The sequence below is a fragment of the Ochotona curzoniae genome, unplaced genomic scaffold (assembly GCF_017591425.1).
Source record: "Ochotona curzoniae isolate NIBS_2020 unplaced genomic scaffold, NIBS_Ocur_1.0 scaffold_3835, whole genome shotgun sequence".
In the NCBI taxonomy this organism is placed as follows: domain Eukaryota; kingdom Metazoa; phylum Chordata; class Mammalia; order Lagomorpha; family Ochotonidae; genus Ochotona; species Ochotona curzoniae.
Window position 1 is genome coordinate 26,276,723 of NW_024467114.1, and position 288,358 is coordinate 26,565,080.

Below are 288,358 nucleotides of genomic sequence, written 5' to 3' on the forward strand. Positions count from 1 at the left end.
TGTGATGTGATCTTTGTGTTTAGGAAAAGAACCTTCATTGATCAGAATCGAACTACTTGCACACTTTATGGCCAATCCCTGAAGAATGGGAAAACTACTATGACTAATTTAGACTGATTTGGGCTCATTCCTTGTTGTTGGTGTAGAGGACGACTTTTGCTGAAATCATAGGATCTCTGAGAACAAGCTGAATGTAAGTTGGAGCTTCGTTAGCAGGGAAAAAGAGAAACAGCTGTTGTCTAAATGAAGCATTGTGTTGGACTCATATGCTAATGGATCAGAAAGTGGATGCTCATCCAGATTAGGGGTGGAAGAACTCCTGGGAATGTAGCATAAGATCCAAAGATCTGGACCCGGCGTGGTAGCCCAGTGGCTAGAGTCCTCGCCTTGCATGCACTGGGATCTCATAAGAGTGCCGGTTCTTTTCCCAGTGGCCCTGCTTCCCATTCAGCTCTCTGCTTGTGGCCTGGGAAAGCGGTGAGGACAGCCCAAGGCCTTGGGACCCTGCACCCACTTGGGAGACCTAGAAGAGGCTCCTGGCTTTGGATTGACTCTGTTCCTGTCATTATGACCACTTGGGGTGTGGACCAGCAGACAGAGTATCTTCTCTGTCACTGCTGCTCTGGATCTCTGATTTTCCAGTAACAATAAATAATTCCTAAAAAAAAAAAAAAATGCAAGACCCTTGCCATGTTAAACTAGAAGGGTGTCTATGCTAATTCTGCATTCTAGTGCCACTGCAGTCTTTTGTGTGTTTTTTTTCTTTTCGCTGTAAACTAAAGATAATGGATCCTGTAGTTAGTACACACTCCGTTGCTTTGCATGGTCTCCCATCCATGCTCTTCTTTTCTCACAGCTTTCAGAGCCTTATAAGAATCTATGGGAAACACTAGCTAACATCCACTGGGTTCTGGGATGCTATCTGTCTCATCCTTATAGTTGTGAAGCTGGAAGTTTGATCTTCCTGGCCTGTTGCCACATCACTCAGAAACTGTAGATTGCTCCAGATTCCCTGGTTAGGAGCTACCAGACCACCATTTCATTTTTCTGTTTGCAATCAGCTCAGTTTCAGCATCCCTGTCTGTTTTATGGAGTGTTCTGGAAAAGGCTGTTGCATATTATAGATGCACCAACCAGAGGTATAGAGCTGGTAAGTGGCCAGGCCGGGTCCTAACTTGAGTCTGAAGAAATGGGGTTAGCTGTTCATGCCTCCAGATGTAAAAGGAAAATGGGGGTGGAGAGGGCTGATCTCCATAACCAGGACCGGATGTGAATCGTCACAGTAGCCTGTGCAGCAGACGGCGTCTTACAGTTCGAGTGTAATGCTAACAGGAGAGTTTTCCTGTTCTGAGGAACGCTGTGGGACAGCTGTCTATGGCGTAATCAGCTTCTTGTGGCTTCCTCCAACAAAAACCACGTTAGCTTTCAGAGAAATGTTGATGATGTTGGGAGGGGGCGGGTTTTCATTTCCCTAGCATGGCCTTTTCTAGGGTCTTGGGGCTCACTTGACCAGCACCTTTATAGAGAAAAAGACCTGGGAGGGAATTTCACATACTTCTTTCTAGGTGGTATAAAATAAAGCATTACATATTTGTACTTTTTTTTTTGTCCTCATTTTGTTTCTTGGATATTTTTGTTGAAGCTGAAAAGCTTTTTCTAAGCAGTAAGTGACCTTGACAAAAACTGGCTTTGGTTTGCAGGTGTTTTAAAATTATAGCGGTCAGATGGACACACCTGATTAATATTTTTTTCACACCCAATTCCCTGCTGTTTATTTTAACTTGCAAAACGTGCTTGCATTAGTGTGTGCTGACTCTAACTGCCAGTGGAGCGTTATGTAGTAATTTTTTTATGGCAGCCTTCTTACAAAAGCAATTCACGGTATAGTTTGAGCCAAGTTAGTGCACTGAAAACTAAAAGGACTGTTGTTTATTCAAAATTGGACTGGAGGAAGACTCCAGCGCAGTGCCCTCCAGTGCCAAGCAACGAGCCAATATAAACATTCTGTCATCATTATGTACAAACACCTTTTAATGAGTGCTCCGATGGAAAACTGCATAGGGAAGATAGGAGAGCGCCTTTTTCCTGATATTTATATTTTTCACATAATCTGAAAGCATGTGAAACTTTGTTAGCTCAAATATAGTTTTGTGTTTGCTTGCTTATTGACTTGGTAATGAAGGAATAACCTCTTTTTTGGAATTATTTCTATGCTTTTGATCTTTTGTTGGAATAGTTCTTATTCCATCATGTTCAAGTACGGTAGAATTTCTTTTTAATGAGGAAGTGTGATGGATAGTGAGGGATAAGATTTAGCCATGTTATCATAGGATATGTGTTTGCTCCTTCTGTGCAATCTCAAAAGTAGGCTCTTGCTCTTAGCTGGATTTTCCTTATAGAGGAAATACATTTGAATTTACCGCTTATATTTAAAGAACTTTTGTTCATATGCAAAGCTCAGCTCATCCTGCAGAATGAAAGCTTCCATTTAGCATGCTTATGCATCCAAGTATGCAAAGACTGGTACAGTAGTCAACATAACAAACAATTAATGCTTTTTCAAAGGGTTACCCATTTTGCCAAGGGTTTGAACTGGCCCAGACAAGCTCCACTAGCTGTGAATTATCTTTGTGATGATTACAGAAACATGTAATTATGCATAATAAGCCTTAATTTAAGGTGCTTTGTCCTCCTAATGTTCTCTAATGTAGTAAGGCAACCTGCAGCGTAACTAACATTATCAGAAAGGTATTTATATTAGGCAACTAACGAAGAGTGGCAACATACACATTCTTTCACAGAAACCTAGCCGCTCCAACAGTAAACTCAGCTCATGTTTAAGCAGTCACTTTTGACTGTGGCTGGTGGTGCAGCTGTTTGCTTCTGTTTCCAGAAGCTTCAGATGATCTTTGGTATAAGAACAGGAGTCCACTACACTGGCAACATGTAAAGCTATAACTATAGTTCCTTGATAATGTGCCTGGGACTACAGAGGAAGGTGACCCAAGTACCTGGGCCCTTGGTGTCCGTGTGGGAGCTCTGGGTGAAGTTCCATGACCCAACCCTGTCCATTGTGGCCATTTGAGACTGAACCAGTGGATGGAAGCTCGCCCTCTGTAACTCTACCTTTCAAATAAGTAAAGCAATATATCTTAAAAAAAAAATCCATAGTAAGTTGAAACTTCTACATCCTGTGAAAGTGTTCTAAAATTGGATTGCAATGATGATGGCTATACAACTCTATTTCATTATGTGCAGGGGGAGTATTGAAATCACCCAGTTAAAAAAAAAAAAAAGGAATTGAAAGCAACAAGTATGAGAACTCTTTCAGTACTATGAGACATGTTCTGGGCCCATATTTGCGTCTCCATGTCCAACAGTTTCTTTGCGGGAATATGAATAAGAAAAAGAGTGTGTTTCTCTCAAACACATACAAAGATATTGCTATTGATTGCCCTTATCTAGTTAAGCTCTATTCATATCTGCTCTAAGATTTTAAGAAATATGTATTTGTTTGAGAGACAATTACGGAGAAGGAAGGGAGCTGGGTCTTGAGTGGAGCATCCAGGACTCCATCTGGGATATGGGTGTCGCAGGTGGCATTGCTCTGCCACAATCCCAGCCCCAGGAACTTCTTAAACAAAAAATAATGCTCTGAGTTGGGAATATTACCACATGCCTAATGCCATAAAAAGAACAAGATGTGTGGAGGTATAGCCTTGCTCTCCTCTAGAAGCGATTTGTTCTGTTTTCTTCAATGAACCCTGCCGGGTCCGCACTGTCCTACTCCACTGGTTTCATGCTCTCCATTTCTCATGGTCTCTCTCTCCCTTCAGGCAAATTTACCCCCAGATGCTCAAGCTGCTGAATACTGCTAGCTGTCTTCTGTTACCTTGTCCTCTGCAGGAGGGCTGTTCTCCCCACAGCAAAATTGAAGACGTCCATTTTCTGAGAGTTGAGTAGGAAGTTTGATGTGATGTGCAGTTTTCAGATCTCTTTCTGGCTTTGATCCTTGCCATGATAACATTTTTTGAGCTTGTATGACAAATTAATCCTCAAAGCACCTGTGGGAAGTAGTTATAATTGCTATTCCCAATTAGTCCTGTGGAAATGGAGATCTAGGTGGATCGTATCACTTTTCTAAAGCTATATACACTAAGAAGTAGTTTTAAATACAAACTCAAAAGTTTGATACAAAGCCCATGCGCTAAAATACCACCCTGTGCTGCCTTTGCAGTAATAGTATTTATGGAGTCTTGCCATGAGCTGGCCTTGTACTAAGTGGTTTAATAAAGTGCTTCATCAATGTATTAATTTATTTTATAACTGTGTATATTTGAAAGAGTGCCAGAGAGAGAGAGAAAGGGAGACAGAGGCAAAAAAAAAAAAAAAAAGAGGGAGAGAAAGACAAAGTGGGAAAAGTGAAAAAAGGGACATGGGGGAGTAAAAAAGAGAGATCAACCTTCCATCGACTGGTTCATTCCCCATAAGGTCCTGGCATCATAAGGGTGGCTTGACTCATTGTGCTACCTCTGTAGCCCCCAATTTTCTTCTTCGTTGAAGTGGTCCTGGAATATTAACATCAGTATTTATGGTCAGTTTTATTTGCTGTGAAATGAGGCAATGAGAGCAGTAATCATGTGTTTCCTTAATCACATATCTGTATCCTCATGCCTGGTTGTGATCTAATAGCTCACATTTTACTCCTCAAACAGAAAATGAGTGCTCTGAGAACTGGTTGCATTCATCCATATATTCTCAGCACAAAGTGGGGCATCTGGCACTTAATAGTTATTTAATATTTGTGGAATGAATGAATCCATGCTTCATTAATATAACTGAAGATAGTTTACATGATAGGGCCATGTAAACTTTATATATGATTAATAGTAATCACCAGAGCCTGTGGAGCAGGTTAAGCCTCTGCTTATGATGCTGGGATTCCATATCAGAGTGCTGGCTCGAGTTTTGACTGCTCCACTTCTGATTCAGCTTCCTGCTATTGTGCCTGGGAAAGCAGTGCAGGGTGACCCAAGCATCCTGGAACCCTGTTACCCTTCTGGGAGATCTGGCTCTTGTTGCCTAGCCTAGACGAGGCCTTTGTGGCCATTTGGGGAGTGATCTAGCAGATGGATTTCTCTGTTGCTCTGCCTCCCAATAAACAAACAACCAAAATATATATATTTAAAAAATCACCACATTGACTACTAAAAAGTTAAGATGTCCTTTTCCTGGGTGACATGGTCATTTTTATGGTGGCCTCTCTTTGTTCTTTAGAATTCATTTATTAATTGATTTATTTGAAGACAGAGATACTGGAAGAGACAGCAAGAAAGATAAAGAGATTTCCCAACTGCTGGTTCACTCCCCAAGCGGTTGCACAGCAGCAGGGCTGGGCTGGACTGGGCTCAGTTGAAACCTGAAGCCTGGAACTATTCATGTTTGCAACGTGGATGTCCAGGACCCAAGCAGTTGAATTATTGTCTGCTTCTTTCCCAGGAAGGGAGCAGGATTGGAGTACTCCCATGGGAATCCAGCATTTCTGGCAGAAATTTAAGCTGCTACACCGTGCCGGCCCTGCAGGGGTCTGGAGACTCACTCTCCTTGCCTGCAAGGATGTTTCCCAGGGCAGAGAAAACGTCTGTCCCTTTAAATAGATCTGCACTCTATTTAAAGGCATAGCTAATCTAATTTTAAAAAATATGAAACTCTGCAGTTGTAAATGCCAGGAATGTTTGGTCTTTATCTACAGAATAAGCATGATGAATAAAACGCAAATGTGTCTGTGGAGGGCTGGAAGGGCCTCAGACGACAGGCCAGTGGATCGGAGCAAAGTGTTGTTAATGGTTCCCCCGGATACTTTTCAGAGGAGTGCAGAAGATCAATAGCCCTTCAGAACATTAATCCTGCTTGTGAGTGTGGGCGTCCTGGATTTTACTTCTTTAACACTGATGCAATTAGTTGTATTCTTGAGAATCTAAAAGAGAATCCCATCATCTCACAGGACAGCAGCCCTTGCGGCCGCAGCTTCATCTGTTCATTGTTTCTTCCCATGAAGTAGTTGATAGATTCTTATAAATATTCTGATGACAGCTTGTCCAGTTTTAGACCTTCACCTTTAGCCATTGGAGAAAGAAAAGAAAAATTCAACAACTCTTCCTGCATCAAAATAATGCACGTGAGTCTCCTTTTAATGAAAAGCTCAGAGCGCAGTGCCACCCAGTCAGTCACAGGCATTCAATAAAAACTTTTTGAATTAATGGATGAAAATCTAAATTTGTAAAATCGATCAATAAAGATGTGATCGTTTATAGCTCCATGAGATATATTTGCTTGTTTGCTTTAGAATGCTGACTTTAAATATGGACCTTTTACAATAATATCAGGGTATGGGAAGGGGGGGATTTTTCTTCTGAAGTTACTTAGTCCTTTTCCCCGACTACAGGGTCAGACCCAGCACCTCAGCAGCTTATCACCTCACATGTCACGTGTTTAACATCAGAGAAGGCTTCTAGTTCGTGCATTTTCATAAATACCAATGTCAAAATTTTTTTTTTTAAAAAAAGAAAAGGCCTGCTGGACCACCCTGATTTATAGATTTAAAATGCGCTGTAATGTATTATGACCTAGCATACGTAGCCTTCCCCGCAACATCTGTGTCCTGATTTGTAGTCTAATAAACCTTCCCGCTGCAGATGGCATGTGCATAGTAGTTGTGAGGTGTAATACATCAACACAGCGTTTCTAAACACAGAGCAATAATGTATTCAATTAAGGGAGGAAATAAAACATCGGGCTGTTTCTTATAATAAATCTTTTACTAAGCTTCCCACATCACATGTTTGCGGAGGAAATAATACATGCCATTCAGACTAAGGGTTATTGCAGACTGCTGAGGGAAACATGAAATTCTGGAGGTTTCAGCAGTCCTGTGAAACTTGGAAACATGGAAAGTGTACAAATTAGAAAAGGATGTAATATGTGACTAATGACACCTCTTGGGATACCGTTGGAACCTGTATTTACTGCTCTGATCACTAGATTCATTTAAGCTGCAGGAGTTGAAAAGCAATACCTAGTAAGTGAAAAGCACCTCTGAGTTCATTAGATGTGGTTGTAATTTAAGCTCTAAAGGGCTTTTTTCCTTGCTGTCATTCTTCATCTTTCTAGAAATGTGGTGCTTGAGCTCCTAATAAAAGTGGTCCACATCATGCCCGTATAATCTGCAGTTCCTGGAAAGCACATTTACACCTCCACATCTGTAGTTAAAGCTGGGGCTGAGCAGCAACTTAATTCACCCCAGATGTCACCCAAAAGAAAGTTCTAGAGAAAGGCTGCCATTCTTAGAATTTTTCTGGCCATTGTTTACATACTTGGCAATGGTGTGAATATTCACCCCCAAAGTCTCCAAGCCCATATGTTGTCGAATTGCTTCATATATTACATCAAGTGTGGATTAACTAAATTTGATAGGGTCAATCTCCTATCACACTTGCCCTTCTGTGGAGGGAAATAATGGCTTTAAGTGACATTATTTTGATAGATGATATTAGGTCTTTCTGTGTTAAACATCTTTATATTTTTAATATTGATATGATATAATATCATTCTATATTACCTTGAAAAGACCTTATATAACAATTTCTTCTATTTTTAAAAAATGGTTTAAGGTTTGTTTTATTTGAAAGGTAGAGTTAATAAAGAGAGGGGAAAGAGAGAGAGAGATCTTCCATCTGCTGGTTCACTCTCCAAATGTTTGCAATGGTCAGGGCTGTGCCAGACAGAAGCTGTAAGCCAGGAGCTTCTGTAGGGGCTCCTGTCCAGGTGCAGGGAGTCCAAGCACTGGACTGTCCTCTGTGGTTTTCCTGGATGTGTTAGCAGGGGGCTGGATCAGAAGCGGACAGCCGGATCTCCAACTGGTATGCATATGGGATGCCATATTACAGGTGATGGCAGTTTTATTGACTATGCTACAAAATCTCTTTTTTTTTAAACATTGGTCTCCAGGGTTTCAGTGGATCAGCATAATCCAACAGTTGATTTCTAGGTAACAGTACTTGTAAGCTGCAAGGGCACTCTTGCTTCCTTCTTTAGACTTGGGCTTCCTTCACCAGTTCTGTTCTTCAATGGAGCATGTTGTGTGGAATCCTGTTTTTGTCCCCAGCTGATATGCTTCTGGGAAGGATTTTCAGCATAAGTAAAGACCAACATGTAAACCCGAGGATTCTCTGTAGGGTTTAGAAATCAAGTAGGGCAAGATTTTGGTCCTACTGCTCTCTGTAGTTCCTAGTTGATACATGAACTCATGAACCTTGGTGCCTTGCGTTGAGTTACCTCTTTGGCATGGGAAGCCTGCTAGGTACCTGGGTTAGTGAGTCTGTACACTATCTCAGGATGCATTGGTGGCCTTGGAGCTTCTTGGTTGTAGTTCTGGAAAGGCCTCTGTAGGCATATTGTGACTTGTGATTTCTCACGTTTTTTTCTAGAGAGAAAAAATTTGCTGCTATGGCAGATCAGATCTAGGAGTCATACTCACTAGGTTCAGTTGTTGTAACTACTCATAAAAATTACTTTAATACATACATCAAAAGATGTATTAAGGGCCCAATGTGGTGGCCTAGTGGTGAAAGTTCTTGCCTTGCATGCACCAGGATCCCATATGGGCAACAGTTCATATCCCGGATACTCTTCTTCCCACACAAGTCCCTACTTGTGGCCTGGGAAAGTAATAGAGGATGGCCCAAAGCTTTGGGACCTGCGTGGGGGACTGGGAAGAGGCCCCTGGTTCCTGGCTTCAGATCAGCTCAGTTCCAGTCATTATGGCTACTTGGGGGGTGAACCAGTGGATGGAAGATCTTTCTATCTCTCCTTCTCTCTGTAAATCTGCCTTTCTAATAAAAATAAATAAATATTAAAAGAATGATTTCTTGTTGGATATTGAAAATTAATCAGAGCTCTAACTACCTAACAACTGGAATTTAAAATATAGCCTTTAAACATGATATATTTAACCTTCTTTAGCACTGAGTCTTAAACAATTCTTTGAGTTCTTACTACTGGCTTATCTTACAAAGATTAGAGCTAGATTTTATGCTTAGAACTTTGATTCTGCTTTCCTGACGTGTGTTTCTTCCTTTGCCCTCTGGTGCTGCGTGGATTGTGGTGATGCAAATGTTTAGGTTATATGAGTGTGTTCACTTGCATTTTCCTGGGGGAAAGAACCCAGAGTTGCCATCGGATTCTTAAAAGGATGAAAACTTCCAGAAAAAGTTAAGGACTACAGTGTTATGTAGTGTTTCATAATCTAATCTCATTTTTAACCATTCTCTTTGTTAAAAAAAATTATGTTTGGATTATAAATTTGATTTCTTTTATTGTAAGGCAAAGGGGAAGCAGAAAGATAAAGGAAAGTAAACTTCTGTAAATATAAATACAATGGCACACTTTGTAGTCACCTGAGTACAAAACAGGCTATTCAATCTATTTGTGGGCATGATTTAGAGGTTCCCCCCCAGAAGTAATTCACAAAAGAGAGGACCGTAGGTGATCTCCATCTGTGGGGACATGTAATCTTATTTTTTTTTCTTCTTCATTTTTCTGCTATCTTAAGAAAAATCAAACTGTCTAGACAGGTCTGTCTTGAGAGCCTCCTGGGTGAAAGGTCCCCTAAATACTACAGAGAGATAATACTTGGGAAATTCCTTCATCATGTGACATTGCCGTGTGTATTGACCCAGGTACCGTAGCATTCCACTGTGCTGTGCATATTAATGTGGGATTTTAAAGGCAACCCCACAGGACCTTCCTGCTAATTTGGAAACTAGATAAGTCCAATAAAGTGAAAACTTGTTCCGAGAAAAGCCTAGATGAGAAAGGATCTCAGGGGACCAAGCAGTGGCACCAGACCATTGGAGGCACAGATAGATTTCCCTCTAGAACAAAGTATCTTCCATTTTGATATTTTCCAAAATAATTTTTTATGAACATATTGTGAATTACACAAGACACCATCTCTGCTGCTTTGGGAACAAAAAGACAGAGCTGACAGATGTAGTTATTTTCCAGAAACAGCCATGTGAATTTATAAATATTTTACAAGTGCAGCTTTCAGAAGAGTGACTTTTACTGCCGTATTAATTCAACTTGCAAATTTACAGCCTGGGCATTTGTGGGTTATGAATGTCCAGTTTTCGAGGCTAGTGCCAAGAACATGGTTTATGTTTTGAAATCCTTTCTTTCTCTGATCGTAGACTTCTTGGCTGTTAAGATCTGCATTATAATTCAGCCTCACATGAGTGCAAGCCTGCACCATCCATCAGTTCCCTCTCCCAATGGCTAGACTCATAAATATACTCATTACAACATATTCCGTGTGACAGAATGACACACAAAGCATAAAAATATCTCTAGAAAATGGAGAATTAGTAGGATAAAAGCAATAGCAGTATGATTCCATGCCTCTGGCCAGACTCCCAATATGTGACCTAAAATTATAATTATGTAGCAAAATAGAAAGACAACTGAAAAAAATGTATTTTGGGAAACAATATTTTAAAGTATATTAGATCAGTTGCTTAGGAGTGTTGTCATGTGCATTGAAGGCTGCATGACTGGAAAGACTTTAGTTACTCATCTTTCAGCAAAGAGGTCACGGAGAAAAAAATACCACTATAACTCTTGCACATTGCTAAGTTGCTTTTCTCACCAATCGTGTGCAGGGTAGTCTTTCTAGAATTTCCCTACTTTGGGAGAGGGACAGATTTCTCTGAGTTTGGGCAAACAAAGCCTTGGACAAAATCTTTGTTAAGATTTATTTATTCATTTATTTATTGATTATGTTTATTTGGAAGAGCTGGAAAGAGAGAGAGAAAGAGAGAGACTGGTAGGGAGAGACCTTTCACCCATTGGTTCACTGCTGAAATGACTGCGCCAGCTGTGGCTGGGCCAGGCTGGAGATGGCAGCTGAATATCTGACCTGCATCTCTCATGTGGGTGGCGGGGACTTAAGCCTTGGAGACATCACTTGTACTTCCCAGGGTGTGCACGAACAGAAAGCTGGGATCGGAATGGAACCCGTGTTCTCCATTATAGGATGAGAGTGTCAAAAAGCAGCAGCTTAGTGTACACCAGGATGCCACCTCCTTGGCTGCAATCTGTTTCAATTGATTTTATTTTTATTGGAAAGTTAGCTATACAGAGAGGAAGAGAAACAGAGAGAAAGATCTTCTGTCTGTTGATTCATTCCCCAGGCAGCAGCAACGGCCAGAGCTGAGCTGATCCCGAGCCAGGAGCCAGGAACCTCCTCCAGGTCACCCACATTGGTGCAGGGACCCAAGATTTTGGACTGTCCTTGACTGCTTTCCCAGGCCACAAATAGAAAGCTGGGGGGGGAAGCAGGGTCACCAGGATTAGAACTGGTGCCCATATGGGATCCTGGTGCGTTCAAGGAGAGGATGTTAGCCACTAGGCTATTGCGCCAGGCCCCTTGGCTGCAGTTTTAAAGTGGCTATGCTTGATTCCATATCGCAGAGTTCTTCTGTTTCAAAACTGAGGCAGAATTGTTGGCTGCTAAAGTCACCTCCTGGTGCCCAACCCAGTACCTGTGTGGTCATGAACATATCACTTCACTTCTCCGATTTTTACTTCCTCTTCTGTAACATGTTCAAGTTGTACTCTAAGATCACCAGATCCTTCCTTCTGTGATGTTTCCTGATACGGGCGTGGCGACCGATGCAGGGACTAACAGCATGTTATACTTTGCAATACTATTTTTTGTTTATCATTTGCATGCTTATTTTTCATTCCCTAAATGAACTAATTCATTCACTCTGATGTCCGCCAGTTCTTTTTATGTATTATGATTGTGAAAATATATCTCAAAAATTTCATAAGAGAAGTCTGTTTTGGGGGCAGGTATTTGGCGCAGCACTCAAGCTGTTGGTTGAGACACCTACCTGCACTGTATATCAGAATGTAGGGGTTGAAGTTTCGCCTCTTCTGCCAGCTTCTTGCTAACACACAACCTATGGACAGCGGTTTTTTTTTTTTAAGAATTTGTTAATTTTTATTGGCAAGTCAGATATACAGGGAGAGAAGGAGATAGAGAGAGAAAAATCTTCCATCTACTGGTTCACTTCCCAAGTGGCTGCAATGGTTGGATCTCAGCCGATCCAAAGCTAGGAGCCAGGAGTTTCTTCTGGGTCTCCCATGCAGGAGACCCAGGGTCCCAAGGCTTTGGGCTGTCCTTGACTGCTCTCCCAGGCCACAAGCAGGGAGCTTGGTGGGAAGTCAAGCAACTGGGACATGAACCAGTGCCCATACAGGATCTCAGCACGTTCAAGGCGAGGACTTTAGTCACTAGGCTATTGCGCTGGGCCCTGGGCAGCAGGTGTAAGTGACTGGGTCACACATGGCGTATCTGAATTGAGTTCAGCTTAGCTCAAACCTTGGCTCTTGTGGACATTTGGGGGCGTCAGTTTATATATAGGAGCACTCTTATCTCTGTATCTCAGTGAAAAAAAAAAGCCACAAAAAACCAAAAAGAGTATTTTGTTGTAAAAAAAAAAATGAAACCCAGGCATATTTTTTTTTTGAAGTGCATTTTGTGGACCTTTTGAGGACCACTCCTGTGAATGAATTTCAAAATACTTTGTACCCAAACAAATTTAATTCCATTTTCCATAAGTGTGGTAAAGTATCCTTATCTAGATCCATAGAAGAGCTCACTGGGTGTCTAACCTTAAATCATACTGAGTCTTGTGTTCTTACAGAAAGTTTGTGATTAGACAATGAATTACCAACGCTAAACAAATAAATCCTGTTTATTCCAAGGCTTAATCCTTCTGAGGCTCCCAACCTGATTGATCATGCAGCAGGCAGCAAACCACCCCTTACTTGTTGACCTTACACACTTCAATGAGATAGGGTAGACCGGGAGAAAAATGACACACAAGCCTAAATACCATGTGCTAATTATATTTGAGAATACTTTGTTAATGGTTTTAAAGACAACCTTAGCCCCAAGAATAAGATTCTGTCAAGAACAAATCCTTTTTCTTTCATTTGTTTGCAACCCAAGGGATAGAAGTAGTCAAATGCTTCTCATGGCTACCCGGGAAAATGTGAGCTTTGAAACGGATTGGATCAATTTCCTTTATCTTATTATCGTAAGCCACAGCCATTTAAAAAGACCCAAGCAGAATAGTAACCGTGTACAATCTAGACAGTCTCATTTACTCACATCCTTTATTTGTTTTTCTTTCTTCCTTTTCCCTTTATTTCTATCCTGAAATTTCCTTTCCATTCTCCTGTGAAGGCAGAAATTGAAAAGGGAAATAATTAGGTGTTCATATCTTTCTAACACAGCCACATGTTCACATGATAAATGGAACATTACCATGCAAAACTGCTAAAATGACATCCTTATTGCCGACTCAATTTACTTAATTTTTGTGTCTTCCAACAATTAAGACAAGGGTTACTCTTTCTGCAAAATGAATGATGGCTGTAAATTCAGAATAATAGTAATAATAAAAGCACAAGGAATGTAGTTTTTCATCCAAAGTATGACCAACCTGTGGCATTGATTGCCCTAGGAAATCATAGATTTGGTCAATGGTTGACTTAGGAAAGCTAGATAATTTCAAGACCTATGTGTCTCGTGGCTGATGCTGTCATTACAAGTCTGCAGAGAAATGTAACAATTTTTTGTTTCCGGTAATGAGCTGATCATCCGAGGAACTTCGAAGACAGTTTCTTATTGTGACATCCTGAACAAGTGGTTGGATTCACCTGGAGGTTTTACTTCTTTATGAAAATACTCAGTTTTTGTGACTATGAGCCCGCATTGAGGCTACACTGTCTTTTGCTTTTGGGGCGTTGAAAACCACAGCTAACAGAGGACAGAGAACAAGGGAGTTAAGGAATGTTGATTTATTTCAGCAAATATTTCTTGAGGGCCCACCATGAGTTCTTCATTGCTCTGAGTGCTTGAGATGCAACAAGGAGCAAAGCAGAGCAAAGCCCCCACCCCCACCCCCACCCACCACGCATTCAGGGACTTACTGGGTCTTGCATTGGAGCATTGGCTCCAAGTCCACTCTCCTGAGATGTGGTGGTATCTCACCAGTCCAGATGTGGATGAGGCTCCTTGCAGCTTCTTGCAGCTCCCCTGGAAGCATCTCCCGGACCACCTGTGTGAGAGAATGAGACAGGGGATGGGTAACTGCAGCATGCATTCCGGCACCAAGAGACAAAGGAGACACATGGCTGCACGTGGTCCCCGAGCCTGCCCAACCTCTGCTTGTAGCTGTTCCTGGGTTTCCTCTTGGTTAGGGCCCAGTCCTTGGTCCAGTAACCTGTTGTTCTGTGAGGATTTTCTCTGAGGAAGACAGTTCTTCCCTCCACCTTTTGAAGTACTCTTTCTTTACTGCTGCTGGATGTAGCAAACTGGACACCCAGGAAGATCTTTTCCTTTTGTGCTCTATTTTAGTCAAAATAGGCATGGATTTTATACCAAAATTCTTTTTAAAAATTTGTGGGCTTTTCTTCAAACGAATTTGGGCCTACTTCATACCCTAAAGGCCACATCACTACCTCTTTTTGACAACAGCCACTTTTACCTTTAAGACTATATACTAGGTTGTGATACAACATCCTTGATATTCCGGGCACCACCTTTCGGTGTTAAATTGTTTAGCAAATGGCCTGGAAGACAGAAGTACAAAGTTTTGTTTTCCCAGCTATCAAATCCTGGATCTATTAGATTGCTTATTGTTTTTGACAGGATAACTGTTTAGTGCTCCTTTTTCACTCATTTCTCCTCTTTGTTTTAAGTTTATGCAGTTAAATGCAAAAACTAGGCGTGTGCGTTCAGCCTTGCAGTTAAGGGGTCTGCGTCCCACGTGAGAATACCTGATTTGGTTCCCAGCTTGAATGCTGGTGTAGAGCCTCTTACACGGGCAGCCTCTGGGAGGCAGTGGGGGTTTTAGATAGTCGCTTGGGGGACCTTGACTGCATGCTTGGTTGCTGGCTGGTCCTGACCCAGACCTAGCTGTGGTGGGTATTTGTGGAATGAAAGTGGGAATGCTCTCCTCCTCTTTCTTATTCTTTTTTTTTTTTTTGTCCTGCTACATCTCAAATAAGCAAAAGCTTTTAAATAGGACTAGATAATTCCATGAGTTTATTAGATACATTTTATATCTTCCAAATTACCATAGTCAATAGGTTGCTATCATTTCACTACTACATAATACACATTGTCATTTTTGTTTCAGAGTGCTAAGGCAGTACCTTCACCAATTTTCTGGTTTGCACTAATAGTTTATTCAGCATTTTATCAATATTGGCAATAATGTTCCTGCCATGTGTGTAGTTTCTGTCCATCCTCTTATCCCAAAGTCAATGGCATATATGTTAGGCTATTGTTTTTCAACTCTGTGTGTTGACTCGGTGCTTTCTTTTTTCCTCATCAAAACCAGCTCAAGTGGCGCCAGATTTTCTCAGGTGGCTCCCCATGAATCTGGTGGAGTGATTACCAAGTGTCTGCCGTCATTGGGATGCTGGTCCAAGTTTATCCACACAGCACAAAACTACACGGCGGCGGGGGCAGAGGAGCGGATGTGCTGGAAGTTGTGGAGCACTTTTGATATGACATCAGTCCTTTTCTTTGCATTTGAATTTCTCTCATCTTTATTCTAGACCTGAGGGGAACTGGTTTTTGTTGGAGGCTTAATTGATCGCCTCACCAGCTACTGGCTTCCAACCAATCTACCTGATTAGGATATGGCTGGTGACACTGTGCGTTTGGCTTACTAGTTGTTTGGAGCTCCACAGAACTGTTTGAGCCTTCTTAGTAAGTTTAACTTGCCTCAGTTTTAATTTATGAATCATACTGGAAAACACTCAGTTCTTAGTCCTCACTGTTTAATATCTAATTCAAGTGAAAATGTCAGACTTTGAGGTGCACGGTTTACCACAGTTGAGCTTTTCTACCCCTGACTTTACTTTTAGGGAACTAACAGTTTCAATTATGAATTTGTCTAAAGAGTTGAACACTGCAATGGTTGCTCACTTGTAGTTTTTGGGGGTGGGGACAATATTCTATTTCTTGTGCACTGCTTGCAGAGGAGGAGGAAGTTCGAAAGAGGTCAGTTTTGGGAGTGGGAAGTGGAATTATGTTTGGAGCAAAGCATCTCTTTAATGCCTCTGCATTCTTAAATCCATCAGAAGAGTCATTTACTTCTCTCATAAATCTGTAATGATGGCTCAGTTGCACATAATGGCCTGTAATTTCCTTTGGTCAGCGTAGAGAAAAATGACAGAAGGAAACAAGTGTATGAACCCAGTAATGTCCACCCAATATTTCTTAATAGCCCCTGAGACGGCAAACAGAAATGATCTTGCTTGCTGAAAACTGTAGCAATATTTGAGAGGATGAGTTGCTAGTCCTAAGTAGAACACAAATAATGAGCTGATATTTTTCTGCCCTGTGTAGCCTACACGTGAGTCCTGAATTCCTACAACCTGAGAGCCTTCTTCATTAAAGTGGATACACAATCCTGGGGCTCAGTCAGTGCCTGCTTCCTACTTTAATCACATAAAAATGTATTAACATGTTTATAAACTGAAATCTTAAGCCAACATTTTATTTCTCAAACTTCTATCTTATCATTTCCAGATAATTTTTCTATTCTCCCTTCCTGAGGAATTTGCATTAAAATAAACTTATTTAAAAGTGTCTGTTTTAAACCTAGATGAATCTTTATGTCCATATTATTAAGAATAGTTTGTAAAAAAAAAAAGGGGGGGCGGAATCATCAACTACTTGAAGGAATTATTTTGCAAAGTGGTTATTGGGGGCTGAGATATAATAAACACAGTATAATGTGAAGGGTAAATGTTTACTCATTTTCCATGAGCAGTTTATAACCAGTAAGAGGTGTTTTGACTTCATATCAGATACATCAATACAGCTTCATGACTTGAATGCCTGATGCCTTTGGCTTGGCATATTTAAATTGCCTTCCAATTGATCTTTCTTCCTTTATTCTCTCACCACCATCAAATAATTTTGTGCGTTTCAACAATAATTTTTCCTAGAGTTGTCATCCCCTAATTTCAAAAACTAGCCATTTCTTTCTTGTCCACAGGATCAGGTTCACCTTCTTTATTTGATATTCAAGGCTTTCTTCTAGCACATTACTCTATTTTTGTTTTACCTTAATATACTCTAACACACTCCAGAATATCTAGTTTTGTCCAGAGCTGACTGGTATATGTTTATGAAAGGTGTTATGCACTTAACAGGAAAATGTTTTTTTATTTTAAGTTGGGAGAAGCATCAAAGTTTTGAAGGTCAAAGAATTCTGTATTATTTTTATCTAAAAGACCTAATACTTTTTCAGGACTTCCCGGTAATTTGAATCCAATATATTTATTGAAATTAGGAGTTCTTTATGTGCCAGAAATTTTGCACATAACAATATTTTGTGACTCTCAAAAGAATATTGTTGGGTATTACCACAAGCTGGTTTTCAGACAAGGAAGTTGAGTCCAGATAAAGTGAGGGAAAAAAAAATGGGCCGAAAGCTTCATGATAGGTCAGAGTGGGACTGAAATTTGACTAACATTTTCCTGAGCCCACAGTTTGTGTTCTTTCTCCTTTACCACAACTTTAGAATAAACCCGTCACAGAGATGTTTTGGCTCATCCAAGAACTTTCTGTAGTTCTCTAGCTGATCTCTGCCCCAGCTGTGCTGCACGCTGAGCTGTTGTCTCTCATGGGATCAGAACTGCATGCTGCCTGATGGTCGGCAGGTGTTTTCTTTTGGACACTGAGTTTCATCTGGTTATTTAAAGCACAGCAGTGATGATGAAAGTTAAGTGATACTGGATATCATTCATATTACAAGGTTGAAGTTCATAGTCTTCAAATAATGTAGTGGTATTGCCAATGGTGCTGAAAGCAGGAATGAACAATACACCGAATCTTCGAAAGACTTTTCCTGGTGTTATGGTTTAGTTAAGGATTTCTGAGAAACTTTGAGATTCTCTTGTGTGATCTGTCTATAAGAACAATTGAAATCGCCCCTGAAGACTGTAATGCATTACAAAGGCATCTTCTTGCTACTTCCTAAAGGTCATCTGTTTTAGGATAATGATTTTGTGATGAACTTTACAAAAAAAAAATACAGAATGAATGATGTAAAAATGTTGAACATAATAAGAAACATTTAGGCACATGGCAAATGCCAACAGCTGCAGCTGGGCCAGGCTATGGCCAGGAGCTAGAACCCTATCCATGTTTTCCACATGGCTGTCAGGGATGCAAAACCTTGAGCCGCCATCTGCTGCTTTCCTAGGTGTCTTAGCACAAAGATGTGGAGAATCTGGGAACAACTGGCTGTCTGATGTTGAATATGGCTGTCCAAGTGGCAGCTAAATCCTTGGTGTCACAGTACCTGCCCAGGAACCCAAATTTGAGAGGGTGTGAATCATTTATAATGACAGTAAATGTCCCTCTGTCTTTTACTCCAGGAGACAATATCTCTACCACCCAGGGCTGAACGCCAACTTGCCCTTGCTCCAGAGCCGGATGTGACCTGCATGTCTCGTGACTGTTTGCTACACATGTGTCCTTGAAAAGATAGCTTGGGACAAAGACTGTCACTGTTTCCGCTGACAAGATAAGCAGGAAACTGAGATATCTGTGGGTAATTATCTCCTACCACCCCATTTCTGAGCTTCCTGAAGAATCTCAAGGCATTGAGTAGAAAGTGATGAGCAGTTATGTTCTGAGATTTGAGGAATCCTGCTGCTGAGATTAACCACATAGCTTGATTAATTTTGCTTCTTTGTTAAGCTGTAGGTATATAAATAAGCCCCTCAGGAAATTGCAAATAGTGCTGGAATTCATTTAATTTTATTCCCCTATGCTTTAATACATGGGGGCTGGGTAAGTATGGGAGAATATTTCTCAGATTAAATTTAGATGTCACCATGAAGGTTTGTTCTGTCAGTAATCACCCAGACTTCAGTTTTTCTCTTTATTAAATGCTAAAACATAGAGAAAAGCCATAAGGATTCTAAGAGAAACTTCTTGTCAAAATAAAAGCTTAAGGCCCAGTGCAGTAGCATAGCAGTTAAAGTCCTTGCTTTGCTTGCACTGGGATCCCACATGTGCGCTAGTTCGTATTCTGGCTGCTCCACTTCCCAACCAGCTCCTTGCTTGTGACCTGGGAAAGCAGTTGAGGAAGGCCTGAAGCCTTGGGACCCTGCACCTGCATGGGAGACCTGGAAGGAGTTCCTGGATCCTGGCTTCTGCTCAGTTCAGCTCTGGCCATTTTGGCTGCTTGGGGAGTGAGCCAGCAGAGGGAAGATCTTCCTCTCTATATCTGCTTCTCTCTGTAAATCTGCCTTTCTGATAAAAATAAATAAATATTTTTAAAAAGATTTTTTTAAATTTCTTGGGCCAATACTGGCTACATGGTTATGTTAGGTAGACTATTAATTACACTTGGCTGCTGTACAGTTTTGTTTGGGACTCTGTGTCTATGTAGCAAGTCATTCCTCCAGCGCACTAAACGCAGTCATCTTATCTGAGTCTCTTAGCCTAATGCACCTTCACTGAGTGCCTAATTCAGTATCCAGAAGTACTTTTGACTTGTTGGAGGAATGCTGCATTGTTTATTAAACACTTGGAGCCCGTGGGAGATAGAAAAGGCCATTGCCTCCTTATCGCCCCTGCTTCTGTAAGCCTGGAGAATTTAAATTACAAGCCTCTTGGGTAAAGATGATGCCCAATTCAACATTCTGAATTGCACCGAGCAATTGTTATTGCCCAATAAATATTATGGCACTAATGCAGGGATGGCTAGGGTGCTTTCAGCTTAGATAAAACTGTCACCAGTTGTGTAGAAGCAAGCTCAAACTGCTGTTGTGAGTCTCCCCTGCTGCACTTGTTTGCCTGCTCCCCATGTGGCACTGGCACGGCTTGTCTCTCAGTGCAGTGCGGCTAGCGTGTCACAGCACTCTGGGAGAACTACCAATTCTGCAGGGATTGTATGCAGTCTTTGTAATCCAATACAATGAGCTGGGGAGGTAGATGATGAGGATGGAATCAGTGTATGCAAACGCTGGTAGAGTTGTTCAATCTTCGCATACTCTCTGCTGCTTCCTAAGGAATCCGAGCAGTTACTAGGCATGAAACATGGCACTAGGCACTGTGGGGGTACAGAGTTACAAAGCTGCACCTACATCTCAAAGAGTTTCCAGGGGTGAGCACTGGGTGCCATGGGATACCCACATCCTGTTTTGGAATGCGTGGGCGCATGTCCGTGCTCCACTCTGCATTCCAGCTTCCTGCTAATAAGTAACAAGTGATGGCTCAAGTATTACTGAATAGTCATTTAATACCAGGTTCAGTTAAAAGTCAGCACATTGAATTTAAAATAAGATATTCCTTTTGGGTGGTTATACCTCTGCTATTACAGATTCATCCTGGGGTGTATTTCTGAATATAGTGGGTGTTGTGTATGTCTCAGACTAGAAGCACGGGAGATAACAGTTTACCTTATGCTCTCTCTCTCTGTTTTTACAATTCATTATTATGTCTCTGGTCAGTATGATTTTTGTTAGCACTACCAGTTATAATCTTGAACTCCTGAAGTTATTGAAAGATGAGTGGCCAGGAGTTTCAACAAAGCGTTTAATGAAGATGAAGGAGAAGTGGTCGTTGTTTCCTCAGTAGCTTACAAGGCATCTAACCCCCAGCACACACACACACACACACACACACACACACACACACACACACACAATTTCCAGGGTCAATGACAAAACAGCAGATAATTGACAAGTATTTTTCATCATGGTATTCCTCTGTTATACTCAAAATTGGAGTTCCTGCAGGGCTGGTCTTCCTGTGTGCCAGGCGTGGTGCTTGGACAGGAGGAGCGTGTGCCAACTTCTTGCACTTTCCTCTTTCCCTGGCATAGTAGTGAACTGCCTCAGACCATGCTCAAGATCACAGGCAGAATAAGAAGATGGTAATGGAAGTTTGAACGTTGTGGGCTGTGATATAAAACAGGAATAAAGTGTAATCTTATTGAATTCACCACCGTGTTAGAACTTGTAAAACAGCTGAACCCAAATGCTCACCAATGTTGGTTAAAATAATGTGTGCATTATCAAAAGGATTGAAGGAAATTTTGAGAAAAGGAGGAAAAATTACCTATAATATTACACTGCTAAAATAGTAACATTGCATATTATTATTTTAAATTTATTTATACATTTAAAAGGCAGAGGGACAGAGCGAGGACAGAGATGGGCAAATGGATGGGGATCTTTTATTTTCTGCTTCTCTTCCCAAATGCCCACCACAGTCAGGGCTGGATTAAGCCAAAACCAGAGGTGCTAGAACCCAGTCTGGGTCTCCCACATGGGTGGCAGGGAACCAAGTACTTAACCTATCACTGCTGTTTTCCACGAGTATATTAGCAGGAAGATGGAATCAAAAGTGGAACCAGTACTCAAACCCAGGCATTTTAATGTGGGATGCAGGAGCTTGAAGCATTTGTACCAAATACCTATGCATACATTATCTTCTGAGCCTCATATATATATACAATACTTTTACATGGTTCTGATGAGTTTATGAATCATTTGAACATAATCATGCATGACCTTATACATTTAACCTTATAAGATATATATTCTTATATGTTTTAATGTAGTTATTATGGTTATTTTTAGCAGTTTCATATCATTATAATGCGGTCCTGTACTGTTTTACAAATCCATCGAGAGGTATAGTCTTAAAAGTTACACATGTAAGCAATGATAAATCTGATTGGCTCTACGAGTGCTTCTTAAATGCTTTAGCCTAAAAAATGAACTTGGTAGGAGATGCCTGCAAAACATACTACATGGTACTGTTATTGCTTGGATTAAGGTTGGATTCTACTGGCCATCTTTGGTGATAACAAAGTCAAGACCAAGATCTGGTTTGGAACGGCAGCCACAGCAGGTTGGAGGACAGTGATGTGAACAGCCTGTGCTGAGTTGTTGTCAGTCACTGCTGATGGGCTGCTGGTATGAACTTGTGCCTACTCTTTAGATGTTCCGGCTCAGGTGTTAGCCCTTACCTTTCACCATGTCTCCTCTCCCCTTTCTCTGATTGTTTTCCTCTTCGACATTTGCTGTTTCCTCTTTCGTTGCCTAAGGGTCATTTTTGAACTTGCTTAGTGTACTGGTTGTCTTAAAAGGGCGAGATCACTCCAAGGGCTGAGGTCCGTATAACAACTTTTACATTGCTCGTTTAGTGTTGTTGCAGCTAAAACTTTAATGTAGCAATGAGTGGAGAAGGCAGATTTTCTTCTTTCTGGTCTATTCTCAAGAGTGGAACTTGATTAATTTGGGTGTGCGCCTGCTTCAGCATGTATTGCAGGGACAGGCATTTGACACACGCATTGAAATGCTGCTCGGGCTGCCCAGGTCCCATACTACAGTTCCTGGACTGATTGCTGGCTGCTCTGCTTCTGGTCTGGCTTCCTGCTGATGCGTGCTTTGGGAGGCAACAGCTCATGGCCCAGGTACTTGGGTCCCTGTTGTCCATGTGGCCTAGCCGTGGCTGGTACAAACATTAAGGGAGTGAACCTGTGGACCAAAGATCTCTGATGGTGTCTCTGCCTTTTGGATAAAATGAAAAAGTATGTTATAGATCTTAAGTATTTTATTAAAGTGATACTTTATTATAAAACATGCAGATATGATATCATTACATTTCTAAAGAGCAGAAAGTGTATTTCAGGGTGTAAAGGGATATTTCTTCCTCTAACCCGCATTTACACGATCCCCTAATCCCTGCTAACCAAATTAACACTTATTTATAATAATATATTTTCAACAGATAAAATTTAATAAGTGACAGTAGTTTATGGTAATGTTGCAGTTGTTATTAAATTTAAGGACATATTCAGAACTCAGATCTTGGACTCATTTTTACTTTGAAAATTGATGGGAAGAACACCATAGGGAAATTGCATGTAGTTTGTGCTGCTAACAACAGAACCAGAGGAAAAGAGCCAAAAGATCAGAATATAGTTTGAAAATGTGTCAGATTTCAAAGTCTGGGTTTTCACAGCTGTGCAGCATTTAAATTCCACTGTCTGTGTTGCCGAGACAAGAACATTGTGGCTGGATACTCTAAAAAAAATGTCACATTTCAGGTTTGTACTGTGTCATTTCTGAAGTCTGATATCAACAGATAAGATCTAAAACCATTTATTTCAAGAGCCCGGCAGACTTATGGTACAATGCAGTCATGTTTTCGGCTGAAACAGAAACCTCAACATGAAGTGGCTCGAGTGATAAGGCAATGTCTCGATCATCTAATCTCATGGAATTAGACAAACTTCTGGATCAATTGATTTAGCAGTTTTTTAACCAAGGACCCAAGTTTCTTCGTTTTTGGTTCACTAGTTTCAATGATGCCTACTTCTCTTCAGCTTAATTTATCTCACGTTTGTAGATTTCTGGTTGGAATTAGGATTGCTCGCTTTCCAAAGATGGAGTGATGTGGAGTTGGGAAAGACCATCAGGGAATGCTCAACATCAGGGAATGCTGGGGAACTAGTCTTCTGTTCAGACACAGGGGTGATCTGCCAGGGGGATCTGCCAGGGGTAATCTGCCAGGGGTAATCTGCCAGGGGTGATCTGCCAGGGGTGATCTGCCAGGGGTGTGCTTTACAATGAACATGTAGCGATCCATGGGAGCCGGTGCTTTATTAAAACACTGAAGTATATCTTGTTCAAGGTCAGTATCTCTTAAATGAAGCTGCACATTGGATCGACTGAGGAGATGAAAGCGAAAATGCTGATGTTCACATCCAGGGTTTGCAGATGCTGACTTATTTGGTTGGGTATCAACATTTTAGCAATGCTCCCCAGGAAAAGCCACTGCTCCAGTGCAGGCATCCCACGTGGGTGTTGGCTCCTGTCTTGGCTGTTGCACTTTCTATCCAGCTGCCTGCTAACAGCCCTGAAAGGCAGTGGAACATGGCCCAAGTGTTGGGGCCCTGCCATCCACATAGGAGACTCGAATGAGGTTCCTGGCTCCCGGCTTCCACCTGGCCCAGTGCTGGCTATTGGGACCATCTGGGAAGTGAACCAGCTGATGGAAGAGCTCTCTGTCTTTCCCTCTCTTTCTGTGTAACTCCAAGCTTTCAAATGAATAAATACATTAGAGGGGGGAAAAGAAACAAACCCTAAGCAACAACAACAAATACCCCAAAGCTTGCCAGAGGAGTCTGATGAGCAGCAGGCACTGATAGTCATCCTCGTAGAACGACAGCAGTTCAGTACTGTTAGGAAAAGCACAGAGAGGTCAAACCTTGGGTTAGCTTTTATTTTAATTCCTAATGAAATGCTATTGTCAGATGATTGTTTATGAAGCTGATTGGTTATGAAATACCTAAGTCGATGTAAAGCTAAAAAGGAGTCAGTTATTCTAGTGAAAAGGGAGCTTGATCAGAAACAGAGGAGCTGGGACTTGAACCGGCATACTTATGGGATACTGATATCTCAGGCAGTGGCTTAACTCATTGTACTCCAACACTGGTCTCTCCCAGCAGCGTCTTAACCGACATATTAAATGCTATCATCCCTGTGCTCAAAACTTTCAGATTCGTCAGCCTGGCCTTCTAATAGCTCTGTAGCTCCATCCAAATTTACTTTTTTGTCTTTCATCACATTTCACTCCTTCATCCATTTTATGCTTTTGTCATATTGAATTGACTGCTCTACCACCCATACATTCTACCTATTTACCCATTAGCTTCCTGCTTAAAATGACCTTCTTTTGTGAAATATATTCTGATTGTTTCACTGAAAGAAATCATTTCTTTCTCAAAGCTCGCTGGGTTTCTCCTGCGGTATGTCTTGTTCTTTGCAATGCAGGGATGTGTACATGACATGGCTCATAGCCTGACATCTTTGAATCCGTCTGTATGTTTACATTTGTTGAATGATTGAATGAATAAGCTTTTCAACTACTGTCATTTCTTTATGAACTTGAGATTGGCTCTTCATGTTTCTATGGTTCCTGAGCAATTGGAAAATGTTGCTAAGAAGGATTGGTGATGGAAATATGTCAAGTCTCACCTGGCAGCTTGACGATATTTGCTATTATTTAGCCAGTTGCTACTTTTGTGTGGCACACATACAAACTTCAATTACAAGCCCATGACTACCATCTCATCTTCATCTTTCAGATGAGTAAAAGGCACTCACTCAGACGGGTAAATAACTTGTCCAAGTACCTTCATAAATTGACAGGTTCGAGATTACAGATCTGCACTACAGCACCACGTTAAAACTGCAAGTCAACATGGAGGCTGCATATCGGGTTTCTCTATTTTTTCCAGCTCACCCACACAAGGTCATGTTCCCATCTGCTCATTCACACCTTAACTTATTCTGAGCAAGGCCCATGTCGCATCCAAATGCACGAGGGGAAGGCAAATCTGTGTAAGATATCTTGAATCTGACACAATCCAAGCCTGTAAAACTTATTAGGATTTAATAATGGGGATTGAGTGTCACAGTGAGAGAACACAAAGCTCTGAGTGAAGGACACAGTTTTATGTAGTAACTAAAACTGGAGTGAAGGCCTAACCTCTATAGTTAGCCTCTTTTTTTGCCTTTTACGTATTCACAGGACATAGAGGTTGTACCTCCGTGACCTCAACTTTCAGTTTCAAAGGGAAATTTTCAGACTATTGTCTGGAGATTCTCCAAATGACCAAACTTGTTTTTAGCTTGCAGAGACATTTACCTAATGTTTTCACTTTCATCCATTGACAACCTTGCAGAAAACAATGAACATCAGCCGAGTACATACAATTCTGGTCCTGTCCGGTAGGGTTAGACCTAGAAAATTAAATGTAATGGGAATTTGACAACCTGCTTCTGTAGCTGTGACTACAACAGGGTTATTATTTAGTTCAACAGAGAAAAGAGCATCCATTTTTCTTACTCAAAGATGTCTGTGAGCTGTAAATCCCTGCCCTAAGTCAGTCATGGAAAGGCCAAGTGTGAACATGAGAGCTAATAGCAGCAGGGAATGAACCACTCTTAAAACATTTAAGTAAGAACCGTGGGCAAGATCTGGCATCCTAAGGGACATTAGGAGAGGTGGCTCTGGTCATCAGACTTTGATGGCAGAGCAGAACTGTAACTTTAGTCCCCATATAAGGTTCATGTAGTTTCCGAATACTCCATGGGGTGACTGTCAGAGATGAGGTCGGGCCTTTGCCTGCTGGAGTCAGAACTCTCTACACCAGAGGTGCTTTTTTTTTTTGTCTCTCAAGTAATAATGCAGAAGCAGACACAATGGCTGCCCAGGTGCCACAGAGCATTTTGTGATGAGATGTGAAACTAAAGATAAAGCATTTCTCAGAATCTCTAAAGTGCAGGGATTGCATTGTTTCCAGTGTGCTATGCCTTTAGTGGTGGATTCTTGTTTAGTCTCTAAACTATCAGCTAATGAACCCCAGTTTACTGATAAACCTCCCCCTAAAGGATGCCAAATAAATCATAGATGTGATTTTTACTGTATATCAGAGAGCAAGTTAGTTGGCCAGGATAGCGGCTAATATGTGATGCTCACAGTTCTTCAATATTCAACCTCTCCTATTAGTTTTTTGTAGGCTTTAATTTTTATCTTTGTTTTCTATTCACTTCAAAGGTGGGGTGATGAGAGAGAGAGAGAGATCTTCCCCCTTTACTGGCTCACTCTCTAAATGCTTGCCATAGCCAGGGCTGAGCTAAGCTAAAGTCAAGATCCAAGAGCTGGGGTTGGGTCCCCTGTGGGTGGTGGGGGCTCCAGTACACCAGCCATCATCTGCCTCCAGGGCATGGGTCAGCAAGCAGGAAGCTGGATCAAAGCGAAGACATTCAGCTATGGGATGTGGGAGTCCCAAGTGGTGACTCGACTTGCTGTGCTGTAACACCCACTCCTTTAATTTTTTTAAAACTAATTAGGCTGAATGCTCACCTCAGTAGCAAATGTGCTAAAAATTGCAACTGATTAGCATGAAAGTGTAGGTGAGTGGCTAGGCTATGTTACCATGAGGCAGGAAGTTCAATTTCCAACACATTATTAGGTTATTGTTGAGCACCTTAAACAACTTTTTATTATTTTTTGGTGTTTATAAAATTGAGAAGTTAATATCTTGAGCTCATAGTTAGGCTATGAAAGTAAATTCTATTAATAGCTAATAAATGCAAGTTATTTATTACATTTGTTAGTAACTATCTTTAAGAACACTGGATTGAAAATTAGTATAAACATTTTAGAAGGTATTTTTGGAACTATCTAGTAGAATTTTGAGTAATAACAATATTGATGAAAGGGAAAGTACTTTCACTTTTTACATTGAGGATTTTTGTTTTTGCATGAGAATGTATTATGTTAGCATTCAGTAATTTAAATATATATATATATATATATTTGAAACACACACACACACACACACACACGGGGTTAGGAGGTGCTTCTGTTGGCTGGTCACTATCCAAATGCCTGCGACTGCTAGGGCTTTGCTGGGCTAACTTCAGGAGTCTGGGACTCAGTGCAGGTCTCTCCTGTGGGTCTTGAGTCATCCCCTGCTGCCTTCCGGGTGCTCAACAGTGGGAAACTGGCATTTGAAGCAGACCTAGTACTCAAGCCTAGGCACTTTGATACTGGATACAGTCCCCCAAGTGGCATGTTAACTGCTGTGCCAACTGCCTTCCCCCATTTAGCATTTCAAATTAATGAAAGAAACTGCACATTCTAACAAGAGGATGGCTCTAAGGAGAAGTAAGTCATTAGTATTTGTATTCCCCTAAACAGCTAGAGACTTATCGCTTACACAGTTGAGGGTTAGTTTTTTTATTTGTTTGTTTTTACCTTAGAGGGTAAGCTATTAATGACTTAGGGTGCCATGGGAACACTTTTTTTTTCTCTCTTTTTCTTTATTTTTGACAATCTTTACATGGTTAATTAGGGCACAAAGTTTCAAGGGCTACAAGACAGTGGGTAAGACTATTATTTCCACATTCTTTTTTTCTGTATCTGGTGTAAATGGGGAGATAAAGGGAGAAACCCCACCCAGCCTCCCACCCATCCCAGGTCCCTGATGTGGGGCATGCTCTGAGGGTCTTGCTCAAGTGGTTTTGATAGTTCAACATTTCTGAATTGCTGCCCATCTTGCCACTTCAAGAACGATGAAGTTGCTGCAGAATCCACTGATTGACATAGTCCACCTTAGAGTCTCCGTTTGCCCAAATTTTTACTGCCAACATATGGCTGGGGTAGTTGATTGATTAATTCTGTCCTCTGTTGTGGTACCAGGTATCCTCTGCAGGTTCCAACAGACTGCCATATCCTCCCTGTGCACCCGATTGTGCTGTCCACTGCTCTTTCTGAGCCTCTGAGGAGGCTTGGTCTGGCATTTGCACTCCATGGCAGACCATGGAACCTGCACTTGTCTTCATGGTTGGGGTTCTGAGTCCAGTAGTTCGATTGGGGAGATCCCCAAAGAAACTTTGAGGTGATCCCAGACCTGATTCTTTTACTTGCAAGTACAGGGCTCGGCACAGTCCATCGCCCATGGGAACACTTTCAAGAAGGACAAGAACATTCTGTGGTCTGGGTACAGGACATAATAGCTCAAATAAAAAGTACTTTTGGCCAGCTTAGAGCATTCTCAAAAAAATTCTTGAAAGGCTGTCTTTCCAGTTCAGATTTATTCATCAAGGTGCACAGTAGATTGCTAATGCTAGGAGAGAAACAAGAACTGAATCAGAACAAAGGCTACTTCCACATCTTCATTAAAATGAGCAGAGACCTTCCGGAAGCTTCTGCTATTATGGGGGGTGTGGAAAATGTTAACGACAGATGCCAGAAGGAAAGCAACCTAAGGAGGATCTGGTCTGAGAAATACGGCGGTAGTAAAATGTTTTAAGTCTGCTTCAGTTTCGATCTTTGAAAATCCTTCACGCTGATTCTGCTTCCCCTGTGTGTTCACTGAAGATCTGAGCCAGCCTGCATTAGAGGGTACTAGTTTAATTTTCATATGAGAACTTTATAGCTTTTCTCTATTTTAAAGTAAAAGGTTTTTTTTTAAAATACAAAAACCAAAACCCTCCAGTTATTTCACACAATAAATTCAAATGCAAAGAGATTTTTAAAAAATGTGAATTTGGGGTTGGCATGATGACTTAAAGGCTAACATACTCACGTCCCAGGTGCCAGGATCCTATATGGGTACCAGTTTATGTTTCGGCTGCTCCATTTCCCATCCAGCTGCCTGCTTGTGGCCTGGGAAAGCAGTCAAGGATGGCCCAAAGCCTTGGGATCCTGCATCTGTGTGGGAGACTTAGAGTAAACTCCTGGCTTCTGGCTTCAGATCAGTTTAGCTCCCATTTGCTCAGCAGATGGAAGACAGTTAAATTTAGACTCCCTTGATAATCCAGTCGATTATATGATGCTCTGCTTTCAGGTGAGTGCACACTTGGGCCTTCTAGGATAGTGCAGTAACAATGACAGAGTTCAAGATGTTCTACCCCCGAAAGTGCACTTAGGAGACGGACAGCAGCAAGAAAGTCTCTCTTGTGTTTCTCCTCTTAAGCAAGCTGTAAAGGAATTCTCTGATCTTCCTCATAAAGGTATTCCCTCTCTTGGAAGAAAGAGACAGTGACAAAAATTCCAGAGAATCGGAACAAGTAAGTTTTGCTATGCCTCCCTAATTCATAATTGGGTCATATCTTCAGTCCTCCAGTCACATTTCTGTACAATTATCCATCAAAGCACACAGCTTTCCTTCTTTCTTACTCTGTTCATTTCTGAAGGCTTCTGTGTAATGTTACACTGCTATTAAATAGCTGTGTGCTTTTCTCTTGTTAATGTGTCTTTTGATGTAGGTTTCTCAGCACTGAAGTTTGAATGGGTGAGGAAGAGTTTTTTCTCTGGCACCATTACTATTTGGTCTTTTAAAATGTTATAATTCTGTTTTTGAGCTTGTAGTAAAGGGTAGAAAAATTGATACAAATTAATTTTTGTATCATCCGAATCTTGAAACAAGTTGCTACTCCTCCTAGCTCAGAAAATGCTGCAGTCTGTGAAGTATGTTTCCATGAGACTGGATGAAGAAACAAAGGAATAGACTTTGTAACACATAAAAACACTTGGCCAGCAGAGGAGAGTTCAAGTGTTCTAGCATGTGGCAAACAGAGGCAAAGCAAGTGCTGAATGTTTTCTTTCACACCAAGTAGGAATTCATAGTTTAATGCTGGCATTGGCTGTGTTTATGATCTGGTGTTACTTGGTGAGAAGAAACATGCTCCAACATCTGTGGCAGGCTGCTAGTCATTCCCTAATATCCTCTTCTGGAATGTTTAACCCCCATTACATATTACCCTGACCCCTTTGAGTTGGTGTTACCATCAACCTGCTTGTGCCCAAGAAGGTGTGAGTGGGATGTCTTGGGACTCTTTGCGAGCCCTACCTCCAGAGAAGACCCAATGCACACCCCCATGCTTGGAATTCCTCCAGCTTCCCGGTGTGACGCGGCCGCTGCTGTTCCTACTGGATCAGGAAGTGAAAAGACCACAGCGGAAGGAACCAGAGAGACAGCCAGGGTGTCTGTCCACAGAGCAGCACACTAACCTGGGACTGCCTATTTGGGAGTTTAAAATGAAAAAAGAAACATTCACCGTGCGTAAACCACTGCGCTTGGGCTTTCTGTCTCCCACAGTCACAGCTAATTCCAATGAAAACAATCGCTTTAAGGACTGTGACTTGAAAATCTATTAAGAGCACACAACCTGTTTCTCTTGTGTGTGGACAACATAAACAACAAACTAAGCATAGGTAACAGAGTGGAAAATGTTTTCCATAATGCAGTTAAAATCCAAAGTGATGCCTGAGTCCTTATCCTGATGTTCCTACAGTGTTTACCACTCTGTAATGAAGTAAGATAAATATGCCATGTTATATGCAAATTAGCCTTCATTCATTCCGAAGGATGTGTGCACAGTCATGCCAGGTGATGTCCTAACAATGTATCTACCTTCATACAAATAGAAAAACACTCCCGTCTCAGGATGGATGCTACCTGCACTGCCAAACCAGCAGCTTGTGAGTCTTAGCTGCCCCACTTCCAATCCAGCTCCCAGCTAGTGTTCCTGGGGAAGCAGTGGAAGATGGCGCACGTCCTTGGGCTCCTGCACTTGCATGAGGCACCTGATGAAACTGGCTTCAGCCTGACCGAGTCCCATCCATTGGAGCCATTTGAGGAGTGACCCATGGATGGAAGACTCTCTCTCTCTGTAACTCTATCTTTCCAAATGTAAGATAAGTTTTTTTTTTTAAATACTCCATTCTAGATTTCTTGAATCAACTTAATCAAGCATTGGCCAAGAGCTAATTTGAAGAAAGGTGTTCTGCTGCTTGACTGAACTTTTTTTAAATGAATGAATGAATAAATAAATAAATATATGTATGTATTTTACTTGAAAGGTAGAATCATGGAGATAAAGGGAGAGAGGTATACAGAAACAGAGAGATAGAAGGAGAGAGAGAGGAAGCAAGAGAGAGAGAGAGCTTCTACTCACTGCACAAATGGGCACAACAACCAGGGACAGCAAGGCAAAGCCCATAGCTTCTTCTTGGTCTCCTACTATGGAATGTAGGAGCAACCTGCTTACCAATTACATGTTTTAAAATATTTCTTTATTTGAAATGCAAAGTTATAGGGAGAGATGAAGAAACAGAAAATTTCCATCTGTTGGTTCACTGCCCAGATGACCGCAATGGCCAAGGCTGGACCAAGCTGAAGCCAGCAGGCAGGAACTTATTCTATGCCTTCCATGTGGGTACAGGGACCCAAGCACTTGGGGCCATGTTTCCCAAGCATATAAGTAGGAGATGGGTTGAAAGTATCCCAGCTGGGATTTGAACCGACATTCATGGGATGCCAGCACTGCAAGTGGCAGCTTAACTCACTGCCCCAAATTATGCCTCTCCTCACCCCACAGACGATTTCTTTGTTCTTAGCATAGTTCATTGTGCCTCCAAAATACCCAATTTAATATTTTTCTAAGTAAAAAGAATTATTGTGTACATTCATGTACCACCCAGAAAGAGATTTTCATCTCCTAGTCTTATAAGTATAATTTTAATTGAGTATTCCACTGGATAAAGTGAAGTTATTCCTCATAGATTTTATTGAAATAACTTTTGTTTACATGAGGAGTTAACCAACATTTTCTATTCTGAAAATTTGTATTTAGTTACTCGCATGGAACCCATTGCTGTAAAAGTTAATGATACCATTTTAATAAAACATGAGTAAAAATTTGTAAAGAAACAATAAATGCTTCATATTTATTACACATTTTGTTATTATGTACACCAGAATAAAAAACAACTGAATAAGTTTAGCCTATATGAAAAAGATATTAAAGCAATTAGGAAAGAAAAGATGCTCTTCTGCTTCGAGCTAAACAAAAAGTATATTAGAGTAGCAGACTTTGATTTGCATGTCTTAATTGTAAGAATGGCTGTTTCATCTGAATTTTAGGCTAGCTTTCTGATTTGTTAAATAAAGGTATCACATAAGGCAGAAAATTCCTCAAACATCAGCCAACGTGGTATTGAAGAATTCCAGTTGGTAAGGTTCTTTAGATGAACATTCACGGACAGCATAGCAGTAAAGGATGGTTCTGAATCTAGCAGAAGTAACAGAGGTCCCTGGGACTAACCCACATTCATTTTCACTCTTAAATGGTATTTTTTTCATAGACAACAAAGCGACTTCATTGAAAGATTTTGGTTATTAAAAAAACTCATTATACTTCTTCACCCCCCCCCCCTTTTAGTAACAGCTCAATGATGCAGTAGAGTTCTAAGATTTTCTTCTTTGGCTATCTTATCTCCCATTTATGGTTATCATACTGCTAGGGAACAATTATGCATCATGCACCCAACAATTATTTAACAACAACCATTGGCCAGGTTTCTTCTACAAAGTTGGAAGAAACCTGGCCATTCTCTTCCATTCGTATGGAACTCACAGACATTGCTAAAGAAGTAAACCAAGGATGTAGGAGACATGATTTGAGTCATTTGTGGTAGAGATAGATGCTAAAGATTTGATTAACCTGATACATCCTGGTCGATCTATGCTGATGTCCCTTTAATTAACTCAGGTTTGGGTGACTGTGGTTGAGCTTGTGAGTGTGACTGGCATCACAGTGGGTCACATGCTGCTGGAGGTGCCTGTGTCCCATAGCAGGGTGCCTGGGTCCCAGTTTGGGCTCCCCTCTCTGTTCCAGGTTTCTGCTTAAGTACACCCTGGGAGGCAGCAGATGATGGCATAAGTTCCTGGGTCCCCGACCTTCATATGAGAGACCAGATGGAGTTCCTGGCTCCTGGCTTCGTCTGGCCCAAGCCTGACTAGTGTAGGTATTTGAAGAGTGAATCAGCAAATGAGAGATCTCTGTCTCTTTCTGCCTTTCAAATGTATGAAAATAGGTACATGTATTTTTATTTAAAGAAAATGTTTGAGTGACTTTAAAAATATTTTAGTCTTGCCATATTGATATATGTGCTAACTAGTTCTTTGTTTCGGTACGAGCATGACAGTGTAGGTTATCACAGATATGTAAGGTGTTTTTCTATATAGAAAATCATGGGCAGAAGTATTTTCCTCAGGCGAATTTCAGTGTGGTCATTGAGCATTCTCTGTTTTTGGAAAAACAACAACAATAAATGTTTCCCTGAAAATGTTCCACACCTCCGAGAGTTATTTTTTCCCAGTAGGTACAATAATCATATTTTATTTGAAAATATAAAGTCAAGTAAAATATGTGTAATTTGAGCATGTTGTAGGAAGTCCATTTTTGTGCTCCAATAGGCGAAGTTCATGTTTCTGGATTAGAAATCAGTATATTTGATAGCATTGCATAAAATATGAGAATTTTTTTGCCTTTTGAAAAAATTAAGATAACAGATTTTTAAAAAGTAAACCAAAGTGCCCATAGAAATGTAAAACAATATAGCCAGAGAACAGTCGGGATTGTCCTTTTTTGGGTTTCTATGTGGCTCCTTGGGGAGTCATCATATTGAAAGCAGTAATATGATTTTAGGGGTGAAGAACTGAAACAAGGAGTTAGGCTCCCAGTACACAGCAGTGTTCCTACAGCACTGTGATTAATGATGTCATTCTTGGTGTCCTTCATCGCCTTATAGACACGTCTGTGGCATCCCCCAGATTATGAGGGCTGGATAGATGTCAACAGTACTGAATTTCTTTGATGACTAAAATTCAGTCTCTAAAGCTACATTGAAGTAGTGCCTGGGGAACAAAAAGAAGACTTGAAATCCAGATTACTTAAGTAAAAGTGTCTTCAAATTATGCTGCTGGGGATGAGGGTAAAAAATTGTGTTAGAATATGAAATAGAGTTGAACATGATTTGATGGATGAGATAAAGAAAAAAGTCTAAAAATTAAGTGGCGAAGAAAAGGAAGGAATGGGAGAATTTCTTTGCATAGTAATAAACAATGTATACTCTTGGCAAATAAATAAGGCATCCCTTAAAGTCATAAAAATACACTTTGTTTTTCTGTTTACCTAGTAGTGGGAGACCATAGAAAAATGGGAGAATTTGGCCAAGCCTTTTATCTTTTACTTATTTTTACTCTTATTGGTCTTAGAGTAGTCATTTGTAAAACACGACTGTTTAATATTGACAACTTTGAAAGTCACTGAAAAAAATTAAATGGCAGTTTAATGTTAACAGCTGCTTATAGTTCTCAAATCCATCAAAGCCCTTCATGAATATATTAAGCACAAAGCCACGGAATTACTGTTGCTGAAGACAGCTTGGTATTTTCAAATTGCCTGGTGAGAATAGATGCCTTACAATAACAAAGAGGGGTCTCGTCACAATTTGCTGTTTTTGTCTTTATACACAGAAAAAGCCCAGATATGTTTTTAATCATTTAATGTTCTAGAACCTCTGGTATCCTAATTATAACAGGTTCTGTGGAAGTGTATTAAAAATCATGCATTTCACCTGAAGTCCTGTTTTAAATAACTACAGTAACAAGGCGAAAACACAATTCCTGTAATAGGAATCATTCACGTTGGCTGGACAAGGATTGAGAAAATTCAGGGATTATTGAGCCAACAGTTTATATTGATTCAAAGCTCAAATGTGAGTTCTCCAATATTTAAGTAATAAGGTAACTATGTACTGTAGACTCATTCTTCTAGAAGACTATCTTCACTAAATGCTAGTTAAGACTTTGTGAGGCTCAGCATAATCCAAAAGACACTGGGCATGCTGACTGTAACATGCATGAGCACCTCGCTTGCTTGACATGGCAAGTCCTGCAGCCATTCTTGGGGAGACCCTGTGCTCTGCCTCCCCTTGGGCTATTCTAGGTACCCAAGCATTGCTACAAGAGTCTGTCATTAAACGCTGTAATGCGCTTCATTCCAAGTCTCAGAAGATGTGATTTCGCAAAACATAGGTGCAAAGCAAGACAGCCACATAGCCATTCTCCTGATTCTGGAATTGGCAGATTTTGGGGGTTGGAGGAGTATAGATCAAGGTCATGCCTGGGAATGGGGTACACTGGGAGAGGTTCAAATTATTGCATTAGCCTTTCATTTTACCTATTTAGTAAGCTCCAAGATAACTTGTTGCAAAGCAAGAATAAAATGAAATCTTCAAGGTGATTCACTTGAGTCTCTGAAATAGAAAGCAGAGATTTGAATGAAGGGCATGAGAGAACCAAAAATTATTTTTCAGATTTCATTCCTTCTATGGCTGCAAAGGCTGGGGCTAGGCTAGTCTAAAGCCAGAAGTCAGGAGCCAGGAACTTCTAAGTCTCTCATGTAGGTAGGTCCAGGGACTCAAGCACTTGGACCATCTTCTACTTCTTTCCCAGGCATATTACCAAGGAGCTGAATTGGAAGTGGAGCAGTTGGGAGTCCAACAGTGTCCACGTGTGATCCGTGGCATTATAGGCAAAACCTTGACCCACTATGCTACAGCACCAGCCCCAAGTTCTTGGCTTTTTGTGCACCTGCTCACAGTTCATAGTAACCTCTCTATTCCACAGAGACGGAATAAAATGGATCACATAGAGAAGAGGAAGTCTACATTAAATTCCAGATAGTAATAAAGAAAAATGTTTTTTTGGACAGGTTTCTAGTGAATATGCATCTTGGGGACTAAGGGTAATTCGTAAGAGAAAGCAAGCCAGGGATTTGAGGTCATTTCATTTCCACAGCTCCAAGTTGGGTGTGATATCATCCTATAAACCAGGACAATCACGATCCGGCTGAGCCAAAGTCCAGGAGAGCTAAGTGTAAGCAAGATGTATATGTTTCTTTTCAAAAAAGTAGGCAAGGTAAGGACTTGATCTCTGAATCCAGGTAGAAGAAACTCAGGTTACTGGAGCCTCAGCTATAAGATCAAAGCTGCATCCACAAGAGAGCTGACTTTATAATGGTGGGGTCCTTGAACATTGAATTTGGAGCAAGAAAACTTAAAGGGTGTTGACACCTGGGTGAGGGACCAACCCTCTAGACATTCTCTCACCACCTTCTAGAACACCGCAGACATACAACTCATTCTGTTAACGTCTCCAGTCCAGTTCATATTAAATTGCTTATCCTCACATTAAGATAACTGAGAGGTGGCAGCCTTTTGGTGCTGTGTTCAATTTACTCCTTGCAACACCTAGACCCTCTGTAGGAAGCTTGTTAAGTTCCTGACTATGCTGTGCCCACCTGGATTCCTGTCAATGCATTCCTGGGAGCAGTAGTGATGGCTCAAATGCTTGTACACCTGTTCGATGGGGAAACCCATCTGAAACGCCTGGCTCTTATCTTCAGCCTGGCCCCAGCCCTAGCTGTTGTGGGCATTCGGGAATTCCATGAGTTGGTGGATTATTTCTCTCTGTTTCTCTGCTTTACAAAGAAAAAATAAAAGATTGAGTAGGGCAGGAAAGCGCCAGAGTCTGTTTGAGTGTAAACAGAAGAGCCAGAGAGCAAAATAGAATGGGTTTTCTAATCCTAGTACTTAATTATAGTAATAAGATTAGTTAATAGTTATGATTTAAAATCTACTCAAACATCTTGGCTCTGGGTGGATTTCTGTCACACATCTTAAGGAAAAATTATTTCATACAAAATCCAATAAGCATAGTAATTTTGTCCTTGTTGCAGACCACACAATGGTAAACTTGCAGCACTGGCACTAGAAGAGTCATAGGTAAGAGTTTAGAAATAAATGAAAAGTATTTCAAAGATCTCTTCTTAAAAAAAAAAAGATTTATTTTTATTGCAAAGGCAGGTATACAGAGAGGAAGAGAGACAAAGAGGAAGATTCATCTGTTGATTTATTTCCCAATGGCTGCACTGGCTGATCCGAAGCCAGGAGCCAGGAGCCAGGAGCCAGGAGCCAGGAGCTTCTTCCAGGTCTCTCACGTGGGTGCAGGGTCCCTAGGCTTTGGGCCATCCTCAACTGCTTTCCCAGGCCACAACCAGGGAGCTGGATGAAGCAGGGCTGCTGGGATCCCTGCACATGCAAGGTGGGAACTTTAGTTACTAGGCTACCATGCCAGGCCCTCGAAGGGCTCTTAAAAAGGCCCTTATCAGACGACTTGAAGGACAACAGACTAAAGCAATACTAAGAGGGGCAAGCATTTGGCCAAGTAGCTCCAATACCCTTATCCCATGCTGTGTTGCCTGGGTCCCCGTTCTGGTTTTGACTCGTGCTTCCTGTTAACAGATATTGGGATTGCAGATGCTGGCTGAGTGATGGAGTCCCTGCCACCCACCTGGGACGTACATCTGGATTGAGTTCTTGACTCCCAGGGTCATTCTGACGGAGACCCATGTTAGTCGTCGTGGCATCTGGGCAGTGAGTCAGTATATGGGCACTTTCTCTGTTTCTGCTTACCTTTAAAAAAAAAAAAAAAGCTGAAACTGCAAAATAAATGCAGTTACAATTGCTTCTTATTTCACCTATTATTTACTTTTTATGGTACAAAACTTTATTGGTTACTCTAGCTCTAGCATCACTTGCTCTGGGGGAAACCAGTGATGTTGAGGACATTCTCATGGTGTGATGGGAAGATCGAGCTTTCCCTAACAGCCGAAGAGGAGTGGAGAACTCCACGTCTTCTAGGTGAACGATCTTCAAAACTGACCCTCCACCTGTGACTGGAGCCATCCTGTGGCCTGCAGCCTCATGAGAGATGAGGCAGAATGATTTGGCTAAGATGTTCATGCATTTCTTGCCATTAGAAACTGGGGGGATACTGCATTTGAAAGCTGCTATATTTTGTTATGCAGCAATAGATAACTAATATAATACCTCAGGAGAAATATTGTTTTTTCTCCACATGCCTCAGAAAAACCAAACAAAAATGAAGGCAAGAGAAGATTGAGTGTGTTTTGGCTCACTGTCTGCCCTCTTCAGCGATCATCTAGGTCCCTTTAAACCTAAGCCTGTGGGCCAATACTTACTCAGCACTCCTCAACTAATCCTGAAGGACATGAAGAAGGGGGTTAGCTTCAGTTACAGGGATATTTTGCATTTTCTCTGAACTAGAAAGTCTACTTTTGAGAGGACAAATTCTCAGAGTGCAGCCTCCATTTTTAAAGAATGGGAGGAAGGCCACTACTTCTTTCAAGTTGAAATTTAAAGTTCCGTCTATTATCATTTCTTGCCTAATATGAATAGCTTAAAGAATGTCAAATGTGATTTAATTTCCTTCTTAGTTGTTGTTATGGAAATAAGAGAAATAAGAATATATTTCTTTTAGTCTTTCTTTATTCCTCTCATGATCAGTTCTAGGAACTTTAACTGTAAACAGTAAAAATGATAGAGTATACAAAGCTTTACCCAAGTGAATCCATCACGGACCTGTGTCCGAGAATGGTTTTCTAAATGGGGGAAATGTGTTTCATATAAAAGTCCATTTTCTCTTATTGCTTTTTTTTTTAAAAATTTCAGACTAATAGATCCTATATGTTTTAAAGCAATCTTAATAGTTTCCTGTGTCTCACTAACAAGAATGACTTGTCCTGATGAGCAGAATAGACATTGTCCATTTGAGCCTCTCCAGAAAGCTCTCTGTTTGATATGAATAAATCATCTCAATTCCTTTGTGGAATGAGTGGCGTATAAATAAATGAATGAGACACAAGAATTTTACTTAAAAAAAAAAAAGATGGTCAGTTTTGTCAGAGACAAAAAGGATTGGGACATTTGGAGGCCTGGTTTAATGAAAAATGCGACAAGACTAAAAATTATGTGAGGTAACTACAAAAGGAGAAAGAATGCTCACTCTTATAAAATATCCAAGGGACAGTTTCTTCTTTAGATAGGAGGATAATTCTGTAGTGTAAGAGTAGTTGGTGTTAGTTTGTTTGAAGTTGGAAGTCCTATTTTAGAAAATGACTCTATCAAAAAATTCTAATTCTTAGCACACTTTCTATCATTCATCACACTTCTGAATCTGGGTAAGAATTTCAGGTTCTAGTTTGGGAATAGGTGTGTTTGGGTGTGTTTGGGTGTGTTTTTGTTATTGTTTCTCGTGTCTTACTTCAATCACACAGCCTGTCTTTTTTGCAATATGTGGATTTTGAAACGTGTTGTTTCTTTAGCAATTAGTGTTTCATGCTCTTTTTTAAAGATTTATTTATTTTTCTTGAAAAGGCAGATTTACAGAAAGATCTTCCATCTGATAATTAATTCTCTATGTGGCCCCAGTGGCCAGAGCTGAGCCGATCCGAAGGCAGGAGCTTCTTCAGAGTCTTCCACATGGGTGCAGGGTTCCAAAGCTTTGGCCATCCTCTGCTGTTTTCTTAGGCCCTAAACAGAAAGTTGGATGGGAAGTGGAGCAGTCGGGAAATGACCCAGCACCCATATGGTATCCTGGCACTTTCAAGGAGTGTATTAGCCATTCGAGCCATCGTGCTGGGCCTTCATGCTATTTAAGAGAATTAGACAAATATGTTACACTGCATTCAATCTTTGACTAGTTTTTAGTTTTTTCACGAGTTATTAACAAGGCCATCATTCTACATTAGATTTAGAATTCCAACTGGATATGAAAGATGAGTTATGGCTAATTTTGTGCCCTTTAGGATGTAGGAAGTAGTGAAATGTTTCTCCAGATAAAATCGCAGAGTCCTGCATCCACACGTGGGGGCTGTCTACCATGCCAGTTCTCAAGCCCCACACTCAAAAAAGACTGAATCAAAACCTGTAGAGTTGAGATGGGAGAATCTACAATGTGATACAGTCTCTCTGTGGTTCTAATGCAAATTCAAGTTTAAGTCTAGGGACCAGCCATGCATTTGGGAAGGAGCTGCCATCTCTTCCAAGGGAATTAAGTAAAGGCTTTAAAGAGAGGAACCAACACTTTTGTGTGGCTTTGCTGTGCCCTATCATGCAGAGACAGATGGTCATGGGGCGGGGGGCATCCTGGGGGAGGCTCTGCCTGAGCTTGATTTTAGACAGAGTACTACCACAATGGTTACTCATGGAACACTTTGCCCAGGCAGTTCCTGTCCAGCGATAGCATCTGTTTCTATTCTGTATTCTTGAGAGGCTTCAATGTTCTGATGTATTCATTTTTCTTGATGACAGGCAGGGTTACACACTAACTAGGGTTTTAGTGATGTTAACTGTGAAGGGGCAGCCGAGACCTGTCATGTTTGGAGGTTAGAGAAAACCCCTAAGAACATTTAGGGATAAGATAGCACTGATTACATGATTTTATTATACTTACCATCACAGTGATTTTTGATGCTTGCAGCTAAACACTGTATCTACGGTTACTTAACTCCGTCTTCTCCCTCCCCCCGCTCCCACAGAATAGTGGCTAGAATAACTCATCTTTTCGGAGTGGGAGAAAACCAGTCACTCCAAGAATAGGAATTTTGTAGAAAAGTAACGTAAGAGCCAATCAGAATGCTTTCCGGGGTAGCCCCAGACTGGCGGCTCATGGACGACTGGCGGAAGATGGGACTCCGTTACCTTCATGCAGTAGGACAAAGGAGGGCTTGATTGTTTAGAGCGGTTGGAAATTCCTTCCGTGTTACCAGGAAACGTGTTAAGCCTCCGCGTGGCTGGCCATGAGCAGAAGACCCCTTAACCGGAAAATTCACAGGCCACTGAGATACATTCTTTTCTGGAATCCTAGAGAAATGCTAGTGCCAGAATCCAAAATGGTGACAAGGCGCTTCAGACTACGCATCAGGTGACGCAGCCCTAGCCCGCCCCCTTCCCACCATTCGCTCCTCCTCCCGCTTTCCTACGCAACCGTGGGCGTGGCCTGCCCCAAGGGCTCTTTCTCTGCCGGCCTGGAACTCCCGCGGGTGCACATGCGCAGTTGGATGGCCCAGGCCCGGCGCGCCTCCTTCCCCCTCCGCCCATCGCCCCGCCCCGGCCTTCCGGGCGGGGCCGAGCCGGGCGTCCAGCTGCGGCCGGCTGGAGGTTCAGGGACTTCCTTGTCGCGAGCCCAGGCCTGGCGGGGTCCGGACTCGGAACTCCGCCGTCCTGCCCGGGACTGCTTGCCCGAGTGTAGGTCGCAGCCGTCAGTCAGGTTCAGAGCACAGGTCCTCTCCCCGCATGCCCGGCGCTCGCTGACATGCCCAACCCCAGCAGCGCCTCCTCTCCCTACTCCCTCCCTGAGGAGATTAGGAACCTGTTGGCAGGTAACGCTCGGGCAGGGGGCGGGCTCGCTGCCGGGGCGGGGGCGAGGGACGGCGAGCCGGCGGGGACAGAAGCGTTCGCCCTCCTCGCCCTCCTCGCCCTCCTCGCCCTCCTCGCCCTCCTCGCCCTCCTCGCCCTCCTCGCCCTCCTCGCCCTCCTCCCGGGGTCCCGGAGTGCGGCCGGCGGGGGCGGGACAGGGGGCGTGGGTGCCAGGGAAGGGAGGGAGCGTGGAGCCCGAGGGCTTGATCTGCGACGTTATTGAGATGAGGACAGGTGTGTGTGTGTGTGTGTGTGTGTGTGTGTGTGTGAGAGCCAGTGTGAGAGAAAGAGAAGATGAAAGTTCCCTAATGCCTGCGTGAGCCTCAGGGATTCTCTGGGCGAGCGGAGGGGGTGTACGGGCAAGCAAGATGTTAGAGCCACAAGTGTTGGGATGAAGGGGTGGAAACCAATACTTTTCTTGGACACTGAGTCTCCTCTTGCCACTGGATACTTTGAAAGTGGGCCTGGCTCTCAAATGGCCACTTGGCTTCAGCCCCAGTGACACATTTAAGCGAAGTAGGAAGGATGTGTTAAAAGTCTCTGCTTCCTGTGTCGCGTGATGAAAGTACCTCAACTTTGCACCCTCATCTTCCCCTTTTCAACTTTACAAGACCATTTACAGGAACCTACTCTGGGAGTTCAATGTGGTTCCTCAGTGTCATGAGTTCGTAAAAATCCTGGATGTGGAGGTGCTTTTTCTGGAAGGGCCGATGGTGTGTTTCTGCACATGGGCGGAAAGGGACGCTTTGAGTGCAGAATACATCTCGCCTACCCTGATGCTGTGCGGTTCTTGACATCTTTGTGTCGTATATGGCAGATATTCTGGAAAGTAACTTGATTGCTTTTGTTTTAATTGCCTCTAAAATACTTCTCTTTCAGTATTGATAATTCGGAAAAGAATTCCTCTGAAATGCTTGTGTTACCAGTTACTTGTTTTCACTCTAAGAATCCCAGTATCATCTGAAACATAACGTTGGAGGTAGTTAAGTGCTGTAGTAGTGTGTGATCGAAGCTAACAGGCTGCTGGAGTGTTTTGGGTGTTAACCTCATAAATAGATTAAAACATTTAAGTGTGTGAGTGCAGACGTGTGATGGTATGAACAGGATGCGAGGGTGAGACCTCAGTGGTGGAGCTGACCCCAGGGAACGCTTGTCATTAGTGGGCACCCCTGACGGACAGACTGGCAAGGCCATAAGGGCTGGCTTAAGGCTGCGTGTACTCCATCTTGAGAAGCTCCCACTGCTAATTTTGTTTGTACTGCAGTTAACAGTTTTGATGCCACAACTCTGAAATTGATTCTTTAGGATATTATTTTAATAACCAATCTAAAGAAATGCTTATCATTGTCCTAAAAATAAATAGCACCATTTTCAGGATATTCTGGGTGTGTGATGTTGCATTTAAGGAACAATAATGCAAGTTCTGATTGCATGCTTTTAATGCCTCACAGCCTCCACGGCAGACATGCTTAGTTCACATCCATAGCTAACCATTCCCAGCTAGTGTGTACATGTGGTGCGTGCTGTGGGCTCTTTTTTCCTCAGTCCCCACAGATCACAGGTGCTTCATGTGGCCGCAAGTGTGTAATTAAGAAATTCTGAATTACACATTTAAATGATCTGCCAGGACTTACTTTCTGTAAATATCTGTCATCTTGCTTTAGTCAGATTATATGTTACCATAATGTCTGATTAGCTGTTTGAAATATATGTTATTGACATTTTCATTATTTCATAGTGATTAAAAAATTACATAATAAAATTCAGAAAGTCTTAGAATCAAATATTAAACCATTCATACATTGGGGCTCATAAATTTGAGTTATACTTAATACTCAAAGTTATACTTAATTTTCAAGAAGTATGATTTAAGTTGGGGATCATATGTACATTTGAAGAAATTAAACATTAGCCAGAGTTTTTCAAGTTTTTGAAATCTATTCAAGGAGAAGTGCGAACATTTTATGTTTGACGGTAATTCGATTTTTTTGAGGTAGAGAAGGTTTTAAGGATAGATGCTCTTAATAGTTACTTCACATATTTTATCCAAAAACCATGTTGGGATCCTGCATGATTTGCATGATTCAATTGTATTGGGTAATCCAAAATTATGGAGTGAGTTAGGGATGTAGCTGGCCTGCTTAGGACTTTGAAGCCAAGAAGGAAATAATGCTAGTGGTGATTGTAGTTCACCACTACGTTAGAGTGCCTGGTTCTGCGTTAGAATTCCAAGGTAAAAACGAGGAAGGAAAACGTGAAGGAGTTTAAAATCCTTTGCTTTGAAGAAAAAGGAATCCAATATTCAGAGAGAACATTGCCGTTCGTGTTACTGTACCTTTTACCCGGCTCATCACTTGTGGCGCAGTGTCCTGTGTGGTGTGGAAGTTGGACTTTTCCACCGTGAGACAGGAGCAAGTGCCCCAAACCAGCCTGATGGTTTTTCTTTCTCTTGCTGATTGTGGCAGTTTCAGGTTAATGTTTCAGTATTTGCCCCTCCGGTTCCTTCTCCTTTAAAAAGCTGTTTATGAAAATGCAGAAAATGCAGTAGCTCCTCTTTGAACTGCTGGCTCTGTAGTTTGCAGTATTTTCTATAGCGTCAGTATGTTAAATCTTAAGGGCTTATACTTGTAGTCAAAAGTAAAAAAAAAAGTTACTCTTTTGGTTTCATCAAAAAAGGTTACAGCAAATTTTAAATGCCATATACATTACAGGCAACACTTGATTTTTGTTGTTGTTGCTATTGTTTTCTTTCAAATGGTGGGAGAAGAAGTTTCACCTGAACAATGTAATTCAAAAGATACCCCCAAATCCTATCCATCTAGTCCACCCTCCCATTCATATTTTGTCTAAGACTCTCTTGGAGAATAAGTGAGAGGAATTAGAATTACTTGCTTCCCTATGTTTAATTACCTTTTACTAGCTTTTTAACAGTTTGCAATCAAATATTCTGTTTCATTCTCATTTTCACTTAGCACAACAAATTTGAAAGCTGCAAGATGTTCTTGTCTTTGTTATTATTATTAAATTAGAAAATGAAACCAATATTGAAAGAAGATTTTGTTAAGATTCTCAGTACCCTAAAAAATCACAACAGAACCCAGCCAACAAATGGTTAACAAAGTAGTTATCTGGTTACACAGAGTGACCCTGAGATTTGGCTTGTGTGGCAGTCTTGATTAGAAATATTGTGTTTTCTCCTTTTGGGCATTTCCACTTTTTTTTTTTAACCTTTGTATGTTATAATTGATGATCCCTCTAGGGCACTAGGTAAAGAAGACAGTTCAGTTGAAAGAGGGGCCACTTTTTTTTTTTTGATGCTGAATATAGTATGGTTTGATTTCTACCTTTGCACAGTTCCATTTACAAGTTGGTCCACATTTTGGTTTTAGAGAATTATTAATGGTGCCATAGCTTCCTCCTGGGGCATCGCTGAGTATGTAAAGGGAAGAGTGCCACCTACTGAGTCACAAATAGTCCTCTGGTTCTTCCAGCACCTAGATTTTTTTTTTGTACAGATCAGGAACAAGCCTACCTCCTTTTGGCAGTGACAACTAATGAGCATAAAGTTGATAGAAGAACAGTTTCAAAGTGAAGCCAGTCTATGCTGCCGCTAAGATTTTCACTTTTAGAAGTGGAAATAAATATCTGTGAATCAAGGAAGTAGGAATTTATAGGTTTTTTTTTTGTATGAGTCCTATAATATAGATGAATTAAAGATTTTGTGTCAGGAAAATTATTTGCCTATTTATTTTATACACACAGTGTACTTTTGCTTAGGATGAGCTCTTTTGGATTTCATTGGAAGCATTTTCATCTCAGGTTACTAAGCTAGGCACTTGACACTCTGCATGATTTGTAAAGGTACTCAATCATATTAATCATTTGCTTTAAAAAAAAAGAGTCTATATTAACAAATGAGGAGTCTAGGAAAAATTTCCAAATAAATGTATCTTTATTGTTATCAGCATTAGAGTATGACTGGAAACAAAGTGGAAACAACATAGCAGGAAAAGCCTCTGGTGATTTGAAACACAGTTCAGTTGCCTCTCATAAATTTAAGATTAAGTGTCATACATGGGTGATAAAAATGGCATAAGCTAGGTTTTATATACTCATTATTCACTTAGTTTGTCTTTTTCAATTAAAGCCAAGTCTATCTTTTTCATTCCATTGAGTTTACATTTCTTTTTCAATCACATTCTGAACATATTACAATAGATGCTGCCGAACATTGAATATAGTGTAAATCTCAGACTAAAGTATTATTCACTGTGGCTTCTTTTAAAATGCATGGTAAAAAGATTCTGATGATTGTAAAATGCTATTTATCAAGAGTCATATTTTAGAGGTTGAAAGATGTTCAGCCTTATCTTTCAACAGCCCAGTGTTCTATTCAGATAAATCACTTAGTCTCTAAAGGCAATTTTGAAAATTTTGTAAGATGGTGGAAGAACTAGGTAGGTTTGACCCCTTGTGAGAGCTCCCATGCTTGTACATGCCTTCCTCCCACCAAGTTTGAAAAGTCTACACTTAAAGTAGAACTTATGAAAGAGCTAGGTAATCAAAGGAAAAATCAACAGTCAATCAATAGCTTTTCAGTTAGCCATCTTCCATTTTTGGACATTTGGTTCCACTGATGTGTATGTGCCCAGTTTCATTTTTATGTTTTCAATAGTAGCTTTTTGGTCAGACCATTCCCCCATGAGAGAAGAAAAGTGCATCTTTTTATGTGACTTTGGCTTAAAGTCTAGGCTGGGATTCTTATTGCATTAAGTTTGGTATCAGCACATTCCAGTGAGTTCAAAGTGTAATCTGACCCAGTTCATATGTATTAAGATACAGAATTAAGTAGTAAGCCCATTTGGGATCTTGTGTGGTTGGTGTTACACTTTATGGATCTGAGCAAATGGTAGTGGAATCAGTCCAATTCCTGTGTCCTCCCCTGTGTAATTCAGGCCAGAAGCGCTCTCTCTCTCTCTCTCTCTCTCTCTCTCTCTTTCTGTATGTGTGTGTGTGCGTGCTGGGAGATACGCAGGAAGATGGTGGCTGTTACTAACTTGTTGCTAACCTCCAGCCTGAAGTACTATAGGTATTCCAGGATGTTAGGGAGAATGTCAAGCCCCAGTGATGTGTGTCAAGAAGCCAACAGTTATTTTGTCTTTCGAAATTTAAACATTGTTCTGACTTTGTGTGGTTACATCTTTTCAGGATGTGATCTGTATAGAGGTTGGTGGAAAGCAAGTAGCCGGTGTGTGTTGGGTACGGCCTGTCCCAACCACTTGAGCCTCTAGCTGAACACAGGGGTGTGACTCTGGCTTTCTGTGTACACCTCAATTCCATCCAAGGGGAAAACTGGAGTACCACTCAGTGACTTAGGGTGTTAAATGTTTGCGCCTCAGGGGTCTGCATGATGAATAAGAGGTTTGTAACTTAAAGGGCCTAAGGATTGCTGACCCAGAACATGTCATCTTTACATTGTTGCTTTCAGAACTTCATAATGATCTAAGGAGCCTCTGTAAATCCGCTAATTTCCATGGTCTTCTCTCCCACGTCCTTACAACCAGGCTGGGAGATAAGGCTTATTCTGGACAGTGTTAAGGTGTAAGAAAAGCAAAAATCATCAGCACGTTTGTTTTTGCTGGGTGGACTTTTTGTTTTTCCCTGTAATAACTTGGGGGGTTAGAGGGTGATGGATATAGGGAGGCATTCTGGGATGAAAGGTGGCAATAGACCTGTAGGATGAAGGGCTGGATGGCTTGGAGACAGGGATGTGTGTGGGGGAGTTCTGTCTGTTGCATGGAGAGCACCCCTTTTCCTGCCGCTTCCCGGCTAGGTCCCCCCACGCTTCTCTCCTCTCTGAGGGGCACGCGGGAGCGAGCGGGACCCGCTCCGTCAGGGAAGAGGGATTGTAACTCACCAGGCCAAAGGCGAAGGAGGCAGGCTGACCTTTCCTTGTAATCAAATTACGGCGTTTCCCCGAATTACAGGCAGTCGGGAGTCAGTGAGATCTACATATTAACCGAGGGACACGACCCCGAAGGGAAGATAGAAGAGGTCTCCCGCGCTTGCTGGCTTACCGTTTGCTGGGCTATTTGGAGCACAATACAAAGCTTCAAATCTCCTTCCACCCAGCCAGAGGAGCGCTTGATTCGCCCAAGACTTTTATTGCCCGTTTTTGAAATATTACCCTGGCTCTTAGCTACAATGCTGCAGATCCCACCCCGTTTGTTTGACAGGACGAGGCCCCAAGCTTCTCTCCTGGCTCACCGCTGAGCGCTCAGGAACCCTGGGGTTTTTACCCCTCCAGTTTTTCTCCCAGGCGGAGCTGAGCATCCCTGGGTACAGCCGGGATGACTGCTTTTAGGCGCTCGCTCTGCCTCTGCGCAGGCAAGGACCCCAGACTGCTGCTTTGCCTTCCGGAGGCTCCTGCGCCTGCCAGAGGCTGGTGCCGTGCCTTTGGAAAAGAAACGGGCTCAAGGCAGAGTCTGAGAAACAAGTGAGTTTCAAAAGCCTAAACGTGAATACAGATGGTTGCAGGAACCGCTCACCCAATTGGAAGTTCCCAACTTGGTAAAAACACGAGACAAAGCAAAGCCCAGCAAAGCAAAACCCACCTACTGTCCTGTCTCCTTGAGACAGTTACCAAGAAGCCGGGTCCTTGAGATTCTTTTAGCTGTCTTAAACTCTCTTCTAAAAAAAGCTTGGGGGTAAAACTACTCCGAAAGTACAGCTCTGTTTCCTTACCTTACCAACCCTGAACTCCGACTCAGCGATGAGAGCATCGCTGCTTGCTCCAGCCCCGCACTTTGCATGAACGTTCTACTCCAGTACAGTGGCATGGATTGGCATTTTAGAAACAGTTTGGGGAAGCCGGAGTACACCTGTGCAGAGCATTGCAAGCTTTTTGGTTTTGTTTTGTTTCCTGAGTTTTTCTAGAATTGATAGGACCTTTAAAAAAATAACTCGTGGGCTGTAATTCATCCTGCTATTTATTGGTTTCCGGAGATAGAAAATAAAACCCATTTGGTTAAACTCGGATTTGTGTCTTGAAAATTAAAATAGGCAATTAAATACTCCAGGAGGAGAGAATTAAAGGCGAACGTTGAGATCAAATGGCAGGGAGGCGCCCATTTGCTGGTCCATGCGCCACAAGCGCAGGGTTCCTGGGGAAGAAAGCAGGCAGCAGGCGCCAGGGTGCTCCTCCTCCCGCCTTCCTCTTCCTCCGAGGAGCCCGAGGAGCCCGCTCCTAGTCTCAGGGAAGCCACAGGGCCTCCTCATTTCAGCCAGTGCCTTCATGTCCAAGGATCACTTGCTCCCCTAGACGGCAAATGTACGGGGTTGAGATGGGCACCCTGCTTCGCCTCGTTCTTCCGCACCCACTGAGGAACGCTGGATGGTGGATTAGGTCCCCTGTTCTGCTCTTCAGAAAGAAGAGCGACTTAAGGAAAGAAGCTCCCTGACATAGGGTCTTCATTTCGTTGTGATACTTTTAACACTTGGTTCTGAATAAATCTCAAACCAGAAACTCTTAGAAAAATTGTAACCAAATTAAATTTTGATTCTTTTACTTGTTGTGTTGCCTTGGTGAGAAATTACCTTTACATATATGTATTGTGGATTAGCAGCTTGCCTCATTGGGTCGAAATGCTTTTGTAATGAACACTTTATAAATAGAGCCCAAACATTCTATCCCATTTTCTAGGTTTCAAATAATTAATCGTCAGTACAGTTGAGAGGTCATTCTACTACTTGTTTGTAATATTATGTGTTCTTGCCGTCTTTGAATCAGTGAGAATCAGGAGCTAAGTAGTTAAACAAAAAGAAAGTGAAACACACATACATTTCTTCACTGAGATGTGGATGGCCATAGCCATGCCTGTTTGAGCATGTCTTAAAGGTATCCCCTGTAGTGGGTATTTCAGAAGGAGCTTTGAAATTTTGAAAATAAAGTGAATTTAAGTTGCACAGCATTTTATGATCTGTAAGAATGCAGTTGTTATAAAGATTAAATCCAGCAAGGATTTGCTGGGATTTTATTCAAGAGAAAACCAGACATTGAGCACTTTAGAAATTTGCTAACCTTTTTTAGAAGTGAGACTTGGAGAAATGCTATAAAGAGATGATTGAAATCTTATTTCTTGTGTTTTATGGTTTTAAACAGTGGGGGAATCCGTTTTTCTAAAAGAACATATCAGGTGGTGACCCCAACAAAGGAAGCAGGCTCAGGCATAGCTGGTTGGTTATCAGTTTTGCTTAAGGGTGCCCAGATGGTAGGGATGGTTGGTGAGGAGGAGGGTTTGATTTGGGAATGTTGGTTCGAAAGAAAAGGAGTTGTATTTTCCTTTAAAGCATTAGCCATTATGCATACCTGAAAATGGATTACTCTGGAAAAACAGACCTTGCTAGGAACATTAGCTTATATTGATATAATATTGTGAATGACTTGTTCACGCAGGAACTTAACAAAACACTACAAAATGATAGCAATACATGCGTTAAAGCATGGTGCTTGCTTTTGTATGAGAATTTATTTTATGGGGGCAGCTGAGTTTATTAAAACTTGTGTGCTTCTTCCTAGTTTAATGATGCCAACATCCAAATAGCATTTGCTGTGCTAAGCATAAGTAGAGCATACAAATTTTATTAGCTAACTGGTGAATAGATTTGTCCAACTTAGTATTTGAAGCACACTTCAACTGTTATGCTTTGGATTGATAAATAACTATAACAGATCGTGCAGATATTAACACTTATGTGTAGAAACAATCATTGTCCTATTTGTCTTCACAAAAAATGGTTCTTTCCTATAATTTGTATTCTGTTTCTTATATTTCATGGTTTAGATGTTGAAACATTTGTAGCAGACACTCTGAAAGGGGAGAATTTATCCAGGAAAGCGAAGGAAAAGAGAGACTCCCTTATTAAGAAGATAAAAGATGTAAAGTCTACGTAAGTCACTTGCCTTTTATCACTAACTTCTTTCTTAGAAATAACTTTGTAATTAACATTTCAACAAGGAATTGGTTATCATGAAGTTACAATTTAATGTTCTAAGTTAATTGGTATTTATTTTTAAATGTCAGCTTTTAAATATTTTTAAAGGACAAAAGTATATTTTTATTACAATAGATTTTAAATGCAGACATCCTTTTTATAATATCCTTTTCTGTGAAAGTTATTAATTATATATTTTTCCTAAGCATTCTGGCAATATCCTGCTGTTTATTTTGGTATGTGAGAGATGTATTTGGTTTAAACGATAAGGCAGACATAGATTGGGGATTTTAAAATAAATATAGAAAAGACCAAGACATTGATCAAGAGAATTCTGTTAATTATTAAAACTTTAAATGAATAAATACAATTCATGTTGTAATTATTAAACATATTATATAGATCCCCATTTGATTACTCTCTACAATTAGTTTTATTATAAATTGCCAAGTCTTTTGGAATTGTCGTTTTAAGACAGGGAGTGGTTTTTGCCCTCAGTGTCTGTTTATAATTTAGGTTAGGTCTGCATTGGGTTTTTCAAACTCATTTTAAAATATAATATTTCTGATTTTGCAGCTATCTTCAGGAGTCTCAGGACAAAGGTAAGTTTTCAAGTTTGCTTTAAGTTTTGTTTTTCACCCCCTTGGTGAGATTTTCAGTAGCATAATCTAACATATCCTGAAATTTGATAGTTGGAATCAAGCCTTAAATTTCTGTGTTAGTTAGATCTTCAAGATGAGAGTGCTAGCTCCCCCTGCTGAGAGAAGAATTAAAAGGCATAGGCAGACTCACCCTGCAAAGCCTTGAGTCAGAGGCTTAGTTAACATTCTGGGGTGGGATGTTTCCAGGAAGATGCTATGACAGAAATGTGTTGGGTAAGGTACACATACCTGCAGTTACGTCTGGTAGAATCCTCCGAAGCAGAGGTGAGAGGTCAGCTGGGACCCTACAGAGATGAGGGTCTGTGCCTAGGTGCTCACAGGTGAAGTTTTGACAGATGTTTTAAAAACAGGATGAACGTTTGCTTGAGAACATGAGAAAAATCTTTTCCAAACGGTACTTTCAAGTTTTCTTGCGGTTCTTTTGATTTGAATGACATATGTGCTATAGACATGGTTCCATGTTTTGGAAGTATGTGAGGCTGCTAGTAACCTGATCACCTCGCTCAGAGCTGAGAGATGGCTGCTTGGCATGCTGGACACCAGAGCGGCAGGGCGTAGGGAGCCTGCTGCTTCTTGCCTGCAGTTCTGGAGGGAGGCTGGCTACAGCCGTTATCTCCATGACACTGAATCACGGGTCACGACTTACAGCTTATGGAGACTGGGAGAGGGGTCACAGCTTGAAGTCAGCTGACTGTGGGTTTGGGGAACAGTCTGGCTCCTTCTGAGTAGCTCATACTTGTGCTGGTTGTGAATGAGAGGGTAACGACAGTGTCGGAAAACCAAGTACTTAGGCGGACAAGCCTAAAATCAGTTCAAAGGAAGTCACGGTTTCTTTTCACATTCCATCATTGAGATCACTGTGATTGAAAGAGAATGTTATTCCACTTAAGATTTTTAAACTATCAAATCAAGAGCAGAGCAGAGCAGGACGCTTCTCCCAGTGCAGCCTGAATTACGGGTGTAATCATGTCATGTTCTGCTTAGTGGAATTATAGAAATTAACTCGTCCTTGTGTGTTTTAATTATGATAACTTTTGTATAACATAGTATTTAAGGAATAATATAAGAGATTAGATTCTGTCTCTCTTCTGAAAAGAAGTTTTTGTTCCAGTGATTATTTATGGAACTGTCATTGTGGCTTAATTATTTGCACATTAAAAATATTTCTAACACTGAAAAAGCATGATAATATGAAGTCATTGCATGATTGCACTTGGTTGGTAATAGCGTAGACATTCCCCTTGGTATTTGGTTTTAGCACTTGTTCAGGTGTGTGGATATTAAAATGACATTACTGAGATTCATTCTTTGTCTCCAAAGAGAATGAAGGTTTATATAGTGTTTGGTAGAAAATAAAAAATGATCTTTGAGTAAGAGTTCAAATAACGTTGAATTCAGAGATTTTCCATAATCATTTTCCTCCAAATAAGTCATTTGTAGTTCAGCGCTGCTGGATTGAGTTAGCTAATCACCAAGAGTGCAGGCTCAAAAGTTAGTTAGCCTGTAAATAAATGAGACGTGTACCTTGGAGAAATATGAGAAGCTTTGTAATTCTATGCCAAGCTTTGTTGTAAGAGCTCTTCTGTCTGTGCTTGTTGGGAATAGAAAGGAGGGCAGACGTATTTGTTGCAAAGCAAATGTTCAAGATACACCTCTTAAAAATAGGAATTTATTAGCATTTCTACATTGAATACACTAATTCTCTTTTGGTAGTGCTGCCCCAACCACTTGTAACTTCACTCCAGGAGTTTGGATGGTTTTCCTTCAAAGGGATATGGGCAGAATTCCCTTTTCCTATCTCCCTGCTTCCATCTGGCTCTCTTTCTTTCTTTTGCTCTCATGAATATGGGGTACAGATGAAGTGAAAAGAAGCTGTTTTCTTCCTGCTTGCCTATACCCCTATTTATTATACAAATTCTCATTTTAAAAATAACAGTTAAGTACCATTTTAATATCATTGGTGTGAGAAAAAAAGGATCAAGTGGAGAGAAATACAGCAAGTTGACTCAGATTTGTCATTTCTCACAAGTCAGTTGCTAATTTCTCTAATGTACACAGTTGTCTAGCATCCTTTCCTCCTCCTTTCTCGTCTCCTCTCTTTCACATTATAGATACTCACCCATCCTGAGATTTAACAATGCAGCATTTCCAGTTGGAAGTCGAAGTCCTAATGATCAGTTTAGGATCATTATCCGCTGAATGTCTATATTTCTTAATTTTTATATATAAGCAAGATTCCAATCTAATTAACAAGAACACTTCTCGCTTGGTCCACCTGCCATCTTGCCTGTTTTATCTAAGTGTGGCTTCTTGTATCCTTCAGGGTTGTACGAGCCAGAGGAACGATCTAAAGCTAATTAGAGTGTAGCCCAGTGCTAGAACGGGTCCTGCTGAATGTGACCGCAGGCACTGGAACTGTATTCTCTGATTACTGGAGACTTGTTCCTGCCCCTTTACAAGGCCTTAAGTCCCTTAAGACTGACTGAAAACACTTCTTATGCCATGAGAATGCATCAGTATTAAACACTGCTATTAACTGATTATTAGCTAGTATTTTTACCATAAAGTACATGTACATAACAATTTAACTGATATACTGTATGTAGTCCTATCTTGGGCTTATGTTAGCCTCATTTTACTGCAGTCATGGTTTAAGTGTAAGTGGTTTATTTATTGACTGAATGATTGAAAGAGGTAGTAAGGAAATACTGGGGTTTGACATACACCAGGTGTACAGCCGATAGTCTGTGAATACATATTCTGAGTTTCAGTTTCATTTGTCAGGAGGATTTAAGTTAATCTTGCTTCATAATGAATTTTTAAATAATTTTTTTTGGGAATTACCAGTTACTGTAAGAAGGGTCTGCAAAGCGATATGACAAATAGTTCAAGAGAATATCTTTCAAACTTGTAAGATATTAATTTCTACCATTTAAAAAATATAAATATTTTGCTTTAGATGCTATATCTATATAACTCATTTTCTACTTTAAAATCCTTTAGTTGCAGAAAATTTTAGTGAGTTTTTTAAAAAGATTGATTAATTTTTTTGAAAGTCAGAATACAGAGAGAGAGAGAGAGAGAGAGAGAGAGAGAGAGAGAGAGATTTTCCATCCACTGCTTCATTTTCCATTTTCCAAATGGCCTCAGTGGCTGAGGTAGGCCTGTCTGAAGCTGGGAGACAGGAGCTTTTGTTTTTCCACAAGGTGCAAGGATCCAAGGCCTTGGCCCATCCTCCACTGCTCTCCTAGGCTGTCAGCAGGAGCTGGATCAAAAGGGAAGTAGCTGGAACTAGAACTGGTGCCCCTCGTGGGATGCTGATGCTGCCCATGGAGGATTAGCTTACCTCACCAGCACATTGGCCAATATTTAGTGGATTTTGCTCCTAACTCTCCATTGATACTACTAAATATACATCTATTTACTTGGAAAATGACTTCCTCCCATCTTCTCATTGGTAAGTTTATTATGAGAGCAGTTGCTACTTTTTGGTTGGTTGGTTTGAATCAGCAGGATAGGTAATTAAGAAGGGATCCAGTATGGTATATATTATAGTTTCTCCTAAAGGCATCGCAAAGAATACCAAAGAATTCCCAAATTTGGTTGATGTTTAATGTCCCTTCCTTTATTGCTCCCAACAAGACACGTACACATTTTCCTTGGAACGCTAGCTCCACGGTGGAATCTGAGGGAGTAAGTTGCAACTTTTTCCTCTTAACACTCCCCTCAACTACTGGCTTTGCACACACTCGGCAAGCATGTTTGAGATCCCTGGAGATGGTGAGCATTGTCTTCCGGGAGCAGTGCGTGGGCCGCTCTAGCCTCCTTTCCCAGCTCTGCCTCACTTCGGTGCAAGAAATGTCTTTGTGGTCGTTCTGCCATCAGTTAGTCTTCCTGTTTTTGAAACATTTGGAGGAGAATCCTGTTTGTGGTGCCTTGGATTCTTCACAATCTGAAGAATTAAACTTCCCTTAAGAAATGACAAGTTCAATGCTTCATTCTGCATTTGTAGCTGTGTATTATTACTTCTGAAATTAGTCTGGACGTGTAAACTGAATAGTGAGTTAGAAACAAGTGTGTCTCAGTTGAATAAATTTCTCCCACCTGATTTATCTTTCATGATGTGTAAGATGGACCAGTTATCCAAATGGTAGACATAACATTTAGTTCCACATGTAACTGGCTGTGTTCAAGATGGGCCTGGAGTTGACGGAGCAAGCAGCAGTCAATCACCTTAACTGGTTGTGGTGATCAGGACTGCTCAGTTGCTCCTGGACCCTATCTCCAGGCATTTCAGCAAAGGCTAATTAATGATGAGTTCCATAAAAGGAAAGGATGGCTTGCAGTTACTTGAACCCAATATTATAACCTTACAAATAGTTCCAGAAAAACACGCTGCTGAGGTCCACTCATGTCTTGATTTTATTGTGATATTTAAGTTGCCACTGAACCCAGAGGAAGGAAGCCTTGGATCATTGTCTTTTACACCGTTAACTTTGTATCATTAATTAAACTTCTGAAAGTTGCAGGATAAATCAAATGCATTTCTAGGGAAACAAGAAGCCGTATTAACGAGCAACAACCCCGTAATTATCCTTGTGAGTACATAACAGGGACACATTCATGTCTTCTCTTTGTGCAATAACTTTTACAAAGAAGTATTTTTAAACTGATCATTAATTTTATGACCACAGAAATGAGATGCAAAATTTATGCTGTTGTCATTGGCACAGGCTCAAGGCACTTGCTGACATTATGTGTGATTGTAATAGAACGGCTGCCAACTAATGATTCTGAAGACATTTCATTTGAGCATGCTTTTCTCTTAGATGTCTGATTAGTCTGTAATGCTTTCAATTATGTCTGTAAATTGTATTGGATACATTTACCTGACACCCATTGTTGATTTGGAGTTCAGTTTTCTATTACATAAACACAAGTTGAACATTTGCCTTTTAATTTATACAAGTCTTTGCAGGTAGAACTGCAAATACTCAGTCCCTGGGGAAGAAAAAAAAAAGCTTTGCACTACTCAACAGCGACCCCTGTGTTCGGTTGAAGTTCCTTCTGAGCAGCTTGTAAAAACCAAATTAGGGAGGGGAAGTGGGGGTGCCCTCACTGAATAGCAGGATGAAGTAGACCATGCTGAAAGACAGTGAGACCTTTCCACTGGCTGCAGTTAGAGGGGCCTATCTGCCCAGGTACCACGTGCTCTTTACTTCTGACTTCTCTCAAAGCATGCTTGGAGGCGGTGGGTGGTGGTGGGGTCTGTGGGGAGTAGCAATCCTAGATACATACACACATTGTACCAACTTTTAAAAACAACACTTGCAGTTAGCAACATTTCTTAGCATGGTTAAGTTGAAGACAATTTCACTATAATAATATATAACCCAAAAATATTTTTTACAGATTTATTCAACATGCTAATAACCATTTTATGTAGCATATTTTAAACTCTGATTAAATATTATTGAGTTTAAAGCTTTCATAGCAAACTTTCTTGCTATGTAATATACTAACATGTATTCTGTTGGTATGGGCATCTGTGGGCATGTGTGTATATGCTAATATATACTTCCAGAAAATGTATAATAGAAATTATCAAATGATAACAAATCACTTCTGATTTTCAAAATATTTACGCTTAATTTTTTCTTAATTTTTTCTTAATTATATTTCCATATAGTTTTAGATAGATTTAACCTTGTCTATCCAAATTGTTTCCAAATCGTTTTATTATTCCGTTAGTTTTACTGTTGTTTATAGTCAAAATAATAAAATAAACTGTGTTAGGTTCTGGGAATTTGAAGTATTCTCATACTTTTTTCCATAGCAAGATTGCTTTATTAGTATGTGATATGAAATGCCTCAGAAATTTCACTCCATAGAAATTCTTACTTCATTGAGAATATTAGAACATCCTATGAACTAAGAGTAACAGAGAATTTTTTGATCTCTACTATGTAATCTACGAACTGCTGTAATGTCTTCACAATATTTTTACTGGTATTTGTGGGGTTCCTTCTTTTATCACAAATCAGTGCATGCTTTTTTTTCTAAGAGCATTGTAAGGGATCACTGGATGTTCTAAGGAGTATTTTGGGCATATGGGCATATAGTCTAGAGGTTAAAATGCCCATGGTCCCGTATTGAAGTACCTGGATTCAGTCCCTGGCTTCAGCTACTACTGCTAGCTTCCCAGCTGTGCCAGTCCTGTTAGGCAGCAGGTCATGGATGGAGTATCCGGATGCCGCCACCCATGTGGGGGACCTATGTTGAGTTCTCAGCTCCCAGCCTTGGCCATGTGATCGTGTGGACATTGGCGAAGTGAACTGGCAGAAGAGAGCTCTCTGTCTCTTTTTCTTGCCCAGGTCTCTTTTCCTCTCACAAATAATACTTTGGACATCTCTAAAGAAGGACAAATTAAGATCTGGAGAAGGTGTCGTGTCTGTATGTGTTCCTTGGAATTTAAAGTGCGAATTTCAGTGTTATCTCTGTTCTGATTGTGTTACTATGAGATGTCCTCATTTTTTGTTGGAATAAGGTGACAGCAGCTCATGAAATGGCAAAATTTAAAGTAGCAGAAATGAGAACTTTTAAAATTATTTTAATAGTATTGCATTAAAAGAGACTATCTCCTGTATTAAAATATGGTGAAATGTAAGATGACACCCACCAGGAGGGTGTTAGAAGGTGTCTTTTTGGAGAACCTAGAAACTTTAACTTGGATTTGCCAAGAACTGTGTCCAAAAGTAATGTGATGCACTTTCTGAGGTGGGAATTTTTGCCACATGTTTTGGTTAACTCTTGAGGTGTCTGCTTTTCTCTTGAATTGTCAGCAATTTGATACTTTATATGGTATGAAACATGCATTTTTTTTGGTGTATTTAATCTGGGTAATAACAGATTGTACTTGTGTGCAACAGGCTAACAAGAAATGTGATTCAATGGGTTTTTAAATATATAATTTGTAATGAAAAATCACATATTCATAGAGGAGGAGAGACAGAGAGGAAGATCCTCTCCCCATGTGGCCGCAGTAGCTGGAGCTGTGCCGATCCGAAGCCAGGAGCCGGTGGTAGCCTCCTCCAGGTCTCCCACGCAGGTGCAGGATACCAAGTCCTTGGGTCATCCTCAACTGCTTTCCCAGGTCACAAACAGGGAGCTGGTTGGGAAGTGGGGCTGTTGGGATTAGAACTGGCACCCATATGGGATCCCAGTGCCTTCAAGGTGAGGAGTTTTTGTTTTGTTTTGTTTTGTTTTTTTTTAAAGATTTACTTTTTATTGTTTTAAAAGGCAAAGTTACAGATAGGAGGGAGAGGAAAGAGAGAGAATTAATCTCTCTGCTGGTTCATGCTCCAAATGGCCTCAATGGTTGTGGTTGGGCCGGGCCGAAGCCGAGAGTTTCTTTTTGGTGTCATGTGGATGCAGGTGCCCTGACCACTTGGACCATCTTTCACTGCTTACCCAGGTACCTTAGCAGGGAGCTGTACTGGGAGTGGAGTAGTCCCTCAGTGGTTTCTCAAAAAGTTGTTGGGGCAGGTGTTTGCTGAGTTGAAACACCTCTGTCCCATGTTGAAGTCTCTAGGTGTGAGCCCTGGCTCTGGCCCGTGCCTCTAGCTTCTTGCTAAAGCAAATTCTGAGAGGCAGCAGTGCTAACTCAAACAGTTGGGTCACTGCCACCTGTGCGGGTTAGCGAGTTCCTGGATTTGGTCTTTGCTCGGCTCCAACCCTTGTGGTCATTTAAGGGAGAGAACCAAAAGATGGGAGCTCTTTCCTCTTTTTGTCTCTCAAATAAGTATGTTTAGTTATTTATCTGAATATATGGAAAAAACCCCCAAACCGTAAGATGTTGTAGTGGGGAATGAAATGACCTAAAATAAGCCAATGAAAATAGGCCATCAAACCAACCAAGCCTTTTTAAATCAAGTAGGAGACTGGCCAGAAAGTAGTGCTTGGTGTGTAAATCACCTGGCTTGAATTTAAAAGGATCATAAGGAATTTTGAGTTTTTCTGCACAGAGGATTCCTGTAAAAAAAAATGCAACAATTTTAGATCTATTCTGATGTAATCCTGTGATTTTTAAAAAATGATAGTTTTTAATCAATGAAATATTCATATGATTTCAGTTTCTCATCAGTTTTCAAATTATTAAAAAAATGAAATTATTTGAATCATTTTCTGTTGTACTTTCCACTTTATTACTAGAGCATTAATAAATATTTTAATTTTTATTTTGTGTTTTTTCCTTTAGAGACGCACACAGTTTTAGACTGTTTCTGCTTTCTGAACTCTTCCTTAGGGACCACCGTAAATCTGAGACTGCCTTCTTTTGTGTTGTAGTTGTATTCTGACCCTCAAAAACCGTATTCCATGAGAGTGAATATAAGCTGAGATGGGACCTGCTTTTGCCTAGTTTGAAAGGTTGTCATTTTTCCCCCCCATGGCTGTGATTCAGTTTGCAAGTTACCTTTCTGACAAAGTAATTATGTTCTTAGGAATGAAAGGTTTCTGTGATTCTTCTACAGGTGATGCGGAAGACGGGGATGAATACGACGACCCGTTCACTGGGCCTCTGGACACCGTGTCCTTAGCCTCGGAGCGATGCGATAAGGATGACGAAGGCCCCTCCGATGGTAGGTGACATTTCCCCTGGGCCGCGATCCCTGATCCTCACACTCGGTGGTCTTTATCTGGGAGTGGGTCACTGCACGGCTTGGGAGAGCCCACCTTTCCTGGCCCTGGCTGAAGAGCAGAAGAGCTCTCTCTAGTGGTTCCAGCGAGGCTTTCCTAAGTATGTAGTTGCTTCTTTAGTAATTCTTGACTAGAATTTTTAGGAGAAGACTTGTCTCATTCTTTGAATAGTATTAGTGACAGTTTGTTGGTTAATTTAATATGATCAGATTCTTGCTTAATTTTATTGTGCATCTTAATGGGCTTGCTGTATTATTTATCTTATAAATAATGAAAAAGGGTTTTGATCTATTTTTTTTCCTGAAAACTTCCTAGAAAATGAGTTCATAAAATATTAAATTAATTATTGCCACATTGCCTTTTCACATTGAGACAGGATTTTATCAAACGCTTCTTTTGATACACATTTTCATTTTTCTGATTGTCACTTAAAGATGCCCTGCACTATGCAGTGGGATTATTGTGTTTTGTATTAATTAGCGGCAAAAGTTGATTGGTTGTCTCTTAGTAATTTCTAGAGACTATTGAGCGTTGTCGAAGTTGTGAAACTTATTTTTAGCCACGCATGTACTTTCTCTGTCATAGCCGGTTGAATACAGCTGTATTGCAGAAATGTTACAAGGGTGACACATAGTTATAAATTAAGAATGTATGTCAATAAATTAGCCATGCATATTAATTTGTGGCACTGAAAGTTTCGCATAGACACAGAAGTGAGTAATGCCTTCTGCCACGACACGATGATCAAACTGTGCAGTTCCATCTCTAAATACAATTGCTGAATGAAAATATGCTTCCTGCAACAGAGCACTCCACATTTTATGTTATCCAGATTATTCCCCTTGGAAACATAAATTGCTTTTATGAGGTATAAAATTATGTCTATTGCAGAACAGGGATAAGTCAAGTACATGCATAAGTGATAAACATTCTAACCACTGATTCAGAACAAAACAATCCCTTTTTCTACATCTAAAACTTTGTACAATGTGTAGTAATAATAATCATATCCATTTTATGTTAAGTTTTACACCTTGGCAAATATTTAATTTCTGTTTTTAAAGGACGGCTCTTCTTTTCTCTTCCATTCCCTTTCTGTCTTTTAAAGAGGTGCACGTTTCTTCTCCCTCACACCTTTTATCCAAAACCGGAGCATCATCCCATCTAACCTCATCTTGAAAAGCATTTTTATTAGAAAAGGTTTCACAATTAATGAAATAGTATTTTCAGGCAAAACAAAGACTTATTATTTAAGTTTTACTATTTTTCAAATACGTCATGATTTTGCTTCTCTGTAGAAGGTTGGTGAGATGTGAATGAATGTGTGTGTGTATACTCGTATGCAGAGAGAATATTTATACTCCACAGAATATAAGCACACACACAGTATATACTCAGAGAATGTATATATATTCATACACAGAAACTGGGTGTTTCTCTAAGTAGCAAGTGTTTTTATGCTCAGGGTAGCATTATGTACATTCTTTAAGAAACTCTACCCTTAGAAATAATTCTCTATTTAATTATCTAGAGGGGCGCGAAGCCCTCTAGTAATTTGTGAGAAAACATGACTTGCTGTTAATCATGCATTGATATGATTATTGTGCTTTCTTTGTTCAGAGTAAATGGTTTATCAACCATTTTCATCACCAGAATTTAGGATATACAATGATATTATAAAAAAGGTTTGTTATTGAAAGATTACTTTATCATGATTTGAGTATTAAATAACATGTATAACATCAATTTTTGATTGAAAACCAATCAAACTGTTAGTATTTAAGAAAATTTTAGGTTATTCATTTTTGATATATAGATCACATTATTTTGTTAGTTTTACATGTTCTGTTAAGAATATTATAAATCGATCTGTAAACTTTCACCTGAACTTTTAATTTCTGTAATACCTATCAAGTCATCACATCCATAACTTAAAATTTGTGTGTGTTTTCTTCTTGGCTGGATAAGTTTTTCCTTTAATATGTGACCTCAGACTAATGATGTGCTAATTATAAAAAGAATAAAGCATTTAACAGTAAGCATAACCAACTTAATACAGTCACCAAAAGCATTTTTATTAAATCAGATTGTTGTTTTGTCTTTTTGACTTTTACCTTATGGTAGGTACTAACAAAGTATCTGAACTTTGATGGATTATAAATTCTAAACATGGTATGTATTTTTCATAATGCTAATGTAATTTTCTAGGTATTGAAAAGGTCAAACTTGCACATCTCTGTGTGCATTCTAAGTCTGTCTTTCCCTTCAATATTTCTTATTCTCCATTCCCTGGTTCAAAAGTTCACCCAGTTCCCAAATGGCCACCTAATTTTCCAGTTATTCCCTCAAGCCATATGTGTTTTGGTTTCTTTATGGTTTATTAGGTACTGTAGGAAAGTAGCATAAGTTATATCTTCTAATGAAATTCAAGCACACTTCAGTGAGGCTTCCACTTGATTGCTGGTAGCAATTAAATCACAGCCAAGGAGAATAATGCATGCTCTCACAAGGCCCAGACACCCTATAGACGTCGGATGGGGAGCAAAACAGAAAACAAGGTCTCCAAGCCTCTGCCAGACACGCTGCTTCCAGCCTGCCCTGTTGTTGTTGTTGGCCAACTGCCTGACTGATAGCAAAATCATAACTAGCTGTATGCTAACAGGCAGAGTTCACGCGTAGGTTATTGTGAGCTGATAAAGGGGTGGATGGAGTTTTGATTTTCGCATTGGACCTTGGTCCACCAGATTAATGGAATTTCAATGAGAGACTCGAGTAGCCACAGCTTTGTCAGAGAAACAGATGGAGATTCTATAGTCGTGTCTACTCATTAATATTAGTTGCCTGAAAGGTGTGCTGTTTCTCGATACAAAAGAGTTGATATAATTGATTTTTGAGTGGTACATTGAAAAAAAAATGTGCTTTATTGATGGTTAGAATTGTAACAGAAATGGTAACAGTTTTTTTTTCTATGCCTTGTAGCATAAAACTGTCAGATTTTATAATTTTTTTCCTCTTTTTTTTTGGGAAACGCTTACTTTAAAAAAATTTTTTTTGAGGAACAATTTATTTTAAGACCAATAGCGAAAAGGAAAATAAAACTGACCTGCTAAATGATCTCTCAGGAAACTGAGTAGGAGTTTGGATTTTATGTATAAGTGATTGCCTGACTGTTGTGCTGTTTTCATTCTGATGTAGCAATATTTAGAAGAGAGCATATGTGTTAGAAGCTTCCCTTATTAGCTTTACGCTTTATTTTTTGTTCAGAAAATATAAAAACAAATCATGGTGGTTCTGAACTATTGTAGATCATTGCTAGAAGCTCAGTGCTATCATGTAGCTGGGTATATTGGGATGTTAATATGAATGGTTCGTGTCAGTAATCAGATACAATTAAAGACAGCGAGAGTTAAAACCATAATCAGGAATCTGTTATTGTACACATGTTGAAACATTTGATCACTAAGGGAGTAGATGTAGGACAGGCTTTCTATGCCATAGAATGACCTGGGTTTCCATTTTTCTATTCGGAACTAGTTTTTCATTCATTTTCATTGTTTGTGAAAGAAGACTTCTAACCATATAGCGTTGGGAGCAGTCCCTGAGGTGAAGCGAAAGGTTTAGTGAGCGAGAAGACATATATTGGCTCTGCCGTCGATGATAGGTCGAAGGGTCCCAGTGGACATTTGTCACAAATCTGATTCAGTCCTAGACCATAATCGCTTTGCGGATAAAAATCTGCAACCTCTGGGGTGGGAAGGTAGGAAGACTAAAATGAAGAAGATATAAAATAGCAGTTTGTCATCCTGGTATCTGCCTAACAAAAGTATTTCCAGTCAGCACAGGTGCTGAAAACTGTGGTCATTGTCAAGGATATCAGGATTTTGTAAAAAAGTATTGTTGAGAGTGGAACTATTCTGTAAAGCCTGGGAATTAAGAAAAAAGGCTGAACTATGATAATCAATGTATAACATTAGATAATGTTGTTTTATCATTTTTGGTATGCCTTTTTTTTTTTAAAGAAAATCCAATGTATTATGATTTGGCTTATACAATATGTAAATCACTTATCCCAAAAGATTGCTTAGAAAAGGGTCATGTCTAACATGCCTGTAAATGAGCGCTCACCGTGCATCTAAAGGAGACTTAGATATGAATCCATGTGCATGCACACACATACACTTAATGTGCCAAACTTTGAGGATTTGGGGGGGGGCAAAAAACAGGTATAGCACTGATCATTTCTTGTAAAAGCCGAGGGATAGCAGTGCTGAAAATTAGACAGAGGCAGATGTTGTGATGCAGAGAGTTAAAGCTGTTGCTAGGGAAGCTTGCACCCAAGATTGGCAGGCCAGGTTGGAGTCCCAGCTGCCCAGGACATCTGGGAGGCAGTGACCCAGGTACTTGGGTTCTTGCCACCCACAGAGTTCCTGCTTCCTGGCTTCAGCCTGCCCTGCATGACTCTTTCAGGCTTTGCAGGAGTGAACCAGTCTTTCCATGCTGACACCGTGTTCTGATTTTTCGAAAAAATTAGTAAATAAGTAAGTAAATAAAAATTTTTTCCATAAGTGGACTTTTTAGAGTATTTTTCTATGATTTCGTTGCAGGTTTTGGCACTTAAATTATATTTTTGTATTCTAAGAATTTAGATTCATTTGTAGCTTGTACATATTTTGTGTGTATACCACATATTATTATAATATTTGTTTTAAAATTTTTTGGATTACTTCAGTATACCAAATTACCAGCTTCTTTATGTTTTAGTAGTGTAAGAACAATGCCATTATGTATTTAGCACAATTTCAGGTAATTTGGTAGAAGGAGGGGATTGTAGTTTAAGAAAGTTATAAGAAGTAGAAAATGTTTTTCTCTTGTTTTCTTTCCTCTCTTTTTTGTTTTAGAAGATGTTTTTAATACTCATGAAACGTTTTGTGTGAATGGTGATATAAAATACACATGTGAAACTTTTTTGGATGCAAACTGATAATAAGAAAAATACACAGGTTGAGGATCATCTTCTGAGGAGTTTTTGCTTTTGGTTGGAAAACTGTATCAGAATAAAATAGCAGGCAAAACAGAGCAGAACAAAGCAGGCTAAATAAGAGCAATTATAGAGGTAAGAAAAACCAAAATTATGAAAAACAGTACATCTTTAATCCAGTAAACCAGCATTTGTTTTTATAGTACACAAATAGGGATGCAAGATTTCTTGATAGGGCAATAGAAGATCCAAAGATGAATCAGAAAAATTCCTTTTCCCAGGAAACATGTAATTAAGGTGAAAAGAAAAGATAATCACCTACAATAAGGTAATTAGCAATTTAAGTTAGGTAAGGAAAATTCCAGAAGTAAGAAATGCTGTGTTTTGCAGTGTCTCATTGATTTGGTCTATACCCAGGCAAATAATTGGTTTCATTGATTTTACTCCCTGATTTGTTGACTCAATCAGTTATATGGTCTATCCCTATGTGAAATAAACCAAGGCATAATATTTGTAACTAAATATTAAGAGATGGTAGGGTAAGTTTTTGAGGGAGAGGCTGTTATTTGAGTTTTGAGTGGGTTGAAGTTTACTAGGGAGTGTGGGAAAGGATGCTGAGGTGAACCGTGAGAGAGGAAGCCCAGAGGCCATATTTTTCACATTCATTGATGATCGTATTGTTGCCAAGAAAACAATCCTTTCTGCATTTTGAGATTCTGGTTTGTGCAGCAAAGGGTTTGGAACAAGTATGTGCTTAGAAAATTCCCTGAGCACTAAATGCTTGTGCATGTATTTCAGAATTAAACATCCAGGTGGCAATGGGATGAGTTTCCTGAAGAAGATAGGTTGTTTCGGCAGTAGCCAGTGTGAAGGGAGCAGCGGTGGGGGTCTTGGAGATGGTGTACAGTGTCTGATGGGAACTGAACGTCAAGCTATGCTCAAGAGTTTACTTTAGATTTGGTGGCCATGAGGAGCTCTCTGAAGTAATACACGGATGTGATGTTTACAAATATGATGCCTGTTGTCCTGGCACACCATGTAGGTTGAACTAAGGCAAAGAGACCATCTAGAGGAGGCAGCAAGCTAAATGCTCTGCTGTATTATTTGTTTGCTGCCTTGACAGCATAACTGAAGTCAATACTATTTGATCATTGAGAAAACTTAGGAAAAGAGAGGTTGTATGAGATGCAGTCACACAGCTAGTAAGTGGCAGAACTGAAATTGGAATTCATGGCCCTTTGATTCTGCAGATAATGCCCCGCTCACAAAATCATAACTTTTGTCCCTTTTCCTAACTGATACTGCTGCTTTGCTTCAGGAAGTGTTGATGAGAGCCTAGGCTAGCACAGTGAGTTTTGCCTGGGATGGTGGTGGATTTTCTAGCCCCTTGTTCCTCCAGATGTGACCAGCAAGCCAACAGCATCAGGATCACGGAGGAGCTTGTTAGAAAAGCTAAGTTTCTGAGCTTGTCCAGAATCTGAACTAGCATTGTAACAGAACCCCAAGAAAGCAACAAAGTCGGTGGGAATGTGGCTCCACTTGCACTCAACTCTGCTTGGTGTCTTCTGCTGGGTCTTCATCATTCCAGTCTTTGCTACTTTTGTTTGCAAAGATTACTCAACTTAAAAAAAAAAAAGATTTATTTATTTGAAAGGTAGGGCGATAAAAATGGAGAGGAAGAGAGAGAAAGAGTGAGGAAAGAGGAAAGATTTTTCTCTCATCTGCTGGTTCATTCCCAAAATAGCTGCAACACCCAGGGCTGGGCCAGGCTGAGGCCGGGAGCTGGGAACTCGCTCTGAATCTCCCATGTGGATGGCAAGGGCTCAGGTACTTGGGACGTCCTCTGTTGCTTTCCCAGATACATTAGCAGGAAGCTGGATTGGAAGTGGAGCAGTCAGGAGTAGAACTGGCTCTCAAATATGGATGTCAGTTTCACAAGTGCAGCTTAAGTAGTCCCTACTCAGATTTTTTACTCAGTGATGCTTTCTTTTCTTTATCTCTTTCTAGTTTAATTTAAAACATTTTAAAAATTAGTTTTTACTGTTTAACTCTGCTTCTTAAATAAAAAGAAAATCTGAAAAACTTTGGATGACTAGGAAAATTGAACATTGGGAGGTAAATAAGTTTGAGGAAAGATAAAAATGCTGAAATTACAGTGGGTTATTTCTTGTTTTTGATTTCCATGAATGCTGCTTGAACATTTATGTATGCATTTGTGTGTGTGTGTGTGAACATACTCATTTGTTTTCAGGTCTCTATACCCAGGAGTACAATTTTTGGACCATATGATATACACAGGTTTAACTTCTTGGGGAATTTCCAAGCATTTTCCTGATGAGAACTTCATCTTATGTTTCCATTAGCTCTGTATGAGGGTTTGACTTCTCCATACCTTCAACACTTGTTATTATCTGTTCTTATTTCAGTGGTCCTAGTAAATGTAAGGCGGGACTTGAATATGGTTTTGATTTACGTTTCTCTAACATCTGATGATGTTGATTATCTTTTTATGTGTTTATTGATCATCTTTGTAGAATGTTTACTGAGATCTTCCCCAATGTGGGTATTTGGCCCTGGGGTTCAGATGCCCCTGGGAAGCCTGCTTCCCTTCTAAAGCCTCTGGGTTTGAGTCACCACTCTGCTTCCAGTCTAGATTCCTGTTGCGGCACATTGTGCGGGGGCAGCAAGTCATGGCTCAGATACTGCTACCCATGTGGGAGACCCAGAATGAGTTCTGGATTCCTGGCTTTGGCCTGGCTCGGTTCAGATCGTTTCAGACATTTGGGGAGCAAACTAGTTAATGGAAGGTCTTTCTTTGTCTCTGCTATTGAAATAAATGTAAAGAATCTTAAAAAGCAAACAAGCAAAGATGAGATGCTGCTTGTGGTACCTGCATCCCATATGGAAGTGTCTGGATTAGTCTCACCTCTGCTCCCAGTTCTAACCTTCCTGTTTATGCACATACTGAGAGGCACCAAGTGATGGGTCCAGTATTTAGGTGTCTACCATTCATGTGGTCCCAGCTGTTGCAGATATTTAGGGAATTGACCAGCAAATGCCTGCAACAACTTGAGTGTGCCAGGCCAAAGCCAGAGTCCCCTTAATCTGGGTTTTCCACTTGGTGGCAGGGGGCCAACTATTTGAGCTGTAGCTTTCATGATGCACCTTAGTAGGAAGCTGGAAATGGACTTGGAGCTAGTACTTGAACCAAGCACTTTGAAACAAGATGCAGGCATCTCAAAGCAGCATCTTAACCACTGTGCTAAATGCTTGTCCCGTAAGTGTTTTTAACTCTAGACTAAGTGATTTTCTAAAAAAAAAAAAAAAAAAGATTTATTTATTGTACGTCAAATCCAGAATTAGAGTGAGGGAGGGAAGGAGGTGGTGGGAAAGAGAGAGAGAGAAATCTTCCATCTGCATGTTCATTTCCCAATTGACCATAACAGCAAGAGTTTGGTTAGTCTGAAGCCAGGAGCCCAAAGGTTTCTCTAGGTCTTCCACATGGGTGTCCTGACCCAAAGCCTTGGGGCCATCTTCTACTGCTTTCCCAGACCATAAGGAAAGAGCTAGAGCTTGATCAGACATGGTGCAACCGGGACGTGAACCAGCACTTGTGTGGGATGCAAACGCTGCTGGTAGAGGATTAGCCGGACACACTATTGCATAAAGACATCCAGAAAACCTCCTTACCTTTAGTACTATCTCTGAGTTTTTTTTTTTTTTTTAAATTTTGGACATGTTCATCACTTTGTTTAATGCTAAAAGAGGTTAATAAACATAATATTTACTATAAAAATACTAATAAATCTTACCATGGGGAAAAGATATATACATATATTTCAGACATTGAATAGGACTTGTTTGGTATTGATATCCTGGGATCTATACGCTGGAATATATGTGTGCTATAAACCTTTAACATGCTTACAATAGGATTTCTTTCTGAAAAGAAAAAAAAATTTTTAGGAGACAAAGAATTAATTTTTAAAATAGGTAGTAAGAAAGGGTAATGATGTACATTTAAGGTGGAATGCTAGACGGAATAAAAGTTTCATTCAACAGATTTTACTATTAGTTATGTTAGGCCATGGGGAATGAAATGATTGATATGTTGTTGCCTTTTTAAGGACCCTATAAATTAGTAGAGGAAAGAGGGATGCAAATAGTAACTGTAATTTAAGGCAGATGGGTATCATCAGCACTACAAAAAAGCAGAAGGAGAAAGAAGCTAATTGTGATTGGAATGCAGATAGCCTTGACATTGGGGCCTGCATTTGAGTCAGATCTGGCAGAATAAAAGGCTTCAACGTATTGCACATAGAGGTAACTGCATTTCAGATTTGTGAAACCATATGGTAAAGGGGTGTGTCAGTCAGGGCTTTTCTAACAAACTGGACAGAAAAATAAACCCAGATCAAACTGGTTTAAGCAGAACGTAGAAAGAAGATCTTATTGACTTGCCTGTGGGAGGAGGCAGCTGTCATCTTACTTTGTGTCCCTTGGATGTAGGTAGGTAGTTCGGCTGCATAGAGTAGCCTCACTCCCATTTTGATTTCCTCTGTGTAACTTCCTGCAAAAGAAGCTATAACTATGAAATTGCTGGGACAGAGATGACCAGCCAGCAGAGCATCTAAGATATTTTCCATCAGCTTAGAAACCACCTAGAAAGAGGGATCTCTCTGCAGTTGTCATAGGAGTCCTAGGCTTGGGTCATGCACTTATTCTAGATGAGTCACTATGACGTGTGTGTGTCCTGAATTGAACCACTAAGAGTGGGGAGAGAGGAGCAGGTGTTGTGGCACTGTGGGGTAAGCTACCACCTGCATTCCATTTCTGAAGGTATGGGATGCAGCCTGCATTCCCTTCCCATCCAGCTTCCTGTTAATTCAAACTCTGGGAGGCAGTAGGTGATGTCCCCGGTATCTGAGTCCATGCCATTCACATGGAAGATGGGGTGGAGTTCCGAATCCTGGTTTCAGCCAGGCCCAGTCCATTTCTTGCAGGCATTTGGGAGAGTGAACTAGAGGATGAAAGGGATCTGTCTCTCTGTCTCTTTGACTTTCAAAAATATTAATACATAGGAAAAGCATGTCCCATTGTGTTAAATAAAAATAGAAAGAGAAGGGTGTTGGTATCTTTACCTGAGCCACATGGAGACTGGGGGAATGTGCCATCCTGCAAAGGAAAACTGAGGTGGTCTAAAACAAAGAAGAAGCAATTGAGAGCAAAAGCAAATGCCCACTACAAGGCAGGCTATGTGAAATTCTCGCTAAGTTTAGATGGTAAAGAATCTGGTGTAGAGAGAAATAGAAAGCGTGGTTGTGGTAGTCAGAAGCCTTTCAAGTTCTTTAGAGGAAAATCCTGTCATTACAACAATAGGCTGCAATTGTTATTTAGCCTCCTAAATTTTGAACCTCAATATAGAGAGAAGACATAAAGGCAAAACAAACACACTCACTCCAGAAAGAAAGAGGCCTAGCACGGTAGCCTCATGGCTGGGGTCCTCACCTTGCATGTGCCGGGATCCCATGTGAGTGCTGGCTTGTGTTCCAGTCACCCCACTTCCCATTTGTCTTCCTGCTTGTGACCTGGGAAAGCAGTAAAGGACAACCCAAAGTCTTGGGACACTGCACTCTGGCTCCTGGCTTCGGATTAGCTTAGTTCCGGCTGTTGTGGTCACTTGGGGAGTGAACCAGCGGACGGAAGATCTTACTCTCTGTCTCCTTCTCTCTGTAAATCTGCCTTTTCAATAAAAATAAATAAATCGTTAAAAAAATGTTGTTAAGGCTAACTGTAGACTGGATAATTTATCATTATGTTATTGATTTACTCATTTGAAATCTTCAAAACTTTGCTAAATGCTAGTTTTTCAATTAGTGAGATTTTTAAAAAAAATTTTAAACTGATTTACCATTTAGTTATTTAATCCTTTCTTTTAAAAAAGTATTTATTTATTTGAAAGGCAGAGTAACAACCAGGGCTTGGCCAGGCCGAAGTTGGGAGCCAGGAATTCCATCTTGGCTTCCCAAGTGGAACTCGGGCACTTGAGTAGCTGGGCCATCATCCCTTGCCTTCCAGGCACATTAGTGGGAAACTGGGTTGGAGGAATTGGAGGCCGGACTAGATCCCAGGTGCTCCAGGCATCCCTTAAATGATACAGTTGTCCTTTGGGGGCAGGTAGCTTGACTATGTGCCACATTGCCAGCCCCTCTTCTTTACTCTCTGGCATTGTTTGGATAGAAAGAACTAAATAGATGAACCAAGGTGGTTTTATGTTTCACTTAAAAAATTATTTATTTGAGGGAGAGAGAGCAAGAGAACACACTCTTCCATATGCTGCCTCCCTCCCCACTGTCTTCAAGTGCTGGAGCAGGCTGAGACTGAAAATGGGAGCTGCAAGGTTGGTGCAGGTCTCTGAGGCTGGTGGTTAGCACCTGATTGCCTGAGCCATCACCACTGCCTCCTGGAGTCTGCATTAGTGAAGAGGAGGTGACAGGAGCAGGTGTCAGCTCAAGCTGGGGCACTTTGAAATGGAATGAAGGAGTCCTAACAGCAGGGAAATCTGGGAAATATTTTCTGGCTCTGCATGTTACCACTTTTGGACAAAAGAGCTGAAAGTAGGGTTGAGACTATCTTAGGAGCATAAGGAGTTTGCCAAGGACGTGTGCCTGCACAGACAACCAACACATTTGCACGTTAGTGGACCAGGCCAGATTCTGTTTCCCAATGCAGAGACATCTGGGTAGCTGAGGATCAATAGTTATACCTTTGCTTGTGGTGACCAACAAATATGATAACGGGTTAGATTATTGCCATAAAAGTAAACAGTAAAGTTTGGGTTTGGCCAAGAAATCAAGTATCAAATTAGTATTGTTAATTATAAATGTTGATTTAACAGTTTAATCAACCAAAGATAAGGAATTACAAAGAATGAGTCAAAGGATGAAACATAGCTTGTTGTGGGAGGAGGGCTGGAAGCGGAGAATAAAGACCAGGCACACGGCTCTGAGAAGGACCTGACTGAGGCTTGTTGGTAAGTGTGGTGGGTTAGGCCAGAGGGGAGTGAGCAGCTGAACGGGTTGTGAAGAACCAGTCAGTGCTGGACAGCGTATCTTGGGTGAATCCTGATGCTCAGCTGCTCTGCTCCAGGAAGTGAATATGGGAAAGTGGATAAGATCAAATCTGTTGTCCCTGAAGGCACTTTGAGAATGTTAGTCAAAACTATGAGAGGGAGTCTGAGATACGGAATAGAGATATGGAGAAGCACGGCTTTGTTTGCCCAAACATGTTGAATGTCGTGAGAAAAAGAAGACTTGCCAGAGATTGCAGAAGGAGATAGGGGATTGGGAATACAAGTGTCTAGCTCAGCTTTCCTCACAGGTAATCCAGCAGAGTTAGTGCTTTTGTTTCTAAATATTTGATTAAAATTTATAAACATTTAGAAGCCACAATTGCTCCTTAGTATAATTATATAATCATGGGATACATCAGATTTTGAAAGTTTCCTTTGGCATTCAGCTGAGTGCTAGTACAGTTTTAGGCTTTTCCTTTATTCTGTTTTTATTATTTAATTATTTTCTTCTTTATAATTCAGGTATCACATATGTTGCTATGTTTTGTCTTGGCATTTTAAGCAATAGCAAATGATACCCAAAGAAGATTAGATACACTTATAGATCTGTGTATTAAATTCCCAAGGGCTTTGAAGATGAAAACTTTGTTTTTTTATCATTTCAAGGATAAATTGTATTGTTGTAGTTAAGAACACAGATTGTTGTGTCACACATACCAGATTTAGGGCTGGGATATTACCATAACCTTGGAAAATCCATTTTCTCTTTTCATTTAAATCAAGATTTAGTTGAAAGGCAGAGTTACAGAGAAAGAGACAAAGTGATCTTCCATTTGCTGATTGACTGCTTAAATGGTTGCTGTGGCCAGAGATGGGCTGGTTCGAGGCTGGGAGCCAGAGCTTCTTCTGGATCTCCCACAAGGATTCAAGGGCCCAAGGACTTGGGCTATGTTCCACTGCTTTTAAGCAGTTAGCAGGGAGCTGGGTTGGAAGTTGAGCAGCTGGGACACAAGCTAGCACTTGTATGGAATGCTATGCCATAGCATTGCCCCCTGCCCATTTTTTTTTTAAGGATTTATTTATTTATTTGAAAGAGAGAGGGAGAGAAAGATGAAGGGATCTTTTATTTGCTAGTTCGCTCCCTAAATGGCCGCAACAGTGGGGGCTGGAACAGGAGCCAGCAGCTTCATCCAGGTTTCCTACAGAGGTAGTCAAGGCCCAGGTACTTGCGTCATCCTTCCCTGCTTTCCAGCACATTAGCAGGGGTTGGGTTGGAAGTAGAGCAGCTAGGTCCTAAAACCAGTCCCCATACGCAACTGATGTTGCACGTGGCCGCTTTACTCGCTGTGCCTCAGTGTTGATTCCTAAACGTCAGTTTCTTAATTTATAAAAATATAAATAATTACAGTGTCACATAAGATAGTAGAAAGAATAAGTACTTGATACTCAGGACATGTCCATAGTTAACTCCTGTCTATGATGATGTCACAGAAAGACCAAGAGATCAGATGTTTAACCTAATTGCAATATGTATTTTCTCTGGAATATTTTTTAAAAGATTTATTTATTTTTATTGGAAAGGCAAATTTATGGAGAGACAGAAATGTCTTCCCTCCACTGGTTCACTCCCCAAATGACCACAAGGGCCAGAGCTGAGTCCATCTGAAGGCAGGACCTTATTCCAGGTCACCCACATGGTGCAGGGTGCTTGCAAGGTAAGATTTAGCCATTGAGCCATCGTGTTGGGCACTTAAAATAAATTTAGTTTTGAGGTACTAAGCTCTGTATAGTTTTTTCATACTCTGCTTTACTACTCATTAAACATAATAGTGTTTGCTATCATGGACTGTTATCTCTTACAATGATTTTACATCTTGCACTCTTTGTTCTGGTTTAAATCTAAAATGTATTCTGGTGTATTCTGATGAACCTTTATAGATGTAGAAAACTACGAACCTGGGTAGATGCAGGCAGTTCTGTGAACCAGATGTATTTCCTCTCAAACCGCAAAAACACATTGTGCATCATTTAGCCCACAAATGGGAAAGTTGAATAGCTGCTTATCCCACAATTAATGGTGACAGAATAATGTCTAAAAACTTAAAATGCTGATGTCCATTTTAAAATCTGTGTTTCAAACCAACTATTTGGAGTTTACATAATTTGTGTTAGAAACATGTTGGGTAAGGTGTAATTTGTAAAGCATATCCTCTCAGATAAATTTTTCTGACATTGGGGCTATCAGCACCGAGAACAGTGATTCATTGTAGTGTATGGAGCAACTCATGTTCCTGAGTCATCCTGTATCCTTCTGTAACATGCTAGAAAATGTACTAGAAGGATTTCACTGGGTGTTGATCTAGTTAGTGTGTATTTGTGCTTGGACCAAAGCATTCCTAGAAGTCTTATAAAGCTTTTATACTTAAAAACGAAGTACTCAATATATATACACATATATCCCTCTGGGATCCTGGTTCATGCAAGGTGAAGACCCTAGCCACCAGGCCACCACTCTGGTCTCCAGCTCCACTTTTGATCCAGCTTCCTGGTAATGCACACTCTAGCAAGCTCAAGTACTTGGATTCCTGCCATCCACATGGGAGACTTGGATTGGATTCTGAGCTCCTGGCTTTCTCCTGGTCCAGTCCCAGATATGGTAGCCTTTTGGGGAGCAGAGCAACAGATGAAAGATCTTTTTCTGTCTCTGCCTTTCAAATAAAGTGTGTGTATGTGTGTGTAAAGGTGAGTGTATGTATCCTGTTTAGGAGTATCTGAGTTCAGTTCACGTTCCTGGCTCCAGACCACAGCTTGCTAATGCTGACCCTGAGGTGCTCAAGTAGTTGGGTCTCTGCCATGCACTTGGGGGACTGGATTGAGGCCTGGCTCCTAGTTTCACCCCTTCTCCCTATCTTTTATGGGCATTTGGGGAATGAATCAATGTATGGGAGCTCTCTATCTCTCTCTCTTCCTCTCAAGTAAATAAATAGAATTTCCTGTCTTTAGTATATTAATATTCTTAACCTAACATCCAACACACTGGAGTAATACAAAACAGCTGTGTATATTTGTAAGCAATGAGAGATGGAGTGAAGGTGGTAATGAAAGAAACAGAGATTTCCCCCCATATAAGCTTTGCCAGGAGCTGCTGGGTGCATGGCCATCTTATGTTTCAAAAGTATGACAGAAGCAGATATTAAATTTCTCATAATTGCATAAATTAACAGAGGATGTTATCTTTTCTTTACCAGGCGATTTGGCTCTGAACATGTCTTTAGATGTTGCTGTTTCTTTAGCATTTTCGGATGGCACAAAATGAGAAATGCCTTTTGTGAACAAAAGAAATTTTTTTATAGAACATGCGAGTCAGTTATTTCGTTATTATGCTATCATAAGCAACCATTATCTATCCATAAATCTCCTTTTGGAAAATATGCAGAACTTTAACAAATACTACCACTGAATGCAGAAAAAATAGAAAAAGATAGCTCCCCCATTCCCTGCAATAACAGAGCTGTACCAGAATGCTTTAGTATGTATCGCATGTGATTCTTATGCAATTGAAAGGATCATTGTACTTTGCTAGGGCCTATGGTGAATAACAGAATAGATTCTGCTTTTTGCAGCATACAATTTTTTATTACTCCCAACTAATGTTGGGACTACTTAAAAGCTGAGAAATTCGCTCGTATGGTATCTAGAATCTGTTACTGGGGCATCGTAGGAAGGATGGAGTGAGTTGGTGATAATTGGTTTATCCCCATCACGCTGAACCCCCCACTCTTCTTCCACTTTGTCCTCCCTTGGGCAATAATCACAGGGTCGAGCTGCCAATCTGTAGACTTAATTTTTTCCAGCAGTACCATCTGGCTGCTTGGCACCAGAAGTTATATTGGTTCTTTGTGGCTGCTGCTGAATTTTGTCATATTGTTAGACAGCTGATGGGATTTTTTGGCTATTAGAACCTAATTTTTTAAAACTGATTATTGATTTTTATTTAGATAATCTTCTTTTGCCTTTTCTGAAAGCAGGGCAGGATTTTATTGGGAAAAGAATGGCATGCACCAAACAAATGTTGTGCCCCAACCTTGTGATTCTCTTTCTGTTTTGTATTCTGTCTCGATCTTTGGGAGCTCTCACTTTCAAGAGAGATGAATTTAAAGTTGATTGTGGAGATTGTGTTTCATTGTAAACCTGTAGATCTATTTTTGATATTTTTGAATGTATATTGAAAATCCTGTTAGGACTGTCATCACTTCCAAAGTCCCTGTTGGTGACACAGATAACCTTCACACATCTGGCAGTACAAAGGTACTTAACAAGTTTATGGAAAAAAGGAATTAAAAATATTCAGTTAACTTTGGCACAGAAGTTTAAATGCATGCATTTTTTTATTATTTTTTTTTTTTTTTTTTAAGATTTATTTTTATTATTTTTTATTGGAAAGGCGGATGTACAGAGAGGAGAGGCAGAGAGGAAGATCTTCCGTCCGATGATTCACTCCCCAAGTGAGCGCAACGGATCGATACTATGCCGATCTGAAGCCAGGAGCCTCTTCCGGGTCTCCCACGCGGGTGCAGGTTCCCAAAGCTTTGGGCCGTCCTCGACTGCTTTCCCAGGCCACAGGCAGGGAGCTGGAAGGGAAGCGGGGCTGCCGGGATTAGAACCGGCGCCCATATGGGATCCCGGGCGTGCAAGGCGAGGACCTTTAACCACTTGCGCCACCGCGCCGGGCCCAAAATGCATGCATTTTTCATACTATGCAGTTTCTATAAACTTTTTGAAGGTCCTTTCTATTGTATCCCCTTTAGTAAAAATGATCATTTATGTTTTGTGTTTTATTTTGTAGATGATGTAGGTGATTTTACTGTCGTGTCTTGTAGCATCCATAAAGCAGTGTAGAAGAATTAATTGTGAAAAGTATATTAGGTTTCATAATTAGAGAGACTCATATAAACACACGTCTACACATTCAAGCAGTTTTAAAGTGTTACTATGCATTTTTAAAGAGGGCAAAAAATGTACAACCCATTTGTTCTAAAATAAAGATCGTAACCAAAAGCAATTTTTTAATTTCTTAAAAATCAATGTGCTAAACATTTTGACAAATGTTTACTTAACCATATTGGATTGCATTTATTTTTAATGTGACAAGCTAGTCTTATCTTTTAGAAAGTTTTTGTAAGTGTTTATTTATATGAAGGTATATGTCCTGAGTTAAAATTTTTCAGTGAGATGCCATGAAAAATCAATGCTATTTGGGAATAATGGCAGGACGTGTTTGAAATATTTACTTTGAATCGGACTTGTGGCTGGTGAAAGGTTGAAGTTTTTTTAGCAGTGGTTCAGCAGGAATTCTTTTAATTCTATTATATTTAAAGCCAGCTGACTACCCACTAGACTTTGCAGCACACTTTCAGAATGTTAGATTAAATATGCAACTAAATTGCTGTGATTTTGTTGTGATATGTAAAATCCAGTTGCTTACAATTTTTTTTTTTTGGCTTAGGGTGTAAAAAGAAAAGGCTCTGTAAATGTCACTGTGTAAGAAGGGCTAAATCAGATGTCAGTGAGATGATTCATGTGCTAACTGGAATAGTTAACATGCATTGTATTCTACTGTCTAGCAGGAGGAGGTGGGCTCCAGAAAAATGAATTCTTCACTAAATAATTTACAACAATTATATCAAATTTTAATAACTTGAGCTAAGAAGGCATGCATATGATTCATGTTCTCACAATCACCTACATTAGAGATTAATTGTGCTTTCTTAAACAAAAATGCACTCTTATAAATGTTTTTAATTGGTAAATCATGATTAGTTTTATATTTATAGAGTAGCATCGTTTGATCAGTCTTTAGCCATAACTTAATGTGAAGCTAAAATATCACAGCTAATCTATTGCCTCAAATGCCAGCTCATTAGAATTTACCCCAATATAAAAAAAAATGCCCCGGATTGTTTGTTGGCTTTATCTTAACTCAAATATGTAAAGGGGACAGTAGGGCATTTTTCTTTGGAATCACAGAGAGTTCAGTGACCTTTCTGTGGCAAATTATGTAGAAAGAAAATATTTATATTCATTTAAAATAACCTCCGTGAAGAAATAGTCTCATTACCCTGTTTGATCAATTTCTTGTAGCCTGAGCTGTAGCATGCTGCTATTGCCATTGGTTGATGGAGTACACTGAGTAGTGGCTAATGGTGATGGTGCTCATCAGGCAGGGTTCAGCCAGCGGTCAGCAACAAATAATTCAAGACTGTTTCTAAGTTTGTGGCTGGTGGAATTTGCTTCTTGCCCCAAGCCAGCGGCATTGCTGAGCTGGGCTATTTGATTAGAAGAGAGGCATATTTGCTTCTTAGCAACTGCACATTTGCACAACCCCTAGTCCTCTACTGCCTCCAAAGGTTTTCCTTTTGTGATGGTAGAATAATACTTTATTGTTGATTGACGGACAAAAGAGGGTCTAATACGAGGCAGGCTCATTTTTTGTTGTTGTCAGCTTAAAAAAAAATTTCAGCTGTACAGACACTGTAGTCTGAGAGGACGACTTACCAAATGTAGGTATAGTATAAATAGACTTTGAAACCCCAATGTATTAGAATTTTCATATGCATATTAGCAAGGCAGTTTGCACAGCATGAATATAATTGTACACGGTTAATTTTTTGCCTAGGAAGTTCAGTAATAGAGAATAAATTCTGACTGTAGTGTATGTGCATATATCGATGCGTCTCCCAAACTAGGGTTAATGTTAGAGAAAATTTAGAGAAAATTTAACTAATATTGTCAGAGGAAAAATTGATGTTGGAGAGCTTCTATTATAGTTTTTCACATTAAGAGCCATTATTTATGTAAGATGAGAAGTTGAATTCTGAACCTACAATGTTCGGGTGGGATAGGGATGAATTTGTAGAAAGAAATATGTGTCTTCAATGGAAGACAGTGATGTTTGTAACCACACAGTTAAGAAACAAGTGAGAAAACAAATTTGGGAGGGACTGTTGGAGTTTTATGATCCTGGGAAACCAGGACTGGAAAATAAGTTTTTTTTTTAAGCGTTGCTTTGTGATTTTTTTTTTTCACTCAGATTGTATGGTTAGAATTTGAATCTGAAGAATTTAAAAAATCTAGTGTAAAAAATATGGCCATAGATGTTAATTTTAGTTTTCCATTTTTTAAGTAGTTGATTGTTACGAAAACCACAAAAGCCTATCTACCATACATACCTTAGAGGAATAATGGAGCAACTATTTTGATAGGTATAATTTAAATTCATTCTTTTCTGTAAGTTGTTGTCATAACTCATAGCAAGATTAAATTGCACAAGAAAAATACAAGATTAAGTTTTAATATTGTGCTTTATTCCAGTGTGAGGGATTTTTTCCCCTATTTTTTCTCTCAAGATTTGTGACAGACATGAGAGTTTCCACAATTTAAGCTACACAGCAAGAAAATGCATTGGTATGAATTTCCCTCAAATCTTGAAGTGTGTTTTGGGACTTAGGGAAAGTTAAAGCAAGTGCAGACATTAGCATAGACATAAAGCATATATAGGCAAATGCCCTCATTTCCCAATAAAAGGACCATAGGGCATGTCAGTGTGCATAATGTGACCCTTGCTGTATTTACTTACTAATAAATAACCTCTTTAGTGGCAACCCGGAACCTAAAGAAAGGAAAAGGAGTGAATTTGAGTGATTTGATATTGCAGGACCGTAATATGCCCCCTCGTGTCAAGCAGCTGTCTTCTTGCAGCGGCTGTTCACATCCTTGATGAGCTAGAAACAAGCTGCGGTTCTGGGAGGAACTGGAAAATACTTTTAAGGATGGTTTTAAATTGTTTAAAAATTAGCATGCCTCCAGATAATTTGCCAAACTTAGGATGTGTGTTTGATACGACATAAATTAGGATTATAACTTTTGCTAACATTTTATGTATAAGGTAAGTTATGGGAGTTTGATGTAATAAGGATCTATTCTTCAGAATTACTCCACTGTCTTGCAAATAGTTGCCAAATGACACTGTAAACTCCTAATCTACTACATAAAAATTACTTACTTTTCCTGTCATTAGGTGGCATTCGTGATTAAGTGTCCTTTTTTCCTCTCCAGATAGCTTAGCAGTTTCTTAGTCTGGTTGTATAATAAAAGCGGTTGCACTGGTGAGCCCTGCTAACATCCCTCACTCGCAGGTGGGAGGATCTCTTTTATTATTACAACTTGTTGACCATTTTGTTTTCAGAAGTGCTGGAGTCTTTCCCTTGGACTCCTTTTGTAAACATAAGAAATACAAAGTGATGAAAGTGATGTCCCTTTGGATGTAAGTTTTTACATAAAGGTTCCTTTAATTAGAGGAAAAAGAGGAACAGACAGAAACAGAAATTTCTGATGCTTTCCTTCTAGGTAAGGGGAACATAGGAAAAAGGAAGGAGTCAGGTGATGGGGTGTAGGGTGGGATTTTGTTATCTTTTCACCAGAAATTTCAGTGCTCAGATGGCTACCTTAGGCCTTTCAGATAAATTCATAACAGAATAGGTTTCACGATATTCATAGTGAATAATTGATTTATTATTGAAGAACCATGGCCCAGGGAGGGGAGGCGGTTTGCCCAAAGCCACACACTGGCTAAATTCTAATAGTAGACTTGAGGTAGAAATTCAGGTTTATTTTTTCCCTCTAAAATCTGTGTGTGATCTTTCTCCTGTAGAATGATAATGACTGTCCTGTAGGCTGTGGAATACTTAGGAATATGTACTTTGGATGCTAACCAACAGGGGAAGAACTCTGATACTAGTTTTGTGACCTAGACAGCCTACTTAGCTTTTTATTTATTTATATAATTATTTTATGATACAGTTCCACAGGCACTGGGATTTCCCTTTCTCCCTCCCCAAATCGCCACTCTACCACATATTTCCCCTATATCATTACAATAGTATAGTCCTTCATAAAGTCATAAGCCCGTCATTCTGCTATTTAAATGTATCTTGATATTGTTGGTATGGACAATGGCAGAGAATCCAGCCTCTTATTTTCAAGATATGTTTAACAGCTTCATTGGGAGTACAGCTTTGATCTGGAAATAGAGACGCATACTGCATTGTATCTTCACATCTGTATGTGGTAGCCTCTATTACACAGTTACTATACATCCCCTTCAGTGGAAAGCCATAAAGCAAAAATCAATGAAAATTAAAGAAATTCAAATTGGAACTGAGGAATTAAAATTATCCTTGTTTGCAGATGACATGATTCTCTATATAGGAGAACCAAAAGATCCAATCAGGAGACTATTGTAACTCATAAGAGAATTTGGCAGGGTAGCAGGATACAAAATTCATGAACATAAATCGATAATACTAGTATATACAAACAACTCTATGGAGAGAATAATTGTAAGTACAGGCCCCTTTAAAATAGTGGAGAAGAATCTCAGATTCATTAGAACTAATCTAACCAGAGATGTGGAAGATCTATGTAATGAAAATTTTGAAACATTAAAAAATAGAGGGTCTTGATGCAGTAGCCTAGTGGCTAAAGTCCTCGCCTTGCATGTGTGGGATTCCATGTGGGTACCAGTTCTAATCCTAGTGTCCCTCCCCCTATCCAGCTCCCTGCCTGTGGCCTGAGAAAGCAGTAGAGGGTGGTCCAAAGCATTGGGACCATGCACCCACGTGGGAGACCCAGAAGAAGCACCTGGCTCCTGGCTTTAGATTGGCTTAGCTCCGGCTGTTGCAGCCACTTGAAGAGTGAAGCAGTAGACAGAAAGTCTTCCTCTCTGTCTCTTCTCCTCTATGTATATCTAACTTTCCAATAAGAATAAATAAATCTTAAAAAAAAAGAAATAGAAGAAGACTTTCAAAGATGGAGAAATTTACCGTATTTCTGGATCAGCAGGATTAATATCATCAAAATGTTCATATTACCAAAAGTAATATATGGATTCAATGTGCTCCCTATCAAAATCCCAACATCATAATCTTCTCAGAAATAGAAAAGAATCCACATCTGGAAACACAAGAGACCACGAATAGCCCAAGTTATCCTGAAGAATAAAAATCAAGCTGGAGGAATCACAGTTTCAGACCCCAGGACATACTACAGGGTAGTATTCATCAAAACAGTCTGGTACTGGTACAGAAACCGGGATCAATGAAACAGGATAGAAACCTGAGAAGGGAGCCCACACACATACAGCCAATTCATCTTCAACAAGAGAACTGGAAATAATCTGGGGGAAAAACCTGGGCTCTTCAACAGATACTGTTGGGACAATTGGAAAGCAGTCAGCAGAGGTAGGAAGCAAGACCCCCACCTGTCACCTTATGCAAAAATCAGCTCTAAATGGATCAGGGACCTAAATCTGCACCCAAACTGCTTAGCTTCTTTTTAATTTTTAAATTAATTTTTAAAAATTGATAAATGACATTGTATGAATCTGATTTTTAAAAAATGTATTTATTTTTTACTGTAAAGGTAGATTTACAGAGAGGAGAGGTAGAGAGGAAGATCTCCCATCCACTGGTTCATTCTCCAAGTGGCCACAACAGCCAGAGCTGAGCTGGCCAGGAGCCGGGAGCTTCTCCTGGGTCTCCCATGTGGGTGCAGGTCCCAAGGCTTTGGACCATCCTTTACTGCTTTCTCAGGCCACAAGTAGGGAGCTGGATGGAAAGTGTAGCAGCTCGGACATGAATTGGCACACATGTGGGATCCTGGAGCATGCAAGGCAATGGTTTAGCCACTAGACCCCTTTCTTTTGACTTTTTAACATTTTATGTAGAAATAAGATCATACAGATATTTGTGTGCCTTATTTATTTCACTGAACAGTGTTTCCTTTAGCATGTTGTTACACATTCAAGATTTTCCTATTTCTGAAACTGGACAGTGTTTCATTTTGTATAGATGCTGTGTTTTCTTCATCAAACCATCCATTTAGACAAGTGGATATTGAGATCATATTGTGAACTGCATTTATTGCAGGGCACGTGGGAGAACATACTTTCACAGCCTTTTGAGATGTGTGCAGGTGTGGGGTTGCTAGGTCATACAGTCAATCTGTTTTTAATTTTTTCAGGAACCACCATACTGTTTTCATTGCTGGCTTTCTTAATTTATGCTCCCATGGACAGTAGGCAGGAGTTCGCTTTTGTCTACATCCAGCACTTGTTGTCTTTCATATTTTTGATAATAGTCGTACTATGAATTGTAATGTCAGATCTCGTTGTGATTTTAATGTTTGCGTTTTCTGATGACCAGCAAGATGGAACATTTGTCATGTACTTGTTGGGCGTTTTGTTTTCAGAAGAAGTAACTTATTAGGTCCTTGACCCAGTTTTCCACTAGGTTATTTGTTTTTTTTTAATATTTAATAGTTTAGATTCCTTATCTATTTCTATACTAACTTTATGAGATATATGGTTTGCAAACATATTCTTCCATCCTGAAGTTGTTTCTTCACTTGCTTCATTGTTTTCTTTGCTGTGCCAAAGTTTTTAGATTTTATGTAACCCATTTGATTCTTTTTTGTTTTTGTTACCTGTTCTTTTAAAGTCATAACCAAAAAGTTTTTGCCCAAACCAATGTCATGAAGCTTCCCTTGTATGTTTCTCCTGATAGTTTCGCAGTTGCAGGAATTGTGCTTAAGTCTTTAATGCGTTTTGAGTTGATATTTGTATGTGATGTTCACTCACTTGAATACTCAGTTTACCCGACATTATTTACTGAAGAGGTTGTCCTTTCCTCACGGGGTGCTCCAGGTGCCTCTGTCCAAAATCACCTTGCTTAAATGCTTGGATTTCTTTTTGGACTCTATTCTGTCCTATTTGTTTGAGTGCTGCCTGTTTTTTGATGATAGTACCATGAGATTTTAGTTACTTTCGCTGTAAAGTGGATTTTCAAATCAGGTATTATGATTCTTCTGTATATTTATCTTTTGCATAGTGTTTCTTTGGCTATTCACGGTCTTTTGTGCTTCCATATGAATTTTAAGTTTTTTTTTCTATTTCCATGAAAATGTCATTGGCATTTCAACAGGGATTGCACTGAATCTGTTGATATCTTTGGGTAGCGTGGACGTTTCCATAATGCTAATTCTTCCAGTCTATGAGCACAAGGTATCTTTGCATCGACCATGTCTTCTTGAGTTTCTTTAATGATTGTTTTTAATTTGTTTGTTTGAGAGGCAGAGAGTGTGTGTATGTATATGTGTTGCCATCTACTGATTTGCTCCCTAAATGCTTGCCATGACTGGGTCTGGACCAGGTCAAAGCTTGGAGCCTGTAACTCTCCTGGAGCAGCAGGAACCTGATTGTTGGAGCCACCACCTCTGTCTCCATTGTCTGCAGTAGCAGGAATCTGGAGTCATGAGCCAGAGCTGGAAATGGAACTCTGACCCTCTGGGGTAGAATATGGATGTTAACCACACTCTTCTGAATGTTTTATAATTTCTAATATACAGACTCTTTACTTCTGTAGTTAAACTTTTTGGACTTATTGCAAAAGGGCTTGATTTTGTTTTGTTTTTAATTTCTTTTTTAGGTAGTTTGTTGTAAACATTTAAAGGACTTCCGGGATTTTTATATGTTAAATTTGTGTCCTGCAACCTCACCGAATTTGTTAGTCTAATAGTTTTTTCATGCAGTGTGTAGGTCTTTCTGTATGTGAGATCCTGTTGCATGGGAAGAAAGGCAGTGTAACTTCTGCCTTTCCCATTTGGATGTGTTACTGCTCCGGGTAGGATTTGCAGTACCATGTTGAGTAGAAATGCTGGCGTGGGTGTCCTTGCCTTATTCTTGATCTTAGAGAACCTTTCAACTTTTGGCTGGAGTGTGTTAGCTACGGGCTTGTCATTTATGGTCTTCATGGCGTTGTGGTACATTCCTTCTGTACCTAATTGTTGAACTGCTTGGCTTCTTTAAAATTTATTTCCTCATTAGATTAACGTTAAGAATAACAATATCTACCACATGGGCTGTTTAGTGTCCAAATGAGATAATCTATGCAAATTTTCTTGGTGAATCTGGAAATACTTTAAGTAAGGGATTATTGTTTTTCCTAATTTAATATGTGGTAAATCTGTGGTCCAAATGATTTGAAGAAATTGGATTCATGTTTCTTAATTTCTAACCAAGAGAATTATTTTTTTTTCTGAAGTTCATGAGGTGTTTCAGGTGAGCACTTAAGGCAGAACAATTGGGAACGTCTCAAGGTTGTGTGTCTAATTAGTGACATCACCACCTCTACTAAGCAGCTGCTGATTATTGGACATGAATGTATCATAAAGTCAAACAAAAATGATGCGGGACCTGTGCTTCCTGAAGTGATCCTTTTAGGTATGAGAACATATTAGTTAACAGAGATGTTAGTAAAATCAAGTTAATTATGAAGGTAAGAACTCCTAATTGTTATAATTCTTAAAGAAAGGAAGTAGTAATAACCTATAGAATGGGCTATCTGAACACTGGTAGTATATGATTTTGAGTAAGAGAATCTTAATTTTTTCTTATGGAAAATTGCCTAGTACAATTTTGTTTAGATTAATATTGAAGTCAGTTTGTCATTCAGGAGAACAAAATGCCTAAGGAATAGGTGGTAACAACTTAATGTAGCACAGTACAGTGGAAGAAACTGATCAGTATCAAATGTAGCAAAAGGAGTAAAGCCATATGCACTTGACTGTGACTTGGTTTATTTTTCACAAGTTATGTTTTAATTTTTCCCTCAAAAGTTTGTAAGTGGACTCATGAGGTTTAGAGACCTATACAATGGTACCACCTTATCACATTATATTTTTATAAGGATGTTTTTTGTTACGTCAGAAACTTTTTTCTGATCTCTAACAAATTTTAAGCTATCTGTATAAAATTTGAATAGGTACGAGTTTATAGCTAATTGGCATTTTAATAAAAGTAGAGTGTTAAACAATTGATGTATAGTTTTTGTAATAGACGTATAGTATAATTTTTTAAAAAAAGAAGTGCATTTGTTTGGAAGTAAGAGTCACAAAAAGATGGGGAGGGAAGAGGGAGAGGGAGAGAGAGAGACAGACTGAGAGACTGATTCTGAAATCCTCCAACTGCTGGCTCACTCCCCAAATGGACAACACAGCCAGGGCTGAGCCAGCCAAAGCCAGGAGCCAAGAGCTTCATTTGGATCTCCCATGTGGGTGGCAGGGGTTTGAACTCCTGGGTCATCTTCTGTTGCTTTTTCTAGGTCATTAGCAAGGAGCTGGATTAGATGTGGAGCAGCCCAGACTTGAACCGTCACACACATGGGATGCTGGTGCCACAGGTGGTGGCTTTAACAAAAATTGGGAATAAGTAAATAGAAATATAAGAAAACCCTGAGTATGCATTTTCAGGAAAATGCTCCCCAAATAGATTGGGACATTAATAAGAATTATTGGTTATCTTGTGAGGGAAATATGAAGTAGGATTGTGCTCATATATGAGCATTATGGGCCTGGCATGGTAGCCTAGTGGCTAAAGTCCTCACTGTGCATACACCGGGATCCCACATGGGTGCCAGTTCGTGTCCCAGCTGCTCCAATTCTCATCCAGCTCCCTGCCTGTGGCCTGGGGAAGCAGTCAAGGATGGCGCAAACCTTAGGCCCTGCATCAGTGTGGGAGACTGCTGATATTTTGTTATTTTTCATACAGTACTGAGAGTCATACCTTGTCAGCTAATGTTGATTAAAGTAAATTAATCATTTCTAAAGTTGTCAAAATGAAGTACTTATTAAGTCAGAAGAAAAATTCAGAAACATGAATTTATTCATCTTTTGATCTAAGATAGTTACAGTATGTAACAAGTGGAGAATTTGTTCTCATTAAGAAGCTTAGAACTTTCTCATGGAAAAAAGTGATACTACTTAATAGTAGTATATTTATCAAAGGGAGTAAATTATTTATGGGGAAAGACTAACATCTGAATCTGTCACATTCTTTTTTCTTGATTGTATATAATTACTGAAGTGTGTCTATTGTGAGTGATAAGGAACTTGGCCTGAGTTTCAAAGATGGAGGAATTTGTTGTATAAACCGAAGCAAATACTGTGTAGTGAGAGTAATATTGAATTTCCGTGGCTCTTATCTGTGGGACCATTAGGATTTTTTGTTTATATAGTAAAATCTGTTTAATTGTTACACATTATGTACTTAGGATCAATGTCATTTGATCTGCTTCTTTATCTACTCTTCTCTACCTCTAGAATTAATGAGATAAAATATTATAGATAAAATATATTACCTTTGTAATTTCTGTAAATGGAAGTTCAAATTTTACCAACACTCCATGTTAAAAAAAATTATAAAAAGGTGAGTTATCTCCACTGCATTCCAGCCGTCCCGGCCAAAATGAAAGATCAACGTTAAGATTGAGCTTCTGTTGAGAGTGACCAGTAGGTTGATTGGAGAACCAGATGCTGTTAGGGAATTTCTTCTTGGCTTTTAATTTGTTGTGACCATTTTCAAATAGAAAGATTGCATTAAGCAGTTTCTGCTAACGCGTCGAATCCTTCCTAGGTTCCTGCACTGATCTCTTACCCCGGTTTTGGGGTTTTTTTGGCTCCAATTTCCTAGGATGGGCCCATTTCCCTACAGCCCTGATCATGTGATTGCTTTTTAAGCCTGGGTCTTGCTTCTTTAAAAAGATGGTCAATCTTACCAAGTATAAAAGTTTGCTTATTTAAGTGGCTGTGCATTTCATCTGCTTTAAAAAGTTGAGTTCTCTACATTTTCCCCTGGATTTGTGAGAATCATCAACTGTGAAACTTCAGAGTGGTCTCAGAGATTATGTTATGGGTGAGGAAGCTGGAATACTGATGGTGTTTAGTGACTTGCCCAAGGCCACGGAGCCTGGGTATGGCAGAAATGATTCTGTAAGTTAAATTATATGCCTTTTATTTTGAGTAAGATATAATGTCTTTTGCCCTCTGATATACCTTTCATAGCATGTCACAGTTACTATTTATACTATTTAATGAGAAATAATCTAAAACTTCAATTCATAAAAAGGAAACTTTTCTTAGAGGACTTGATGGGTTTAATTTACGGTCTGATGTAGACATTGCCCGTCACTCTCCCTCACTCTGATAGCAGAGTGGCTCCTCTCAACTGAATAGTAACCCATACACATTTTTGTCTAAGGCCAGTCTGTTTATGATTTCCAGTTTAGGATTCCAGGCCACAGGTTAAGAGCCCTTTGGAGAATTCCTGAAACTTTTTCTCATCTTAGAGAATGAACAGCTTGGTTTCTAGACAACCTAGTTTAGTTAAGGCAAGTTGGCAGTTGTGTTTTTGCCTGTTTCACATGCAGAAGTTTTAAAGTCAGGTGAAAGTAAGCCTGCCAGACCCAGGAAGGGTTATCCCAGAAACAGCAGGTGGCTGAAGAAGTTCAGGATTCAGAAATGTGTCTTTGATTTCTAGCAGGCTCTGTTACTGTTGAATGGAGCAGCCCAATTGCAATTAGGAAGGAATTGGTTTCTTGGAAGGGAAAATTATGGGGCAGACTTCCTAAGAGCTTTATTACATCCTTTCCACAAAATTATTTCTGCAATGTATTGATTAATATATAACTTGAAGAATTTTGACTTTATGTAGGTATTTCACTACTGTAATTTTGAAATATGGGAAATCCTTGCAAACATCCCTAGATTGCCTTCTGTCTGTCTGCCTGGTAAAAGATCCTTTTAGTTAAATGGACCATCCTCCTTAAATGATGTCATTAGCTCAGATTGAAAAGACATTGCCTGCAGGGAAATCATTTAATTGAACCAAAGTGCCTTATTTCTGTAGATCTTGGAGCAGCTCACTCACTTTTACCATCAGATTAGATAATTTATATCAGATAACTTTTTCAAATGTACCAGTGATAAAATGCTAAGAAAAGTAATCTCTCTTTTAAGATATTTTGGTGTCTCATGATTTTCCATTTATATCAGTATTAGAATTGAGAATGTATGATGAAGTCTTATTTTTAAGATAAAAATGTTTTTTTAGTTCATTAGACTAAATGAATGCATTTGGTTTATATAGGTCAGTGACTCCAAAATACATTTTTGTTGCTTGCTTTCTTTACTCTTGGACTCTTTTGTCACTACCTTTTTTGTTTGCTTGTTTTTAAGTCAGAGTTATTGAGGTATAATTTAGATAGAGTAAAATCCACACTTGAAGCACATGGTTGGGTGAGTGATACAGCTGGGTAACCACTGCCCCAACTGTGATAAGATACAAAACATTCGTGCCACCCCAAAAAGTTTCTGTGTGTTCCTTTGTGGTTAGCCTCTTTCCGTTCCTGTGGGGCTCCTGAAGTCACTGATCTCACCTCTGTTGATATAGATTTCTCTTTTCCAGGAACCATGTGAAAGGGATTCAGTGTGTAGCCAGGGCTTCTTGAGCTTAGCATAACCTTTTATAATATAGCAAAGTTGTTACATAGCTCTATAGCATATTCTTTTTTATTGTTGAGTAGTATTCCATTGTACAGCTATACCACAACTTTGTTTTCCCATTCACTAATGATGGATATTTTTGAAAATTAATGTGAATAAAATTACTATAAATGTTTTGTGGACATGTCTTTTTGAGGGCTTATCTATTCATTTATCTTAGGAGTAGATTTCTGGACTGTGCTATGTAACTATTTTATGAGAAACTTCTAAACTAATTTTCCCAAGTGACTATCGCTTTTCTTTTTTTTTTTTTAAGATTTATTTCATTTTTATTGGAAATCAGATATACAAAGAGGAAGAGAGACAAAAAAAATGTCTTCTGTCCACTGATTCACTCTCCAAGTGGCTGCAATGGCCAGAGCTGAACTGGTCCAAAACCAGGAGCCTGGAATTTCTTCAAGGACTCCCAAGTGGGCCCAAGGCTTTGGGCCATCCTCAACTGGGAAGCTAAGGGGATGCCCTAGCTGGGTTGTGATTCCCACTGGTGAGTGTGAGGGCCGAATGTAGGCTGTGGTCTGGTCTGGACATGATTAGCAGTGTTTCTCAGCATGGATGTGGACTGTGTCTGAGATGGGCCAGACTGGGCTAGACTCCAGCAGCCACTGGTGCTTATGGGAACCAGGGTGGGTGTAGGATGGGCTAGGCTAGGTCTCTGCCCCTGTGGAGCTACTCATGAGCTGTGCCTGGGTGTGAACCAGGCTTAGCTGGGCTGTAGTACCCAAGAAGAACCAGAATGGGTGAGGGCTGATCAGGAAAGGCCACTGTTCCTGCTAGGACAGGAGGTGTACTAAGTAGGGCTGACCCATGGATCTGCCAGTGTGTGCGAGGTCTGGCATTGGGAGAGGTCCTCATGGAGGAGCAAGGGGAACTCCCCTGTTGGGACATAGTCCCTGCAGGTGAGCTCAAGAGCCAAGACAGGAAGCACCCCAAACCAGGCCAGGATACAGTATCCACTGGGATACATTTGGTGCAGGTCTAGAGCAGGCCAGGCTGGGCCAGTTCATATCACTCACTGGCAAATCCAAGAACCAGAATGGAGTGTGGATCAGGCTGAGTCAGGCCGCAATACCAGCCAGTCCACATGAGGGCCAGGATTGGGGGCTGGCAGTGCTGGGCTAGGTGGTAGCCCTTACCAGCATGAGCTGGAATTGAGGGTGGGCCAGGCCAGGCCAAGCTTCAGCACCTACTGGAAATTGCCAAGATGAGGCGAGCCACGTCAGACTGGGCCACAGGGCCCAACAAGCACACGTGAGACCCGTTGGGTGGGGAGTGGTGGCGAACCCGGTAGAGGGGCTGTGGGGTGTGAGTGTGAAAGCTGGGGTTGGGGGCAGACCAAGCCAGGCAGAGCTACAATATCTGGTGGCCTACACGTGAGCTAGATCGGGGGAAAGCCAGGCTGGGCTGACTGTACGTGCATAAGCCAGAGTGGGTGTGGGTTGGTTGGGCTTAGCTGCAGCATCAGCTGGCTGATGCTGTCACGGGAAGCAAATTCTGTCAGGCTAAACAGCAGAACCACCTAGAGAGTGCAAGATCTGGGAGTGGAAGTGGGCCCATTAGGGAAACAGTGGGCACCTGCCTTTGGGTTGCTACTCCTTCTGGTGGCATGTGAGAACCAGGATGAGGGACAGGCGTGGTCAGAGAGTGGCACCCACTGGCACCCGTGTGGACTGGATATTGGGGCTGGTTGGGATGAACTGGGCTTCAATGCCCATTGACATGTATGAGAACTGAATGGGATGTGGGACAGACTGGATGAGTTTATTATACATACTGGCAAGAATGTGAATCAGGGTAAGGGAGTGGGCTTTCTAGGGGTTATCGCGGGTTGCTCTGACTAGGCTGCAGCTCCCAGTGGTTTGTGTGAGGGCCGAATGTGTGGTGGGCAGGATCTGGCTGGACTCCAACACTCATTGGTTTGCGTAGAAGACAGGGCTGGAGAAAGAACTGACCCAGCAATTTCAGTTACCATTGTGTGCGTAGGGTGATTTGGGTGACGGGCTGTACTGGACCCTGTATTGGCAAACACCCACACAAGAATCAGGTCTGTGATCACCTCAGGTACAGTTTCTTTGGTGATCCCCCACCCCCAAGTGAATCGCTGAACTCAGAATTCCAGCCATGGAGAGACTTGTAGGTTCCATAGTCTGACCATGTATCAGAGCTGGACCTCTTCAGTGTCTCAGATGGAGGGAGCAGTGGGCAGCATATCCAGATGCACATGGAGGATATGGCAGTACATTGGGGCCTGCGGAGGACACCTGGTACCAGAATAGAGGACAGAGGACATAACAAATTTATCAATTACCCCAGCCGATCATCGGCTGTGAAAATCTGGGCAAACGGAGACTCTAAGGTGGACTATGTCAGCAAGTGGATTCTGGAAAGATTTCTTCATGCTTGGACTGGTGAGATTGAGAGTAATTCAGAACTGATGAACTATCAAAACCACTTGAACAGGACCCTTGGAGTGAGCCCCCACATGGTTGGGAGGCTGGGTGTGGCTTCTCCCCTTATCTCTTCCTTTCCCCCAGATACAGGAAGGAAAAAAAAAAGAATCTGAAAATAATGATCTCACCCACTTTCCTCTAGCCTTTGACCCTTTGCACCCTCATCAACTATGTAAAAATCATCAAAAATTAAAATAAAACCAATTATTATGATGTAAAAAGCCCTACTTATAGGTGATTTCTACATTAAGCTTGGATTGGCAGTTTTGAAAGGGAGAAAATTATTTTACACAAAAATAAGAGGTTTCTGTACAATCTTGAATGCATTTAAAAATTTACACATTCTTGAATATTAGTTTCCAAAGCAGGTAGGTATTAACTATGTTTTAATAAAGTAACCAGTGTATCAGTGTCCCTGTTAAGGTTGAAAGTAGTACCAAGAAGAATGGCATATCAATAATACTGTGATTGAATATTAACTGGTGAAATCTTTTCTGAGTGTTCCTTCTGGTGTTTGCTCTTAAGAATGATACCTTATAGCTTTCTAGGTCATCTTGTTTCATGGCTCACATTGTAAAATTCTCATGTAAGATGCCTGATACTTCACCTTGTTAAATTTAGATGATTTCATGTTACATAGTCACTCTGTCATTAGTTTGGTGTGAACCTCACCAAAATTAGTTGCAAAAACATCCAATTTTCTCCTAGTCTCTAGTTCACTGCTAGGTCAGCAAACTTGCATGGAGAAGGAATGAAAGGGCAGGCTGGTCTGAAACAGGTAATAGGCAGCATTTTGTTTCCAGGTGAGAGGGTTCCTTGCTTACAGACCTAAGTAATTAGGGGCGTAAGAATCCTCCGATAATTCAGCCAATAAAGGTGTTTAATGATAGAATGAACAGTTAGAGGTGATGATTAATTAGCCTGGGCACTTTGGGCTGGGCAGTGCATGCAGTAGTACACACTGGCCATCAGCTGGTAGGCATGCAGTCTTGTAAAGGGCTTTCTGCTCTGACACTGGTCATATATCATTGCAGCTGTGCCCTTTGATTACTGGGAGGGCTTGCAGAGTGATTAATAGCCAGGATCAATGTTTCTGCCCAGCACATGACATTTGGTCACAGAGCAACCATATACTTATTCCCCTTTGGCACAACGCTTAGGAGGAATGAAGGATGGGACCTGCCAATTTATAGCTGAGGAGCTTCCAGTTTATAAAATGAGTCAACTTTGACTGTACAAAATTATTCCCCATTGAAATAATTAGTGCAGCATTAAATACAATTAGAACTAAAACTACGGGAGCATGCTTGCTGAATTCAAGCCAGTTGACAGATGGTTAAGGCCCGATATTTGGCTTCCTATGATGACCAAAAGTTATTATTTTGCTGAGAAAAAGAAAAAGCCTCCCAGTGAACAGTGGCTACTTTTTAAAAAATTAGATAATATAATCCAAAATATTCATTTGATATATACACAGACATGTTAGAATAGTCAGTGTGACAGCTCTGTCAATGGCTGTAACAAACAATGGCTGTCTCAAGGTGAATGATGCCCATTATTAATACAGTGTGCATCCACATCAAACATAGTGTGTATTTAAAGCAAACTGGTTACACGAGGGCCACTTCAATATGATGCAGTTTTACTTAATGATATATTAGGCTTCAACTCACATTAGGGGCATCTAAAAACCCTGTTAGTATAAAAGGTTTGTGGATACCAGATAGTATTAACGTAACCACATCGTAATTATGTTTAACTTTTTTTAATCTAAAGATTTTCATCCTGAAATCTTTAGAAATGTAAATTAAACTTTCTTTGGTAGTTATGTCAGCATATATTGCTATGAAAGTAAAGCAAAATTTTTTTGCACAGGGGCCATGCTAGTCTTCTCTGTATTGTTCCAATTTTAGTACATATGCTGCTGAAGTGAGCATGAAAGACAAACTTTTCCAAGTTTTCAAATCAAAGTTTCATAGATTAGAATGTGTAACATTGTATGTGGTAACAGATGAAAATACATACATTGTGGTCTTTGATTTTGACAATAACATTGAACTCTAAATGGCCTGTGTTGTATTTGAAATGCTGACTGGTGCTGTAGTATTGAAGTTCACGGAATGGTTTAGTGTTTCTACAAGTTCTTGTTGTGCTTCTTGGTGCTGAGTCATTCTACATTCTATTCCTAATTACCCCAAAGGGGCTAGGTAGCAAGCATTGTCAAGATCAGTTTATAGCCTCACTTTGTAGTTCCAGAGTTATTTTCGTGTGTGTGTGTGTGTGTGTGTGTGTGTGTGTGCGTGCTGTTAAGCCTACACTTTGAGAATTTGGGAGAAACTAGAAGAAATGTATGTGAATAGATCAGTTTCCTAGCATACTAATTTAAAGGTCGAATTGTATGCTTAACTTGTGTTTATAAAACAGTTCATCTCCTTATCTAATTTTTCTTCTAAGGCATCAAAAAGGGATTGAAGATTAATATTTTGTTTGGTATTTATGTGCCTCTTTATTTGCAGGGCCAGTTTCTACTCTGGCAGTTTTGGGGTAGTCACTCAATGTATTCACAGGTTTATATGTCTTAATTTGTAATGTAAGATGTGTTAGGGTCTGGCGTGATAGTGTAGTGGTTAAAGTCCTCACCTTGCATGCTCCAGGATCCCATGTGAGTGCCTGTTCTAATCCCGGCAGCTCTGCTTCCCGTCCAGCTCCCTGCTTGTGGCCTGGAAAAGCAGTTGAGGAAGGCCCAAAGCCTTGGGACCCTGCACCCGCGTGGGAGACCTGGAAGAAGTTCTGGGCTCCTGGCTTTGGATCAGTGCAGCTCCAGCCATTGCGGTCACTTGGGAAGTGAATCATCGGATGGAAGATCTTCCTCTCTGTCTTTCCTCCTCTCAGTATATCTGCCTTTCCAATAAAAATAAATTAATCTTTTTTAAAAAGGATATGTTAATTATGACCTGAATTTATGCACTAGCTTTTATTCTGAAGAAAACTAAGTGCTTTCCAGTGTTTCCTATAACACATAGTTGTTGTTTTTTTTCTTAACCACTGAAGAAGATGGAGTGATAGAAAGATTCTTTGCTTATTCCAGATCAGTTTCTTTTTTGTTACCAGGGAATAAGGTGATTCTATTCTTATCTATCCCCACTCTTTTTTTTTTTTTTTTTTTTTTAGCTTTCCTCTATTGACCAATAGCATTTATTTTCAAGGTGAGGGGAGGTTTGAAAATGAAATGGTTAGGTCATTTGTGGTTGTGAATGAGAGGGAAGTGCTGCGATCAGATGGAGGCCTTTGGCTTCATTCTTGGGCTCTAATGTGAAGTAGCAGGGCACTGAGTACCTGGAAACTGAAAATGAGCTTAATTGATTACTTCAGCTTTTTGAATTCTTACTTTTACTCCATTTCCTGTCCCATGTGGATACCTAATAAGTGTTCAAATGATTGAAATTAATTAGTTATAGGGAAGAGAGAAATGAAGTATTGAGTTAATTACATATTAGATAATTGCTCTCTGAAGAATGATCTGCAGAAGCAGAGAGGTTTCCTTAACCCTAAAAAAAAAAAAAAAAGGCCAGCACAACTGCATCTGTGGAATAAAATCAGCCACCCATGCTCAAAGAAGCAAGCTGTAGAAGTGTCACTACATGGAAGTATGTTTAAACACGTTCTGAAATCACCTGCATGCTAAGAGCCTGCGATCCTGTGCAGCTAGGGTGTTCATTACTGTAATTTTGTGTAACATTTCTCTGGGGCTGGCATGGTGTTGTAGTGCACAATCCTCCGCCTGTTGCACTAATATCCTGTAGCAGTGCTGGTTTGTGTCCTGGCATCTCTGCTTCTGATCCAGTTCCCTGCTTATGACTTGGAAAAGCAGTGGAGGATGGCCCAAGTCTTTGGGCCCCTGCACCCACGTGGGAAACCTGGAGAAGTTCCTGGCTTCCAGCTTCAGACCAGCTCAGCTGTGGCTGTAGCAGCCATGTGGGGAGAGAAGCAGTAGATGAAAGACCTCTCCTCTCTCTATCTGTATTTTTTTCAAGCAAAATAAATAAATCTTTTTAAAAAATACTTTTCTCCTTTATATCTGCATTTTTTGAAGATGCCAGCCTTGGTCCATCTTGGGATTCTTGCATTGCTTAGTAACTGTGCGTGTAATGCTTGTCCCCTATGCCTCTCCCCTCCCCCTCCCTCCAGCTGCTCATTCTTATTCCTTAAGTCAGCTTATTGATGACATTGTCAGAGCTGTCTTTCTAGAACGTCCGTTCTAAAGTAGCCATCCAGCCTCTGTTCCCATCCTCTGCTCCACTAGCCTGTTTCACATTCTTATTTGAAGTTATTTTCATTTTTTTTTCTGTTCAGTAAGGATAATATCTATGAGGCTAGAGACATTGCTTGTCTTACTTAACCCTAGATCCTCAGCTCTGTGATGCTGGGACTTTAAGAAATTTTGGTTGAATGAATTAATTCAACTTTTAAAACGTTATTATTGGCATTTTATTTATTTATCTTTGGTATTTTTATTGTTATTGTTGTCCATGATATGGTTTAGTAGTATATAGGGATTTCCCCCCTCAACTTGCCTTCCTCTCTCCCCATTCTCTGTCCCCCTCACTTCCAGTTCAAATTTGTACAAGTTTTTCATTTATTTTTAAAATTTTTATTAGTTTTAAAGATTTATTTATTCTGTTGAAAAATCAGATATACAGAGAGAAAGAGAGATAGAGAGGAAGATCTTTATCCGATGATTCACTCCCCAAGTGACTGCAGCAGCCGGAGCTGAGCATATCTGAAGCCAGGAGCAAGGAGCTTCTTCTGAATCTCCCATGTGGGTACACGGTCCCAAGGCTTTGGGCCATCCTCCTCTGCTTTCCCAGGCCACAAGCAGGGAGCTGGAAGGGAAGCAGAGCCTGCCAGGATTAGAACAGGTGCCCACATGTGATTCAGGCGTGTGCAAGGTGAGGACTTTAGCCACTAGCCTACTGTACCAGGCTCTCATTTATTTTTTAAAATACTTATTTATTTACTGTAAAGGCAGAGTATGAGCTGTGGGGGAGGGGAGATATTAAGCAGGGAAGAGAGAAAGAGAGAGAGATTACTTCTATCTGCTGATGTGCATCTCCAGTGGCCACGGTGGCCTGGAGTAGTCTAGCCCAAGAAGAACTCTATGCTGGTTTCCCACGTGGGTGGCAAAGGCACATGTATCTGGGCTATTTGGGGCTGTCTCCCAGGGACTATGCCAGGTTCCTGGGTTGGAACTGAAGCACTGGGATTTGAACCAATGCTCTGATGCAGGATATCGGCATCGCAGGAAACGGCTCAGCATGCCGTGCCACCGCGCTTTTGCTAGTGCTTGTAAGAGTTTAACCAATGCAGTTGATCTAAATTCAAATGGAAACGATTTCATTCTGTTCTTAGTGATGACTTTGGTATTTTGAATCCCTGTATTGTAAGTGTACAAGAAAGTGATCCAATCTTAAAATAAAAATTAATATTTTTAACAGTAGAGTTCAGATGTGTTTTCTATGATTTATTCTTATTTTCTGATCAATCCAATGGTTCTTGCCCATTGTTTAAGCACGTGTCACTTCCCTCTCCACAAGCCCTTGTTGTTTTAAAATCAGGTTCCAGTTTCTTAGCTAGGCTGACAGGCAATCTTGGCAAAATCCTGCTGTATCATCTCATATCAGGCTTCCTTCCCTCACTGGCTTCCAGTCACACTGGCCTTGTTTAAGTTCTTGAACAAAGCAAACTCCTTTGCACTTCTGTGTGTGCTATTCTTGTGACAGAAACACAAGGCTGCCCTGGCGGGTGCTTGTTTCCGTTGTTTAGGTCTCCGCCTCCATCTCCAGCCTGCATGCCAGAGGCCTCCCTGCGCTTCCTGTCTAAAATGCCCCTCCCTCCTTCTCCCTCCATCGCTCCCAGCCCTGTGTGTGTCTGTGCTCGCACTTCTCACAATGTGGAGCGTCTGTGTTTCCTGCTTGTGTTTCTGTCTACCTTCCCCTCTTAGAGAAGGGGCCATGAATCTAGCGCTGGGTTCATCTCGTACCACATCTTCAGTAAATGACTGCAAACCGGATGAATGAATGAAGGAAGGAGCTCTTTATTAGTTGTTCATTTATTTCCATTTTATTTGAAAGGCTGAGTAACAGAGACAGAGAGAGGTCTTCCATCATTTGGTACACTCTGCAGTTGCCCGCAGCAGCTAGGATTGGACTAAGCTGAAGCCAGAAGTCTGGAACTCCCTTCTGCTTTCTGTATGACGGGCTGAGGCTCAGGTACTTGAGCCATCAACTGTTGTCTTCCAGGGTGCACATCAGCAGAAAGCTGGAAAGGAAGTGATGTAGCCCAGACATGAACTAGACACTTCCAGTGTGATGTGTGCATCCCAAGTGGATTTGCTTTCAATGTTCCTATGTAGTCTGAGACCTTGTCACAAAGCAATATTATAGCTGCTATGTGCATTAAAGATCTCTCAGATTCCTTTTCTGCTACTAATTCTATGCCAATTTGATTTTTTTGAGCTCAAATAGATTTATTTTTTTCTTTTTTCTTTTTATTAATTACATTGCATTATGTGACACAGTTTTATAGGTACTGGGATTACCCCCACCCATCCCCAAACCTCCCCCCATGGTGGATTCCTCCACCTTGTTATGCCAATTTGATTTTATAAAATACTGCATTGATAGAGCTCCGACAGCAGTTGCAGACTGCCTACTGAATCAAATCCAAATTCCTTTGCTTGTTTTTTAAGGCTGTCCCAACCATGATGTTTTTCACATAACTCTTTGTTTTTATTAGGCTGACATCTCACACACCATCAACATTAGTTCTTAATGCTTGTTATCTTCCAACACTCACGAGGGGAACCCAGCAGCCTGCTCCAATAAATGCAGCCCCTCATTCCTTGAATTCCCATGGCAGCTTTTGTTTGACCTAGCTGTAGAGCCTAGATTCTGATCATGTGCTGGAATGGATTCCTCAGTATAAGGCTGTGAGTGTGTGTAATGAAATTGAAAATCCATTGTGAGAGATTTGTCTCAGAATCCCATTGAAAGCTAATCCTAATTTAGGCAGGTATGTTTTATATGATAATGTGGGTAGAGGTACTTTGTCATTTACTGTCAATTTTGGGAAAAGATTAGGGTGTATGCCATTTGTGTCTTAAATTTTTTAAAAAATATTTTTATTAGTTTAAAAGGCAAAATAACTGAGAGAGAGAAAGAGAAACAGACAGCTGTCTACCAGTTCACTTCCCAAAAGGCTACAACAGCCAGGCCTGGATCAGGACAAAGCCAGGAGCTGGGAATCTGTCGTGGAGACAACCTGGGTCTACACTCATCAGCAGGGAGCACCTGGAATCAGAAAAGCACTGACAGCACTCCAGTGTAGGTGCTCCAGTGTGGCATGAGGGTGTTAACGCATGACACTTCTAATCACTGTATACTCAGCTCCCATCCCTCCAGACAAGACTTCATGTTAAATGAGCAAAATAGTTGTTCCTTACTTAAATACAGAATGCTTATGAACATTTGACATTTTTTTCTTCTGAATAGTAAATCAATGAAGTGATTTCAACTCTTGATATTTTGAAAGTTCCAGTTACCATTTTGGTTCTCCTAAGGAGCTCTTTAGAGTCTTCATTTGGAGACCTGTCACTGGTTTGTGAACATTAAGGAATGGTGAGGATGCAGATGTGCCAGAGGTGAGAGTAGATGGAGAAGCAGGCAAGGGATAAATTGTTGGGATCTTGCATGCCATGAGAAGTAGGGCTTTACCACATAGATAACAGGGAGCTGTTGTTGGATCTTAATGCAGAAATGACAGGTCATATTTGTGTCTAAGTAACAACATCCTGGCAGAAGTTTAGAGAATAGCATGAAAAGACCAGAATTAGGGGTAGACTGTTGTGATGATCCAACAGAAATGAGAGATGATAAGAACTTGAGCCATAGTAATAGAGCCTCAGAAGGAGCCTAAGAAGGGGCTAAACTCAGGTAATGTTTCTGAGATAGTTGATGGGACTGAGTGATTGATTAGGTGTGGAAGGTGACAGAAGAGAAGTTGGGATGTGTCTGAACTCTAGAGATGACTGAAATAGAGGTGGTACCACTCCTAGAGAAAGGGATTATGGGAAACAAAGGAGATAGTTGGAATTATTAGGTCAACCTCAGTGACAAGAAAGAGTATGGAGGGAGAGGGTAGTAAGTTGATTGATTTTCAAGTACAGTAAATTTGGTAGGTAAGACAGTCATTTTTAATACAAGTTTTGAGTCGAAGAGGAAGATTTTGGTCTGATGTGTTCAGCACAGAAGGAGGCAGTGGAAGTTATAGATGTCAGTGAAATTAATATTGATAAGAAATTAAGAATTATAGAAATGAAACCACTGAAATTGGAATCCTGGGCAAGCATAAGAATGGAGGACTGGTCTGAGGAGGAAGAGCATTTTCATCCCATGTGGCAAAGTGCTTTGTAGACAGCAGGCTGGGTCAGCTAGGACCTCCGAGAACTTGTCTAATGAAGTAGCATAAAGGGGGAGGGGCGGTTGAACAAGCTGTCTGATATCAATGGACCTGGCATTATCATAATGTAGTATTTATCATTAGTGTTAAAGTTTATGGATTAAGTATTCTGGGCACTGTGAACAGCTGACATGTAGGATAAGGTGGCATTATATATCTGCCACCAGTTAAAGTTAAACACTCTCAGCATACTGGGCCCCTACAGCACAGTGGGTTGAGTTCCACTTGGCATGCCCTCTGGGAGATTGTTTGGAGGTTTGCCAAGTGCTGTGTGAAGTGCTTCATACAGAAAATTCAGTGGACTTGAGTTTTCCTGATATTGACCTAGTACTCATTAATGTACACGGAGAGTTTTGTTTTCTTCTGACGGCAGGATTTGCTTTCATGGCGCATGATGTTTATCATAATTTAATATAAAAAGTAAAGCTAATCTTTTGGTGTAAAGGATGATCCCTGTAATATAGATCTGTGTTTAATAACCTTATTCATTTCACATGACTTTACTGAATAATTGTGTTCCAGACAACAAGAATAGGAGCATGAATAAAATTCAAGCAGTCCTTCTCTCAAGTAGCTTTTGACTATTCCTGCAGATTGGCATGCCCACCTGCTCTCAGAATGTTCTCTTGGTGGTCCTTTGGGGTCAAATTTTAGCATGGTTAACATAAAAGCACCTCAGCTTATATTTTGATCATTTAAATTATTTTCTATTAAATATCGATTCAAAAGCATATTCAGCTTAATATTTTTAGAATCAGCTAAAACTGTGGTGCTTTTACCAGGTTTGTACATTTATGGATAAATAATTTTTAAGTCCTTATATTATGGATGATGAAGTTAATATCAAATGAAAAAAAGGAGAAGACTCTTTAAATATTCCATTTTGGAAAACTCCGTGTCTTCTCTCTCCTCATTACACACAGGCATGCATATTGCTCTGCATTCTATACATAATGTTCCTATGCCCAGCTGATTCCAGTCTAGATTCTGAACCTATCCATTTGTGTTGTAAGTTCTCTGAAACTTTGTGAATATCAGCTATTTTACCTGCTTATCTGTAGGTGTATAATAGGTATGCTTTACTCTTGGATTCTGCTTGTTATCTCATTCCCTTTAACACTTTGTGGCTAACTTTGGACAGGAGTTCTGATTTGGTTTCTTTGGCAAGTCTGGGAGAGCTTTAGAAACTAGTCTCTCTACCTAGAGTGTGCCTGCTACCTTTTGGCTTATGGTTTTGAGTCCCAGACTGGTTTTATTGCCAATACCCACACTTGCCTGTACCCATGGGTCAGCTGTCATACTATAACACATTGTAGTACTTATGGAAGTACTAGTTTGTTTTGGTTGGATGAAATTTACACCATATAATATAAATAGTGGAATGAGAGGTCTGCTGTGTTATGAATCATAATCAGATAAGTTATGATTTTTATTTCCTTTGAAGTTTTAAGTAAGGTTTCCCTAAACAGTTCTTAGGGTTGATTCAGTTTCAGAGACAACCTCACTAAGTGTGTATAAAACATAAGATTTTTTAAATCTTTGCATAAATCAATATATTAATTTTATTAGAGTGTAAACTACTTATCTGGAGAGAAGCTTACAAATTATCTAGTTAATATTAGTGCAGACACCACATACACATATTGTAATAGTTGTGTTTGCAGAGTCTACTAGGGCAATTCTGCAATTGCCAAATTGTTGTCTTTTGTGGCTTCCAACTTTCTCACTTAAAGTAAGCGTCTTCATGTATTCAATGATTTAAAACCCCTGTGCTTTTATTATGATAGAAATAATTCAAGCAAGAATCAGTGAATTCTACATCTGTGAATGCTAAGACTTTTGGGTGAAAGTTTGAGTGTGAACAGTATTAACATCATCTGAGAGTATCTCTTCATAAGACGCATATTATCTGTAAAGTGAAAATAATAATGTGACAGAGAAGAACTGTGGCAGGTGGCACCTTGCGTAGATAGTAAAAAGGAACATTATTGGTATTGGGACATTTGGCATCATGTGCCTCCTGGTAGGGTGCCTTGGGTCGTGATCATGGGATAAATTTCAGGGAAAATATTTTGTGTTTTTGGGATTGCTTAGAATAAAAATTTCAGACTTTCTATCTTCTGCAAATTTCACAGTGCTACTAAATCACTGCCAATGTGACTGTTTCTTTTTCTGAGCTTTTCTTGTGTGGAAAATCTTGATAACTGTGATTTTGGAAATGTGACAGACACAAGAAATTTGTCTTGATACTTCAATAAGCAAGTCTATTGAAATAGAAGAACCTTTATAGAAACCTGGGTTTGGGAATTTAGAGGGTTTTTTTTTTCCCCACAGTATTTAAACTTCATCTGACCAATGACACACAATGCTTCCTCCTCATTTTATTCTAAAGAAGAAACTAATGCCTCACTAGCAAGGAGTTAAGTTTAAAAAGTTTTGTTAATGAGGCTGGTGTTACATGTTGGAGCATCTGGGCTGCTACTTTACTCTCTGACTTACACCTCTAACAAAGGTAAATTGGGCTCCATGTTAATGATTTTGCTTAGGTGGATGTCCAAATAAAAGAGTATGGAAAGTCTTTGAAAGAAGTTGTACATTACTTTCCTTTGGAACATTCAGTTACAATCACCTTAAAAACTTATTGTTTTTTTCTAACTGTACCTACAAATACAAGTTTAAACAACAGTAGCTTCTGTAGGATATACTGGGCAACACTGCATGTTATATGTTATATGTATGTTATATACATCTACACACATTTACATGTGTGTATGTAGAAGAGAATATTAATCATATAGCTAGATTAATAATCATATGTCCTAAGGGATTTTTGTGAGGAAATTCAAAGAGAACTGAAAGGGTGCCTAAAAGATTTTGTTATGAGTACATAGTTTGTGTAATAAATACCTTTTAAAATGTTCTGCATAAATTGAACTTTGTAACATCCTAACTTAGATGTACTGGGGTTATATCAATAATTCAAGTTAGTATGAGATTGCATTGGTGATTGTGGTCTCTAAGTGATTTTTATGGTTGAAAAGAATTTTAAAGTATATTTTTCTGAACTGCTGGCTAACTTCTTTACTTGCCTAATGTTATCTGTGTTTTTGACGTAGACAGATCACTAATGATATTACGAGTATTGCTTTTTTTTTAATTTACTCTATGTATCAGCTTCCTGGAAGACTAATTAAAGCCAGCTGTCTTGTAAAATTTGGTGATGTAATTATTTTTGTGGCAAACTCAACTGACTAACAAATTATTTTGCTTAATAGCTGAAAGAGCTATTAGATTTTAAGATTGCATTTGTAAAATATGCAACATGCCATATAGGACATTGCCATTGTAAATTTTCAAATGCTTGTTATCTTTTTAAACTTATTATCATTTATCTTAAAACATGTGAATTTATTATTGACAAAGTTGAAAATGATTATATTTCTAAGTTGCAGTGTTGCTTTTAGTTTTGTGATGACTGAATGTTATATTAAATTATAATTTGATATAGAATAGGCTATATTGCTGTAACTATTGTATTAGAAAATAAATCAGAACTGCTTTACTCTGGGGCTGTTGTTCTCTCTCTAGTTAACTTTCTTTCTTCGAGGTCAGTTACTTCTTCCTGGCTCTACTTCTGTCCAATCAATTCCTTAATTACTGTAGGATGTCTTTGACCTTCACTACCTCTTCCCCGAGACCCAGCAAGATCACAGTCACCTTCTCGACTCCACAGCCAGTGAACATTGTCTAAAAAGTGAAAGCTAACCCTCTTGATTCAGGTCTCATGTAAGATACTGGACGCTTCTGTCCTCTTAGACTGTCCTGTTCTCATTCTTGCATCCTGTTCCTTCTTAGCCTTGCTGTGACTGTGGACTCCCTCATTCTCTTGGTAGGAAGGAAAAAACATGGCTTGGGACAGGCATTTGGTACAGTGGTTAAGGTGCATCTTTGTATGCCTACATACCCATTCAGAGGGCCTGGGTCCAAGGCTCAGCTCTACTTCCCGTCTGTCCTGCAAGTGCGCACTCCAGGAGGCGGCAGGTGATGGCTGCAGTGTTTGAGTTCCTGCTCTCCAGGTGGGAGTCCTGGTTGGAGCTCCTGGCTGCTGCCCAGTGTCAGCTCTTGCAGGCATTTGGAGAGTGAACTGGTGGATGGAAGGTCTCTCTGTGTGTCTGTGTCTGTCTATTCCTCTGCCTTTCAGATAAATACAAATACTTGAAAAGAAAAATGTAAGACTTACTATTTTGGTTGATATTCTATCTAAATTAGACACGGCTAACCAGAAATTATATCTAGAAAGGAGTTGTTTATGTTGCCTTTTTAAAAATTAATTTTGCTCAATATCTTGGGGGTTAGGAGATGATTTTTCTCTGTAGGCCTATTATTTACTCTTTATTTGACATGAATTTGCATTTTATTTTCCCTGAAGTAGTCTCGCTAAGGATGCATGGAATATTTGAATCGAAATAACTCTGTTAGGGAAATTTATGTTGGGTCTTTAAGTAAAATTTAATACACACATGCAGGTATTCCTAAAGAAAGATTTGTCATATCATCTAATTGTTAAGGCTGAGTACACTGTTATCTTGCAACTGTGTAATACCTATTTTCATGGGCACAGAGCACTTTATAATGTTTCAGTTACTTTTCAGTATGTCTTTTAACATTCACAGCTCTCTTCTAAGCATTAAAATGATTTTTTTTAAGCATTTCCTTTAAGTGTAGAGCTTGGCAGCAGCTGAGATCAACATTTTTACTTGACCCCTAAGATTCCTTCAAATTGTTCTCTACCCGTAAACTTTTTTTTTTTTAATATGGCTAGCAGAATTCTGTTTACCTCTGATTGAGAAATGAGCACCAATGTATGTTGTATGAATCAGCATTTTCAAATAGTTTGGAAGACTTGTTCTAACCAAAAACTGGGATCTATTTCCTGAGGAGAGTGAGCTCAATACATCAGGTGGTTGGGGTTGGGAAAGGATAGCGGTGAGCCTATTTGTAAACTGTGGGTTTCTGAATGTTTATTTTAAGCTTCCTTGTGAAAAGGCCAGTATTTGTAGAGCTTATTCTGGCGGCAATATCCTGTGTCAATTGTCAGGTCATGTTTAGCATGTGCAGATGCGTTAATCAGCCGTCACTAACACCGTAAGAGACTGGGATAAAGAAAGGCTCAGGCAGATGAGAAGGGATTAACCATGTGCATTGAGCAGACTCTTCAATCACTGGCCCACTGATTTTACAAAGGATTAGCTCCTGCTTTTACAAATATTGATTACTGATTTGCTCCTCAGGATGGAGATGACATAACTTGTGTGGGTGCTGTGTAGTGTGCTATGTGAAGTGTACATCATTCATATTAATGGATTTGTCATAGGCATTATAGAAGCTGACAGATTTATTACAGCAGCAGTTGCTAGAACTGTTATGGTTAAGGTTGTGTCAGCATATCTATTAAAACTTCAGGGTTTTGGAAGTTTATAGTGCAGCCATAAAATTCATTTCCCGAGTGGAATCTGGAATACCAGTTATAGCCTGGCACAGTTATTTTTATGTATATTTTTGCATCAGTTTGAAGGCATTTAAGTTGTAATAGAGCAGAAACATATTGCCATGTTATTTTTGTGATACAGTTTGAGTAGTTGTTGTCTGAAATGCTTTGGACTGGGAGTGATGGAAGTGTCAGATGTTTTTGGAATATTTACATGTGTAGTGAGATTGTGGATAGGACTCCAGTATAGACATGAAATTCCTTTAGGCTTCATATACAGCTTATACAAGTAGCCTGAAAGTGATTTTATATAATTTTTTCAGTGATCCTGTGTTTTGGATGCAATTCCTTACATGAGGCCAAGCGTGCAGTTTTTCACCATGCAGTCACATTGGTGCTTGAAAGTTGGGTTTTGGAACGTTTCAACTTTTGGATTTTTGGATTGGGGATGCTGAAACCTTATCAAGTTTATAACTTCTTTCTGAAAAAAATTAATTTGTGAAAAATACTTATTCTGTAACTAGTAAAACGTTTAGTTCACGTATATTTTTAAAAATCCACAAATATTTTTCTCCTATCAGGATCATAAAGAAAGGGCTATATTTCTATAAGCAGGTACCGATATTTAGAAAATGTAAGACTATCTGGGTAATGTAAAAATTTCTCTTTGGGGTTGGCATTGCAATATAAAGGGTTAAACTACTGCTCCTACACCAGCAACTTTAGTGGGTTGTGGATCAAGTCCATGCTGTTATAACTGGGAAAGCAGTGGAAAATGACAAGGACTTAGGCCTCAGCCACCCTTAGAGGAGACTGGAAAGAAGTTCCAGGTTCCTTGCTTTGACCTGCTGCTTTCTCAGGTACATTAGTAGGGAGCTGGATTGGCAGTGGAGCAGCTGGGGCTAGAACCGGTGTCCATATGGGATGTTGGCACTGTGCAGGTAGTGGCTTTACTTACTACGCCACAGTGCCAGCCCGGGTTTTCACTTTTTAATAACATAATTTTATTTAATCTAAATTACTTGAAAACTTGATTTTTTTTTTGTTTTCATTTAAAAACTTTGTTATGTAATACTTCAAATGTCCTTCTCCCCTGAATAAAAACCCCACTCCCTACAGGAAAGAACTGCTAACAGTTCTGAGTATATCCTTGCAGACTTTTGTTTTTACTTTTATCAGTGTACATGTGCTGGAAAAAATACAGAATCAAACATTTGTAGGTTAGGAAACGGCAAATGACTCTATGTGTGTCTTCTGCTGGTGTTTTTCACCCAAACCTCATAAGCATACTTCTATGATAATGCCTGGCTTACAGCCTTATTTAAACATAGAACTATAGTATTACTTGAAATGGTTTTGGTCCAGGCATGATGACTCAGTGATAAAATCCTTACCTTGCATCTGCTGGGATCCCATATGGGTGCCAGTTCGTGTCCCAGCCACTCCATTTCCCATCCAGTTCCCTGCTTGTGGCCTGGGGAAGAGGACAGCCTTGGGCCTTGGGACCCTGTACCAGTGTGGGAGACCCGGATAAGGTTACTGGCTCCTGGCTCCTGGCTTTGGGATCTGCTCAGTTCCAGCTGTGGCGGCTACTTATGGAGTAAAGCAGCAGACTGAAGATCTTTCTGTAAATCTGCTTTTCCAGTAAAAACCAATAAGTATTTAAAAAAATGAAATGGTCTTGTAATGTCCCTCATTCTGGGCATTTTCCATTTTCTGCTTTTGCCGTAGTGTTAGACCTACGCTGCTATGCAGCTCTGCTCTGATTGGAGGGATGGCTCCTAGGAGCTGCACGGGTGGAGAGTTGTCCAGCTCTCATGCACACAGTTCTAGGAAGCCACACCCTCCTAGGCGGTACATAGAAATGCCTTCCTTCCTCTCCCACTCCTGGATGTTACCAGTCTTTCTCAGTGTTATCACTCTTGCAAGTCAAAAAATATGGTTTTAGTTTAAAACTATGTATTAAAACTGTTTTAAAACCATGTTTAAAACTAGTGTGTTTTCTTTATTCATTAGTAAAGTTTGTTTATTCACTTAGTAAAATGTAATTAACTCTTACTGTGGCCCATGCACAGGTCTGGTAGTGGGACCCAGCAGTGGGTAAGTTGGTTATGACCCCTGAACTCTTGTAACTCACCTTTTAATGAAGCAGGGACAGCAGGGGAAAGAGAAGAAGCTTTTGGACTTTTGTGGGAATTTCTTGGTTCATATTCTTTACCTGCTTTTCTGCGAGTCCTTTATATATGATAACACCCATGCAGATATCTTCTCCCATAAACACTAATTGGAAGAGTCATCATTTGACGAGTTAATTACTGTGCTAGATCTTACCCTTGTATAGAACTGTAATATCATACCTGGTTTCTTTGATTGGCAAGAGATAATTGGGCCAAGTATTAAATTTGCATAATTCATCATCCTCTAAGGAATTTATGAGTTATTCCTTTTTTCTAACTTGATGTATATTAGAACTGTGAGTCTTACATGAAACTTGCCCAAATGAAGGAGCCTTAACTGAATAAATCAATTTAATTAATAACTGCTATTATCTTAATATTAGGGAGATAAAGCATTGCATATGTAAATTTTGTTTTTCAGTGAGAATACGCATCACATCTTAATCAGACATGATGATTACAGTTGAATTCTTAGGAAAACATATAGTGGGGTATCTTATAAGGTTTTACTATATGGATTAGTTTGGAATTGACTTGTGTTGCATCATTTATATGGAATTTGAGTTAGATGAATATATATATGTATATATATATATACGTATATAAGATTTATTTTTATTGGAAAGGCGGATATACAGAGAAGATCTTCCGTCCAATGATTCACTCCCTAGGTGACCGCAACGGCCGATGCTATGCCGGTCCGAAGCCAGGATCCAGGAACTTGTTCCGGTTATCCCACATGGGTGCAGGGTCTAAGGCTTTGGGCTGTCCTCCACTGCTTTCCCAGGCCACAAGCAGGGAGGTGGATGGAAAGTGGAGCTGCCGGGATTAGAACCGGCACCCATATGGGATCTCGGTGGGTTCAAGGCAAGGACTTTAGCCGCTAGGCCATGCCGCCGGGCCCTGGTCACTACATTTTTAACCTGAGTAACAAATCATCGTGTCTGACTTGTGTAAGGTACTCAAATTTAAATGTTTAATGAAGGAACAAATGTATGCATACTGGTTGGTTAATACAGAAGCTGTTTATTGTGATGATGCTTCTGTCTTGAGGCTACTGGGAAATATGTATGAAATTTTTTATAGTTATCTTAAGGGGTTGGACATTTTCTCATTCTCTGTAACATATTTTTCTAATAATTTGTTTATGGGAAGTAGCCGTATGCTTTAAATTTTTGCAGGATAGGCTTGTCCTGGCGTCGAGTTAGAGCACGGTAGGTCAGTGGTGATTTGGTTTTGTATTAAGGTGTCCTTAACCTAGGCGAATGTTACTGCAAAGCTATTAAACTTTATAAATTTATGTGTTTATAAAATAAACTTTACCAATTTATTTTTTTATGAGTATGACTGCTTGTTAAAGGATACGGCTCTTGATTTAAGTAGTAAAAGATCCATGTTCATTTTTTTATGGAGGACATTGTTTCAGCTTGGGATTTGATATTTACTCAAAGTTTGAACAAGTCAAACAGTATTTTGCAAAAATTATTTGAAAAATGTGCAGGATTTTTTTTTTCTGCAACTATTCTATGTTCCTATCATTGAGTTTGGCAAAGCAAGCAGGCAGCTGGGTACTGAGCTGTCTGGTGTTGTACTCTGTAGTGTAACTTGCTTCAGCTTTAGGTTGTTGACCTTTCGTCAGTGATATCTTCCCAAGCAGTGCTATGAAATCATGTGTTATGTGCTGCGTACCTGCCTCATCTGTGATGTGCACATACACACGGATCTCTCCTATTTGCTTTTAATGTGCTTCACTGGGCGTAAGGCAAGAAACAGAAACGTCCCCACAGCATGGACGATGCCGTAATTCTGTGTTACTCTCTTCTAGATGATTCAGGTGTGATAGTGTGTCACTCATGGCTCAAAATATTTTATACACAGGATGGGACAAATAAATGAATTTAAGGAATATTTTAAGTTATAAAATAGTATTTATTTTATCTGAAATAATTTTGAAGTATTTGTAGTTTGCAATATATAGCATAAACCAAAAAACAGGCAAAAAAATAAATAAAAAATTTCTTAAAGCCTATGTGAAAAAAAAAGCACAGTTGCCTAGAAAGCAACAAAAGAATTTAATCTTAATAATTTTTCTTTGTTATTTGTATGTAATTTGCTGGAACAAACTGCATAGAAATCATGTCTCCTATCCTTTCCATAAGTATAAATATTTATTTCCGTTAGTAATTTGTACCATGTCTTTGTGTATACGATTTTAAGTCAAAATGGAAGTCTCCTTAAGAAAACATTCTATGGAAACAAAATTGACTTAAAATCTTACAAAAGAAAAACAGTCTGCAATTTTCAATGCATGACATTTTAAAATGTCATGCATTTAATGTCATTTGACTGTTTAGAAATTAATTTTAGATGCTAGTGATTGCTTCAGTGCCATAGAGCAGTAATTCAATGATATTGTCTTGCGTAGTTCCCATGGCTGGTGTTCACTTTTTCATCAGAAAACAATAGCATTTCAGAAAATGGGTTTTCTAGGTAGACAGACTTGGGATTCTGGCTCTGTTCATTGTATATGACCTTGATTTCCCATTGGCAACATAGAGATAATAAAATTTACCTCTTGGGGTTGTATGTAAATGAAGTGAGATGAAGGCTATTTCATACTTAATTCCTGGAAAAGGCTCAATAAATGTTGGCTGTTGCAGTTATTGCTTCATTAAGCCATGCTAATATTTGTAATCATTCCATTGATAATGCTTTTTAAAAACATGCTTATAGCTTGTAGGGTGGAGATAAGGGAAAGGTTGTATTTGTTGTCGACATAGGATGTGTGAAGAAGAAAGAGGTCGAACAAATTACTATTATTTAAAATTTGTTGATCAATGGACCTTTTTTTTTTTAAAAAATGCCTTTAGTAATTTTTGATAAAGTTGAATTTATTCTCCTAATTGCCTACTTTAGGGATTAGTCAGTAAAGAGCAGGGCCAACGTATGTATAGCAGGTTAAACTTCCACCTGCTAGCATCCCATACAGGTTAGCTGCTCCACTGTACATCTAGCTCCCTGCTAATGCACTTGGGGAAGCAGCAGAGGATGGCTCAAGTACTGGAGCTCCTGCCACTTAATCATGATGATGCTCCTGACTCCTGGCGCAAGCCTTGCTCATTTCTGGCTATTGTGGCCATTTGGGAAGTGAACCAGTGTAACTCTACCTTTCAAATAAAGTAAATAAACATATTTTAAAAGCATTGCAACACAAAACAGCTGAAGAATTCTAAATTTGGAAAAGGAATTACAGTTAAAAAAAGAATGCAGTAGTGAATACAAGGGAACCTCAAAAAATTAATGGGGAAATGAAATTAAAAGGTAAGATTATTTTGGTGCAACTTATTTGGAAATCCATTCATAATTTTTCACAATGCACATATTCAACTGTTTGAGGACCCCTGGTATAACAATTTAAATTTTTGGTACTAAAATGAATTTATCATTTAATTCAATTTTTCCATGAACTTTTTGAAGTAACCACTGGGCCACACACCTCACCTGCCTCTTTGTTTTCCACTTTGGGAGAAACACATACTTACTCTCTGCTTGTTTCTTGCTTTATAAAAGTGAAGATACATGACAGACTCCTTCTTAGAGCAGATGACTAAGATATGAGAGTGCTTGAAAAAGCTTGTGGAATAATGGCATCAGCTGATCATGGGGATCTTACACAGACTTTGTGAAACCCTTCTGCATAGGCAGATACAAAGTAGCTGAGGAGTTACTAAGATGTAGAGGATGAAATCTGACTTCAGTTCATTCCATGAGATGTGTCAAGATCTATCACTGCAAGGCAGCATTTACAAAATTAAAAAAGAGAGGGGGGAGTATCCTGTTTATAAATAAATGAAATGGTAGTCTTGTCTGCAAAGTGAAATTTATCACATTGAACTTATTTTTAAATGATTGATTTGGTATATTGATATGCTATCATTCCTGGGAATAACTGAGAGAGTCTTACAGGTTTTTCCACAAATGAAGGAAAGTCTTAGATAGAAACCGCACTTTAACATTCTAGAACGAGCAGCTTTAATGTGGTTATAAATGTGACACCTGACATTCTGTCAAGAAACCAAAGAGCCAGAAACCATTTTTGTAAAAGATTTATTTTTTGAGAGGAAACATTTTCTGCTAAGGGCTATGTGGGTATTTATAATGTCATTCACAGGCCATGCAAAATGATCACCTAAAAAATTTGCCTGCTACAGATTTAATGAATTTTGAGTTCTGCCTACAGTTGTCTTGACAGAGCCAGACCACATATAAGGCCCGTAAGCCGGACATTCCCAACTCTGTTCTAAAGTAAAAGAAGCAGTTGTAAAGTGAGTGGAGAAGGAAAATGGATTCTATGGGATGATGTAATTTATTCATACTTTTGGCTTGTGACTTTTTGAGTACTAGCTTGGTGAATATTACTGAACATAATTGATTTCTGGTTTTTTTTCAATTATTATGGAGTCTTGGTTGTCATTTGAATTGTATATATTTTGGTAGATGAAAATTAGTAGCAGTTAAAAATAAATAAATGTATGATATAAAATTGATAGGAAATAGCAAAAACTACACGTAAAGGAAGCTTTATTTAATGTTGTACAAATGCATTCTGTAAACAGTTTTTTCATTTAACATCATTGAGAGCAGAGCTCATTTTGGACTTTGGCCATTTGCTAAAGTGCATGAAAAGTATAAGCATGGATTTCATGAAGTCCTAGAGTCTAGAAAGCCTTAGAGATCTTCTAATTTAACTTTTCATGTTTAATTATGGAAACTTAAGTTCTAGAGAGGGCAAATGACCTATATAAGATGACAAGTTGCCATAGTTGGGATTTCCTTATAGGTTCTTTAACCATCTATATGAATGTAAAGCTAAGCTCCTGAGTATTTGCAGTACCACCGAACAATTTTATTTAGTATGTATATCCAAGTGAGATTTTTAAAAAATATATATTTATTTATTTTTGTTAGAAAGTCAGATATAGAGAGAGGAGGAGAGACAGAGAGGAAAATCTTCTGTCCACTGATTGACTCCCCAAGTGGCTACAATGGTTGGAGCTGCTCCAGTCTGAAGCCAGGAACCTGGAGCTTCTTCCTGGTCTCCCACGTGGGTGCAGTGTTCCAAGGCTTTGGGCCATCCTTGGCTGCTTTCCCAGGGAGGGAGCTGGATGGGAAGTGAGGCCACTGGGATTAGAACTGGCACACATATGAGATACTGGCACATTCAAGGTGAGGACTTTAACTACTAGGCCACTGCATCGGGTCCCCAAGTGAGTTTTACATTTCTCTCCCTTGTTGCATAGGCTTTTAACCTTGATTTGTTTTTGTTTGTTTGCTTTGCAGGTATGCTAGTGAATTATTACACTTAAAACTTTTTAGAGTAGTAAAAAAAAGTCTCAGCAAACCTACAGCTGTGTGTGCTGTTACCTTTAGGAAGCAAGGAAAATGCATCTAAATGTATGCCTTCGCGTGTAAAGTATAATTAAACTGCACTTTAATGGGATAGATTCTGAGTCAGTAATAGCCCTGGGAATTGAGGCCCATTTATATCCTCTCTGCTAAAGCTAAATAGCCAGTATACCCTCCCACCAAAGATGTCAGCAAGACGTTGGCCATCATCTGCAAGGACAGTTGGAAGCCAAACAGAAAATAGTTTTTTAACCTCTGTACAAAGTTATAATTTATTGGAATTATAATAGCATTGAGAAATAGTACCTCAAAATGTACTTCAATTCTGATTACCACTGGAGGAAAATTAAACGATAAAATAGGTAGATGGGAGGGGAAGGATTTGCTAGTTGAAATTAGATAGCACTCTGCTGATTCACCCCACCAAGTGCCCACAGTAACCAGGGCTGGGTGAGACTGACACCAGGAGCTCAAAGCTCCATCCAGGTATCCCCACGTCCCTGGTTGAGCTGCAGTGTTTATGACCCTCTCATAATTGGTCACTGATACGTGGCTTGGAGGCATTTGATGAAATCAAAGTGGTTTGCAGTCACTTATTTGATAGTTTCTTCTTCCTGGGATTCCTAGAAAAATCTTCAAGACAAGTTGTCTGTAGAAGAAATAAATTAACTCATGTGTCTGATGTTTGCGGAGTCTATGGGACCAGCTGCAATCCTCTCTCAGTTGAGTGAGTTAGTGTTATTAAAAGTGGAGCAAAGAAACTTTAAACTAAAGGAAGGAGCCTCGGCCTGGTTGTCAAAGGCACAGTGTGGTGGTCAGTTTCAACTATAGTTGCGCATTTATGTTGTCCTCCAGTCATTTGAAATAGTGATTATAGTTATACATGACATATAGTAATTAATAAAAGCCAACATTTACTGACTACTTACTGTAGGCTACAGGATTGAGTTGCAATGTAAAACTTAGTTTTAGTACCCAGGCTGTGAATTTGAGAGTGAAACAGAGCTAAGGAAGTGTAGGATTTTGTTGTGTCATTTCTTGCAATAAGATGAAGGAGTTGGGACTTAAGGCCAATGTTTGGGAGCCCTTCATTGTTGCCTGCCAGATAGCTTTACTTGGCATTAATTTCCTGTTTTTTTCATGGGTCATTAAATGTGCATCTGTATAAGCTTAATTCTTTGGGCCACTCTAAATTCTCCTAAAGATAGCATAGTATTGATCATTATACCATAATGACATCTGAATAATGTGAGAAATAATAATATTTTTAAAATATCTTTATTTTTTAATTGTTAATAACATTGTATTATGTGATACAGTTTTATAGGTGCTTGGATTTTCCCCGCTCCTCCCACAACCCTCCCCCCATGGTGCATAACCACAGTTCAAGTTCAGTTGAGATTCCTTCATTGCAAGCACATACCCAGCATTAAGTCCAGCATCTTATTGTCCTGATAACTTTAATGGCTTCTTGGGGAGGCCTTCCCTGGTCTGAAGGCAAAGCTAACAGAGTAAAATCCCGGTCAGTTAAAAGCCCCAACAAAACATCAGCAACAGTATATAGTGTTATGGAATTGATTGACATAGTATTGAATAAACAATATGTTAAAAATAATGCAAGTTCAATTTTTCGAAACACATGTATTGAGACAGTATCAATGACAGGATAAAAAAAATACAGGTTAAATTAAGGCAAACATGTGGTATCTAACCTTTTGGGATTCGCTCATTTCCCTTGGCATTATAACTTCTTGTGTGTTATAACCGACTTTCAAAAATATTAAATGTTTGTAAGCATGTGCTGCAGTACAGATCAAATGGTGCTTCCAAGGCTTAAAAATCCCTTTGGAGAAAGGGATTATCATTAATGTACTTCTTGTTGTTTGAACAAAATTCATATTGTTCTATTTTTGTGTGGATCAAATTTACTCCAAATAAAAGACACATGGATAAATTCATTGACCAGTTATTCAAATATTTATACTGGTTTTTCCTATAATTTTATATGCATTTCAAAACATTACTCTATTTTGATATTAAGACCCTAAAATAATCTTAATTTGTTTTACTGATACCATTTCCTGCTTACCAAATGAAATCTATCCACCAGAAAACTGAAATTAGTGCTTTAATTATAAGTGTTATTTCTTAAGGAAAAATATCTGTGACTCTATTTAACTACAGTTATGTGACCCTTGTAATAGTTCAAAAAGAAAATAAGACAGCTGGTAATATTTTATGATGAATGTGCATATCATAACCTTATTTTTTTCAAACGCATATTTTCTATCATAAGTTGTATTAAAATTATTTTCATTTTATTTGTTCTATAGACATTTTCAGTAGGTTGCTTTCACTGCTAGAATTTTAGTAAAGTGCTGAGGATAACTTGTATTTATAACCAAGTTTTTAAAAATATTGAAGACTTGTAAAATTTGTACATAACTTGATATTCATAATCATGAATGTATAAATTCTGATTGACTTACTTTTAGCTTATCTTTTCTATAAAGATCGCGTATGTGTTTATGATAGTTCTATCAGATTATATCTCATTTTACACTCCTAAATTTTCTAGAAAAAAGGGAATATACTTGCTTAGTTGAGCAAGTCGTATTTCTCTATGAATAGAGCCGGGGAGAAGGTATTAGCTGTGGATTTAGGGAAAACAAATTTATCATTTGATTTGGGGGATACAGTTATGCCTTGCTTGGTAGGCTTGCAGATGATGCAGGCTGGAATCAGTATGCATTGAAATCCTTGAGAATCTAATAGAAACCTACAATTTTGATTTAAAAATCCTGGCCTCTCTTTCAGGGATCTCTCGCAGTTCTTTACTGGTTCCCAAGTACCTTCCTTGTAGACTGTAGTCAGAGAAGTATTACTGTGTCTTGACAGCGTTGTACATGAAGATACGGGAGCAGGGAGCTCTCTTTCCCCTGAGCTGTGCAGGAAGGGAGAGGGATTTGTGGAACGGATCTGAAACCAGACTTGTAGAGTTGGGTTTGAGCAATTTTGGTGATTATAAGAATGGTGAGTCTAATGAGATTTGGAACTTGGTTTTTCTAAAATGGATGACCCATCGTTCTGTTCTTCCCCACTTCCCACAGGAAATCAGTTTCCCCCGATTGCAGCGCAGGATCTGCCCTTTGTCATGAAGGCAGGCTACCTTGAGAAGCGCAGAAAAGGTAAGACTTTAATGAAAATTCTACCAGGTTTCTTCTCCCACATTTGCCGTATGCATGAGGAGCTAGTGTTCTGTTTAGGTAACTGATGAGTCCTAAGACTGGCAGAAAACCTAGATGATCTTATCCAAACCACAAACTGACACTGTCAGCTTTTCAAGGATTTTGGTGTCAACACTACAGGGGAGGTTTTAGTTGTCAACCTCAGTTATTTGCACAGCATGCAGAGCAGTTTGCTGTGTCATGCAGGAAAGCCGCTGGCCAGGTTTGTATTCCTAACGATAGAATTTCTCTGTCTGAACCCACCCTGCCCAGCACTGGGCTTGTTGCACCTGTCCTGGCTTATGCTGTGGCTGCTACAGTTCAGCTGCAGCCTGGCACCTGTGTGCTGTTGCCTATGACTCATCTCAGTGTTGTCACACTGGCCCTGATAACTGGGAGCTGACCCTGCGGTCCGGCTCTTACAACAGCGATCTTTAGTGAAGACAAAGTATGGAGGCAGATGTACGATGCTGCTGCCAGACAGCAGGGAGCCGCTTCTTTCCTTCTACTTATTCTTGGGTTTGTCCCTTTAGGCTCTTCTGTTTATGTCCCATGTTATTAGTTTTCTTAGCCAGGCTGTGCAGCTCAGAGATGACAGAAAGGTTCTCAGTCAGGCCCATCCCTTCCCTTTTGTATCAGGTGAGAAAGCAAGGCTCAGGGGGACCAGTTGTCTCGAGACCATGCACTCAGAGTTTCCCTGGACTGTTGATCAGGAAGGAAAGTTTGCTAGCCATGCCTGTGATCCCTTAAATATTGCCATATATTGCCATACCCTCTCCCACTCCCCCTGCCCCACCTCTGCTTCCCATTGTTCCTTCTACCTTTGTTGGGTTTGTTGTCGTGATGTTTGGTCTTGCCTGTTGGAATAGAAGATGTTATAGAATGCTGGGGCCAGAAGGAACCTCAGAAATCATATTAATTGACTTCTCCATTGCCAATAAGGAAATGGCCTAAGTCTGTGCATCCTGTTTTCCCCCTCCCCTTTACTACAGATCACAGCTTTCTGGGATTTGAATGGCAGAAGCGGTGGTGTGCCCTCAACAGGACGGTCTTCTATTATTACGGAAGTGATAAAGGTACTGCTGACGTTCGGATGCATCGACTTCCCGCTGTATCGGGTCGCCTCCCCTTCCCGACTTGGGCACAAGTAGAGAAAGAACAACTGAGGACTGTGGCAGTTACAGTCTGAGACTGATTGGTTATTCATTTCAGTATCTGACAAGTGCTTCAAACTCCAGAATACCTTAAAAGCATAATTTTGTTTTTTTGGATTAGGAGAGCTAAAAAAATAGAAGAATTTAATATGACTGACCTTTGATCTTAGGAAATATTTATCCCCTAGGCTACAGTTGTAAAAATTCTGGAAAAGGAAAGACCATAAGGTCCTGAGAGTTTTGAGAGCAGAAAAAAAGCACATTTTGAAAGAAGAATTTGGATTCAGATCTTAGCTTTCCATATAGAAAGACCAGAATAGGGAACTCTTCATGGCTGTGATCCGTTATGCTTTTCATTTCTGCCTTAGTTTAGGCATCAATGAAAACTAATGTCCTTGTGTGCCCCATTCCTTGTTCTAAAGAGCAGGTGCCAGCTGTGAGTCATAGATCAGCAAGATTGCTAAAGACAGGGAATGTTTATATTTTACTGCAAGGCCAGTTCAGTACATTCTAGTTAGAAGTTTTTGGATATTAATTAGATACTCATCCTGCCCTTGCTTGATAAGAATTTGTGTGCTAACATTCTTCATAATTCTTATTTTAATGGCTTTGTCATCAATTTAGTCCCTCATTGAAAGTGAGCATTCTCAGGTTCCCTTTTCGTGTGGATAGTTGAAAGGAAGTCTGGCTTCCATCTCTTTCAGACCCTCTCTTTCTGTTGCCGCAAGTCCTCCTGTTTCCAGTGAGTTAGGGTCTGTGGTCATTGGTGTTTCTTTCTTCTTTTTGCTGCTTCCTTGGGAATTTCCAACTTAATTTCTCTCCTTTAAGATATTCTAGGGAAAAAAAAAAGATCTTTGGGCAGCTTCTAATTGCTTCTTTGTTGTGATTCTGATTTCCTTCCTTTGTATCTTTTCTTTCCAGGAAAAACAATCTGTCAAATGCAATATTTATTTTTCTTTTGTAAGATCAGCTAGTTGATCTGTACAGCCTCATTGTGCAAGCCATTTACCTAAACTTTAGAAAGAACTATTTAGATATATGAGAACTGTAATCCGCCAAGAGAGTAGGATTTAGATAAATGGATTATAGACATGCAGGAGGAGTTGATACCACTTACGAGGTTAAACTGTACTTTGTTATCGTTTGACAGGCAGTGTTCATGTTTTCTACCTTACCATGTGTGCCCAAAAACATACTGACCTATCAAGATAGTAATGGCTTAGAGAGAGTAGCTCTGTCCTCTAGGGTAAATCATGCACTTACCTTTGTGCCCATAAATACTGCCTGTATTTATTATTCATAGCCATTGGGGGCCCTTAAGTAACAAATATCTACAGAGCATAGTTTATCTCTGTGTGAAAGCACATCCATCCTTTCATGTCCTTCCTTTTCCTGTGATTGTCACGAGTCTCATTTATCAATTTTCTTAGGCTGTAGGTGTTTAGATTTCCATCAAGGCATCCATTCATTTACTCATTAATTCATTTTTTCAATTCAATAAATATTTATTGGCCAGTTGGTAGGCAATGGGCACTAGGGATACAAAGACTCTTTGAAGTGCTCACAACTTTTGTGATATGGACATCAGTGAGAGAAGGTTGTTTTGAGGTTGAAAGTGGGGACTCGACAGGTAAAGTCATCATTGCAGTTGAATGTGGTAAGTAATTTAGATGAAAATGTGTTTGGGTCACAAGAGAGGAAGGGCTGATGCCTAGGTGAAATCAGGAAGACTTCCTGGTGGATGAATATTATGTTTTGAATATACTCATAGATGTTGCTTCACAGCACATGGATTGGAACTTAACCACAAGCTGGGGCTATTGGAAGCTGGCTGGGCCGTGTGGGCTTTGCTTTCAAGAACAAACTCAGTTGCTTTACAAAAACAGTTCACATGATCTCTGAGCCCTTTCCATTGCCCTTCGGTGGACACAGGAACTAAAGCACTGTTTTTCAGCGTAAAGTAGCTCTGAGCAGATGCTGCCCTGCTGTCATCTTGTTCTGGGGCTTGGTAGCCTCCGCAGCCACCCATTTCGCAGGTATTATTGCAGCATGGGAGAGCTACACAGTGAAATGCAAGGAGGGGATTCCTGGCAGAGTGATAGCAAAGCCTCTGTTGCCTTGTCTGAGGCCCTGGGAGGGAGTAGACCTGGAGTCAGGCTGGAGCAAGGTGTAGGTTGGAAGAGGTGCCCCTCAGGCTGATGAGAGTAAGGACTTGGCTAGGGTTGTTTTTTGATATGACCGTGAAGTAGAGTACTATGTGACCAAATGGGGCTTTGAGGAAGACACTGTAATAGCATTGTCCAGGATGGATGGATCAACAGCAGACACTGAGTGAGTCTTAGGAGAGGTTCACACAGGGCTATTGGAAGGCAATGCAAGGATCCCGCGGCTCCAAAGCCCAATGTGACACATTACTCAGAGGTTGTTCTGAACCCCTCCGCGAGGCCTGTGACTGACAGGCTGCTTAGAAACCTGTTGCACACCCATGCTTTGATTTGGGTTTCTGCCTTTCCTCTTCTGTCTGCCGTTTGTAGGATCTCGCATCAACACTATCACTGAGACTTCTCTCTTTCCGCTTCGAGTGGAGCAAGTGTTAGTAGTTCCTACTACTCACCTCTTTCTCTGCCCTTTCCTCCCAAACCCCATTAAAGAATAGCCCAGCACCGGTGGCAGTTATAAGTAGCCTTGGTCCTACCAAGTCATTCTAAATGCATATCAAAGTTATTTATCACATCATGTGGTTATAATTTCTTCCCTGTAATGTCTTTTAAATATATGATAAAAGTCAGTAGAAAATTTTGGCTTAATACAGATAATTTAATATAATAAAAGTTTCAGGACTCAGCAGGGAAATAACATTTTTCATTGAAATTGACCTCCCTTTTCTCTTAAACTTCCACCACAAGTCAGCATTGATAGGAAAAAAGAGAGAAAAGCTGTTCAGTTTGAAATTTTTTGTGTGAAATGTATATTGATGTCAAAAAAGCATCATGGTTCTTTTTCATGTTTTTTGTTAGAGTGACAGGGTGTATGTATATAATTAGAAGACCTATTGTATTGTAGTAGCAAAACAACCACACAAATGTATCTCTTTTTCTCCCTATTCATTTGATAGAGGAGATGTCCTGGGACAGGGTATCAGCATTTTATAACTAATCATGATGTTATGTATGGACTGTGTAAATTATTTCTGACATTTGAAATTTCTATATTGTGTTTTGTTTCCATCTGCTGTATAAAGAAGAATAGTATTTTTGCTTGTAAGAAGTAGGAATCAAGCCTGGTGTGGTAGCCTAGTGGCTAAAGTCCTCACCTTGCGCATACCAGGATCGCATGTGTGTGCCAGTTCTAATCCTGCCAGGTTCTGCTTCCCATCCAGCTCCCTGCTTGTGGCCTGGGAAAACAGTCAAGGACGGCCCAAAGCCTTGGGACCCTGCACCTCTGTGGGAGACCGGGGAGAGGCTGCGGGCTCCTGGCTTTGGTTCGGCACAGCTCTAGCCGTTGCAGCTGCTTGGGGAGTGAATCAGTCTATGAAATTTCCTCTCTGTATGTGTGACTTCCCAATAAAAATAAAATAAATCTTAAAAAAAAGTAGGAATTTACTTTTGAAAGGGGATTTATTTTATTTATTTGAAAGGCAGAGTTTGGAAAGAGGAGAGATGTTTCATCTGCTCATCCATTCCTTAAATGTCAGTAATGACCAGAGCCACGCCAGGTCAAAGCAGGAGGCAAGAGCTTCTTTCGAGTCTCCCATGTGGGCAGCAGGATTCAAGCACTTGGGCTATCTTTTGTTGCTTCCTTAGGCAGACTAACTAGGAGCCGGATTGGAAGTGAAACAGCAGGACTTGAACTAGTACTCGTGGGCTGCTGGCATTGCAGGCAGTAGCTTTACCAGCTATGCCACTCCATGGCCCCTGACTACTTCATCAGAAATTATTTCTGTTTGAGGAGTGAGCTGTGACTTAGGAGTTAAGTTGTTAAGATGCTTCCCTCTCTTACAGAAGTGAGTTCTGGCTCTGACTTCTGATTCCAGTTTTTTTGTTCTTATGAAGCATGGGAAACAGCAAGTGATGGCTCCGGTAGCTGTGTCCCTGCCACTCCCACGGGGGTCCTCAGTGGGATTCTTGACTCCTGATTGTCCTAGCTATGCCCAGCACCAGCCACGGAGGGTACTTAGGAGCAAGCCAGAGGATGGGAGCTCTCTACGTATTTGCCTCTGAGATAATTAAGAAGAAAAGAAATAGTTGCATTTTGATAGAACTTTGGGTCTTTGTTAAGCAAGTGTCAACTTTAAAGTTGATTACAATAAGTACTAAATGAAAGGTCTTTATTTTTAACCTGTAATATTATAGAAAAGTGAAATGTACTTTTAAAAAATTAAAAAAGAAATCATAAAAATGTGCTTGTGATATTTAGTAGGAGTTCATCAGTGGTCAGAAATAAGCACAAATTAGGTTTTACTAAGGGTCTAGTGACTGCAAATACTGTATTGTAATCAAATGAATCAGTTTGCTTTAAAATATACCTATATAGATTTCTGGAGATATATTTTAAATGAAACTGTGTGCTGCTCTGTTCCTTTATATAGCTATATAGTTGTTGCTATATACACACGTGCGTGTGTGCATACACAGGGAAAGGTAGGTGTGTGCGTATATAGACAGAGATGTATGTGTGTGTTTAGATGTATAGTTATAGCAATATCCATTCCTAGAGCTAGGCATTGAACATCAGCTGGCATTATTGCAGAGTGGTATAATACACTGGCTCAGAAGGGTCCAGGGGACCGGTGAAACCGTAAGATGTGCAGGAGCCAGTAGGTGAACTAGTGAGCTGGGAAAGGGTGAGGTCAAGCTGCAGGGGTTTCACCTGCCCTTATCAGGAGTTTGGTCTTTCCTGTCTTAGGCCAGCTGGTGTTTCTGAGCACTGAAGGTAAGCAGGTGGCACACAGAACTGAGAGATGTTGGAAAGGTCCTGCTGACACTGTCAGGAGAAGGGCTGGAGGAGCTAAGGCTGGAGGCAAGATGTGATCAGAAGCTGAGAGGAGATGAGTGAGCCGGAAGTGAAGGTGAAGGTCTTCTGCCCTTGTCATCTCAGAACGGAACTGCAGGTTAACCTGGACATTTCCAGTGGCTCTCATATTGCCTGAGTAACAGCAGAGGTGTTCATTCTCTAATTATTGTAGAAGGCTCTCTGCAGTTACTATGTGTAAGTCATTAGATAGATTTGTGTCATCATTATCTTAATTAGTTATTCCATATCATAATCATAATGTGAATCTCATTTCTAGAGGAAAACAGTGGCTACAACTCCCAAAAGTGCAAATAAAAGGCTTTCTACAAAAAATGCCTAGAATTTATATATTCTTCATTCACAGCTACTTCATACCACTTTGTTTTTTAACTAAGCTTCTGCTTGTGGTTGATGCATAAACAACATAAACAAATAGATCATATCATATTAACCAAACTTAATGTCAAGTTACATAATGGTTATCTTTATTATTATTCATAGCCATCTTGTGGCCCTGAATGAATAAATATAAGTATTACATTTGGGCCATTATCCACTGCTTTTCCCAGGCCAGTAGTAGGGAACCAGATTGGAAGTGGAGCAGCTGGAACTGGAAAAATAGCACTCATAACGGATGGCAGCTCATACCGGTCAAGAGAACACCAATCATAACAAATATATATATTTTAAGATTTAAACAATTTAAACTTTTCATTAGAGTTTTGAAATGACTAGAAGTAGAGAATCATGAAGCATGATGTTGACGGATTTAAAGCTTGGCATTGGATGAAATTGATCAGGGACACTTATGAAGTGTGAATGTAACAAGGTTTGTTAGGATATAAGCCTTATAGATAGAGGAGCCCATAAAAGAGGCAGAGAAGGAAATGCAAGGTAATATTTTTTTTTCCTTTATTGTTGACATCATAATTATGTCACATTCAGTTTCTAGAACAGTGGTTTATCAAACATCAGTGAGTATTGAAATCACTTGGGAAGCCTGCATAGATTTGGTTTCCTGGTCCCGGCCCCAGAGGTGCTTATATAAGTTCTGTGTGGCAGCCATTCTTGTATTATTTAACAGACATCCAGGAAAGATGAAACTTGAAATGTACCGTGAGAACCCCTCTTCTCAAAAAGGCATAGGATCAGCCTTCTGCCCAGGCCGGCATTCTGCTCTCTGTGTTTTGTGTGCCCATGAGCAAGTTGGTTAAGCTTTGTCTCAGCACCGATTATCTATTAAGTGATATACTATGTTTCTGACAGATAGAAGAAGCTCAGTGCTTGTGAGTTGTCCTTTTAACAGCTTAAAAAACCTTGAACATAGCTGTAAACCCTGAGAGCCAGTGGAAAAAACAGAAGGAAATGAGTGTCATTAGCTTCCTGAATTTTTGTTTTGTAGATCAGGGCCAACTGCTTTTTACCTTGAACTTACTGAATTATAATTGTGTGAGATTAAGTTATGGATTTAATAGATTTCATTATCTAGTTTCTCCTGGCAGCCTTCAGTTCTGGAGACATTAACTCCAAGCAGTGTGATAGAAGCAAGGTTAAAGTTTGAAACAGAAGCCAAGGGAAATCTAATATAGAGACAAACACCTCAGAAATCCTGAGGACATCAGTGATCATGATAAAAAAAAAATCATTCTCTAACTAATACTGATATATCAAGGAAACATTACATTATATTTAAAAGACATTGAGACATTAGAAAAGTATGTCTGAGAATTGTCGAATTTCAGCACAATACTAACATTTTGAGAAATCTTGACACTTCAAAGAATAGCCCTATGCTGTTTGTCAAGTTCACCTACAGAAAATACTTACTGGTTGTTAGTCATGAACATATACACTCTTATTTCTTGCTTGATTGGCATATTGCTCTTTTGAGCAATCTATGTCAATTTACACAGAAATCCTTGAAACTCTTAGAAAGCCCCATGGAACCTCTATATAAATTATTATGGATTATCATACAAGGCTACAGTTGTGTCTGCCCCAAAGAGAAGCTGTTATGAAGGAAGGAAAGTCTTATTGTAGCTGAGTCTGCTGACTTTACATCTGTGCTTCCTATCCCCTATGTGCTTATGTAAATTAAAAATTATTTTATGATTATGGTTTTTTGAAATTTAGTGAGAGTTATGAATTTGCTTCTGCTCTCTTCTGGTCCCACACCTTAAGCCCACAAAGATGTTTCAGTAGTTCTTTATCCTCATATACAGTCAGCTGAGGAGACCCAGGTGTTTATTGTTTTCTTCTTACTGTTTCTACTTAGCTGGTGGACGGGAGGAAGTTTTCTTCCATTGTATCTGTGATCGTTGGCAATGTTGTTTTTGTGACTTCAAGAAAAAGAATATGCATCTTTCTTATATTGTTTGTCAGCCATTTACATCCTTTGTATTCCCTCTGGCCCATAATTCTGAATTTTTTTTTTCAATCTGTTGAGGGAGTTTTTGAGGTAGAGCTGATATAATTTTCAACACTGTTAATTTTCTTTTTTTTTCAATCTACTCATAAATCACTTGTTTTGCTGCTGAATTTCCTGTTTCCCTATACAGTCGTTTGTCTGTATTTCACCAGTTTCATTTCAGTTTCTGCCTGCTCATCCATTTTTTTCTGTTTTATATTATATTGTTTCAACTTCCATCTCTTTCAGAGTTTCAGGATATGTGGTTTTCCTATTTGTTTGTATGAAAAATGCAACCTGCTGTCTACTGTTTATTTTGTTTTCTGCTAATTTTTCTGTGCTTTCAATGTTGTAAATCATGTCTTTGTATTACATAACATTTTATGGCACCTGTGCATTTATGTTTGCTTTTCTTCTTTTGCTTGTTCTTGAGCAGGGACAGGTTTGTTTACTTGTAAATTGGATTTGTGACTTCATCTCACTGGAGGCTGTTAATGCCCTTTCTGTGGGATTTGGATTGGAGGGACCCCGTGAATGGAGTCTTTCCTTCAGATCTGGTCTGGGAAATCCTGGATCTGAGTCCTAGGTCTGCCTCCAGTTGCAGCTTTGGAGTCCCAGCACTGCTGCTGATTTCAGCTTCCTGCTAATATGCACCCATAAAGCCATGTGATGGCTTACATGGCCGCGTCCTTGCCACCATGTAGGAGACCTGGATTGGGTCCTGGTTGTTGCAGGAATCTGGGAGGTGAACCAGCAGATGGAAGATCTCCATCAATGACTCTGCCTTCCAAATTCAAATTAAGTGTATCAATGAAAAGAATTTCTAGCTTGGGTTTTTCTTATTTGACATGTTTAAGTAAGATAGAATCTTGTGGCCTTTCAAAAATGTAGGTCACTTCAGGCATCCAATGATTATCTTTTTAAAAAGGCAGCACTTGTGTCTTTGGAGCACTGCGTTTGGAGAGCGCTTTGTCCCATCGTGTGGAAGCACTTGTCTTACTCTCCTGAGCTCAGGGAAATGGACAGTTTGTCCTTACCCTTGGTGTCGATATTGTGTCTTAATCTAGAAGACTTATAGCTTTTCCTGTCAACAAAGGTAGCCAAGAATTCATTTTATTTTCAAATTCAGGGTATTAAATCCTTTGTTGTAATCCTACTGCTGCCTTTCAGATCGTATCTGGCCCAAGCTCAGGGACTCTCTCCTTCGGACGTGTCTTCGTTTGTGAAGATGCTCATCCTGCTCTGTAGTGGCTGTGAAGGAGCCGCTTGGTTTGCAGCTTAGGCCTCTGGACTTGCTGCATGACTCTCCTCCATCCAAATAATTTGTTATTTCTTCACATCTGTTATCTATCTATCTGTCTGCCTACCTACCTATCTAATTAGTGATTTGCTGTTTCAGTTTTAAAATTTAGGGTTTAAAATTTTTAAATGTATTTTATTTATCTGAGAGGCAGGGATACAGACAGAGAGGTAGATTGAGTGCTTCGGTCTGCTGGGTCACTCCCCAGATGCTTGTACCCGCCACAGCTGGAGTTAGACCAGGCTGAATCCAGGAGCCAGGAACAACATCCGCTTGCCTCAGGTGGATGGCAAGGGACTCAAGTACTGGAGCCTTCTGTCAGCCATGACTCTAGGGCTTTTTGTTAGATTGTTTTGTTGTTGGTTGTGGTGGTGCTGGAAGGGTTTCTGTGAAAGGAAAATAAAGGTAAATAATGCCCAGAAGGTTTCCAAATGTCTGACTTTTCCCTCTGGCATAAAATTAAAGAGCAATGGGCTTATAGCAAGGTTATCTAGCAGGTTCTAAGTTCAAGTTGCTAGGTTTGTCCTGCTTTGAAAGTGTCGTATTTCCATACTTCCTTTTGAGTAAGACTGACCACTGCAGATCTCATCCGCTGGTTCCCTGGCATTCACAGTACGTCCATATTTTAGAATGAAATGTGATTTCCTGAGACGTTCTTCAATGGTATGACCAATAAAAATGCTTTCCAAGAATTACGAAAGTCTCTATAAGAAGATAACTGTGCATTTATATTCACAGCAGTAACAGAAATTCCAACTCTGCCTTTCTCTTGAACAGACAAACAACAGAAAGGTGAATTTGCAATAGATGGCTACAGTGTCAGAATGAATAACACTCTCAGGAAAGATGCAAAGAAGGATTGCTGTTTTGAAATCTCTGCTCCTGATAAACGCATCTATCAGGTTGGAGTCATGTTGCCTTGAAATTAAGTTGATAAAATGTGCTCATTTCACTTCTGAATATATTAACAATTTGTTAAAACAACTCTCCTTGACGTATTAATACTAAGTGTGTATTTTTTGTACATTGAGCATGCATAAAAGGGGAAATACATTTCTTAAAAATTTCAGATCAGTTCAAATGATATCCTCTTGAAGAAGATCAAGCAAATCTGTCATTTATCACTTACTTCACATGTTGCATTTTATATCTATTTTAATAGAACTATGTAATTTCCTAAAAGAATTACATAGCAGAAAGAGTAATATTATCAAATAGAAATATCACCGTGTTCATGCATATTGTATTGCTTAGAGTTGTGGGTTAAGTCTCGCATCAGCTCTGCAAATCCAGAGCTATCAGCTCGGCGTCACTATGGAATGTATGTTTAATAAGTTTTAAATATCTGAGATTGCAGTTGAAAGCCAGTTAATTAAGTTGTCAGGTAGTGTGTTGGAATCTGACAAGAACATTTTTAAGAAAACTGTATCCAGCAGTCTAAAGAAATTCATGGGTGTCTTCTAATTGTCAAGGGCAAATTTTGTTCATCAGTTCTGTCTTTGACATTGATGAAGAGAAGCAGCTTTTTTTCCTGCACAGCTGCCAGCTGCTGATCAGAGTCTCAAATCCATCATCCTCTGCTTCAATTACGTAAATTTGTCAAAATTAACTGTACATTATAAGAAGCATCCTTGCAAGAAAAGTACCACTAGACATGAAAAGAATTACTAATGGTCTTAAAGAAATGATAAGAACGTGACCTCTGTTTCATGCCTGCTGTTGTGGCTTTTGTTTTTAATATCTGCTGTTTATTAGTTTACAGCAGCTTCTCCCAAAGATGCTGAGGAATGGGTACAGCAGCTGAAGTTTGTATTACAGGGTAAGAGCACTCAGATGTCTTCTGAATAACAAGTGATGTGGATGACCGTGTCCTAGGCTTGTTGACTTCTCTTGGGTATGGCCAAGGGATCATGACTGGGATGAACAAGCCATAACTGGTATTGATTTTAGGTTTCTTTTCTATTTTTTTTAAAGATTTATTTGTTTTCATTTGCAAGGCGTGTTTAAAGAGAGAGGAGACAATGAGAAGGAGAAAGAAATTTCTGTTCACTGGTTCTCTCTCCAAATGGCCACTAACAGCCAGGAGCCTGGAAATTCCTGTAGGTCTTCCGTGTGGGCACAGGTCCTAATCTCTAGTGCCACCCTCGGCTGCTTTTCTGGGAACACCAGCAGGGAGCTGGATCAGAAGTGAAGCAGCCAGGGCTTGAACTGGTGTCCATATGGACTCCAGACTGCTAAAAGCATCTTTTCTCTAAGTATCAGTTAACATCTTCAAAATTCACATATTTACAAAAAAAACCAAAAACCCAATTTTTAATTTTTTTCCTTAAATTAAGGATATAGTGCCTAAGAGTATTGTGACCTGATAGACATTTTTTTAGGCATGTAGTCTTAAAAATCTCTCTTTCATTCTTTTGCACATCTGCTTTGTCAAATACATTTTCCAGACATGGAATCTGATGTGATTCCTGAGGACGACGATGAAAGAGGAGAAGTCTATGATGATGTTGACCACCCCCTGCCGGCCAGCAGCCCACCAACCCACCACCAGCCGGTAGATGAAGAGATTTACGAAGAACTTCCAGGTACTTTTTTTCTGGTAATTCATTGGAAGAGTTTAGGATTCTTTTTCACAAGTGTGTGCCTCTGTGTGTGTGTGTGCACACGCTCAGGTGTATAATTTGTCATTAGGTTGACAACTTGAGCTCTCCCAAACAGGAACAAAGATAGTCTTCAAAGCTTTGTTTTACACAATGGGTTCTGCTTGAGGTATTTCCAGTGAGTGGATGTACACTTATGAAAAGCGAATGGAATGTTAAAACCAAGCAGATACGATCCTGATCTCTTGGGGCTTTTGGCTCATTAGCATTGTTTATGCTACATAATTTTTTAATTAAAAAATTGACTTGCCTTACACTTTTTTCCACCATCTCACACATCATTTTTTATCTGTTACATCTTGGAACTTCCATTAAGCAGAAGTTGCATGCACACCCATATGTCGTCAGCCTCTGCCGTGTGTAGCCCTCTCTGTTGCGGGGGGTGCACTGTTGCATTGCCTTGGAAGAATGTTGTTGAACTGTAAACAAAGACCTTTGGAGGTTTGCAGTGTTACTAATATTTTAGAATGGACATGAAATCAGAGTTTCTCTAAATTTTCAGGCCTAGTTTAGTGTTTATGTGTTTGAGTATTTGTTATATATTACAAGCTTAAGTGTCTGTTAGCTTTCTTGCATTGTAGTTTTGAGAATCAAAACAGGAAGGCAGGACTCTGCAATTTAGGGTTTCAGAATATAGGAACATTCAGGGGATTGCATTACTAACATGTAGGTTCTCATATAACCTTTTTCTGGTTACTAAAATATCAACAGTTACAGGAAAAAAAGGGGTGTGTTATAATAATGTCAGATTACCTAAGATCTCCTATGGAGATGCTGTTTTTTCTCTAAATTGAGCAATTTAATGACATAATATAAAGCTGTAAAACTCATTTCAAAAATACTTAAGATATTCCAAATTAACACACAAATGCCATTTTCAACTTTGTCTGTAAAGCATAATAACCAGATCATGGACTTTAAAGTTAAAAACATTTCAATTCTGGCTGACCCACTTAACAGTTCAGTGATCTTCTAAGTTAATCTCTTCATCCATAAAATGGGGATAATAAAGTTGAGAAGTTGAAGTGATGTCTTTTAACACAGTGCTTGGATCACACCAATGCACAGTGGATTTTAACATCATCTTTGTTACTGTTTTCATGATCATATCCAGTGAATCCTTGCAAGGGGCATAATGCGATGGTAAAATGACAGTTTTCTGATCATGTAATAATTGTAACAATATTATCCATCCAAGCTATAAAAATACCATATGCTACTACACATTATCCTTTACTATCCTTGGAGAAAATGATTAGTGGAGAATAATCTTGAGAGAAATAATAGACTGTACATTTCTTCCTTTTTGAAAAAGATTTATTCTTTTGTTTGGAAGGCCAAGTGATAAGAGAGAAGAAAGAGGGAAGAGAGATAGATCTTTCATCTGCTGATTCACTCCCTAAAAGTCTACAATTTCTGGGCTGTTCCAGGCCAAAACCAGGAGCCCAGAGCTCTCTCCAGGCCTCCCATGTGGGTGACAAGAGCCCATGGAGGTGGGCTGTTGTCTGCTTCATTTCCAAGCACATCAGCAGAGAGCTGATTGGAAGCAGAGTGGAGGACTCCGATTGGCGTTCCATTATGGAATGCCGTTGGCCTTTCTTCAGTAGAACTCTATTCCTGGCTCCTTCTCCTGTGGCTTACCCTAAGGAAGTGTCAGCTGCCAGGGGCTTCGGGTGTTCTCTAGTAAGGAACAATATTTTCTACATGCTTGTTTTTAGTCATGCCACAGAATACAATTATCCAATACAATTATTTAAGTCTTTAAGATGTTTGAAAGAATTTGTAAGAACTTTTATAATATGACCATCACATACATGTTATCCCTTTAAATCCCAATGGATGTATTACATTACAATTGTTAAATTAGCTGTTAAGCTCTGTTTCTTCAACTTGGCTGTTTTCCACCCCTTCTCCCAAATTTAGAAAGTGGATCAGGAATTAAGGTCAAGAGTTATAGTTATTTCCTTAACAAAGACCCAAGAAAGATCTCCTGTAAGTAGCTGAAATTTTTAAAAAATATGAAAGATCTTTTATTTGCTCTTTTTCCAGATGTTCTTCTTCATTTTTTTTTTTTTTTTTGGCCTTGGGCCACATGCTTGTTGAAAATTATGGTTCCTCTTTAAGTAATGTTACTTTTTGCTGCAGAACTGGGAGAAATTTAAGCTGCCCTGGGATTTCTTTGGCTCAGCCCGGGGTCCCCAGTTACTGTGCAGTGACTGAGCAGATAGAACCTGCAGCCAAGGCCCAGCCCCACGTCCCGGGGAGGGGAGCTGTGGCAGGCAGCTGTGGAATGTCTGCAGCTTCTTCCCCGTGTGAGCCTCAGCTCAGCTGGGCGCATCGGCTCAGCTCCAGCCAGCCGCTACAGAGGGGATTTGAAGGCCCCAGGGTTAGAGAGCTTGTCTGGTTAGCTATCTGAGATAACTTTTTTAAGTTTCAAAAATGTGTCTGTCTTTAGGGACAGCCAAATGAGTTGAAGGCTTGCACAGCCATGAGTCTTGACTGTGACTTTTGAGGTGAGGGTGGTGAGGATAATAGAAAAGCATTTACAGGATATTGGGACTTTTCCAGTTCAGTACAAAGAGTGAAGTATCCTTGAAATCGGACCTGGTCAGTTCTCAGAGCTAAATATACTCCATTTCAATACAAATTTCTGCCTATTACCTATTACTGAAAACCATAATTTTCAACAATAACCCCTTTGATTGAAAGATGAGGCACCCAATGTGCTTAAGGAACAGTCTAAGCATTTAACATGCTGCCTTCAGAAAGTTCTTTTCTGAGAAAGTAAAGCTTATCTTTAATTAAGTGTATTAAAAAAAAAAAACTTTAAATGGGCCTGCAGTATTTAGACAATGAAGAAAACATGGTTTAAAACTTATATTGCCAAATACCCCTCAGTTTTTAATTCTCTGAGAATGTCCTTGTGTAGAATTTCTTTGTGTTTAGAGGGTTTCGAGATGCAGATAAGTTCAGAGAAGGCCATTTCTGGGCAGAGTGAAGGATTTTCTTTACGTGGTTTATTACTCACCCAGCCTGGACAGGCGAGATTTGCTTGGCTTGTGATGGACTATAGCATGTTCGTGTTTGCACAGCTAATACCTGGGTTCAAACTGTTTCCTGCCAATTCTGAGCCCACGTGGTTTGCCTCGGTTTTCAGAGTGTGTTGCTTGGATCTTCATTAAAATCACCATGGAATATTTCAGTCTGGTTTTGAGTCCTGAAAGGGGGAACCCTCCTTGGGAGGTGGCTGGTGAAGTCAGCCCAGCTGGCTTTTCTCTTCCCACGACCTCATCACTTGATTTTTCACCCTTTGGTGGCAGGAAATTGTACAGCAATAGCTGCAGGAATATTTTTCTAGTTGTAGGCTAGAAGGACGATAACTGCCTACTAGCCTATTGAATTAGTGGCTTTTGGAAGAAATGCACTTGAACTATCTCTGGCAAGTAGACTGGAGGAGAGAGATGGCATCAAAAAACAAGATACAGATTGCAGCTTCATTACTCTATTTTTTTTAATGTGTGAATGATTTATTATTATTACTGTTAGTATGATGATGATTGCATATTGGGCTGTTTAAAGACAGAAAGGGATATTTTTAATCCTTTGGTCATTCACTTGCATAAAGTAAAATAAAACTGAATTTTTTTCAGTGACATTTATTATGTATGTAAACATAAAATAGCATCATTTGAGTAACTGAATTGGAAATAGTATCCAAAAGTGTCCACAAATGATAATGTCAATAAGTGGTTACAGATCACTCCCCCCCCCCAAACAAAATACTTTCTTCATGTTACCAGGTTGCTGTCAAAGTTGTTGTGGACACTGTAGTCTCTGGTGTTAACCCTGGGTAAGTGACAGTGGGTTCTGACGTCTGCAAAGTGTCTCTGTCCTTTGCAGTCTCATGGAAGTATGTTGGCTGTCTTCCACAGTGCCATGTATGAGTCAGGATTTTGGGACTGTGCATCCAGGCAGCATGTTAGCACTCTCTTTTCCTTAAACTATGAATTATTAAACTACAAAGTGTAGTGATTCTTGGTCCCAGTGTATGGGTTGAGAAGTGTTTTTCCTGTGTGGGTAGCTAGCGTCAAAGTTTCAGATAGTTTAGCTCCAAACTGCTTGGAGAGAACTCTAAAGTTCTACCTAAGAAAGAGTGATAGATGCGCGTAAAGTGTGAGGCACACCTTGGGGTGCAATGAATCACCCCACTGCTTAGGATACCCACTCCCTGTATTGTAGAGCTGGGGAGGAGTCCTGCCTCCACTTCCCATTCAGCCTCCTGCCAACGCCCACCCCGGGACACAGCGGTATGTTAAGCTCTTGGGTTCTGGCACTTACATGGGAAATTCAGATGGAGTCCCTGGCTCTTGACTTTGGCCTGGCCCAGTTCCAGCTGGTATGAGCATTTGAGGAGTAAACCAGTTAGGTGGAATCTCTCTCTCCCTTTCTCTATCAAATAAATAAAAATAAGTAAACTTTAAAAAGAGACATAATTTATGCTCACTGTACAATCATGTTTATAGTTTTATCTTTGCTGAATGTAAATGTGTTCTTGCTGTTCTTTCTGTAGGCTGTTTCATAATGCAGTAGGAAGCTTTGGAATTTAATTCTGCCCATCACAATTTTCTTGAATTTGCCCTGGGCATTGTAAACAAATTCTTTTCATTACAAGAGATGGATTAGCACAAAGCAAGCCCTGAATACCTACATGCATGCAAAACACACAATTCCACAGGGAAAGAGAGAAAATGACTCATTTTTGTAAACTGGAGCTACATCCATGAGGTTTTTTTTTTTAAGATTTATTTATTTTTTTATTGGAAAGTCAGATATACACAGAGGAGGAGACACAGAGAGGAAGATCTTTCATACATTGATTTACTCCCCAAGTGGCCACTAAGGCCGACATAAGCTGATCTGATGCCAACAGCCAGACGCTTCTTTTGGGTCTCCACATGGGTACGGAGTCCTAAGGCTTTGGGCTGCCCTCAACTGCTTTCCCAGGTCACAAGCAGAGAGCTGGATGGGAGGTAGGACCGCCAAGATACAAACTGGGACCTATGTGAGATCCTGGTACATGCAAGGCAAGGACTTTAGCTGCTAGGCTACCATGCTGGGCCCACATCCATGGTTCTTAATCTGGGGGAATTCTGACTCCCCAGGTGTGTTGGGCGATGCCTGGAAGTATCCTGGGTTATTGCAGTGGTGTGTGCATGGGTATGTGTTTGTATGTATGCAAGTATTTCCAACATCTAGTATGGGGGATCAGGAATGCTGCTACTCATCCCACTATGCATGGAATGCTTACCAGAGCAAAGCATTACCTGGCCCCTAAAGGCAGCAATGCATCCTGGCCACAGGATGCAGCAGATCCCTGGGGTCATCAGCTTCCTGTCTGTATCTCCTGAGATACAGAGTTCTGTTACCCAAGCTCTAGTTAAGAGTTCATTCATTTTTGTGGGCACAACATAAGTTTTCTTTAAAAATGTAAAGCAGGGCACAGTGGCCTAGTGGCTAATCCTCACCCTGTATGCGCTGGGATTCCATTTGGGTGCTGGTTTGTGTCCCAGCTGCTCTGCTTCCCATCCATCTCCCTGCTTATGGACTGGGAGAACAACGGAGGATGGCTCAAGTCCCTGGGCCAATGTACCCACATGAGAAACCCAGGAGAAGCGCCAGGCTCCTGGCTTTGAATCAGCTCAGCCCTGGCCATTATAGCCATTTGGGAAGTAAACCAGCAGATGGAAGACCTCTGTTTGTCTCCCCTTCTCTCTGTAAATCTGCCTTTCACATAATCAATAATAAATCTTTTTAAAAAGTTGTAAACCTCACAAAGGCAAGAAATGAGAAAAAAAAGACAAAATATAACAAAAACAAGTCCTAATATAAAGATAACTACAAACGAGTGTAACTTGTTTGAATTTATCTGTAAAAAGAAATGATCACATTGAATATATGTTTTAAGCATTTCTGAAGTTTGTTTTGATTTACTTAAAGACAGAGTGACACAGAGAGGGAAAGAGAGAAAGATTTTCCATCACTTGCTGACTTCCAGGATGTGTACAGCGGGTTTGTGCTGGACGCGCTGAAGCCAGGAGCCGAGCGCTCCATCCAGCCTTCCCTCTGAGTGATGGGAGCCTGAGTACTTGTTGAGCCATTGTCTACTGCCTCTCAGAAAGCTGGATTGCAAGTCGAGGTGGACTTCAAGTACAGGCACTCTGCTACGGGACACAGGAAACTCAGGGGATGGTTTAGCCTACTGTGCCATAATGCCTGTAGATATATTCTAGCAATCTCTGTCTTTGTTATGATACACTTGACATAAAACCACATGCAAAGTTACAAAGTAAGGAAATGGAAATAAATATTTTAGGCAGTCCTGTTCAAGGAAAATTACTATAGCAATACCAACATCAGATAAACACAGAATTTAAAGCATAAAGCAATGACAGAACTACAGAATGACAATATGTAATAATAATAATACAATAGAAGGTGAAGCTTAAATGTATCTGATTATAAAATCTGGGAATCTGTGATATAAAAACTTGTAAGATAAATTTGGCAAATACTCAGTCACAGTGAAAAATTTTAACACACCCCCTTTAAGAATCTACTAGAGAAATAATTAGTAAGGATATGGAAAAACCAATAAATTTCATTTAATATATCTATAAAAAATGCTAACCAGTGGTGTAAATAGTAGAGGATACATAATTTTTCAGTACACTTAGAAAAATCATGAAAATTGTGTAATTGCATAGTTGAAATCTATGAATTTCAGTAGGTAAAATTCAGATTAAATTTTTAACTTTGATCAAACTTAATTAGGAGTCAGTACTAAATAGTTAAAATTAGCTAACCCTGTGTTTGGAAATTGAGAAGTAGAATCCTAAGTAACTCATAGACTAAAAGATAACCATTGGCATTGGGCCACAGTTGGGCTGCCTGTGTCCTAAGCAGAGTATCCGAGTTCAATCCCTGGCTCAGGTTCCTGATTCCAGCTTCCTGCTGATACAGAGAGTGGGAGGCAGGCAGCAGTGGTAACTCAAGTACTTGGCTACTGTCACCTAGCTGGGAGACCTGGGTTGAATTCCTGGTCGTTGTAGTCACTTGGGGAGTGAACCATAGATGGGAACTCCATGTATGTCTTTCAAATAGAATTTCAATAAAAGATAAACTCATAATAATGAAAATGACAGAACATGTAGGTCTGAAATAATGGTACAGATAAAAAACTGCTGTTGTTTAGAAGTGGTTTGTCCTCAATGAAACGTGGTGAAATAAGGTAGCCAAAGTATGGATGCTGAGAGATGGGCAGCCTGTAAGAGGGCTTGGATGGTGGGGGCTCTGACCTCAGAGGGAGCCCATCATGGTGACGTTGAGGGGTGGGGTTTCTAAAGCCCTTGGGCTTGAGTCTTCCATGTGTGCTGCTTGTTCTGCTAGGCCTTCATCAAATGCCCACCAGATGCTACTGCCTGGCAGGGGGCTTCTAGAACTGTGAACCTCCTAATTTAAAAAGAAAAATAAATGACCTAGTCTCAGGTCTTCTGTTATAACAGCATAAAAGAGACTGCAAGAAAATCAGCATTAAAAAAATATATATATGTGTATATGGCATTGTGTATTGGACTGTACTCAGAGGATCCCAGTGACGGTAGATCTAATATACAAAGAGCTAGAGACAAAAGACTATAAAGTAAATGAATGAAAAAGTTTAAAAAGATAGAAGAGGAATAAGAAAGTTTGACATATTTAGGAGCTTTTTTGAGAAACCAATGGAACCACTAGGAATTAGTGGTGATATGGCATATTTAACTACTGAGATCTAAATTTCCAGATGCATATGTTTATGTTTACATTGCTTAGGGAATGAATAGAATATATAATGTAAGTTCTGAACCAGAAGGTAGACAAATGTCAGCCACTTCAATTAGACTGAAGTGCTGGCATTTCTAAAGTAAGAAGGAAGATTACAGGATGGCGCTGTGCTTCCCTGTACTCCTCCCGTGAGGAGTCTGAGCCTGGGCCAGAAGGCTTTGTATGCGTGCATAACGGCGTGCTTAATCACATGGCACGGGAACATCAGAACAGTTTGTTTGAAATCACAGCTCTGGGGGCTCTGTGGTGCATCAGGTTAGCCACCACTAGGGCTGCCAGCATCCTCCCAGGTCCGGCAGTTCTGCTTCCCATCCAGTTCACTCCTGATGCACATTAAAGCCAGCAGATGGTGGCCCACGTACCTGACCCCCTGCCACTCAAGCAGGGGACCAGGATGGCGTTCTGGGCTTTTGGCTTCAAAGGGTGGCCTAGAGCCAGGCAGCCACTGTGGCTATTTGGGAATTAAACCAGTGGGTGGAAAATCTCTCTTCTCTCTGTCATTATATCTTTCAATAAATAGTAAAATAAATCTTTTTTTTTTTTAAGATTTATTTATTTTTATTGAAAGGCAGATATACTGAGAGGAGGAGAGACAGAGTTCGTCCGATGGTTCACTCCCCAAGTGAACCACAACGGCTGGAGCTAAGCCAATCCGAAGCCAGGAGCCAGGAGCTCTTCCAGGTCTCCCACATGGATGCAGGGTCCCAAGGCTTTGGACCGTCCTCAACTGCTTTCCCAGGCTTCAAGCAGGGAGCTGGATGGGAAGCAGGGCTGCCAGGATTAGAACCGGTGCCCATATGGGATCCCGGTGCATGCAAGGTGAGGACTTTAACCACTATGCTATCACGCTGGGCCCATAGTAAAATAAATCTTAAAAAAAAAAAAAAAATTAAGTAAAGCCATAGCTTGGAACCCCCTTCTCAGGATACTTTTACATGAAGTCTTCATTTTGCAGAAAAGTCTTGCTTCCCAGGGAGCATATAAGCAGATCAAAGCCTGCTCTTGTCTAAATCCTCCACGCTATCAGGAGATAGAATATGGTACCATTTGGAATATCTTCACAAAAATCAGTTTGCTTCTTTGGGTCCCCAAAGCACACACCATGTGTGCTCTCTCTCTCTCTCTCTCTCTCTCTCTCTCTCACACACACACACACACACACACACACACACACACACACACACACACACACACACACACACACCCCACCACCCCACCCCCGCTGGAAGGACAAACTACAGTGGGAGAGTATCAGGCTTCACTGTTTCCCAGAGAGGTCAGCTGGGAATATCAACTTCCTAAGAGAGCTCAGCTGCTTACTTTAAAGCTGTGATTAATAAGAATGGAGAAATTCAACAACACGTCAGTGGTGAATACAAGCACTCTTCAGATCTGGCCCAGCGAGTGAGGCAGTTGAGTAGTAGTACATGGCTTTCTACAAAGTAGGGGAACGCCCTCATCCAGCTTAATGAAGCTCAAGTGAAAGTTTTCCTGGATTTTGTCGTTGACCATTTTTAAACATTTGTTTCTGCCTTTTAGAGCTTCATTGGGAGACTTATGAACAAGCAGTACTTGTAGCTGCTTATCAGCTGGCCCCTTTGTTCCTTATGAGATGGGGCAGGAAATGTTTCTTGGAAAACAGCTAGGAAATTCTGCTGTAGAGTTGATGAGTGGCATTTTCAAGGTCTTTCTGGAACCTGGTCTCAAATCATCCTTTTTGTCTGGGTCCCTCCTTTCCATATTCCTGACTCCATCTCAAGGAACTGTGAGCTGACTCTGTGTCCCATTAGCATAAGAATCCCTGGGAGAGTTCTCTTTGGTCTCCTTGGCCCTCCCCTGCTCCCCCTATCCCCCAGGAGCTTGGCTTGCTCTGCTTGTCCTGTAACTAAAACCATTTCCTCAGAGGTCACCAGGACTCTCCACGCATCAGGCTTGGCTCTCAAACTCATTTCAGGAAATCTGCATTTCTTACCCATTCTCTTTTTGTTGTTGAAACTATCTTCTTAAGCAATCCCTGCTATGTTTTCTTGTTATATATGAATTAATAAATAAGCATCTCAACACTTTTTAAAATTTTCTCATTTTGGATTGGGTGCTATGGTATAGCCAGCTGAGCCTCCACCTGCAGTGCCAGCATCCAATATGGGTGCTGGTTTGAGTCCCAGTGCTTCACTTCCAATAGAGTTCCCTTACTAATGAACCTAGGAAAGTGGTAGAGGATGGGTCAAATCCTTGGGTCCCTGCACCCATGTGGGAGACTTGGGAAAAGCTACTGGTTCCTGGCTTCGGATCACACCAGCTGTTCTTGCAACCATTTGGAGAGCTAACCAGATGAAAGATCTCTCTCTCCCTCTCCCTCTCTCCCCCGGCTCTCCTTCTCTATCTGTAACTTTGCCTTTGAAATAAAAATAAATCTTTAAAAATTTCCTCATTTCCTGATGCTTGCTGATTATTTAAGATAATTTGCTTTCCAGTTTTTTTTTTTACTTCCTTAGTGAGAAATCTGTTTGTTTCAACTTTGTCTTACCTTCTCATCATATGTTGTTATATGTCCTGTTGCATGACTATTGGCCATCATGTGGAACTTGTAGTTAAGATCAAATCCTCCATCTTTGCTGCTAATACTGCTCTTACTCTTATTTTTTCTCCTGTTTATATTAACAATACCAGCAGTCATTCAGGCTTAAAAAAAAAAATAAACGACAACCCTCAGACCCACTCCCATCTCCTTCCTTGCTCTCTCTCTCCACCCACCTTAATCAGCCCCGTCGCCAGTTACCTCCGATTTGGCCTCAGCAGCATTCTCCATCCTCAGTTCTCCATTCACTTGGGCATTAGTGATTTTTCACCCGATTCATTACGAGAGCAATTCTGCCCCCATTTCTGTGTGTGCATCTCTCGCTAAGCAACCTGAAAACACGTTCTACACCCTGTCAACGGATTGTTCTTCCTACAATCTAATGTGGTCAGATTCATTCTGTATTCAAGAAGCCTTCAGGTCCTCACTGCCTAGGGAACCAGGCATAAAGTAAATGGCCAGGCTCTGAGCCCCTTCCCACACCCAGCCTGTATCTGTTTTTCCAATCCAGTCCTGCTGCTCAGACTCACTATGCTGCAAACAGACTGAACTCTGGTCTAATTCCAGTCCTGGCCCTGTTTTGTCTCAGTGTTTTCATCACCTCCATAGCAGGAGGTGCCTTCTGCTAAATCAGTGTGCTGAGTTAGGGAATTAACTCAAAATACAAAGCCTAGTCAGATAACATAAGGCTAAAGCTTCCCTTGTCTCCATTTTTCATTCTCCAGCACATAGTTTATGATTAACTCTCTTATTTTGTTACACATTCAGCTATCCATAGGGTAAGATGCTAAATACAAGGCCCCTAATAATCTGTAATTTCATCATTAAAATGGGTATATGAACTCTCAGTAAGGGAAAAAAATCAATTAAAAATATATATCATACCCTTACTGGTTGCAGTCTAATAGCAGCATTGCTTACCTTGGCCGTATTTCCCCGTCCTCAGTTATATGGAACCTTTAAAATCACTAAATTAGAAACTATGGAAGTGGCTTTGTTAATTCTGCATGTTTATAATGCCATTTTATGACATTGAAATAAATGCAGTACTTTCTCTAAACCCAACTCTGGTAAAATATCTGTGGTCATTTCATCAGAAAGAGCTAAAATCAGGCACAGGACAGTTTTAAAAAATAAGTACTGAATGGTACAATATCAAACACAGTATGGTAACGTGGAATATCATATTTTACTATATCTGCCTGCAATCTGAGTGTAAGCATAGCCAAAGTATTCTCTGGTGCTGGGAGGCAGCAAGCTTCTTGCAATGATCTTGTGTGAACTCAAAACCTCCTTTATACATCAATGAATCGTTTTTATTTAATTGAAGACAATGTTTTCAAGGAAGGCAGCATTCAGAAGTTTCTGAAGTCAGTCTGTATTGCTCCACAATATTGACTGGCTCCCCACCACCCAGAGGGCAGAGCTCATGCTCCTTGCCTTGGTTTTCCCATGTCTTCTGTTGTCTGGCTGAGGTCTCACACTGCAGTGCAACCTCCAGAACCGTGAAACACCTCTGCCTTTCAACACGCTGGTGCTATCTCTCATTGTCCTACAGCATCTTATACTTTTCCAGGCCCAGAGAAGATCTCATTTCGCCAGAGCAGCCACTTTTAGCCAACTCAGCATGGAATGACCTTGAAAGGTTCCTTGAAAATAAATCATATGCAACTTTATGACATTTAAAAATACTGATATTTACTGTCCTATAAGTCTATGATTTCACTTTTCACACAGTTGTTTGAACAAGAAAGTGAATGGATCACCATAGTTTACCTTTATTGGATTTATGAACTCTGTGAGGAGTTGAATTTCGTGGCATTACCCAGTGCCTTCCTCATGAGAATTTAATAAATAATATCCGAGTAATGCAAGATCTTTAGTTAGAAGAGCTCATTAGTTAAATCAGGAGAACTCTCCTCCATATGTAGTGATTATTTTTCTGATAACATCAATTAATGGAGTATACTAAAAGAATCATTACTTAACAGTATGTTATCAGCAGTATATCGAAGTATGACTTATCTCCCCAAACTTCATTAAAATCTAGCATTACTATTCCAGTGGGCATAGACTCCAGTCTGTAAACTTATGCAATGTAAATCATGGAGCTATGAAAAGCTTGAGTATCATCAATCTTTTGTACCATTAAAGATAGATTATCTGCTGCGAAGACCAACTTGAGTTACCAATTCCCCACGGCGGGCCAGTCTTCTCAAGCCAAGCATTTCCCAGGAATGACATTTTTCTTTGCTCCCACTCATTCATTAAAGACCAAAGGTAAGGTATATCTAAAGAGCAGAGGATCTTGGCTATGATTTATAAAAACAAAAAATTGGTGTCTTCAGGGACAAGTCCCAGAGGACCTAATGGAACTAACAAGTCTCTGTCAAGTTGTGTGTTTAAGCAGAGTCCACAGATAGGAGAAGTTGCACAGGAAACTTAAAGGAGGGTGAAAGAAGGTTAGGAACCATTGATGAGATGCATGGTTGGGGAAAATGGCTAAAAATGATCCTTCCAGCTGTGCCTGTGCTTCAGTGGGCATAGAGGGTCTTAGAGGACCTGAAAATGGGATGGCTGTGGTCATAGCCATTTGCTCACTGCTGGTGCCAGCCCTGCTTGTTTCCCTTCTACTCTCGGTCTGTTAGGCTAGCTCCTGTTTTTTGAGTTTTCTGATTCCTACTCCCAGTCTCACACTGCATACTGGACTTTCTAAAACACCAGCTAACCTCATTTTATTTTCCTTATCATCCTGTGTGTCTTCTTTCTGAAATTAACTTAGATCTTATTTCTTCATGGCTTACTGACTGATGTAACCCAGAGAATGATAAGAACAGAGGTCCAGGGGGAGGTGTTTGAGCAACTAAGACCTTGGTTAGGATACCTGTGGCTCATGCCTGAGTACCTGACTCTGATGCCTGAATCCAACTTGCTGCTGAAGTGGGAGGCAGCAGTGACGGCTCAAGCAATTGGGTGTCTGCTACCTGTGCTGGAAACCTAGATTGACTCCTTGCTGCCAGCTTTGGTCCTGCAGCCACGATGGGCATATAGAGGGAGGAAACTAATGGATGGGTACTCCATCCATCTCTCTCTGCCTTTCAAATCAATTAAAGCAACCACCACCACCTCAAAGACCCAAGCTAAGTCTATGACAGTAGATGAGATGACTGAAAGAGCCAGTTTATTCAGTGCTCCTCAATCCCAGTGAGGAAAATGGGGTTCTGGACACTAGCTGTGTAACCTTTGGAAGATTTTCATCTTTAGATGAAATGGTGGAGGCCAGGGAATTCTCTGAACAGAGGCCTTATTATAACACTGTTTAGATGATGTAACTATTGGTGTATTTCAAAAAGGCCAGGTTATAGCATATTCAGTGTCATGGGAGAAGAGGAAAACTTGTCTTCATGAAAGGAGTTAAGAAACAGTTAATAAGAAAAGGACTTTAAAAAAAAATCCCTTGGACATTTAAACCTAATTTTTTGCCAAAAAAAAAAAGAAAGGAAATGGTGAAAGAAACCCCATTGCTTGAGACATCAGAATCCAGATGGTCCAGAGTCCCTGCAGATACTCACATGGGATCCATCCTTCACTGGGCAGAAGCAAAAGGACTAAGACACGGGAATAAATATCTTGAATCTCTGGCTGACCAATGTGATGAAAATACTCACGTCTTAGACTTTGTTTTGTTTCTGAACACTTCTCACTGCTCCTGTAGCATTCCCCATGGCCTGTGTCAGAGCTCGCCCCACGTGATTCCTGGGTGCTTTGTCTCTGCTGCTCAGTCCACGCACCGCAGGCTTAGCCTGTTTCCTGTCCACCCTCACAGGAGTATTGAGTACCCTGGGTTCTGCGAGGGCACTGTCTTATGCAGTGGTGGTTTTGCATTCGCTTCTGCCAGAGCCCCAGGGCTTTGCAATTTTAATCTGAACACTTCTTGTGTCAGAAATACCACGCTTGAGTAGAGGATGAATTTGGGTCTCACACTGTACAGACTTGGGATTTTGGTTTCTCACAGGAAACTCCCTCTGCCTCCTCCCCACCCCTCTACACACACATTACAGGGCCCTGAAAAGACAAAAAGCTGCCTTGTGGCTTCCTGGGCTGTTGGGGAAGTGAGGGGGTTTGGGGGAGGTGGTCTCACTTGCAGCTCTCTGCTTCACAGACCCCCCAGTCATTCCTCCTGTATCCATGTGGATGATGAAATCCAGCTTCAACCCAATTTGCAATGAGCAGCGTGTCACTTGGAACAAGTGGGGGAAGACAGATCTCTTAGCTTGGTTAGCCAGGTTGCTATAGCTTGCTGCCCTACCCATAACTAATTGATGTTTGTCAAATCACGACTGGGGAAATGTCATTGTAAGTACTTGATTTATAAACTTTCATTCAAGTCACATACACAAAATTTTGAGAATATGTTGTAAGAAAGGACATATGTTAAGTGTCTAGTATCCTGTTTCCTGAGTACTGATGGGCTTTTACTTCTTATGAAAACAAATTTGTTTAATTTATAAAACGAGAGATCTTAAATGGCTACTAAGTTTATTAATTCAGTGATCCTCAATAGCTGTTTAATGCTACTTAGGATAAAAATAACATTTGTATACACAAAGAAGTACTCAAAAAGTTAATTGGGGCTGGTACAATGGCATTGCAAGCTAATCCTCTACCGACAGTGCTGGCATCTCTTATGGGTGCCAGTTCATATTCAGGCTGCCGCACTTCTAATCCAGCTTCCTACTTGTGTACTGGGAAAACAGGCCCTTGGGCCCCTGAACTCATGTGGGAAACCTAGAGGAAATTTCTGGCTCCTGGCTTCAGATCAGCTCAGCTCCAGCTGTTGCAGCCGTTTGGGGAGAGAGCAGTAGATGAAAGAGCTTTCTCTCTGTTCTCTCCTCTCTATAAATCTGCCTTCCAAATAAAAATTTAAAGATCTTTAAAAAGCACAGGTTATATTAAGGTGGAGAGACCTGTCCAGATATAAACATATACTTTGATTTTATAAGCTAAGAATCATATGCATTTGCATTCAAAAGTCCTTTAAAATTAAATTATCTCTTTAAAAGGGAAGTTGGCTTTCCAATCAACTGAAGTTCTTCTAATTAAGAGGAAACAACCTTATTATGTATTTCTTATGCCAATTATTTCTCCCCCAGAAAGTCTGACTGGTTTCTGCACTATTTATTTGTAAAACTTATACGACATAAACACTATGTGACAGAAGTTGTTTGTTACTTAAAGAGAGAATATTGTCTCAAAGAAACTTGTCATCTGGAAACACGAAAAGTCACAGCAAGTAATGTTATTTGTCTCATGGCCTTTCCACCGTTGGCTAAGTTTGTGACAGTTGCTTTCATATTAAATATTAACAATATTTATACTTGGCTGTATCGTAGTAGAGTACCGATTTTACTGAGAGTGTTTCTGACTGGAAGAAAGATCCTACAAGTATTGTACAGAAGGGTCAATTATGGAGAAACACAGCTGTTGTGTGCCAAAGAAATTTAGGTGGCTGCTTTGGCTTCAGCATGTTGGCAGTTGTACTTTACCCTTGAATCTTGCAAAGTTACTGTTTTTTCATGGCCAAAGATAGTAAAATAATGTCAATTTCAGTTGACTCAAACATTTGTTAGTAGCAGGTATAGGTTTAGAAAGTCACAGATATTAATATAAATAGAAGTAACAGATGAACTATGGATATATTTAACCCATTTTCTGGAAAAATTGAACTTCAGATATAGGTTAAAAAATAATAGTTATACATCTCATTTTGCAGAATGAGTACAGTAGAAAGCATTGCGATGTTTTGAGTTTCTTGCCATGGACTATCAACTCTTGCACATTTAAATATAATTTCTGCGACCTTCTGTCTGAAAGAAGCCTAACTGAGTTGGGTTGCATCTTTGGGGCTAATGTGTATTCTGTGATTTGTTTTAATTTTACTTTTCAATGTATGAAAATATCCAGGAGACGTCTCCTGCTGAATTTTTGATCACTGTGTCATCCGTGCTGAGTGGGCCATGCTGGCTGTTTAAACATTGCTGAATCCACTGTGCAAGCATCTGCAAGGCAGACTTCTCCTGTGGCCGCACGCCAAGGCGTGTGTTGTATTTCCTTGCTAAAGTGAACTCTATTGGGATAATTTTTCTTCTTGAAATTTTTTTAAACAAGAAATTATTTTCCAAAGCTGAATAAAGGACCACATAGTAAAATGGGTAGTCATAAAACTGCCTAAGTCCTGTAATTCCTGGTTGGTAACTGCTTTTATTTAGCTAGAGTAGATGTAAGTAAGGTTTGCAGTTAACACACATTTAGAAGGTTAACATTGTTCTCCCAAATAGGCTGTTCCGTAAAGTTCCTATGTCATTTGATGTATTCTCTTGAAATCAATGATTTACCCTAAACAAGCATAATAAACACTGAATGACCCTTTAGCTATCACAGTTTGACATGCTATTGAGTTTCCATGACTTCAGTGTTTAATTAAATGGAAATAAAACACTAGATAGAGCTTTAATATGTGTAGTTATAGACTAATCTTTATTTTAAAATCCAGAAAATGCTTATATTATATTTAACTTGTTTTTAAAAAGTTATTTATTTGTTTATTTACTTGAAAAAAAGAATGGCGGAGAGGGAGGGAGAAACAGGGATCTTCCATTTGCTGGTTCACTCCCTAAGTGGCCGCAGCAGGTAGTCAGGCCTGCTATCCCGATCGCCCGTGAGCGTGACAGGACCCCAGCTCCAGGGTGACTTTCTGTAGTCTTCTCAGGCCCATCAGCAGGAACTTGGATTGAACAGCCAGGACTTGAACTGGCACTCAGACATGGAATGCCAGTATCACAAACAGAAGCTTAATGTGCTGTACCACATTGCTGGACTGCATATTTAGCTATTAACATATATGTATATGTGTGTGTATGTGTGTATATATATGAAACAATGGAAGCCATTGCGGTTTGGGAATGAGAGAGCAACAATGCCTTGGTGTACTGTAAGGCAGGCTGGGACTCACTTGGGAGCCCTGGCAGGTGCTGCCTTGAGCCCAGGCTGCTCCGTCAGCTTGGATTTATCTTTCAGAGCTGGTAAGTTTACTCCATCTGCTGCCCTGGGCCGCCATGGGTGAGCCATTGGAATGGAAAGTTCTGGATTGCTTAATGAGAGCTCAGCCTATCTCTGTAGGGTGTGTTGGCCTTTAAGCTCAAGCTTTCACCCACTTGTCCTTTGAAGAACATCCATCTCTGTGTTGGGATGAGCACTAGGCCTCTGATAGGTGGCCTTCTGTGGCTCACCCCACCGCCTTCCTCCTGCAGCAGATCTGGGGAAGTCACAGCATCTTTTAGCAGAAATTTGTCTCTCTGTGAGGAGAATACTTTTTAAAAGTATTGGAATTCAAAAGATCTTACAAATAAAATTCTGAAAATATGACAACAGATTAAAATGCTCTTGAGTTAATTAATGTAGGAACAGGTAGTATATATAGGGTCTTATAATAGCTTCAGAACTTGGTTCTAGAAATGGACTGCCTGAGTTCACATCCCTGATATTACTACATTAACATATTTTTTTAATTTTCATTTTATAATTTCTTTGAAAGGCACTGAGAGGAAATCTTTCATGTGCTGATTCACTCGCCAAATGCCTGCAACAGCCAGGTCTGGCCGAGATGGAAATCAGGAGCTGGGAACTCTGTCCAAGTCTCCGATGTGGGCTCCACCTGCTGCCTCCCGGGAAGCTGGGATCGCAGGAGGGGCCAGCACTGGGTCCCGGGCACTCTGTGGACAGTGCAGTCTTCCCAGCAGTATCTTAGCTGCCGCACCAAGCCCTCCTTGTGAGTGGGTAAGGGTGGGCAGGTCGCTCTGATGTTTCCATACCTGTGCTTCTTCATCCGTAAAGCAGGAGCGATGGTGGATCTTCCTCAGTGCCCCATGGGGCTTGGTGCACAGTAAATAATCATGGTTTTTATAAACCGGCTGTGCCATGGGAATTGTGTTGGCCACTTCGATGCAGTGTGTTCTTAAAATAATTCTCTAAGGTAGATTTTAAAGTGCTATTTTCCAGATGAGGAAACTAAGACCATAGGATTTAGTTTGTCTAAATTTGCATAGATCCTGGCAAAAGGCAATATAAATTTCCAGAATATGTGGGGGGTTTTTTGGCATTCATATTGTTCCATTGTATCCATTGAGAGCATATATGGGATTGATTCCTGCTCTGATCATTCTGGCCCAAGAAGAACTACACTGGGAGAGAACTTGAAGGTAAAGCCATTGATTTTGCTGGAAATGTGTGGGATAAGTCTGCAGTGTAGCAATCAAATTATGAGCATTTCAAAGAAGGTTGTAGTATCTTTTAAATATTTATATATTGAAAAGCAGGTTTAACAGAGAGAAAAAGAAACAATGAGAAGAATCCTCCATCCCCTGGCTCACTCTTTAAATGGCTGAAATGGCCAGAGCTGAGCCATTCTGAAGCCAAGGAGCATCCTTTGGGTCTCTGACAAGGGTGCAGAGGCTCAAGGACCTGAGCCATTCTCCACTGCTTTCCCAAGCCACAAGCAGGGAGCTGGACCAGAAGTGGAGCATGTGGGACATGAACTGGTACCCATATGGAATGCTGGCACTGCGTGTGAAGGATTAGCTTGTAATGCCACCACTGCAGCCTTGGGTTACAGTATCTTATATGGGCTCCCTGGCATAGACTCCAAGCCAGTTGTGGAAGTGTGGGGAGACTTATGGGTGAGTGGCTTTGGGAGGCATAGTGGATGCTGAATGTGAAGAAGGTGAAACTAGGCCAGAGCCGCTTTTCAGGGCTGTGCTGAATGGAGGCAGAGGGCAGCAGTGCAGCCTCACCTCAGCTGCTCATTGGCCCCATACCTCCCCCTTGGGGGTGAAACCTTCATGAGACGAGTGCCTGCTGCCGAGGGCTGTCCCTCGGGAGGGTCCCTGAGGTGAGCCCACCACAGCCTGAGCCCCAGCAGCAGTGGGTTGGCTGCATTGGGCCTGAGGAGGGCATCTGATCCATGATGGAGCTTTCTAAAGTTTCTAGATTGTGTGAGAACTTGGAAGAGGACCCCAGTCAAGTTACAAACATGAGGGCACAAAGAGTGTCCCCCCTGTTTCTGGTCTCAGGGCATGAAGCACTGATTCTTAAAGCTCTTCTCAGGCTGAAGGAAGTAACAGATATATGCTTGTTCTGCTGCAAGCCACAGGGCCAGGATTCTGGAGAAATCTCCATAGATAGCCCAGCCTTGGTGGCTGAATGTGCTGCTGCCCCCATAACGTGTTTATTGCATGAATGCCTAAGGGCTTTGTTCTCTGTCATCATACCAACATAGTTATCGTTGCCTTGGAGGGAGACATATGGGCCTGCTGGCAGTGGGCTAGAATCATGGGTCAAGTCTATTGAGATGAAATATAAGATATCCCCCTTGCTCCAGAAAGCTCGTTGCATAAGCACAGGGAAGGCCTGGCTCCACAGCAAATGGGACAAAGAGACATTTGGGCCCACAGAGCAGTGAGTCCAAAGTGTAATGTGGTTCAGTGCTAATACTGTGTGCTTTGGGAATGTGAAGTAATCACAGAGTGATCTGGACTAGCAGGCACAATCAACATAGACAGTTAAGGCTCGTGCAGTATACAGTAGGAAAAGCAGAAGTACCTAGAGTTGCCCACCAAGAGGATTAAAGCCCCTCCCTGTCCCAACCACACATAGTATGAGGCCAGAGCTGCACGTCTGGGTAACACTTGCTGCCACCCCCAGACTGGAGAAGTGGCAGTTCAAGTTCAGTTACAAGTTCAGTGTCTCCGTGAACTCTTCCTACTTCTTACATTAAGATCGCGGGCTTACCTCGTACCTTGACTACATCTTTCACCTGTGCTTGATTTTGTGACATCATCAGCGTTCAGTTGGAAAATGCTGCTTCACCCTCTCAGGCGGAACTCTTAAAAATGGGCACAATTACAACATGATTCAAAAGTCACTTTTTGTTACTGTCACCCCTCCTCTCATTAGCAAAGTCTTTTAAGTACTGGGGAGCTGTGAAGCTCCCAGTGGCAGACAGAAGTTTCCAAACTTGTGATTTTTGCTTGAAAGCTCAGGTTGTGTCATTGGCAGTAAGCACCATCTGTTGAATTTCTTGAAATGCTAAGCTGATTTTGTTTAGTTTTGAGAAAATGTCTACTAGACTGTAGTTTGTCAGTCATGCAGTTAAAAACGGTGTTATTGGAGGGAGGGGCAGGAAGCAGCTTGCTGCACTGGCACTGCTGGGATGCAGCGGAAGTGTTTCATGCGAATCTGATTTTGTCACGCAGAACATCACAAGACATGTACACAGGGTTGATATGGAGTGAAAATAATTAAGCAACTGGCTTCTCTTTCTCTTCCTCTCTCTCTCACCACACACACACACACACACACACACACACACACACATTCTGACAGTTTGGTGCCACTATGTTGATTTATGTCGAGGTGTCAGCAGTTTCACCCATCATTGCTTCACAACATCAGTGCAAATGTTGCCACAATGAAAAAAGGCACGTAATGTCTTAGTATTATTATGAAAATAGTTTTGACCTCATGGACCCTCCACCCCCTTCCCGGGATCTGGAAAACCACTGCCTGTGTGAGGGAGATGGAGCCAATAAGTCTAATGGCAATGGCTCCTCTTGGGGACTGTACTGTCGCCTCTTTGGCCTCTTGGAAATGAGGCGAAGGGGCACCACACAGGGTGAGGAGGGCTCTGTTTGCATGAGGCAGGCAGAGGAAGCCGACCCAAAACTGTAACAAATGAACTTTTGGGCTGTCTCTGTGGTTTTCTGGAGGGTATGGCCGGCAGTTTAGAGCCTTCTAAAGCAGCCACATGACAATGAAATCATTTTAATAGTACCTTATTTATCATTAGATAGCATTTTTATCTAGTTTAAAGCAAGCCAAAAAATGTAAGTTGAGATGAAATATTTTGCTTTCTACAAGAGGGAGTTCAAAACAGTTAACAATGATATGCTTGTGTATTTTGGATAAGTGTTTGGGGGTAATGAAATACGTATGCTTTTGGAATACTATTATTAAAAATAAGAAAATTCAGTAACCAAATAAAAATGGTGTTACAATGAGTGTTACAATTAGTATGAGGCACTAATCGTGTTAATTGTTAGTATGGTCATGAATATACCATGGGTGATTTAAATTCTTTTTTCTTTTTTGCAAATTTCTGTTTTCTTTCAACAATGAGTGGAAACTCCTTTTATAAAAATAAAACAGAACGACCAACTGAAATGAGAGGCAGAGCTCACATAAATGGAATTATTATTGTACCAGAAATCTAGAGCCAGGTAGATCAAGTTACTATATTTGAGAGATAATTTAACCCAGATTTCTTTGGATTAAAGAAGTTTTAGTATTAAAGAACTTGTTACAACATTTAACTGGAAAGCCAAGAATTTGGACTTTAAAGGCTGCCCAGAGGAATTTTAGTGATACACTGGACCAAGAAGAAGTCATGGTTTGCTTGTTTGTTTATTCAAAAGGCAAAGACAGAGATCTTCCATCTGCTAGCTCACTCCTCAAATATCCTCAACAGCTGGGACTAGGCCGGGTGAGGGCCACGTGCCTGGAACTCAATCAGGGTCACCCTTGTGGCAGCAATAACCCACCTATGTAGGCTTGATCCACTGTCTACCAGTGTGCATTAGCAGGAAGCTTGGATCAGATGTGGAACTGGGACTTGACCCCAGGATCTCTGGTATGGGAGAGGGGTGTTCCAGGCAGCATTTTACCTATTGTGCAAACACCTGCCAACATGCCAAGCTGTACCACTTCTTTCTTTTTTTGAAAAGCACAGCTACAGAGCAGGAGATTTTCCATCTGCTAGTACTTTTCCCAGATGGCCCCAAAAACTAAGGGCTGGACTAAACTGAAGGCAGGACCCAGGAACTTCTTCTGTGTACCCCACATAGGTACAGTGGACCATCTGCTGCTGCTTCCCAGTTCCATTAAAAGGGAGCTGGTTGGAAAGTAGAGCTGCCAGAATTCAAACCATCACTCATGTGGGATGCTAGATGGCACAGGTGGCAGCTTCATGTGTTATGCAGCTGTGCCACAATGCCCAACCCACACTCCTTCAGTCCCCATTTAATACTTGTTGGTCTAGCGATCATTTTCTCACTTGAAGTCGCTTGTGATGCGCAGAATCTGGCCAATTGAGCCATCGTTGCCTGCAGGGATTGCTTCTACATGATCCTGCTCAGGGATCCACGAGTCCTCCCAGCACCTGTAGCAGAAGCACCCACAGGGCCTGCTGCATGGGGGCAGTGCAGGGCTTGGTGACCTCGGTCCTGTCATTTGTCACCTCTCTTTCCCTCTGCCTTTTATGGGGAGGAGAATGAAGATTTCATCTAACATTCCTTTCTCTTCAAAGACTCCCTCTGCTCTTCTCTCTCCACCTCTCCCCCTCCCCACCCCATACTTGGTTTTCAAACTAGATCTGTGCTTGCTTTTGAGGTTTTTTGCTCAACTTCCCAAACATGGTGTTAACAAACGTAACATCTATGTGAGAAAAAAAAAATCACTATTTCCACATTTCAAGGTTTGTATTTAAATTATTAGTTTTAGTATTGTAACAGAAATTTATTATACTCTAAAAGCATTTCCTTTTTGTGTTGAAGTATAATGGTGTCCTTGTCACATTCAGCCTTGTAAGAGTAGAATATCAAAGTTGAACATGAAGTTGTGTGGTTGAACTTTTGCTTATTTTGTTGCCTTTTATATCATGTTACCTTTCTCAGTTGCTAAAGTCACAATTGTTACAAAGTTTGCATACTGGTTCAGTTTTTTTTTTCCCCTCCCTTGAGAAGTCTTGTTATTTCTTTGTCCTCTCAGTCCTGTTCCAAGTCCTGCGGGTAATTGTGCCTGTTTGAGGTGCGGCCCACAGATAATTGAGAAGTAGGAAACTCAAGGTTACTTGACTATTGCTGTAACAATAGGCCCACTTGGCCTAATTTCCACTTTGAGTGAACTTGATTCTCAATGTGCCCCTGCAGTCTTGTTAACCTTTATGTTCATTTTGATACATGTGTGTAATGTTAAAAGACATGGGTTTTCTAGCTTTAGAAAAATATATTTTTAAGTTTTATTTATTTTTATCGGAAAGACAGATTTACAGAGAAAAGGAGAAATAGAGAGAATGCTCTTCTATCCACTGGTTGCATCCAAATGGCTGCAACAGCCAGAATTGAACCCATCCGAAGCCAGGAGCCAGGAGAGTCTTCTAGCTATCCCACACAGATGCAGGGTCCCAAGGCTTTTGGCCATCCGCTACTGATTTTCCAGGCCTTATGAGAGCTTGATGGGAAGCAAAGCAACTGGGACATGAACTGACACTCATATGGGATGCTGCTGCTTGAGGGCAGAGGATTAGCCAAATGAGCCATCACACCAGCCCTGAAAAACATTTATTTTATTGCCATAACATATATGTCAATGTTGAAAGAGCCTTTGAAAATGCCCAGTGGTTCTGAACTGACTGGTCTTTAAGGAACTCAGCTTTCCCTTGTCTTAATTCTGGATTGCCTACCTACGTCTTAGATTCTATTCCAGTTTTCCAAACCTTCCTCCAGCCCTTAGAGGTTGTTGCGGGTCTCAGGAGAAAGAGAGGGGTGAGATGCCAGTTGAGCAGAGCCTCCTTGGACCCTTCCCTTCTACATACACCCTGTTGAGAAATTTGGATTTCAGAGGTGGAGCTCAATCTGGGTGTCAAGAACTCCAACTACTTGAACCATCTACTGCTAGAGTTCATTCTAGAAGGAAGCCAAAATCAGGAGCCAGAGCCAGGAACCCAATTCAGGCTCTCCTCTGTGAGCTCCGAGTGCCTGACCTGGCGTCTCAGCAGCCAGACTGGATGGTTTGTATTGTGGCACCAGGATCAGCCAGATTCCCTTTGCCATCTGCTCCATCTTCTCCTCAGAGGCCTCTGGCCCACACAACCCCAGAGGCCATGTGCAAGAAAGCATGACACAGCTGAGCAGAGGTGCTCTTCTTGTCATAGAAGGATTCCCTTGTACCTGTCTGTTTAAAAGTGTTCTCCTTATCACAGTTAAATGAGAAAGAAAAGCTGGATGGCTGTAAAGCTGGATGGGGCACCCTGAGTTGCTGTTCTTTCTGGAAAGCAGCACTAAACCTAAGATGTACTCCAGACACAGCTATGCTGGCACAGAACATGCCCACCCAAGAGAAAGTGTACTCAAGCCCACCAATGGCTTATGCATTTAAAACATTTTGCTAATATATTTATTTGAGAGACAGAACTCCCCAGTTGCCTACGATGTCCAACATTGGGCTGAGCTAAAGCCAGTAGTTGGGAACTCAGTTTAGGTTTCCAGGGTGTGTACAAGAACCCAATAACTTGAGCCATCACTCTTGCCTCAGCAGGAAACTGGAGTCAGGATATAAGTATTGAACCCAGCTCCTTGGATACAAGGTGCAGGTATCTTAACTGCCAGACTAAACTGACCTACCCTGAACAGCCACGTTATGACAAAACAAAGCAAATCTGCCTATAAATGGAAGATGTTCATGAAAACCAAGGAAGACATACTACCGCTTAAAGCTATGGCTTAGTAATAAGGCCTGAAGGTCAAATCTTGCCCCACATTCTGTCTGGGTGTGCGAACCTGGACTAGTTATTTAAGCTCCATAAATTTCATTTTGTGTTCATAAAATGATGATGACAAAAGTGCCTTTATATAATTGTTAAGAGGATTCAATTACAACCTTCTTGCAATAAATATTAACTTTGCTTGAATTCATTCACATAATCCAGTGAAGCTTAGGCCAAGATCTACTTTACAGCATAACTTTTGATTCTGTACTTTGTGTTTTTTAAGAAAATACTTTGTAACTTAGGCTGTGTTCTGAAGGTGTTTCATGAAAAAGGGAATGAGTATGAGTCAGGTATTTTCTTGCAGGATATTTCTCTTCTCCCTGGTAAAAATCAGCCCTCAGTTGCAGTGTGAGCATCATGCATTCCGACTCGGAACTGACTAACTGAGCTTAGCCTTTCTCAAGCAACATAAGCCAAATGTGTCATCTGTTTGTCACTCTTCTTGCTTATTATAAAAATAAGAGCAGAAATGATCATTTAGTAAAAAAAAAAAAAAAGAAAAGAAAAAACTACCTAGCTAGACACTTTTCTGGTGCTTATTAAGGTAATAATCCATCTGCTAAGGAATTGGATCAATTTGTAAATTAAATTGATTCATCTAAAAGGGGAGAAAAAAAAGTGTTGACTTTTCCCCACAGTAAGCATTTCCTCAAATGGATTTTCCTAAAAAGATTTGGGAAGACTCCATTACCTGCTATTCCTTGGAATCTGCTCAACTTGCAAAGCAGGTCAGCTAGCTATCCATAGGAGAGATGGGGCACAGTGAGTTTCAGACTGCACAGGGCCTGATTGTACTGCAGTTCCATAAATGTGACAGGGTTTAATGTTAAAGCCCTTTGAAGACTTACGCCAAAATATTTCCAATACTCATTGATTATCTTAGTGAACCTATAACACTGTGTTAGGATTACCTTCTCCATTTAGTTCACTTCACTGTGGTTTTCATCTTGTCTGATAAAAAAAAAATCTCCTGATGATTCTTGTAGCAATGTGTGATTGGAATAATAACTTCACATGTTGAAGAGTTTTGTGCTGCAGCTGAGAGGCATGTAAATACAAGCTGCTCATTTGCAAGAAGCTTCCAGATTTGCAATATGATTGCTATGGAAACCACATAATGAAAACCTTACAACCATCTGTGTGGTTTGATGGATTTTACTGCATAGCTGAGCTGTTTTTGTTTACTGTTATTAAAATGTTGAATGGATTATATTAACTCACAAACATTGACTATTTGAGGTATTAATTAGTATTGTATAATGACATTGTGCCTTGGCACCAAAATAAAATATGTTTGATATAAACCTAAATGAAACAACATGTGAGCATATTTTTTCTACTCTGTTATGAAGGTGATTATTGCCTAGAATTTTGGTTACTTGTCTTTACATATTTTCTTTTCAGTGGTGTCATAAAGTTTGTTGTTATAAATGAATGTGTTAGGATTTACTTTCATTATTTTCAAAGTTTCATTTTTTCACATGGGATTGATTAAACATCTTTGTCCAGGTTCCAGTCAACATTCTGTCTGAGTTTTCTTCCCCTTGGGATTTAGAAGCACACGCCAAGTTTGATTGTGTTGTCTTTTCTGTGGGAATTGTTTGTGTTGTTATACAAGATAAAATGAATTGTAAGAAAAATTGATGTGTGGAATACATAAAGCTTGGGCCTGCGAACAATACTATTTGGTTTGAAATGGAAAAAGGAGTGTTGAGCGTTGTGATTTCTAAACTACTGTCTGTTAAATAGCATCTCCTGTGAATTTCAGTTTGAATAACTAACAAATATTGATATACCTAAGTAAATATTTTAAATACCATTATTCTGGTCATCTAAGAGTGTACTTTTTAAATACGGAGTTCTTTGACTCCCATATATATAATCTCTAACACAAAACAGGCATTTAGTTTTGGTAATACTTATAAATTCACTGATAACTTAGGCAAGGAGCAGTTTCTTGGCTTATTAGGATTCATATTCATATTTTTATTAAAAATATTTATTTTTATCATAAAGATAGATTTACAGAGAGAAGGAGAGACAGAGAAAATGACCTTTCATCCACTGGTTCAGTCCTCAAATGGCTGCAATAGCCAAAGCTGAGCCAATCAGAAACCAGAAGCCAGGAGCTTCTTCCGGGTCTCCCGTGCAGGTGCAGGATCCCAAGTATTTGGGCCATCCTCTTCTGCTTTCCCAGGTCACAAGCAGGGAGCTGAATGGGAAGTGGAGCAGCCAGAACACAAACTGGTGTCCATATCAAATCCCTGTGCTCGCAAGAAAAGGATCAACCAGTTGAGCCATCACAGTGGGCCCCATTTTTATATTTTGATGCTGATTCTGGTTACTGAGCTTAAATCATACCTACATTCTCTTATTAAAATTCTCCAGCAGTGCTTACTTGCTCTGTTGATGGGATTATGGCTTCAGACTTAGGACAGGGGCCAGTAAGCACTTTTTTCATTTGCTCCTTAGCATTGAATTTATAACCAGCTTGGCAGAGGACCACGTGTAAGGGAAAGAGAAAGTGTGAACAGTTAGGAAAAGTCTCTCCTCTACCTTTTGGAGAATTAACAGTCTATAAAATGAATTGGTTGTCTCTTCCATATTTAAAATTTATTTGAAAACGCCCAATCGGGCCCGGCGCGGTGGCGCAAGTGGTTAAAGTCCTCGCCTTGCACGCCCGGGATCCCATATGGGCGCCGGTTCTAATCCCGGCAGCCCCGCTTCCCTTCCAGCTCCCTGCTTGTGGCCTGGGAAAGCAGTCGAGGACGGCCCAAAGCTTTGGGAACCTGCACCCGCGTGGGAGACCCGGAAGAGGCTCCTGGCTTCGGATCGGCGTAGTATCGACCCGTTGCGGCTCACTTGGGGAGTGAATCATCGGATGGAAGATCTTCCTCTCTGTCTCTCCTCTCTGTACATCCGCCTTTCCAATAACAAAATAATAAAAATAAATCTTTAAAAAAAAAAAAAAAAGAAAACGCCCAATCCAGATTGGATGATGGTAGCTAAATCTTTAGGTTTGCATTAAGTGTGGTAACTGTGGTTAAAGAGATGGGACTTGGTGTTCGATTTTTTTATTGGGGTTCTATTCCTTAATTATCATTTGGGCCATATTAAATTGCCAGTGTTGGACTCAATATATATAACACCCTAGAATATTTCCAGCTCTTCATTATATTGTCACTTTGATGATGGGTTTAAATTGGCGATGATGTGGTAGATACGGTAACTCAACAAACAGCTTGAAGTCAGTGCTTTTTTCTCACCACTCAGTGCTTGCAGGGGACTGGCCACCCAGCAGCCACAGTGCACCCCCTCTGCCAGCCCTTGCGCTGTGCCTGGGCATTCTGTTGGGACTGCCCCACCAACACATGGAGTGCTTCCTGGGAGAAATAACTCCTGGTATTCCTTCCACGAGCTTCTCTTGGTTATGATCCTGTTGGTGATGATTCATCCATTTCTATGTGGGCTATATGTTATTAGGAACCATAGACCCATTTGTCAGTTAACTAAGCCCATACTCTGAGCCATTCTTGGCTGTTCTGTTCCCTCCACAGCTCAGGCGCAAAGCTTATCGAGGCGATTTCCTTCACCTCTCTTCACCACCTCTGTTCCTGTTTCCTCTGCCCTAATGTTTCAGGGTTTCCTTCCCCATTATCTAGGCTTGCGAGTGGTCTGCCTGTCTGTCTGCCGGTCGGTCTGAAACAATGGGGTCAAAGAACCCTTGCTAAAGCAGAGACTTGGGGCCCTGTTTCTCTGCTCAGGCCTGCTAGGGCCCTTACTGGCCACCCAGCATACATCCCCTCAAGGTCCAGGACGAGGTCTTCCTGGCTCTGGAGCCGCTGCTGGCCCTGACTACTGACGTCACCCTTCCTGCCCCTCCCCTCGGAATACCGGGTTCTTTAGTCCAAAAGAATGTCACAGTGCCTGTTCTACACATCACACCTTTGCTTATGTAAAATTGTGAACTTTTTTTTTTGAAATTATGATTCTTTTTGAACACAGGTTTTCTCCAGCATGATATTTATATGTATCTCCCACCATCAGTCTCTATAAATTGGTCCTAAGTAAACCCTTATTTGGGGAAGTGGTAATGTAGTCATATTTTGAAAAAAATTTAAGTAGTCTATTGACTTTGTTTAAAATATGTCTTGTGCAGTTTGGTCGCATGCATTCCCGTAGCTTGCAGAAGGAGTAGGATGGGAGAATGGAGACAAGATGTAGGTAAAGCAGTGACGATTTGCAGGCTAAAGTACGCTGACAGTCAGGAACCTGAGCCGGAACGACACACTTCAGAAATTACTTTACAGTCTTAAGTCTCAATTTACTTATCTGTAGAATTAGAATTGAGGAATTATATATAATAAAAAAAAGTAATGACTTATAGGTGAACTCTATTTTATATGACATATTCTTCCCTTGCTGTGTTAGTGTTTTGGAGACCTTGATTTTTGTCTATGAGACCCCGCCACAATTCATGATATTGGTAGAAGCCTGGGTATTATTTGACCAGCGTTAAAGTCCTTCTAGATGAGTTGTGCTGCACACTAGTACATTTCTTAAATTTGACCCATTCCACGGGTCAGGTTGCTAATTAGAAATAGCCAGCAGTTTGCTTGTTCCATGTTGGGTTATTGAAAAGGGACTGTGGAAATAAAGCAGTGGTTTCAGTCATTGAAACCCATTCCTCTGAGCTTGTAGTTTTGCTCTGAGAGTGGGTGAGTGCTATAGTGTGGTCCCAGAGGAAGCCACCCTCATGCCATTGATCTTGTTTCTTTGCAGAAGAGGAAGAGGATGCCACTCCAGTGAAAACAGAAGAAGAAAGGAGGGCCAGTCAGGACAGTGTCCAGCTCGGTGCAGGTAACCGCAGGGGAGGCATCCTGGAAGAGCCGTCCTGGGTTTGTATGGAAGCTACTTTCTCAGCATTCTAAAGCTGCCTACTCAGGGCCCTGCCACCGCAGGCCTGGTTCAGTCGGGGTACCTGAGGGCTGCTCAGCTGCTTTGTTCCATTTAGGATGCATGAAAACCACTTGAGAAGGATTTATAAAGTAAGCCAATTTATACAAGGTATTCCTTCCTGAATTACTTTGTAATGACTCAATTAGCTTTCATTTCTGCACGAAGGAGATTTAGTTGCATAAATTAGCTTATCATCATTGAGAAAGTGTCACAGCTAAAGGACAGTTTATAGATACAACATGCAGTTGCTGTCAGACCTATAAGAATGTAATATAGACATCTGTGTATACTTTGTGCTTGAGCACAACAGACTTCTGCCATTCAGAGACTAACAGGGGACAACAAGTTGCCCAGGGGACTGGCAATGTAGACATCTCTGAAAAGGTCAACTTGACACGGGTTCTGACAATCGACCCACAGCTCTGTCTTCTTTGATAAAAATCAGATAAACTTAAGACCGCTAATTGATCCACAGCCTGTTTAAATGTTGGCCATGCATATCTTCATTGCATATGATTAACAGGGAAAGCAAATGAATTGGGGAGGAAATGCCAGAGTCCAGCGACAGCAACTTAAAATTGGAAAAGGACACCGGTGGCCTAGGAGGCTAGGAAGGATGTCCCTTTATCCACTGCCACTTGGCACCTAGCCCCAAGTACTAATTACTACCAGGACTGGAAAAATAACTGCACATGCCATATATGCCAGCACACATAGGGACAACTTTTCTGGCATGTTGTTGTTTCCAAATAGCAAGAGATAAACCCTATCTACAGTGCAAGAATGAGGTCAGTTTTGATAACCGGCAATTATTTTACACAGAAAGAGGAGAAGGACTGCCTTCTTATCAGGACTTTACACCTCTTGGCAGCCGCGTGTCAGCTGGGCCAAGGTCTGCCGTATCATCCCTTGTCCAGAAGGGGCTGGAGCTGGGGTCACCTTCCCCTCAGATACGTCCATCCATCACTCTTGCCTGCTGTCAGAGGCAGGGTGGACAGCAGTGTGTGTGCAGGAAGTCGCTTTCCAGAGTCCTTCCTACTGTGACATATGGAAAGGAAGCAGAGGCCTGACTCCAGGCCTGGACAGGAAGGCAGGAGCAAAGGTTTGGGTTTGCTGTTTGCAGAAAGGAAGCGAGGCGGGAATCAGTAGGCCTGAGCGTCCGGGAAAGCGCAGCTCTCTGAGCTGGCTGGCTCTGGAGCGTGCTGGCTGGCGGCTCCACAGCATCTCCCCAAGGCCTGCAGCTTTCTTTGCTTAAACATCTTAGTGCCGTTATAAAAAGTAACACTTACAGATATCATTGCCACGGATACAGCTATTTTTGGCTTAAAGTGTTTGTATTTTTCAAAAATAACCATCTACTGAATCTTTGCCTTTGAGGGTAGGGGGAAAAAAAGCAAAAACAGTATTGGTTGAGCTCAAAGGAATGCAATGAGTAGACGTGACTTTTCATGCAGTCTCCGTAAAGCACTGCAATCGTTCTTATCTTCAGTGTCATGAAATTCTTTTCAAGCAACAGTTCTAATGCTTGGGCATAGCAGTGGCCTTTGCTGTTCCTAGGCTGTCACAGACTGAAGTTTGTTTGCCACCCAGAGCAGCGAGTTGACAAGCATGCTGCTATTTTGCTGAGCATCACATGTCATGAACTTCTAACCTTACTCAAGAATGTTCTGTATTTTTCACATTCACTGGTTTAAAAAAAAAAAAAAGCAAAGAAAAAAAAGCATAGACTGCTCTCACGTAAATTTTGCAAGCAAAACAAAATGAATCTTGTGTTTCTTAAACATTCCTTCATGTCCAAACATATTGATGCATTTGTATGTATGTAATAAACTCATGTGATTTTTTTTTGAACATCATAGAATGTGCTTCTTATCTAAATTAATTTTTAAACCTATGGCATCTAGGGAAGGATTCCCCATCATCTTGCTGTTGTATAGCTCATCTGTTTTCATCATATTTTAAAAATGTTCTCTTTCTTTGCAAGCGTACCTCTGATTCTGTTTACTTTGTCCATTCCAAATAATCCTATTGGCATTACCAAGTTTTTAAAAAAGGAATGAGTGTATTGTTTAAATCCTTCATAGACTCCACAGTTTATTACTTTTTTTCCTTGCCTTCTTTTATCACGCATGCCTCTCAGGACAACAAATATGCAATAAGGTAAATGTGACCCCCCGTTTTTTTTTTCTAGAGTTCTGAAAACATAGATTGTGGTATGGATAAAATAGGGAAATTAATCTAAATCATGAAGACAGCAAGACACACATGATCTGTATCTTAGGATGTAGGACACCACGCTCTACTCTGTTTAAAAATGCATATCCCACGTGGCTGATTGTTCATTGTGAGGTGAGCATAGCTTTTGTGGACCTCATGTGCTTTTGAGGTCATATCTGTGTTCCATTTTGGAGATGTGTTTCACTATACTCAAAACTGAGAACACAAACCACAGTAGCCTCTGCTCCCTGAGGAACAAGACAGCTCTATGGATGCAAGCTCCAGATTTCATGTCAAGAATTTCAACATTGACTTTCTAAGGAGACCCAGGCTAATCAGCATGGACTGCCGAGTTGAGATTTTTCTGCTTTATAACCCGCATTGCATTGCATGCTGCGTAAGACAGAATAGGAAATTGCACGTACGTGTAGGCGTGTGACATGAAAGAATTGTTCTTTAACAGCGCTCACCTACGGGACACAGAAATGAGGTTAGTCTTTGGGCAACCTCATCATCAGGATTACAGAAAGCACAGTTGACGGTGCGTCTCGTTCCCGGGATTGCCGTGTCGCTGGTTCGGCTGCCTCTTTACAGCAGTGAGATTTAATGAAATGCTCATGGTGCACATCTAGGGAGAGATGCATCTTGAACACAGTGGGGGTCTCTCGTCCCCTCCTGGGCTCCTGTAACTCCCATTAGTGTTAATGGGAGTTTCACCAAGCGCATCGAGGGGAAGAGAGACCCCAAAGTGGGAAGGATTATATGCTAGGGAAACACTGCACAGTTTTTTCTTCCTCATTTTCTTTTTCTCTTTTTTAAATGAAAAATGGTGGTGAGAGTAGCTACAAATGACAAGAATACCCTGGATAGCTGGGGTGGACCTTTGGGGACCCCACGGGGAAGCCAGAGCCTCTGCTCCAGTTTCCGGCCCAACTTTTGTCCCTCCCGCCCTCTTGGACCCAGCCTGAGGCCGAACAGCACGGGGGAACACACAGGAACTCTGGCAAGAGGAAGCAGCCTTTTAGATCGGTTTACCTCCTGGCCAGTTACAGTGGGGGAGGGCCTTGCATGTGAAATGATGTCACCCTCTCTTTGCTCTAATTCCTTGACTTTTAAACTGACACTGACAGACTGCACGGGGCACAACATTTGACCCATTTAGCAGTTGATTTAATCTGACTAGAATGTTTCAACTTCTAAATCCCTATTTGTCTAAATAAGTGGTTTTTAAAGGAAATCAGTCACTTTATTATTAAGTGATTTTTTTTCTAAAAAAAAAAAATTTCAACAATGTTTAGTGATCTGGCCAGCCAGAGTGCCCTCTAGTGTCTATTTATAGAACATCTGCTGTGGGCGACACAGATGCCGGGAAGCCTGTAGTTCTAGGTTGGGACCCCAGGCACGTGTGGGTCCCGCTGGTTGTCCAGTACTGGTGTGAGGCAATCAGGAAGGTGTCCCTTCCCCATCGGCCCCTTTCCCTCTCCTAACCTCTCCCTTTCTCTTCTCTGTTTTTGAATTCTTAGAAAACTAGAAGAGAAAGTACAGTGGGGGAAACTGCCAGGCTGTGTCTTTTCTAGCGTTGTTTATAATCAAAAGCATGATGGAAAAGTAGCACCCAACTTTCTAAATATTCAGATCCTGTGTTATTCAGTCTCTCTCTCTCTCTCTTTTTTTTTTTTACTTTTACCACCATTTCAGCTATTAAAGAGACTTTGAACATTTCCTAATAAGCTTAACCCTTTATGTAAATCACAAGCCATGTAAAGGATGATGAACACGCTGATGGCATGCCAGTGTGACCCGTTGTGTCAGGCCTGCCAAGAAACCTGCTGGCCGAGAGCCGTGCAGCCAAACCGAGGGGACAGCATGTGTCCCCACGGCGTCCCTGAGAGCTCACCCATGACATCCCTGCTACGGCAGCCATCAGCACGATGTGTTCTGTCTGGCTGGTAAATACACGGACATCTTATTGATACAACTTGCATTCTTTTTGTGTTAACTCATCAAAACTCAATTATCATGAAATTAAAAACAGGAAACAGTTCTCAGGGTAACAAAAGCAGCCAGTGTGTTTAACTCTGTGAGCTGTGTTTCAGGAGCCCCACAGTGTATAAGTGACAAAGCATTTATTACTGAGTTTATTGTGGTATTACAGAGCGGGGAGCGCTAAATAATCAATCAGTTAATGGTCTGTATGGCAGTTTGAGCACATCGCATCCATTGTGCTTATGCTGTTAGAAGGATGAGCTGATAACGCCAGTGTATGTTGCATGTTTATTCAGAGCCTAATGTCCCAAACTGGGGCTGACAAAAAGCTGCTGAAAAATGCGGCTTCAGCACAGGCGATTTCAAAGTTGCTACAAGGTTTTGGAGGTAACTTGGAGGAGCTTTGACTCCAGATGCCCCCGAAGGAAACAAGTGCAGTTACCCTTCGCATCGTTTCTGCTTCATGCCCCTTCTGGAACTCGCTGGATTAGGATTTCCTTTTTCCCCCTAATTTGGTTCTTTCATTTTTGTTTTATATTTGCAGCTTAACCCTGTGATTGCTATTCCCCTTCCTGTGGGATGGTTATTTCACAGGGTCTGTCACGTCTCAGGGAGGAGTCCTCATTACATGGCATGGCTGGCTTCATTTCCAAAACACGCTGCCAGAGGGCTTGGGTAGGAAAGCAGTTTGTGGGTGCTGGTTTGATAACAGCGCGCTGCAAGCGCAGGGTTTAGATGGAAGGCCGAAGAAAAAGGAAGATGTGCCCCATCAGATCTGCTGGAAAGCAGTCTTAACTAGATGACAGGAAGAAACGGGATTCTTGCATGAACACAGGGAAATGTTTGACGCAGGATGGAATTGTCTAGGCTGATTTGGTCATCTCGAGAGGTCCTTTAATTTCTCTCGGTTCGTTTTAAAATCGAGATCTCCTTTATGAAAGTTCTAACCCCTCCCCTTGTCTTTCCTTTTTCCTAGGAGATAAAAGCACTGATTATGCTAATTTTTATCAGGGTTTGTGGGACTGCACAGGAGCGCTGGCTGACGAGCTATCATTTAAGCGTGGTGATGTGATCTACATCCTGAGCAAGGTAAGAAGGCGCCCCGGAAGGAGAAACACAGCACAAGGTCCACACTCTGGGGTTGCAGCACGAGGGAACGGTGCCAGCTGGAATTCTTGTAGGTCCTTGTTAACAATTGGGAACTTCCAATAATTAATTATTTTGTCAAGTGAAATATAATCACATTCTAAACACAATCAGATAACAGGATTCAGCTCCCCAGTGTTTAGCTATCACTTGGGCCCTTGGCTCATGTCCACCTGCAGCCTTCTCCAGAAACAATATACTTACGTGAAGGTTAACATTGTAAGGTATCGGGCTGTTTATTATGTTTTTCTTTCCTCTTCCTTTTTATTCTTCTGTGTGATTATTCTGATTTTTTTTTGTGCCATTCACTACTAGAAGCTGTGTTTATAGAACAAGTGTTTCATCTTTATATAAATACTTTTGGTGTTCCGACAATTTAAAAGCAATGCTTTTCTATTCAAACAGGTTGGGGTAATTTTTTTTTATTTTAGCATAATGTATTTGTAAGCACAGTGGCCAGGTATGCTGCCATGCGATCATCTTTATATACCTGTATAAAAATGTCTGTGTGGCTACAGATACTGCATTCTCTGTCTTTAAATCAAAAAGGCAAGTTCCTTACTGCAGCTACACTTCTGATAGTTGGTGCAGCCTGCTTTAAGTTTTATATTTTAACTTTCCTTACTGGAATGCAGACTTTTAAAAAAAATTAAAATCACCCTCTGTTATTTTAGAAACAAATTACGTGCGTTTCATAGTATTTAAATGTAAATAGGGAAATGTTAAATAACTCAGAAGTCTAGGAGCTCAAAGTGCTTTCTCGGTCACAGAAACACTTTGAACTTCTCAGAGACATGCTACGACTTGTTCCACGCAGAGGAGGCTTCGAATACTATCACATGTGCGTTTTAGCATTAAGTCGTGGTGTGTAAAATCCTGACACTGGACTCAGAGATCATCACAATGAACATTTATGCTTGGGTTTTCACAAAAAGAGACTTGACTCAAGAAAATGCCAGAGTCAGAACTTGAATTGGCGCTCAATTCACAGTTGGTGCTTCTCCATTTCCTTTCTTGCCTCTCCTTTCCTTCCTCCTGCCCCACCTCCCTTCTTTTCTGTTTACTTTGAAGCTATTATAAAGCAGGCTTGTAGTCACCAAGAATCCAGAAGGGGTGAATGCATTATTGAACATTAACTTGTCCTGAGTTAAAACAGCAGCTTTTGTTTTTATGGAAGTAAAATTGATTCATTTCAAGTTTTTGCTAAGAAACTTTCTTGGATCATTGTTAAATTTACTTCATTGCGACTGTGTGTAAAGGAAGAGGTTCATTGGCACTTTTTTGGAGTTTCAGACTGTGAGGGTAGGTGGCATGCAGAGCTATACTCTTCTTGCAGAAACATACCAAAAGCCCGTATTATAAACATAACAAAAACAAACTAACAGCCCTGGCGGCTTAGACTCTTCTGTGTGGATTGCGTTGTCTTTGCCACTGAAAGCCTGCCTGGTGCACCAGTCCCCAACAGTCAGCTCGCTGTTGAGAGAGGTGTGTCTGCCATTGCCTCTTTAGAAAGTCATCCTCTGTTTACATGAAATTCAAAACATGATCGGGGGAGGACAGCTGGCACGGCGGTCAACGCGCAGTTTGGGAAGTTCACCTCCCGAATCAGGTGCCTCGCTTTGAGTCCTGCTGCCCTTCTGATTTTAACTTCCTGCTGCTGTAAACTCTGAGAGATGACAGGTGATGTTCCTAGTCCTTCAGTCCCTGTTACCCACGTGGGAGGCCCTGGGTGAATTCCTCGCTGTTGATTTCAGACTGGCCCAGTCCTGGCTGTTGTGGACATTTGTAGCAGATGGAAGACTTCCGTCTCTCTGCCTTTTAAATAATACAAAATAATAATGGAAAAAAGAAAAGAAAAGAAAAGAAAAGAAAAGAAAAGGGAAGGGAAGGGAAGGGAAGGGAAGGGAAGGGAAGGGAAGGGAAGGGAAGGGAAGGGAAGGGAAGGGAAGGGAAGGGAAGGGAAGGGAAGGGAAGGGAAGGGAAGGGAAGGGAAGGGAAGGGAAGGGAAGGGAAGGGAAGGGAAGGGAAGGGAAGGGAAGGGAAGGGAAGGGAAGGGAAGGGAAGGGAAGGGAAGGGAAGGGAAGGGAAGGGAAGGGAAGGGAAGGGAAGGGAAGGGAAGGGAAGGGAAGGGAAGGGAAGGGAAGGGAAGGGAAGGGAAGGGAAGGGAAGGGAAGGGAAGGGAAGGGAAGGGAAGGGAAGGGAAGGGAAGGGAAGGGAAGGGAAGGGAAGGGAAGGGAAGGGAAGGGAAGGGAAGGGAAGGGAAGGGAAGGGAAGGGAAGGGAAGGGAAGGGAAGGGAAGGGAAGGGAAGGGAAGGGAAGGGAAGGGAAGGGAAGGGAAGGGAAGGGAAGGGAAGGGAAAGGAAGAAAAAGAGAAAAGAAAAGAAAAGAAAAGGAAGAAAGGAAGGGAGGAAACGAAATACGTGAAACCGGTATAATTGTAGCTCTGGATAGTGCTACTGGAGTTCTGAAAGCTGTGATTTTGTGTGAACCCTGCCATGGGGCGGATCTTGATGAGGATGAGAGGAGAGGGCGCTGATGGAGTTTGGAGCCTCTGGACCGGGAAAGGCTGGCACGGCTGGCTGCTGGCAGGTTACTCTGCTGCTTCCCCACCTTGCTTTGGGCTAGCTGGCACAGACCCTCTGGAGACTCTGTCTTGTACTGGCTTGGTCTTCCCATGTTCTCAATCTTTGCCAAACACAGACTCTATGTAAATGCCACAAATGCATTTTATATGTGAATGATGTCTGTAATTTTGAATGGTTGGTATTAACCGCAAATTAAGAACTCAAGACTTTAGTGAAGACATTTAAAAAAAAAACAGTTTGTGTTTTGATCTAAGTATGACCAAGGCTGTGTACCAGAGATTACTGACACTGCTGTGTGCTTGGAAGTTTTCTGAACCTTTCTCAGAGCCCTAGTTAGATTTTTGTGGTATTGGGATGAAATGTTACTGTTTTAATTTATTTTTTTACACCATCTAGTGGCTCAGACTGAGTGGTGCAGGTAATTGCAGCTAATGTGCCCAAGCAGAATGGTGCCATCAATTCAACTTTAAATCTAGCTATGGGCTATTACATTCCCGTCTCATGTCAATAGAATGCTAACATTAATCATGAAAAATTTTGCTCATCATTCTGAATCACATGTAGAATTGCATACATAAGAAAGGATGCATTTTAAGAAATGTAACAAAATTTATGGAGACATGGAAAATATATATTTGTAAAGAAATTAAATGCCATGACTTTTCTAAATAAAAGATTTTCTTTAAAAAAACACACATGCACACACACACAACTTGCTCTTAGTAGTGAATTGATTTATAGCTTGAAATACTAAATTGTCACTGGTTTGATCCACCTTCTAGGAATTTAGCAACACTAAATGGCTTATAAGACAATGTACTGTCTCCCTATAAATAAATATTTAGACACACTGAGAACTAAAAATGGTGTTCACTGTGGTCAGAAGTGTTTAATTTAGTAAATATAGTGGCAGAAAAAACAAATGTTGAACTGTTTGGGGATTAAGCTGTCTTCATTAAAAATCACCTCAGAGTCTTATGTTAAAATGTACTTTGCTTTTTGTGTTTTGCAAGGATGCTCCAGTGGGCCCTCCTCTCGGCTCTGTTAGCCTGGGAGGGATTTATTTATTTTAGGCCCCTTTGAGAGTTATACAAATCTTAACTTTTATTTTTCTTTTTGAGTGAAAATCAAATGTTGCAATAAAGAAAGAAAAGTGGGCAGCTGCCCAGCCCTTCCCCCTTCTTTTTGAGCGTTTTCCTATCAGCAGCCGTCATGTGAGCCCTGGCTGGGCGAGCCCCTCCTGCCAAGTGTCCGGCATTTTCTTGGTTTTGACCTTTGAACCTCACTACTAATAAATCGAAGTACTGCTGGCCTAAAAAGGCGCGCCAGTAACTTTTTGCTTTACAGTTCTTTTCATAGAGTGTTGCTGCTGTTTTATGTGTTAAAATAAGACACTTCAATAGTCCGTGAAGATTTAGGACCTCTTGTTCTCCTACCAAAAGAAAAAAAAAATTGGAGCACACAGATGAAAGTGGATTTGTGATTTTTACCGACAGCCACATTGTTAGTGAATTAGCTGTGATGCACAGGGCTTAGTTTTAGGTTCATTTGGTGGGTAGAAAGTGATGTTTGTAGAACCTTTTAATCGTGAATTGGTTCGTTTGTTTTAGGAACGAAGTGTTTTAAAATCATGCTGAATTACTAGTATGCATTTCAGCTTTCCACCTAAAACACGAGCGTACCGGTGTAGCGAGTGAGAGTGTCCAAGAGCCACATTTGTAAAATTTTATAAACTCAGGGACAGCACTAGGTGTATCCCAGGGCCCTGCATTCCTCTTTGGTGACGTCATTGTGCCTTGCTGTGCTGGCTTTGTGTCTCCCAGTGCTTCATCTTCCAATCTTTCCTTGTCAGTAAATCACTAACCACTTTAAGCCTTACTTTTTAAGCAATAAATAATTTTTAGAGATTTGGTAGCAGATAAGCTGCCCCTCAGCAGGCCAGAGGCATGCTATTTCATATGACTTTTTTAAAAAATAAGAGAATAAAGAATTCTAGGGTGTTTTAACTAGTATGGGGCACATGTAAGTGGCTTTACAGTTCTGAGAATTTCTTTTGTTATCAAAACTTAGAAATGTAGATTAATACTCACTACACATAGCAAAAGGACATTTTCAGTGTCCTTTTCCTGAGTTCCACGCAGTGCCCCTTTCCTGTTTGTTGGGTGATTGGTGAATTGTGGCTGTTGTCAACCACTTGCTTGTATCACGAGACTCTAGATCCAGTTTCTGTAACTTTTTGAGGATTCAGTCCTTTGACAAAGCACTGAAAGGCTTGCTGAGCTCTGCTGGCAGAGAGAAGGAGTGTACTTTTTAGTTCTCTCAGTTTTCCACTTGTCACCGTGTGACGCATCATGCCACAAATAGCATGACCAACTGCTGAAGAGTAACTGGGGCATCTCAATATGGGGCATGCATCGCTGACACTAAGCTGCTTCCAGAATGTGATCCTGTTTTCTGGCTTTGAGGGAAGGGGATTTGCACTTGGGAAGGCATGCCTTCAGATCTGTGCCATCACTAGACATGTTGCAGGTTCAGGTACAGGGGATGCCTGAACCACATAATCCTCTTAGTACCCACCTCTCCCTAGCAGTGAAAAACCACCCAGGAACACAACGTCATTCAGAAATCATTCCAGCTCCACTTCCAGGATGCCTCTTTTGGAAGTTTATGTCCCAGTATTTTCCAGTTTTCTCTTACATGCAATGCAGGAGGAATTCTAGAGCAAAGTTGGCACAGAAAGGGGAGGGCTGCCATCTGAGGCAGCTTAGCCCCTTCATGTCTTGAGCAGCTGAGAGTAAGCCCAGGGGCAGCATCAGAGAGGCCAGGTGAGCAGTGGGCAGAGTAGATGAGCCTGCACTGGGAAGAAGCCAAACTGCAGGATCTACGTAGCTGAATCCATCCTAGAATGATCAGGTGTTTGCCAGGAGCAAAGGTAAACCTCAAAGAGAAGCACTATTACGAATTCCTTTTTAAAAAATCCTCAATTGGAGCAGACACTCAGCCTGGCAATTAAGACTATTGGAATCCCATACTGGAGAACCTCACATTGGTCTCACGTTGGTTCCTGGTGCTAGCTCCTGACCCCAGCTTCCAGTGCAGACCTGGAAGGCAGTGGTCATGGCTCAAGCCATTGAATTCCTGCCAATACACGGAAGACCCAAATTGAGTTTCCAGCTCCTGGCTTTGGCCTGACCCAGCTCTGGTCCTCCTGGGCATCTGGGGAATGAACCAACTGCTGGGAAGTTTCTCTTTCTATCTCTGCCTATTGAATAATTTAAAATTTTTTTTGTTAAAGAAAACGTCTTATAGAAGGTCAAAATTATGTTTTCTAACAAAATGCAAGTGTTTGATGAACACTTGTAAGGCACAGCAGGATCCCAAGGAGCTACAAACTGGTTTTGTGTCAGGGATCCCACAGTTGGGTTGTAGAGAATACAAATCCCATGAAAGAGAACGCAAGGGCTGCACACACAGTGCTGGAGAAAGCCAGCAGAGCAGGGCACAGCAAAGCCTGGGGCAGGGAGGGCACATTCCAGTAGAAGTTGAACTACAACATGAATGGCTGCAGTTCATTGATTCATCAGCATCCATGCTTGCTTTTTTCTATCTGTTTAGCTGGAAGATCAGGAAGAATGGCCATGTGACAGCAACAGGTGGATGTTCTAGCCATGACAGGACGCACAGAGCCCCTGCCTGGGCACTTAGCGTCCCTCTCTCTCCCTCTCGGTGAGCTTGGAGGATCGTGGGTAGCCAGAGAAACAAAACCAACCTGATGTTTCCAGTTGAGGCTTCCCTGGCCCTTCTGCTTCTCCCGGAGTACAGCCCGTCCTGCAGGCACCTGTGCGGCTGACTGCTCCTTTTTATGCATTTCTTTCCTCTCTGCTGTGGTGGGCATGTAGTTTAAGTGTGTCCCAGAAAGGTTCTGGGGCTAGAGCTTGGGTGGTTTAGTGCTAGTTTTGCACAGAGTCTTCCTGAAAGTGGCTCCGCTCTGAAAGGGAGCCCGACCCTCCCCTTCCCCCACTGCATGCTTGGCCCCTTCCCCCTCTACACTGTGCTGGAGTCCCGCCACGGAGCCCTCGCTGCAGCTCAGACTGGCCTGATTTTGGACTTTAGCCCCCAAAGATGTGAGTTACATAAACCCTTTTTCTGTTTTTATTTGTTTCTAAGATATATCTTATTTTTATTTGCAAATACAGAGTTACAGAAACAAGGAGAGGCAGTTTCTCAGAGAACAAATGATTTCAAAGGATTCATTTTCATCATTTGACTTTTGTTAGCACTGATCACTCAAAAAAAAAAAAAAAACAGATTCTCACTTGAATTTCTAGAACTTGCTATGCTACCTGACCTCAGCAACTTTATATAGCAACTGTAATAGTGGCAGGTAAGGGCCTCCATAAAACAGTGTTGATTGTAATTACAGCAAAAGCTCTCATAAAGGTAGTTCTGTGATGGTCCAACTGTGTCATAATTAGACCCGTCCATTTACGTTCAATATGTGACTAGATTATTGCAGAGGTTCAAGGAGAAATATAAATATAAGCAAAGAAAATCATCCCTACAGGACTAGGGGCCTGCCAAGGTCACCTACCCAGTTAGCAACGAAGTCAGGCTAAGACTCCATGGTGCTGGCTGAACACCATGGTTTTCTCAGGAGAAGACAGATAAGAAGGAGCTAGAAAATAAGAAAAAAGTAGATTTTTCCCTTGTCTTTGCCACACTTAGTGTTTTTGCGGGGTTCTGTCTTAAACTTCCCCAGTGTTTGCAGATACATTCCACTGAATGTATTCCATTTTTTCCAAGAATGAGAATTATTCAGCTTCAGGTTCAAAGGGGACAGATTCTTTAAGGACTTGAGCTCTCCAGACAAGGCATCCCATGGAACGTACTGGAGATGGTGCCACGGATGGGAGCAAGTCGCTCTAAGTTGCTTAGCTAAACTTGTTCATGTAACCTTCTTCAGAACCAAGTTTGTTTACTCATTAATAAGATTCTTTTTTTTTCTTAGTAAGACTTATTTTCTTAAAGTGCAGTTATAGAGAGAGAGGGAAAAGAGATCGTTCTCCAAATGGTTGCAAGCCAAGAGCCAGAAGCCTCATGTGCATCTCCCACGTGGCTGGCAGGAGCCCAGTTGAGCCATCTTCTGTTGCTTTCCTAAGTGTGTTAGCAGGGAGCTGGAGCGGAAGTGGAGCTGAGAGGCCAGTGTTGCAGATAGCAGCTTAACCCTCTGTGCCATTAGGCCAGCCCCATTACTCCAGTTCCTTCAATGTACATGTGCCTACCATACCTAAAGGAAAGACTGCTCCTTTGGCAAGTACATTTCTCAAGAAAACGCTTAGTAGGATCATTGAGTAGGGCATCATCTGAAGGAAGATTGGATCTGTTTCTTCATTTTGTATCTGTTTATTCAATACCCTTTGTACATCCTGCCCTGGACAGCCTACAGATTCCATGTAAGGCCTCCTCTGATCACAGTGATTCTGTGTTTTATATTAGTGGAAGAAATAAGATGAATTTGTGTATAATTCACTGGGAATAAATGCTCGATTTGAAATGAGAGAAGTAAGAGAGAAATGTGTGACCGCCAAGTGACTGGAGTCGGGTGTCAGGTGCTGGGTAGGCGTTGGTCGAGGGAGAGGAGGCCTCTGTGGGAAAGGAGCCTGAGTGGGCCTGAGTGTGGTGCGGAGCGTGGAACTGCAGACCAGTGCAGCATGACAGGTTGGCCAGGCGTCGGGAGCTGGCCGAGCACCATTGGCAGGTTACTGCGGTAGCACTGATTGGAGTTGCCGGGCAGCAGGATAAACAGACCATCCCAAGTCCTGGGAACAGCAGAGAGGCAGGGTTGGCCCTGTCGTGATGCTAACCTGGAGTGGTGACAGCTGGAGTAGAGTGCAGTGGGGAATCTGTGAGCAGTTGAGTGGCGTGTAGGTGCGTGCGATGCTCTGGGTGCCAGAACCACCCGATGCTGAGCAGTCCTTGGACCTCTGTTGCAGAACACGTGTTCACAAATCCCAAGGGTGAATATTAGTTTTTACCCTAGGGTCTTAAAAGTTGACTGTACAAATTTGAATGAAATGTATTTTGGATTTGAGCTGTAGACTACAATTTGTTCTGCAAGTTAAATTCTCATTGTCTCTGTTCTTTGTCTACTTTCTTTAAAGAGGAAGCTCACAGGGCAGGTGGAGGGCGGGACACAGTGATTCTGTCATCTAGAGAAACAGAGCATCCCACGTGCACAGTAAATTATAAAGGGATGAAAGTGATTGTCTCGAGCCACCAGGAAGCTTGGTGAGTTCAACCGGAGAGACTGTGAGTGCCAACTTTCTCACAAGCTCTTCACATACAGATAGTGAAAGGAAGGCATTCAGATTTCAGGTTCATGTTGTACGTTGTTTTTAAAGATCTATTTACTTACCTGAAAAGCAGAATTACAGAGAAAGGAGAGACACAAAGGTCTTCTATATGCTTGGCTACTCCCCAAGGGGCTAGTACTGGGCCAGGAGTCTGGAACTCCATCCAGGTTTCCCCTAGGGGACCATAGAGCACCTGGGCCCTCTTGTGGTGCCTCCCTGGTGCATTCACATGGGGGCTGGATCAGAAGCAGAGCAACTGGGACCCAAACCAGTATTCATACGGGGTTCTGTTTTCTGATAGTGGTTTAACTTGCTGTACCACAATGGTCGCTTCTCCCTCATTTTTAAAACCGGATGTGCTTGTAAGAGAGTTTTTGAAATGATGGGTATATGAGAAATGAGAAGATTCATGTGAAGTTGCTAAGTGGAGATAATCAAAAGGAGGAACCTTGAAGAGACATGTATTTTACATATGTGTCTTCTTGTTACTGTAACGTCTATGAGTAATTTGGAAATGCCACAGGACACCTTGGAAAATAGTGAAGTTTACTAATTCTTGAACTTCTTGTCCTTCATATTTTATAAATAAAATCACTTAGTTTTACCAAAAGGCTAGTATGTTTTCAAGCACAGATACACAGGGTAAGAAGTTCATTAAGAGATAAGTTCATTTTAGTGTAAACAGTTGATCAAATCCAGGCATAGTTTTTTCATAATATGCATTTTCCGTCAGCTTTTCCAAGCATGTGTCCCCAAATGTTTCAAAAAGGACATGTGCAGTCTTGCCGTTTCTAACACCTGTTGCTTTGTTGCTTTCACACGTATCAGTAACTAATTTTTAAAAGGGCTCGCACATCACAGGATCGTATTAGTGTTTCAGTTTTCCATTAAGGCAGTATGCTTTTACCATAGGGTTTCAGAAAGTGGATTAACAGCCTTGAGAAATGAGTACCCCAGTGCTGAAAAGGGCTGAGGTAACCAATGAGGTCTCCGGTGTGAACTAACCCACCCGCAGTGGGAGAAAGTCCAGGTAATGCGTAAACACGAACATATGTCAACATCGTGTGTACAGAGTTATTTCACTTTATCAAAGTGAGTCTGTTCTCCTACCTTAATGCACAATCAACTTTAGTTCGCTGCTTCGTGAAGATGAATTTGAGCTGAAATTTTCACTCTAAAACAAAACAAACAAAACTCTTAATGGTATGAAAGTTAAGAACAGAGGTGTTAAATCACAAGCCACTGGGCGGCCTAATATCCTGCATTATTGGGTAACTTTGTCCTTTTCTTCTTCTTCTTCCTCTTCTTCTTCTTCTTCGTTGACTGCCATGTTACACTTTGCCTTGGAGCCATCCATTTTAGTGATATTAAATTTCCTTTGAGTACTATTTTTATACAATAAGCATCGCTACACCTCTGGATCTTGATAGCATTACTGCGGGAGGAGAAAGCAGCTTTGTGTTCATAATTACCTAACATTGTCAGAAACTGACTGCAGGCCGCTTTCTAGCGATAACAGAATAACCGCATAATGTAGCTTTATAGCGCATGATTAATAGAAAATAATTACACGTCCTACAAAGGGATGCAATATTTCTTGTAAATTGACTAGAATGGTTTCCTGTAGATTAAAGGACTCTTCATTATTTTATCAGTCCCTCCTGAAGCACAGTCACTCGCCTGCGTTAGCATTTCGGTGGCTATGCACAGCCGAGCAGGGCGAAGGATACCAGATGGCAGAGCCTCTCCTACCTGGGATGTCCTGTGCCCATAAAGATGATGTGGTACTTCCTAACCTTTCGGGGATGCAGATGGCATCCTGCTAGGGCCTGGCTCTTTTTGTTTTCTGTTTATTAACAAGATAAAACGTGGAAGAGTTTTTTTTTTTTCTTTTTTTTTTTTTCCACGTTTCACCTGTGACTTTCTGGAACCATCCATAATTGGCATATTCTTGTATCAATTGTGAGTCCCCTATCATTCGTAGGGATTCTGCTTGTTTGGGGCAGCCAAGGAGAAAGGCAAAGCTGGGCAGATTTTCTGCTTCCAAAGGGAACCTAGTGTGGTACTGAGTCTTCAGGCCCAAGTTTAGAACACTGTACTCCAACCAGCGTTTGCATTCCAATTTATAGGCTGCAAATGGTTTAATTGGGATTCATGGTGCTCCAGAGGCTCGTACAGAGCACGGTAATGATCAGAGGAAAAGCCCCTGTGTTTGCAGTCTCCTCAACAGACTCTAATGGCTGCTGTGTAAACCCATAAATTTGCCTCTTCGAGTCTTACCTCCCTATATTTTATCTTATCTCTTAATTCCACACAGGAGTATTCTATGGCGTTCTTTATGAATGCGAAGGAATAAATAGTCTTGCTTTTATTTTTACCTTTTTCTGAATTAGATCTGCGATGTACTTTCGTGTGAGGTATGTTTTTCAGCGATTTAAAATGAAGTGAATGGTTTAAGAACAGCTTTAATCTAAAACTTCTATTCCTCCCTCAACTGCTACTTGTAAGGCTGGCGAAGCCCCCCGCCACTCGTGCTTTCTGTTCAGTTACTCTTTGTGAAGTTGCTGTCCGTTTGTAGCGGATGTTGTCTCTCAGAAAGCTCCACAAATGGGAGCAGGCTTTCCGAGCAGGGTGGAGATGGGCCCTCAGTTGATAGTGCGAGACAGTCACCACAGCAGAACCCGGTCTAGTTCTAAGGACATTGAGGCATGCTTCTGGGAGCAGGTTCAAGTCACCAATCTGTCCTTCTGTGCGTGTGTTCTGCGGCTTCCCTGGGAAGAGAGGATGGGCTAGTTCTTGAACTCTTAGCTTGGCCTCGGGTCAGAGCTCCCACCTGTTAATGCTTACAGAGCAGACCTTGGGGCCTGTGGAAGGTTCTGTACGTTTGCTTTGTTAAGTATAAGGATCTAATTGCACTCATCACCTTCAGAATTGCAAAGGGCAATTTAATTTAGGTATCCGTTAGGAAGTAACGGTTGTTGATCCTAGCTTCCCAAGATGGATCCATTTTAAAGCACGGTCATTGTCCCTGAGGGCCGGACAGGAGCCCATTCTCCTTGGTGTTGTCCACTATGTCGGCACATCAGTGACCCTGTGAACCTGATGAGCCCTGGGGCCACTGCCACCGGCCGGAGCCGAGCCTCTGGAGGGGCAGTGGACCCTGTGACCCCTCCTTCCCCCTGCCACCTCTGCTGCGTTGTTCCTGTAAACCCAGTCCTGACACTGCCCGCGATTTTGAGAAAAAACACCAATAGATTTCATCTTATAATCTCTCTATTGATAGATTCTGTTGGTAGATCAATACATGCTAATGCTGCCACACCAGTATCGATACTGAAGAAGTGTATAGTGTACTAATCAATACAAACAGTAACCCTGGGCTGGTGCTAACATGCCCTCCCACGTATAACTCAATATGCATATGCACATCTATCTATGACTCAGATGTTGGAAAAACCATAACCTATTGAATTACATTGGGATTGATTTAAAAAATTTTTTATCTTATATGAAAAATTGGATTTGAGTCCTGTAATGCTTTTTGTGTAGAGTATTGCTTTTCGGAAGGTATGATTCTTAAAACTTGTAATTCACTTTACTTTGTATGTATTTCACTCCACATTAAATATGTTTGCGCTCCAATCCCATCCGTCAGTCTGGCAGACCTGGGAGACCGATCTGGAATCATTCACAAGGCCTCCAGCACTGCTGTGTCTGTCAGTGTGGGAGAAGCCAGGGACCAGGAGGACCAGAAAGGGCTGTTGGCCTCAGGTCACAAAGTAAACGCAGAAACGACTCATCCATCACTCTGTTTCATAGCCGGATTACTATTTTGCCTTATGAACTCGAGATGCTTTCCCTTTCTTTTGATTTTCTGCTGGGGGGTGGGTCTGTCCCACCTCTCAACCCCGGTGCCACTCCTTCACTGGAGGAACCATGGCGTCTCAGGGCTGCGATTTCAGAGGACTCAACTCAGGAAGTAGGTTGTAAAGCAGTTGTCTGTGTACCACTGGATGCATCGGTGTTCACTGATGCTCTAGTAATTTCCCTGCTGAAAATGTGCCTTTCAGATTTTCTTAAGACAGGGTACGTACGCCGTTGCATTCCGAGTCATTGTCAGAGGCAGGAGTTTCATTAGACAGGAACTAGTTTGTTGTGACAAAGAAACCTCATCTTGGGTGGAAGCTAAGCGTCCTGCAGGCAGATGCACTGCCTGGAGTCCTGGGTTTAACCTGCTGGCATCTAGCCCTGCCAGGAGCCTGCAGGAAGTGTCCCCAGGCTTGGGTGCGGGGGACACGGTGCACCCACTCTCCTCGGTGACTTCATTTCCCAGGTTCTTGTCATGAGGGACTGTTGTTGCTTTCTGCGCCCAGTCACCAGCAGGCTTTGTGGTAGATGTTAATTTAAGTCGTTGCCTAACAGCATTTTTAAAGTGTCCAGAAACAAACAAACAAACAAACAAAAAGATGAAAATGTTTCCATTTGCAGCCCAAAGCCCTTGTAACTTTACAAAAAGAAATAGCATTTCTGAGAAGTTGCATATAAACGACATTGTACTTATGCCCGTCTAAAGGTTAATACTGCATATTGTTTTCAATTAGGAATACAATAGATATGGCTGGTGGGTAGGAGAAATGAAAGGAGCCATTGGCTTGGTGCCTAAAGCCTACATAATGGAGATGTATGATATTTGAGAGTCCCGGGTAAGTACATTTTAATCCAATATTCTGTAATAGCTCATATGTTCTTTTAGTTATGATTCTTTGCCTTTTTAAGTCTTTGTAAATATTTTTTGATAATACAAAGATTATGCCCTGAAATATTTTGTTGTTGTTTTGCTTGATCTTTAATTTTTAAAGTAACTTCACAGAATTTACTATGAAAATAATTTTAAAAAGTTCTTTTGATAATAACCGGCTGTTTTCCCAAACCGCCTCCTCTTTAGTAAAATATCACTTTTATGGCCTTTCTAAGAAGCTAAGTTGACAAAATATTCAGCAAACATTTCATCCCCCTTTCCCGGCTAAAAGTGTAATTATTTTTTTTTTTCCTGAGCAGGGAAAAAAAGTCAGCATTAAGACTGATGAAAAAAAAAAACAACAACAGAAATGCAACTTTCTGTTTCTGCCTGCAGAATACTTTGAAATGAGAACATCGTGGAGGCACGGATGACGCATCCTGGACCTCGCTGTGTTGGGCAAACATTCCTCGACTGTTTGCGTGGTTGTTCATTAAAACATTCCCCCAGTGTGAAATTAAGAGGGGGTATTCATGTAGATTAGATAAAAGCAGTGAAGTTATACTTGTTGCTATTTTGCAAAGAAATAATTACAGTTTGTAATCTGCCCGTTGGTTTGTGTGAGGTTAGGAATCCGTCGCTGCTTCGTGTTACACTAGAATCTCTGCACCTCCTGTGTCAGCCATACTTTCTCTTAATCGTTGGATATGCTTTAGTGTGTAATCTGCAATTTCAAAGAAATTTAAATTTTATGGATAAAGCAACTTTTTGGTAGACGCCAAAGAATTGGCATCTATTGGCATTTTGTAGCTGATTTAAAAAAATTTTTTCTGCAAAATATTAGCATGTCTTCACAAAAGCAGTTTTATAAATTGGTGAAGTTACATCCTACCAAAGAGAGCCGTAAGAAAGAACAGAGTGCTAGGGTCGGTGTGGTGCTGTTACCTGCCGTTCAAGTGCATGGTGGAACCGGGGCTGGTCTGTGCAGAGCTTCACCGATGACACATGATGGGCTCGCCACCATTTCCTGCTAGAGTTCTGCTTATGTTGAAAGCAATAAAAATGTTTCTAAGAGACACTATCCTACTAATAAAATATCCTACTAATAAAATATCCTACTAATAAAATATTAGAAAGAATCAACTCAGGGAAGGCGTACCCCAGCATTTGTTTACCCTGCCTCCATACTGTTGTGCTGTAAGAATCCTGTCGTGAATCAGTGCACTGGCATCTACCGCAGTGCTGACCTGTGCCAGCAGGTGGGAGGCGGGCACAGCCCCACATTTGGGCTCCAGGGGGCTGTGCTGCCTAAGCAAGTCTTACAGCAGGGCCTTCTCCAGCACTTTTGGAATCAGAGGTTGTGTAAGTTCATGCTTAGCCGTTCACATCATCATCTCACAGTACACACTGGTGACCAGAGCTCTGCTTCATAAAGGTTGTGACCGTGCGAATGAGCTACTGATGTTTTAAACCTCAAGTATTTATTTGAAGCTATTAACAAGCAGTAATCCAGACTGTCCATTTTAGCATTATATACCATTAGCCCCGTGGCTAGTTTCAAATGTAAAAAACCAAACAAAACACACCCAAATCTCAGGGATGGGAAGTAAATTCATTTATGTATGTGGACATTGTCAGGTTAGAGTTTTCTGAGATCCATCTGTTCAAGGAACCTTGTCCCTTTAAGGCACCACTGAAATACAGTGAACCCATCCAGGCTCAAGTCAGACTGGCGAAGCCCCTGCAGGTGGATGCCTTTCCTGCTTCCGGGTTCACAGGGGTGTTCCGCACCAGGCCAGTAGATGGCAGCAGCTTTTCATCGCTCGCAAAACCATTTGCAGCCCCTCCCCCACACAGATTCAGCTTGGCCCAGAAGGTAAAGCAGAGTAGATTCCTGCCTCGTTTTGCAGTTAATCCAGGAGAGGGAGTCCTTCGCCAATGGATGCCCGGTGATTCCAAGGCAACCAGGCTCTGGGGACAGGGACAGTACAGAAAGCAGGTGGTACTTGGGCCCAGAGCTCCCCTGGCCTTTGTTCTCTATAAACCCGAGGTTAGGTGGGAGATGCCCGAGGGGAAACAAAAGATGTCCAGCTGGACTGACGGAGAATAACCTTGGCCTATGACTCCTTTATCTTCGCAGAGGGGAATCAGCCACAAACTAACAGGGAGAAAGTTTTCTTTGCACCCTTGACAACATATCACACACACTCGTCACGATCATAATAATGTTATTAATGTGAAGTCAGGCAACACAGCTTGTTAAAAAAATATGCTAATTGCTATGTGCTCATTATGTTTGCTTAGCATTTATTTGTTTTCTTGCGAACAGTTAGCTCATTTTTTTCCAAAGGTGATTGTGAGTCATATTTTATATAGCATTTTGCTTGATTATTTGCTCAGTACTGAATTTGTACTGCATTGCCATTAGATCTTACAATAATGTTCCACTCTGCAAATTTTTAAGGTTCAAATAAAGTTTAATTGTTTGCAAACTGTTATGATGCTAATAATTCAACAGCCTGCTGTGTTACTAATGAAATTACTTTGTTATGATTAATTTGGAAAATAGTGTGTTGATTGTAGTAATTAGGCACAACAAGGTGAAGTAAATGATTCTAATGCCATCTGGCCTGCAAACTGAATGAAGAAATGAAATAGGGCTGTCATGTGAATGTGTTCAAGGAAGGAAGGGTGATACAAATGGCTTTCATTGCTACTGCATTTGCACTTAACCACAGCTCACTCCGGTCTGTTCCTGCCACTTTGCTGCCTCTGACACTTTGTCTTAGGAAAAAGAATGTGGTGGAGTCCAGCAGTCATTCTGAATGCTGTATTTTAAGCTGATAATTTTTTCAACTGTAATTTAATTACAGATCATCACATCAAGTGTTAAGAGCATCATAGAAAACCACTTTTCCGACATTTGTGGGTGAAGTCTATGTGTCGGGAGGGGTCTGATGGCCGTCACAGCACAGACACCGACATCACCTTTCACAGCAAGCACAGCTCTGTCCAGGGATGGCTGACCTGTTAGCTGAGGCTTTGTCACAGCGCCAAGGACTTCTGCCATACCCACCATGGCCACCATGGCCACCATGCCCACGAGGCCCCGCTCCCGTGCTGCTCACCTCATGGTCATCATTAGACACAGACCCAGTTACAGGTAATGGGTTCAGATTAGGGAGTTCAGCCACTAGAAGCAAACTGACACTACGGTATGTGTAGTTTAAAACCCTGAACCTCGTCCGTGAGACCAGGTGAAGTACTGTGAGGATTTTTTGAGCTAAGAAGAGTTTTGATGAATTTCAAATCAGACTGCAGACGCAATCCACTTAGAAGAACATTGCTTTTATTTCCCAATAGGCCAATAAGACTCAAGAATATCCTAGAAGTTATAGAGATTGAAACGCAATCCGGCCATAGAAAACACAGCTTCACTCAGAAGTTGAAGGAAATATATATTTTAAGCATATGTATAAAATATTTAGTATATTAGTTTAAAATCAATGTGTAGTTTTTCATGATACACATTTCTATAAATATTCTAAAGACCCTACTCCTTATACAAATGGATTCAAACATTTTTAACACCAAAGTAGATTGACATTTTGGTTTCATTTTTCACACATTTTGAAAATAGTTGTGTGTGCGCATGGCAAAAAGATCATGCTTCGTATTCCAACAATCCCATATCATATCCTACCAAGTCCCAGCTCCACTGTTTTTTAAAGGATATGTGAATATGTCTTTATTTTTAAAAGATTTCATTTATTGAAACATCAGATATACATAGAGGAGGAGAGAGAGAGAGGAAGATCTTCCATCTGTTGATTCACTCCCCAAATGGGTGCAATGGCTGGAGCTGAGCTGATCCGAAACCAGGAGGCTCTTCCGGGTCTCCCACATGGGTGCAGGGTCCTAAGGCTTTGGGTCATCCTTGACTGCTTTCCCAGGCTACAGGTAGGGAGCTGGATGGGAAGTGGGGCTGCCACTGGGACACAAACAATGTCCATATGGGATCCCAGCACGTGTAAGGTGAGGACTTTAGCCACTAAGCTACTGTGCTAGGGCCCTAGCTCTACTTCTAATTCTATCTTTCTGGAGGACTCAGAGAATTGGGTCCCTGCTGTGCACATAGGAGACCTGGATTGAGTCCCAGCACCTGGCTCCAGTCTGGCCCCAGCTTGGTGAGAGCTTAAATCAGAGAGTGTCTCTGTGTGTCTCCTCCCCTCTGCCCTTTGAGAAGTAAAATCAATCATGAATGCTTCAAAAGCAGCTGTTTAAGATGGTCTCATGTACCAATGAGGTCCTGAGTGTTCAAAATGTTGGAGAAACAAGTAGAGAATTATCAGAAGGATCTTTCTGGAAGCTGGACACTTCAGTGCACTGCTGTTCTGCCTCAGATTGAGAGCAAGGGAATTTTGGGCCTCCCCAGCTTTAGCTCGTTCATCACTCACCTCCTGCTGTGTAGTTGAGTTTGTCTAGAATCTGTTAGAACTCCCAGTAGTGTAACATTTTGTTATGATGAGATAAATACTTATAAAATTATATGATCACAGTCACAGGGTTGACATTTCATTAATGCCGTGTTTGAGGGGCCTTTCCCTGCTTTTATTAGCAGAAACTGCTCTTTTGTTACTTAGATACAAACGTGTGATTTATTGCCAGCCTCGTACAAAGTGTATGGTGTGCATCCAGTCAATATTTGCTAATTAACTGACTTGGCATCCCATAATACCTCCAGACCCAGGATTTGAGCAAGAACGGACCTGACTTTCCTCCTGGGTGGAAGAAAACACCTTTGTGTACTTGGTCCATCTGCTTCATGATGACAGTGTTCTATTAAAAAGAAAATCCTGTTCCTTTGAACTGAGGCTTTAAACCAAGTCTGCATAATAACCGTCATCAAGTGGATAGGTAGGATGCAATTGTTGGGAACAGAATCTGGGGGCAGAGGTGAGAAAGTTCCTTAGTGAGAAAGTTCCTTAGCTGGTCTTCCTTGTCCAGTGGCAGACTTTCATGCAGGGATACAGGCAGCTTGGGGCAGGAGATGCAGGGCCAGTGGGCAGGACTCTAGGGCCATAGCTTGGGCCAGGTCATCTGGGAAGCTTTCTATCTCTCCCCTTACAGGGACCAGAAAAAATTTCTGGAAGTAGGAAGCCTCACATCTGCTACCAAATCCAACCATAATCCAATTCACTTCCATTTTTGTACCTTTTTCCCCGCCTCTTCATGCTGTTTTCTTGAAAGTGATATTGATGAGGTTGACTTGCATGCTCTGAGTTGCCAAGATAAAAGGTAGCGTAAAGGCAGAAGGGAGCTTGAGGCACTCCTGGGCTGTGATGTCGGGAAAGAGGCCAGGAGAGAGCCAGGGCAGCAGCCGGTGAGTGTGCGAGCCTGGGGATGGACACGGCCCCCAAGCTCCCCTCCCTCAGGGCCTTCCTGGAGGTGGACCTGGCCATGTCCATCCCTAGGTTTTGCCATGCTCTGTCTTTATGGTTTTACTTATTATCTATTTGTTGTTATCTGTTACACAGGTAGTAGAGTGCCCTCCTTGCCTGTTTGCTGTCCTTAAGTCCTAGGGTTATAGGTTACCCAGCCAGCCACCTTCCTCCCAGTTTCAGCCGCATTGTTCTGTGCTGGGAAGAATTCACACTGAATGCCAACTTCTGTTCGAGGCATACTGTAGGACCCAGCACGTGCACGCTGACCGCTGAGGATGCCACTGTGTCTGTAGAAGAGTTGTAAAGGACAGTCCAGCAACCGAGAGCTCTTGTGTGGTGACCACATCAAAACTGAGGCAAGCTCAGCTCTCCTGGAGGATCAGTGTCATGCAGGACCACCTCTGTCTGTGAACTTCCAGCCCAGCTAACAACAGGAAGTCAACCCAGGCAGCAGGATAGAGTGGAACAAGGAGGCCAAGGGGACTTGTCTAAGTGGGGACACGAGCCAGCCCTGCAAGGCTTGAGGACCTTTAGAAGTGACAGCTTCTGTCTCTAACAGGTGCTGACCAGAGGGTGAATGTTCATGGATAGGTTTTAGAGAACCAGTTTAAAGGATGATTATCAAACTGTTGAGCCCTTAAGCAAACTTCCTTATAAAATACACAGTTGTGTATAATTTTGTGGCTGAGTGATTATAGTGTCTGACATAGGCTTTTACTTATTGAAATTAAGAATTTGTTGAAGACTTTTTGGCATAACCAGAACTTCTGAACCTAAACTTCTTACTGAACATTAACTGGACGCGTCATCTTATCCTTGAGTACCTGTGTGGTGCCTTGGAAAAGAGATAAGTGAGGACTCACTCCCTCCAGGGCTCTGGCATTTAATCAGAGAAGCGAGGTAAAATGGAGCTCTCTCGTTGTCAGAAATACACTGGCCCAAGAGAAAAGGGTATGCTGCAGGTCACTCTCCAAGGGGCGATTCATTCCAGGTGGTTCTCTGAAACCCAGAACGCAGGCACCTGGCAATACGGTGCCCCTTCAGCCATCCACCAGATGCATCTTGTTGGTGTGAACTAACTGGTCCTGCCAAGATGGGTCCCCGGGCTCAACCCAGCTCCCAGAGCAAGCACTGTGGACCCTGCATCCTGTCTCCCTCTCTGTCTGGCTTTTCCCTGAAGCTAAGGGACAGGAGGCAGGCGACCCTGTGATTCTTATTGCTGCAGAGTTGCCATCATCAGCTACACCTGCTCTTGCATGTGAGCCCAGCAGAAGGAGGCATGTCCCTGCCGGCGTGTCCTGCTATAGGCATCCTCCTGAGTGGGAAAGCAGGAACTCAGCTCTCTTGGGAGCATGCTGGTATCTGTTGCTTTGCTTCAGTTGGTCAGCATATTTGCTTTGTTCTTTATTGTCATCTCAGGGCTTGCTATTTCTCTTCCTATAATTAAATGATTCTGTTTTTGAATAATTACATCCAAGTGGCAACAGTGTGCCAGGGGCATTTCATGTATAGAATTTGACACAGCTTTTCCCCAGTAGATTTGTGGTCTAAATGAAGAGAAAGAACAGCCTCAGTAGCCTCATCTTGGGGCAGTCCTTAGCCAGTGAAGCTGCTGATGGTGTGGCTTTTAGAGAAAGGTTCTCTGGTTTTGTTACATCTGAAGCTAGGAGGTTATTGGAGAAACAAACTGGAAATTTTTTTTTTTCATAGGGAAAAGGTACAAAAGTTTGGTATTGGTTCAGATGAGAAGATTGGATTGTACAAGATGTTAACAATGTCTAAAATGTCTGTAGTAACTGAATGAAGCGTGATGAGAAGCCAAGGGCTGTGTGCTTAGATAAAAGATGGGATCTTTTTACAGACGTCGTACTAATTATGAGAAGCAAAATTTTAGAAGCTCAGCGATGCCCTATCTCTTCAGGAAGGAAAGACTCCTTCCCTTCGACTGGCAATAGTAAAAGTCAGTAGAAGGAAAATTACAGGAACTGGAGTTCCCTCAAACTCGAGGTTTGTTCTGCATCACCTTGTACCCTCGAGTGGGCCGTCACCCTCATGCCCCAGCAGGGGCTGCTCCCTGACCCTCCAGTGAGGACTCAAGTGAGACTGATACACAGCCAATGACTGTGAAAAACAGATTTCTCGCACCTGAAGATGTGCGATTTGAAAACAAAACAATGACACCCCCCGCACACACACACACACACACACAAAGAAGATTCCCCCTTTCAAGGAAGAAAGATGTGTGAAGACTGTTTCCAGTCGTGTCTGTGAGCTTGCTGTTTTGGTTTGGTGGTTATTTTGTGTTGAGAACTGATGTAAACATCCTGGAGGAATTTGCAATTGATCTTCTCCTGGAATCCTAAATGCCAGTGGCTGCCAGGCTGTGGTCAGCTCCTGACCGGAGTCCCTCTGCCTGTAAGCACGCGGAATAAACTTCCTCGTGATCTCTGAGGTCACTGGGCTGCTCACAGAGGCCTTCAGGTATGTGTAGCTGGCAGTTGCGCAGACTCAGCAGAGAATGCTCCACTTCCCTTTTTGCATCGGATTCCCTAAGGGGTTGTTTGGGTTCCCTCCACCCAGCCTCCACTCAACTGATAGTCTGTGTCTTCAAGCTGGGACTCCGTGGAGGTCTCCATGCCACCGCTGGTTTTCCAGTGACTCACTGTTTTCTGATGCCTGAGTAGGAGTAGGATAACTTTATTTGATAGTAGGAACCCTGTAATATGGCATTAATCTAGGTTTGTTGCTTGTGGAAACACAGGGCTAAAAACCAAGGCGAACCAGAACCCCATTACATGTAACCTTGATGCTTTAATGGTCTAACTTTAGGCAAAGCTAATAAAAAATGCAAAGGACTCTTCAATAATTTAAATTATCTAAAAAATTGAGAGTATTCTTTCAAATAATAATGGCCTTCATGATATGATTTTTTAAAAATTCATTTTCTACCTTGGAAGCATAGATGTTGAAATAAGTTTGAGTTTATTTAAGATTGTGAAGTATATTTGTTATCGTGTCCTTTCAGAAGGTTCCATTTCCTGAACCCAGCAATTGTGTTCTCTAGTGTTACACAGTACACAAACCAGTAACATATCCGAGAAGGTCATTTTTGCGTAGTTTAATTTTTTTGTGCGTCTCTTTCCCGTTAGTGCCCTGCGACGTGATGAGATGCTTTGATTGCTCTGAGCCAGTAATCTGTTTCGTCAACTTATAAAATAGCTACATTGTATACCTTATGTTATCTGCTTTGTAAAATAAGAGCTGTTGTCACCCTCTTAACCTTACTAATTTAAACCGGATTTTAAAAAGTAGCTTTCGTAATGTGTTTCCATTGCAGCCGTTCCATACTCTGTGGTTGAGAAAGGCATGCCGTGAATTGTGGCAACTCCGAGTAAATGAACGATTCTCCACCCCCTTTCTGAACTGTCTGCCCCTCTTTTCCGGTACTCACAGTTCCTAGTCTAGCATCCTCCACTTACCCTGTTGCTGTGGCTTCCAACAAGAAGTACTCCGTATTGATTTGTACTTCCTTCTAATGGAAGTATGCAAAGCCTGGGAACATACTAGAGCTTAATTTTTCAACAGTTTCTGAATTTTACAAATTGATAGAATTGCCCAGAATTTCTGTGATTGGGTCCATTCCTTGCTATTCAATCATTCTCATCTCGTATCTTTCCTAAAGCTCATTTTGCTCACAGTGTATTTTTCCTGGCACTTCACTGCTATTTTTGCATAACGAAAAACCCGTCGTTTCCGTTTGAGCTGAGTTTGGAAACATGAAAATCCTATCAGAGCAACACATTACAGATCAGTACAGATTTCCCCCACACCAAAAGAATAAATGGGAGTGAGCCATGTAGGGATTTTAAATTGAGTTCAATTATTCAAGTGTGCGGTTTTAATGCCGTCATCTGGTCGGAGGCTACCTAGGAGAAACACTTCTCGGTGGATGAGGTCTGTCTGTGTCCAGGCATGTTGAGGGAGGAGGCTTGTCATCCATAAGAAATGTGTTGTGGTGTTTTTGGTTTTTTTTTTTTTCGAAAAAAAAATGGGCGGCCCCTCATGCTTCACTATTATTTATTTTTAGTCAAAAAAAGATCATTGTGTTCAAAACTGGTGTTAAAAGCGAGTTACCGTGAAAAAGATGGTCTCTCGCATGCTGGCTATTGAGGGATCCAAGATTTATCTTCCAGCTTTTTCAGGACCACGAGGGAAGTTGTTTTCCTGGCAAAGGGAATTCTGTATTTTATTTCATTATATATAGAGTGTTTTTTTTTTTTTAATGTAAAATAGAGTAGGAGAGAATGGAAGCTGGCTGTTTTCTTTGAAATCCTAATACAGTCTGTCTTCTTAATGAACCTGCCTCGGTGCCCGGGAACAAGCTCCCTGCAAATAAACATGCTAAAAGTGATTTAGCCACAATGTCCGGACTGTGTAAATATCTAATTATTACAATAAAATCGTCAATAAATTTACATTACTGCTCCCTTTTCAAACGTTAACCAACTTTTTTTTTCTTGGCTTGATAAAAGGGCATAAATTGTATTTTTATGTGTTGGTGTTTTTGTTTTCGTTACACTTCTTGCTGCACTCCAGACAAAAGACCCCAGCCTTCCTGCCCTGGGTGACGCCTTGCTGAAGCCGACTCCTGCAGCTGTCTGTGAGCGCGCCGGGCTGCGTCTGCTCTGCCTTCCCCAACGCAGCGCCGGTCAGGCGTTTTTAACCCACAGCCACGCAGCCAGGGTTGTAGTTACTGCAGCTTTAAGAGAGACACAGAGCCGTGAAGACCCCTGAGCATCCACGGTGAGAATGGGAGGTTAAGTCGCCTTAGAAGCAAAAATAAATTAATAAAATAAAATAAAACGGTAAAATACAGTAATCTCCTTTAACAAAGATTACGTCCAGGTTGCAGAATTATGATATCATGCTCAACATAACCTTCTCTCCCCCACCCCACCCCCGCAGCGCATTTCTTATATAACTGGTGCATTACCATTAGAAAAGCCGAGTGTGGGTGAATTCTAATGAGGGCTGGCCTGTGTGTGTTGCTCCGGAGGAGGGTGGGGAGGGCTCATCGGTATTCCGGGAAGCGCTCGGAAATCCACGCGCAGCCCTGTGGCTCCGGCGCGTGGTGCGCCTCATCTGTTCCTACAAGGAGGAGGGGGGCTCGCATTCATGGTTCTGAATTCAGCATCCGAGTTGGGGAGGACAGTGAAGCCCTTTGCTGCTAGCTTTGTTTCCCGAAGGCTGTTTAATATGGTGCCTGCGTCCCTGCTCTGTCTATACCTGGTGTCTCCAAGCGTCTTAAACACCAGGAGGGAAGGAGATGCCGCCTTGGGTTTTGGGTGTTGGGGCGATGACCCTGTGTGAAGAAGACAAACAAAGAAGGTGGAGCGGAGACCTGCAGGGTGACGGCAGCTTCTCCTGTCCTCAGTAAACATGTCGGTTTTAAGTAAACAATGATCTGCCAATGAGGTATTTGTGCATTAAAAAAAAAAAATCTGGAAAATGCTCCATTCGATCTTGTCTCGGTGACTGAGACACACGGTGCTCGTTTGCGCGTCTCGCTGACGTTCCCAGAAAGCAGCCCATTTTGGAAAGTTAGATTTAGCAAAAAACCAAAGAATGAAAGATCCCCGCAAACGGCCGCATACAATGATCTGCACAAAAAGGCATCGGGGAAGTGAGCAGAGGCCTGTGCCAAACAGATGGCACCCCCTGCTGTGTTTTTGATTGAAAAAGAAAGGTAACATTTGCAGCCACGTCAAAGAGACAGTGATCAGCTAAACAAATGGGTCTCCGAAGTACCCCCGTCGCCGGAGCAAAGCCTGGGGCAGGGCAGGAGCGAGGCTGTATTTCAAAATAATGCTACAGTGGCGTCTTTCCTGAGCGAGGGTGCGTCCGCTTCTCCTGCAGCCCAGGGAACACGAGGGCTTTGTTGAAGCTGATAGGGGTGTCACCTGCACAGAATAAGCCTGAGGACCCAATAGCACCAGCGTTTCCCCCCATCCCCAGACGCCTTAAGACCCTCGCGGTTCTTGGTGTGTATGTGGTCTTCGTTCCTGGCGGAGGAGCCATTGCTATAGGGCTGACAACAACCACCACCCCCAAACCATCACAAAGGCGGTGCTGGAGGGGGAGGAAATGATCAGGAAAAAAAATCTCCTTGTACTTGAATTCAATTCCAAAATACAAACATCAAAAATGGCCGAGTGTGAGTGGGGGTTGATGAGGGTTGCAGGGTGGGGGAGGTGGTTTCTCCTCCCCGCCCCCTTTGGGTTCCTCTCGGCTGGCAGCCTTATGCCGCTTCAGTAAAGACAAGGTACAGAAATGTCCTTTGGGTGACATTCAAAACTCGATATAAATCCTCTGCTTTATGAGACTGCAGCGCAATAAATTACTTAGCCTAATTGTAGATGTAATGAATTACCATAATTAGTCATGGGCTACATTAAATTAATCAGCATGGTACATTATTTTGCTAAATTACATCTTTGCCTTCCAAAGCCACCAGTGCCGCAATCAGTGGTTCTTGCAAGAGGGGGAATGACGCTATAATGAGAAGCCTTTCTGCTCCAGAACAGCGGCAGGAGATGAATTTTGATGGGAGGCAGGACGGTTCGGAAACACTGGAGCCGCGACCGGTGCCTCAAGTGTCTGGGCTTGTTAATGACACCCGGGTTCTCCTGCTGCGGAGCACCGGGCTGTGACTGGCGAAGGTTGCGTGGAAGAAGACCCCCCTCCCCCCCGCCCCGCCTGGGGAAGAAAAACACTTAGCTGGTGCTTGAAGGCGAATCATAGAGCTGATACCACCAGTCGCCAAACAGTGGGGTGGCCGAAGGATAATGCCTTTGAAAATATTAATAGATTTAGAACGTTCTTTTACGTGGCTTGATGAAAATTTCTAGTTACCAGGTATTTGTTGTTTGTTTGTTTATGATGATTCATGCCATTTGGATCCAAGTGAAAGCTTGTAGCTAGTCTTTTTTTTTTTTTTTTTCTTACTGAAATCTCTAGCTGTTCTGCCTCTCAGTGGGTGGCTGGAGGCAGCCACTTGGGCCCTAAAAATGGCGCTCACTGCTCAGGGACATGGGACAAGACTTCTGCTTCTTAGAATAGGGGGCGGGACACATCCCCTTCTCCACCCACCCCCCCCAATGCCCCAGTAGGAGCCACAGAAGACAGATTACCCAAGTTCACTCTTCTTTGCGGCTGGCTTTGGAAGCAGTGCCCCTTCTCAGACATGGCCACCTGCCCGCTGACCTGGTTGGGCTGTTAGGAAACGGCTGAGAGCAATGACAGCAAGTTCTATGGGAATTTTAGAATGCTTGCCTCTTCCCCATCAGGGTCTCCTGCTGTGTCCTAAGAAAAGAACCGTTACCAGCCTCTTGGTCATGTGGAAATTTGAGCCCAGGCTCTTAGGATATAGGATGTGCAGCAGAGGAAACACACACACACACACACACACACACACACACACACACACACACACACACACAGAGTTATCAAACCAACGTAGAAGGAGAATAGCAACAGAATGACGACAGGCGGAATGACGGCGACAACATGAATGCAAGTTTTGAATAGTGAATTAAAAACCTACTACCCACAAGAAGTCTACAAATAAGACTTGGTCACAGCTGCAGAAAACTGCCTAGGGATGCAGAAAAGCCCCGTATTGTAATTTGTGTTTTTGTCCTGGTGGGAACCCATTTAATTAGTGCAAGAAGGTATTGAATTTTAGCTTATCATGCATATTGTTTTCCAGCTGTACTGAAGATTGCCAAGTTTCTAATGGCCTGACCCTATTCTGTAAATCAGCAGTAAATTGCAGCATTTACACTGAACCAAGGCAAAGGGCTCATTCTGTTGGGTTTGCGCTGTCACAGGAACCTGGGCTCAGGGATTAATGGGCTGATGTTAAACATCTGTCCCCTGTCTTTGGGGGGACGTAAACACACAAAGAGGGAATCTAATGCCATCTACTAAAGGATCTTCAATGAGAGGAAGCCCTTGCTAACATTTCCATCCGGTGGCACCTTAGACACATTGCCTCTTTATGCTAAAACCCCACAGCACTAAGGGCCCTATAAATAGTCTCCATGTGACAGCTCGGAGGAGAAGAGAGGTTTCCTCCAGACATTAGTTGTGCTAAAAGATTCATCATTACCTGCAGTCATGAAATAAATCTTTGATACTTACAACTATAATATCCATGCTCCACGTTTTATTGCAGATATAGGTAGAGAGTCATTATTTCTGACACTTTCTCGGCATTACAAGGAGTACTCTGGGGGGAAAACTAGTGTACAGTGTTACAGAGGTAGATTGATCTAGCCACACGGAAAGCCGGTGACTTTACCAGCCTTGGTAGCCCTTACGCGCCTCCCTTAATGACATTAAACAGTCGCGTGGATTCCAAATTCAGCATTGACTCCGATTTACAAACAACCTCCGTTATCTGCAAAGGAAGATGCCAAGAGAGAAATGTATTTGTTTTACATCCTACTGTAGTTCCCAAGAAATATATTCCTGAATGAGAATGGATTTTCCCTTTTAACGTTAATGTTTATTATTATTGAGGGGACATTCAAGCAGGACAATGGTCAACAGCATCCCTTTACGGCACTGGCCAGACCAGAGTGGCATGTGGAGAGGGTGCCAGTGACGAGGGCGTGCAATGGTGACTGCACAGTAGAGATGGATGTCACATAGATGGCAAGAATGCGATTTATTATACAGCACAGGTGTGGAGGTGGACTCTGGCCGTGAGCTATTTAGGAGAGAGTTTCTCCCGTGCTGTTTTGAACACAAGTGAGTGATGGGCTCCGGGAAGAGTTTCCCGGGAACTCTAAGTCCCGGCTTTTGGCAATCTGTCTAAATCTTTATCTAAATCCCTGCAGGGAGGCCAGGACTTGAACTTCCCTTCTCCAGTCTCATCACTTATGATGGTCACGTGCGGAAAGTCAGTGCCTGAAAGGGCGGTGTATCCTGTCTTTGCGGGGGCGCTGAGGGGTGCTGCCTAGGAATGCAAGAGTTTTGCGGTTGAGATGTTAAGATTGGGACAAGCCGCGGGTCTTCCTTCTGCAGCAGGAATGGCACGGAAGCCTGCAGTGACTAAACTGGCAGCTCTGTGTGTTAGCATGCAGCTTCAAGAGGACCATCTGGTATACCTGCCTTCCCCACGCCTCCCCTCCACCACCACCGTGACCTCATGGCCCAGGCTGTGGATCACTGAACTCAACTTGTAATCGCCAATTCTGAAAACAGGCATCAATTCCAAGGGAATCTCTATGTTTGCATGTTTATAGCCAAGATAATTATTGGTAGTCTCTGCATAACAAATGTAATTTCAATTAGACTCTTTCTAAATTAAAAACTATTGCTTGGGTGTAATGAATATCTCTGGGATTTTTTAAAGTGCATTTTTTAATGTTTTTATTCTAGGAACATTAAGAGCATTGAACAAAACATTGTTCAATTACTGCATAATACTAACAAATATGCCGAATCATCCATTTTAGGGTGAGGGGGTGGCATGTGGAGAGAGAGAAGAGAAAGAGCATGAAAATGATTGTCAGCAAGATTCTTAACACGGAGCTACATGTGGCTGCACTTGAAATTTGGATGATTCCAGAACTGGTTGTTCTAGTTGCAGGGAAAGTTGCAAAAGTTGTCCAAGTACTTCTGTTGCGTAAATAAAACATTGGATCATGCTGTATTTCCTGTGTGGAAATCTCATAGCAAGATGTTGAAATGTCTATCTTTATTTGGGCTAGCAAATAAAATAAAACACAGCCTGGCCTTCAAATGCCAATGAGAGGATGGACTTCACAAGAAAAACATCCACTGTAGTTCTCATGATTCTCCTGTTACTGTCCTAGGGAAGATTGTGGAGAACGGTGAAACTGAATGGGGAAAAAAATCCCACGTCCTTTGCAAACTGGTTCCATAAGGCTTTCACAGCCCGTGAAGCCGTCACTTGCACACAGCCTGGCAATTTGCTTCAGCTTCACTTTACTTGATAGGTTATGTGGGGGTTGTTGTTGATAAAAACACGTTTGTTTTTGCCTTGTTTTCTTGCTGCCGTTGGCAGGCATCTCTGTGGCGTAGCTTCCGTCCATCCAGACAGAAGCAATGAGACAAATCACCTGCTCTTACAGTGACTCTTGAAGGTTTATTCCCTGTGTTCCAGGAGCAGGCTGGCCACTTTGCCCTTGAGCTTTAAGAAATGTTGCTGATTGGTTGTTTGTTATTTTTAAATAATATATGGCATGTATCCAAGCGAACATTCCAATGACCTCGACAATAAAATGTGACTCTTGGATGCAAGGCCTGTTGGGGATGGCGGGAGGCCAGCCACTCATACATCATGTCCAGGTGGCTATAAATGACAGGCCCATGTTAGTTATTGTAAATGAGTGACGGGCCATATAATTTACCTGTAAGCCTGACTCCACTGTCCCAGGGCTTCGGAGATCCCACCCCCTTCACACATGCTCTTTCTTTTTGAAGACCCCCAAACACACACACACTCTCTCTCTCTCTCTCTCTCTCTCTCTCTCTCTCTCTCTCACTGACTCACTGCACGCTGCTCCCTGCCTCGGGCTCATCAGAAAGTGGAGCTACCTTGTATGTGATTGACGATAATTAGGTTTCAACTGCCTTCTGATGCAGAAATACACACCATTACAGCATGGCCAATTCGGCTCCTCCAATCTTGCCTCTGAAAGGGTATTGATTCACTCTTTCACATTTTTAAAAGGTCATGGCAATAATTCCATCTGAACCATGCTAAGTGAAAATAGTTGTTACAAATAATTTAAAAAAAAAAGTTGTTTTTTAGTTCCATTGTAATTGAAAGCCATAATGGTTTGGATTCTTTTTTTGTTTTCTTAGTATATTTTAATTATATGTGTCACTTTGTTCCCACCTACCCTGATGAAGGGTTTGTGAAGTTGCATAGTACACAGCTGCCTGCGTTCATGTCTTCTGACATTTTGGTTAAGAGGACTTTCTTGGTTTTCCTATCATGTAAGGTGAAGTTTAACCAAACACTTGGCCACATTGCCTTCTTGAGTTAAGAATTAAGAAGGGAGGATTTGACCCTTTCCCCTGGATCTGTCATCCGCCTGCCTGTTTTAGTAAGATGAGAATTTATCAGCTCGGGTGAACAGGATGCTAAATTTGCTTACTTTATGCAAGTTTTCAATGTAGTTAAACAGCTTTTCCTGGATGGCTGAAAAGTAGTACTCTCCCTAGTTAGCAGACCGTAAGAAAATGAGTTTGTCAGGAGAGAGTAAAGCTCCTGAAGTGAAGGTGTCTTTGCAGATGACAGGGGACTCTCCTGAGCTACTGGGATGCACAGCTGGTGGTCTGAGCCTTCCTCTTTCCTTCCCTCTTCGGCTTTTCCAAAGCACAGGGGTTTGAAAGTGTTTGCGCTGCGTGTTTTTGGAAAGCGGTGATCAGACTGTATGCCGGGAGAGCTAGCCTGTGTGCCTTTCCCAGTGAGAAGCACGAAGGTCTCTGCTGTGTCTGGTTTCAACAACGAGCCAGTCATGGGGCTTGCAAATCCACAGGGCTCGTTCTCCTCCCGAGTGTGGGGATTTATGCACATCATTACCATCCACGCTAATGACAGCCCCGCACATCAAGCCGAGCATGCATCTCCATGCCTTCATGCTGCGAAAGTCCATTTCGTATCATTCATTTGACAACTGATTTTTTTAAGAGAATGTCCATAGCCTGTCATGGCATGCATGCGCCTAGTTAAAAGCAAATGTGGGGAATATCGGGGGAGAGACATGATAGTTGAACTTGTTCACGTCGATGAAATATTGCTGAGCTGAAATCCATTCATACTCTTTAAACACAACACTCTGTGCGGCTTTTGCAACTGCTGGCACACTTTGCACAGTGCTATAAATTTGTCAGCCTAATGGGACATTTTGTAGATGTTTTCCTTTTTAAGTGCTTTAACAGGAGTTAGGTATTCCATTGATCCAAAAAAATGCAGCTCAGCATTTTGTTTCTTAGAGATGAGCATCAGGCATTTAATGTCTTCTCAGAAATGAAATGACAGGGTGAGGTGTCCTACTCCCCATGGAGGAAGGAAAATTCCCTTCCCTGCTGAACTCTGCTCCCCTAACAGGTGTCCTCTGGACAGGCCGTGGGCTGCAGCCAGAAACATAGCTCGGCATCAGATCTGAAATTGCTCCATCTCTTCGTTTCATTGATTATACTATTGGCTTCAGGCTTCAGGCCCAACAGACTATTGAAAGATATCTTCACCTCCATGCTGGCCAAGCAAATTCAGATCCAAGCCTTGATTTATCTCTTCCGGGAGTCTGGCCATTAAAACCATAACGGATCCATCCTGGCTGTCCGACCCCTGAAACCCTTATCTTAGGGCCGACCCAAACCAATGGGGCTCTGCGTTTCAGGCATGAAAGTAAGGAGACAGTGGGGATGCTGAAGTTCCTCTGGGGCCTGGCAGGTCTTCTCGTCCTCTGGGGGTACAGATTTCCCAAGGCCATTTGAAGGAGGGAGGTCAACAGCTGGGTGACCTGAGGCCAGCCAACAGGACCTTGCTAGGCCTGCTTTCCTCTCCTGATGAGCCTGGCCGGTCAATAGCACCTTGAACTTTTACAGCCAGTGCCATATAATGGTGTTTGGGTTTTGTAAGTATTTGATGATGGTGAATTACAGTGAATAACTAGAAGGAAATGCTGGTTTCCAAGGGATTTTGCAGGTAAGCAGTTAAGAACCCTTGGAACAGCAGGTGCCCTTACATGGTGAATTGATGCTGCATTAAGACCCAACGGCTGACTCCCATGTCTGCGCTCCTTCCCTGAGCAGTGCTGACACTACAGCCCCGAGGCTGAGGCAGTGGTCACAGCACTCCCACCTTCTCTGGTGTGACCCCGTCAGCATGCCAGCATTGGTAGTCACCTCATTCCTCTTAAGATCACTATTTTCCAAGGTCTGGTGCTATGGTTCAGCAGGTTAACCTGTTGCCTGCAGCACTGCGATTCCATATGGGTGTTGATATGAGTCCCGGCTGCTCCACTTCCATTCCAGCTCCCTGCTAATGGACCTGGAAAAAGTAGCAGAGAATGACCCAAGTGCTTGTACCGCTGCTTACCCCCAGCAGAGACCCAGGAGAAGCTCCTGGCGCCTGGATCCAACCTAGCTCAGCCCCTGCTGTTGTGGACATTTCAAAGAGAACCAGTAGATGGGAGATTTTTTTTTTTTTTAAGTGTGTGTGTGTCTCCCTGTCTCTGTAGCTCTGCCTTTCAAATAAACAAAATATTTTTAAATCACGATATCCTTCAGTGTAAGGGTCAGTGTAAGACTGATCACACAGCTTGTTTAGGTCCCACAAGTGTTGTCCTGCAGTCATGTTTGTGTGTCCGTGGCCTCTGCCCCTCCATCTACATTACAGTTGCCTTTGTAAAGGTCTTCCAGGTAGTTTCATGGGGGCTGCCTTTTTCCCATTGTAGAAATGGCCTCACTAGCATGGCTGCAACATTGCTGAGCCACCTACTCTGTACCAGTGTGGAGGGGAGACCTGGGACAGAGTCAAATGAAACTCCACCAAGTGGCCTTTGAGGTCTTGACCTGACTTAGCCATCTCAGAAATGTCCATTTCCTCTTCTGTTCCCTACAGCAGTTTGGAGAGGTAAGCAGAGCAGATTGCACTGTCCTTTGTGTTTTGGAGGAAGGACGAGATGGACTGGACATGTTCTTTGTGCCTTCTAGGATGGCAGTGAGGAGAGAAGCCTGCAATGCAAAGTTTGGGGCTGCAGAACTCTAGCTCTTTGTTTCTGCCCTCTAAACCTACCCTACAGCCACAAATCACAGCTCCTTTGTTCCTGGTGGGGCCGCCCTGGTGTTCTCCCCTTTTCCAGATGCACACCTGACATTGCAAGTGAATGAGGTGAGAGCCACGGTGGTTGGGAGGGGCCAGGAAGGTCTTTAACCCAGGTAGGTGCCCGGCCCCTCAGCTGCCTCCTGCAGATGCAGGTTCAAGAGCAGCCTGTCCACTCTCTGAAGTTGCCATCTTGCACTTGTATATTCTCTGGAACTTCCCTGGTGGAAAAACATCAAGGTCATAGCATGATTGAAGAACTGTCCTCCTCGCTCGTGAGTCGTCGTGCTCCTTTGATATTGTTTTCCACTGAAGAAGTTCTCTTAAAAATGAGGTTGAGATCCCGAAAGAAATTGCTTCAATCAGCAGTAGGGCTTAATGACTGTTAATGGGAAGTGGAGATAGGATAGTAAGTGTTACTTTGATTAATAAGAGAACGGCCGAGAATTTAAATTGTGCCACTGATGGATTATTTTCTTCAAGCTTGATAAGCACTTCTCATTTGTTCTTAAATTTGGTCAATACTGTTAAAGGCAGCAAAATGAAGCATAATTAATTCTATGACTGCCGCTCACACCGAGTGTTACTAAGAAACGGATGATGACGATGCGGACAACAGCGGAAGTCATGGTGTTGACAGTCGGACACTTCATATCTGCTGTTGCTTATTAGCTCAAAAGGAAGAGGGAAAAAAGATCCTGTACCCTGATTCTGAGATTCAAAGCATTTTCTTCATCCATGCATGTTGCACTGACTGTCATCCAAGAAATAGCAATAAGAGGATCAACTGAGGCGAAAACGATGCTGCTTTGCAAGTGTAGAGCGTAAATAACAGACAGAGCGCGCGCATCAGTTCAAACGGTGAGCGCTGGACGCTCGCTTTGAATTTATCCTTACAAAAATGGGATATTGATTTGGTGTTGAATGGCTGTCAAAAGAGTTACATATTTCCTTCTTTCTTCCCCAAGATTCTGTGTTGTCTTACAAGCCATGCTTTGCTTTGCTGTTCATTTACATCAGAACTGATGATAAATAGATGCGTTTACAGCAAGAATACGGTATTTTGGTCGACGCTTTTATTTACTACGGGAAACCAGAGCATTAGGCATACCCCTCAGTTTGTTTCTGTAAGCAGCAGAATGCATATTTTCTGAGTAGATTTTTTTTCCCTTTGACCCATTTTAAATCTATATCCATCTTTTTAAAGAGGCTACTATATAAGCCACGCTTATATAGAAATAAAGATCTTTTCTCCTTTTGTTAATTTTTATTTTTTAAAATGAATAGTCAACTTCATTTGAAAGGCAGAGAACTCTTGCATTCACTGGTCCAAATGCTCCTAACAGCCGGGGTTGGGCCAGGTCAAAGCCAATAGCATCTCTGTCTCCTCCCTGGTGGCAGGGACATACGGACACCTGCTGCTATCCAGGGTGCTCAGTAGCAGGAAGCTGGAACAGGAAGCAGAGTTGGGCCATGAACCCAGGTGCTCCCATACAGGAGTGGCACTCCAAGCAGGTATGTCAAACCCCGACCCTGCCCTTCTTTTCTTTTGTTCTTTTTTATATTGACATTGTATAGAAGGATTGAAAAAAATATTTATTCGTCTTTATTAGAAAGTCATATTTATACAGAGGAGAGACAGAAAGATCTTCCATCTTCTGGTTCACTCCCCAAGTGGCCACCATGGCTGGAACTGAGCCAATCTGAAGCCAGGAGCCAGGAGCTTCTTCCAAGTCTCCTACATGGGTGCAGGATCCCAAGGCTTTGGACTTTCTTCCACTGTGCTTCCCCGGGCCACAAGCAGGGAGCTGGAAGGGAAGTGGAGCAGCCAGAACACAAACTGGCTCCGATATGGGATCCCAGTGGTTGCAGGAGGGGACTTTATCACACGTTAGGCTACCTTGTCAGGCCCCCTGGTTTCTTAACTCCTTGATTCTCAGTCTTGAAGTTCATACTCCCATTAATTCAAGCTGCACTTCCAAGTCTTACAATAAAAACTGAATTTTGTGCCTTAAAAAAAAAAGATGTGCAATTTGCCAGGCCTTTTCCCCAGCACCTGCCGCATAGCAGCAGAGTTCCGCAGCTTCAGAAATTTGGCCTCCCACCGAACAGGTGTCCTTCTGTTCGCGGCTTCTGCTTCCAGGCCTTGGGTCACTTCCAAAGTGTGGAGCAGTACAGCATGAGTATTCTCAGATTAGTACAGAACCCGAGAACAGTGTGTTAGGAGTGCAGTGAGAAAGTTTCTCCCAAGTTCTCATTCCATTATTTTAAAATGCAAATCTCATCTATTATAACTTGAGGACCAATCTTCTTGCATGCATGTCTTTTCACAGGATGAAAAATAATAATAATTGCAAGAAGAACATTTCAAGCCAAAGTGTGAACACCAAGCCCGGCTGGCAGCTGTTGGCTTGAACTTTTTTGGAGAGAACACCCAGTGTCCCAACCAAAAAAAAAAAAAAAAAGGCAGGGGCAGTGGCTTCCAGGAAGTCCGCCCTGTGCGATTCAGCCACAGCCACCTCTTGGCCCCTCTCAGACCATCTTCTCTCCTTCCTAAAGTTAGGGCACAACCCACCTGCTCTGGTCCCCACGAGGGGTCTCTGGTGGTCCTTTTTTAAAATTTTCATTGTGAAAGCAGATTTACAGAGAGAAGAGACAGAGAGAAATATCGGGAACTTCCTCTGGGTCTCCCATGTAGGTGCGGAGTCCCAAGGCTTTGGGCCGTCCTCTACCGCTTTCCCAGGCCATAAACAGGGAGCTGGATGGGAAGTGGAGCAGCTGGGACATGACCGGCACCTATATGAGATGCTGCCACTCGAAAGGGGCCGATTAGCCAATTTGAGCCATTGTGCCAGGCCTCCACGTGGTCCTCTTAAGTTGTGGGCTCAAAATGAAGTGATCTGCTAGAAACACCCATTGTGCTTCCAGTTCATGTTGCACTCGTGCGAAGTGGGTCCTGCCGTGAGCCAGGGCGTGAAATGCAGGTGGGGCGAGTGGAAAGGAAAGGGTCCTGAAAGCTTCCGTGCTGCGGATGAGGGGTGCGGATGGTAGGCCTTGAGCGAGTGCGGAGAGCAGCCCTTCCAGATGAGAGTGCCTAACCGACAGGCTCAGCCAGCTAGGGGGACGGTATCAGTCAGCCCAGGAGGGGTCACCCATACCGCGGACCCAGGATGTGGCCACTGGCCTCCCCGCCTGCGTGGCTCATTTCAGTCCCACCCGCTCCAGCACTATTGTTCCCGGGAAGGCACCTGTCCTCCCCGCGTAGATTTCCTGAGTCCAGCTGCAGTCCCACGCGGTGATTTGCTCAGAGAATTCGGAGCCCCCAACAGCTACCGAGTTGCGGGATGCTGCCTGGAGGTGTGGAACGCCTTCCTTTGGGGTTATCTACCTTATCTATCGGCCTTCCCGGCCGGGTCGTCCCATTCTTCAGCCCAAGTGCGGCAGCCCACCTTGTCGGAAGCCACTCCATCCACGCCCGTGCCAGGCCTCATTCCCAGCTGGCACTAGGGAGCCTGGGTGAGGCCAGGGGATGCACCGGAGAGGCGAGGGACTGGGGCCTCCGAGCGAGGGTACACTGACTCCGCGCCCCGAGACCTGGAGGGGACAGTGTTCTTCCTCTTCTGCCCCTTTGTTGGTGGTTTGACCTCTGCACCTGCTGTGTGGATGTGACTGTGACCCATAGGGGCGTGGCCCAGGAGAGGGGGTGCCAGCTCACCTGTCTGGACATGACAACCAAACTAGGGGTCCCGGAGGAGGAGACCCGCCTGGGATAGAACCTGTAGCCATAGCCTGTGTGTGCGCAGGGCTTTCCGCCTCCTGGCTGCTCCTGGGGACTCAGCGCTGCCATCTTTCGTGAGGCCCGGGGCCCGTGCCAGGCGCGCCGTCCCGCTAACGAGGGAGGAGGACCATTTGTTTCAGTTACGCGGTTCTTCAGCCGTAATATCTTTTCGAGGTTTATTAAATCATATAAAATTTCAATTTACGCTGTAATATTCTCTAAAAGATGGAGCACGTGGAAGTAATAAGTCTGACAACATTTCTTTCATTTACCGATCCTATTGTTGACGGCGTTCACGCGGCCACATCCGGCAAGCAGGATTATTCATGTCGGGACGTTGATTTTCTAGCTCCAATTTAATTCTGTAAAAGTTAATTACAAATTAGAATCAAAAGGATGTGGTGGTGGAAGGCGGCAGAACGCTGAGATGGGATGTGAATAGGCGGTGGGAGATGGCCGCAGGTGGCTGAAGGGACACCCCTGTCTGTCGCCCAGCTGCTGGTTAAAGAGACGCTCCTGGTTTTCTAGATTTGGTCTTGATAGGTCAGGAGGCGTGCAGAGTCGGAAGAAGGTGGAGGGGCAGTCCAGGCAAAGCCCTTGCTCTCCCGGCTGGGAGAACCCAGAGCTCCCCACCCGCCCTGCATTTGGCCGCTGTCATCCGTCACCTTTTCACTTGCTGTTAGTGCCCGGGATAGAGTGCACCTCGCTCAAAAGGGAGGAGCAGGGAGGCAGACGGCCAGTTTCTCCCAAGAACCTCCCCTTGGGAAGACAGGGAACTGAGGGGCCAGCTCCCCTGTTCCTCCCCTTCCTCGGGGAGTTCTGTCTCCCTCCTGCCCCCGTCACAGCTACTAGAGAGAGGAGCTGGCCCCAGCCGCGGGGACTGCACAGCAGCCGCCTGGCCCGCTACGCAGACAGGTGCGCGTTAGGTGGGGAAAGAGGCAGGTCGGGCAGGAAATCCCTGGCCCACTGCAGACTTGGTTCTAGCTCTTCCAAGTCTGATTTCTAAATACGTTAGCTTTCTGCTGGGGCGGCTTCAAGGGCTTGTGTGCCTTGCCTTGCCCCAGGAAAGGGGTTTGAACTCCCAGAGCCCCCACACCTCTTCTGCCGCCCTTGGAATCGGAGGATCCCACCCATTCCTGCCACGGCACCTGACTCCTAGGGGTGGGGTGGGGGGGGCAGCGTGATGGACTTGGGTGGTGAAAGACTTTTATACTTCGTTTTTTTTTAATAGAGCAAAAGTGATTCTAAATTTGTTAATATTCTTTAGGTTACATAGGACAAATTACAGATAAGTGAATCAGTAATGAAATTTGTAATGAGAATTTCTCAAGTATGAAATGTTGGCGCAAGGAAAGTTAATTACGGGATTTTACAGCCATTATAGTTTATATCATAAATGCAAAAATGACTAGGGCCATTTAATTACAGTAGGAGCACACTAAATTTTTATGCAGTGCCATTTCGTTAAAGAGGTGCTGGGAGCATTAAGAGCAAATATCATCCTTACAGTGGGGCCAGGTAGTTTTTGCAGCATCAAATAAATATGCTATCGCTACAAAATTGTTCCTTAGGTACTGTAATTGACACGATGACTAATGAGATGGGTTTATTCTCGCAGCTTCACATACTCAATTTACAGTGTCTGAAAGTTATTTTTTCCTACCATCCACAGACCTGCAAGATACCAGAAAAATCCCTCTTGGAGAACACTATCTCCTCTTCTCTAATTAACCTTCAAAAATGCCTCCTGAAATATGGAACTTGGTGCCTGGCATAGAAATTGGATTGTCTCAGGGAAAAAAAAAAAGACCCAAGTGCTAATTTGTTCCTTATTAAATATCTGACATGTCAAAATTACACGCGCTTAATGTCTCTGCTCCTTGCAGGAGGGCCTGGGGACAGCGTTCCTGCAGGCCGGTGGCTGTGGGGTGGCTCTCAGCACCCCGTGCCCCAGAAAATTAGTGCCGCCTTCCCTGCTACCTGTCCTCCCAAGCCCAGGTGACCCCAGCATCACACCTCCCCTCCATTCAGCCCGGGATCCTGCAGGCATCAATCCCTTAGGCTGTAAGAGCAGGTACGGGCTTGGGAGTCCTGAGCCTCTACCCGCAAACTGTGGACTCAGGGTCGGGGAGGGATACATCCCCTTCTCACCTCCTTACTCCAGGCCTTAGGAGCTTCCAGAATGGGAAAGATTTGTTGGGGGACCAGGGCTGTACCCCGCGTGGCTCCTGAGTGCTTTGGGTGACTTTGGATGTGAGGGGGGATTATCTTGCACATGGTCAGCAGGTACTGTGCCTTTTGCTGCAAGAGCAGGTGCAGCCAAAGGAGCCGAGACTCAAGACTGCTGATTTAGAAAATCTGCATTGAAAGCCCTGAAGCCTTGTGCTTTTGTGCTCATGTGAAGCACAAGACAGGGCTTGAGTTATGGCGCGGTGGGTTAAGTCTCTGCCTGCAACCTCCGCATCTCATATGGGCCCCAGTTCACAGCCCCAGCTGCAATTCTGCTCCAGCTCCTGCTAAAACACCTGTGATGGCCTTGGATATTCAGGCTGCTGTGGTTCATCCTGGAATCTGGGAAATGAACAAAGGACTTGGGAAGCTTGCCTTGCCATATCAAAGACTTGCTCCAGAGCTGAACATGTGCGTGTGTGTGTGTGTGTGTGATTTATCTACAGAGGTGGCTGGTATGTGTGTACATGTCTATGTGTACAAGTATGAATAGCTGCATGTTACACCTGTACACGCATGTAATGTGCTTGATGACAGCCCTGGTCCACACGGTCAATGAGGGCCCTAAATCTCCCCCGCCATGTGTTATGACCCTGCCAACTGCCCCAGTGATCGAGCTGAGACAAGGTTCTGCTTGTCTTCACCAGGAGCGCTCTCAATATTAGTTTGCTAGGGCTGCCACAAAAGCAAAAGACCACAGACTGGGGTGGGGACCTCAGAAATTAATTTCATCCCAAAGCTACTTTGTGTTAGATGCGTGTATTTGCTTGACCAACCAGGGGATCTCTGCCGGGTTTACTGCACAGAGTTTGCCTGAAGGGGGCGCACTGTCTTCCCATGGTGGTTACTTGGCTCCTCCATTGTGTGTCTCATATTTGTTTATTCAAGGACATCAGCACGAGCCATTGATCGCCTTCTGCTTCCTTCCGGTTCATAATCCAGTACCGTGCTGACTTGGTGGCCCACTCGGTTCCAGCTCTCGGCTCCTTCCTGTCAGCTCCCGTGCTCTTCAGACACTCCCACGAGCTCTGAGCATTTTCTTGTCTCTGGTGCAACATGAAGTTCTGGATTCCTCTTGTGTTTCACATGCTGGGTGAGGGACTCTGCCACCTTTTCCAAGGCCTGGTGCGTTTTGTTCGGTGCATGGTGTGTAGAAACCAAGATCTGCCTCGTGCTTGGCTGGTCATGGCAGGGATGGTCATGCATGCATCGTGGATTGGTAGCACATATGTAACCCACTCATACACATCTCTTTCTTTCTTTTGCTTTCCAAAAGATTTAAATACTTGATTGCAAGTCATTGTTATAGACATGGAGACGAGATTTTCTGTCTTCTGGTTCACTCCCCAGATGTCTATGAAGGCTCGGGCTGGGCCAGCTCAAACCCAGGAGCCGGCAGCTTCATCCATGTCTTAACAGCAGGGGCACAGCTGTTAAGCCATCTTCCACTGGTTTTCCAGGCCATCAGCAGGGAGCTGAATGAGAAGTGGAGCATCCGCAACACAAACCAGTGTCCATATGGGATGCTATGCCACAATGCTGGCATACATAGTCTTTTGCTTTTTTTAAAAAAATGAACATGGATCTTTACATTAAAAAAAAACATGAGCATACGTTTCCAGAAGGCTGATGAATTCAAGGGGGACTGGATTGCCACAAGCACATTTAAAGCAAAAGATTTTTAGATAGAAAGCAGAAACAGCTCGCCTGTCCGGGGCACTAGCCTCCAATGACTCAGGCGTCCTTGCTTTCAAAGAGCCAGCAAAGGCGCTAATGAGACAGACAATTGCAGGCTTTGGGACGATGAAGTCTTCCCTCTGGGAAGCCTCGCCTCTGCCCACTCTGCCAGGAAAAGCTGTAGCAGGCAGCCACGACTCCAAGTCCAAGTGCAAGGAGACAGAGGCAATTAGAACATGTAGCAGCTGAAAGCTCCAGGACTTGGGGTGAAAAGGAACCAAGCTTCTGGGCTTGCAAGCCTTCTATAGGTGTGTCCCCATGCAGGTTCCTTCTGTCAACATTTCTCGGTCAACGGTGGTCTCCAGAGGGCCTGGTTAAAATGCAGATTCCCCTGCAACAGGTGTAGTTGGCAGCACGAGGTCCTGTATGCTTGATAGAACCTGCCGGGTTGTGCACCTGCTGTTGCTCCACTGACTGACTCACTCTAGAAGCAAGACCTAGTGTGGTGCTTGGGTCTCAGGTTCTCTGCTCCTTCACAGTGGACTCAGGGTGCTACTTCCACTGCCAAGCAAACAAGCAAATCCCAAGGAAGAGCTGGCTGGCTCCCGACTCCTGGCCAGGCATCCTCCCATATAGGATGCCTACATTCTAGTCAGTTGTTTAACCTGCTGCATTGTGATAGAAACCCTTTCCCCTACAACCACATTGGGCACAAAAAATACACTTATGAATGTGTTTAGTGATTTTATTACTTGTTTACTTTTAAGAGATCTTATTTCTTATTTTATATTTATGATATGAAAGCCTTTATTGAGCTCTCTTTTTCATTTGCAAACCAGACCCCTCCATGGAGTGTGCTGTAGACACAAAATGCTATGAACGATTGTTCTGGAACTCGGGGAAGGCTGCCTTGGCCAGGCCCCGTCAGACCGCCAAGCAGACAAGCAGGGCCGGAAGGAAGCCAGGCAGGCCCCTTCCCTCTGTTCCGAGGCAGCTCTGTCGGCTCTGTCGTGCTGGGACAATTCATTCCTGCTCTCTGACAGGAGGACCGACTGGCTGATTTCACTGTGTTCAATTAGGAGAAAAACGCGCATTTTAATCTGCCCCATGGTGAGGTGACACTCAACTCTGCTGGCCTTGGCAAACTGGTCATTTAACCATTGAGGTGGGTGGAGGCGTCCTCTCCAGCTTGTCACTCGGCTGCCAGCAGCCACTCGGTCCTCTCTGTTTGGTTGCCAGCACTGCCCTGGGAGTCAGAGTACGGACAATTAAAGAGTACTCCATCACCCTCGGAGCCCACGGGCCATGGCGGCCAATGGCGGCCAGCGATGGCAAGGGCTAGTGCAGTGGCGTGTGCACCCGGATGGCGGGGCAGCCAGTGTGGAGGGTCCTCCCGTCGCTGCTCCCCCTGCCTGGCCTGGGCACCCCGCATGGGCCCGTCTGCCCTCAAGGCGGGGAACAACATTGCCCATCAGTGTCTCCTGGAGTCGGAGAAGCTGTGGCCACTGGTGGGGCTCTCAGCCCAGGCCCAAGAGACGGCTCCCATCCTTGAGGGGGGTCATACCACCACCATTGCTGCCATTTCCCCAGGGGAGGGCAACGTCCCCAGGGAGGGTGTTACCTCTGTTTGCTCTTGCTTGCTATTTAGCTGCTTTGGGGTTTCATGTCTGCCACCTTGCAATCAGTTGAGAACCCGGGCAAACCACAGCAGCGCCCTTCCTGCTGGTGAGGGCATCTGGCCTGGCTCTCCCAAGGCCCAGCCACACCTGGAATTGTGCTCATGCGTGGGAGCTATCAAAACTGTCTGTGTCAACAAGCTGTTCTCCTCCGCAAATGGGAAGGGCTGTACTTTAGCCGGACAGGCATCTGGGAGGTGAGTCAGGGGATGCCTCAGAGCTGAGATGGAAGAATCTCCAAGTGAGGACCTTTGGAGGGGCTCGTGACCCACAGAGCTAAAGCAGGGCTGAGCGGGGCGTGGGGGGCAGGGGCTGGGCCTGGACACCAGTTAGCTTCATTCCTTCCCAACTCTTCGGAGAAGGGGCAGGCCAGGAGCCTGAAGCCGGTTCCTAGCAGGCTGAGATCCCATAGGCAGACCAAGAGTCTTCATGCCTGAGGACCAAGACCAGCCGCCCGAGTGTGAGTTCTGTGCAGGATTAACCTTTTTTCGATGCTTTCATGGGGCTATGACTTGGTGTCACAGTTCCTTCACCCCAGCCCCCAAGATCCTCTGGCATTTGTTTGGCCCAGTCCCAGCTGCTACAGGCAACTGGGGAATGGGCGAACCAGCTGAAGACAGATCTCTCTGTCTCTCCACCCTGCTCCATCACTCTGCTTTTCAAATAAATGAAAATGGATAACATTAAAGAAGAAATGAGGCTTTTAATTAAATTTCTTGGGGGTAAAAAAAGAGTCCAAATTAGATCAGTGCTCAGTGGCCATTTGCCTTCCTGCAGTAATGGGCATTTATTTTGGAGAGAAGTTTTTACAGGTAATAGCAGGTGCAGCCAGATTAACGAAGGACTTTAAGCTTGGTGGGGGGGCCATCAGCAGCTTCCCCTCCCCTCCTCACCTCCTTGACCCCTGACAGCAGGTGAACTCAGGAGGCGTGGAATTCACAGGCTCCTCCCACCCTGGGCCTGGGCCTGGGCAGGGTCCCCCCCACCCCACCCCGGCGTTCTACAGCCCAGGGGCCTTTCTGTCCACTTTCGCTCTGCTGGCCAGCTTCCTCTTCTCTGAGCACAGATGCTGAGCTCAGGATGGCTGTTGCTGCGGGGCTCATAGAGCCGGCAGTTCCTTCGGAGGTCACTCAGGGCTAGGAGACAGGTCCCGGGAAGGGTGGCCCTTCCACATGCAGGCCTTACTGGCCCCCTGGGTCCACATGGGGCCTTTGGGTGGGTGGAGGGGCTCCGCGACTCTCAGCTGCCTGCCCTAGGCAGGGCACCACTGCTTCCGGGTCTTCCCTGTACATGTGGATTCCACCCTGGGCTGGAACACTGGTGGTGGGGTGGAGGGGGGAGCAGTAGAAGCCATTGATTGTTGATTTCAGCAGCTGGTGGGAGGTGCGCTCTCACTTTTTCAAGCCTGTTTCAGTGCCTGTGGAGGGTTCTACATGACCAAGGTTAATGGACTCCGGGGGGTGGGAAGAAAGGGGAGGCACAGGGATTTTAAACTCAAAGGGGCTAGCAAAGATCTTCCCCTGCTGGCGGGTTGGAGAGGTGGGGGCGGATCCATGGCGGGCAGACCTAATGTTCCCAAAGGAAGCTTCAACAGCCAAAACCAGCCATCGACTGTTTTCACACAAACCGGTGTCATATTAGAAAAGCAGTAAATAGAACTTAGCGCAATTGAAAAATTCAACAGACTCCCATCTAAAGAATGCCATTTCGGGAAAATAGCAGCAATGTACAATTTACTGCCTCTAAATTGGAAAATCGGCTTTGGAACATCGTAAACTTTTAATTGCGTGCAATGTGAAAGCAGGTTTCTGATGAAAAGGAGGGGAAGGCGTGCTCACACCCGCTGCGCACCGCCTGCCGCGCCCCGCGCACCTGTTTCAACCTCACCGCAGCCAGATGCCGCTGAAGCTGTTTGCTCTGAGTTGCAAATGAGGACGTGGAGGTGCTGCAAGGAAAGGTGCTTTGCCCAAGGTCACTGGGAAGGAAGTTGTAGTGTTTGTATTTGAAGTTGGGCCTCTTGTTTCCGAAACCTGTACGTTTTGAATGAATCCTAGGGCCTGGAAACCTCTCCTTGCCTCAGCTCCTACCACTTAGGCAGCAGCAGAAAAACAAAGTCTGCTTCTGTTCCTTCGTGCTTTTCCTGCTTTCGGGGCACACGGAGTGGGGTGCTGCTGCCAGGAGAGAGGAAGAAGGCTCAGGAAGGGCTGCCCAACTTCTTACTAAACGGCCATCTGAATGGGGTCACCTTGTCAACTCCTACATGGCAGACACACACACACACACACACACACACACACACACACACACACACACACACAGCACACAGGCCCTGAGGAGAAGTGCTATGGGTGCCATCCTGCACATGCAGTCACTGGATTCCCCAAAGCCTGGGAACCCAAGTGGTACCATCATGTGTCGCTTCCCACGGCTTCTTCGATTTGCAAGCAAGTGACCAGATTGAAGGGAGCTCCACATTTCTTTCCATTCTCTGGAATCTACTGGGCTCTTCTGCTAAGTGTTTCTTATTGTAATGAACCACTCACCATGGGCATTCTCTTCCTTCCAACATGTGTGGCACTTTCCTGGGGGAAGCTTCTAGAATGTGGCTGCCTCTAGAATGCAATGATTATGCACCATGGATATCTGTGAGGTACACAGGCTGTGTTCTATTCCAGGGCACTGTTGCATTTTCTCTTAAAGAACACATGTCTATTTGTTTAGTTGAGAGAAAAAAAGGGCTAACACTGGCCGATTCATGGCTGAATGCCAACCATGGCTGGACTGGGTCAGGGCTGAAGCCAGGAGCTAGGAACTCCATGCAGGCCTCCTGTGAGAGTTGTAGGAGTCCAGCTGTTAAGCCAATACTACTGCTTCCTAGGACCTATCTAGGCAAGCAACTGGAGTCAGGAGTGAGGGCCAGAAATTGAACCCATGGGCCATCTTAGCTACTGGGCCAAACACCTACTAACACATCCAGAAGTGGTACTGAATGGAAAAGAACCAAGAAGTAGACTCTCTGCATTATCACCAACTTTGGAGGGACTCTGGATCCAGCCAGTCTGAGAAATTGAAGTGGCTCAGTGGCCGCACGGCGGCAAGCATGATGGGAAGAGCTTGGACTGGAAGGAGAGGGGATGTGTGTGAAGACGCATGACGCTGGAGAAGGCAGGCTCACAGAGCAGCACCTGCCAGTGCCGAAGGAGGGAGGCTCAAGGAGCACCTCCTGCCCGAGGCCTGGAAACAGTGCTCAGGTTTCACTGAGCTGGATTTACTTGAAATTTCTTTGCGAACAGATGGGGAAACCTGGCTGCCGTCCAATGCTCTCCTTTGTGCATCCAGCATTCTTGGCGATTCTAATCGCTCCTGTGTGTCAGCTGCAGGTGACACGTGAGCCTTACCCCTCCTATCAGGCCTCAAGTCAACACCAGGGAGGGAGATAGCATCCTCATGCTGCAGAAAACAGGAGGCAGAAGCTTCTGGACCCACCTGAGACCACATGACACTGGCCCCTGGAAGACCATCCTTACGCCAGATGCACAAAACAGCTGTATCCTGGTGGCTCTGGTCTTGGTGAGTACGTTTCAAATGTCATCTCAGGGGTGACCAGCGCTCAGCCTGTGAGATCCCCTACCTGACCTAGAAAGACACCTGCTACTGAAGCTAGATTATCCCAAGCTCCTTGCTAAGGCAGGCCTGTGGCCTGCTAGATTCACATCCGGATGAGACTGCTGGTTAAGACTCTGGAAGTGGACTCAAGGTCTTAAGATGGCTTCTCCTGGCCTCAGCAGGTCAGCCAGCAGGGTGTGTGTTGTTGGCACACCTGGTAGGGGCTCCCTAGAAACTTCTGCAAAGTCACACCAATGTGTGTGTTTGTCAATCCAGCCCTTGAGTCCCCCAAATGCCTCAGAACGACATTGCAGCATCACTTCAAAATGCAACGTGTGCTCCAAACCTCGTTCATAGGTTATCGCTCTTCTGGTAAAACAGAAATCCCAAGGACTGAGCCCTTTCCACACTACAGATACAATCTCAGGTGCCACAGAACAATGTGTGGTACCCAGACAAGCTGGGCATGCGCTTGTGTGCTTGGGATGGCTGACTTCAGGGCTGCTTGAGCGGAATAAGGAAATGACAATGAAGAGATCAGAGCTGTGCAATCTTAAACAAATGACAAAGCCTTGAGATCCACCTTGACAACGTATTGCAGTTAAACCTGTGGCTACCCAGGGGGTGGATCCTCTGTCCCCACTCACCTGAGACCCTCCCTGTCTGGAAAATTGCCCAGTCCAGGACGAATCAGCCCCGTTTGCCATCCTAGCCAGAGACAGCAAGGTTCCCCAGGCTCCCATCTGGGATGCCGTGTCCGGCCATCAGAGAATCCGGACTTGTGTCAGCTCGCTTCCTCACCTTAGGTCAATCAATTTCTTTTTCTGAGTTTCAATTCTTTCTCCCACCTGTACAGTGGGAATAATATCCATTTACCCAATTCCTAGGATGCCATAAGAATTAAATTACATAGTAGTTGCCAAGTAATATGCTTTCACTGGAGCTAGATGTGGCCTGCAACGGAGAGGAACGATTGTGCAATTCTTGGTGACCTCTCTCCTCTGGCTGGGCTGCTTGGGGACCAGAACAGTCATTTAAACTCCAGTTTCCAGTTCATGGCAGCATAACGACAAGGGCAGGAGGGCAAAGAGAGGCTAGAATCAGAACATCCAATTACTGCAGGAAAGTGCTATAGTACAGGCACCCGGCAGCCCAAGCCTCCCATTCAGCAAACATTACAGGACTCCAGTGGGCGTGCATAGGGGACCAGGAACAAAGCTCCAAGAAGTAGAAATTTTATGGTCGTGGTTATTAGGACATGTCAGGATTAGATTGTCATCCCTGACTTTGCTTTTTAAGAGATGTATTTATTTGCTTGAAGAGTGGAGCGGCACGCACAGAGAGGTGCACACGCATGGATACACACACACAGAAAGATACTTCAAGTGCTGGTTCCCTCCCCAAACCAACCACAGCAGTCGGGGCTGGGCCAAGTGGAAGCCAAGATCCAGAAACTCTATCTGGGTCTCCCGCATAGGTGACAGGAGCTCACACACTTGGGCCATTTTTCCATGGCTTTCCAAGGTACCTTAGCAGGGAGCTGGGTTGGCAGCAAAAGAGCCAGGACTCTGGCTAGGACTCCCATATGGGATGCCAGCAATGCAAATAAGGACTTACGCCACTATGCCATGAGGCCAAGCCTCATCTCTGACTTCTGATACCTTTATTCTGAAATATTTGGGACAGATGAGCCCCTGCTCCCCGGCTCCAGCTTCTCTCCCTCCCAGGAGCAGTAGCAGACCCCACCCATGCCCTGGGGCACAGCTCTGCTTCTGCCAGTCTGTGCATACCACCACTGTGCACTGTCATGGGTTGGCAAAGTCCGGTTTGACCTTGTCCCACAGCCTTGCACCCACAATGTTCTCTCTCCAGATCCTTCCACACCAGCTCCTGTTTGCTGTTGTGGCCTTAGCTGAAATCTCACCTACTTGGATTCCGGACACCCAGAAGGGAGACCTGGCTGGAGCTGTAGATATCTGTGGAGGAAGCCTGCAGGTGGAAGCGCTCTCTCTGTCCACCATGGTCTTTCTGATTTTAAATAGAATGAAAGCAAATCAAATAAAGGTACAAAATCTGACCTTTCCGACTGCTCCATCTCTGGCCGTCCCATCTTAAGTTACTTTCTGCCGTGTGGTTTGTTACTCACCGGGCCCCACGTGATTCTGTTTGCCGATTGCCTGCTACAGGAAAGACAGGTGTTTCCTGCCACTCAGATGTTAGCCAGCCCCAGGCTCACCAGGACAAAAGCATGTATCCCAGCCTCCCCGACAGTGGGATGTCCACATCTGGTTCAGCCCTGACCGCTCAAATCGAAGCAGATGTGTCCTGGGAGGGAATTGTGCTCATTTTGTGCCCTGGGCTGGAATGTGAGTGCGATTGTGAGAGCACAGGCATCCGTGTTGGACTCCGAGGTGCAATTTTTTATGCTGAGGAGGGCAGAGGTCTCAGACCAAAGTTCTGACCAATGGACTCTTCATTAATGCCAATTCTTCTGTCCATACCCCCCACTTCCCTCTGCTGTACCCCTCAAGTCAGAGGGTATGAGATACGTTCTCGCCTGCTTTGTCAAGTGCGCCAGAAGACAGCTACACTCCGTTGTTGTGAATGTGGATTCAATGAGTCACTTGCTCACCCCTCATGTCCATAATTCCCACTGTCTCCTGGCTTCCCTCCCTGCCTTATTGTATTTCCGTTCTCTCCGTTGACCTTCCTCTAATTCTTTCCCTGCCCCCACTCCATGTACTAGTAATGTCGGCATTTCCTATGTGTGTGTCCTTGGCGGAGGGAAAGCACGAGGGGTTACCATGACGACGTCTTCATTCCCACCAGCGTCTCCAAGCGAAGCAGCGCCCCCACCCAGCCTTCCAGTGGTCAGGTTCAATACCACACAGCGCTCCCTGCCCTGACAGTTTTAGAAAACATTCTGTACATTGAATTCCTGCTCCTTCCCTTCCAGGCCTGCCTGAGAAATGTTGTCTGTGTAAGAAGTTATGTAGACATTTCACGCACACATATGCACACGTGTGGACACACACACACAAGTCCACTTATTCTGCAGCATAGAATCTCTCGAGGCCAAGAAGTGAGGGGTTGGCAAGGACTGCTCAGCGTTCTTCAAATGAATGGCTGATAACACAGCCCATTGTTCCCCATGGCTGCAACATCCAGGATACTACTGTGAGTTCTTTAGATATGTCCATTTACAACTGAGCAAGGCAGACTGAAAGGTGAGATTGCTCAATCAAAGATCCTGCATGTAGCATATTTTTTCTAAAATTCAATATCTGGGGTTGGCACTGTGGTGCAGTGATGGGTAAAATTGCCACCTGCGTGCCAACATCCTAGATGGGCACCAGTTCGAATTCCAGCTGCTCCACTTCTAATCGAACTTCCTGTTAATGAACTTGAGAAGCCAGAGGCAGATGACTCCAGTCCCTGGGTCCTTGAACCCTCTTGGAAGACCCAGGTGAAGCTCCTGGCTCTTGGTTTTGACCTTGTCCCCTTGGCCGTTGAGACTATTTGAGGAATGAACCGACAGACAGAAAATCTCTCTCCCTCTATAACTTTGCCTTGTGAGTAAACAAATGAAACTGCACAAAAAAGAAAAAAGGGACCTCAAAGTCAAAATGCCTCATCTTAAGAGTCTGACCTGAAGACCCTTGACCACCCAAGCAGTCTCAGTACCTCTGGACCAGTGTCAGCCCCCACAGAGGAACACCACGGAAAGTGTTGGAGTTTTTTGGCTGAAAACCAGGGTATTTAGGGTTAACCGGTGTTACAGAAAGCAGAATAAGTACTCACTCGGTTTTTAAATTGCAGGACCCAGTGACAATGTCTTCAGGAAAATTGGGTCTTTGAGTGTGTGGATTTCAGTTTCCAGGCCCGGCATTCCCACGCCTCCCCTGAAGCCATTCCTGGTAGCCCTCTGGATGTCGGCTCTGCCATTTGAGTTTATTAGTTTCTGGCACGGTGTCTTGTATTTTGAGCAATTCCCATAAAATGGACTTGGGAGTTATTATTTTCCTTTAAAGACTGTGCCACTGAAACAAGTTTTTAATAAAATGTTTTGAAAAAGGCAGCAGGCTGAAAGAAAGCTGGGCAAAATTTCAAGCTAGTAATGAACTGAGTATGTCTCTAATTATATTGAATTTACAAGTAATAGGGCAAGGCAGCGATGGCAATTATTTGTGAGGAAAATTGCAAGTCCAAGGACTTGAGGACAGTCTTTAAATGTAGGAGAAAATGGGTAAAGCACTGTATCATTACGTTTGATTTTTAAGTAGCTCTCACTTCAGACTTTGAAAGGTGTAATCAGTTCAAAAGCATAGATTAGGCTCTAAACAGTTGTTTTAGCTTTTTTCTACTTTGTTTGAAAGCCAGAGAGACAGAAGGAAATAGATGTTCTGACTGCTGGTTTGTTCTCCCAGATGCCTGTAGCAGCCAGGGCCGGACCTGGGGATAGCCAGGAGTGTGGCTTCATCTTGTTCTTCCACACGGGTAAGCAGATGTCAACTGCATGAGCCGTCACCTGCTAGCTCCCATGCTATGCTTTAGCAGAAGGCTGGAGTTGAAAATGAAGCCAGAACTTGAACCCAGGCACTATGAAATGGGTGCAGGCATCCCAAGGTGCATCCTAAATGCTGTGCCAAATGCCTGCCCCTCAATGACTATTTTGTAGGAACTGATGGTTTTCCCACACACACTTTGGATTTTATTCTCTTGTTTATAGAACATTGAATGGGGCTGGCATGATGGCTCAGTTGCATGTAAGCACCAGGATCTCATAAAGCACCAATTCATGTCCCAGCTGCTCTACTTCCATCCAGCTCCCTGCTTGTGAAAGCAATAAAGGATGGCCCAAGTCCTTGGGACCCTGCACCTGTTTTGAGATCAGCTTAGCTCTGGCCGATGTGGCCATTTGGGAAGTGGGCCAGCAGATTCAGGAGAGATCTTCCTCTTTCCTCTCTGTACATCTCTTTTGCAGAGAAAATAAATAAATAAGTAAACAAATACATAAATAAACAAAACAACACAAGGCCATTTCAAAAAGCTCATGGAAAATGGAATTAAAACATGTTTGTTTATACAGCATTGACTGTAGATAACTTGCCCTGCAGTCCCAATGCCTTTGAGTTTTCATGACAGAGCCCCAAAATACAATGTGGAAAGTGATCAGAAAGTATACCCTGGGATTTCTATTTACAGGCTGAAAACTCCAGAGTTAAGCAAGTTTGTACCTTCCAATAAAATAATTTCATGGGCTGCAGGTGGAACTCCTTTGAAGTCCCCAGACCTGCCACTGCATGAATCGTCTTTTACAAGCCAAACCCTTAACAGAATCGGGCGCTGGCAGGCACTGAAGCTCTTACCCAGAAGTGACCCTGAGTCAAATCCCACCTGTTCTTTGGAGAAGCCCTGGACCGGTGGTGGTCTGCAGTCCTTGAATCTGATCAACTCCAGCCTTGTGGACATGGCTCTTCGCTGGTGGAAGTCCTAGGTGGCAGGACAATGGGGGTGGGGCCTGGAGCCCTGAAGGACCACCCCTTCTGTTTTACAAAGTGGCCCAGGCCTGTGGCCCCTCACCCTGTGCCAGGTCCTGTGCTGGCAGCATTGTCTGCTTCATTCTCACAGCAACACAGTAAGTGTTGGGATTTCTTAAAGATTTGCTTATGTATTCATTTGGAAGGCAGAGGCAGAGAGACAAAAATACAGAGACAGAAATAGCTTTCTTCTGCTGGTTCACTCCCCAAAATAGCTATAACAGCAGGGACTGGGCCAGGCAGCAGCCAGGAGCCTGGAACTTTATCTGAGTCTCCCACTTGAGTGGAAGAGATCCAAGCATTTGGGCCATCGTCCATTGCTTCCCCAGGTGTCTTAGCAGGGAATTCAATTGGAAATGGAGCAGCTGAGACTCCTGGTACTCTGATCTGGGTTGCTGGTGTCATTGCAGGTGTCTGCATATCACATGCATCCCATCCCATTTATCCCATCCCATCCCATCCCATCCCATCCCATCCCATCCCATCCCATATGTCACATCACATCACATCACATCACATCACGTCACGTCACGTCACGTCACGTCACGTCACGTCATGTCACGTCACATCACGTCACGTCACATCCCATCACATCCCATCACATCCCATCACATCTTAACCGGTGACTCTATAGCTCCAGCCCCACATCACATTTGAGTTATCATTACTGCTCCTGTGAGGTGGACAAGGAAAGCAGGATTGATGAAGCTCTACCCTCTGATGCTGGTCTGGCTGGTATGTGGCATAATCAGCCTCACCTCCAGATTGGCTTCCCCAGCACTGTATCACAAAGGGAGCTCCTTGTGGAGCTTTACCCAATTCCCCCAAGGCTTAATAGCAGCTTCCCAAAAGTTGGCAGGTGCAGGCGCCAACCAGCACCCTGCAGAGAGTTCAGTGAAGTACATGGTAAATCAAGGACAGAGTGGGGCTTGTTTTGCAAACGGTCTCCCTGTTAGAACATGTGTGCATACACATGTGTGTGTGTATGTGTGTGTAAGGCTGCCCCATGGCGGAGGAACCACACTTGCCCTTCCCACAGTACCACACCTGGTGGAGGCCCACCGGAATGTTGCTGGCTCATCCCCTGCCCAGTCCACCCGCTGGCAGCAGGAAGCATGACCTGCCCCTCCCATCCCCACTCCCACCACACACCTCCAGTGATGAAAAGACTCAGGGCGGCTTCCGCTGGAGCATTGCTAACTGCTCACTACTGTCTTGGGCGAAATTTTACTTATCCGTGAATGGCTCCACTTCTCCTTTATCCTTCCCTCGAGCCATTCAGCCCCCGGATTACGAGTCCTTGAGTTAGGAAGCACGATTTTCCCTTTAATGTCCCAGGAAATCATTGTCAGCTGCATCACAAGGATGAAGCAAAGTCATTTTACCTGCGGCTCTGAGAACGCTTCCAAGTCAGTTGCTTTTGCATAAAGGATAATCCTGGCTGAATTTACCCTGCCAGGAGTTAATGCATTTAGCAACAGCACATTATGGCAAATGCCACTGCCTGTCAGTTGTGTAACATCGGGATCATAAAGCACCTGCCTGCCACTCGTCTCCTTATCTTTCATCTTGTCCCTGAAGATTGGCACTTGCTTCTGTGGCATTCAATCCTGGGATAAAGGGCCTGGGGACTGCTTCTGGATTCGGACTTGCCTGTAGAACTACGTGGGCTCTGCAAGTTCAAAGTCTTTCCTTCCCCGTCTCCCCCATCCTCACCCCCCTGCCCCAATTCCACAGCTGACACAATTTGAATTCTGATTTCAAAGATACTGTTGTGGGTGACCTCTAAGCTGCTGCCCTTAAGTAACTGACATGGCGGATGGCAGCTCTCCCTTTCTGCAGGGTCAGTGTCTGTCCACTACAGTCAGTCACCTGCCTGTCTGTGCTGATGCGCCTCCAGACGATCTGATTGTATGTCGTCTCTCTCAGCGTCATCAGCATTCTGAAGTCTGCTTTCTTTATCTGTTAAGCAGGAGTATATTTAGTGTTCCAAGTGATACATCACGAAGGTAGGGAAAGGTGAGCCCTTTGATATATTGCGAGTCTTGCACACCGTGAAATAACTATTGCCTATGATTTTACTCCTGACGTTTTTATTTTGAAGGGAATTTCACTTGATTTGTGGGGCTGACACCTTTGATATGTTGTTTCCAGTGACCTTACATCCAAAATCAGCAGTGCGTGACATTTGATGGCCCAGATAAAAAACATTAATGGTGGAAGAGAGGGTTTATTTTCCTGGTCATAAATTAAGTTTAAATAACTCTGAATTTATTTTAAACTCTCCAGTACTTTTTACTGTCCAAGCAATAAATGTATTTATGAAAGGGGGCCTCCCTGGGTTTCCTATGCCGAGTCTCATCCCCCGCAGCTCTGAGCCTTTTCCTGCCCCCTCGTGGAAAGCTTGCCTCACCTGGTGCTGACGTGTGCGCCCTGACCTCAGTCGGCTACCCCGCGGTGATCTCAAAAAGGGGCAGCTTCCCAGAGACTCAGCTCGAAGTGCTGGTGTAGCAGCATGATAAAATACAAGCGAGATGAGTTTGGGTGTGTGTCGGGGTCGGGGGGTGGGGTGGGTGTAGGGAAGAACCCAGGCATGGGTGGAACAACCCGAAACTTGCTTCAGTTCCTGCCCCTGTCCCTACAGTGGGGGAAACCCCTGGCTTTATTTTTATTGAAGGTGCCTGTAAATTTTGGGATTCCTTCCTTAGTGTATCATAAACCTTTATGGAGACTTTCTCAGCTTAAAATGCTTAACAAATTTAAAAAAAATTCTATCTATAAGTTTGAAAAATGCCTTGGATGTTCTCATTGAGATATAGTTCACTTATCATAACACTCATCATTTTAGCGGTCAGCACTGTGGCACAGCAAGCTAATCCTCTGCCATGTGACACTGGCATCCCATATGGACGCCTGCTCATGTCCCCGCGGCTCCATTTCTGATCTACCTCTTTGCCTATGTCCTGAAAAGCAGCAGAGGATGGCCCCGGTTCTTGGACCTCTGCACCCATGTGGGAGACCTAGAAGAGGCTCTTGATTTGCAGCTTTGGATCAACTCAGCTCTGGCCATTGTGGTCATTTAGGGAGTGAACCAGCAAATGGAAAATCTTCTCTCCTACTCTGTAAAATTTGCCTTTCAAATAATTAATAAGTAAATCTTTGGGAAGAAATCCCTCGTTTTAAAGTGGACAATGCAGTGTCTTTTGGCTTCTCCCACATTGCACCTCTTTACCACTGTGAAATTCCACAGCATCTTCGTTGTTCAGAAAAAAACCTGCACTGTCACCCCATCATTCTCTGTGGTCCTTGTCCCTCAACCCTCAGAGTCACTAATTTTTTGCCTATGGATTTGCCTTGACATTTTATCTAAATGGATTCATACAAGAAGTCTTTTGCACATGGCTTTTTTCCTCTAAAGATCGATTGACATATCTGAAAGTAGAATGACACAGAGCTAGTGAGTTCCACCCCCTGGTCCCCAGATGGCTGTAGTGGCCAGGGTTGGGTTAGGCTGAAGCCAGGAGCCAGGAACTCCATCTTGGTCTCCCAGGGTGGCAGGAGCTCAAGTTCTTCACCTGCTGGTTCCGCAGGGGGCATTAACAGAGGTCTAGATAGGAAGCAAGGCAGCTGGGACTCCAAGGGATGCTCCAAGGAGAAAGGCTGGCATCACAAACAGCAGCGGAATGTGCTGTGCGACGGTGCCCCATGGCCCGTGGTGCCTTCCACTTGGCGTGTTGTTGCTAAGGCTTATCCATGGTGTGGCAGCATCCACTTGTATGACTGAATGCTAACCCATTGTGTGGTGACAACACATTTTGTTCCTCCACTGATGGATGGCAGATTTTTCATGTGAAGACTCTATAGAGATATTTAAAGGCTGACTTGAATTATTCCCCCAGGAACTTTTCTATTTTGGAATACTTTTAGAAGATTTTTTTTTTCTAAAAATTAGGGGCAGACTTGTGGTCTAGAGGTGAAGCTGCCTGCATCCCATGGCAGAGGACCAGGGTTCAAAGCCAGGCTCAGGCTCCTGAATTCAGCTTCCCATGCATAGAGCCTGGGAGGAGGCAGCAAGTGATGGATCAAGTGATCAGCTTCTTGCCACTAATGTAAGAACCTCAGGCCTTCTGACCTTGGCAGTTGCAGGCATCTGGAAAATGAACCTTTTCATTTAAAGACTGAGATACAGCACGTGCTGGTTTTATGTATCTCATATGCATGCATTTCATATAGACCTTGCCACCAGAAGGGGAGCCGGGAGCCTGGTGTGATAGCCAAGAGGCTGAATCCTTGCCTTAAATGGGGTGGGATCACATATGGGTACTGGTTCATGACCCAGCTACTCCAATTCCCACCCAGCTCCCTGCTTGTGGCCTGAGGAAGCAGTGGAGGACGGCCCAAAGTCTTGGTACTCTGCATCCAGGTGGGAAACTGGAAGAAGCTCCTGGCTCCTGGCTTTGGATTGGCTCAGGTCCTGCTGTTGTGGCCACTTGGTGAATGAGCCAGCAGGTGAAAGATCTTCCTCTCTGTCTCTCCTTCTCTCTCTAAAAACTGCTTTTCGTCATCATCATCATAAAATATGAAAGAACAGAAGGGAGGCTGATAGAATCTAAGAAGCTACACAGTTAGAGAAAAGTAGTAAAGTGACAAGTTGTTTACTAAACTTGAACTCAGTGTAAAGAGCACTTAGCTGTACACAATGCTATAGAGTTGTCTTTCATGTTGGGCCCTCAGGACTGTTCCTTGGAGTGGAATGACACACCTTGTGAGTTCCTCGGTTGTGAGGCTGTATGAGTTTTGAAGGGGCATCCACGTGGTCTGTGTTGCCCTTATGTCTCCAGAGCCTGATATGATGCTCTGTGTCCAGGAGACCCTTGGAATACAAACGCCAGCTTTCCTACCCCTTGCTCTGAGCAGGCAAGCAGAAGAAATGCATAAAAGGCACTCTGCATCCTGGATCAGCTGCTGTCAGCAGACACACACCCTGCCAGGCATGCATGGATGAAGGATATGGCTGCATAGTCACTGAATCAAAGGGCGTGCAGTGACCAGCACCCCATGAATTCCCAGCAGGCCCCTCACCTCCACCTCCCAATCCCTTCCAAAGGCGGCCACTACTTTGACTTCCAATGACACGGCTGAGTTTCAACTGGTTTTGGATTTGACATATACTCCTTTCACATTTATGGTATTTTGATCTAAAAGAAAAAAATCCAACAAGTAAAACATATGTTCTTACTGCAAGGACATGCATGATACACAATGTTTAGCTCCTCAGTGGCAAAGGCTGAATTAGTCATGGAAAACAGAGCTACAACTCCAAGTTTCATTTTTTTTTTAAAAAAAGATACATTTATTTGAAAGGAAGAAGGAGAGAGAGAAAGAGAGAGAGAGAGAGATCTTCCATCTGCTGCTTTACTACCTAAAAATGGCCACAATAGCCAGGCCAACCAAAAGCCAGGATCCAGGAACTCTGTTCTCATTTCCCATCCTGTGTGTTATCAGGAAACTAGATTGGACGTGGAGTACCCTGGATTCGAGTCAATGCTCTGATATGAGATGCCAGTGTCCTAAGCAGAAGCTTAACCTGCTGTGCCACAACATCATCCTCCCCAGTCATTGTCACTTGTTCTAAACAGGATTTTAAAACTTTTTTTCATGTTTTCTTGTGTTGTGATAATCGTTTGTTGCATTGTTTAATCCTCAAGCATAGAAGCAAATCAAGTATGGATGTCTTCTGTCTTGGGGTTTTCTTCCTCTGTCTTGTTCTCTTAAGCATCCGTGGGTGCCATGCAGGAGCACCACCGGCCGGGGACATCGGGAAGAAAAGATGTGTATTTCCACAGTTCTGGAATCATGGCACTGGCATCTGGCCAAGGTCTTCTTGTTGTGTCATCCCATGGTGCAGGCATCCCTTGGGGAGGGCGTGCGAGAGACAAGTAGGGGCTGAACTTGCCTTTAGGAGAACTAAGCTCCAGGACACCGAGCCAATCCCAAGACAATGATAAAAACCGACTCATGGGGGCAGAGCCCCAGGACCTGACCGCTCTTCGCGCTGCCGCCACTCAGCGCTTGCAGGGGGATGAAGTCTCCCGCCGGAGAACTTTGAGACCTGATCTGGATGATAAAGCTCTCCTTGCCTGCAGTCCGACAGTTCATCTAAGGACTAAAGTGTTCAGTAACATTTAGTAACCACCTCGTTCTCAGGGACCTCTCCATGTCTGAAAGGCCTTACGATCTCAGAGACATTGACGTTGGAGATGGTGAGATGGTGTGACTGCAAGCTCTGGTCCCTGCCGGACAAGGAAGTTTCACAAGATGGATGTCTCAAGTTCAGCAACACTCAGGATGTAGTATCTCCTGGAATCCTTGAAGACTGGAGGGAGCAGGGTGTGACTGGCAGAGTAACAGCCCTATACCAACGGGGAAGTGAAATCCATCCATCAGATGGCAGAATTATGATGCAATGACCTTGACAGGGATGTGACAGCCCAGATTCCTTGAACTTCACGGTGATGAGCACAAGATATGGGTATCAGGATAGGTAATGGATGACACAGCTGCAGCATGAGAGGGCCTAGCATCCATTCAGACGTCAAGAAGACAAAGGCCTGAAGGGTTCAGCGGCTCTCGGTTGGCATGGGGGTGGCTGGCTGGCAACAGGCTCCCTCACAGACTTCTCCAGGACAAAGGGGATCACCAGTTCTCTTCATTCTGCCATAGTCACATGGATTTGGGGCTTATTATTTATTTATTTATTAATTATTATTATTAGTTTTGAGCATCACATTTAAAAAGGAACCTGGCGAAAGGGGAGAGGATCAGAAAAGAGCGACGGTAAATCATTGGGGGAACTTGTCATGCAAGTTGGAAGGTGGGGCACCCTGATTTAGAGATGGTCTTACTATCGGCCATTTGAAGGAAGGGAGGTGCCCTGTAGCATGGAGTAGACTACATGCTAATGTGTGACCCTGAAAGGCAGCCTGACTTCTTGCAAGTTGTGGGTTTTGACCAGGTGGCACTGAGTTCATTCCAATGAAGCAGCTTAACTCGTCAAAACTGGAGAGGTGGTGGTTCATTGTCTCCTATTCTAGAAGAGTCAGGCAGCAAGACATCTCTAAAAATCCATTCCATTAAAAGTGAATTTTTCTCAAAGGACGCTATGCCTACCTCATTCATGCTGACCCATCAACCTGTGCCCTGTTTGGCTGCCTTTTCCCTCCCAAAGTGCCCATGAGAGGAACAATCTTTGTCAGACACTTGATATGTAACTAGGTCACTTCAGCACACAGACCCTCCATTTAATTTTCACAGGAGTCATGACAAATACATTATTATTAGTATTATTCTCCCTTTATGTTTAAGATAATTGGTCTTTCAGGAGCCCCTCATGTTCCAGCAGATGAGTGGAGTGTGGAGTTGGGCTCTGCCCCTCCCAGTAGCTTGTTGGGTCTGTAGTCAGCCTGCCTGGATTGTTGGCAGTGGCTCTATGTTTCTCGCTTGGCATTGGATCTGGGGTTGGAGCACCAGGACAACACTGCATGGAGATTTTTTTAAATTAAGAAATCATTGTCCTGAGCTTCTACGGTGGAGTTCTCCTTATCTTCCCAATGCCCAGAGAGTGAGTCTGTCTTTCTCTGAGTCTTATGAAGTATTGGAGGAGGAGGATGAGCTAAGTATAGGCCAAGTGCTTAGACCGCTCCCTGGTTCAATTTCCCCAATTCCCAAAGACTATTCCATAGCCCATCAAGGGCAGTCACAGGTAAGGTGTCCTGGTTCGCGGGTCAGACCATGGCTTATCTGTCTTGTTGGCTTTGACCTATAGAGAGACTCCACTTCTTTCACAGGAGAAAAGATTGTCTCCATGGCTGCTCTCTATCCATTTCAGTGCCCAGCTAGTGAATGAATGAATGAATGAATGCTCACTGTCACACCCTCAGCTGGCACTTTCAGAAAACGCTAAACTGTCAACGGACTAAGGCGGGAATGCCGCTGGGCTTCCTGCCTGCGAATCCTTGGCAGCTCACCAGAGTTCTGGTTTCTGAAAGTCAGGTGCATTTGTACAAAATGCAGTCATTTATGGCATATGTGTATGATGCACGGTCTCGCAATCCTTGGGTAAACTGAATAATTTATTAAGGAAGCAAAGTTGGTCCCAAAAATTTGTTAGAGAGCAGAAAGGACAAAATGGACCCCTAACATCAGACTGCGTCAAAGTCATGCTGAGGACAAGTGTGGAATCTATCTTCCTCCCCTCGTTGTGGAAAAAATCTAAAGAACCGTATCCCTGGTCCTTGCAAAGTGTGGCCTGCTGGCACAATGAAGGAAAATGGATAGTAGGAAAAGAAAACTCTACAATGGCAAAAGCAAGCAAGCAAGCGGATCTCTCTTTCAACTTCTCTCCATCACAGCAAAAGACACAGCTGCAGGAAGAAGGCTGACCTTGGCTACCCAGGGCCAAGTCCTGTGGCATTTGCCACTGCAGGGGTCTGCACTGAGTAGGATGCAACACTGCACTAGCATGGGGCGCTGAGAGCAACTCAACGGGTGCCTTCCCAAAGCCTCCATATCCATCTCTCCTCAGCTAAGCCTGTGTACCTCCTCCCCCTGGCCTTCATTGTTAACCCCATCAGCACACTTCTGTGTAATGGGTGACTCCTTATGCTTGTTCTTAGAGGTCTGGGTGGGTCCGGAAGTGAGGTGGAGCGGGGTAAGCAGGAAGTCGTTAGAATTTAGATAACGCTTGAATTTTCAGCAGCAAATGTCTGGCTGCTCACAGCCAACTAATAGTGAGCAAACGGTTGTGAACATCAAGGACCCCCCCCCCCCCCCCCCCGACACACACGCAGGCTAATTGATTAACCAAGGATTCTTGAAGAGAATGATTTGAGGAGAGTAATTTATAGAGATGGTATCTTTTGTCATCATTTGTCTTTGGAAACACAGAAAGAAAACCGCCTGCTAGGATGTGCAACCCGCCAACAGGAGCAGTGGCGGATGGAGTCTCATCAGTTATGGCACGCGGCTCAATGTTGTGCCTTTTCAGCCAGTCAAATATCCAATAACCACAAAGGCAGAGGAGAAAAACACCACCCATGTCCTCACTCCCCTTGTTTTCAACTTTTCCGGCCCCAGCTTATGAAAATATTTGGGGTTGTTCACTGCTCTGCTCTCTGTAGCATAAACATTTATTTAAATGGGGCTGTCTCTAGTAATGAAGAATGAAGGAAAAACAATGGTCTGATTTTGACAAATTAACTTGTATTTGGAGAGTCAGTGAAGCAGAGAAGAGACATTCCTAACTATACTAATTAAATGAGCTTGCAACATTTATTTTAATGCAATGGAACCAGCCATATGAAGATGAACATTTTAATTTATTTCGCAGTGACATTATGAAAAATTTCACCATCGCAGATTATCTGCAAAAACTAAATCTCATCAGCATCTAGGTTTGTGCAGGAAATTTCCATCTTTCACATGAGCCTGACCTTCCCCCGGTGGAGGCAAGTGCGAACTAGCTAAGTAACTTGCAAAGTTTTCCTGAAGGTTGTCTCTCCACTGAAGTTCAAATGACTTCAGTGTCAGACACATCCATTTTTCATGGTGCGACGTAGATGAAAAATTCCGAATCCATTCTACAGGGAATGCAAATAGAGCTCATTAGTTCTAAAACATTTTTCATGAAAGACTGCAGAGTGTTCGCCCGTGGATGAGCCGGCATCGTTCCAGCCGGAATGAACACCACATGTCCCGCTAATTGTTTTTAAAGTTGTTCCTTCCCTCCCTGGATCCCAGTAGCTGTAGGAAAAAAAGGCAGCAACATGAAAAATGGAGAGGGGGAGGCCTCCTCACTGACTTTGGCATTCTTCCGCACTTGGTGTCTTTGCATGGCTGGGTATGTTTCTCTGTCTCTTTCTCTCTCTCTCTGTGCAGCCGTATTCTAGAAGGAAACAATGATTATGGAGAACAGTGAAGTCTTCTGCTCCCCCTGGAGTGAGTTGTGGCCTCAGGGTCCAGGATCCTGGGGTCTTTTTCCAAGCCTGCAGTCCCCCAGGATGGCACGTGCCACTGTGCAGAGAAGGGCTGTGTGGGCTGCACGCTACAGGCCACTGCTGCCTCTAGCTCTAAGGAAGGCATCCAGGGGTGTTTTCCAGATTGGCCTTCCCATTGGAGTTTTCCAATGGACCCTGGAGGACAGTCGATCAACTGCCTTATCATGCCTGGGGCTCGGCGCAAAGCTCGTCAAGGGAATAAGTTATAACCCAGCCCCCCAACTTTTTCTTTTCTTTGTTTTGGCAGGGAGAGAACATCTTTGTGAAGTCAATGTGGGTTGTGGCAATAGAATCCCAGCAGAGGCGTCCCCACTGGGCTGATGAGCCTCTGCTTTCCCCATGAAGTCAGGCTGATGCTACTTAACCCAGGCAGCACAGCACCCTGGCTTGGACAGACTGTGAAGTCCGTCTGATTGTGCTTGAATCCCAGCTCTGATACTTGCTAACCTGTCTCCTTGTGCAACTTACAACTTCTCATGTGAATGATGATGGCAGGAACAGAATCTCCTGCAAGGGCTGCTAGGAGGATTAAACGGTTAAGTTTCCTAAATGGCAAGAACTGTCTCCTGTCTACAGCTGTTGGAATGATGGTGTGCCTGTTCTCCAAGGACTCATGGGAAAGACAGAAAAGATGGAAAGGTGGCTCCTGATCTCACATCACTGGAGACATACAAGCAAATCTCAACAAGCCCCTAGTTCAGTTCTTTCACAGGGATGGAGATGGGTTTGGAAGTGGGTATCAATGGATCAAGAGGCTCCATGGTCAGTGGCAGCACTGGTACTCACTGTAGGAGTCCTGAGTGAGGATGTTGGTACCTGCTGCAAAGCCTGCAGACTCTCAAGTTTCAGCTGAGCATGGCAGCAAAGACATGGCTTAGTTGATAAATACTTCACAGAGCTTTGTACCAGGCACACTCTGTGCTTCTGCTCAAGTGAAATTTTATTATATGTGAAAGACAGACATGCAAAGAGAGGCAAATAGACATTCCAAATACCCACAACCTGGGTTGTGCCAGGCTGCAGCCAGAAGTCACGAACTCCCTGTAGGACTCCCATGCAGATGACAGGGATCTAAGGGATTGAGCCAGCACTTACTGCCTCCCAGGGTGCATCTTAGCAAAAAGCTGGGTTGGCATTGGAAACAGGAACAAGGCACTTCCATATAGGATACTGGCAAAGCAGGTAGCCATCTTAACAATGAGCTCAAAGGCCTATCCCTCTAAGAGGAATTTATAACAGGGTTGAGAATGTGAATGCAGCATGCCAAGCCAGCCTCCTGGTAGTACACACATGAGAGATGGAAGACAGGATGGAGTGGTCAGGACCGGCTTAGACTCCCAGTGATATGCTTCTAGAGCAATGTGGGAGTGGACCTGGGCTCCAATCACACGTCTCACAAGGAGGAGATCTCCTCTGTTGCAGGTCACAAGGCCAGCCTCCTTGCAGCTCGTGTAAGCAAAGGTAAGAAGACTCCCTTGTTCAGCTATGATTAAACTGCCCTTTCTCTGAGCTCTCACCAGCACAAAGCAATCAAAGCACTAGCTTCCAATCCTGCATGCTGTGGGCCATACAACTTCACAGACGTCTTAGGAGTCCTGACTCCTTTTAGTAAAAAAGTTCCATGTCTCAAAGACATTCTTGAGTTGCTTCCTTTTTCTCTGAGGGTGTCGGGTTGGGTGAAGGGCAGGAGAGAATGAAGTCAGCTGGAGCAGGTGGGTTGGAATCATGGCCCTGATCTCCTATGGCTACACTGGTCTCCAGGATGATGTTGGCTGATGTGGGGGGCTTGTGGGATCATTCATCTTTTGTGTCCTGCCTGGCAGGGCTCCATCCAGGTATCCCCTGGATGCAGCCTTAGGTTCACATGATCGTGGTCCAGGCCCTTGCAATAGAATACCTTGCTCCTCTTACGGGCACCTCCCCTGGCTGACTTTTGCACAGGCAGTTCCTCTCAAAAGTTCATAGAAAAGTTCTGAAAAACAGCTAGACATGGATTTCAAATTTGTTCTGTACCAAAATAGACTAGCCTTAATTCCATCTTCCACAAAGATTTTGTAGTCTCCTTCTATGGTCACAACGGGAAGGTTAAGGCTTTGGTCCCTGAATATGGCTGGGGCTGCACAAGGTTGGCCTATAGCAAGCTCTGCCTAGCAACACTGTGGGGCCCAGGTCCCAGGGGGGAAACTGAGGGGAGTTTCTATCCAGAGTTCAAAACTGGGGGGAGTGGACAGAGGTTTCCGTTGGCCCTAGGTGTTATCTAGTCCAGGAAAAGTTGTGTTTATGTGGCTTGTACAGATCGGTAAGGAATCAAGAGGCTATCTTTAACAGAAAAGCAGAATTGGGAGATCTGAGTTTTAGTCTTCTGATGATTTTCTGTGGGATGCTAAAGTGACATAATCTAGGTTTTATTTTTTCCACCTCTTCTTCCCCAACACAGGGAGTTGTTGACCTGCTTGCTACGACGTTTGAGAGGAACCAGCAAGACATTCATGCCAAGTCTTTTCTGCAAGCATCAAAATGCTGCTAGATGCTATGAATAAAAGTAATGCAGAAGAACAGACTTCCTTTTAAAGCCCCATAACATTCAGAGAATATAGCCTGAGTGCCGATAACTAACCTCTCTGTTCCCTATGGTTGGTGGGATTGTTCAGAGAGAAAGGAAGTCCTCCCCTCTGGGCAAGTATGGGGGAAATTCACTTAATGGAAGAGATGGGGTTTGGTGACATTCAGGGTGAGGCAAGGAACTTGCAGAATCCACCAGAGGCCATTTGTCACAGAGAAGCAAATCCTTCAGGACATGCTCTTTAATATACTTTTAGTCAATGTTTTATTATATTGGATTATGGGAATTAAGGGGAATGAAGGATCCGGGTTGTATTTTTCCAAAGCAATATTTTTAGAATCACAAATTATATTGAAATTTTTATGCCACGAAAATAAAAACAAAGATCAGAAGAACTAAACAGCATTTATATATGTCTCTACAGAGATATATATGGATATTAGCAAATTGAAATATAGCAAATACACACAAAAACACCCGCAGAAAGAAGATGCAAATTATATTTTTGACACATTTTCAGCACAATCACCTAATACAATTTTCTTTTATAGGCAGAGGTAATAAATAGTGCAAATGTATATTTATGGTGTGTTTGACAAATGTCTTGGCTCTGAATCGGAGCGAAAAGCTCCGGTGATTTCGCTGTGAAGCCACTTCTCATCTACCTTAACTAAATCACTCTTTCTCCCAGGTTTCCCAGCTCAACTGAGCCTGAGGCCGACACACAACTTTTGATCTTGAACTTGGCAACATGCTGGACATGAGGATTTGGAGAACATCCAAAACTTGGGGTGTCCCTGTCCTTGTGTGTGCTCTACCTTGTCCCCCTCTTAGACTGGAGGTCCCTGAGAAGCAGGACCCTGCCTGCCTTGGCCAGCCTCTGGGACAACGACAAGGCGCAAGTGACAGGTGCCTCATCCCATGGGTTGAGTCACTGCCACATTTCTGCTTGTTGGAGGCAGTGATGCTTCCTTGGTTGAAGACCTGAGCTTATGCTTGTCGTGAATCAGGCTCAAGTTAGAGTGTCTCCCTGCAGCAGATCCACCTCTCCAGGGTGTCACCTAGGCCCGTATGTTGGCACCAGACAGTGCAGACTTTCATAAGGGCAGAGTGACAGAGAGAACAGAGGCTCAGCTCTGGCCAGGAGTGGAGGAGAAAATGGGGGTCTGAGACCTTGGACCTTTGGCTGAGGGGTGCCCACCCCACCTCAGCCTGAGCTCTGGATGTAGTTGTTGTGTTGGGGGGAACCTTTAGTTAGACTGATCCTCAGGGGCTAAGGGAATGGGCATCCCCAGCATTGTGGGTTCCAGGACCTAGAGGAGTCATTAGATTCAGGCTCCTGACTTAAGGATAGTGTGTGGAAGTTGATGGTTCATATTATCCTATACATTCAGTTGAGAAGCTGTCCTTTCTCTTCCGTGCTGTGAAGCCAGGATCCCAGGTTCAAATATACTCTGCAAAGGCAAGAAAAGAGAGACCCCAACTCCCCATGGGGCTTGCTCCCTCCTGGGTTCTCTTTCTCAGTTCTTCCAAGGGTAGGGCATTCCCTTCTTTGCATGCGTGTGTGTGGGCGGGCTTCCACTGCCAGGCCTGGGAAAGAGAGTGGAGCTACCCGCTCACTGCTGTGTGCAGAGAGAGTTAAACTTCTTTAAGCTTGGGTGACGGCCTTGGCTGAGGAGCTCTAAGTACCAAGAATTATTGTTATTACGATGTAGTTACTGCCTAGCATGCAGAGAATTACCCTGCCCTGCTGTGTAGAAGATGTATAGTGGGAGGGAACGTGGGGTGGCAGGAGAAGCCTCGAGACTGCAGGAGGAGACAGAAGCAGACGCACTAGGATGGACAGTGACAGGGACAAGGAGAGCCCAATGCACGAGACTCCCTAATAAACTCGCTCTTAAAGCCAGAAAGAGGAAATGACTTCTTTCTGTGAAACAAACGGAAGACAACAAGAAAGCACCACAAAGACATGAAGATTGGAGACGGGTGACAGCCCAGTGCTTCTCAGTGCGGGTTTAAATCCTGGCTCCTGAAGTTACGGTATGCTGCGGCCAAGCTTAGGAGCCTGTCTGGCCTCAGTTTTTGCTTGCTGGACCATAGAAAGTCCTAAGTGATTGTAGTGGTTATTTCTTTTAATTATTATTATTTTTGCTTGACCTTGGCCCAGTTATCAGTGATTACATAACGGGAAAGCATTGCTTTCTTAGTCAGGACTTCCCAGAAAGGATCACCAAAGAGATTCAGGGGAAAGTGGAACCCAGAGGTGCCATGGGACCAATGAGAGGAAGCGGGGGGGATGTCGCATGAATCTTCCCAGGACTGCTGTGAGGATGCATGTCCCAGCTCAGCTGAGAAGTGCTGCTGATGTGATGCAGCTGAAGAGTGTCGCTGATAGACTCCATGCTCCTGCACGTGGAGGCAGAGCTGCTGCTGCAGCATGTGACTTGAGCCATACAGAAGGAGAGGAGGGTGGTTGTTTCGGGCAGCGGACAGGACACTGACGTGGGGCACCTGCACCCCATATTGCAGGGCGTGCATGTGAGTCCCAGCTCCTCTCCCGACTCCAGCTTCCTGCTCATGTGCACCCTGGGAGGCAGCAGGTCAAATGACTCCTTGATCTGGGTCCCTGCCACACAGGGAGACCTAGAGTGAGTTCCTGATGCCTGGCTCTGGCCTTGCTCAGCCCTGATGGTTGTGGGCATTGGATGGCAGTTCTTAGTCTCTCTACCCTTCACACCATCATCATCATCATCATAAAGGGTAAAATCAACAAGTCACATGTGTCTCTCTGACCAGAAACTTGGGGGAAGCAATTTGGAGTAGTGGTGCAGCTCACCACTGCTAGCTTCTCTCTGAGGCATTGGGAGGAGATACAAGGCTGCAACTTGACATTGCACCTTGGCTGCCAGCTCGGCCCGTACTACCAGGTAAGAGGTGTGGCTGTAATTATGCTACATGCTTGGGAAGGCCCAGGAGAGTCTAGGATCTGAGCGGCCAACAGTGCCAAGGCAAGGGAGGGGGAACACCACAGAGGGTGATGATGCTGAGTACAGCTGGAGTTTGGGTGCAGAGCCTTTCCGGCTTCCCTTCTCAGGGAAGGATGGCCCTCCCCGGTCCCTGGAGCAACGTGCCATGAGGGCATCTGTTCTAGAAGGCAACTCCTCCCATGATGTGCTTCTGCTGTCAAATCAAATGATCAAGTCTCAACAGCGTGCTGCCTGACCCATGGGTTGGCTGGTACTGGTGGCTAGAGTGGCTCGAAATTAGTAATTTGAACTGATCTAATGAGCTGGTACTAGGACCTCGAAGATCTCTCGAGAATCAAGCAGTGTGAATGAATTTAAAACTAGAGGTTTCGCTGAAACTTACCCTATGGAAGAAGCAGAGGCTCAGGGTGTGGGAAGTGCCAGTTCCCCGATCCTCCTTACCCCTCTCATTGTCTGCCTTTCATTCTTCTCTGATTTGATCCTGGGCAGCCAATCTTGAAAGGATGAGTCAGTCCACTCATCGAGCCACTAAGGTATCCTTTCCACCTTCCTTGCTCAGTAATCACTTCTCAAATTTATTTTCCCACGAAAGGATTAGAATAAAAGGAAAACAATTAAAAAAAACACCCCCTCCCTACCCTAGACTGTGAGTCATGAGGATGTTTAAAAGTTCATTTGTTGGGCCTGGCACAGTAGCCTAGCAGCTAAAGTCTTTGCCTTGCAAGAACCAGGATCCCATATGGGCTCTGGTTCTAATCCTGGCAGCCCTGCTTCCCATCCAGCTCCCTGCTTGTAGCCTGGGAAAGCAGTTGAGGATGGCCCAAAACCTTGGGACCATGCACCCGCATGGGAGACCTGGAAAAAGCTCCTGGCTTTGGATTGGCTCAGCACTGACTATTGTGGTTTCTTGGGGGAGTGAATCAACAGATGGAAGATCTTCCTCTTTGTCTCCTCCTCTCTGAATATCTGACTTTCCAATAAAAAGTAAAACAAATATTTTTTTTAAATGTCATTTTGTTTATGTGGATTTTTTGAGATGGAGAGGCAATCAGAGGGTCAGAAGATGAGTTGGGTTGCGGAGTAGGATGAGGCTGTTTTGCTGCCTGCTTCTTCCCATTGTTCTAGAACTTCAATGAGACCATTTAGACTTAGAAGAAAAAAAAAAACAACAACGCACATTACTGGTGTGTGATAGAATTCACCGGAATGCAAAGTGGGGGCACGGGTGCAAATACACAATTTCACATATTATTGATGCACCTGCTCTGTGTTCCCCCTGTGGCATGGAGGAGGACAGCGGAGGCCACATGGGAATGTGAGAAAGCAAAAGGGCAAATTTGACCCCTTCTTGACAGATGACCTGCTTAGCTGTTTACACAAATACACACACACACACACTCAAGACTGAACCACAGAGTATGCAGTGGGAGGAGCCAATGCTTTTGTTGGCTAGAGATGGATTTTTATGGACAGCTGCACATCATGGATGGCCATCACCCTGACCTTTTCTCTTCCTCCTGCTCCTTCTCTTGGGTGGCTTTGATGAAGCACACTCCCAAATTTAAGAATTCATCTTGTCTGATTAATGATGTGTACAGAGAGCTTTCGGTCTCATCTTGTTTCTCTTGGTCCTTTTTATTCAGTTGTTTGCTGTGCGACAAGCCTGCGGATAGATGGTTCTGCTGTGATAAATGTGAAGTTTGCATAAGCCATGGAACAGCAGGACAGCCTATTATCACTGTACATTTTCCATGGCTGTGCAAACCTCTGTAGGCTATTTTATTGCTAATAGATCCACAGAGAAACAGTAGTGATTTTACGACTCTTTTTAAAATGGAAATTCATGTTTGAGAAATACAACTGGGAGGAAACAGATGTAAACCACTTAAGCATTTGCAGAAAATTGAGATGCACACTCTTATTTACAGACCTGCATAGCCTCCACCGCTTTATTTTCAAAATTAAAATAAGCAATCTGTTTACTCTGGGAAATGAGGAACTGTAAACTTGTTGTTTTCCTTTGCACGAGCACAATGGCCGCCATTGCGGGGTTTAATGGCAGAGCTGAGGCGCAGTGGCAATTCTTTTCCCCTTAGATTTTATTGTCTAGATTGCGTTCCCTCTGTCGTTTGGGCGAGAGGTAGGCAAGCGCGAAGGATTTTAATGTAACCGTACGTGTGAATTCACATTATACTTTAAGAGCGAAAATGATTACCAGACACATTCGATGGATCTTAACTGGCTGTTTAATACTACCTGGGGATGGTCTAAAACATGGAGATAATATCCAGAAAAACGCTGCATCTATGTCCAAACACAAAGGCACAACCTGCTGATGCCTGAAGGAGTTGTAAGCAGCGCCCCATTTTGGAGAGGAGATGGAAGTTTCTCACTACCTGGGAGATCTTGCTGTGCCTGGTTCATCAGGGTGAGCTCCTTGGGACATGTGCTGCCTCCTAAATATTTGGTTTTGCTTTGGTTGATTCCTTTCTACTCCTGGTGACATCAGTTCCTGGTTCGGTGACATACGTGTAACCTAACACTGACGGGCTGAACCATCTGTAAGCTCACCAATCAGTGACCCCACAACGTTCACATTGGTATGTCACCCTTCTCATTGTCCATCCCCGAATCAGCAAATCCTCCTTCCCCTTGGCCCCAAGCCCCATAATCCCTTTGCTACTCTGTCTCTTTGGCTGTTTCTGATCTAGGTATCTCATGCAAGTGCATTCATAGACTATTGGTCCTCTGGTGAGTGGCTTATTTCATTCAGCATAATGTTTCCAAGGTATATCAGGGGTAGTGTGTGTTAGTATTTCGTTCCTTTTTGGGACTGGATGCTATGCCTTGGTATTTATATACCACATTTTGCATATCTACTGATGGGCCAATAGTCCTCTGATTTAAAAATAGAAGCAGTATCCTCCCCCACTCCTATGTCAGGGTGGTGGTGGCCTGTGCCTTCCTGGGTTCTGCAAAGGAGACTGCAGTTAGCAAGGGAGAAGATGTGTCCAAGATTAGAGCTGTGAGAAAACCAGCAGGGAGGCCTGCTTGAAACTTCTGAACTCTGATAGTCCTTGGCTGTGCAAGCCTTTTGCTTCCATCTTTATTCTCAAGATATATTTGTTTATTTGAAATACAGAGTTACAGAGAGAAGGAGACAGACAGAGAGAGTCAACATGCGCTGGTTCATTCCCCAAATAGTTACAACTACCAGAGCAGGATCAGGCTGAACTCAGGAGCCAAGAATTCCATCTGGGTCTCCCACATGAGCCCCAGGGCCCAAACTCCTTCTGACATCTTCTGCTGCTCTTCCAAGTTCATTCACAGTGAGCTTGATTGGAAGCAGTGGAACAACTGGGACTGCAACCAGCTCTACGATGTGGAATGCCAGCACTGCAGGTGGTGGCTTAGCCCACTGCAGCAGAACATGAGCCCCTGAAATGTTTCTTAAAGATAAGATGTGATGATGTCAGTTCAGAGTCTGAGACCAGAACAGGTATCCCGCCTGATGCCTCCCTCAAGCCACTTGCTTGTACAGCATGGTGAGACACTGGGGAGGCTCCCTGATGGTGGCCCAGGCCCTTCCTGGGTGGAAGCCACACTGTGGTGAAACTGAACAACTGCCCTTGATGTACCTTGTTGTCACAAGGCCCTTGTGATGCAGAAAAGCTGCTTACATCAGTGACTTGAGCTAATCATAGAGCCGCATGGCTGCACTGTGGCTCTCCTACTGTTGCTGCCAGCACCTTGACCTGGGTTCTCTGTGGACTCCCCCAGGGTCCTCTGCACCGTGGGTGTTTCTTTGAACTAAGCAGGATGTTTCACCCTGGTTCCCATGCAGCTGTACTTGGTCATCAGTGTATGATGCAGTAGTTAAGCAACCTTGAGTCTGGCTCAGCATCTCTGGCATCTAGGTTGTTGAGGAGGCATCTTATGACAGGATGGTTACTTAAGCATTACATCATTGTTGACAGGCAGTTTCGCCTGTATATTTTAAAAGATTTATTTATTTTTATTACAAAGTCACATATATAGAGAGCAGGAAGAGACAGAGAGGAAGATCTTCCATCTGTTGATTCACTCCCCAAGTGGCCACAACAGCTGGAGCTGAGCTGATCTGAAGCCAGGAGCCAGGAACCTCCTCCGGGTCTCCCAGACGGGTGCAGGGTCCCAGGGCTTTGGGCCGTCCTCGACTGCTTTCCCAGACCACAAGCAGGGAGCTGGATGCAATGTGGAGCTGCCAAGACTGGAACCGGCGCCCATATGGGATCCTGGTACTCTCAAGGTGAGGAATTTAGCCACTAGACCACCACCTGGGCCCTCGCCTATATTTATTCTGCACAGCAAACACATGAGAGCTCAAGAGTTATCTTCATTTTCCTCTTTTTACGGACGAGATCAGGTAATTGGCCCATGCTAGTAAAAAGCACGGTACCTTGACGGGGCAAAAGGAGCAAGTGCACTGACCTCTTTCACTGGGCAACTGGGGGCTCACTATCAAAAGGAAGAGGTGGGTTGAAGGGAACTTGTTTATAGGTCTTCCACGAGATGCATCATCTTGCATTTGTTTGACATCTCTTGTATACAATTATACAGGCCCGAGTATCCACTTTGTGTCTGGGCCTCAGCAATGTTATTGGCCTGTAATCTATAGCTTGTGACAGAGCAAACACTCCAGATGAAACCACCCAGTGTAAGTGCTGAGTCTCTGAAACACAAAGCCACTTATTTCTCCAGCTGGTACCTCAGTGCAATTCCCAGGATGGCACGGGGACATAGCAGATGTGTAACCATACTGATCCTTTGAATTGTGAAACACTCTTTGGACAGTAAAAAGCCAGTTTCAGGGGCTGACACTGTGCCATATGGGTACTGGTTCGAGTCCCAGATGCTCCACCTCTGACCCAGCTCACTGCCAATCCCTAGGGAAAGCTATTGTGGCTATTCGGGGAATGAATCAGTAGATGGAAGATCTCTGTGTCTTCTATTCTCTGTGTAACTCTTAAATACATTAAAGAAACCTTTAAAAAAATAACTTGCTCTAATAGAAATTGCAAAAGGGGTGGTTGCCCAGTGTTCTACTCTAAGAACCCCCTTGTTCTCTCCAGTGGGGACTTGTTGGCCACCAGGGACCTGAGAGATCCTCTGAGGACAGACAAATGCAGTTTTGGAGTCTTTGATGGATGAGTCATCCTGTTATGTTCCCTTTGCCATAGGATCCTTGCAAAGACAAGGAAAGCGATGCTCTGAGTAAGAGCCTGTGCAAAAAGCCACATTCATGGAATTCAGTTGACTGTAGAGGGCTTGTGTGCCCAGCTTGCAAATCCCTGTCTTGGTGCAGCCCACAAGGAGCCTGGAGGAAATCCAGCTGGGTTCAGGAGCACAGTTGAAGAGTCCACCAGCACCTGCGCACCACGGCAGGTTGCACCCTCAGGTGCACATAGAGCTGGCAGCCCACCCACGGCTGTTCTTTAGATTCTTTCCCTCCACACACTCGTGCGGCATGGCTATAAGACATGAGAGGCCATCTCGGTGGCAGCCTCTGCGCCCCCAGTGTTCTGAGACATTCAGGTCTGACTTTGAATCCTCGCCCTGCCCATACTGCAGCAGCATAGAGCCCTGGAGATACTCTAGAAGGTGGCTCTGTCACACCCTTTATTATCTTAGTAAAATTGCTTCTTCCTCCGCCAGAAGAATTCTTCCTTGAGAAGAATTGTGATCATGTGTTTCATCTCAGTACCCTCCCAGCGATGTTCTAGCATCCCTGTGGCTTTACAACCTCATTTAAAAAATATTTATTTGAAAGTCAGAGTGACGGATTTTCTATCTGCTGATTCACTACGCAAATGTCTGCCACAGCCGGTGCTAAGTCTGGCTAAAGCAGAGGCTGGGATCTCATGCTGGATCTCCCCTAAAAGTGTCATAGACCCGAACGGCTGGAGTCATCACCACCTCCCAGAGTGTGCCCTAGCAGAAAGCCAACATCAGTACCCGTAATGTGGAATTCTGGAATCATCTTAGACTTTCTTAAGAGCTGGTGCCCTCGGTTGCTTACTGCCTGATTCAGCAGCTGGATGCTGGGATGCTGGTACCTCAGGTGGAGACTCAGACCCCACCATTTCATGTAAGAGACTCAGGTGGATCTCCAGGCGCCCAGCTTTGACCTGGCTCAGCCCTCGCCATCACACTTATTTGAAGAATGAACCAGGAGATGGAAGGTCTCTCCCTATTTCTCTCCCTCTGTTTCTGTCACTTTGTCTTTCAGGTGCATTTATAAGAAGAGGTGAGTGACATAAAATGAGGCCTTTAGGGTGGGCCCTCATCCAGCATTCTGATCAGAAGAGGAAATAGGACTCCTCCCTCCCCCCCCCCCCCCAGAGAGACACAGCACATGCCAGCACAGGCTGGGGGCGGCGACTGTGTGGGGGCACAGAGCTGAACGGAGAGCCCTCGGAGGAGACCACTCCCATCTTGCTGTGTGGAAACCATTTGCCTTGCACATCCAGTCCCAGAACTGTGTGCAAGAACACACCAAAGCCACTTCCAGGGAGGTTTCATGTGGCAGCAAACAGTATCAGTTGATTCCTTCTCTGTCAGTTAGTCCCAAGACATGTCAGGCTAGGTACTTAACAACATGCTTGTCCAATTTCTCCATCTGTAAAATGGGGATAATAAGCCTGTGTGTGTTGTGGAGGGATTAAATGAGATGATGCAAAGCAATAGCCCAGTAGCTGCTATTCAACAAAAACTACTACTGAGCCTCTAATAGGAAATTGAGGAAGAAAAGGGGTACAGTCGTCCATCACCGCTGTGGAGCCACTCTAAATATTTTGACAATTCTCTACCCATACTATTATTAAACGCAACTATGACCATATTGTACACACAATGTTAAGGCCTGCTTTATTTTATTCTGCATTGTATCATAAGCATTCCCCTGGGCTACTAAAAATAAAGTAATAACTGGCTGCCTTTTCAGCATTAGGGAATTACAATGAGGCAATTCCTCCAAGAACTTGTAAATTATGAAAATGAGCTCATCCTCAGAGGGAAGAACTCTACGATCAAAATGTAATGGAATCCACAGATACACAGACACATTCACACACATACATATGCATAAAATACGCAAGAGATGGGAGCCAGGAGATGTGGCATCACTGACAGGTGGCTCTCGGCCACAATGGCTGCAATAAGGCAGACGAGGATCCGCTGTCTCGGGGGGAACGTGGCCACGACGGGAGAAGCCTGGAGGAAGGAGAGGGTCGGCACAGCTAGTAAAACAAGCATCCCATTGTGGGGTAGGCAGAGCTCCATCTCTGATCCAGCTCCCCGTTAATGCGGGTGGGAAAGCCGCTGAGGGTGGCCCTGCGTGGCCCCCTGCCACCCGCCTGGGTGCTCAGGATGAAGCTCCCGGCTCTTGGCTGTGGCTGAGCCAGATGGCTGTTTCAGCAGCCATTTGGGGAGCAAACTTGTAGAGGGACGATAGCTCTCTGTCCTTCCTCTCTCTCTCTTTCTAATAAATAAGTCTTAAGAAAGAAAGGAGCTGCAAAAGCAACATGGGTCCCTCCCCTTGCCTGGAAGCACACGGAGCTTCAAGGTGAAGGTCATGACTTTGGAATGGAACTGAATTTAGCTCTGCAACGGGTGTCACTGTAGGCTCTTGGACAACGCCTCCTCACCTCAGGATGCCACTTTTTCTTTGAAATGTGGTAGAAGGAGGAGAAAACCATCTACTTGGTGGTGTTTTATTTTTATTTCTTTTTTTGAGATGAAGTATGGCATTATCTCTCCAGTTTCCCAGCAAATCTCATTTTCTCCTGTTCAGAGGACAGAGGGTCTTGGACAGCAGGTGAGCACACCAGAGTTGCTTCAATCTGAGCCCGTTAAACCCTCTGATGTCCTTTGCCAAGACTCCCCACTTTTCCAAATTACCTTTTGGCCGTGTCTTCTCAGCCGTCTGCTGAGCGAGAGGAGATGCTGGTGATGGGGAGGGAGCCTTCCAGTTCCTGGGAGAACTGCATTGCCCATGTGGCTCTGCTGTGGCCAGTTAGGGCACTGTCCCAGAGGTCTCAGGCGTGTCCTCCTAGGACCTGCAGGGAGCCACAGTGGAAGTCCGTGATGGAGAGCACAGCCCTTTAGTCATGGTCTCTGACTGTGACTGTGGGAGCTGCTGGCATTGCGCACTGCACCTGGGAGATGTCGCCTGGGAGAGCCGAGCCTGAAGGGGGTGCGCGCTGGGCAGGGAGGGCCGTTGAGGCTGTAAGTTAGATATTGCTTGCAGCCGCACACAGTGCACTTGCGGGCTGATTAGGGCCCTGAAGAGCTCTCATTGACATTTTGTGGCTTCGCATAAAGATTTCTTGGGCACAGCTCAGGCAAGAGAGACAGATTTTCCAGCAGCTGTCTAATATCTCTGTCAACATAGAAATTAAATAGATTTAGGAATTTTGGAGAAGCATACGCACATTTAATGCCCAGTAATGATCAATTCCAATTTCCAGTTGCAGATATAGGAATTGTTTTGTATGCATTCTAGGGGTGATTCCAAATAAACATCTGGCATCGTTTTATTTCTTTTTAATCATTTGAATGGTGATATTTTAGGTTTATCTATTTATTTGTCTGGCTACAAAGCTGAGGATACTGTGAAAATACTGAAATGAGTCCCATATCTCAATCGACTTTCAAATGAAAACGTTGGGTGGGTTTAAAGCAACCATTGTCCCGTTTAGCGTGTTTGGGCTTCAGATGGCAAACTTCCTCTACACTTGTGAACAGAACCACAACGCATCCCCCCTCACTTCCTTGACATGTTATCATGAAAGATCAAAAGACCACCTGGTCTTCCAGGGCAGCTCTGAGCTTTTATTTAAAAGTGATCCACAGGCTGGTACGGGTAGCCTAGCAGCTAAATTCCTAGGTTTGCACAAGCCAGAACCCCATATATCAGCACTGGTTCTAATCCCAATGGCCAGCTTTCTATCCAGCTCCCTGCTTGTGGTCTGGGAAAGAAGTTGAAAATGGCCCAAAGCCTTGGGACCCCGTACCTTCATGGGGGACCCAGAGGAAGTTCCTGGCTCCTGGCTTTGGATAGGTGCAGCTTAGAGGGTGAATCAACGGAGGGAAAATCTTCCTCTCTGTATGTCTGACTTTCCAATAAAAATAAAATAATAAAATAAAATAAAATAACAAAACAAAAGCGATCCACACTCTGCTGTCCGGGGAGGGGCATGGGAGCACGAAGGAGACCATGCAGAACTCCCCACTCCTCACTTCCTCCTCTCCACCAATCAGAAGGTTTGCAGTGGCGGGGGAGAGGGAGGGAACTGGACTGAGGGAGCCTCCTGCCTGGCTCTGATCCTTCCTAATTCCGGTCGCCCCTCAGCCTGCCTGGCGTTTCACAGTCCCCAGTTCTCCATGTTGAATGCAGATGGATCGGAAGCCACTCTTACACAAGATCGTGGGTGAGGTGTGTCTCCACTGTGTCCAATAGGTCTCACTAGACGCCAGCAATTGCGGTCATGAGACAGGGAAGTCCCAGAGCGACCCTGCCTCTACTATAAATCCACTCAGGACTGGGTGTTTGGCTGTGGTGTGAACCGAATTAGGCTGCATCCTGCAGAAGCAGTTCAAAGTCACTGACAAGGATCAGAGCAAAGGCAAATTAACGAAGGTCAAAAGGCCCGACTCCTTTCTTTTTCTGAGCAAGGGAGTGGTTTAGGAAGGAAATACGAGAAGGCATACTCGACAGGCCCCAGGTCTGGGTCGAGGGCACCAGGAATGGATCCAAATTATAGATGATCTTAATAAGAGGCCGTGCTGGAGCCCTGCTGACTTTGGCCTGCGTGAAATGAAGACAGTAAGAAAGAAATACTGCAGGGCATGGAGTCGTGGCCCACTGTGACCTGCCCTGACTGGCAAGCACATCTGGGCCAATCAAAGCCAGGAACTGCATTCAATAAAAGCTTGAACTAATGTGGTTTTTCTATTGCATTAGGGAATCCTGTCCCCACGTGAGGGCTGTAACCGTAGTCCTTAATCCTGGATAGGATTCCTAATGCTATTCTGTTTCGCCCACATCAAGTCTTCTGCTTTCTGTACGCACAGACAATAAAAGACACAGAACAAGAGTATTGAGGTTAAACCCTGGCTCCATCTCTGCCGGTCGTGGGACCAGGTCTCTCGTCTTAAACAGGAAGTAATCATGGCAGGTGGCACATGAGTGTGAAGGAAAATGAGGATGTGCCCGAGATGTACTTAGCCTAGTACCCAATAAAAGGATGAAACCATTGGTGGTTCCCATATGTCGATTCTACAGTCTCACTGACACCATGAAGGGTAATTACATTTTAACTAAATCAGATTTGCTTTAGCTTGAAGCTAAGCACGTATCAAAAAAGATGAAAAGTCTTTTGAGAGAGCTGTGGAAATAATGCTGGCTTGCCAATCTGAGACCCCAGAGAAGTTAAAAAGAAAAAATCCCAAGAAGTGACACATGTTCTTATAGCCACTTCCCTTTTAGCTTGGATTTCAAAAGAAGCAATATTTGTGGCGGAAAATAAAAGGCAAGTGATTGACAAGGCAAAGGTCTCAGAATGCAGACAATGCCAGAAAAGATTTTCTAATTAAAAAAAAAAACAATGTAAATTAGCATACATATAAGAGGGGATGGATCAAATTTGTATCATTTTTTAGAAAGTACTTATTTGAAAGAGCAACAGAAAGAGAGAGAATCAACCATCCACCGGTCGATTCCCAAAAGGTGACAACAGCTGGGACTGGGCCAAGCTGAAGGTCAGAGCCTGGGATTCTGTTTAAGGTCTGCCAGGCTGCTGGCAGGAGCCCAAGTGTGTGAGATGCTTCCCGGGGTGCACATTAGCAGGACGCTGCAATTAGGAATGAGGCCAGAATTCTGAGGCAGACCCTCCGATGGTAGGATACCAGCTTTCCAAGCCACATCTTCATTGCACGCAATGCTTACCCCAGACATACATCTAGATGTGTCTGCTGCGTTCTTTCTGCCAACATGGTGTTTGTAAGACTCAGCCACACTGTTCTGTGGCCACAGTTGGTTCACTCTTCACTGATCTGTTCCTTGGTGGAAATATACGACTTGTCATCCAGTCCATTGCTCCTGGTTTTCTAGGCTGTTTCTGGTTCTCACTTCTCTGAGCCTCCCTACACCTGCCTCCTGTAGCCAGCTGGCAGTAACATGTCTGAAGTTTTCAGGAAGGATGGCTTTAGACTTTTATTGAATTTTGTACCTATCAGGATGATCATGTGGGTTTTTTTTCCCCTTTAATCTATTCTCGTGGTAAATTAAAGTAATGATTTTTCCAATATTAAATCAGTGGTGCATTTCTAGAATAAACCCGATTCAACCTTTTATCTGTTGTTGAATTTGCTTTAGCTTATATTATTTGGTAATTTTAGATTTAAAAGCATTTTTTTTTCTTTTTTAATTTGAGAAGGGGAGAAACAGAGTGAGGAACTGAGAGAGAGAGGGAGCATTTCCAGCCTGGGGTTCACTCCTGTAATAGTTGGGACAGGAAAAGTTGGAAACCCGGAACTCAACCCAAATCTCCCATGTGGGTGATAACAGCCCAATTACACAAGTCCTCATTGCTGCCTCCCTGGGTCCATGTTAGTAGGAAGATGGAGTCAGATGCTGAATAGAGCCAAGATGTGAACCCCAGGACTCTGACATGGGGCACTGGCACCTCAACTAGCATCTTAACCACAAGGCCAAACACTTGCCCCTATTTTTAAATTTTGATGTGTTTTGTCCAGATTTGGTATCCATGAGTCAGGGAATATTTTGTTTCCTTCCTACCTCTCCCCTTTTCTCTTTCTTCATTTGTTTTAATGCTAGACAAGAATTTGCATAAGAGAGCACGCCCCTATGATGTATTGGAAGTGTAGTAGGCCTAGAATTTTCAGTGTAAAAATACTTAAAAACATTTCCTCAATCAGACAGTCTCCTTTACCCAAGGCAGTTTAGGTCAGCTTACATTTTCTAGAAATTTGTCCTTTACTTATTTTTCAAATTTATTGGCAGAATATGATCTGGACTCCTGTTGCTGTGTCTGCTGCACCTGTAGTTATAGTTTTTCCTTCTTCCTATCCTCGCCAGTTTGGCCCCTCCCACTCTTCTCCTTGGTCAGTGCCGCTAGAGCTTTACCCACGGATGGGTCTTCGTGAGAGCCGCATGGACAATCTACTCTACAGTATTTTTACGGCTCTTATTTCATCAACTTCTCCCAATTGTTTCCTTTCTCTTCTTTGCCCTTATCATGCTATTATTTCCCTAATTTCGTATATCATTAATATTAAGACTTTTCTTCTTTTTTTTAAAAAAAATATTTATTTAGTTTTATTTATTTGAAAGGGAGAGAGATAAAGAGAGAGGGAGAGAGAAACCTCCCATTTGCTGGTTCTCTCTCCAAATGTCCTCAGTAGCTGTGACTGGGCCAGTCTGAAGCCAGCAGCTAAGCAGTCAGCCCAAGTCTCTCACAAAGGCAGTGGGAAACCAGCAACTGGTGCCATTATCTGCTGCCCCATCATAGCCCTGCAAGGTGGGTAGAATTCTCTCCCTGACACACAGGACACACACCTTGCTAGGGATGAAGGCATGTGCGAGTGCCACCCTCTCTCCCCTGATGCTGCCTCGCCTCGGATCTGGGATGTACCAGAATCAGGAGCACTGGCTCTAGCGAACATCCGGATGACAGACAACCCTTCTCCCATCGGAGCCTCCACCCCACCCATCTGCCCCAGCTTTCTAAGGCAGCCAGCACCAGGGCACTCAGCAGCCCCTCAACAGCAAACACAATACCACAACACAGCTTATAAGCTGAGCTGGAGCCCAAGCCAGCCATGCCCCAGACTGACAGCAGGCAAGCTGCTCTCCTCAGCCGATCGACTGGAGAGAAGGTGCTGGGCCTGGAATCTCCAGATTGCCTTCTCCGGGGCCATGATGCCCGTGAGACTGGGGACCTGGGCTAGCAGTACTGCTTGCTGTCTTCCAATTCCATTCAATAACATGTTTGGTTTTTCAACAATGTTGGAAGTCTAAATTTTTGCCTAATGCAGAAAGTAGACAAGAAAAAGACCTGCTTGGAATTTAAAAAAATGTGTTCCCATCGGCTCCCTATTAATTTTCTAGGTGCATCTGATTCTTCACATTTTAAACATTCAAATCCAAGGGTATAGATCTGACACGCATCGCATCGCTATTGGAGCTGGTTCGGATTCAAACACAGCTGAGGAAGCCTGGCTGGCTTTATAAGGTCTTTGATGTGAAGCTTCTTGGGCAGCCGCTGAAACATTTAAGCCTGCTCTCTAACAGTTTTCTAATGTTCAAAGTTTTGGTTTTTTTTTTCTTTTTCCATAAGCACAGAAATAAGGAAAGCTGCCAAATGGAAATCCAATTTTCCTTTGCTGATTGCTGCAAGCAAAGGGTGCACTTTCTATGACTTGGCTCAGGTTTGAAATCTGTGTGGCGACACCCTGCATGATGAATAATCTTCTGACATAATTAGCAAATTAGCTATTTCCTTTTTTTTTTTCCTTCTCTAAAGCTAAAAATTTCAACCTGGTGAGGTTTCTTATTCCAGTGGAGGAAGGGGTGTGCGTGCACCCAGTCCTGAGTGCTCTCAGCTGTCGGTTTGTTCTTCCTTCTCCTGGTGAGTGGCCAGCATGGTGAGTCAAGAGGTTAATCCTCAGCCTGCAAGCACCGGCATCCTTTATGGGCACTGGTTCATGTCCTGGCTATTCCACTTCTAGATCCAGCTCCCTGCTTATGGCTTAGAGAGGTAGCAGAGGATGAAGCAAGCCCTTGGGCCCCTGCACCCATGTGGCAGACCCAGAAGAAGCCCCTGGTCCTTAGTTGCTGGTTTCAGATTGGCCCAGCTCTGGCCTTTACAGACATTTGGGGAGTGAACCTGCACATGGAAGATCATTCTCTTTGCTGCTCCTTGTCTCTGTAAATCTGTCCTTCAAATAAAAATAAATAAAAATTTTAAAGCATTCCCGTAGATTCAGGAGGCTGAGAGAAGGGTTCAGATATCTGTATTTTTATCAAATATATACAACATTGCAATGCTCCCCAACTCTTTGGCAAGGTAAAGAAAAATGGGGTGGGGAGCTCTGGTTCTGTCAGAGCAGGTGTGCTGTCCAGGGCTGGGTTGGTGGGTGATAATTCTCATCCATGTTCACAGGGGTGGCAACGTTAGGGCAGACCCCTAATCAGTGGTGCAAGTTCATCAGACTAAAGAGTTGCTCAGTATGTGGCCAATACAAGAAGGTGCCAGGACTGGGAAGCAAGAAATCCAATAAGAAGTCGAGAAACAAAGGCACAGACAAAGCCAGGGTCATGGAGAAGATTCAGGGTCATCTTGCAAGCCTGGAGCATGGGGTGAAACAGTTGTTCCTCACACCCCAACATGGTGGGACAGAGTCTGTGAATCTCTGATTATGTCAGTGATTTTGCAGGCATTCTTCACCAAGACCCTGGTCACTGGCCACAAAACTGACTGTAACTTCTAGAGTTCCCTATAGAGTCTGCTGCTGTGTGGTGGCAAGAAGGGCACGGAGACAAAATTCTGACTCTGCCATTAACACTGCGTGACCTTGGGCAAGTCAGTCATCTAGAGAAAAATCATCTCTCGAAGATTCAGGTCTCCCAAATGGAAATGGAAATAATGCAATCTTCTTCAACTGCTGTGAGAACATATGGGAAATGCCCGAGGCAAAGGCAGCATTTAGAGGCGAGCATTTGGCTGGGCAGTTAAGACCCCAGCCAGGAAGCCTCCATTCCCTAGCAGAACACGGCGGTTGGATGTCTGGCTCTGATGCGATTCCAGCTTCCTGCGAATGCAAAAAGCAGGTGGCTTAAATAGTTGGAGCCCTGCCACTTAGGTGGAAAAATTGGACTGGGCTCCCTGATCATGGCTCCCCTCCCACCCAGTGACTATTGCAGGCACTCTGAGAGAGAATCCGCAGGGTGACTGTGATCCTGGTTTTGACTTCTCTGTGATCACCCAGCAGAAGGCTTCACACGTGGGTAAGTATCCCAAAAATATCTGCAGTGGGAACAGATTGCTAAAAGCAATTCTGAAAAATTATGTGGCCAAAATGTTGCAATCCACTGACGGATAAACAGAAGGCGCATTCGGCGTGAAACTTAGCTCAGCACACTGAACCATGGTGAGATTTCAAGGCGAATGAATAAATAATGAGGCTGGAGATATAAAGACGGCTTAATGAACAAATGAATGAATTATTGAAGCTACGCTAGTATGTGGACACTAGAGTCACACGATGCTAGATAGCCACTTGAAAAATGGTGCCAAGTATCTTACAAATGCTGTTAAAATTTAATCATGTATTTCAGTCATGTCCAAGAATCTACATATCTGAATTAAGCGAGCCAAGTGACTGATTGATTAGTGACTGAATCACATCTCTTTGTGAATCGCACAGACTGAGCCACTCTTGAGGAGACAATGAATTGAGGATAGGAGACTATCTCCACCAGCTGGCTTTGGATAGCTCTAAGAACTTGGGTTGCTGGCAAGGCTCCAGTGTCTCTGGAACCATTACTGGTTACAGGGGAGGAATTATTTGAGTTTCTGTTTTGGATTCCATTATAAGAAAATTAGATTTTGAAATTTTCCAAGCCCTTTATCCCACAGTTTTTCTTTGTAAAAAAATTTTTAAACAATTTTTAAAAAAAGATTTGTTTTTTTTTTGGAAAGGCAGTTATTTACAGAAGGAGAGACAGAGAGAAAGATCTTTTGTCCAATGGCTCAGTCCCCAAATAGCTGCAATAGCCAGAGCTGAGCTGATCCGAAGCCAGGAGCCAGGAACTGTTTCCTAGTCTTCCACCTGCGTGCAGGGTCCCAAGTGTTTGGGCCATCCTCCACTGCTTTCCCAGGCCTCAAGCAGGGAGCTGGATGGAAGTGGAGCAGCTGGGACATGAATTGGTGCCCATATGGGTTCCTGGTGCATCCAAGGCAAAGATTTAGCCACTGAGCCATTGCACTAGGCCCTATCTCATAGTTTTTCAAGAATAAGAATTGCATAATCACCCGGGTTAAGTCATCTCTGGGCTATACAGACCAACTGATGGTCAGTTATATTTCAATGTATTCACCATCCAACAACATTGTTCAAGCTCCTCTCTCTTAGAAATTTAGAGTTAGTCTTAAATGTTTTCTGAATTTCTCGGGCAAAATCTCTTACGTTTAGATTTCTTACATTCAAATGTACACCTAGACTCTAGTTACCAAATGGAAATTAGTTACCCACCACTAAGCATTTTACCTGCAGGTTTTATGGAGTGTTGCTAATGTGTGATGTGCCAATTTGTTGCCATGTTTAAATATATTAGCTGCAGAATGGCAAAATGAAAGGAGTATGAATTTCTCACCTTGGTTCTTGGATTGAATATAGCAGTTCGTTTTGTCTTCCATCCGCTGGCTCACTCCACAAATGGCTGCAACAGCCAGAGTTGAATCGATGCAAAACCAGGAGCTTCTTCTGAGTCTCCCGTGTGGGTGCAGGGTCGCAAGGCTCTGGACCATCTTCTAACTACTTTCCAGGCTATAAGTAGGGAGCTGGTTGGAAAGTGGAGCAGCCAGGACATGAACTGGTGCCCATATGGGATTCTGGAAAGATGAGAATTTGACCATTGAGCCATCATGCCAGGCCCTGAACTCAGCAGTTCTAAAGTCTAGGAATTCCACTAGCTACCCAATTGGGTCTTTTAAATTTGTATTTTATTTAAGGAGAGGGACAAAAGAGAGAAGGACAATTAAACACACGCACACATGCACACACACAGTACTCGCACCTGCTGGTTCACTCCCCAAATGTCCACAACAGCCAGGACTGAGCCAGGTTGAAGCTGGCAGCCAGAAACTTCAATCAGATCTCCCAGGTGGGTGGGAGGGAATCCAACTATTTGAGCCATCACATGCACCTCCTGGGGTATGCATTAGCAAGCAGCTGGAACTGGGAATGGAATCAGGACTCAAACCCAGGGATTCTGACATGGCATGGTGATGTCCCCATTGGCTGCTTAACCCCAATGCCAAATGTCTACCTCTCCACTGAATCTTAACACTTGTCTCCAATGAATGCTATTTCCTGTTCAATGCTTTGCTCCAGCCCCAGGAAAGGAGAATTAAGAAAATGATGAAGAAACATGTCTCACTGAAGCAACTTTGACATTTCATCTGAGTTTGTGTGTTAATTAAGATAAGATTGTCTAGTCCCCTCAAGGAGTTTTTTCTCTCATTGAACAGCTAGGCTGAAATATAGTATAAAAGTGTATGAACACTCTGTTAAATGCACAGATTTAACCCCGCTGTTTTGCTCCTAATCATTATTAATTGCCTCCAGTGGTGGACATTAATTTCCCCATTGCAGCAACATGCATCTTGAGCTTGGGCACATCCTAATATATCAAAGGGGACAGGTGATATAATTCAGCTGGTCACAGCTGGAAAGGAGACAGCCACCCACACGCAGGCAGTCTGTCAGGCTTGGTTATCCAGCAGACGCCACCACAGCCTCCAAAACAACATTGTACATTTATCTCTGGGGATAACTTTACAAGAAGCATGGCTACTGGGCTCATCCTATTTCATCTGTTACTGTCTCCGCAGCCCCCAGAAAGAAAGAGTCGGCACTCCAAATTCTGTATTTGTTTGCAGTTATGGAAGGAAGAGCAGAGACATACGGTCGGGCTCACGGGGCAGACAAATTGATCAGTCCTTGGTTCAGAGAGGATTCCATCTGAAGGCGGATGTCACCGAAGGGTTTGGAGGGAGCTGTGTTGCCACTGCTTGGTACCACAGACCTTGGGGTACACCTTGATGGGTTGGTCAGACTCTCTCAAGTTTCTCCGGTGCTTTGATTCTTGGTCACAAAGTCATCAGTTTTGTTAGTTTCAGCAGTCAACTCGAGGCTCCTTGGTCATGACACAGACCACAGAAGCAGGGTGCGTGTTTGTGTCCTCAGATGCAAGGCTCAATAAAAAGAAATAATAAGGATATGGCATGTGTGCAGTGGCACAAACCCACAGGAAAGCCGTGGCTGAAACCCAATCCCCACACTTCTAGCCTGAGAACCCAGCTTGCCCTGGCCTGCATTGGGACTCCTCCTAGGTTGGAGAAATGCAAATCAAAGCCTCAGGGATGCATCCAGTAGGAAGCACCCAGTAGTATGGCCACCACTAAAGAAAGCCCAGAGCGTAGTAAATGTTGGTGAGTGTTCAGAGACGTTGGAACTCAAATCAGCTTTTGTTGACGGAAGTGTAAAATGCTATAGTAACCATGGAAATCAGCATGGTGGTGCCTCAGACTATGAAAAATCAGATGACCACACATTCACCAGATGATAGACTTGCTATATGACCCAATGATTCTAAGTCTAGATATAGCCCCCAAAAGAACAGCAAGTAATGTCCCCAAAAGGTACACACCTGTTCACAGCAGCGGTGTTACTCAAAACAGCCAGCGAGAAAAGCAACTGTGTCCATCAATGGATAAATAGAGAAGCAGAACCTGACAGAGCCCTGAGAAGAGAGTGACTCTGATGCTTGCTACCACGTGGGTGAACCTGGAAGACACTGTGCCTGTGAAATAAGCCAGGCACGAAATGACAAACCCCGTACAATCCCACGTACATGAGACAGTTAGAACTGCCAACCGCTGGCGGCTGGGGAGTGGGGAATAGGCCATTGTTTCGTGGGGGCAGTTTCCATTTTGCAAGATGAAGCATCCTCAGCATAGGTGTGAGCATACGCTGCCAATGAATGAGGTGCCAAAAGTGGGCAAATGGTGGATTCTGTTGTGGTTACTTTCTATGTTTTTTCTTTTTTCCCCTAAATCAAAACCAGGGGGAAAAAAAGCTCATTCTAGATATAAGCTATGGCCAAGGCTATGGCCTCAGTGCTTCTCCAACCTCCTGCAGCTGTTGGTCACTTCAGGAGCAACCTGACACATGATCTACCTTCCTTGCTTGCCCAGGGCTGGGTAATGCCATCTCCTGGCCTTGTCAGCTGAGGAAGCATCCTGCGATGGGTCAAGGGGTTCCCAAGCCCAGGACTCTAACCACCTTGCTCAGTGGGAGGTCTCTGCCCACCAATTCCCAGCTTTCACAATGTCCACCTGCACCTTACATTTCAGGGTCTCTACATTCCATCTCTACACCCAGAATAGCTCAATTCTCACCCAACTGTAACACCAGCATTGCCTCCTGCAGCACTTCTTCCATGTGGCAGAGAAAGGCTGCCTGAGATGCACATATGGGAATATTTTTTTGAAGGGTCTACTCTTAAACTGAGGATTTCACCTTTAGCATCAGGTTCTAAGCATATACATGAATATTTGTTGCTATAGAAACCTATTCATGTTAGGTTCATAGAAGCACATCTCTCCAATCCCTTTTTTTTTTGTAACAGGAAATGTAGAAAAAGTCTGGAATATATCCACTTGTTTAGAGGGTGTGTTATCTTTTTGCTACTTTAGAATACCAGAGAGAATCAACTTAGGGTGCGTGGTGGGACAGGTAGGGGGACATGAGATTTACTTTGGCTCACAGTTTGGAGGTCCAAGATTGGGTGGCCACATGGTGTCTGGTGAAGGTTGGGAATGGTGGAGCAGGTGCAGCAGGAAGCAGGAACCGGGAAGACACCGGCCATGGACATCCCTGATGTGAAGTTTACATCAGAGCAAGATTCTTGCCTTGGTCCATGAATACTAGTCCATGAACTGGTTACATCAAACTTGTGTGTTTAAGCAACTATGTGAGTCTGGAAACCAAATCCTGTTTGGTCCACAACAGAGGATGGGGTACTAAACAATCTATTGTTTCATCTGGCAAAACGTCTGAAAGGATGAAGTCTTCTCATGTATTTTTGGAAACCCAATTGAGAGAGAAACATAAAAATGAAAGACTATTGAGAATATATCTCAATAGGGTAAATTGCACAGCCAATGGTTAGTATTTCATGTCAAAGCCTCTTACAATAAGGAAACAGCAAACATCACGAAGGTGGTACCAGCAAACCACACAAGCTGATAATGAGCACACACCCATCAAGCGAGTGACCAGTGAAAGCAGAAACAGTCATGGTAGGCAACCAAAGAGATACAAGCAAGCTGGCATCGTGTCAATAATTTAAAAAGAGGCCATGCACAGTTGTAGACTATAGTGCTTTCATGCTGTTGGTAGAAGTATAAATCAATGTGACTTTCCGGGATTACATTATAACAGGTGCATGAAAGCCTTAAACCAAATTAAGCCTTAATTAACTAATTAATGGAACTATTGCTGAACTGTCTGAGCAGATGAGCAGATCAAGCTAGTGAGGACAACATTTTTCTCATCAGTTGCGTGTTGGTCGGTTAAAATTTTGTCTTTAAGCGTTTTTAAAAGATTAATCTTAAACCATTTAATTCTGCCATGATACTTCTAAGAAATGATTTGCAGAAATCATTGGACATGTAAGTAAAGATCTACAGAAAAGAATGTTCACTGGAATGTCCTACAAGTGGTTAATAAAAATCACAGAGCTATTAGCAGAAACGATGGAGCAAATATTAACGTATTGATGTGGAAAGATGCTTGGTTTACAAAACATTATGAAGCTGTACATGCAAGATGCTATTTGAATGTTGAAAATACAGTTACCTAGGGAGATGACTTTGGTTGACAGTGCGTGTGATGTTTACAGTGAAACTAGAGTTAGAAGTGACAGTTTCTTACTGTTTTCTTCTCATGTATCTAGAAATTCTGTCCATAAGTCAGTTTAATAGCAGTTTAATAGCTAGTCTCATAAAGTCAGTTTAATAGCAGTTGATAAAAATAGCCTAGTCTCATAGGTGTGTTGTTCAAGGACATGGTCAACAGCCAAGCCACAAGGGCCAAGTCAGTGGCTCAGCCAGGGGGACAGATACACCTACCTGCATGTGTTTCAAATTCTTGGACACAGATGCATGTTTAGCAGGAGCTGCTGGGACTTCTACATCTTGTGATTTTCTGACCACCTGCGCCAGCACCACCATTGTCCAAATTTCCACCCACTTGTTGGAAAACACTCCAAGAGGGTGCAACCCCTTACGACATTATTGTCCACCTCTCTCCTTCATGTATCAGCTCCTACCTGTGTCATATAGCTATCCAAGGACTGCTTCTCTCTTATTAGATAATAAACCCACTGTGTGTGTGTGTTGGGGGGGCTCCGTACTTGATGTATTTGTATATTCCCCATCCAGGGTCTACCCCACAGCAAGTGCCAGACAAATAACTGCTGAATGTATGATGCACAACTGAATGAATGAGAGCATGAATAAACGGCTCAACGATCAAACTGAGCAAATCAAGGTAGCAAGGCCAAAACTTCTCTCATCGTGGGACTAGTGCTGTGGGACAGTGGGTGGAGTCTCAACCTTCAATACTGGCAACCAGATGAGCATCAGTTTGAGTTCTGACTGTCCCACATTCTATCTAGTTCTCTGCTAACATGCCTGGGAAAGCAGCAGAGAAAGGTTTAAGTGCTTGGGTCCTTTCCATTCACACGGGAAACCCAGACAGAGTTCCTGGCTCTTGACTTCATCCTGATCTAGTCCTGCTCATGCCAGTCATGTTGGGGAACAATCAGTGGATGGATGGATGATCTTTCTCTCTCTAACTCTGTCTTTAAGCAAATAAATAATCTTAAATTCACTTAAATTTTTTGTCAACACTTGTGGATTGGTTTATATTTTATTTGAAACATCAGTCTTTATCCTCAACAGTTTTCTTAACACTGTAATTTATACTCCTTGAACTTGAATGAATTAAGTAAATAGAACTGTCATAGCATTTGTGGCTGTATCATTGACCTCAGTTCCATATTCTGAATAATACGAACCTAGTTTCACCTCACTAAAGATGAATTTTTTCACTACTTAAAATTATCTTAACATGCATATTGAAGATTTTATGTTAAAACAGAATAAGGACATTATTAAAATGATCTTGTCTGTCTCTAGCCTGTCTCTATGGAGTTTCAGATGAGTGCTACCTGCAGTTTAGAGAGCTCCCCGTATATGAACACTTGGCACAGTTCAAATGATCATTTGTATATCATAGGGGCAACCTCATTCCAGCAGAACTTTCCAGAAAGGTTTGATAGATAGAACAAGCCAAGCCAATAAACAGCCATTACTTCTGTAGACTGTAAATCTTGTTGTATTAAATGTTCTCAAATCAAACATGTAGGCTTATCTATCAGTTAGCATTAGGTTTTAAAAAATGCATCCAACACCACTCACAGCCTGTCTGTAAGGTGAGCATGAATCAGGCAGCCTCAAAGGCAACGGGGTCTCAGAAGTCAAACCCCACGTTGGCTGTGGCCATTGTGAAGTCCTGACTTGCTTTCTTTCACTTTTCCCTGAACAGATTCCTGTAGAATCCAGCCCCTGCTTGTTTATTTCTCTTTCTCATTCTGCTTTTTCTTTTTTCTTTTCTTTTCTTTTCTTTTCTTTTCTTTTCTTTTCTGTTTTTTTTTTTTTTTTTTCTCTTAGAGCATCAGCCCCTGCGAAGCCAGGCTATGCTTGCTTTGGTAAGCTTCACCTCCAAGGCCTGGCTTGGTGCTAGCACAGGCCTTCCTTGTCACACTCTGTGTCCCTTGCCGGCCTGCTTGCCTGCCAGGAGGTCTGGCATTCAGTGTTTGTCACTGTGGAGGGGGTGGGGCAGGCACTGAAGGGCTTCAGATGGCAGATAGGCCTGGAGCTCCTCCGGGGTTGCTGTCAGGGACTCACACGTGACATTGCTGTTATCTAGGCAGCAAGTGTGTTTGGGTTAAACTGCTGGTGCCACCGTGTCACAGAGTTCCCTGCCGAGCCTGAGACAGGCACTCGCTATCAGTGATGGCAGTAGCAGGCCCTGGGTCTCTGCAAGACGCACACACGGCCGGCTGTCACAGGGCTCCAGCTCAGCCGCCAGGGGCTGGGATCAGAGTGATTCGGTGGTGTGCAAGGAAACAAAGACTGCTCCTACCGAGTGGGAAAAGCACGACAACATCCTCTGAGTCCAGGATGTCTTTGCCAGCATGGTGCAGTTGGGCTGTAAGGAGAGGAGGGAAACTTGGGAATGAGACTTTGATGCAATGTGTTGTTTCCATTCTAGGAAATGCATTCACAAGGAGCTAATAAATAATCCATGAACGCTAATCTTTTTAAGTCATTTCAAAGGCATGAAGTCAGCCTGGATAATTGTAAAGGCAATGGCTCTACCTCAGCTCCATTAAAATGGAAAGGTGCAAACTGATTAGAGACACTCAACTGCTTGTGATAGAAGTCTTAAATCCAAATGCCACGTCGGTTTTTTTTTTAAAGCAAATGGAGTAATTACAATAATATTTTCTTCATTTTAAGGTCAGATCTCTTCAATCCAGCATGCCTAGACCTGATTTAAATGCAGCCAGCATCACCTCCCTTGCATTCATTAATTAAATGAGTATGGTTGCTTAAAGGTAACATCTCTTATTTTCTCTGAAGGAGAAATAAATAAAGATTCGGGTTGTCTAGCTGCGAGGTCGGAGAGGCGGGGGAGTTGTCCCATTATTTCATTTCAGATATTGCTAATGAAATGGGAATTAACCTTATTTCCCACTCTAGCGACTCTATTCTTGCTGAGAAAAAGAAGCTGTGGTTTAAACCGAGCTGGTTGCCCCCAGTTTGTCAAGCCCACTGTGATCTTAATTTTAACGAGCAAGAAAGGATTCGTGCAGTGATATGATGACACACAACCACTACTTCTGAACAGTCTTGTAGCTTCAGTGTCTGGAGTATATTGTGTAAATATTTGTCTCTTTCAGAGCTCACGTTATACTAACAAATACCAGCTTTGGTAAATACCCGAGGAGCTTCTTATAGGAGAAAACTGGATAAGATTTTATTGTTTCAACTCTAGGAGGTTTTTATGATGAGACTTGGTGTGTTAAATGAGCTAGAAAATACATTTTTAAAAGGAACTGATCTCTACTATAAATTACATAGGTTTCCTCTGGACTCCTAACTCTGGGATGTCAGAGTTAAGCTCTGGCTGGCTGTCAGTCTCTGACGGGAGCCGAGTGATGGTGCAGGAAGTTGTCAATTCATTTGTTTAGGATGGGCAAGTCTAGTTCTGGCTTGACCCTCAAAACTGCAGATGTGCCACTCCTCTGGGTTGTTGAAGTATGTCAGTTTTCTACAAGCACAGAGCTGTCACATTCTTTTAGGATTTTATCCAGACGAAAGGATTAGGGGATGATACACCAAACCAGGTAATACTGGCCAGACAGGGCAATGGACTTGATCGGCCTGGGCTCTGCTCAGAGGCTCCATCAGAAGATTCTGGAAAACAAATGGAAATTAAAAATAGGTGTATTGTGCAAAAAAAAAAAAAAAAAACCAAAAAAGAGAAATCCATGCATATGAAGGAATCTTCAATAAATCCATGAAAATGTACACTGTGAAAATGCTATACACTGATTTCAATTTTTTGCATCAAAAATCAAGTTATCTTTTAAGAATTCTTCAAAATGTATATATCAAAGAGAGAGATTCCACTGGTTTACGTCCCAAATGACTATTTGACTAGTACTCAATATCAAAGCCAAGAATTCAGGCCAGACCTCCCATGCGGGCGGCAGGACCCCAAACAATGGGCCATCACTGTAGCCTCCAAGGGTCTGCATTAATAAAAAGCTGGAAGCAGGAACCAGACCTGGGCATCTAACCTAGACGCTGCAATGTGGGCTGCAGGTTTGCTAACCAGCATGTTAACTACCAAGCCAAGCACTTACTCCTGAACTTTCCTTGTAACTCCATTTGTCACGAGTTTTTTGAAGTCCCTTGTCTCTGTAAAAATTCCAGCTGAAGGTCCTTTGGGACCCAGTCATTTAATCTGGTGATTCCAGGATGCCACCCCAAGGAGGAATACTTTGTGTTTCCTATTTGGTCGGCTTATGTTTTAGAAAGAAAACCCAAGGGTGAAGGTAAGGAGTAGCTTGGAAATGTCCAATACTGATCAATATATAGTTAAGGTTGGATCTACAATCGGTGGGTGTTCTCTAGACTTAGCCTTCTTGCTTGAAAAATGGGCTAGTGAAACTACCTCCTTCATAGAACTGCCATGAGAATGAAATGAGCAGATGCATATACTATGAAGGCAGTGAAGATAATGCTTAGCACATAGTGTTGAGTGATTATGAGTCCTGGATTTGTAGGCCATCTGTGAGTGGTCTACAGGGCCGGAGAGATTTTCTAGATCTACTCCAGCATTGTATACACAGGCATTGGCAAGTTGAGTCTGTTGGCTCACAGTAGGGATTAAAAGGCATATTTAGAAGACAGCTGAGTGGGAGAGTTTGAGGATGACCTTGACAAAGGATTTTGAATGTCATTACAATCAGATGCGGGTAAACTAAGGTAAGCTTCCTTAGTGGGTGTTGCATACTTCAAGTGTCATGAACTGATCGCTGCATAAAGAACCCATGGAAAGGAGAGGAAATGGGAGTAATCAAGTGATTTAGTGGCAGGGGCGTGAGGTCATGTGGCCTTGGCCCGGTGGGGTATGGGGGAAGGTACAGTGGGAATGGAAGATAGCAGGGTGCAAGATGGAATCAAGATGGGCAGGTCCTGGTGATGAAAATTCCTGTACCAATTTTTAAGGTTGTGTTGTCATTTTAGCTTGTAAGGATTTGATTGCACTTCTCCTTGGTTCTCATATGATATACATATCTTCTGTGTGGACTTACAGGTTGTGAATTCTGTACTCAAAGAAGCATAATGGAAGACAGCTGATGTATGTTGACACTGTGTATATGTCAGGCATTGGATTTACTTGTCTGTCCTCATAACAATCCTAAGAGGTAATAGATGTGCATTATCCCATTCACACGTGAGGGAGGGTGGGCACTGAGAGCTCAAGTGACTTTGGGGAGCTATCCCTTAAATTCACGGGGTTATGAGGATTAATCTACCTGCTCAGTGGAGATGCAGCTACTGAGGGGTGGCCTTTGCCAGCACCCAATACTAGGCAAAGAACACGACCCTGTCTCTTCTCCAGGCATCAATCCCAGCTGCCTGTGCTTCCCTGGGAAGCTGTTTTGATCCTAGCTGTCTCTCTTCAAGGCCCAGCTCTCTGATCCCATGTGATTAGCTGTAGGCATTAGCTCTACTTCCGGTAGCCTTCCTCTCCTCACCTGTGAGGTGAGAGCACCTGGGGCAGCCTGGGGCTCAGAGGACATCACGATCATCACTCCCACCTTCTCATCAGACAGACTGCCATTACGGAGCACCTGCTCAGAGCCTCACCTGGCATTGTCCTTCCATGAACAAGTGAGGGAACCTGGGCGGTGGGTGTCTAATATGGCTCTGGGATTCTCGCCTACCTGGCCTGTTTGATCTCAAAACCTAACTTCCCATTCGGCCCAGCACCCTAAGGAAGCCCTGTAAATCATGTCTCTCCCTGGCTCAGGGCCTGTGGATGTGGTCTGGGCTTGGTGCTGTGGCTGTCCTTCCAAGAGCAACTCAGCAGGACCTGCTCTGGGCTTTGCGGTCACCACAAGCACCATTTGTCAAGCAGGATGTGTGGCACAGGCTGTGCTGTCACCAAGCCAGCTTATCTGCCTGGGGGCAGAGTCTTCCTGGCTCAGGGTCATGACTTGGCACGTTCACAGCAACCACAACAAAGCTCCTGCCTTTGCCCAAAGCCGCTGGGGCCAGGAACCTAGGAGGAAACAGGATGGAGTGCAGGTTAGTTTTCAAGACTGGTGCAGCGAAGTTGTCTACCCCTAGCTTCCCACTCACTTCTGTCTACTAAAACAGCTGGCTCTTTGTTTTGCTAGCCCTCCCCTCTCCATGATTTCAAGACTTAAAAGTGGAGAGACAAGGGATCCTTCCTCCCTCTTGCTCCTTGTCCATCACAAATGGCAACTCTGGGCACAGATGTCCACTGGTTTCTGTCCACCTGTAGTGGCCAGGTGATAGGGGTCTTAATATATTTGGCAGCTGTTTCTGTTTCTTCACTGCCATGCCTGGGTTTTTTTCTGGGGAACCATGCCTTCTGATGTCTTAGCTCTTGATCTTTGAGTGTCCAGGCTCAGGAGAGGTGATGTGGCCCAAGCCCACCAGTACTGTACAAGAACACAGGGCAGGTTCAGGGCAGGAGCAGACATTGGTGCATCAGAGGGAAAAACTCTTTCGTAGGACTTCTCAGAAAAGTTACTTCAAATTGCACACACTCAGGGAGGAAGTGAAGAGTTCCCTTCATCATTCCAGTGTCTCTTGGCATGTGACTAGTACTGCAAAGACACATGCCCACACCATTTTGAAAAGTGTGGGCTCACAGTAAATTCCAGAGTTCTTTGTAGGCCCTCTAATCTCTTCACAGCTTGACATAAACTTATCCCTTTAACCTCATCTCTTGCCACACTGAGTTTCTTGCCATTTATAGGGCAAATCATACCCTGCCACCCTTCTGAACTTTCCACAAATTTTTTTCTTGACTGCAATGCCCCTTTTCTTTCAGATCTACCAAATTCTAGCCACACATCCAACCAGAGCTATAGCTAATGTCTGCACTCTTTACCTCCCAGATTTTTATACATTTTTGCTTATTTATTTATTTTGCTTATTTATTTCCATTTTTACATGATAGCTGAGAGAGAGAGAAACGTTTCTGAGAACCAATTGTCAAATTTGGGGAAATTTTAAAATTATAGCTAATATATCTGGCAATATGACACACAAGCAGAGAGAGAGGTCTTCAATATAGATACACTCCCTAGATGATTACAGAACAGCTAGGGCTGGGCCAGGCAGAAACCAGCAACCATGACATCCACCCAGGTCTCCCACAAGGGTTCAAGTGCTTGCCCCATTTTCTGACGTTTTCCTAGGGAACTGGATTGGAACAGCAAGGACTTGCCCTAGTACTTGATGAGGGAAACCAGCATTACACAACTGGCAGCTTAAACTGCTGCACCACAAGGCCAGCTGCTGGATTTTAGGAATTTTTACAAGTTAGCTGTTAAACACAGTCATATGAAGAATTAAATGCCAGTTTGCAGTTAAATGTATCACATGCTTAAAAGGGAATGAGCATTAAACACTCATCCCATCTTAATCACTTTAGTACATTTATTAGATACTGTTCCTGGGGTTATTTTTGTAAAAATACTATATAACACAGGTATTGAAACCATTTTTTTCCTGAAGCTGCATTTAATAATGTCACACTGATAGCTCAGATTCAGTCTCAGTGGTGATATTTACACTGTGGACATTGGTAACCATTGCAAACCATGCTATCTCCCTACTGGGAAAGGACAATCATTTACCAGTAAGCCATGGTGGAGTTTAACTGGTAAAGAAGCAAATACTCCCCTAGCACATTGACTTCTTCTCTTCAGGAAAACAGCACACAGAACCTCAACTGAATGCAGCTAGACACAACAGGAAAGACCAGCAGTCCAGAGCCTGGTGGCTAGAGAACCATGCTGATGTGTCATATGCCAAGTTGGGTATGACATCTCATGCTGTAGAGTCCTGCTCACCATCAGAGCCTGAGCCTGTTAGTCCAGAGGCACAGGAACTGTCCTAGCCTGCTTTCACAAGTCCTGGGTGACAGTAAGACACAAGAGAAATTTGGATGTTGGTTTTCAGCCCGAGGCCCCTTGCTGAAGAATACAAAAATGGAGGCACCCTTGGTTCCTGCCTGGACTTAGGGACACGGAATTTCTCCCTGTGGTCACTCTCAGACAAAGCACACGGTTTGCCATCTGTGTGTGCAGCAGAGCTCTGCAGGCCAGAGAAGCAGGGAGGGTGGCAAGGCCATGGCCAAGGCTGGCTGCAGGTGCACCGACCGCGGGGTTTGGGCCAGAGCCTGATTGACAGCGTTTGGAATTCACTAGCTTTGCACGTGACAAAATGATCCCAATAATGATCCTTGGTGGAAGCCATCCTATTTCACTTAGAACAAGGCTTCGGGATCCTAGGGCAGCCCAGCCTCCTCTGCAGGATATAAACTGCCGAGGCAGACCCCAGACTGCAGGGCCATTTGAGAGAGACATCACGCAATTCGCAGGACCTCCAGTGCAGACACGCAATGAACTAATTCTGCTAATAGAGTCTTTGATTTAATGGCACATTAAAGGGGAAAGGGGAGCACCGAGCCCATCCTTCAGCTTGGCGGCTGATGGGTTATTGTGGATGTCCTAAGGAAGGAGCCAGATGCCCCATTCCTGAGGAACAATGAGTCTCCGAGCAGAAGAGGGACTGGCTGCCAGCAGGGCCGTGGCACAGCAGCTTAGAGAGACCCCTGAGTGTGTGGAGCTGTTCTGTGCAAGAGGTGCAGTGATGGTATACGGATACTGACCCTCAGCACGATACGTCCCCTTTCCTGTTGATAATAAGAAGTTGCTGGACCATGACAGCATGGAATAAAACAGCAATGAAGGCCACTGAGTGAAACGACGTACCCCCTCTCAGTCGTTTGGCCTCCTTTCATTCTTTCTTCGTTTTGCTTCCAAAGCACCAGGCTCCATGCTAAGATCTGGGCATGTACACTCATGGGGGCTCATGCTGCTCACTGCATGACACAGCACGCATGTGCCACCGCCATCCTGTTTGGCAGTCTCAGGCACAGCATTACCTGGGGACACACCATAGTTCTCTGACTCTACATGCTGCCCTCTTAGGTCGTCCTGCACCACACGACATGCTTCAGCTGAAATCTGAGGGGTAAAAGGGCTGCTCCAAGAATGCACCTCAGAAGGCCCAAGCCAGAAGTGATATTTTGGAGAATCAAGTTCAAGTGTGCGTGTGTCCCCAGAGGTGCATATTTGTAGAAAAAAGCCCTTTAATTTTTCAATTTCAAGTTCAGTTCTTCAATCTGCAGTACTTGTCCAAAATATTCTACTAGGAACATAATGGCAAATGGCTTTTCACAAATAGTTCATCCTCTGTTTTCTGGTGGGTTTTTTTTGTTGTTGTTTTTGTTTACTCTACGAATCAAAACTGAATCCTAACTGGAAAGACAATGGCACATTTTAATGATTCATTCATTCTGTTCCTATTTATTGTTCCTTTCAGCTGTCAGAAGGCTATTTCTGAAACTGAAGTCTGATCTGACCCATCCATTCAGAGGGTTGTCCTGTAATATATGGGCTCAACTCCCCAGCGTGACCCTCTATCTGTCTACCATCCTTCATCGCAGGGCCAGCTCACGCCTCACCCCTCACCCCGTCTATCCACCTCTTCCTCTGACTTGCATGGTACGTGTTGGCTACAGGAGACTCTTGCACATTCTCCAGGGTTTGGCACAATTTGCCATCCCTGTTCACTGGTTGGGTGATTCTGAATCCTGGCTTCTTTGAAGCCAGGTGAGTTAGCTTTTTCTGCAAGGGTAGAGGGCTTTGTTTCCTTGCCTGTCCAGCTGAGGGGCTGCTTCCCTTTGCTGCTGCCAGAAGCTTGAGCTCATGTCTGTCATGTACTTGTTCCACTCATCATCCTGCCTGGACTGTGAGGATGGGGCTGAACTTGTATGCACTCAGTGCCTGGCACAATAGTGTTACCTTAACTATATGGTGGAATCACCCAGAATTGATCTTGTTGGCCAGTGGTAAGGGTAGGGCTGAGAACCTCTGATTTAGTCAAGGCTTGCTGGCCAACTGGTTGAATGAAGGAAAATGCTAAGCACACAGCCAGAGGTGCTGGCCAGCTCCCAGGTCCTGGGGACTTACAACTTGCTGCCCCAAGGCACACAGAGATGGTCTACCAAGGCTTCACAATTTTGTACCAGAGCACAAGGCTGTGAGTTCCCAGCCACATTGTCTACTGACTCTTTATTTTATGTTAAGACAATGAATGAACTTGCCTAGAATGCCTTGGCAGGGCAGGGAGGGGTGGTAACACTGCCCAGTAACTACTGGTAAGCCCCTCTGTACTAAAAGGGACGTCACCCTAACATTGGCTGTCTCTCCAGCAGATGCGCTCTCCTCCATTGCTGTAAAGCCCTGACCCCAAGGTCATGGTGGAGCAGATCCCACCATTACGGATGAGTCTAGGAAGCCAACCTTGGAGCCATTCAACATCCTTTGGCCACTGCTGGGAACTGCAGGCACAGAGAGAGGGAGGCCCCTGGCTAACCTTCACCCCTTTGTCCTCATTCCAAGGGGTAAAAAGCCAGAAGTCCTAGAGAGGGTTGAATTCAGGAAGCCCGGTCTTGCACGCTATCCAATAGTTGGAGATCACTTGCATTTGAAAAATCACAGCTGCACGCTCTGCCTTCCAGCTCCAGGCAGGAGAAATGAGACAGACACACTCTGAAAATAAATCCCACTCTCGCAGGACTCCAGATAGCCGACAAGTGTTCGTCCATCTGCCGCGAGCATTCACACTGTGAATTCATTGATTTGATAATACTCTCGCATAACTGATTGAAGACCAGCCGGGTTCCTTGACTTGCCTCCATGTCTGCAGTCTGATGTCTTCCCAGCATTTCTCTTTCGTTTTCTCTCTCTGCTTTACGCATGAGGAGGAAAAGGAGAAAGCAAAGATTCTTCTGGCAGTTTCTAAAGGGATCTCTCTCTCTCTCTCTCTCTCTCACACACACACACACACACACAAACACACACACAGAGTATGCAATATAGACTATCCTGAGATGGTATACTTTTTGAAGTCTTTCCACGGAAATATTTTGCTTGATTTTCATGACAATGCATCCATCCTCCACACCCCGGGCTGTCCTATTTTATTTGCAGGGAGCAGGGAACAGACAAGAACCATGTCTGTCGATTGCCTGACGTCTGTGCTTGGTGGTCAGAAGCCTGGCAGTGACCATGGACCAAGAGCGCCACAGTAGCCCCACAATTGTTATCTGAGATGTTAGCCCCAAGCGCATTAACCCACCCTGCCGCTCTGCTAGGGTGACATTCAGATGTCACCACCATTTCATTAAATGCAATCAAAGCAGCTGCGAGGATTGCTGTTTTATAGCACAAAGTCATCATAACACACTTTACAAAGCAACTAGCAGCTAGCTAGCCAGCTGAGAGAGAAAAGCAGATTGCCGCAGGATGAACATAAAGGAGAAACAAATCGCGTAACAATATGGGGGACCATGGAGCTGAGTGACAGTGAGGAGCCCCACTCTCCAACTGAAAATGACTCAGGAGCATGCAATTCAGGGGTCAGCTGCAATGGACGATTCATCACAGACAAAAGGGTCTTACCAAAAATGTGCAGACAATGGATTTAAATGTAAATAGAATGTTTTATTTTGGTGCAAAAAATTAAAATCCATACAAACAAGGGACTGTCAAACAGTTCATGGAAAATTGATATTATAAAAAATCTGTACAATCATTTTTTAAAAAATCTTTGTACCAAAGTAAGTTTATCTTTTAATTTCATTTTCCACAAGCAAGTACTTAGATAAGACTATCCAGTGCAGCTCGAGACAGAGCGCCAGTGTGGCCGTGACCAGACACCCAGGCAAGGTAACATTTCCAGTAGCACTCTCCTGCCTGCAGGACCCAGCTCTCAAACTCAACTCATTGAAAAGCTTCTCAAAGTACGGTTTTGACATGTCAGGAGGCATCTCAGCTTTCCTCTGTTGCACAGCCTGGCCAGGGCAGTGTTGCCAGGTAGTTAAGGCCTTGACTGCCGAGGGAAGCAGAGCTGGGTTTGCCTTTTGACTGTGCAAGCGCATGAGCTGTATGTCACTGGGAAGCAGCTTAGCGCTCCATCGCAGTTTCCTTCTGTACCATGGGCTGCGTGGGGCCACAGACCGCATCGGTGCTCTGCGGTTAGCTTCAGCCTTGCCATGCCCACCTGCATTCTCTGTATGAAAGCTTCTTTCTCATGTTCAGAGTCCATTGTGTTTTCTTTCCTGGCACGCTTGAGACATGGGTGGATTATGCTTCCCCGTGAATGTATTTCCACCGGTGAGGATGGAAATGATACTTCCTTGCAGGTTCCCTGGGAAAGAGAATGACCTAAGAGAAATGAGGGGACAATGCTCTCCTGGGCAACTGACAAAGTTTATTTCTGGGGTTACAGATCTTACACACTTAATAAAACAATAGTTTAAATACAACTCACACTTAGGTCTTGTCTGTGAGCAGGGAGTTCAAGGAAAGTTAGCAAAGCGCCTTGGTCAAAGCACTATTGAAATGGGGGATAGATAAGGAGTATTGTCCACTCTTGGTTAGTTGGCTAGACAGAGCACAGATGTTCGCTTTTCATCAATTAGAGCATGAAAACACGTCTAAGGACTCACTGTGGGCAGCATGCATGCTGGGTGAGGGGCCTACCACTTCTTCCTGTAGCCTCTTCTCAACAGGTTCCCAGCCTTGCATCTGTCACCCCAGCTTATCTTGCTGGATGTGTTCCTACAACATGATATGCAAATATTTAGGGCAGTATGCATACCTCAACTCCCTGGCCACTAGGATGGAACAACTATGAAGTATGGGTTCTACACTGATTTCGATTTCTACCATGGACCCAGCCTCCAGTGGATGACAATGGTGACTTAGTTCATAACAAAATCTTCATAAGCCACCTCCCTTCTTTCTCCTACTTTCCAACTCATCTCCCTGAATTTCCTGAAATTGCCTCACCCTGTGTCCTATTTAGCCAACATGGTGGGTTGATCCTGCACCCGAGAAGGTAAACCAGTTACCTTTCCTCTATAATCCACCCTGTCAAGGATCTGAAGATAGTTACAGCAACTACTTCTGCCACAAACTCCATTTGCTTCTTGACTTCCAGTATATAACTGGGTATGTTTCCACAGGGAGAAAAAAAAATCTATGAATAAATTTTGCTCCTTCCACCTTGTGGAGTCTTGTAAGGATTTGGGTATTTAAGACCTGAGGAGCTGCACAGCAAGGGGTTCGGCTCCTTGGTGCTGCTGGTACAGCTTGAGAGTTAGCAATTATTAGTGGGAAGGTTAAATCTAGAGCTTCTTAGTGCATTTAGTGGGAGCAAAGGTGTTAAGGAAATTGGAGTTTGCATTTGCTTCTCATCAGGCCTAAATGAAACTGGGTGGAAGAGTCACATCAAGTTCATCCTCTGGGAGAGGAAAACAATTGAGAACTCACAGTGTCTAACAGAGAGGCAGTCACATAAGGATAGCAGTCCGTATTATCATCTATCCTCATTGCTTAAATCTGGATTTGGGGTCAAGGTGCCCATGCCGAGGCATCATGGATCATACACAAGGAAGGAAGGCATAGGCTATCGTTTCCTAGATGGGGAGGTGCCAGTGTCAGCCGCCACCACCTACCTGCCCCTCCCCCTGGGGAGAGGTGATCTCTCTCTCTTTCTCTCTCTCTCTTTTTGAGGATCTATAATCTGGGATATCTAGTAATTCTGATACACACCTCAGGGTAGTGCTTACTTCAGTTCCAGCCCACCTCCCCATTTGCATCAGTTCAGACAGACCCTTTTCAGTGATGCCAGGCCAGCACCACCCTTGGGGACAACGCCTGATCCCCCTTCTGCTCATTTAAGGGCTATTAGGAATGTTTGCTAGACAGCAAGCTTATCAGAACCAATGAGCCCCGTATAGAGCTTATGGGATATTGACACTCCTGCTTGGAGCTGCTATGAAGCTCTTTTCTCCCGGTGCTCTAGAGCGTCCTAAAACTTAGCCATATAAAAGGCAGCCTCCAGACTCGGCTTCTCTGCGGTGACCAGCCAGGATCACATCACGGGCCTTGAGAGTCGATGATAAATAAATTCTAAAATATATTTCAATATAAAGTCCATGAAAGCTCTCCTCCTTTCCATTCCCTCCTCCCACCTCTGTGCTCGCCCTCCCCCATCTTATCTGGACACTTTCCCAACAGAGACCTTGGAGCTTGATGCTTTGTGCCTGTTTCATTTTCCTATTCAATCCATTTCCACCGTAAAGGAGACATAGCCAGTGAAGCCAATATAGTTTTATTGGATCCAATGCACTGCCACTAAAGCAAATACATGTACACTCAGGCCAATACGCTTTTATTAAAACAAATAGAATTTAATTCAAACCAGCATTCAATACATTCTCTCAAAGCAATGAAATTAAGCTCTATGAGGACTTTTGCTCAATATGTTTTCCCTATCAAATCCATTTGAGCAAAGTGAAATATATTTATCATAGATAACACATTTTTATTAAAAACAAATTCACCGAAACCAAGTTTCCCTTTGAACCGATAGACAGAAATTCTAAGCAATTGTACAATTACCTCATAGAAGCTGATGCATTTTTACTTTAGCAAAAAGCTTTTCTGTCCAAGTCCACTTTCAAATGCACTAATGAATAATAAAAGTCCCTCCAACAATGTCTTTAATGGAGAATTTTCCCAAAAGTGTGTCCTTTGGGGTTGAAGTACAATCTGGGAAACAAGCAAACAAGCAAGCTAAAAAAAATCCACTTAGGGGAAAAGAATAAGATTATAGTAAACTCAGATATCTAAATGATGAAAATTTATTGCATGTTGGTACATGGAAGAGTGAAGTTGTTGGATGTGAACAAATGCACGCTGAGGGCCAGTTCCAGGTCATGGCGGTGCTACTCAACCAGATTATCCAGAGTATCCTTCCTTATCCATGTTAACTGGGAGTTACCTTGGAGACCGAGAACCCGATGAAGAGGGAGAGCAGTGTGGTCTTTTGGAAGAGATTTCTGTCTCGGTGCCTGGATCTTTAGCTGCACTCAGGTCTCCCAAAGATGCCTAGAGAAGAACACTTTCTGATGCTCCTGTGGCTGCTAGGGGGCAGGGGGGCCAGCACACTCCCTGTGAGTAAGCATCTAAAAGCCTTCCAGCTGCATGCAGGGCCACAGTGCTCCCTGGAAAAGTACTGACTATGCCCACAAATCATCAGGGAAAGAGCTTACTGACCTTGGGGGCACCCTGCCCTTGAGTAGATAAGCACCCCTCTAACCACAACTGGTCCTAGAGGGGAGCTTCAAAACACTTGGCATGGGATGGCCATCACTGAATTGTTTAGCAAGGGGGAAATATTAGAAGCACAGATTCACTAAGGGTTAAATGTACTATAACCATACTGCCCTGATACCATCTATAGCATTATTATAATTCACTATCACAAGCATTCAGAGTGACAGTGTAGAGATACTCAACTGATTAATATGAATAATATTATCAAATGGAACATGTTTAAAAAGTTCACATATAGTAACTTTTATCTTTGCATATTTTGCAAATATATGTATGTCAGTGAAAGAACATCAGAAGATGACACTAAAATGTTACTATGGTTACAATAGTGATAGAGTTATAGTTTTTTAAATCTGTATGTTGCAAACCTCCTGCAAGAGCACGCATCCATTTTAATAGAACAAAAATGTGTTTGGGGCCAATGTTGGGCATAGTGAGTAAAGCCCTTGCCTGCAACACTGGCATCCTATATGGGTACCAGTGTGTGTCTCAGCTGCCTCACTTCCTCTCCAGCTCTCTGCTAATGGCCTGCAATGGCCCAAGTACTTGGACCCCTGCCACCCAAGTGGGATACTCAGATAAAGCTCCTGGCACTCCCCTGGCTCATCATTGGCTATTGTGGCTTCTTAGAGGGTGAACCAGTAGATGGAATATCTCTCTATATTTAGGAAACAGTTGCTTCAATTAAAAAAAAAAAAGATGAGCTAAGCACAATTTAAAAGGTAGGAATGAGATGGTATATTGGGATCTATCTCCGTGATCCTAACTCTGACATCCTTCATAAAGGGTCAGCACTCCCATGCCTTGATCTGTCTTCCTGTGAGATTCTATTGGAAGGTTTTGTTCAACTAGTCACCCAAGAAACCAGAATCCCAGTGATAAAACCCACTTTGAACTTGCTTCCAGGAGGATGTGTGGCTTGGCATGGAAGATGTGTGTGCAACGTAAGCTATCTCCCCAGTCTTTCTTCCTGCCTTACTTTCAAACCATTCTCAGCTGGTATGGCCATCTCATTCCCAATGCCTGGTAATAGCTAATTCCTCTGGTCCATTTTAGTGATTTCAATTCTACCCTGTTTCTTCTATCATTCTGGTTTTTATTATATTTTCTTATGAGATCCAACTTTATTTTGTATAGATTTAATTTACCAAAAAGTATCCTATAGAAACAAATCCTAAACAAATATAAATCTTAGACTATGTTTATGCAAAGAAAGCTCCTGCTGTCTTCTTGGGGAGGGTGACCTATCCCAGAGACCTAACTCCATAGGTTCAGCCAATGACCCAGGGGAAGGAACCTCCAGTGGAACTGAAGTGGGAGAGGGCACTTCTCGCTTGCTGGGAGCCACAGCCCCATCCTCTGCCTGGGCGGCTGGGCAATCTTCAATAACCTGGAGGTATCAGGGAGTGACTGATGTTACAAGGGACAGGTCTTCCCTACCTTTGTGCCACCCCCTATGCCCTTTGTGCTCTCTGGGGGGATTTGCTTGTCTTGTTGCACAGATTGCTCAGTTCAGCAACAGCCTTCCATGGTTCTTCCTCAGGTCAAGTTCTGAGAGTGGAAAGCAGGAGGGAGCTGAGATTGGCTACTGCTAGAGACAGGGAGACCCAGACAGTGAGCAAGGGAATGGATGGAGCACCCGAAGCCTGTTTAATTGAAAGACATGGAGCCTATTACTGATGCTGCTGGTTAGCTAGTGGCAGCTGAGACCTGGGTATAAAAAGAACAGCTGCTGGTCCAGCACAATGGCCTAGTGGCAAATCCATCCTCCAGTATCCCATAAGGGTGCTGGTTCATGTCCCTGCTGCTCTGCTTTCAATCCAGTTCAGCTTGTGGCCTGGGAAAGCAATACAAGATGGCCCAAAGCCTTTGGACCCTACACCCATGTGGGAGACCAGGAAGACCAGGAAGAAGTTCCTGGCTCCTGGCTTTAGATCGGCTCAGCTCCAGCTATTGCAGCTATTTTGAGAGTGAACCAGGGCATGGAAGATCTTTCTTTCTGCCTCTTCCCTCTATAAATCTGCCTTTCCAAGAAAAATTAAAAATAAATCTTTTAAAAAAGTTTAAAAACAGAGGCAGATTGCGTGGCTAAATTGTCAGTTTTCTTGTTTTTTGTTGCAAGCATGGAGTTAAGTATAAGCAATGAGGGGCTTCAGAGTGATCTTAGCTTCCTCCTAGGCAACATTCCCTGACTCATGGCATCCAGAGATCCCATTTTCTGCCCTGCTGATCCACCTCCCACCCAGCCAGCACTTCATACACCTGAGCCGCTTCCCCATGGAAGAACACAATGCATCACTTCTTGCTCATTGTGGGAACATGGCTTCTTCACCAGCATGCTGGGCCTTGGCCAACCCTAGCCTTTCCCTGACCCGAAGGAGTGAGACAACCCTTCCTCCTTCCACAGCTCCCACGTAAACTGTGTGTCTCTACACAGCCAGGTCACAGGCCAGTCGGCTGCCCCCAGAGCAGGTACACTGCCCGGCTGCTGCCAAATCGTAGGGGTTGCCTGGCTTCATATGCCCCTGGCATGGAAGAGGCAGCTGTGGCCCAGAGAGGTGAGGTGGCTTGAACAAGGTCATCCCAGCTGCCAATCAGCATTGGACTCTCTTACCTTGGCCATGCAGCATAGCTCATTATATTCAAATACTTTAGCTAATGCATTCCAGTGCCAAAAACCTGCCATGAAAATTACTGCCAGCATTTTCTAAGAGCATGCAGCTTAGTTCCAACCTCTTTATCATTTTTTTTTTAAAAAAACCAGAGACCTCATAAACAGCACAGCTGCAATGCGGTTTTATCTCCTTTCATTTCCTGCTCCCAACCTGAGGTGGGGTGCCAGTGTGTGATCACATGGCTCTAAAATGGCCAGCAGCAGCAGAGCAAGGTATGGAAACTCAATTTCTCTCTCTCTCTGCTTCTCTCACCCCTTTATACTCTGATGTAGTCCCCTGCCTCCAATCTCGGTCATCTAAAACCAAGGCAGCTACATGGGAGAAAGAAAAGATAGACACATTGGGAAACTGAAAGATTTATTATCTTTAAAAATGTTTTCATTTAAAACTGTAAACAGTTATAAAAATGTGTGCGAATTTGTTATGCGTGAGAGGAACTTTGGAGCTTACTGCACCTGCCATGGTACACGGAGCAGGTTGACCAAACTTCGGCCAGCTGCTCCTCTGCGTCCTTCTCTCAAGCTCGTAGACCCTTTCAGAAGCAGAGAACAGCCAGCTATTGACCATTCCTTGCAACATGTAGATTTAACCATTGATTAGCACACATGGGAAGGCAGAAAGTGCATGGATTGAAAATCAGGTGGATTTTGTGTCCTTTGAAGCTCGCGTCTAACCACCCTGCTGGTTACCTTAGGGAAGGAAGTTAGATGCATTTACTCCCTCTTATCTGTAGAGTGGGTCACCAGCCCGCAGTGAGCTCCTAATGTGTCTGTGTTGAATTGCAGAGATCTGCAGGAATAGAGCATTTCCTGAGACTGCAACATGCGGGTTGTGGGTTTAAAATGAACAGAATAGCCCAGTGCCTGTCCATTTGGCGCTCAGTTGTCTGACTTGGAGTTTCCAAGGCTGAAACCCCAACCTTTGTTAGGAAAGCTGCAAGCTCTTTGATGGTTATAATCTGGAGGCAACACACACCGCACAGAGACCTCCCGAAGACTGTGTTACACTAATTTGAATTTGTATCCACACTTACTTATAAGAAAGATTGTGTGAACGCACACTCTCCCTGACACAAGATCCACACTAACATAAGGAAGGAGCAACTCATGACTTTCAACCAAAATGAGCTCCCACTGAGCTTTACAAGGAATCTGTTTTCCCCCCATTATCCTAACTGGCTGGCTGATCCCCAAAGTATCTAAGTAACATATTCGTCATCTGCACACTGGCCAACATTTTACCAAAATCTAGCTCTTTCACTGCATCACGACTTCAATCAAGCCATGCTTGTCTTTGCTTTGTCCCAATTGCCCTGTCAACAAAGATGGGTGGACCGGAGCAGAGTGAAGTTTGTAAAGAATTCCTCATATCATACGGATGAATTAGCTTCCATGGCTGGGCATGACAGGGCAGTCAGAGAGGCTGTCCTCTTCCTGCTGGAAGCTCTGACAGCCCACGGCCATAGCGAAATCTCAGGAACCTCTTCACATTTTTCTTGATTTCTTTAAGAGTGGACATTAGACAGATTAAGAACAACAACCCAATCGTTAAGGGCCGTGAGCTTCTCCTAGGAGCCAGCTCTATGGCTTTAATCAGATTACAGACAACTCATTCTCAGCCCAGATATTTATCTTCATTGTTTGTGTGCACACCCAGTGGCATTCTTCTTGGCATCGAAAATAGTCAACAAAATCGAGAACAACAACAGACCTTCCATGACTCACGGTGCTAAGAGACATCCATTTGCTTTCATTAGCTTTTAGATCGTGTAGTACCTTGGTTTTGATTACACCTGGCACGTGTTAATTATCTGAAGGGTCTGGGGTTGTTGGGTCTAGAATAAATAATGGATTCAAGGTGAAGAGAAACTGAAATCAGAGGCCCCCTGTGCAATGCCTTGGTGGAAACTTCCAGCCGAGGATGGCAGAGGCGAATGCAAGCTTGTCATCTAAAGTTAGCTTTTTTGGCTTTGTTTTGCTTTCCATCCTTCAGCTTTATCGCCCGTTTTATGGGCTGGAGTTCAATGGTAGCACAATGCAGTTTGCGCTCTTACTGTTCAGCGCTAACAGCCGTGATGAGCCATAATTAGAAGTAAAACCACCACATAAATAACACGGCAGAAAAACGGCCACTCAGAGGAGCCAGGCTCGGGCAAGGGGAAACGGGTCCTGGGTATCCATCATTCTTAAGGGGTGCTGCATGTGGGAACCCATATTTAATCTTACTAAAGCCAAAATGGGAGCCATTTAGACTTTCAAATAAGCTTTAAAAAATAGAGAATGCAGGTTTAAATAGACTGTCTGGTGCTAAGTGTGATGTAGAAACCCATCACCTGCAGGCTAAGGCAGCCTCCAGGAACCCATCATTCAGAAAGGGCAAAGAAATGGGTAGGGTGGGATGGGAGGGGAAAAGGGTAGGCTTGGCGCTTTCCTATCAGGCCAGTCTGGAAATAGTTCACCCCAAGGCTGGAGGGTCCCTGCTTGCCACTGTGTGCAGCAGCTCCACCTCCCTGAGGGAAGCTGTTTGGGTGAGGGAGGGGAGGCATCTTGCAAAGCTTACCCATCAACCCTCAGGGATGTGGGGAAGCAAAGCTTTCTGAGCACTTATTATCTTTGAAGCTTTTTATGTTAACCTAAAAAAAAAAAAGGCAAAAAAAAAAAACCCAAGCAAAAAAACCAAAATAGCCTTGGGAAACCAAAGAAAATGCAAAAGAAGGTTCAATGTGTTCTAGGTCTGAAAAATGACCTTGAATAAGTAGGGACTGGCAGGTGGGTGGTTGCCCTCGTCACATACAAAGAGGGGCAGACCCCAAGGACTGAGCCATCTATGACACAGAATGATTTAAGTAATCTCCTTTTTCCTTCCAAAGCCCATGGTGTAAATATGTAATGGAAGAGACATGGATGATAGTGAGGTATTTTTCAAAGCCTACATCATTCAGAAAACATCATAGGTGTTTGTCTATTGATTGGCCAGAATAAAATCTGTTCTTCACATGGAATGCGAAGGGATATTCCATTGGATCTTCCCAAAATTCGCATCTGTGCTATGAAGACTTTGCTCTCTACTGCCTTCCTCTCATTGCAGAGTCAGATGACTAAACAAAAATGTAAAAAATTTGGTACAACTCACTGTTGAGAAGTTTTGCTTGTCTGCTTGTTTGAAAAATATAGCTGTTATTAAACAGTGCATTTAGTGAAATGGCTGCACATTTAAATTGGCAATCCAGGCCAGGTCATACTTAGCTTTAGTCTGCATTTATATCTCTGCAGGCCACAAATGGTGTGACACCGGACATTTTTAAAATTAAGATATGAAGTGTTCTCCGTGTGCGTGTGTACCTGCTGTATGCTAGCAAATTTACTATACATCTTAGAAAGCACATTGCTTGCCAAAGTTGGTGAGTAGCCCAGCATGGTTTATCTTCAGCCCACAGCTCTTTCTCTGAATTCAATACTGCAGGCACAATTTAATGCAAACCCAATTTATGACTTAATGCTCTAGGGACTGTAGTGGGAGATTGTTACATTATTCTTTTCTAATCCTATTTGTGTTTTAATTTGCTAAGTCTGTAATGAGGTGCATGCCTTGAATAGATTCAAGATCTTTCACGTTGCTTTTGACTTTGTTTAATATAATAGATTTTACAGTTCGCATTAAATACCCAGGTGCTACGGTCAGTATTATCTCTTTATTTTCTCAACTAGAGTGAATAAAATTATACCACGAAAGTAATTGTATACGTGCTTCCTTGTTTATTGTAATGGTTTATTTCCTGTTATAATTCTTGATTCAAATGACATCGAATTTTCCCAAAGTCATTCACCGTGGGCGCCTCCTTCTTTCCATGCAATCGTTGGCCTTGGACGAGAATGCCTTTGTGGCTGACAATTGATTAGCTGGATAATAACAGGATAAGTTCTCTAGCCTAGTGTGTGTTATTTCAAGCGAAAAGAAAGGAAGAAATGAAGGAGGATAAAAGGAAGGAGGGAAACAGGAAGGAGGGAGAGAAGAAATAAAGGTGTGTGCCACCGTTTGATTTCTGGTGTTCGACCAAGATGTGCCCTCCCTAATCGGAGCTGCTGTATCGCTCAACTCCGCAGCGTGTCGTTTGCTGTCCGTAACAGTGTTATAGCCAATTAAAGCTAAATTCTCTGTTCTGTATGCACAATCAAAGGGCGTCTGGAACGCATTTTGCTATTTTCTGAATCCTATTACCTTAGACATGCTTATTACAATCAGAAGATGGCTTTTTGAAATTACACTGGAATGTTGCAACCCACCTGCCATTTACAAACAAACAGACCTAAACCTTTGTTAATGAGCAGAAAGTTCATTTAGCTTTTTCCCCTGTAACTTTTCCAGTGTGATTTTCTCCTTAATTCTTGCTCATCACCCAAGCCTCTCACAGTCATAAGGATATGTAAGCTCACCAGGGAAGGATTATTATTATTATTATTATTATTATTATTATTATTATTTATTGCAAAGTCAGATATACAGAGAGGAAGAGAGATAGAGAGGAAGATCTTCCGTCCAATGATTCACCCCTCAAGTGACCGCAGTGGTTGGTGCTGCACCTATCCGAAACCAGGAGCCAGGAGCTTCTTCCAGTTCTCCCCTGTGGGTGCAGGTCCCAGGGTTTTGGGCCGTCCTCGACTGCTTCCCAGGCCACAAACAGGGAGCTGGATAGGAAGTGGAGCTGCTGGGATTAGAACCAGGGCCCATATGGGATCATGGCACGTTCAAGGCGAGGACTTCAGCCGCTAGACCTCCACGTGAAGGTTTATTTTTAAATTAATAAAACAGCAGGCCTAAAAGGGGCAACAAGGCAGTTTTCAAACCCCATGGTGGACGCCAGCTATAATTTTCATTGTGCAATCTTACTGGGATGGTGAATTAAGAGATCATAAAATGGACCCCAAAATGTAACTCTTTGATAGGCCTGATAGAACACCTGCAGTTTCCCTGTCAAAAGAAAATAAGATCCAGTTACATCTTTAAAATTTCATCTGGGACCATTTTAGGAGGAAAGAAAGTGGTGTTTGAAAGACACATAATGTCTATTTGAAAACGTAGTACCTCGTCATTAATTATTAAGGGAGAAATGAAAGCCAAACACCTTCCCTGTCTCTCCCACTGAAGTGTAGTCGCCTCAGATCTGCCCCCATCCCAAGCATACTTTATTACTGGTATTTGCCTCGCAGAGCCAGGGGATATTACTACCTTTTTATTTGCTATTTTTACAGGACCCAACAAAGTGCTTTTAAAATATATAACCACTTAATTCAAGTCAAGCTTCTTCAATACTCCTTTCATTCAAACCCTTTCTAATTTGTTTTCCTCCAGCCAGGAGCCTGGAGAAGACACTGTGATTTATGTTTTCATTTATTTATTTTATTTGGGCTTTTCATTTAAGAAAAAAGGGATTCTGCACAACCTTTTCCCCTCCCCCTTTGCCTAGTGCCCTCAATTCTGCATCATCTTGACTCCCCACATCTCTCAATATCAGGAGCAAGAAGACTTCCTCAATGCTTGCCTCTGGGGGCTGGGTACAGGGGTGGACAGACGCAATGTCTCCAGGACATTTAAAAGCCTGAACCAGCTACCTTGGGCTGGCATGTCTGAGCCAGTTACACCTTTCTAGACTGATTCATCGGCTCAGTCAGCCTATTAGCACTTCTTAGGCACCAACAATATGCCAGACATTGGGCACTAACAGGTATCAACACACACCTGGCTCCTGTTGACACTGAACTAGTGGGGTAGACGGACAAGCATTTACAATACAGTGTGACAGGCATGACAACAGGGGAAGCCAGGAAAGTCTTCCCAGAGTAAGAGATAATAAGCGACATGAGATCCGTTTCGCAAGTACCCCGCAAGGGACACACCAGTCAGCCTTGTGGGGTCCCTTTGAGGCCAAAGTGGGGTGATGTATTCCTAGGACTGTGCGTGGATGATGACATAAAACTGTAAAAAGAAAAACTGGTAAACAATTGTGGCTCTTATCACTAAACATTATCCCAAGATTCCTAAACTATTGCTAGAGATGTGTCACATATCACCTGCAAACTTTACCCCCTGGTTGTAATTCTTCCTGGTAAAGAGAGTTAGATGATAACGTTGTCTGTAGAACATTAAAGGAAATGTGAAGACAAATGAAAATTAAAAGACGATCTCAGGAAATCACAAGCAATTGAGGTTTTAATCCAATACCAGCTTCTATGGAGCAGAAACAAACCAAATTCAGATCCACCTGCTGCATCTGGGCATCCAGAACACCTTTCCCAAAACATTCTTACGTGTTTATTAAAGGTAAGCAACATTTCCAAATGAAGATTTATACGTTGGAAATTGCATTGCTTAAGGGGCAAAACTGTAAAGATTTATTTGTTGAAACAGAAAGCAACAGAGATGAAGAGAGAAAAGAGATCTTCATCTGTTAGATCACTTCCCAGATGGGTTCAAAAGCCAAAGCCAAGCCGAAACCAGGAGCTAGGGACCCGATTCTGGTCTTCTACATGAGCTAGGTGCATTAATTAGCAGAGAGCTGGACAGGAAGTAGAGCAGCTGAACCAGTACTCTGATACAGGATGCTGGAGTCAGCAGCTGCGCCACAGCACAGGCTCCAGGAACTGTATCTGCTCACTGCAACTTCAGATGTTCATTCTCACAGAAACATTAGCATCTCCTGTGATGGAACCCCTGGGAAACTGTGGTTCAATCTGGGAAGTGCAGTGCCTTGGGCCATGTGGTGTAGGTGTAGCCAAGGGTTTTAGCCACCTTGAGGAATAAGGCAGAGGAGGCTCCGAAGTGATTTATTCACTTGAGATGGCTTTTCAGACTGTATTCCAGGGAAGTTTATCCTATGCTGTCCTTTGAGGACCAAGCAGCTCTTGTGAATCTGGATGGAATTGTGTGCTGCTTGCTCAGGTGGGGCCCCCTTGTGTCCCCTTCTCCAAACCCTGGTCCTGCAAGAACCCTGGCAAGCTGCTCCTAGAGAGAATAAGATAATCTAGTGCCAATACACATTCTCCTTGAATGTGCCCATAAGTGTCAGATTTTGGAGGGGGTGGGGAAGGGATGTGAGGGCAACATGAGAAGCAGAGGTAAAGATGGAGTGTTTTAGCAGAGAGCATCAGAGCCAACAGCCATGGGAGGGAAATGTTTGCAAGGCGAGACAACAGAGAGGTTTGTCTTGGGGTGGGTATGATTGAGGAACTGTTACAGAAATTGATGTTCCATCTTGATTCCTCATTGGCAGTTATTTGTTTGCCAGTTTAGATTGCTAGGGAACACATCTAAGATACATGCACACACACACAGGTACACACATTCCTGGTTTTGGCGTTGAATGTGGCATGCATTGTCATAGATGGGTAGTGATTGGAGAGTATCAGGGAAGTTGGTGGCACCCTGGTGGTGGCCAGGGGGCAGAGGGGAGTAGACTTGGGAGTTCAAGAAGGACCCAGAAGTCAACAGGAACCTGAGAGAGGAGGCACGAGAACAGGAGCCCCTGGAAAGTCATAGAAATTCTGAACAGCACAGTGAGACTCATAGAGATCACAAACAAGAGAACTTGAGCCACTTCCCCCTACATCTGAACTATATCTCAAGTTTTAAAATATATCAAGTCCTTTGGAAATTTTTACTGATTCAAGCTAAGCTGAAGATTGAAACAGCTGTTCCGGGTGAATCCTTATGTCAAACTCTGGATTAACTGACAAATTCAGACAAAGTGGAGCTGTCTTCATAGACTTTGAGAGATGCCCACAGTGGCTCATTGGCTTTCTGTTGGTTCTGTCCCTTTAAGTGGGAAAACCCTCTTATTAGTTGAGTGGTTGCTGATCTAATGACTAATTGATGGCAGAGAGTCTCTAATGACTTAATAGCTAATTAGGGTTTAGTGAACCAGCAGGGGTCTTTGAAAATGTTTTTAATTCCCCTCTGAGGCTCTAAGAGTTATCTTTCACATATATAAGAATAAGGTGGATCTATCCAAATATAGCTTGGAGGTGTATCAGAGGATATGGAACCCACATCACAGAGACATGTCATACTGTCAAACTCTTATTATGAGAAGTTCAAGTGAGACATGCTGGGAACCAAAGGATTCCCATAGGTAACAACGTATGCCAACAATTGAGCTGTCTCCAAGATACCGCAGGAACAGATTCAGAATGGGTAATCCACCATTGACCCATACTTTAACAAATCCATGTTATTAAATACCTATTACCCATATGGCAGTCTATATAAATGCTTTCTATATGTTCTATCATTTTATACAACTGCCATGGTCACTCATAGATGAGAAAATTGAGGCTCTGATAAGACAGGCAGCTCAAAAGAGTTAAATGATGTGTGCTTTCAGCAAGGAAACCCGATACAGATCATCCAATTCCCTGCCTTTTTTGTACCACCTTCATCCACAGTAGAGTTCAAACAACTCAAACATCTTATTTTTTGGAAAACATCATTGATGTCTAAACAGATAGGGATAAGGGACTACTGTTGGTGCCTGTTTGAAAAGAATCAGGCGGTACTAAATTTGACAGCCAATAGCCACAACAATTGAAATCTTTATTAAGCACCAACTAATGATAATGAAGAATTCTTCTTCAGCTCTTCTAACACCAAGCAGCACAACACCGGGGAGTGCCCAGACACCCTGGAAGAGTGACCCTGTGCATGGGAGTGTCTTGTTAAACTTTGAAAGACGTTGAGTATACATTTTTTTCAGCACCACAGACCCCACCTTGTGTTCAACTGAACTAAAATGTCATCAGGGAACCAAACAGGCTATCAAGAGTCCAGCCAAGGGACAGATTTAGAGGTTGACACACGTCTACACATTTGGCCAGAACATGCTCCAGTGCCCATTGTCAGGGCTTAAAGGCTGCTTCCAAGTACATCTACTTCTCAGCCAATTGGCATAGGGGGCTCCAACACACTAGATGGTACAAGAGAGTGTGAACTGGAAGGACCTGCTGCGCCTGCTTTCAGGAGCAGCTCACAAGACTTCCTCTGACCATGATCATGTATAATGAGACCATCCTTTAGCCTTGCCATTCAGTACACCCCACACAGTCATATGGCAGCGCAGAATACTGGCGAAAGCATTCTGAAGTGTGTCAAGAACGGGAGAAACAGCTGCTCATCTCTGTTTTGAAGGATCCAGGCAACGTTGGTTGACCTCTATTATTGAACTGGCATATATTAGCTGAAATAATACTTTAACCGCTTTTTAGTACCCAACTATATGTTCTGTTATAAGGAATAGCAAATGTTTAATCATAAATATTTTAATGGCTTCAGGGATTCATGGTATTCAATGACCGTGTTAAATGATAATAATCACATCTGGTTTATTACTATAGTAATTCAGCAGCTTCTCTTCAGCAGTTATTTTTTATTATATGTTCTGTGCTACTGTCATGGTCATTTATAGCAGTAATATTTTAAAGTGGCTCATTTGTTTGTTTAAGGACAGTTTCACAATATATTTCTGTATTAATATACATTTGGTACTATTATTTCCAGGCTGCCACTGGAAAATTGATCCTAGCCTGTTATGAGTGGAGAGGCTGGAAGACGTGTGAGATGTCCGAGCAGCGATGTGAGAGGGACCAGAGAGGCCTGCCCTGCCATCCACTGGGGCGATGACGACTGCTCTGGAGCCACAAATGGACACATGCAGTAAGAAAGAGTTCAGAAATAATCATGAGAAGACCACAGGCCAAATACTGTTCCAGCCAAAAAGACATTGGGAAGAACCAGATACATTGCTCACCAAACCAGAGGTGGCCGGCATACCTCAGTGGTTTCTGCACTTTAATACCGAGATAATGGAAGTAGGTAAAGCATGAGAAAAGGTAAACTTGAAGGAGCGAGGCAAGGAAAGACCAAGGATTCCTACTGGGAGCTCCAGACACTGCCACCAATTTCCAACCTGCTGCACGTGGGCCTTGGCAGTGAACTGCTGAGGCGTGGGCTAACAGCATCTTGCCTGTGTCCCTTTGGCTGAATGGTTCACAACAGCAGGTGTCACTTTAGGTTTGGCCTGCTGCAGCTCTGAGCTCTCTCTCTCTGTCCCTTGTGATTGGGTTAAATTTTGGCCTAAAATCACAGATTGCTCCTTCCTGGGGAGGCAGAAAACACTCTTTATTGTCCAGGCGAGTTCATTTCCTGTAATATCCTGCTGATGCAGGTTATAGAAACCCAGAGAAATCTGAAGAAAAATGGCCAGCCCCCAGCCCTGCCTATTCTTGCTTGGATTCAGTTTGGTTAGGGGGTGAGGGGTGCAGAGGGCAAACGGCTTTTACGGCGATGAATGATGCATGATCATAAAATGGTCTGTAACCAGAAGTGCCAAGTGACACGCCTGCTGATTTAACGGACATCCAGGGTTATGTTTGTGGAGACGCTTAAATAAACACGTGCTAAGTTGGAGGCCATGTACTAAGCAATCATTTCTCTCACTCTTCCTTCCCATTTTATTTTACTCCATCATAAAAAGGAGGACAGTAGAGCTCTGGCTCCCTTTTATAGACTAACGAAGATTTACACATTGCAGTGGCAGTTCCTCTTGCTTCTCTGTGGTCTCTGCATCTTTCCTTTTCTTTCCACCTGCAGTGGAGGTGGTGACGGACTTGGGGCAGGTAGGGGGTGAGGCAGAGTTGGGAAGTACAGTGCCTTGAATGAGCTGCCCTTTGGGAATTCCCACGGGAAATGGACAAGATGCTGTCTAGATGCTTTTGTGCCTGGTGAATTAGGAAAAGACAGTCCTGAGGTCATGAGCAGATCAACAGACTAGGAAGATTTCTACTCAGCTCCAAATCAACAAAGTCGCGTGAGGCGTGGAAGATGACTTTCTCTCCATGGTTTTCACTGACATGTGTCCGGCTTCTGTGACTTTTGATACGCTGATCCACTTGCGAGACCCATCACTTGGAGAACCGATGCAACCAGCACCTGGGCCTGGACAGTTTTCAGAGAGCTGTGGAATTGATCATGCTTATCAGAACAATTTTACTAAATATGGGGATTTTTCAAATAAAGTGACTCAAAATCTATGAGACATCATGGGAGCAGTTCCTGGCTGTATCTGTGGGAAATTCCACATAAGATCCATTTAAACGAACATAAGAACTTTTTAACTGCATCATCCAAACTGAGTCAGGAGTGACGGATGAGTCCCTAGCTTTTCCTGTGGATGTCAGCTGGGTCTCATTCTATTTAATGGGTTCCAGCAGGTGCTGCCCACGGGTGAGAGTTGATACTCAAGAGAAAGTCAATATGCCACTTTTGTTCCAGAACTTTCAGCTCTTTTCTTTCTAAGAAAATGAATTTTAAAACATTTCGTCTTTTTCTATTGCTGAAAAGTTGTTGAAAAACTAGTGAGACTTTGTTTCCTGAAGAGTTGTGCCAACCTGTGATTCTAGAACCTTATTCAATGGTAAATCCTTCATCAAACTTCTACAGTCATTGGTCAACTCAGCTTTTCCTTTCTTGGATCTATGTTGGCAATATTTTCTCAGAAATAGTTTTAGGTTTCAAATGTGTTGCCAGAGAGCAGTATGTAGCATTCTCTTAGGTTGCTTTGGTTCCTGTATCCAAACTTCTGCCTGTTTTCTCATTGCTAATTTTGTATACTTTTTCCCTTTTCTTAGTTGAACTTCGAAGGGTTTTTCTATATTTTTACTCTTGATGCCCAACTTTTGCTTTCTATGCCATTTATCTCGATTTTTGCATCTCCCTTGCATCAGCAGTAAAAAGGAGAGGATATACCACCTACCTCCTACAGTAGATTTGAGGTCTAAGTGAGTTTAACCATGAGCTATTGTGACTGCCAGACCTCTCCTTTAGTGGTGGGAATCCCATGCTGTTCCTGCTTTAAACTCCTGGAGAGCTTTCTGGGTGCTATCACACTGCAGACCAGGTTCTTGGTGTGGTTCGGAAAGGCCTTTGTTCTGGACTCTGTTGGCCTTTCCCAGCTTGTCTCCTCAGCATGTAACCTGTGTTAGCTATGTCACAACACTATCAGTCTTGGAACAAAGAACAAGGCATGCTTTCTATCTTTTGTTTGTTTTCCTCCAAGGTAGATGCTCCCTCTCTCAGCTTCGGTGTACATTCCATGCCATATGACAGGAAGGGATTCGGATACCAGGTAAAGTGCATCATTTGCACTTGCCGCTTGGCCTCCTCGCACACAGGAACCTATAGCATTCAGGTCCACATCTCTAAGAACATAGGGATTTTATTTAATAAAGGGACTCGTTTAATACAGCATAGATAATTTGCAGTGAGCAAGAGAAAGAAAAAATATTGCAAAGAAAAATGAATAGCTTTTGCAAATAATACACCTTACAAAGCAATATAAAAATTATAAAACTCAATACCAGTAATCACTTTCCAAATAGGAAGAGTACCTTTTTATTTGCCGTGTTTTAGTAATAGCATATTAGGATGATAAGCCCTGTTATTCCTGCCAAGGAGTATAAGCTATGGAAAGCTGCTTCTGTCTGCTCACAGAGGTGAGTGCATAGGCACAATCCGGGGAAACAAGTGTGAGTGGGAGGGGTCCCAGAATGCATCCATGGCCCCAAGAGTCTCACACTGGGCCAGAAGGAGAGACTGCTCATTGGCTGTACCTCCATTGGAAGGCAGGAGTGGAGCCCTTCGTCTTCAGGACAAAACTTCCTCCGCTGGCTTTGAAGGTCCCTGCTAGATGTCCTGGCCACTCACCCAGCCTGTACTATGTCCTCATGGTGCCTACTGCTCCCAGCATTGGCAGAGAGCCCCAAGGAAGAAAGGACATGGGGCAGTTTTATCCTGAAGATGCCTAAGATGGAGCTGGGGAGAGCTGACCTCAGGGAACTGAAGTGCCCATAACATTGACAGAGCAAGAGAGAGAGAGAAACAAAGGCTGCGGAACGTAGGCCAGAGCTCCATGCCTTTCCCTCCATCTGGAATGTTCTCCCAGTGTAGCCCCTTCATTGCAAACACGTGAAGGCTCCTTCAGCACTGGGCCGCTCTGCACCTCCTGCCCTTCCTTGCCTGCTTTCAGGGCACCCAGGGCTGCAGGCCTCCCCACCAAGCCACTCCCAGTGCTTGGTATAGGATGTATGCTCAGTGTACTCATGAGATAGAAGTCTAAAGCACTGTGGCACAGTGGGTTAAGCCTCCACCTCTGACACCGGCAACCCATATGGGCCCTGGTTCAAGTCCCAGCTACTCCATTTCCAATCTGGTTCCCAGCTGATGTGCCTGTGAAGGCAGTAGATGGCTCACGTGCTTGGACCCCTGCACCTACATGGGAGACCTGAAAAAGCTCTAGACTCCTGATTTTGACCTAGTCCATCCCATTTGGGGAGTGAACCCCATGGATGAAAGATCTCCTGGTCTCTCTGCCTTTCCCTGTCACATCAGTCTGCCTTCTAAATAAGTCAAATAAGTCTTTGGAATAATAGGAAGTGCATGTGTGGGCTTTTAATTATTGCAGGGAATGTAAAGGGAAACTTTCTGTTAAGCATGAGAGAAACAGAGCCAAATGAACAAACTGAGAAATGGACACAGGACAACGGGATAAGCCTAGGTAAGGGAACCAAAGGGCTGACCTACATTCAGGCTGGCCACTTCCTGGGGGACATTGTGAGATCTAGACATGTAGACATAGTGTCCATTTCCCAAGGGGGAAGAGAAGGGGTGGTGGAAGACATGGGCACAGGTGAGAGTCTCAGGGGCTTTCAAACAAATGATGTTCTGAGACATAAAGTGTGGAGAGACACTGGGTTCCAGGGACAACGGGAACTTCCAGAACATTCTCTGGGAGAAAAGTGGTGGGGGGTTTGCTGTCAGGATGAGGTGATTCCCAGAATAGCCTTGTTATCCTGTGTTCAGGGGCACCGAGAGGCCAGCAAAGAGGCAAACAGCAAGGTTCTGGAAAAGTCCCTTGCTGGGAGTGGGGTAATGGGAAGGAAGGAAGTTTAGGGAAACAAAAGACAACTAAAATGGCTTAATTTACTAGGCCAAATAAGAAAAAAATGCAGTGACTCTGGCCAAGGCAGAGACAAGGCAGCCCCTCACTGCAGAGTTTGAATTGGAAGCTACGACAATGCACCTGCAGAAACCAGCCATGCATTCACTCACCTACTCATTCATTCGTGCGGCAAGGTTTTATTTTTGTTTTGTTTTGTTTTGAATAACAAATATGTGAGAGGTATTCTGATGGGTACCTGAGGCCCAGAACATGAGTCTATGCCCGACCCTCAGAGCTTTCAGCTAAAGGAAGATACCACGTACCCCATGTTCACTGTACAACAAAATTAAGAAATAAATGCCGCGGGCCTTGTGCCACATGTCCAGGGCAAGGTAAAACCGCCTCCTGGGAGAGAAACCAGGGAGAGTTCATGGGAGAAGCCCCTTGTAGAGCTGCTCGGATATCATTAGGCATCCTTACACACCTCGGATGGGGCCTTATACATGGGAGGAGTTTGTTCCTCAAGATGATGTGGGATTATTATTAATCATAGTCTAATCCAAACCAATATACTTGTAACTACCCAAGGTGTTTTGGGGTCTTCCTTCTCAAGGACCCTTCCACCTGCAAGGTGCTTTCCTTCAAAAGCCCCTTTCTCTCTGGGCAGCTCTTCGTGCCTCACTCAAGATTATTTGCCCATTGCAAGCCGGTCCCTGACCCTAGGGCCCTGCCCCATTGTGCTACTACCTACAGCCTATAGCCTGCACACACACCCCTGGAATACATTCCCCACTCAGACAAGGCCCATAGGAGGCCTCTGCATTGACCATGAGCATCCAGAGGTCCTGTCTGGATTGGATTCTCCTTCCCAGGTTCAAGGTCAGGCCAGAGTGAACCCTAGAAGCACAAGGATGAGAAATGAGCAGGAGGTAGAGCTGGGAGGCATGGGAAGGAGGACAGTGACACTGCCAATCACTATGAGCAGTGGTGAGGGCCATGGACAGAGCTTTGGAAATCATCTGTGTTTTAGGGCCCGGCGGTGTGGCCTAGTGGCTAAAGTCCTCACCTTGTACGCACCGGGATCCCATATGGGTGCTGGTTCTAATCCTGACAGCTCTACTTCCCACCCAGCTCCCTTCTTGTGGCCTGGGAAAGCAGTCGAGGATGGCCCAAAGCCTTGGGACCCTGCACCCGTGTGGGAGACCTGGAGGAAGCTCCTGGATCCTGGCTTCAGATCGGCATAGCATCAACTGTTGCGCTCACTTGGGGAGTGAATCATCGGACGGAAGATCTTCCTCTCTGTCTCTCCTCCTCTCTGTATAGCTGACTTCCCAATAAAAATAAAATAAATCTTTAATTAAAAAATCATCTGTGTTTTAAAGACAGAACCAAGGGTGAAGCCTGGCTTACCAGGACCATAGGCAGAGAAAGTGACCTTGAGCAGCTGGGGGCTTCCTTTACTTGTGGCTCCATCAGAGAAAAAATCTCCCTCGTTCTCACAAAGATCTCTGATCAGGACAGAGCTCCCCACTGGTCACCCCCATATTAACAGCCAGTCAGGTGGGCAGTGTCCCCATGCCACTGCCCATGCACCATCTGGACCTATTTTCTTCCCTCTGAGGGGCAGGGGGGACAGCTGAGGGCCCCACTGAGAAGCACCTGCTTTATTAGTAAATGCATCCTGGGTCTAAAAAGAAGGCCAGGTCAAGCGGGACCCCGTTGCTCACGAAACTTGCAAAATAAGAACCACATCTATTGCACCACATTTTTTTTTTTGAGATATATTTATCTGAAGGGAAGAGCGACAGAGAGAGGGAGAAAGAGATGGAGAGAAATCTTCCATCCTCTGGTTCACTTTCCAAAAGGCTACAAGGGTGGAGACTGCAATGTGCCAAAGCCAGAAAGCTAGAACCCTCACCCTGGTGCCCACGTGGGCAGCAGGAACCCAAGGACTTGGGTTATCTGCTGCTATTTTTCTAGGCACATTAGCAAGGAGCTGGAGGGGCAGTAGAGCAGCTGGAACTTGAACTAAACCATTAGTCTGTCAGGGCAGACATTATCACAGGCAGTAGCCTAGGACCCCCTACATCAAAATACTAGCCCCCTGTTGCTTCACAAAGTAAAGCATCAAGAGGATACAGAGTTTAATGGTTTACCTCCTGTATATGGATAAATACAAGAGGCCATTCTCTTTGACAATCAGAACAAAAATGTCACTTTTGCCAGCTTCCAAATTCTGCCAATTTCATCAATAATTCCTTCCCTTCCAGCACCTTCTGGGCTTCTTCTCCAGGGAGCCCTCCTTCATGCCTGCAGTTTTTCTTTTCTATGTGAGTTGCATGGCACACAGCAGACACACCTGCCATGGCACGAAGGCATTTTAATCTAGCCCTTTATCCAAATACCCTTTCAGAGCCTTGTTTATAACAGATGTCGACAGCCTGCATGATAAAATACACACTATTTGTCAACGAAATATAAAGCTCGAAGCCAAAAATTATAGTCTGTTGACTTATAAACTCTTTGCCGTTTCACCAGGCAATAAACTAGGCTGACTCTCCAGCAGACACTTTCCTTAAGCCCCTTTGGACATTCCTCTTCTCCACTCCCATTCCAGGCAGGGGCCAGTCGGCTCCACATTCGACACCCTTGGAAATCCCATAAGGACAGGGGAGTTGACGAAGCCAATATTTATGCATGTGTGCCTCTAAGGCGAAGTGGGGCCAGCCTCACATGGGCCTGTGGGCAGGAAGAGCCCATCATAAGTAGGAACAGAATGATCCCTGAAAGGATTGTGCGGGAGGGCTCTGTCCCCACGCTCTCATGCTTTGATGATGGATGTAACCTTGCTGTCCAAAGTCAGAGATGGCAGGCAGAACACAGTCAAGAGGTGGGCTTTTTCTGCTTTATTTCATGAGAAAATTTGGCTTAGGAATTAGCTTACACATTTTGAATCCCTGTTAAAAGCAAATGCTAATATTCATTCAGATTTTTCATTAGCATTTGCTTCTTTGACTTTTTTTTTTCTTAACTCTCTACATTTTACTTATTGTATTCTACTTGAAAGGCAAAGTGGCAGAGAGAGTGGGAGATCTCCTGTCTGCTGGTGAACTCTCCAAATGGCCACATGAATGAACTCTCCAAATGGCCACATGAGCCAGAGCTGATTCAAGTCAAAGCCAGGAGCCTGGAACTCCATCTGTGTCTCCCACCTGGGTCACAGAGACCCAAGTACTGGGGCCAATATGTGTCTCCTCTTAAGATGCAACAATAGGAAATTGAAATAAGGGAAAAGCAGGGGGGAAAAAAAGATGAAATGGAAACCAGAATAACCAGGACTCACACCAGACCCCCGTGGTTATGAAAACACTGCAAGTGAGGCTTGATGCGCTGTGCCAAAATGCTTCCACCTTAACTTTTCTTTTTCCTTTTTTTAATACTTTTTTTAATATAATTTGAAAGGCAGAGTTATAGATAGGAATAGATAGATAGAGAGAGAAGAGATTCCTTCTTACTGGCTCCCTCTCCAAATGGCCACAGCAGCCAAGGCTGTGCCAGGCCAAAGCCAGCAGTCCAAAGATTCTTCCAGGTCTCCCACATGGGTGCAGGAGCCTAAGCTCTTGGTCATTTTTCCATTGCTTTCCCAGATGCATTAGCAAACAGTTAGAGT

General features: G+C 42.9%; 1 protein-coding gene and 1 pseudogene across 2 annotated transcripts; one reads left to right on the top strand and one right to left on the bottom strand.

Moving 5' to 3' along the window:
• Window positions 1–41,556: 41,556 nt before the first annotated feature.
• SKAP2 (src kinase associated phosphoprotein 2) lies at window positions 41,557–181,083 on the top strand. Of its 2 annotated transcripts, none has more exons than XM_040965067.1 (13): window positions 41,557–41,799; window positions 50,680–50,785; window positions 51,407–51,432; window positions 60,024–60,131; window positions 116,839–116,916; window positions 117,948–118,031; window positions 127,607–127,731; window positions 128,585–128,648; window positions 129,277–129,414; window positions 159,390–159,467; window positions 164,746–164,858; window positions 178,455–178,556; window positions 178,912–181,083. In XM_040965067.1, the coding sequence occupies exons 1-12, from the start codon at window positions 41,733–41,735 to the stop codon at window positions 178,545–178,547; spliced, it is 1,080 nt and encodes a 359-aa protein (XP_040821001.1). In that variant the 5' UTR covers window positions 41,557–41,732; the 3' UTR covers window positions 178,548–178,556; window positions 178,912–181,083. The 2 variants fall into 2 exon arrangements, with proteins under 2 accessions (XP_040821001.1, XP_040820999.1); XM_040965065.1 differs by having other exon boundaries at window positions 178,988–181,083.
• LOC121145966 lies at window positions 94,008–94,077 on the bottom strand (annotated as a pseudogene).
• Window positions 181,084–288,358: the final 107,275 nt, after the last annotated feature.

Coding starts and splice junctions, on each gene's coding strand:
- SKAP2 (XM_040965067.1), top strand. CDS start 41,733: ATGCCCAACCCCAGCAGCGCCTCCTCTCCCTACTCCCTCCCTGAGGAG. Junction 60,132..116,838: donor TGACGAAGGCCCCTCCGATG/GTAGGTGACATT, acceptor CACTTCCCACAG/GAAATCAGTTTCCCCCGATT. Junction 164,859..178,454: donor TGATCTACATCCTGAGCAAG/GTAAGAAGGCGC, acceptor GTTTTCAATTAG/GAATACAATAGATATGGCTG.